This window comes from Mytilus trossulus, chromosome 4 (genome assembly GCF_036588685.1).
Source record: "Mytilus trossulus isolate FHL-02 chromosome 4, PNRI_Mtr1.1.1.hap1, whole genome shotgun sequence".
Taxonomy (NCBI): domain Eukaryota; kingdom Metazoa; phylum Mollusca; class Bivalvia; order Mytilida; family Mytilidae; genus Mytilus; species Mytilus trossulus.
Genome location: NC_086376.1, coordinates 34,248,673 through 34,483,323, shown reverse-complemented (window position 1 = coordinate 34,483,323; position 234,651 = coordinate 34,248,673). Strand labels below are relative to the sequence as shown.

Genomic DNA, 234,651 nt, shown 5'->3' with positions numbered 1-234,651 from the left:
ATACAAAATTTAGTCCTGGTACCTATGATGAGTTTATTCACCTATTGTCTGAAATTGTCCTTAACAACATCAATCGGTAACCACATTTGCCTTTCCCTTTTCAATGTATATAAGGCACTTTGACATACAGATAAATGATACTTCCTGCTACTATCAAATGACAATAAATAAAAAAAAACATTGGTAGTAAAGCGGGAGATCGCAAATTTTCCCGAAGTGTGAGTTTCTCCAGCTCCGCTTGTGACATCTCATAGGAAGAAAAAATGTATCCGCATGTCAAGCATTTATCTATTAAACGATGTATTTGAGTGGGTACAATGTACAGAGATCGTTATAACAACATCATGCCCTCACGAACACAGATGACACAACAAAAACACAACATTAAAATGAAACACACATAGAAACGAACTATAATATAACAATGGCCATTTTCCTGACTTGGTACGGGACATTTTTATTTAAAAAAATGGTGGGTTGAACCTTTTTTTGTGGCATGCCATACCTCCCGCTTTTATGGCAATGTTAAATTTAACATTAAAATGGCAACATAAAAAAAATTGTCACGATTCGAATTCATCCAGATATTTTAGTAAAAAATGTGAAAATGAAACCATGTTTTAAACAGTTACAACAATAGAATGGAACACTCATACAACACAATATATAGGCTTGATACATATCTACAGACTAATGCAAAATATCGTATGTTTGGCATCTTTTCCCGTTTATAATTACTAACCTCATACCTGGTAAAAAAAAATGCGATCAGATATTTTAGCGCTAAAAGTTGGAAAAAAATATATACCAAAAAAAACCTGATAAATATTGTGTTTGTGATTCTTAAATCCTTTTTTTTTTTTGTTAAATTGTGTTAATAACAGAACAAAGGACGTTAGATATTTTGATAGCCAACGACATTTGGAAGTGGAATACTTGTGGCTGATTTCATAGATATGGGTTTTTTTATTATTCAAAAGCTAATTGAATGTCAATGGTATTTGTTATATATAGTGCTAAACATGGCATTGTTTTGATATCACATTTATATATTTCAATGTGGTTCAGGTTGGTATGCTTGTACTTCACCATCTTCTTGAACAGTTCTTCAGTAGGACAACCGGAAGCGCCTGCGTAAGGATTTCGGTGCTCAGTGATACGGTTCACTAGACGACGTTGTCAACACGTAATGGCGGCCATTATTTGACGTCGAATTTGGCATTTGCTTAATTATATTAAAGGGTAATCAGAGGGTATCTTTGTTTTTTTCCAAGTTGTTATGAAATTTATATTATTTGCATGTTGGCGTTTTTTTTTTTTTTTTTGCACTTCAGGGTATCTGCTGTTCTATTGTTTACCTCTTATAAGATATAAACAACAACAAGCAATTCGCGATCCAGTCGGACACAAAAATAAAACACTCAAACACAAAATCTTCCCAAAAGAAAAACTTCTTAATCGAAAATAACAGAAGATCTACACCTTACATAAAGGTTACATCATTGATCTAAAAGTGTCAGTATTTCTGGAAAGTTTATGCTTCTCTATGTATTATTTTGTTCGGTAATTTATTAATTGTATGTGATGGAGAAGACGTTCTAAGTTGCAAAACTTGTGTCTAATCCTGTTGTCAATTTTTTGGGGACAATAAGATATGTTTAAACTCAACTAAACTATCTATGTATAGTAACACTGGAAAGTTCCCGATGGATAAGCAGATTCTGATCTACTAGTTACACAAGTCGTGTTGATAGTGGTAGGCAATTGTCAATTAAACAATGTAATTGCGATAGACACCATGTTTACGGACAGCAATGCTAAAATAACCAGATATAGGAAGATGTGGTATGAGTGGCAGTGAGACAACTCTCCATCCAAATAACAATTTATAAAAGTAAACCATTATAGTTCAATGTACGGCCTTCAACACGGTGCCTTGGTCCACACCGAACAACAAGCTATAAAGGGCCCCAAAATTACTAGTGTAAAACCATTGAAACGGAAAAACCAACGGTCTAATCTATATAAAAAACAAGAAACGAGAAACATGTATAAATAACATAAATCAGTACATTACAATCATCTAAATATTGTTGTCAATTGAATTCTCCGAAATAATGGAGCATTGTTTTCTTTTTAACTATTTTTTATTTTGAAAATAAACCCAACAGTTACACCTATAAAATGTCACATTCAAACAACCAAACATATAGACATGAATATAATCTACAAACCAATGGAACTGCCTGATATTTAGCAAAAATAAACAGTATCAACATAACAAAAAAATGGCTGATACATTTTGTGTGTGGGATTCCAAAATCTATATTTGTAAATTGTGATAATTACAGATTATAGAACGTAAGATGTTTTGTAAGCCAATGACATTTTAAAAGAAAAGTGAAAATTCGTGTGACTGATCTGATGGTTAGGATCGTAGCAGCCGCCATATTTTTATTAAATAAGTTAATAGAATGTCAATGTTATTTGATATATATAATACCAAGCCTGGCAGGTGTTAATATAACTATCCCATTAATAAATTTTAATACAGTTAAGGTTTTTATACTTGCGCTAAACCACCTTCTTAAACGGCTCTTAACTGTATTTTTCGTTTATGAGAAGGAATCTTTATTTTACCTTTGATACGGATATCATGAGACATCTTCTTATTTTTCAAGTGGAATACATTATCTATTGAAGAAAACATCATTTCAGTTTTTTTTAAATTGTTGCTTTTTTTGTGTTTGCTTAATCTGTGTGCCTTTATTGCACCAAACTGCATTTTATCATATTCGTAAAAGCCCGAACGAAGTCCATAGTATGAAGTGTTATGTACTAAGTACTAAATCAGTTTTATATCTCATAAAATCTTACCCAGTCACAGTTATTTTCAAGTATTAACTTACTTTCGTTGAGATTATTCATATTTGTATATGTCTAATAGTCGCATAGCCAAAAACATTGAAAAGAGTCGATTTTGAGGGTGCTTTATCAAGAGCTAGCGAAACAAACAAGCAAATAATATCGGTTCTATGTTTATCTTGACTTGAAATGCGATAATTATTGGCTTCTCGTTGAAGGTTATATATCAACACTGAGAAAAGGACAAAAGTTAAGGCATTGTTCCTTTTTCTCTTGCAAACAAATAATTAGCAAGTCTGGATTTCAACTCCTTGAGATGTAAACAACTACTAGCAATTCGTGTTCAAGTCAAACACTAAATTAAAATACTAAAACACGTTATATTCCCAAAGAAATATAACTTACACGAAGGATCTGCTTACCCTTCCGGAGCACCTGAGATCACCCCTAGTTTTTGGTGGGATTCGTGTTGTTTATTCTTTAGTTTTCTATGTTGTGTTATGTGTACTATTGTTTTTCTGTTTGTCTTTTTCATTTTTAGCCATGGCGTTGTCAGTTTGTTTTAGATTTATGAGTTTGACTGTCCCTTTGGTATCTTTCGTCTTTCTAGCTGAGTTTTAATGAAAGTCCTGTACACCATTTTAGCTGAGTTTGAATTAGAGTTTTATACAGTAAACTAGCTGAGTTTTAATGAGAGTTCTATACAGTTAACTAGCTGAGTTTTAATAGGAGTCCTGTACTATAAACTAGCCGAGTTTTAAAGAGAGTCTTGTACAATAAACTAGCTGAGTTTTAATGAGAGTCTTGAAAAATAAACTAGTTGAGTTTTTAATAAGAGTTCTATACAGTTAACTAGCTGAGTTTTAATTAGAGTTCTATACAATGAATTAGCCGAGTTTTAAGGAGAGTTCTATTCAATAAACTAGCTGAGTTTTAAGGAGAGTTCTATACAGTAAATTAGCTGAGTTTTAAGGAAAGTTCTATACAGTAAACTAGTTGAGTTTTAAGGAGAGTTCTATTCAGTAAACTAGCTGAGTTTTAATGTGAGTTTTGTACAATAAACTAGATGAGTTTTAATGAGATTCCCGTTCAATAAACTAGCTGATTTTTAACGAGGGTTCTATACAGTAAACTAGCTGAGTTTTAAGGAGAGTTCTATACAGTAAATTAGTTGAGTTTTAATGAGAGTTTTATACAGTAAACTAGCTGAGTTTTAAGGAGAGTTCTATTCAGTAAACTAGCTGAGTTTTAAAGTGAGTTTTGTACAATAAACTAGCTGATTTATAACGAGAGTTCTATACAGTAAACTAGCTGAGTTTTAATGAGAGTTTTGTACAATAAACTATATGAGTTTTAATGAGAGTCCTGTACTATAAACTATCTGAGTTTTTATGAGAGTCCTGTACATTAAACTAGATAAGTTTTAATGAGAGTCCTGTACAATAAACTATCTGAGTTTTAATTAGAGTTCTATAAAGTAAACTAGCTGAGTTTTAATGAGAGTCCTGTACAATAAATTAACAAGCTGAGTTTTAAGGAGAGTTCTATACAGTAAACTAGCTATTTGTGGTGATTAACAGTCTTGAGTTTTAATGAGAGTCCTGTACAGTAAACTAGTTCATACATAATGTGGTGGGGTTAAACAAATTTAAAGGCACCAGCCCTCCTCATAATCTTAGACAGTGATCTAACAGAACAACATGAGTACAAACAATGTAAATTTGATGGATACAAATAGAAATACATCTAACAAAACACAGAGTGGATAGGTACAGGCCTGTCAGTACACGCAAATACTGACATCTTGTTCAAAGTAAATAAAAACTAATAAAGATACTTTCTGTGCTGACATGCATTATCATTGATATGAGTACATTTATAAATTAACTGTTTACAAAATTTTGAAATTTTTGTAATACTAAGGCTTTTCTACCTCAGCCATAGATTACCTTAGCTGTATTCTGCAAAACGTTTTAGGAATTTTGGTTCTCAATGCTTCTCAACTTCGTACTTTATTTGGCCTTTTTTACTTTTTGGATTCGAGCGTCACTGATGAGTCTTTGGTAGAGGAAACACGAGTCGGTCGTATATACAAAATTTAGTCCTGGTATCTATGATGAGTTTATTCACCTATTGTCTGGAATTGTCCTTAACTGCATCAATCGGTAACTACATTTGCCTTTCCGTTTTAAATGTATATAAGGCACTTTGACATACAGATAAATGATACTTCCTGATACTATCAAATAACAAATAATTAAAAAAAAACCATTGGGAGTCAAGCGGGAGATCGCAATTTTTCCCGAAGTGTAAGTTTATCCAGCTCCGCTAGTGACATCTCATAGGAAGGAAAAATGTACCCTCATGTCAAGCATTTATCTATTAAACGATTAAATATCTTTTCCCGTTTAGAACTATCAACCTCATACCTGGTTAAAAAAAAATGCGATCAGATATTTTAGCGCTAAAAGTTAAAAAAAAAATATACACAGAAAAAACCCTAATAAATATTGTGTTTGTGATTCTTAAATCTTTTTTTTTTTGGGTTAAATTGTGTTAATAACAGAACAAAGGACGTTAGATATTTAGATAGCCAATGATATTTGGAAGTGGAATACTTGTGGCTGATTTCATAGATATGTTTTTTTATTATTCAAAAGGAAATTGAATGTCAATGGTATTTTTTATATATAGTGCTAAACATGGCATTGTGTTGGTATCACATTTATATATTTCAATGTGGTTCAGGTTGATATGCTTGCACTTCACCATCTTCTTGAACAGTTCTTCAGTAGGACAACCGGAAGCACCTGAGTATGGATTTCGGTGCTCAGTGATACGGTTCACTAGACGACGTTGTCAACACGTAATGGCGGCAATTATTTGACGTCGGATTTGGCATTTGCTTAATTATATTAAAGGGTAATCACTAGAGGGTATCTTTGTATTTTCCAAGTTGTTATAAAATTTATATTATTTGTATGTTGGCGTTTTTTGTGTTTTTTTTTGCACTTCAGGGTATCTGTTGTTCTATTGTTTTCCTCTTATAAGATATAAACAACAACAAGCAATTCGCGGTCCAGTCGGACACAAAAATAAAACACTCAAACACAAAATCTTCCCAAAAGAAAAACTTCTTAATCGAAAATAACAGAAGATCTACACCTTACATAAAGGTTACATCATTGATCTGAAAGTGTTAGTATTTCTGGAAAGTTTATGCTTCTCTATGTATTATTTTGTTCGGTAATTTATTAATTGTATGTGATGGAGAAGACGTTCTAAGTTGCAAAACTTGTGTCTAATCCTGTTGTCAATTTGTTTTGGACAATAAGATATGTTTAAACTCAACTAAACTATCTATGTATAGTTACACTGGAAAGTTCCCGATGGATAAGCAGATTCTGATCTACTAGTTACACAAGTCGTGTTGATAATGGTAGGCAATTGTCAATTAAACAATGTAATTGCGATACACACCATATTTACGGACAGCAATGCTAAAATAACCAGATATAGGAAGATGTGGTATGAGTGGCAATGAGACAACTCTCCATCCAAATAACAATTTATAAAAGTAAACCATTATAGGTCAATGTACGGCCTTCAACACAGTGCCTTGGCCCACACCGAACAAGAATCTATAAAGGGCCCCTAAATTACTATTGTAAAACCATTGAAACGGAAAAACCAACGGTCTAATCTATATAAAAAACGAGAAACGAGAAACATGTATAAATAACATAAATCAGTACATTTCAATCATCTAAATATTGTTGTCAATTGAATTCTCCGAAATAATGAAGCATTGTTTTCTTTTTAACTATTTTTTATTATGAAAATGAAACCAACAATTACACCTATAAAATGTCACATTCAAACAACCAAACATATAGACATGAATATAATCTACAAACCAATGGAACTGCCTGATATTTAGCAAAAATAAAATGCTGGTTAAAAAGTGAACAAAAAAAACCCAACAGTATCAACATAACAAAAAAATGGCTGATACATTTTGTGTGTGGGATTCCAAAATCTATATTTGTAAAATTGTGATAATTACAGATTATAGAACGTAAGATGTTTTGTAAGCCAATGACATTTTAAAAGAAAAGTGCAAATTCGTGTGACTGATCTGATGGTTAGGATCGTAGCAGCCGCCATATTTTTATTAAATAAGTTAATAGAATGTCAATGTTATTTGATATATATATAATACCAAGCCTGGCAGGTGTTAATATAACTATCCCATTTATAAATTTTAATACAGTTAAGGTTTTTATACTTGCGCTAAACCACCTTCTTAAACGGTTCTTAACTGTATTTTTCGTTTATGAGAAGGAACCTTTATTTTATCTTTGATACGGATATCATGAGACATCTTCTTATATTTCAAGTGGAATACATTATCTATTGAAGAAAACATCATTTCAGTTTTTTTAAATTGTTGCTTTTTTTGTGTTTGCTTTATCTGTGTGCCTTTATTGCACCAAACTGCATTTTATCATATTCGTAATAGCCCGAACGAAGTCCATATTATGAAGTGTTATGTACTAAGTACTAAATCAGTTTTATATCTCATAAAATCTTACCTATATTACCCCAGTCACAGTTATTTTCAAGTGTAAACTTACTTTCGTTGAGATTATTCATATTTGTATATGTCTAATAGTCGCAAGGCCAAAAACATTGAAAAGAGTTGATTTTGAGGGTGCTTTATCAAGAGCTAGCGAAACAAACAAGCAAATAATATCGGTACTATGTTTATCTTGACTTGAAATGCGGTAATTACTGGCTTCTCGTTGAAGGTTATATATTAACACTGAGAGAAGGACAAAAGTTAAGGTATCGTTCCTTTTTCTCTTTCAAACAAATAATTAGCAAGTGTGGATTTCAACTCCTTGAGATGTAAACAACTTCTAGCAATTCGTGGTCAAGTCAAACCCTTAATTAAAATACTAAAACACGTTATATTCCCAAAGAAATATAACTTACCCGAAACTAATAGAAGATCTACACCTTACGGACAGTTAGGGACCGTTCAATATTTATCAGATGGATGGGCCGGTGCATTCTTAATATTAATTCATTAAAAAAGTTAATGCCCATCCTTTTAAATTCTGAAAAAAAGTCCTCGCCCATCTAAGGGGTGCTTTATCAAGAGCTAGCGAAACAAACAAGCAAATAATATCGGTACTATGTTTATCTTGACTTGAAATGCGGTAATTACTGGCTTCTCGTTGAAGGTTATATATTAACACTGAGAGAAGGACAAAAGTTAAGGTATCGTTCCTTTTTCTCTTTCAAACAAATAATTAGCAAGTGTGGATTTCAACTCCTTGAGATGTAAACAACTTCTAGCAATTCGTGGTCAAGTCAAACCCTTAATTAAAATACTAAAACACGTTATATTCCCAAAGAAATATAACTTACCCGAAACTAATAGAAGATCTACACCTTACGGACAGTTAGGGACCGTTCAATATTTATCAGATGGATGGGCCGGTGCATTCTTAATATTAATTCATTAAAAAAGTTAATGCCCATCCTTTTAAATTCTGAAAAAAAGTCCTCGCCCATCTAAGGGGTGCTTTATCAAGAGCTAGCGAAACAAACAAGCAAATAATATCGGTACTATGTTTATCTTGACTTGAAATGCGGTAATTACTGGCTTCTCGTTGAAGGTTATATATTAACACTGAGAGAAGGACAAAAGTTAAGGTATCGTTCCTTTTTCTCTTTCAAACAAATAATTAGCAAGTGTGGATTTCAACTCCTTGAGATGTAAACAACTTCTAGCAATTCGTGTTCAAGTCAAACCCTTAATTAAAATACTAAAACACGTTATATTCCCAAAGAAATATAACTTACCCGAAACTAATAGAAGATCTACACCTTACGGACAGTTAGGGACCGTTCAATATTTATCAGATGGATGGGCCGGTGCATTCTTAATATTAATTCATTAAAAAAGTTAATGCCCATCCTTTTAAATTCTGAAAAAAAGTCCTCGCCCATCTAAAAAAAAAAAGATAAAAAAAAGTCCTTGCCCCTCTTAAGGTTAAAACAATCAAAAGATATTAAAGTTCTTCTTCTATTTGAAAGTTTGCAAATTTATGTCTTGAAATCAAAGAATAGACTTTGGTGTAAATTCAAAATTTAAAATGTGCTAGTTAATTCCATTTATATATAAATATTTTTGTGTGTATCAGAACCATAAATTTTATTGTTTTTAAAACCAGTATGAATATACATGTATATATTTGATTTTATATTTGCAGCCTCAGATACAATATTGATTTAAAATAGAGGAAATTATTTAAATTAAGGGACAATAACTCCTGGACTAGTAAAAATATTAGCAAATGCTGAATTTCTAATTATTGTCTTAATAACACAGCATGTTACATATAGTTCAAATACCAATGTCCCTTTATCTAATATACTTTTCAAAAAAGAAATTATAGTCGCTTTATTAAGCAAATTAGGCAGACATATTTTTAACTTTGATGCGCCCTTTTTCACCTATTAATTGATTCCGTACATTTGACATTAAAACACCAAACAACCTGGTATTCTGTAAGATTAATATATAAATGAGATAGCTGAAAAATTAAATGAAGATCTAACTTGATTTGAAAAAGTTATCAAAAAGTTTAAAGATGACTATCCAATGATTTAGCCTAAATTGAAAATTTAAGCTTTTTTTAACCTTTTTATTAAATCCATAGAATGACACCAATTCACCAAACTACCTAACAACTTGGTATTTTGTAAGATCAATATATAAATGAAATAGCTTTAGAGTTTTATGAAAATCCATGTTGATTTGAAAAAGTTATAAAAAAAATTAAAGATGACCATCTGGATTTGCCCAAAACTGAAAATTATTGTTTAGACCGTGTCCCTTATGTTTTTTTTTGTGCCTGCAAAAGGAATTTCATACACACCGATAGAATTGATAGCAAATTTTTTCCAATAAAATAAGTTCTAGCCCATCCACTCTATATATTAAAAAAAGTTCTCGCCCATCCAAATATTTCCATAAAAAAAGTGCTTGCCCCGCCCCATTTTGCACCGGCCAATCCATCTGATAAATATTGAACCGTCCCTTAGATTAGAAGATCCATGATCCAAAGATACAGCATATTAGTGGTCTTAAACATTCTTTTAACCATCCAGGCCTTAGCAAGGAAGAAGAAGAATTTCTGGAAAGTTCATGCTTCTCTATGTATAAAGTGTAGTTCGGAAGACGCGCTCCCGAATGATAAACAGATTCTGATCTACTTGTGACACTAGTCATATTGCCATTTATAGTAATTTGTCTATAATACAATTTAATTGGGAAAGACACCATGTTTAAGGACAGCAATGCAAAAAATGATGTAAACAGTACGATACAATCATCTAAATATTATTGTCATTCGAATTCACCGAAATATTGGAGCATTTTTCTTTATTCAATATTTTTTTTTATATAAAAATGAAACCATGTTTGAGACAGGTACACCTTTAAAATGGCACATTCTTACAACCAAATATATAGACATGAATATATTCTACAACCCAATGGAACTGTCTGATATCTTGCAAAATTTTAATGCTGGTAAAAAAGTGAAACTAGATAGTGAGAGTTAAAAAAGTAAAAAAAAAAAAAAAAAAAAAAAACAGTATTAAAAAAATTATACAAAGAAGACTGATTTATATTGTGTGTGGGATTTTAAATCTTTGTTTGTAAAATTGTGATTATTACAGATTATAGAAAGTAAGATATTTTGTAAGCCAATGACATTTTAAAATGGATGATCTGATGGTAATGATCTTTAAACATCGTTACAGCCATATTTGTTTATTAAATAAGTTAATTAAATGTTAATGATATTTAATATTTATTTATAATACCAAACATGGCAGGTGTTAATATAACTATGCCATTCATAAAAGTTCAATGTAGTTAAGGTTGGTATAATTTCGCTTAAACATCTTCTTGAACTGCCCTTAGGTATAAGAAGATGAGTGCCAACGAGACAACTCTCCATCTCACAGAAGGTATTTGTCAGCCTTGAATTTCAATGAAAGTTCTGTACAATAAACTAACTGTTTGTTGTACCACTCTAAAGGTGTTTAACAACCTTGAGTTTCAATGAGAGTCCTTTATGAGATAAATGATACTTGCTGCTACTATTAAAATAACCATCAATAAAAAAAATGGGAGTAAAGCGTGAGATTGCAATTTCTCCCGAAAGGTAAGTTTATCCTGCTTCGCTCGTGACATCCGTCATGTTGCTCATGTTGCTCATTGTAAGAAAAATGACCCCAAATGTCGGGCATTTTTCTATTAAACGATTTAATTGGATGGGTACAGTGTGCACGATTCGTTATAAAAACATCATGCCCTCACGAACACAGACACCATCAAAAGAAATATGTCACAGTTTGAATTCATCGAGATATTTTATTCAAAAATGTGAAAATGAAACCATGTTTTAAACAGTTACAACTATAGAATGGAACACTCATACAACAAAATATATAGGCATGATATATATCTACAGATTAATGCAAAAATCGTATGTTTGGTATCTTTTCCCGCTATTAACCTCATACCTGGTAAAAAAAAAAATCGTTCAGAAAATTTAGAGCTAAAAGTGAGAAAAAAAACCTGATAAATATTGTGTTTGTGATTCTTAAATCTTTCTTTGTAAAAATTATGATAATAACAGAACAAAGGACGTTAGATATTTTGATAGCCAATGACATTTGGAAGTGGAATACTTGTGGCTGATTTCATAGATATGTTTTTTTTATTATTCAAAAGCTAATTGAATGTCAATGGTATTTTTTATATATAATGCTAAACATGGCATTGTGTTGGTATCACATTTATATATTTCAATGTGGTTCAGGTTGGTATGCTTGTACTTCACCATCTTCTTGAACAGTTCTTAATTTTATTAAAGGGTAATCAGAGGGTATCTTTGTTTTATCCAAGTTGTTATCAAATTGTTTGTTTATTTGTATGTTGGCATGGGTTTTTTTGCACTTCAGGGTATCTGTTGTTCTGTTGTTTTCCTCTTATAAGATATAAACAACAACAAGGAATTCGCGGTCCAGTCGGACACACAAATAAAACACTCGAACACAACATATTTCAAAAAATAAAACCTCTTAATCGAAAAAAACAGAAGATCATCACCTTACATAAGGGTTAGATTCGGAGATCATTGATCTAAAGGTTTCAGTATTTCTGGAAAGTTTATGCTTGTCTGTGTAAAATTGTGTTATCAAGTTCCCGAAGGATAAGCAGATTCTGATCTTCTAGTGACTCAAGTCGTGTTGATAATAATATTTAAAGACAGCAACGCAAAATAACCAGTACATTACAATCATCTAAATAGTAGAAATAATGGAGCATTTTTTTTTTTCTAATTATTTTTTTATTATGAAAACAAAACCAACAGTAACACCTATAACATGACACGTTCAAACAACCACACATATAGACATGACTATAATCTACAAACAAATAGAACGGGTTTCTGATATCTAGCAAAAAATAATTGCTGGTAAAAAAGTGAAACTAAATAATTATTAAAAGTTAACAAAAAAAACAACAGTATCAAAATAATACATTTTGTGTGGAATCCAACATCTTTGTTTGTAAAATTGCATGTGATAATTACAGATTGTTTTGTAAGCCAATGACATTTTAAAAGTGAAATCTGATGGTTAGGATATTGAAACATTGTAGCAGCCTCCATATTTTTTATTAAGTAAGTTAATAGAATGTTAATGTTATTTAATATATATAATTCGTTTATGAGAAGAAATCTTTGTTTTACCTGCCATACGGATATCATGAGACATCTTCTTATATTTCAATCTATTGAAGAAAACATCATTTCATTTTTTTCAGTTTTCTTTATCTGTGCCCCTTTATCGCACCAAACTGCATTTGATTTTGAAGGTCTACTTCAAGCGCTAGCAAAACAAAGAGGCAAATAATATCGGTACTATGTTTATCTTGATTTGGAATGCGATAATTAATGGCCTCTTGTTGAAGTTTATATATTAACACTGAGAGAAGGACAAAAGTTAAGGCATCGTTCCTTTTTCTTTTGCAAACAAATAATCAGTAAGTCTGGATTTCAACTCCTTCAGATGTTAACATCTGCTAGTAAATCGTGGTCCAGTTGGACATCAAATTAAAACACCAAAACACGTTATATTCCCAAAGAAATAGCACTTGAATACCCGAAATTTTTAGAAGATCTACACATTAAGGAAAGTTAGATTAGAAGATCGATGATCCAAAGGTACAGCATATAAGGGCGTTTTTCAAGAAAAACGTATTTTCTTTTAAAAAAAAGGTGTTTGATCTTTGCAAGTTATTTTTTGTGCAGTAAGTACATTGAATTAGATTTAACATTTTTAAGCAAAATAACAGTTTATTTTTAGAGGGATTGATAAGATATTGACTCCTCAATGGTCCAAAACAACCAAAATGGCATGTCCCTAGACCGCCTATTCAACATTCATACTCTAAAATATCGTAAAAAAATGAAGAAATAAATGTTTTTTTACTTTACAAAACTTCTTTAATAATTCAAAAGTATGTTCAGAGCCAACATATTTCAATAAACAGCTTTCAATATAGTTTTTCTTTTTTAATTTCAGAAGGTGTACCCCTCACAAAATGTCCACTACGAAACGAAGTCATTAAAATTTGCCAATAAGTTTTATAAAATCAATGTTATCTTTGTTTGCAAGAGATATAAGCATTAGGGTCTTACAAAAGAAGTGATGCTTTTATAACGGCAATTAAGTTGTTGGTAAGAAAAATTGAGCACATCAAATGGACCAGAGTGATACCGTATTTTTGTTAATGTCCACTACGAAACGGGTCAAATCTCCTTAGGAATCTGGTTTTAAATTATCAAAAAAATATTAGTGTACAGCTTGATAAATGCTTTGATGAATACAATCAGTTTTGTAACTATTGCAATATAGGAATTGTGGGGGGGGGGGGGGGGGGGAAATAAAACATGCGAATACGTCCTCTACGAAACGGTCCCCTACGAAACAAGTATGAGAGAAAAACGTTTCGTAGTGGGCACTGCCACTACCATGCAGTCTTTTTAAAATCTTTTTCAATTATATTCGTGCAAAACAAATAACAAGGGTTAGTTTCATGTAATTTTTATTATGTTTTTATTAACATATAATATGGTTGATGACATTTACGAAACTTTTTGTCCACTACGAAACGCATCAAAATGTCCACTACGTAACATGAGTTGAACCTTCATATGTGAAGTACTGTCGAATCTTTATCGATAAAAATGGTTTTCTAATTCAGAAAAAAAGGATATTTTTCTAGTATTTAAAGTAACCAAACTGGAATGTCTATAGGAAACATTTAAAATTGCAAAAAATATGTGTGTTAATAAGAAGTTTCGTAGGGGACAAAAGTCCCCTACGAAACAGTACACAAATTATGAAAATAATATCATATTAAAGAATATTTAAGATTGCACTTTTTGTTTACAAACAGGTCTATTATAGAGGTATTTAAAATAACTCTTGAAATTAAATTTTAGACAAGTTGATTTTCCTTTTTTTAGGTCTGAAATTTACGCTTTTAATTGAAACACGCCCATAAGTGGACTTAAGGGTATACGATGTAGTTTTGATCCCATATTTAAATTTTGATGAAAATTTGCGTGTAGGCTATTTTGTACCTGATTAAATCAAATAGGTAATAACAAATATACCTTTTTCTTTATACTTTTTGAGTAAATTAAGGTTCAAATTTCAGATATTTCCTCAAAATACGGATTAGTGGACGTATTTTTCCTTTCGATAGAAATACATAACTTTTTTGTTTCAAAAGATAAACACGGTCTGTTTTTTGTTAAATTATTTGTAATTTATCTGTTTAATAAATATTGCATAACTTTGTACATTTTATTTTTACAACTAACTCAAAATTTATCAAATGTTAATGAATGTTGGAAAAAACTTCATATTTTGCTGTATATTAATCAAATTTAAAAAAAAAAAATGCAATTTTCACGTTTTCGTGAATATTGGTACACATAATCATCTCAAGTAATCAAATTATTGAAATATCATTTTAAAAGAGGGTCTATGATCTCGTTTTCAAGTTAAATCAGTTTGAATGATAAAAATCAGCCGAAAACTGCATCTTTCCCGATAAGTCAATTAAATATCCTTTTACGTTAGTAACGTCATTACCTCCCCTGTAACTGTATCGTATGCCCTTCAACAATATTTTTAACCATCCAGTCCTTAGTAAGGAAAAAGAAGAATTTCCGGAAGGTTCATGCTTCTCTATGTATATAGTATAGTACGGAAGACGCGCTCCCCAATGATAAACATATTCTGATCTACTAGTGATACTAGTAATATTGCCAATTGTAGTCATTTGTCTATGATACAATTTAATTGGGGATAGATATCATGTTTAAGGACAGCAATGCAGAAAATGAAACCATGTTTGAGACAGGTAGACCTTTAAAATGGCACATTCTTACAACCAAACATATAGGCACGAATAAAATTTTCTACTCAATGGAACTGTCTGATATCTAGCAAAAATAGAATGCTGGTAAAAAGTTCAAATTAGATGATTGAAAGTGAACCCAAGTAAAAAATTCAAAAACACAGAAACAAAATTATACAAAGAAGACTGATACATACTGTGTGTGGGATTCCGAAATCTTTGTTTGTAAAATTGCGATAATCACAGATTATAGAACGTAACCCATTTCATTTTAAATTGAAATTTGTGTGGATGATCTGACGGTTATGATCTTTAACAGACATATTTTGTTTTGTTAAATAAGTTAATTGAATGTTAATGATATTTATATATATTAAAGTTCTATCATTAACATTCAATTAACTTTTATATGTCGTGTACAAGTTGCAAATTTTGTACAGGTTGTAACATGTACACACATATTGTACATGTAATTATTTGTACAATGCTGCTAAAAACAAATTATAATATGTACAAAAGTACCTCATACATGTTAAACATGTACAAAATATTGCTTAAAAATGGTTTTAACCTGTACAAAATCAGAAAATAATAATAAAGCAGAATATACATGCAAGATTGAAATTTATTGAATGATAAAGAACAATAATCAAAAGAAAAAGAAAAAAATTGACAAATGGCTACTAAAATTTCACCTGAAAAATGTAAATACATAAAAATATGTAAGAAATCAAACAAAACTGACCACTCAACAAATCACATTCTACTAGATCATACAATAGCAAAAGTTAAAGCGCGAAAAGGTGAATAAGGCCAAATCGATTTTTGAAATTCGCGGAAGAACTTTTTAATACTTGGGTACTGAGACATTCATACCATTGTATGAAACCATAGTCAGAACTCATTTGGGCTCAAAGGCACGACTTATCCAGTGAGACTAAAAGAACAAGGCTTACCTACACAATCACATAGGAGATTACGAGGGGATATGATTGAAACCTTCAAAACATTGTGTATGAAACATGCATTTACCATGATCGGCAATGCTGTAAGGCGAGTTATATCTATATTTGATTTATAATTAAATTATTAACTTGTTAGTTTTAATATATGTATATGAGGTCCTTTTCAAGAAATAATGTTATAAGTCTTGAAAAGTCTTGAATATAATAAAACTAGTAAGTGACACTGTAGCAGCCTCATTTTTATCAAAAAATTAAAAATGAAAGTCACTGGTATGACATATGATGAATACTAAATATGGAAGATGTTGAAAGATGTTGATATCATATTTGTATACTTGGATGCAGTTAAGGTTTGCATGATTGCGCTTAACCATCTTCTTGACCAGTCCGTAACTGTATAATCGGTAATCAGAAAATCCCTCATAAAGCAACCATGAGACATCTTCTTCTTATATTTTCAATGTGAGATACAATATTTTTTGGAGAAAAAAACATCCTTTATGCTGATATTTTGATGGATCATTGTAAGCTGAAGCTTTTATCTGTATGCCTTTATCGCACTGAATTGTATGTCATTGTATAACAAAAATACCCGAAGTCGATATAAGAACTGTCGATATGATTGTGTAGTCCTAGATATTAAAAAATCAAAAAAGTTGTAAGATGTGTGCATTTAAATGCAGAAGCGTACATTGTCTTTTCAGTAGTTTGATTTTAAAATCAGAGATGTAGTATAATTGCCAACAAGACAGTTATCTTTTGAAGAACAAAGGACAACAGTAGGTCATAGTACGCAGTTAGTAAGTACCATAAACTATAACTGGCAACACGTTAATAAGATGGGAAACAAAACAATTATGAAAACCAACGGCCTTTATTATAATAAAACGATGAACCTAAATACAAACATATAACAACGACATTCATTGTCGCACAGAATCATGTTTGTCAGGTCCCAATGCTCAGTACACAATTAAATGTTTCAGAGCAAGTAAGAAGAAGTGTAGTTTGATTGTTAATGACATCGTATTGAACCCCAGAATATCAATTATTGTAAAGGCAACAGTAGTATAACGCTATTCAAAACTCATAAATCGATAGAAAAAAACACAATCCGTGTTACAAACTAAAACTTATGGAAACGCATTAAATATAAGAGAACAACGACACACAACATTAAAATGAAACACACACAGAAACGAACTAAGCATTAGACGAATATAACATCAAAACTTAATACATGAATTTATGATAGAAAAGTACCGTGACACGTCTTATAATAATGTGAATTCACACTCAAATATGAAAGGAAACAAAAGATACAAACGAAACACAACGTTAAAATGTAACACACACATAAACGATAACAATGACCAAATTCCTGACTTGGTACAGGGAATTTTTTAAAAGAAAAAAATTATGGATTGAAACTTCCCGCTTTAATGGCAATGATAAATATAACATTAAAATGATAACACAATACTAGCTAACAAGAATGACTACTGTATATAAGAGACATACATTATAAAACTGAAGTATTAACTAATTACAGGGGAAAAAACCCAAAATAAACCGGATACATTACATAAACCAACATAATCCAACACAAAAAATAGACATATGACCGAAAGGCTTTGATTCATTTTACAAAAGTGTCCAGTTGAAGTTAGTTTGGTTTTCGAGCACACCATCTTCTGTACTTGTTATCAACTTCATCAAATGAAAATCGGCAGTTTTTGTTCTTTTAAATTTTCATAGGGATATCATGAGACATAATTTTTCGTAAAAAAACTATATTGTTCATGTGGGATCGATGTTAACATGTTTTTGATTTAAGCAGTAAGAATCATATATCAATGTGTCTCCACTATTTTTAAACTGCATTTCACTGTATTCAATAAATCCTGAAACAATTTCCATAGTCTGAACAGTACCAAACCAATATGCCATTAAATCTTACAGCACATTTCAGGCAGTATGTAGCTAATGGTAATATCTTTGGTTAGCTTGCTTGTTAGCTGAAACGTGAAGTCATTGTTAGATTAGGTATACTACTCTCCTTTTAAAGTAGTTTAGTCCTACAGAGAGATAGATTGTTTATCTGTTGGTCAAGTCTACTATTTAAGGAGGGTAGTTTATCAAACCTAACAATGACTTCACGGTTCAGCTAACAAGCAAGCTAACCAAAGATATTACCTTTAGCAACATACGCACTGAAATGTGCTGTAACAGTATGAACTCAATCCCAATTGTTTTCAATCAATTGTAACTCTCACCTGTTTCATTGAGATTTATCATATTTGAATGAATTTCAAATTCAGGAGGCTTGATTGCCTTTACAGAGAGAGTATATTTTTTTCGTGTTCTCCTTAATTCACGCACGTAGCAAAGAATACTGGGAATGTCTTTGTAAGCATTGTGGTGATCTTATTTGCTCCTCGTTTAGATGTTGAGACAAAAATAACAACAACAATTAAATTACAGTTACTGTGATTTTACATAGAAAACAAAAACGAAACCGTTGCGCAAGTTATAATATCTACTCTTAAACTTATAATCAACGAATTTGTGATCCAGTCGGACACAAATCAATAGTATGACAACAACATAGTTCTAACGTAAGTTTGGGGAGAGTTTGGCGCCAGAAATCATGTTTAACCCCACCATATTCTGCATGTGCATTTCCAATGTAATTCTTTGGTCGTCGTCGTCTCTGGTTGTAATCGGTCGTATTTTTTGGTAAATTGTCTAGTTATACATTAGACCGTTAGTTTGAATGTGTTTCGTATATTAATTTTCGTGTCGGGGCTTTTTAAAGCTGACTATAAGGTTTGTGTTTTTCTCTTGTTGATGGCCGTACGGTTGCCTGCAATTTCTTACATCCATTTGATTTGAGTGGATATTCGTCTCATTGACAATCTTACCAAACGTATTTTAATATTAACCCCTCAAATGTCTCTCTCTGAAAAATGGTTGCTTCAAGTCTGTGGTTTTCATTTCTGACGTTTATTGGCAGTGATTGATTCGGACAGTTTTTATGGAATTCCCTTTTTTTCTCCTTGGAGTTCGGTTTTATGGTTGTACTTTCTAACAACCAAAGATGAAGAACTTGAGCTTCCTTCACATTATTGGAGATATAAACTACTAAAGTGTCCTTACTAAAAAAATTATATTTCTGGGTCTTCCGTGTGCGCCATGAAACCTCTTTCTAAACTATTAGCATTTATGCTATTAGCAATCATATCTGGGTTCATGAATATTAGTGAAACTACCTTCTTATAGGGGCAATGTAAAACATGTTAATACTTAGAAATTCCGAAGACCTGGTGATCATACAATTTAAGGATATTTTCTCGTGCGATAGAATAAAAACAAAGGGATTATCTACCCTTAACACAAGTATTCCTCATTTCAAGCTTTAGAACAAATTGAAATATTTGGTCTTACTTTGTTTCATAAAAAATGGTAAAGGTAGATACAAATATCTGGTTTTGGAGGGACAAGTCATACTTCGTGACGTATTCGACAAAAATGCTTCATTGTGTGACTCGCAGATGGTAATTTTAACAACATGATTACCGGTACTTGATTGACGACATATAGGTAAGGCTTGGCTGATGTGTTTTCAACACACAATTGGCATTCCCATGGGAACCACCTGTTCTCCTCTTCCTGTCATCTTTTCCCTGTATCAAAATGAAAAAAGATTTCATAACAGGACTTCTTTGTTAGATGTTAGCATTAGCCTTTTATTTCACGTTCTTTTATAGAGGTGACGTCCTCTTATTAAATGATTCAAAGTTTGGATACGCTGTTAACCGTGTATGTCCCATAGGACATTAAATAAAGAACACAAAAGAAACAGATAAGTCTTCCTCATATCTTGACTGATCATGTTTATCAGATTTAATGAAAATAAAAACCCCTTTATTTTAAACAACTACACTTATGGGAAAGCACACCCGCACAACAAAATATATTAGCATGAAAACAGTCTTCAAACCAATGCAAAAATCATGGATTTGGCCTTTTCTGTCCTTTATAGCTTTTAATAACGATATCATTTCTGGAAGAAGAAAAAATTGAATAAGATAATTAAATGACCAGTATCACAGTGATACAAAAAAATCTGTAATAAAATTGTATAATGAGTTTTAAATCATTGTTTGTAAAATGTGATAGCAAAAAAAAACAAAAACATTAGACGTCAGTGTTTGTTAGCTGTTGACATTTATAAGCAGATATCGTGTGGGTGTTCCAAAGACAGGTGCCTTGGATTATATCGCTACCGCCATATTTTCAAGTAATAAATATTATATAAACAATGCAATTCATGGTGTTAATATGGCCATGATATTTATAAAGTTCAAATATTATAATTATTGTTTATTGTGTTATTGCTAAGAAGTAAAAAAAATATGTAAAAGTAGGTTACCAATATTCAAATCTCGCATATCAAAAAATAAAATAACAAAAATACCGAAAATTGAAACGGAAAATCCTAAATCGAATGGCAAAATCGGAAGCTTAATTACACCAAACGGATGGACAACAAATGTCATGTTCCTGACTTGGTAACGGCTTTTTCGTATGTAGAAAATTGTAGATAATACATAGTTTATAGCTATGTGAACCTCTCACTTGTATGACAATCACAAACCATTACATTATATTGATAACGAGGTGTGAACAAAACAAACAGAAATAAAAGGCTAAATGTCAATAATAGGGATACCACGGTCAACATTGTGTTTTAACCCGAATCACTATAAAAACAAACAAATATATCATCAATTAAACACAAAAAGGCGCATGGCCAGCAATAAAAACAAGGATACACAAATTTACCGTAGCCATACTTTATTAAGATGATAAACAACGTCAGTAAATAGAATATATAAATAGAATATATACGTCAAGACCTTTGTGTGTGTTGTCTGTGAAGTTGATAAGGAATAGTTATAAACAAGGTCTTAATCGGTATCTTGTTTTAATCAAAGAGCAAGACGTTCCTTGACACACCCCTAGTTCATCAACTTTTTTCTCAGACACTGGTGACGTTTAATAAAGTTTGAGTATCAGCTGCTAATATCGAATAAGTTGGGAGTGGGAAATGTCTATCTCACATGCTGTTAAGGTGGTTCGGGTGTCTTCCTCCATCTTGGATTGTAAAAAACAGAGAATCAAAGGTCCAGATTTTCCATCAAGTTAGCAAAATTAGATGCAGGAATGCAGATATTTAATGTGAATTTTTATTTATAATAACTAATTTATAAGAACATAAGTTATAAATATTTATATTTTTGCAAATGTTAATTATTTTTGTTTTTTTCAACAAAAAAAATTTAAATGACATTTTAAGGGGAGGTAACTCTTAAACGGTGCATTTTCTGAAGGATTCTGTATGGAATTTTCCTATTTCTGTTTTAGCCGGAAAAAACGTACGGTGACCCCATCTTTTCTATTGATATTCTCAAAGCAGTGTCTGAAAGCTATCTTTTCCTGAAGTATTTAACAATTCTATCATTTTGTTTAGTTTCTAATCACAAAATGGTGTTTTTTCCTGTATAATCCATACAAAATCTGCCATTTTGTCCCGTCCTGTAGCTTAAGAAAATGCGTGGTGACCTATGATTTTTATTATATTTTTCAACATGTATCAATAGATACTACGTTTTGGCTAAGTATGAACAAATTCTATCATTTTTATTTTAGACTCCCATACCACCTTAAAGTTGATATATTGCTACGGTGGGGGAAATTGATAATTTCAAAATAAGAATTATTTCGTTTGTTATAGTTTTTGTACTGAGATGAATTAAGCTAGATTCTAAGTAAGAGTCTAAAAATGAGGCAACGAATGCCTTGTCTATTGTTTCTTCAATTTATAGCTCCGAGGAATATACATAAATGGAACCCAATCAAAGAAGTTTGGATTATAAATGAAAAAAAACCCATCACAAATATATCTCAAATTAAAGCTTCTATGATCTTCTTGTATTTCACAAGTGTCTAAAGGAGTCCCGATCCATATGAAAAAAAAGAATAGGTCGGCATGGAGAGGCACACAGCTCGTTCCCATAGAAATGCCGACATTTCGTTGGATATGTCTACATCTAAAGGAGTAGGGGTAATAAGGCCCTTATTTGGCCCAAAAATTACTGAAAATTTTAAAGTTATCATACATATTCTTAAATTACTGAAAACTTGTCTAAGGTATAAGGTACAAAGAAAATCAAAACGAATTTGACATCGAACAAGTTACCACGGCAACAAATCATAACCTAATTTGATTATTTTGTTAAATTTCCTGATTTTTCTTGTTTTTCATCAAATTATATGGTAATTTTTATAAATTTTCTGTTTACAAAACTTTGAATTATTCGAAAAACTAAGGATTTTTTTACCCCAGGAGTAGATTACCTTAGCCGTATTTGGCACAACTTTTTGGAATTTTGGGTCCTCGATGCTCTTCAACTTTGTATTTGTTTGGCTTTTTAACTATTTTGATCTGAGCGTCACTGATGAGTCTTATGTAGACGAAACGCGCGTCTGGCGTATAAAATTATAATCCTGGTACTTTTGATAACTATTTACACCACTGGGTCGATGCCACTGCTGGTGGACGTTTCGTCCCCGAGGGTATCACCAGCCCAGTAGTCAGCAGTTAAGTGTTGACATGAATATCAATTATATGGTAATTTTTATAAATTTTCTGTTTACAAAACTTTGAATTATTCGAAAAACTAAGGATTTTCTTACCCCAGGAGTAAATTACCTTAGCCGTATTTGGCACAACTTTTTGGAATTTTGGGTCCTCAATGCTCTTCAACTTTGTATTTGTTTGGCTTTTTAACTATTTTGATCTGAGCGTCACTGATGAGTCTTATGTAGACGAAACGCGCGTCTGGCGTATAAAATTATAATCCTGGAACTTTTGATAACTATTTACACCACTGGGTCGATGCCACTGCTGGTGGACGTTTCGTCCCCGAGGGTATCACCAGCCCAGTAGTCAGCACTTCGGTGTTGACATGAATATCAATTATATGGTAATTTTAATAAATTTTCTGTTTACAGAACTTTGAATTATTCGAAAAACTAAGGATTTTCTTACCCCAGGAGTAGATTACCTTAGCCGTATTTGGCACAACTTTTTGGAATTTTGGGTCCTCAATGCTCTTCAACTTTGTATTTGTTTGGCTTTTTAACTATTTTGATCTGAGCGTCACTGATGAGTCTTATGTAGACGAAACGCGCGTCTGGCGTATAAAATTATAATCCTGGTACTTTTGATAACTATTTACACCACTGGGTCGATGCCACTGCTGGTGGACGTTTCGTCCCCGAGGGTATCACCAGCCCAGTAGTCAGCAGTTAGGTGTTGACATGAATATCAATTATATGGTAATTTTTATAAATTTTCTGTTTACAAAACTTTGAATTATTCGAAAAACTAAGGATTTTCTTACCCCAGGAGTAGATTACCTTAGCCGTATTTGGCACAACTTTTTGGAATTTTGGGTCCTTAATGCTCTTCAACTTTGTATTTGTTTGGCTTTTTAACTATTTTGATCTGAGCGTCACTGATGAGTCTTATGTAGACGAAACGCGCGTCTGGCGTATAAAATTATAATCCTGGTACTTTTGATAACTATTTACACCACTGGGTCGATGCCACTGCTGGTGGACGTTTCGTCCCCGAGGGTATCACCAGCCCAGTAGTCAGCACTTCGGTGTTGACATGAATATCAATTATATGGTAATTTTAATAAATTTTCTGTTTACAGAACTTTGAATTATTCGAAAAACTAAGGATTTTCTTACCCCAGGAGTAGATTACCTTAGCCGTATTTGGCACAACTTTTTGGAATTTTGGGTCCTCAATGCTCTTCAACTTTGTATTTGTTTGGCTTTTTAACTATTTTGATCTGAGCGTCACTGATGAGTCTTATGTAGACGAAACGCGCGTCTGGCGTATAAAATTATAATCCTGGTACTTTTGATAACTATTTACACCACTGGGTCGATGCCACTGCTGGTGGACGTTTCGTCCCCGAGGGTATCACCAGCCCAGTAGTCAGCACTTCGGTGTTGACATGAATATCAATTATATGGTAATTTTTTTAAATTTTCTGTTTACAAAACTTTGAATTATTCGAAAAACTAAGGATTTTCTTACCCCAGGAGTAGATTACCTTAGCCGTATTTGGTACAACTTTTTGGAATTTTGGGTCCTCAATGCTCTTCAACTTTGTATTTGTTTGGCTTTTTAACTATTTTGATCTGAGCGTCACTGATGAGTCTTATGTAGACGAAACGCGCGTCTGGCGTATAAAATTATAATCCTGGTACTTTTGATAACTATTTAAGTATATTTTAGACCGAAAAAATATGTGCGCACCCAAGAAACAACTTACACAAATTTTTGAATTGTTCGAAATACTAAGTCTCTTCTACCTCAGGCATATATTAACTTAGCTGTAGTTGGCAAAACTTTTATGAACTTTGGTTCTGGATGCTCTTCAACTTCGTACTTTATTTGGCATTTAAACTTTCTTTGATTCGAGCGTCACTGATAAGTCTTTAGCAGACGAAACGCGCGTCTGGCGTATATACTAAATTTAGTCCTGGTATCTATGATGAGTTTATTTACAACCACTGGGTCGATGCCACTGCTGGTGGAGATTTATTTCCCCGAGGGTATCACAAGCCCAGTAGTCAACACTTTTTGTGCTGACATGAATTGTCATTGATATGGTTATATTTATAGATTAACTGTTCAAAATTTGTTGAATTGTTTGAAATACTAATTCTTTTCTACCTCGGGCATATATCAACTAAGCTGTATTTGGCAAAACTTTTAGGAACTTTGGTTCTGAATGTTCTTCAACTTCGTACTTTATTTGACATTTCATTTTTTTTTGGATTCAAGATCAGTTTATTTATATTTGTTGAGATAATGCCAATAGTTATAATAAAGCTTTTGTTAAATTATGTCGTCAATAAGACAATCCGGCATCCTGTACACGTGTTCTTCTGTGCAGCATGTTTTACCTTTCTGTTAACTATTAACAAAATAACCCGTATATAGTTATCAAAAGTACCAGGATTATAATTTAGTACGCGCGTTTCGTCTACATAAGACTCATCAGTGACGCTCATATCAAAATAGTTATAAAGCCAAACAAGTACAAAGTTGAAGAGCTTTTTGCTGAAAATATGTGCCGTATAATATTCCAAAGTATTAAATGAATTGAGTATGCTATCCTTATTAATGTAATTTTTTTGTTGACAATCATGTGGGATTATTTCTTTTATACGATTTTTCAATTTCACATGGGGAATGGTGGTAAACAGGGTTGAAAAGTCATAAGTTTTGACAGAACTAATTTCAGAGAAAGATCGAGATTTAATTCAGAATTATCCAGAAGTTCGTTACAGGTTTTTTTCGAATGCACATATGGTTAATACCACTACGCGACTAAACAGTTTCACAGTATTTATGCTTAACTTCATGCGTTGGTAATGACACGATATGGACAAAACAACAAATAATTATTTAACATTTTGTCATTTTTGGAAATTTTAGATCCGACTATACATTATGTTTTTCTTTAGAGTTCAAGGTGACAGACATTGAGAAAAACAAATCTGGGTTACAAACTACATTGAGGTAAATAAACTCATCATAGATACCAGGATTGAACTTTTATATTTCCGCCAGACGCACGTTTCGTCTACAAAAGACTCATCATTGACACTCGAATAAAAAAATGTTAAAAAGGCCATATAAAGTACGAAGTTGAAGAGACAATACCGAAATATATGTCTTATAGCAATACGAATTCACACTCAGTAAATCTGTCATATTCGGGAATAGGTCACATTTGGTGCGTAAAAGACCAGAAGACGTAAATAGTAAATCACAATATAAGACGTTGAAATGTCCTTGGTTAGTGTAGCCACAGACACATCGTATGGATCAACCAATTCGTGATGGTGTCCGTAATATTTACTAAGTGTCACTTTTAATCTTTCCTCCTCATATTTTTGTAGGAGCAGTTTCTGCATAAGGGACACACTCCTGTGTATGAGGATCGTATAGTGTGAACATGCACGGGCATAACATGTCAACGGAGGTATTTAAACACCATACGAGGGCCTGGGCAGAGGGTATGTTACAGCTGAGAAGTGGGAAATTCATAATTGGGAAGTTGAAATCGTCCCTCTGTGTCAATATTGATCAAGGTATGAAGCAGTCCTTCTTGTATCAGTAGTATCCTTAATTTCAAGTTCACTGGGATACATTAAATGTAAGTACTGCCTCAAATATGGGTTTTTCAGTTATAGTACATCATCAATATATCTGAAGGTAAAATTAAAGTATTTAGCAAGGTGCTTTTTCTTAATTGTCTTTAAGAAGGTTCTGAATGAATTCTGCCTTATACGAGCACGAAAACAAATCGGTCAGTAGGGGTGCACAATTAGTATCAATTGTAATACAGACCGTCTGTTAAAATACCAATCCTCCAAACTCATCAAATATGTTGTATATCCAAGACCACTAAACATGGCGTCTCATGTGAGTTAATACACAGCAGACTTATCGAATTGAAACAACTTTAAATATCAATTGTACCATCAACCAAAGCCGGGTTCAAAGTTGTTGTTTTACTTCTTACTCTGTTGTGGTTTGAAACAATGAAGTTTTATAAAGACCTGGTCGAGTACACACAAAATATGCAAGTCTCTTTCCTCTTGCTATAATATAAAAATATTTTACATTTATTTCCTCTTAAACGGAAAGACAAAATGAACAAATTCGACTGACTTTGTCTCATGAAAAAGGGAATGGCCAACGCAATTACAATTGTCTCAAGGGAGGGAAATCATATTTTGTACAACATTCCTTTAATTCAAACAAAAATAATATGAAATTGAAATTATGAAGATGATTTGTTTTAATTGATAACATATTTGTTACGCTTGAAGAATGTTTTTCAACAAACAATCTGCATTACTATGGTAACCAAATGCACTGCTCTTTTTGTCGACTTTTTTGTCCCTTTGTGCACATGAGACATACTTTAGACACGAGTTTCTTGGTTAGAATGAGAAGAAGCTATTATAATCCATTAACTTCCCGTTTCTTTATATCGATGCTGTACTCGCCAATCTCTGAACATAATGTTGATGAACCAGGGTCATGTTAAAGAAAGCTTCTTCCTTTTTCAAAAAACAAAGTTCACCACAAGATACCAAGACCTCGTTTACGAATATTCGGCATCAACTTTACAAAGAATATACGATGGTCTTGGGGTATAGATTCTCGGTACTGAACAGTAAAATCACAAAACATACTGTAGTTGGAGGAAAATTCAAAACGGAAAGTCCCTAATCAAATAATTAATCAAACGAATGGACAATAAATGCCATATTCCTGACTTGGTTCAGGCATTTTCAAATACAGAAAATGGTGGGTTGAACCTTATTTTATAGAGCTAAACCTTTTATTTGTATAACATTTGCATCATTGTTGTTTTTTTTCTTCTTCTTCTTTGTCCTTATATATCTTTACCTTAACCAATTGTTTTTTTGTAATACCGTATAGCGGGTTATTTTCGCGGGTGTAAAATTTCGCGATTTTCATTAAATAAGGTATACGAAAAATTTTGGCGGTTATTATTTTGGCGGATTCAACATTTTTAACATTACCTTTGCATGTACACTTTTAAATTGGCGGAATTTATTTTGGCGATTTTGTTCTATCCGCGAAAATAACCGAAAATTTACACCCCGCGAAAATAATCCGCTATACGGTATACTTATGGGATGGCTCATTTATATATATGGCCTTTGTGTCGTGTCCTATGGTCATATTTTGTATTGTTGTCTGTTAATTTTGCTATGTACTTTGGTCTTTGTGCCATTTTGTTTGTCTTTGTTGACGTAGATATTTGTTTTAGTATTAAGATTATAATATTATGTTGACTGCTGTACCCCAATTTTTGACAATTTTACCTATTCAGTCTGTTTGATTTGCTCTTACATTGTTGTCAATATGATGGATTCTATGGAACTGTTATACAAATAAGAGGTTCAGCTAGCTTAAATCTATAATTTTCTACATAAGGAAATGATGTCTGTTTCAAGTCAGGAATATGGCAGTTGTTTTCCATTAGTTTGATGTATTTGAGCTTTTGATTTCGACTCTTTTAACTTTATTTTGAGTAATTGTGACTTAAACATGACAAAACCCTCTGAGGTCAACTTTACGAAGGAGAACTATAACTTAAAGATAGAACTTCTAAGGTCAACTTTACGAAGGAGAACTATAACTTAAAGATAGAACTTCTAAGGTCAACTTTACTTAAGAGAACGTAACATAAACAAGACAAAACTGCCTTCTGATGTCAACTTTACCTGGAGAGCATCAACTAAATAAAACCTTCAAAGGAAAACTTTACCTAGAAATGTAACTTAACAGACAAGACGAGAAATAAAATTTTACAATCAAAGCATCATGTAGTAGCTACAACTTGTACCAGGTAACACCTTCTAACGTTAAATCAACAAACAATAACTATAACATAAACCAGACAAAAAAAATCTACATTTCTGTAGTGCTGCAACATAAAAAGGATACAAACCCTTCTGTTGGTAATTTTACCAAACAAAACTACAGCTTAAATTAAGTAACAGCACCTTAGTTTATCGTCACCACACAAGGCTGTAGGATTCATTTCGAAATCAACATACAGTGTATATATGCCCAAACCTAGATTTTAATTAATGCAATCTATGTATAATGGTAAATAATGAAGTCAAAATTTCTTAACCACAAATAACTTACAAAACCATTTAAATATACAAAGATTTTGATTGAAAATTTGGCTGTACCTATAGAAACTATATTGTTGAAACCTATAGTTTGGCATTGTACAGGGAAATGTTTTTTGCCAACTGTTAATGATGTCTTTATACTAAACCCATATATATACTAATATACTAACAATCAGAACAATATTCCAAATTCCGTCGGAAGTTGAATGTGTACTAATTGATATTTAAGTCTTAGATATATGTATTTTATTAGTTTTTGGCTTGAACTAGCTTTTAGCAACTGAGTTCTCTCAGATCTGTACTTTGTCTTTTTTTTTTCATAAATTGTGCTGTTATACCACTGTCTCAGCCAGATTAGGGGAGATCTGACAAGGCTGCAAAATTTTTGATCTTGTCACATTCTGCATGTACCTGTCCCAAGTCAGAAACCTGTAATTTAGTGGTAATGTTTCGTTGCTGTAAATCATATTTGTTTTAAAGTGTAATGTTATATACATACTGGTAATAAGGTAGTTTATTTTCTCATATTATTCTGTCTTTATTGTTTGTAAGTGAATTGGTCCAGTTTATACACCATTAAATTCCTCTAATAAGGTGTTTTATGCTATAATAAATACACTTGTATTTTCACGGAGTTCACTAAATATTTCTTATTAGATTATCTATCCTTTTTTTTTTTTTTAGATTGCACTGGCTGATAAATATAAACAAAATAACAGGACATAAATTGTTTATTGACCAGGCTACATATAAATGATCTGGGATCTCATAGCAAAAATATCTACCGCGCATATATAGCAACCAGACTGGAAACCAGTCCACCGTCGAGCCATTTATTATCTGCCCTTGAAAACTAGTCAGTAAACTGAAATATAATACATCTAAGCTGACTAGTAAATGTTATAAACCTTAAAAGATCTTTCAAAACTTTGCTACTTAATGCAATGCTCCAAATTTCTATATCTCTCCTATTTTAGCCTATTCTTCAGAAAAAGATAAAAGTAATATTTCTTGTTATAAAAAAAAATGTAATTTTCCCAAAAAGGTTTTGATTATTACCCATAATATTATCATTATGTTAGAATTTCATCCCTCTTTCAAACTATCTTCACAATTTTGACAAAACTCAAGTCTTTTTACTTATATATATTTTTAACAGAGAGAAAAAACTAAAGAATAGAATATCCATTTTTTTCTATAAGAGTTGGGGCGAGACTAAATCTACTCCATTAACAAATGAAAGAAAACATAATAACAAATATATATGGCACAGGACTTGATCACAATAAGACAAAAGTGGCTGAGATCAATTTAAGGAGCCTTATGTCTTTCTGATGTGTATTTTACAATTGTTAATCTTGACCCAACTCAAACGTGTTTTAGGAAGAGGCAGCATATAACTTCCTACTTCATAAAGATCTTTTAAGGTTTAAAACAAAACTCAAACTAATGAGTGATGGTTTACCAACAAAAAAATTGAGTTTATTCTGACCAATCACAATTGAGGTAAAGTTGTCAATATTCAATACTGACCAATCAAATCTTTACATTTACACCAATGTGATCAATGTACATATGACAACAGTTAGTCAACATTTTTATATCATTAACAATTTATACAGAAACAATATCAACAAATGTAATTTTTTTTTCAAAATTTTCCAAGATTATAGAAAAAGATAAAGCAATCTTAAAAACAATATTAAAAGTATGATTTGTTTTCATGATGAGCTAAGACACATCTTTATTGATATTAGTTAAAAAGATGTTAGACTGTTTCCATGTATTGTTAAAATATGTTTTAAAGAAATAGAATCTGACAATATATAGATAGTAAAAGATTTGAGAAACAAAAAAAGTTATTCTATTTATAAAAATAGAGAGTTAAAAATAAATTCTTTCTTTCTAAAATCAAAAATGTTATTGAGATCCAGGTGAAAATAATAAGTCAAATTACATACCACCTGAATATATTACAATTTAAAAGCTGCACTTTTGTTTTAAAGACATTAACAAAATACTTAACACAAAGTAATAATCTAGCACTTCAAAATCACATAGCACTGACATTATTGTTTTATGGTACAGTACATACTTTCTGAAACCAACCTCTATGTATATATAAGCTTGTTTAAAATTATAACTGGTCAAAACTTCTAGTCCCAAAAAATCAAATAATTTCAGTTAATATTTCTGATGTGTTATCTTATAATCTACAACCAAGGACAATTAACCTGTTCAAGAAAGAAAAGTTAGAAACAATGCATCTTAAATTTTTTTATCAAAAGTGTAAAAAAGCAATGTTTGAAAACCTTTTCTTTCACTTTTAATTTAGTTTTAAAACATTTTGTGGAGTTGAAAAAATATTTTTACAAATTTCTGTATTACATGTGAGTTAATTAATACAGCGAAAGATCACTCATACATAAAGTCAGAATTCATACAGGTTGCCCTTCCAAAATCATTGGCAAGACAGAATGTGGTCAAGTACACGGCCAAGAAACAATGTAGCCAATCTTTTGGCATACATATCAATTATAGAGTATTTCGTCTCTATATGTAGGTATTCACTATTCAATTCTACATTCCATCTTTTGTGTTAAAAAATATTAACTATCACAAAAACAATCACATAGAAACAAATATAGCACTAAAGTTACACGAAATAGTTAGTCATAGATTAATATCTGTTTTACAGTCATTCTTAAAATCTTTAACATTTAAAAAGAAACAAAAATAAAATTCAAACAGGGAAGTTATAAATAGACAAAACAATATGGCTGCTACAATTTTCTTTCAATTCTAGTATTGTCTCATTGATGAGAAAGAAAAGACATTTTTACAAAGATGAAACTAAATCTGTTAAATTATACACCTGACACAAATGTTATTGCAACAGCCGAAAAGAACAAAAAATCCAAGTCAAAAAGATAAAAGATTACTTTTTTAGAATATTCACTATGATGTGAAACTTTTAAAAGAAATGAAAGCGAAATTTCAGTTTTCTCGAAAGTTAAAAGCTTCACTCTTATGACATACTCTTGATATAAACACCTTTTACTTTGTAAGATTAAACAAATGACTGCAAAACAAATGGTTAATAAAAAATACTTGTATTACACTCAAAGAACTTATATTAATAATATTCTTAATTTCACAAAGACACAATATTATATTTTTGTCAATTTATTTAAATTCCTTTTAAAAAAAAGATATGCACTCTTGGATGCAGAAATAAATACAACCTCCCTGACACACCCCTGTCAAAAGCAATCACATTGCGACCTCTTCCCTGCCCTACTACAAAATGACAATCTGATATATAGTTATATACAATATATATATTTGTGTATCTACAAAATGAAATAAAGAAATATATTTTAATGTCACCTTAGATGACAGAAATCTTGGGATTAATATCTGAACCGAAGACCAATGAAAAGAGACATATCAGCTCATACAATGTAGAAAGCTATAATTAGCTCACTTATCACAATGTATTGCTCGATGAATTATTCAAACAGAAAAGGCACCAACGTTCTTTAACTAGACCATTTCAGAGAAGGAATTCTAGAATATCTGAGGAAATTATATCTTGGAAATTTAGAAAATTCATGTTTATTTTCAAAACTATTCTTGAGTTGCTTGTGACCTCAAATTTGATTTTTGTTTACAAGTTTTGATTTCAAATATTGCATATGTCCATGGACTTACGTGACTGACCGATAATTGAATCCGGACTGATCTGTATTAGCTTCTATTTAAAAATAATTTGAACATATGGATTTAATATCTTTCTTTCTTCAGTTTTCCTGTATATTATGTTTTTTACGTTTGCAGTTTTCAACACCTAAATAACTCAAATATTTATTCAACTAATTAACATCAATTTACGAAATTTGTTATTAACATGCACCGGTATATAAATTAACAATTATTCTTCGTTATAATTTGAATTTTCCTCTCTTCTTGTACTACCTGAATTCTCGATATTTCTCGTAAAAAATTGATATTATTACAACTTTTAAAAATTTATACTCATTTTTCATCACTTCTCTGTATCAACACAACAGTTAGTTAACTACAAGTGACAAATAGTCTTCACTTGAGTGGCAGCATGTCACTCGACACATATTTTTAGTTCTCCTAGATAGGAGTAACTCATGCAACACATAGAGAACAATGTCAATTTCATTGACTAAAATGTGGCATATCAAGATTTTTGTGGCAACTCATTTGGATTTAAGTTAAGATCTAAGACTTCTTTCATAAGTGGCTGTATAACTTCTGGATTTACTTTCAGAAGCACATGCGAGTGCTCTTCATTCAAATTCCTAATGTCTGTCAATTTCATCAGCAGCTTGGGATAAATACTGCGTACAAAATGAGGGGGATACCTAGATTCTAGGTAGCGTAACAGTAACAGAGCATATTTATCCTGTTCTTGTGAAATGTATGACTTGTCTGTAACATTTGGCCGATCGGGTGAGAATAACGAAATAACTAGAAGCAGCATTAGCATTGTTTCATCTGCTTTCAAGTCTATGGCAAGTTGCTTTGTGAATTTCATGTGCTCCTCGAACAAGTTGGGACCTTCAGCTAACCTCATCTGCTCTGTGGTCATAGCATGATCGGAGTTATCCAGTGGGTCAAGCCATTGCTGTTTTTCCTTATCAAATGTTATTACCGAGCGTAAGATCAGTAGTTCAATACTACCACCTTTTAGTAAGCTGATCTGATCTAGCTGGGACAAGGCCTTGAATGACTTTATCTTCTTGGCCATGTCTATTACTCGACGTACGCTCAGCTCGGCAATATTAACTAGGTCTCCAAATGATGGTCCCTCTTTCCTTACTGGGGGTTCCATACATACTTCCAGGGACTGTCTGTATGCAGATACAACCTCACCAATCAGATATTCCTCTTCAGGTTCCAGTGACCTCATTTTAAACTGCGTAGAGCTGACAACACCAGACTGAGGGCTAACTTGTGATGTATCATCCCTCATTTTTCTGTATCAAAAAAAGGAAGAAAACTAAGTACACAGTAACAAAACACGAAAGTACATCCATGTATCTGAATTCTCACAGAAAATTAATCAAAAGATAAAGATTATAGCTGTGTATGGAAGTCATGATTTGTTTTATATGATAGTTGTAAAACAACCTTTAATCCACGATTTTTTACATAAGAAAGTGCCTGTACCAAGTCCAGAATATTACAGTTGTTATCCATTCTTTTGATGTGTTTGAGCTTTTGATTTTGCCATTTGATAAGGGACTTTCCATTTTTAGTTTTTTCTCGGTGTTCCAATATTTTTGTGATTTTACTTTTGACTGAAATAATCTTATGTCATATACAGTAAAATAAAAATAATTATCAACAGTTGAACAGATGTATATTCTACAATATAAAGCAACTTCAGTTATGTAATCTAATTCATAAGATGTGGCCAATCTACAGCAAAACCTAATCATATCATCTTGACTTGTCTTTAGGCATCTCTACGTTAATTATAATGAGTAAAATTCTGCGACAAATGTCTTTCAAATTCAAAGATCTGACCAGGATATTTTTAATTTGTATCTAGAGGAGGGAAAACTATGCACCAACATTTTTATTATTATAAAGATATAAATCCAATGAAGAAGTATATTTAGGCTTTGCTGTAGATCTATAAAGTTCCTTAACTCTTACAATTTCTGATTGTACCTATTCTCTTCAATTCTTTGTCTCTTCCTAATTTTTTCTTCTTCTGTTAATATGTACTCTTTTCTCATACCAATTTCAAAGCACTTTCTCAATCGGCATCTTTTACAGAATCGTCTGTTTGACACATCCATTTTACATTTCTCTTCATATGGACATTTAAAGTAATCCTACAAATAGAAAACAAAATTGTTCAATAATTTAATCTTACCATGTGCTTTCATTTATGATTCCAAAAATGAAGTGTACATATCAATATAAAAACTCATCTATGATACAAGGCATAAATTTTGGTTTCTCAGACCTATGTTTCATCTAACAGCATAAATTTTGGTTTCTCAGACATATGTTTCATCTAACAGCACATAAGACCCTTCATTGGTACTCAAATGTAAACAGTTGGAAGGCAAAATCAGAAAACTTACAAAATACTAATTACAAACTCTTTATTGTGGTAAAAACGACAAAAAATGACACGAAATAAACATATTCAATGTATATATTATTTTGTTTTAACTATGTGTCAATGTCAAATATACATGTATCTCATGTTTTGTAGCTGCATTTTAGTCCAGTAATCATACGTGTACATGTCCATAATGTACTTTGAAATAAAAAAGCATGAACCTAATCCAGTTGTTGTGGTGACAACTTTCACACTTTTGTTCTAATGTCGCCTGTTTTTGTGCAGATGTAATTTTTTTTAAATTTACAAAAATAACAAGATTAACAGTCATAGATAGAAATATAATGTTTGAAAATTACTGCCAAAAAAGGTTAAATGCTATCAACGTGTTAATTTTTATAGTTACAGAATGAGGAATCATGGGTAATACAGTTTGGAAACAAAAACATGGTTCTCAATTTGAAACACAATAAATATGACATTTTTGTTTACAATGCTTATTTGAAGGTTCACTCGCATCTACATGCAAACCTCCACATATCTTTTGAAATGTACTCTTAATGTGAAAATAAACAACATGTTTTGACAGATTAAAATAAAACTTTATCATATTCATACCATTTTTCCTTGATGGGGACAAGAAAACATTGAGTAAAATATAAGTTTATGATATGAGAAAGTGCAGTGTGTAATGTGTTGAGATGGCCCATTAATTTAGAAAGGTACTTTGCACTTTAATGTTATCCTGCACTGTGCAGTCAAGAAATATAATGATAAATTTTCCATTAAAATATAATTTTCTTCATGCAATTGTGGTAATGTTTTGGCAAACCATAACAGCCTAGTACGCTGCATGGTTTTTTGTAATCAATCATACATGTCAATGACAGGTGTCAACACATTTAAATCAACACTGTGCATTAACATTTCAAATTCATTTATTTTTATGCATTCTCGTTGTAAAATCTGCCTGCCCACTGATCCTGAATTAACTTTAACATTTATACACATAAAAAATCGTTACAATGTTCACTGCCTCGTGCTTAGACAGAAAATACTAATTCATAATTCCAGTTAAAAACTTATTAATTATATCAGAGAAACACCAAGATTGGTATTTAATGACTATAGCTAGTATTGATTCTGTAGTCAACACAGTCGGAGATAATTACAACTTTCATTCTAATTGTGTATGATTGAAACTTTCATAGAATTGTCAATACCATGTAGAATACTTTCCAACTATTCCATTTTTATCATAACAGATCAAGCATGTAATACATGCAAATATTATAAATCAGGGAAAAAATCGTCATGACCATATTAATGAAGTTATTGGTAATCTTTAAAATTGCATTTGCGTGACACTCAATCTATATTTATGTAGTCCTTTTATATGATTTTTATCGCTTTTTATGTAACATTATGTTAATTTGATGTACTACAAAAAGATATATTTACATATTCTCAATGTAGTCAACATGCATTTTATTTTTCCTTTAAAGTTTCTGGAATGATAAGTATGATCGGACACACTATTAGGGTGCATAGAGGTTACTTGGCCAAAGCAGACTTAATGGAAATCAGGTTCATTTTGAATCTGCTTTATTGATAGCTCTTTTCAAATTTGTATGCCTAAATATTTTCAAATTTTCAAAACTATCCAAATTAGGACCACTTTTCCCTTTATATTTAAGACCCCTCAACTGAAAACTCTGCAAATTGTTGAAGATAAAAAATGTTTTATTTTTTCAGAAATCTGTTCTCTATTTGAAGCTAAACACACCATAAACTATGCAGTTTCAAATTTTCTATTCAATTTATTATTCACATCACTGAGTAAAATAAATGAGGTCAAGAATGATTAATAAGTTGCATCACATTTATAATACTGATACACAACAATCAGAATGACATCATACACTAATTAGACTTCTCTACTTAAGTCTACTCAGATGTAAAGAATCAGCTGATTACATCAACACACTTCACTTGCTTTAAACAAATAACTGAAAACACCAACTGAAATTGTAAAAAAACAAAACACTATGGAAGACAGTCTACTTAAATATGTTATTTTTCAGACAAGTAGCTCAGGTTCATGGTCAAACAATTTTACTTAGAACACAGAGTCCAACATTTTTCCTGAAAACACCAAATCCAGCATTTTGATTGGTTGGATTTTGAGTCTACATACAATAATGGTACATGTACTCTAAAGTTTATGATCGTAAGGCCAAGTCTTTTCCAAAAGTACATGTATTTGAAAGTTGATGACCGTAAGGCCAAGTCTTTTCCAAAAGTATGTGTATTTGAAAGTTGATGACCGTAAGGCCAAGGCTTTTCCAAAATAATTTAATCAAGATAAAGTAAGGTGCGGCTTGCTAAATATTTTTTTATATAACATTTTGAGTTCAGAATCAAATTTGTCAACCTTAGTTTGATAATAGTTGACATTTTGAACTTTAGCACATTGAAAACTAGACGATTTATATTGAAAAAAGTTATATCACACAACCTCAGCACCTTGAAAACTAACCCATGTATATTGAAATATCATACAACCTCAGCACCTGTAGATTGTTGTCCACAGAAATGCCAAGATCATTGCCAGGTCATTCTCTTTATCATTTAACATATTTCATCACGCAAGCTTAAATTTACGGCATAAAAAGACCACTGATTATACAGAAGTAAAAGTACCCTGACAAAAGACATTAGTAGGTTAATAATAATATAATATTGGGTATTAATACCTTTAATCCCAAATTTTATTCGTCATTTAGATGATATCCAATGCTTTACTTTTGTGGGGAATATATTGAGATTTACAACCAAAAAAACGCAAACCTGGAACTTCTTAAAATTTGAATTTAAGTGACCTGATCTTATAATAACAACAATCAAATATACAAAACTTTGGGAAAACTGTAATTATTTTTATTTCATATTAAGAAACACATGACAATAAAATTTGATGTTTAAAATTCATGTACATTACTCAGAAATTCAGCAGCTGTTTTGGTAAAAAATATCACAGCCACTGAAAAATATAGATTTGCTTCCCGGGTGCATGATTTACAAGTTGTGTTGATGAGACCAATTGGTGGCATCCGGCAGGTTTCTGCTCTTTGGTTAGGTGGTTGTCTCTGTGACACATTCCCCATTTTCATTCTCAAAGTTTTAAGGAATTTACTTATAAAATTTGCATTCAACCTGCCTTTGTATTACCTCATTTGATTAACTTTATTTGCTCAAGTTTTTATCGCACATTGCCAAACTTTATTTTGTGTGCTTTATCTCCAGTTAGTAAGCTTTTCATTGAAGATGATTTAGCGGAGTTTGAAATGTTTTTGTTTAAGTTCTATGTAAATTCTTATAATTTATTCATGACATTGTACACATTAAGTAATATACGAGTTCTAAAATAATGTTCTTTATCCATGACTACTCCTAAATTTACGATTCAATTTTCTTAATGTTTTGAAGATCAAAGAAATTTGATTATCTTTTAAAGCAAAAAATAAGCTTTGCAAGAGACCAAATTGTTCTTGAAATGAACGACAAATATTGACGTTCTACAGACTTCATTTTTTATTCACAATTGTAGCTATCAAAAAATATTCACGTAATATTTACTCAATCATTATAAAAAAATATTTCCCATTGTTAACTTTCAAATAGAAGCCTATAATGATTACCTGTAACTGTCCTAATCGCTTTTCTGCAGGTGATTTTTAGAATCAGAGTTGAGATTATCTAAATATTAATCTTAGAGTGACAACAAAAACTACTACTTCTAATAGTATCCCCCTCTAAAATATTAAATGTTCAATTGTACTTATAGCAGAACTTAACCTTCTCATCTCAATAATAATAGATTTCATAAAATCATTTGCAGATACAAGATGACGTTATGTGTTTTTGAGTAAACTACATTTAAAGTATAGTTCTCAATATAATATAACATTTAATACTAAAGAAGTCACGATATTACATATTTTATCCTTCAATATCAAAACAAATTCACACAAGATTGTGGTGCAAATTTATTTTCCTAACTTCTTTTTCCATTCTTTACAAAAAGGTGAAATTAAATGATGGGTGCCATAGATTGAAAACACCGCTTTCGAATGATCCTGATAATAAAATTAAGAAAGGAAATGGGGAATGTGTCAAATTGACAACAACCCAACCATAGCACAGACAACACACAAACATTTTGAAAATTCTCAGAACATTTGTTTGACAATTTTTATTTAACTTTTTTAAAAAGAAAATCCAGGATTAAATAAGCTTGTAATCATCTTTTCAAGAGCCAAGTGACTGAAAAAACAATGCTGAAAAATGATGCCAGTAAAAACTTAAATGAGTATAAACCAAGGTTGAAAAAGTTTGACGAATTTCACACCAAAACTCATCAGGACGGATTTTCCTAGATTAAAGTACTTTTATCTGCCAGAACGCAAGGGAGAAATATATATTGGCCCTTTATAGCTTGCTGTTTTCAGTATGAGCCAAGGCTCCAGACCACAATTTGACCTAAAATGGTTTACTTTTACATATTGTGACTTGGATGGAGAGATATATGTCTCATTGGCCCCACATCTTCTTATATCTATGACAATATTCACTTACCAAACCCTTAGGAGCATTTCTTCTGAAGAAAGCTTTACAGGATTCACATGATATGGCGTCAAAGTTGTAACCCAGGGCTTTGTCTCCACACACGCCACAGTACTTGTCCTCTTTGTTCTTTCTTGACTTCTGTGAACCCATGTCTGGTGATATATCCATTGGACGGTAGACATTGGCCATGGAGGGCACCCCATTGCTATTTGAGTCTTCAAAACTGTAAAAGAAAGGGAGACATTGAGTAAAATAGAACATAAATATTTTCAAGGTTATAAGCAGCCATTTAAAATCTTCTGGTTTACTGTCAACTGTAAATAAATGAAAACACCCTAAAACAAGAAAAAAACAAACATAAATGACTCAAATATAGAAATGTTAGGAAAAAATAGAAACATAGAAAAATACATGTATTTTCTGATAGAATGCTTTGTTTACTAGAAATTAAAAATATCAAAAATGTACAGAATTGTGTTTTTAAAATATTAAAAATGTACAAACTTGTGTTTTTTTTATGTATGATATAAACTAGCGTACTGTATGAAAGAAATAATAAAAAATACAATTGAAACCTTACCAACTAAAGATGCTAAATGCTGACATATCAAGCAAGGAATGAAAAATTGGGTTTAGTTAAATTTGTTTGAGAAGAAATGTGATAATTAGTAATCTATAACCAAGAATAGGTAGGTGTGAACTCTCAAGAAATGTCAACAGATGGAGTAGGATACCAGTTGACAGTATACCAATCCAGTATTCCACCAATGAAATAATAACATCATTCATGTATTCACTTTTTTTTTTTTTCCAAAAAGAGTTTTTTATTTGTTTATCACAACCATTAACATTAGCTCAGACATATCTAAAGAGACAACTATATTGGCAGGTTTCTTTACTACATTATGTTGATGTATATTACAGGAGAGTGTTCAGGCGCGCATCCGCAGGGGGGGTTTCAGGGGTTGGAACCCCCCTTTTTTTGGATGATCAATGCATTTGAATAGGGACATGTAATTGGAACCCATACTTTGTTCTGGGTTAGGAACCCCCCTTTTTAAAATGACTGGATCCACCCCTGGTGTTACATGTGGGAGTCACTATTGGAACATGAACTTCTGACCCTTTTGAGGAATCAGAGTGCACCCCTGGTTTTAAGTTGGGTTTGTACTATTGGAACATGAACTTCTGACCCTTCTGAGGAATCAGAGTGCACCCCTGGTTTTAAGTTGGGTTTGTACTATTGGAACATGAACTTCTGACCCTTCTGAGGCATCAGAGTGCATCCCTGGTTTTAAGTTGGGTTTGTACTATTGGAACATGAACTTCTGACCCTTCTGAGGAATCAGAGTGCACCCCTGGTTTTAAGTTGGGTTTGTATTGCTCAATCAAATGAGTTTTGTGTGTAACGCTATGTAAACTTTTGTTTGTCTCTCTGAATGGCCATGGTTATATCATATCTGTTTTTCTTTGACTTTTGGTCCTTGTTTGTATCCTTAGTATCTACTTGTGTATCAACCATTTAAAATCAAATAATGTACATTTACTGTCAAATAAGTCATGGAAACAGTCAATTTGACTTGTTCAAAAAGTTCAGTTATATATGTTCTGAGGCTTGAAATAGCTACTATTCAAAGGAATTGTTAAATTAATTGAACGGTTTCAGTTGACAACTTCTAATTTTTTTATTTTAGAAACCTGATGATAAGTTACTTGATTACAGAATGAGGAAATCAATATCATCTTTACCACCTTTATACATATTGATTTCTGGCACTGATTGATATGTGAAATTATTTTTCTACATGAATGTTTATAAATAAAGACCTGAAGTTATCTCCCTTTTAATAAACAAGCCATACAGAAAATGTACCGAGTGACCCTCTGTCCTACTTCAATTAAAGCCACAGCTATTGGTAGAAATATTAATACAAGTTTACACTCCCCGTTCAGTGATTTACCACCGTTAAAGTACAATGTGACTGATAAAACGAAAAACAAAATACAGAATATTTAACACATTTTCTTTCTATTACATCCTGTTTGCATTTATCTAACAAATTGTACATTGATGTCTATATATATTTTATTGACTTTTAGTATTATCCATTTCTGACTAAAATGTTGATGACTTCTATTAAACTGACAAAATGTTCTCTGTTTTTCTATTTATTGGCAAGAACTGAAAGAGTTCACCTAGTACAAAGTTAAATTTCTTCACTAAATTGCTTTTCACATGAAAGTAGCATTTATGTAATTGCAGTAGATTTTTGTAGCCACATCTGGTAGATAACGATTCCATTAGAACAAATAAATTACTTTTTCTGTTATACACATCTACACCTGATTCCAATAAACATTCTTGGGAGCAAGATGTCTTCTTTTTAATTTTTTTTTATGAAACTTCATTGCAAAGAAGTAGTGTAAAATGAGATGGTGTTTTAGTTATTAAATGGCTGCAAGTATTTCCTTATGCCATTTATATTTTTAGACATTTTATAGATGTATTGAAGTCAAATGGGAGCCAGTTTCATTTACTGGTTATTTTAAAGCAGAACGAAATAACTATTTCTGGTAAATGGTCCAACAAATCTGGAATTGGTAAGATTGAGGCAACAGAGTATTCTTTTTATGTTTATTCTTAATATTATTACAGGGGACTGGTTTGATCACAAAAGTTTAAAGACAACTTGGCAATGGAAATATATGGTCAAAGTACCATGTGGCCTCGAGCATGTGCCTAAAGGGTGTATGGACCAACTTTGCTTAGAAATGGCTTCAATTTTAGAAAGTTATGATTTATTGAAGTTTCTATTCCATGTGGTTTCATGCCACTACTATTGCAAAGCATTGTGGTTACGAAAATAACTATGAATGATTTGTGGCTTTTGTGGTTTTGCTATGCTTTGTAAGGAAGGGTAAGATTTAATGGAAACAAATTTGAACAAATTTTGTTCTAGCATACAAGAGGTTACGTAATGGGGGTACCTTCATGACAAATAACAGTAAAATTCTTGCCAAATATAATGGTAATTTTTGATGCACAACAATATAATGTACACTTTCTTTTAGTGGTTAAAAAAAAGACTGATTTTGATGCATCAAGTTAATTTTAAAACAATGGCCTTAGCGATAATTATTTGATACATCTGACGAATCACATTAAGGATATTTTGACTAATCACAGTAAAACATTTCATCCACTGTAGCAGAAAATGATCGCTTGACGTCTGATGATAAAGGGCAGTGCTTCCCTAATACAAGTTTCCATAAAGAATGGAAGAGGGTTATCTTATTAAAGAAATTTATTTACTCTTCAACTTTTTTGTTTGTTTCAGTTACATACAGGCTATTGTATATATTTCACAAGAAAAGTAAAAATAAGTTTTCAATTTTTTTAGAAACAGACAGAAACAATTAAGATAAAGATGATTCCATTAAAACCAGGAAACTAAAGTTTTTATATTATGATCAATTAAAAGATGTGAAGACTTCTGCTTCAACAAATTCATAAAGCAGACCTGAACAATATCTAATAACAAAAAAATTCCTGCTGTGCAGAAATCTATAGCTTCAACATATGGTTTTGAAATAATCATAAAATATAATTGGTGATATTAATATGGAAAATAAGAGGGGCCTCGGTGATCCATGAGAGTTGTATTATATGCCAACACATATGAATACCATTTTCTAATCAGGATAAAAACACAAACACCATCTAATTGGCAAGAAAAAAAGTAAAGCTTTTGACTAAGCATGTGAAAATACAAGAAAATATCCTTAGAAATTATCAGCTTAGACAAATTAGCAGTATTCTGTAAAACTTGGATGATAGAGCAACACGACCTCGAAAAACAGATGGCAAACGAGTTAATACAGCACAAGATAAGCTTTGTGCAAATTGATTTAATAATAAAATATACAAATTGTTTGTTTTAAAAATAATGATGTTAAGCATGCAACCCTATACATTTAGATCTGGGTTTTTTAATGCTCTGGCAGCCTTCTGTATGCCTTGCCATCAGATGCCACTTACAGCTCTTTTCATGACTTGCTGGGGCCACTGAAAGCCCTTGGTTTGACTTGCTGGGGCAACTGACAGCCCTTGGTTTGACTTGCTGGGGCCACTGACAGCCCTTGGTTTGACTTGCTAGGGCCACTGAAAGCCCTTGGTTTGACTTGCTGGGGCAACTGACAGCCCTTGGTTTGACTTGCTGGGGCCACTGACAGCCCTTGGTTTGACATGCTTGGGCCACTGAAAGCCCTTGGTTTGACTTGCTGGGGCAACTGACAGCCCTTGGTTTGACTTGCTGGGGCCACTGACAGCCCTTGGTTTGACATGCTTGGGCCACTGAAAGCCCTTGGTTTGACTTGCTTGGGCAACTGACAGCCCTTGGTTTGACATGCTTGGGCCACTGAAAGCCCTTGGTTTGACTTGCTGGGGCCACTGACAGCCCTTGGTTTGACTTGCTGGGGCCACTGACAGCCCTTGGTTTGACATGCTTGGGCCACTGAAAGCCCTTGGTTTGACTTGCTTGGGCAACTGACAGCCCTTGGTTTGACATGCTTGGGCCACTGACAGCCCTTGGTTTGACTTGCTGGGGCCACTGACAGCCCTTGGTTTGACTTGCTGGGGCCACTGACAGCCCTTGGTTTGACTTGCTGGGGCCACTGACAGCCCTTGGTTTGACTTGCTGGGGCCACTGACAGCCCTTGGTTTGACTTGCTTGGGCCACTGACAGCCCTTGGTTTGACTTGCTGGGGCCACTGACAGCCCTTGGTTTGACATGCTTGGGCCACTGAAAGCCCTTGGTTTGACTTGCTGGGGCAACTGACAACCATTTTTATTGGGTGGGTATCGCCTGGATTTCCCAGACAGAATGGACAAGACAACAATTTCAAAATTAAGATGTACAGAACTAACAACAGAGTGAAAAATAAACTTCTTTATAGGTTTTAGTAAAGATTTACTTTTTAAAACTGTTGCGAGATGAGTTTTAATGTTTTTCTTGAAACAAAATAACTTAAAAGGGAGATAATCTATTGATGTATGAGTGATTTTAAAGTTGAAGTGAAACTGTCGAGTAAAAGAACACTTTAAGTCACAGATTTCAAATATCTCAATCACTGACCAACTTTATAGAGACATCAATCTTACTTTAAAAGTCCTGATATTTCCATACTGTATAAGGCTTGACATTTCTTTACCTTATATATATAAAACGGTCAACACTTTATTTGTAGTTTCTTGCAAAGCTGTTGAAAACACTATTTTGAAATTAAAAGTCAAATAAATAATTACTCATTTATATTAACAGACTGTGTGACATATCTGACCTTAAATAAATAGTTTTTTTTTTTAACTTATATATTTTTGTACTGTACTGTATTGTATTATATTATATTTTTGAACTTTTAATTTTTACTGGTACAAATACACTCATTTAGAAACATTTTTAACTGATAGGCTAAGATATGAAGATTATCACTACAATGTATCATTTTAGTTTTCATTTTTCAAAAGTGTGTAAACTTTTAAAGAAAGACATTGTCAGTTAATTGTACTTTACTGGAAAATCTTTTAATTATTTTTTTTACCTTAAAATTGCAATTTTTCATTTGTTATTCAGACTTTCAAATTGTTTTTATGAAACTTGATCAAAACACCAATCTACATGTAAATCATATTTGACATTCATTAAAACTTTAACAATGTACATGTCTATTTTGACAAGTGAATTACATAGCTTTATTAAATAACTCATTTCGCTATCAAATTTTTCATTTCAAATAAAATAATCTAACAACTGTAGTATGATAACACTTGGTATTCTAATACCTGCGGCAATGTTTTTTTACCAATTCTTTAGATTTTAATTACAGAACCAAATATAACCAAAGTTCTTTTATGCACATTGTGATATCATAATCAGAAGATCTTGCCTGTGAGATATCTGACGCCTTGTATACAAGAAAAAAAGTTCTTTATGAACCCAAGTTTTACCTATTGAATTTCAGTATTACAATTAAGGTGTTTTCATATGAATTGTATTTTATTTCAATTTTATTAAATTTAAGTTGGTGCCACTTCATTTTAGAGAGTGGCACCACCACTTTGATTAGATATATGAAAGATTTTGAAACTTATAAGCTGGAAATAGCCCCCCTCAAGTTTGTATTTATCCTCCAACTGACCATCATTTCAGGCTGTATAAAAAGTAACAGTCTAAAAATATAAGAAAAGATTAGATTTTATTACTTTTTTAATTTCTCATCTGGAACTGTTATGTTTTGCTTTCACATCACCTGCCACACAGAAGTTGTCTTATCCCCTCTCTTACTTCAGTTGGGAATAATCAGAGTATTATGTGGAGAGGAAACAGACATATAAGTGTAAAAACTTTGAAAATCACACTGGATAATTAAAGTACAAAGGAATGACCAATGACCAATTCTTTTCATCTTATTTAACATGTAAAAAAGAAACTGCAAGATGCTATATCTATTTACAGCCCATTATTTACGTATATACTTTTTTAGCAACTTTTTTTTTTACAAACAAAATACTGACCCTTAACAAATGTTAAAACAGTCTACCACCAGTTCAAAGGTACTAATTGATCACATGATAATGATCTTTGGCACTTACTTTACGTGATAAAATGAATGTATATGGACCACATTTTACAGTATATTTATGGAAAGCAATGATCACCATTGTTTTATATAAGTACATATGTCATTTATACTCCTGCCAAAACATATCTTATCTCAAATAGTTTCCTTTGAGTTCTTAATCTATTACAAAAATTCTGTTTTGTCCCAGGGAAAAACTAGTTATTGTATGATTGGCAGCAAGGTTTATTGTAAATGATATTGATGAAAACTACCCAAATGTGAAAATTAATCGTGCTATCAGAAGGACTATTGTAATATCAAGTTATTCTGACCACAGTGAAGTATTGGTATGCTAAAACCACCACGGTATGATTCATCCTGTTTACCTGGTAGAATGGCGGGATAGGTTACTCGGTACATTTTTCAGGCTATATACTTTACTACAATATTATGGTAATTTTTGCTGATCTGTTGAAGGTGTTTTGCAATAAAGATCTTTAAACTATACAATCGTCCCTGTTCCGCCCAATATTAATTTTGTCATAACTTGAATTCGGATCTTGTATTTATATTTATTTAAGGATACTGAACAATGCACAAGAAATAATTGAGTTTTGCTGAATACAATCAAAAAAATTATTTACTTTTTAATGTGTTGAAGAATATCATACAAAACAAAGAGACATTGTGTATTGTTTATGTGTTTTATCAAATGAGGAATCTAGGAATGGTGGAAAAATTGTCCAAGCTGTGTGCATCTGTTCCTCTTTTGAAATCAATTTGTTAAACATATGTTTTTTAATTAAATCCACCTTTAGCATATCTGAATCAAAGTAAGATTTGTTGATAAATATTGAGTTCAAATTTTATGATTTAAGGCATGTTACTGTGTCAAATGTCTTAAATCAAATATTTGTATTTTATGGTGAATCCATATTTACATATCATAAAATGAGTCCAAAAAAAAAAGAAAACATGGGGAAAATAAACACAAGACAATATCTTATGATGAAAAAGTTATTGACTTTCAAATTGGAACCGCAAAACAAAATCACACACTTTCAACATTTAAATCATCCAAAGAAAACCTAAAGGTCACATCAGGTTTGTGTTACTGGTCATATTTTAACCCACTCAAATGTCCTAATTTTGACAAATATTAGCTGACCTATATTTATCTTAAAAGAAAAGTCAACATTCTTTAAAAACTGTATCATTTCATCAATCATACAGGAAAGGTTTTACAAATTTGTTCTTAACTGCTGACGTAAACATATTGTTAGGCATTACACAAGCTTTTTATTTCCCTTCCTTTTACACAATATATCGATTTCATACACTCTATTTGTATACTAAACACCCTTAAGATACTTCAAATAAATTGTTTGCATTTGTATAAAGTCAACATTACCAAGCACTGTTATAAAAAAAATCTATACTATATGTCCGATAAAGTCAACGAAGATCAGGCCCTGAGCTATGATGTCTTCTGATGCTTCTCCTTAAAAGTTCATTAAATAGGAAATAGGGAAAGTAAAGCTTCCTGATATAGCTCCTACATCCTGGTCTTTCATCCAATACAGAATGACCTCCAGTATGACCTCTAGAACATTGTGTAATGTTCTAATACAAGTAGATATCATGTACTTTACATAGCCTATTTTTTACATGAATCGTCTGCCTATCACCCAGTTAAATCTTTATTCGTTGTAAATTATCCATTTTACAACCCAGTTTTTCTGTGATGTTTTTTTAGTGTAAAGTCCGTTCGAATATTACATGAACCTGATAGTTAATGTAAAACTAGTTAAAGGAAATGTACTTGTTTCAATTTCTCTTTGTCAGGTCACTGAAAATATTCTTTGATAATGATTTTTAGTGACCTTAACTTTGAAATCTTAGGCATGACTAATGTGAACGAACAAAAACACCAAAAAAAAAGGTGGAAATTAAATAGATTGTAACAAAAAACATATGAAAATTCTTCCTAAAAATCTTAATTTTGGTAAAAAAAAAATCTTCATCTGAAACATCTTAAAAGGACCTATACTGCCTTATACTCTAAAGAAGGAATGCAGGATAACACTTGTAAAGTGTTGTCATAGCAAAGTACATGTTGATAAAATGTGTCCATATTTAACCTCTGTTCTGCCTCCCCATCATAGCATATAATGAGATGGGTAATGATGTGAAATAAATCGCGCTTCACTCGCTCACATCTTCCCTTTTTTTGTCAATTTCTTAACCTTTAGTGCTAAAATGGAAATTTTGTTATCGTAGATAGTGTTTAAGATGACACCTCACGTACATTTAAATTGAAAAGTTCTTGAAACACCATCAATATTACCAATAAAAGACGCATAAATATTTATTTAGATACATAGGGCGAAAGAATATAGGAATGTAATGGATTTTTGATCACCTTACGATTCTACTTGTATTTTTTCATGCCTGACTGGCCAACGTACTTGATGACCTACGCGGCGATACAATGGACATATATCTGAATGCGATGTCAGCTGTATGACTCCATAATAATACCAAATTATACTGTCAGTCAATTTATGTTCGTTGTTTATAAAAGCTGTAGAAATTAAGTCGACAATATCAACACCATAGACCTGTCATTCTGGTCACTGATAGGATCTCACTGTGAATACTGTACTTGAAAGCAAAACCCTATCGGAGTAACCTTACAAAGCTTGTCAATGAAATATTTAACAATGCCCATGAAAAGTAACACGATTGCTCTCACTGATATCCCTCTCAGACTGATATTGGAGAAAGAGCTTTAATTAGGGAACACTTTGAATTGTCATATGTCTAATTAAAAAGAGGTGACTTGTCTTGAAAGATGTCTTTCCACTTAATTATATGAATAAAACTTTTCAAATTCAGACAGTTTATAAGTTTTTGATTTTTTAGAACTCCGGGTAAGTTTGCGTTTATCTTTGTTTATGAAATTATGAGTTCGTTTTAACCATATAATCCAGAATAGTAAGTGCCCCAAATAATAACCCCAATATGTAAAACTAAATTAAATATAGAAACACTGTGCTATCAAATATAAAGAAGGTTATTGAAAACTTGTAAAATCTAAGGTCAACATACAGCTCATTGTTATACACCTAAAAAACAAAATGAGTTAAATATATGCCACAACCACAAAATTACAGTAAGGGGCATAGCATATGTAATAATAATAATTATTATTATTATTCTGATAACAGACCGGTCTACAAGACAAAATGAATTGTTAAAAATGTAATTACCCTTCTGATACATTTGTTGTTGGGTTAATGTCTCTTTAACATACAACATATCTCTAATTTTGGATTTCTTCAAAATATAAATGGCTTTGTAATTTGTCTCTAATTATATAGAAGAAGGAAAACAGGTCAATAAACTGGTATTTTCAAGAAAATTCACTGTTTTTTTGTGTTATACTTTAAAGATTTTCTGTATCTCTCTATTGTAATTTCTTTTATGAAGTTTGCAAATTTAACAAGTAAAAATAAGTTAATAACTTGACAACACTCTATCACAGAACTAGATTAATTTAAGACATGCAATAGCATTATTAAATTTTTGTAGCTAAATATGGAAATTGAACAGCCGATTTCATATTACTTGATTATCAAATTAAAACATATCGCAAGCATATGCTCACTTGTTTTACTGAAAAGGGAACCCATTAAAATCTCCTATACAAAATCAATGAAGATTTGAAAATACCTTCGGTAACGGAAGCAAAATATTTCCCCATCGCTTAATTTATTGAAAATTTCATTTATCCTCTATTGATAATTTTTTTTAACATAGGGATTAAGAGAAATGATTTATTTCTCATAAAATTCATTCTGCATAAGCGAAACAGAAATTTAAATTAGCTGTTATTGTGAAAAAATGTAAATGATTAAAAATTGTCTGCCTGTTTCATGCCAGTTTATGTTAAAAAAGAATCAGCATTTATTCCAAATAATAGATGTCCTACGCTTTTTAATCTGATGTAAGAGCCAGTCTTTTAATTTGTAAAAAAGAAAATTTAAAGCTTAAATTGAGGCTATCAGGCCGAGACAAATCTGTAAGAAGGATTTACCATCTTTATAAATTGTTGATATTCCCTACGGGTAGATTTATTATTTTTAAATATTGAAATGTATAAAAACGTACAATCTGTTGCCTAAAGATGAGAGGAACAGTTCACATCCCACTAGGCCAACTTTGTTTATATTTGTGTCAAGTCTTACCATACTAATCTTCACAAAAACATTGAATAAATTTATATCCCCAAGAAGTTTTGAATTCCACTGCTTACTCACAGTTGACCTTGGTTCCCTGACCGTTCAGCAGCAGAAAAAATTTAACTGATTTAAAACTAGAGGCTAGCATTGATCTAAGTAACTTTTAAACCATGGCCACTCTCTTACAGTAAAGATTAGAATAATAATGCTCTACTATTTCTTTTTCTTATCTCGTTTTGCTGTTCTATTTTTAGCCATATCAGCCATTTTGGTTGGGAGACAGACACCTTGAACACAAAACTTAAACTTAACATACCCAAATAATGATTGTGTCAAAGTTTGGTTTCAATCGACCCAGTTGTTTCAGAGGAGATAATTATTGCAAAGGTTTACAGACCATGACAAAATCAGAAGAGGTACACAAAGTATTAAATGAGAAAAGCTCACTTGAACCTTTTGATCAGGTGAGCTGTACATACTTTCTGACAAACCCAAATAATCTTACTTGTCTGTAACTGGTCAGAGTATAGTATATTTTACCAGAACGAATTCCATCAAATTTTATCAAATTCAGAATTTTAATCTTCACTAACCTAAAGGCTATAACATACATGTATCTATAAAATAAAGATATCGTAAGTTCCGTAATATGTCATGGTTTATTGAGATGTTTTAATTCTACTCATTAATCATAGTCGGATTTATTAATATCGAGTAAGAAATTGTGAAATTTTCTGATGTCATACAAAAATGGTAGACATTCCTTTTATTTCTTCCACACGAAAAAACTTCTTTTGTAAAGATTATGATATTTGTTAAATCTTGCTGAAAATAACATTAACATATTGATGGAATGCTCACTGCCAGAGTCATCTCATTTACATAGTGTGACTACATAACTGAAGTAAACACCATTATGACAGTTTGTTTTTCTGATTGATTTTCAAAAATTTCTTGATAACCTGGGAGGAAAAGTTTCAATACTTATTGACAAAAAGACACTTTTTCATCCAGTCTTATAGAAAAAGGTTGATTTTATCTGATAAGACCTCTGACTGAGCTTAGACCAAAAATTCATATCAGAGTATAAAGGCTTCAGGCTTATGCTTCATGGTGATTGCTCTATAAGAGGATTAACTTTTGATTTTCATTGATACGTTTCTACATCAGAGATTGCCAAAGCCGAGCTTTCAGCTACACCTTTATCGTTTCCTGGCCGCCATTTACGTTTCTTAGGATTATAACCGATACTATTATAAATATCAAATACATGCTATATTAATATATGTATTTAACTTGAGCATGAAATACGTTAGATAAAAACTGTAAAAATCATTTCTTCAATTTTAATTTAACACGAAAAAAGAGTTAATAGGGATAAAGTTTTGATATGAATAAGTTTTTTATGTGCATCAGCCTGCATATCAAGCCAGAAATTTAACTAACCATAGCTTGTTAGACCAAGAAAAAATAGAGAACTAAAAAAAAAAAAATTACAAAAATTTTCTAAATGTGAAGATATATACCATCTGCATTATTCGGGCCCTTTATATAAACGGGTTTTATGATCAAGTATATGCATTCAAATTTTATATTAATTTTGGCTAAAAAGGTCATAGGATATGGACAAAGTGTTCAATGCAATACATTGTATATGCAAATATAAAATAATTAAAGAGATTTCAAGGCTGAGAGAGCGTGAAAATGATAATTTGCCCTAAAAATGGCAAAATTGTTTAATTTTTTTAAATGATAAAAGCAGGGAGTGAGTGTCTAATGCTGACGCAAGAACACATAAATATTTAAAGGAGAGGTAGTAAAGACAGACATTTTGGTTAATATTCTAATTTGACTGCATGCACTTGGTAGTTTCCAATAAAAACAAAACAATTAGAAACAGGAAAGATTGATGATTTTTTTTTTACAAAAATGCCAAATACTTAAAATTGCTCTTTTTCTGACAAATAATACTCGTTTTTAAAGCATAAGCCTATATCAAGACTAAGATGATTAGATTTTGATATACTGGTAGTCTCCACTAATCATCTCTGTGGAAACTATATCTCAAAAACATCAACACTAAAACCTTTCCTATTTTGAATTTAATGATTTTTTTTCAAATGCTATAAGATAAATTCTGCTTGGTTTACAATTGGGAGTCAACAGTTCATGCCCCCCAAAATAGAACCTAAAAGATACTATTCTATGTTAACATTTGGTCGTGTACACCACCCACAATTAGCACTTATAAGAGCAACGACTTGGTCAACACCTCCACAAAATGGACAGTTGAAAGAGATTTTTATAACTATACATTCAGCTGTGTATGCCACCCCGAATTAGCACTTTTTACTAAGAGCCAATTCTTGGACAACAGCTCCACAAAATCAGCATCAGCAAAGACACCCTTATATTAGTGTCTGCCTACTAATGTAAATACACCAAAGATCATGTGACGTCTTTTTTAATATTTCTCAATAAAAAGTGAAAGAGAAAAGCACATGTAAGAAAACTCCATTGAAAATAATAATTCAGTGCAATAATAAGAGAATTTATGTTTTAAATTGACTATTTTTATGACTTTTGGCTCTAAATTTTTATTGAATACTTCTAAATGTGAGAAACATCTTTCACCATTTTATATATGGATTTTAATGGTTGTTGTGGTATTAAAATAGCCAATTCAAGAAACATCAATATGAGAATTCTATTGTTAAAAATATTTTTATATTTCACATTTCAATTAAATCTTCTTCCATAAAATTACCAATGTTATAAATGAAAAATTTTATGATTTAATTTCATTGGTGATAAATTAAATACCCTTGACATATTTTTAATGACATCATCTGTTTTTCAATACTTGACTGCTGACGTTGGTACAGTTTAGTCATTTTCTGCTCAAGTAATCGTGGAAACAAATTAGCCACACAATTTTTGATGAGTAAAATGTAAACTCACTCATTGAAATGATACAACTAAACACCTCTGTATCTTGTAGATATCTAAAAATAAAGATTTACCAAAAACAAGATCTTTAAACCATCCCACAATATTTTCTATTCATATTCAGAATAACTATAACACTGGTATACTAATCTTGTATCAAGTGTATTAAAGCTTTTCCTTATTTTTTGGTACAAGTATCCTTTTCCCGTTTGTCACAATCATTTAGACAATCCTTAATAACTTTGTTTGATTAGAAACTTAACAAATTTTTTAAGTGTAAAACAATATTTTATTTACTATATTGAAAGCAAGCTACTGTAGGCAGGTCTATTTTACTTAAAACTTAATTCATATACTAAACATTTTCTTTTTTAAATTTTCGATCTATTATTTCAAAGTTAACACTTTTTTGTTTCAAAAATGAATACAACCATTGTCATTTTACAGCTCTCGTTTATGGGAGCATTGATTTTTGGACGGGTCAGCTATTTTTATATTTGTGTATTTATTCCAATGATAAATAGAGATTGTCATATGTTAATGTGTATAAGGTGAGGTACATGGTAAACTTGTCAAATATAAGAGTGTAAAATGTGTAGTAAGTCGCCATCTCATGTCCCTCCAGGCTAAAACAATACACGGTCGGATTTACATGGTCGATGGACTTTGTATGTAAAATGTATTCACTACTGAACATTGATAATAAAAATGCTAAACATCCTTTTCCAGGCTGACAAATTTTCTTTTTATGTTTAAAACAGGATATGAAAACGATTTTTTTTATTACTAAAACATAGTTATCTGCCCTTTGTTGGCAATATTGTTGCTTTTTCTACATGTAACTTAATCACTGCATATGGTACAACTTTTTGTAACATTTGCCATCATTTATTTATACTTCTTTGCATAAAATTATCTCTGCTTGTAATTTTAATTGTTGAAAAACTTGTTTTTCCAATTAATAAGTTACTAAAGCATATCAATTTCACAAATGTTACCAAGTTCACCGAGTTTCTAGTATTGGGATTCATTGAAAAGTTGCACTTGTTGAAAGTGGCTTATTTTTTAATTCCTCTTTTTTTCTAATAATTTGTCACCCTATTAACTGGGTACCAACTAGAAGATAACACTTTATATGTTGAAACAAAAGCAGAGGACAATGAGACTCAAACAGCAAGTGGAAAATATGGTTTCCAACATTGGTTGAGAAGGAATAAAAGATCCTGCCTTTTATCTGTTAAGATACTTATAACGTGCGTTATGATTGCCACTGAAACAAATTTCTGCCAGAGACCAAATGAGATTGAGGTTAGCAACTAAATGTCACTGTACAGCCTTCAACAATGAGCAAATCCCATACTGCTTAGTGAGCTATATAAAATCTGATTTAATGGAGACATAGGGTGAATAAAGATGAGTTAGCAGCCCATCAAGTTAACCGTCTGATAAACTGTAGGTTTTCAGTGGATAAGTCTGGAATAACTATAACTTAACAATAATGAAGACCTATAACAATTACATATCATGCATCTAGGCTGCAGATAAAGTCAAAAATTGACATTCTAATCATGTCTTTTTCTTCCATTGTTTCACTAAATGACACCAATTTAAATATATCTGTCCCTATTATAAAACATACAGAGGGATTGTCTTTTATGAGTCTTGAACAAAAATTTTCAGTTGCATTAGCTAACAATCTATTTAATTCTGCAATAATGTAAAAGTGCAAAAGTTTATTCCAAAAATGGCAACATTACATTTGAATACAATATTGATTATGATATTAATGCTATTTAAAATAAAAACAGCAAAAGGTCAACTTTTAGCAGGAACAAAAAAATCAATTGTTTTTTTTCTACATTCTTTCTAAAAATTGTTATTATATTCTAATACTTAAATTGTGCCATTAGCAGTCAGGGGTTTGTGTGGGTTAATAGGTTTAAATTTTATGTGAAGAACAGATTTCACCAGAAAATGAGAAATTCATAGATTTGTACTTTTGAGGTGAATCCATTACTGAAGGAAACAAGGCGTTATATATATTTAATTTGAAGTTAATCTAACACCAATCCTATGTTCTAAACATTGTCCATTATACTTAATCTACTCTCAGACTTTTTTGTATTTTTTAACTCACTCCTTTTAGTAATTTAGTAAATTTACAGACAAATTAAAAATTTGATTTGCTACAGAATGTTATTTGGAACAATGTTTAGACAGTTCATATATTTATTTACTTTTACAACAATGGTACATTTCTGAATGTTCATATTTCTGAATGTTCCTAACTTTTTATTTGGGGTTCCTGTGACTTTTATTTGCTATGTTTCCCCCTTATTGTTCCTGTGGCTCCAGGCTGGAGGTTTTAATTTGATTATTCATGTCAATATTGATAATACATGTTAACATACAGGACAAAGACGTCTTTATTAAGACAACTGCATATTAAATTTTTTTTTATTGAAATTTTAAATTCTTTACCAACAATCTAAATATTGAGGGTAAAGTTGTAATAAGATAAGCAGTATAAGTTACAAATAATTTTCCATTTCACAAGATGACCTCTTGAGCTATAAAATCTGCAAATATAATAAATATTTCTGTTCAATTTCAAAATGTGAAATTTTAAAATTTATAGTACGTTAATAACATTTGAAATTTGCTAAAAGGTAAATCCTTATTTACACAAAAGATTTAAAGATGGCGCAGGACGATTATAACAAAAATATCAAAAACATATGATTCAGTTATGAAATATTCATATTACTAATCAATTGGTAGAATGAAAACAAGAATATTGGGAAAATAAATAAATTATTTTAAATTAGAAAATTACTGCATTTATTATTTACAATAAGCAATATGTTTCATGCCACACGATATGTCAATATCTTTAATTAACTGTATCCTCTATTGAAACATATTTATTACAGAAATGCGTGTTCATCAAAAAAGTTATAAAAACTAATCCTGAATTTTAACACAAATTTTAACACAAAAAACAATTAAAATTTATACATAAATTTAAAAGAGAAATTTAACAAGATGGTGCACATCAATCATACTGACACTTACCACTTTACAAACAAGTCACCGAACAAACAAGTAAAAACATCGCTTGTTTGATCAACCCTCGGTCTCATATACTGAGAATACTGGGCCTGGTGATGATGAGGAGGGGGAGGGGGTGGTGGTCCGTACCCCGCCATGTGATGATGGCCTGGATGGTGTCCAGGGTGGCCGTGATGAATAGGACCGTGTCCATGCCCATTGTAATCCGTAAACATAATGTTAGATATATAGATTGACTTCCTTTGTTAACAATAACTTGTTGTAATCCTCCACATTGGATAAAAAGTCAATGTCTTCTCACAATTAATTAAAGTTTTCTCTTAACACTATTATCTTCACCGATGTCATTGTTAATGTGTGAGTAAAAAATAAATGTGGTGTAGAAACACACATTTAACTAGGACACAGTTCACTTAGGTTCACACTTCACTCATAAATGGGGTTTATGCAGTACTCTATAACTGTTTTAGTAAACATAGCATGTAGACTGGGTCGTTTGGTGCATTTCTCTCCCGTTCACCAATCAGATGATGTAAAAGCTATAAATGACATGTAAACTCCGCCCCCAGGACATTTAAGGACATGGTAAACCTGTAGGTTTTTACATTGAGATATCTTAATTTTCTAATCTGTCAAATCAGTTATTGGTTCTTGATTATATTGATGAAGGATATCAAAATTCAAAAAATTTGCATTTGCAATGACAAAAAAAGACAGGCGCTGTTTAGACATCCGATTCATGTTACCTGATGAATAAAGGTAAGTATATAATCTTTTTCTACCCGATGGCAATATGCCAATGGTCATTGTTTAAATATTTACACCACACATGGGTCACCAAGTCCAGATGATATTAATAAACATAAATAACATAAACAAACATTTTTTTATTATGTTGTGGTTTGGAAAAATATTTATTTATTTCATAAATACAGGATATTTATCAATTAATAATAATATATAATATTAAATTATTGATTTTACTTTAATATAAAGATATTGCATTGAATTTAAAAATATTAAACTGTTTTTTACTGCAATATCTATATACATAGTTTCTTAAATTAATACTAAAAGTTGTAGCCTACGGATAAATTTCATGATTAAAACCCTCCCATCACACAAAACTAATATGTTGAAAAGAGTAGACCTATATAAAATGTTTCTTTAAAGCAATTTTTGTTCAAAACCTATGCAGGGTTTATTAACAGTTTTAAATATTTTTTCATTCTTATTTTTCTGGTTTCATGCATAGTTTTCTTAAACTTTTTAATATGTTTTTTTCTTTCTTTTCTTATTTAATTTTTCTCAATAAATCACTTTTCAAATTAAAAACTAACATTTGAAGAAAAATAATACATTGGTACAACTTTTGCATCTGCATATGTAACAAGAGCACACATGGTAAATCCATATTTCAATTTTGTATATTTATGCAATTTTACTATAAAACTTTAAAAAATATCAAAAGTACTGTGGGTGTTAACTGTTTAAGGGAAAATCAAAGGTCATTTTGTTTTAAATTTAGTTGCATAATTACAAGCATAAATGGAAGTAAATGCAGAAATAGGGGGAGGGGTAGTTTTGTATGAAATACGTCAAGACATTATTGATGCTCCATCTTAAAGAGCAAAGATTTGAGGTTATAATGCTGTTTCTAAATACACACAAAAACATGGCTGACAAGTCAGTTTCACAATAAATTTAAGTTACAGTTATATAAATAAATACAATTTATTGTTTAAAATGTGTTTGAAATATTTGCCACTGGATTATAAGTAAAGAACTATTAATCCAGTTGCAGACTGTTTTAAAGTTTATCAACTTCAAAATTTGTATTGCATCAAATCTGACCAACTTAAAAGAGGTATTATAAAACAGCTATCAAGTTCCCCTTTTAAAAAAAATCTAATATTTTTCTGTTTTAACTCTTTCCATAAAATAAGAAGAGGAAATATCATAAAATTGTTTGTTTTCAGTGTATTCTATGTTTGAATTACAAACACAGACGACCATGACTTTGCCCATCTCCGTGCAAAACACTTGACTTCATATATTTATAGAATAATCTAGTACAATTGGACAGGCATCCTGAGAGGCAGATATTATGAAAGGAAAAATCTTTTACATGTGATTTGCAATATTTTTTGGAGCAGAGATTTTTGAAATTTTTTCTTACTTTTTGTAACAAGAAAACCACAAAATATTTCTCCTTTTCTCCATACTAAAATGAAACTGATATTGAATTTACCGAATTCTACAACTGGTTATGTGGTAAGGTGTATATCTTTAAAAGAGATAGCACAAATTTCTTTAGATTTCTATTCCCCATCTGTTTCTAAAAGTCCTTCAAACTCTAATATAACTCTATGTTACAGTTCCATTTGTCTTTTGACTGATTTTTTAACAACTGTTTGCAGCATTTCAGAACAAGTGACCATTAAACAAATGTCTATAATCCCAATTTTGACAAATTTTGTCATTTATTTTGTCATTTATAAAAATAAGAAAATGTGGTATGTTTGCCAATGAGACAGCTCTCCGTAAAGGAGATAAAGCTATACTTAGCTCTAATTGAGTTGTTAGTCAGAAAATAAAAAATATAATACCTTTTTAGATATTCAAATCTTAGCAGGTTCTGATTAACTTTACATTTCCCCCCTGTGAGTGAGTGAAACAAATATAGGGGCTACTGTAATAGCCATTGTCCATTTAAGCTATTAAAACAAGAATGTGTCCAAAGTACACAGATGCCCCACTAGCCTTATCATTTTTCATGTTCAATGGACCGTAAAATTGGGTAACAAATCTAATTTGGCATTAAAATTAGAAAAATCATACCATAGGTAACATGTGTACTAAGTTGCAAGTTGATTGGACTTCAACTTCATCAAACACTACCTTGACCAAAAACTTTAACCTGAAGCAGAACAAACAGACGGACAGACCAGAAAACATAATGGCCCTATACTATCGTAGGTGGGGCATAAAAACATTTGCACATGCATAATGCACCCCATCAGCTGAAATAAATCAGTGGCTCAAACAATTAGATAGTGATAATGGTATTCCCTTGTGAAATTACCTGAAAAAGTCATTGTAGTCAACTTAACCCTTAGTGATCATCAAAAACAATTATCTAAGAAAACAATATGAAATGTTTTATGTAGGTTGCTATTATGACAAAACAGGAAGCATTGTATATTTTGTAAACACCCCAACAACATTCTTGTAAAAAGTTCAATTGTTTATATGTTGCTGGAGATCATAGTTGTCATACAGAAATAAAATAAAATACTGATAAATTTTAAATATGTTAAAAATTCTGGAATGCACTTAGTCACATTGATCTACCCTCATTGGTCCTCTTAGAGCAGGACATAACATATTGAACTGTACTTTCTTAGTCATTACAGGCCCTTATATTTCAAATTCTTTTAAATCTGAATATATAACCAAATCGTGATTTTCCAAATTGAGTTATGAATAAAAAATATCTAAAAGACACCTTTAAGAAAGAAACATACAGTTTTCAACATTATGTAAAACTCTGTTTTGTCATAAAGCTTACCAAGTATTCAATAGATATAGGAAGATGTGGTGTGAGTGCCAATGAGACAACTCTCCATCCAAACAACAATTCAAAAATTAAACCATTATAGGTTAAAGTACGGCCTTCAACACGGAGCCTTTAAAGATACCTGAAGCTTTTGGTTTGAGCATTTCTGATTTCTGATTCACCAAATCTAAAAGTGGTATTTTCAATTTATTGTACACTTTCCAAGATTTATTATATGAAATTTTTACACATCTTGGCCTGCATATGACTTTTACAGAGGGAGCCAACACTAATACAATGTACCATATAATATTATATAGGCATATGGAACATGACAAAAAGAAAAAAAATAGCTGGATATCTGTGATTGGTTGTTATAATATTTTCATATTTTGCTATTGGAAAGCATTATAAATAAATTTCATGCAAGCACAAAATGACATTGCCATTGAAAGTATATAATTTAAGACCAGAAATTTATTTTATTTTGATATAAAACTTTGAGAAATTTTCTGCAAAAACACAAGGTACAGTATAAGACAACAGCAATTTTTCCACAAATAACTGTATTAAAAGCGCCATTTAAGAAAATAATTGCTGAAAATATCATTATCAGCAAGTTAAGGCAAACCTTTAGTACTTTGCATTCAACAGATGCATCAATTTTTATCCATGATGCATCATTTTGAAATGTTGGAGATTACAGATGTCAAATAACGATCAGATGAACTTTCACCATATTTACACTAAAGTCAAATTAAAAAGTGCACCTTATGCAAAACAGGATGATACTTTTATGGCAATCATGTGCAGGAAGTCTGCAACATGAAAACTGCCAATCAACAATGAAAAATTGATAATGACAATTGAAATTGACATATTATAAATGTACTCTTAGCTTTGTTAAATAATGTACATTCATTTTGCCTCAATTCAATATAATTGCATGCAAATTGTTCCTGCACCATTCTGATTGAAAACAGCTTGTGCACTAATGAAGGAGCATTAAATAAGTATTTGCTTAATTCCAGTAATTCCAAATATATCCATAGAATGTCAAATTACTCAGTGGGTGTCATTTAAATCGCAGCGCAGTCTACAGAACCAGAATCAACGTTGCACAATATTTAATGTGCAGAAAGCAAGCAAAATATTTCTTTAACTTTACAAATAGTACAAATTATATTAAAGCTTGACTAAAGAAAATAAATATTAAATTTACAGTATAAACCATCTTATTGTTGTAAGATGAACAGATTGCACTGTGACAGATGCTAATGTGCATTTTACAAAATAACAAAATTAACCTTCATTAAAACTATTTATAAATGTCCTACCTATAACAAGACTTTCCCTGGAGAAGTACAAAATAGTTTGTGATGGAAGGATTTTCAGTTTGTCTTCGTCTCTCCATTATCATCTGTTACTATGGCAACAGATGTGGAGACCTCAATGGTGTAATAGAATAGTGTCATTGAATGTAATTAAAAAAAGTAATCTTGTTAGACAAAACAACCAGTCAATTGGAGAATTCATGTTACAGCATCAACTTTATATAGACCAAGGTGTTTCAATGACCATCATCTTTTTTCACTTATCAATTTGTGATATTCTGAACATGTTTAATTTTTGTTGTTGTGTTGAGTTGTGTACATTCAATCCTGAAATTTTGAACATGTTTAATCCCTGCCACATTCTGTTGGTGCCAATCCAAAGTCAGGAACCTGTAACTCAGCAGGTTGTTGTTTGTAGTTGCATAACATATTTTTTTGTTTTTTACTTTCTTATTTTGAACATATTATCATTGTGATTGAATTGTTTTACATTTGTCATTTTGGGGCATTTTACAATCGGTTATGCTCACTGTTGAAGGCATTACAATGGTCTATAATTGCTGGCATTTTACAATCGGTTATGCTCACTGTTGAAGGCATTACAATGGTCTATAATTGCTGGCATTTTACAATCAGTTATGCTCACTGTTGAAGGCATTACAATGGTCTATAATTGCTGGCATTTTACAATCGATTATGCTCACTGTTTAAGGAATTACAATGGTTTATAATTGCTAACTTCCACATCATTGGGTCACTCAGGTGGATATTTATCTAAAATAAATTGGCAATCATACCACATTTCATTTCTATAATGCATATTGTGTTGGTTGTTTTTGATGTGTTTAGTTGTGTTGGTTGTTTTTGATGTGTTTAGTTGTGTGCATTCTGTCAATTATGAACATATGTAATCTGTTGGCAGTGGTGGATTCAGGGGGAGGGTTCCAGGGCTTAGAATCCCCTTTTTTTCTGACGATCAATGCATTTGAATGGGGACATATGGTTTTATGTGTTTAGTTCACATTGTTCATGAATGTGCATCATCCACATCAAGCATCAGAGTACATGTGGACTTGTTGAATCGCACACCACCCAATTATTGTTATGTCTAAACATTCATGTTCATATCATATATATCTAGTTTAATCAAATGTTTTAGACACAATATAGATACTTTGTACTTAATAATGAAAATGATGTATACTAAATTGGTTCATTAGTAATTTATCCTTATAGTGTGTCATAATGTTTAAATACTTGACTATACTAAAGCTTTTGAAAATCTCTTGGTAAATTTGTGCTTTGCAAAAACTTAATAATGTCTCGAAGTTATCACCTCTGCATCTCTATTATTCTTAACAGAATATACTTTACTACAAATTGTATTCTAAATTTCAATGAACCTCATACTATCATAGAAAAATTTGTACTAAACACTTTTTCAAAATCACAGCCATTCACAAGGATGTTTTCTCATTGTTGAAGGTTTTACAGTTACCTGCAGTTGTTCACATTTAGTGCTTTAGTCTCTGATGGAAAGTTGTCTCACTGGAAATCATACCACATCACCTTATTTTATATTCAGTATCATGCAAGTTTCATTCAGCGGGCAAATGCCAACACACATTTATGTAAAGAAAACTTCAAATCTGTGAATATCTAAACAGTTTTATACAGCAGGTGAATGGCAACCCACTTCTACATAAAGTGAACTTGTACTCTGTGAATATCTAACCTCGTACTTAATGTTTGAATGATCCGTAACAACCCTAGTAATGTTGTATAGTTGAGATTATCTACGGAGGGTAATGATGTTGGCTATTATTGCCATGTTTCTAGTAATTCAATCTTATTCTGGTAGTTAGTTAAATCAGATACGGAAAAGTGCAATTCAATTTTGTTAATATAAATGATTTTTAAATAAGATAATCTCTCCCTTAAACATCCCATGACTACTTTTTTGTTAATTTTGCACTTTTTTTACGGGCCTGATGAAGTTATCTTATAATCTAGATTCACATAAAACTTGACCTGCCTTTTGCAAAAGAATTCTCTTAATTTTTGTCCTGACCCAAACTTTGAGAAATATTCGATAATGTGAAAACAGCACTTGATTACTATGTTAGTTTTTGAGGTTTTAGGGCAAAAACCTTACATGGCCAAAGAGAACTAATGCATCACATATATATATGTGTAACATTTTGTCGTGTCAGGGTTAAAAACTGACTATTCAGCATTGTTCAGTACAAGATTTGCTTTCTGTTGAAGGCGGTTAACAGACTGACTTATAAATATTTAAATTCCGCGTAACTGGTCTCCTGTGTATAGTATCATACCACATCTAATTTTATTTAGTTCTCAGACAGGGCAAGTGACATTCCCAGCTTAGAAGGTTTATATTCCCAGAGTCGAGGGTTTTGCTCTTTGTTGTAATATGTTCCCTTGCTCAATGTTGTAACCTAAAAGCTATCTCTAATATAGGTCAATTAGGAATGTGCATTAAACACTAAGTACACAGTAAATTGTTCTTTCTGCCAGGATTTGCTAATATGATCCGACTTTGATAAATTATGACTAGGCAAAAAAAAAAATATCCTTTTTTTCTTCTGTTACCAAGACATCTCATAAATTTTGTTAGTAGACCTTATATTGTATTTCCTCACAAACATAATTGCTTAACTTGTACATTAAATCAAGTGTTTTCATAATGGAAATGAAAGGATATGTTCAACTGATAAGAATTTCGGTCATTCCTCTTTTTACCTGTATTTTCTCTGTTCTTCACCTTGTAAGGATAAATAATGGCGTATTTACATATAATAGACCTAACAATCAGTCTTGATGATAACCCTTTTGTGTTTTGATGACATGAAAGCCGACAAATTGTACTTCATTATAGTATTATAACTAAATCACCCAAAATAATTATATCCAAAACCATTCCTCATTGTTAAATATCAAATGGCCTTGGTATCAACCCAAAATATTCTATTTTAAAAAACACACAGCATGTGGATAGAGATTGTGGTTAAATGTCAACTAGTGCAAACATTAAATCATATAGCACAGCAATGAAATTAACTGCATTTTATGATTTAAAACATTTTATTGGCACAATTTAAATCTTTCTTTTTCTATTATCTATTCCACTTAATTTACATTCTATCAAAATTGCTTGCAAATCTTGCCAAGTATATGATAGAAATGATTTAATGTAAAATGGTGAAAGGTGACTTGGTGCAAACACCCATGTTTGACAACTGTGGTGAAATTTTGACATGTTTTGACAAAAACTGTTCATACTTAACCTACTTAATTTAATAAGATCTTTTTCCTATTGAAGGATCAAATGTCACCTGTCGATATTGATAAAAACATAAAATCAATTTAAACAATAAACCAGCAGTTATCTTTCTTTAATTGTTAGTTGTTATGTTAATTTGTGAATAAAACAGAATTTCTTTTTATATCTTTCTTATATCAATAAAGGGAGATGACTGGGGTGAAAATTACCACTGAGACAGCAATCTAACAATTAAGAGACTAAAATCATCTATTAGTATATAACTGTATTCAATTACTGTTCAATAAAAAGTGTAAGAGCCTGATCCTATCTTTGACACCTGTATGTTATTTACTTATCTTAATAATTGAAAACCAAAAAAATGTCAGCCATGTAGTTGTGAAGAAAAATAAAGAACTGAAAAAGACCAACAAATGACCAAAACTTCTTAAAAATTGGTTTATTACTACAATAATGTAAAGTAAGTTCTCTTTTGGAATTTTTAAAACAATTCTATTTACAGACACAATTATTTTACTGAAATAAGTTGTTATTAAATTTGTGGAATGATTTTAAGGAATGTATCTCCCTCAACACAGCTCTGAATCTTAGTCTGGGTTTGGCTTTACTTTTGGTCCTTTTTTGGCCTACATGCTCTTCAAAGTTTGTAAATAGGTTTTAATTTTAAAATTTAGGCCTTAAGCATCACTGAAGAGACATTATTTGTTGAAATGGTGCAGAAAGCTTGGTACTTATGTTAGCATTTTTATTAATAAGTGTTTGAAGAGAATGAGCCTTACTTTACAATTTTTTTCAATTCATGTTTTTCTCCCTTCACCAAGTGATTACTCTTCATATCTATTCATAGCTAATAAAGTATTATGTCCATTTGATTGTAGAAATTAGAATAAACCACAAAATAATGATAAATGGCTAAAAGTTTAATGTTTGTCATCCTTTGCGAAATGTAGTAAACTGTATTACGTTATAAATAATACCAGCTGTTTGTATGCTATTCAAATTTGCCACTGGACGTTAAGCAACCAACAATCAATCAATCAATGTATGCTATTCATTGATCTAATGATATATCAAGAATCTGAAAGAACTGCAGAAAACTGAACTAAATATATGCATAGCTTATTTGTTAACATTCTGAGGAGAAACTTTGAATATTCCAAACCAACCAATTCATACAAAGGTTTTTTTTTTCCCTTGCTTATATATCAGGGTAAAATATTTCATGCAATTTAAAATAACAAGTTCTACATAGTAGATAACAGCTGTGACTTCAATAACAAGTCCTACATAGTAGATAACAGTCGTGATTTACTATTGTTTTAGTTAAAATTATTAAATAAACCTAGTTAGCATTTGAACTTCATGAAGGGTTTAATTTAAAGGCAGAACTGGAAAAATTAAACATCATACAGGGCAGAAGATTTTGCCCTACCACCCATAAACTATGGATCCTCAACAATAAATATAATTGTTCATAGGGTACCACTCGTTAGTCCAGTTTGAGACTGAGCATCCCACTTCCGACCACAACTTTGAAAGAATGTGTGTGACACAAAAAATTAAACACCTATATAAAAAGAAATGGCATGCGATGTCATGAAAAGTATATCCATGCATTTGTTATTAATATAAGATCAAAATATTTCATTATCAGTGAATAAATGGTAATAAAAATTTGAAATGAATATCCTCAAACAGGATGTGACTGCCTGGCATATCTGAAAAATTGTTTTAAGCTCCATACTAAATAGTTCCTGATCAAATATCAAATCTTAATACAGAAGATGCTTATTAAATCATGTACCTGGTAGCAGAAATAGTCATGCTCTGTGCATAAAATAATAGTTCAAAGAATCAGCTAACAGGAAGTACTTCTCAATAGATTTTAAACTCAAAATGAAATATCAAATAGTTAACAAATCCTAACAGATAAACAGACGGACAATGCCATTGCAGTATATTGCAGGACCTATGAGGGCAAGGGGATAGGGAGGGGGAGGTGGTAGTGGGTGTTACAATAGTTCCACACACCAGAAGCTGAGTAATAAGTAAGAAAGTTACAGAAAGACAAAGGATGAGGGGGGATAGGATTTTTATCGGGACTCCATGATCAGGTGTTTTTAAGCTCGGGATTTCAGGATTGACCCTTTCGTGATCTGGGAATTCTTTTTTCGAATTTTGGGACCCTGGGATTTCTTATTTTTAAGACCGGGATTTCTTGATTTCTTGATTTCTTTTTAAGTCTGGGATTTCGAGATCAGGACCCCTCCTACCCCCCTCAAGGATAAACAAGGAGAATTGTGTTTCTGACTTTATATGATTTCAGAGGAGTTGCCACCCAATGCAATCGGTCTCTTCCTTTAGTAGTATAGATATATATATGCATGTGTCAGTAATTGTTTGTCAAAATCTATCACTGAATGCATTGCAGCATAGGTTTATCAAATCTAATTTAAAATAGTGAAAATCAATAGAACAACATTGCTGGATGGATATTGATGGATTAATCCTACATTTGACATATTTATATAGAAAGTATTGAACTTCAGCTGTAGTTTTATAGATCACAACTTGTAATAAGAACTGTACAATTTGGAATTAATGCACATTTTTATTGAGAATAAGCCTCCAAAAGTTATTTTTGTAATTAAATGGTTTTTAGAACTTTTAAAGAAGAATAAAAGTGTCAAATTTAAACTATGTAATCAGACCCTATTCTTGTTTTTGCATTATAAAAACATCCTATTAATTTGTAATCGTTCAGACTAAATCAGTTTACACATTTTATTTGCCTTAGTTTGGATAAAGGATGAGACATTTAGTTAACCTTATAACTAGGCATCTTATGATTCTACTATTCAGTAACACATATTTTTAAGTTGTCTCTGAAAATAACCCTGTGATACATGTGGATTTATTTATTTTTGTGGGTACCAATTTTCATGGATTGAAGAAATCCTGCATTTTCTTGGGTGGTTGATTTTGTGGTTTTCCAAACCCCTGCACTTAATCATATAGCAAATTTGCAATTCGTTGGAAATTAAAATTTGTGGTTCCTGGGTAACCATGAAATCCGTGAAAATTGGTAACCAACAAATAATAATGAATCCACAGCACAGTGTAGTATAAAAGACTAAACACATTGATACATGTAGTTTAAAATTAGACTGGACTCAAACCTAAGTACAAAAAGCTTAATACATCTATCTTTTATTCAATAGATTTTTGGGCTTTTATTTAAGTTTAACTTCACTTCTTGGTTTTAAATAAGTTCAACTTCACTTCTTAACTTAATGAAAGGTAAACATTATATATTGGGTAAAAAAATAGCCAGAAGATACTACCTTTAACAAACTATTTACCGAGAGACCTCAAATTAAATGGACTCAGTTCATACAGAAACCTGATCATGAAGGTTGGCTTATTATTTGGGTTATTTTACATATCTTCCATTCAAAATGAGAAAATACATCAAGATTCATATCATTTATAATACATTATGTAATATGATAATTACTTTAATAAATTTTAAGTGGGCGTGTATTCACTAAAACTGTTGACGGGGTACACAAGTTAACTTTTTACTTTTGTCTCCAATGTCCTTTTGACATACTTTTATCCCATGATGCAGACATAAAGCAAAACCTGCTTCTTCCTCCAAAGTGGCAATTATCTTTACTGTCATGATAATAAGTAACTGACAGCCGTAAAAAAGAAAGATGGGCGATAAATTTATTTGTACTCAAAGCACTACATTAGAATACAAAATATGTATCATTCTAAAATGAGTTATGCAAAAAAAGGTTTATTTGGTACACATGGCTTGCACTTGGGAACTTATGACAATCTGCCAAACTGAAGAATATAAATTGATTTTCTTAAACATCAACAACTGTTATTGTGCAGTCATTCAATTATCTCTATTTTTATATCTACAAAAACAAAGATGAAACTTATTTTGAAAAATTAACTGAGAGCCTTTGGCTTAAGTAAGATAAATGTAACAAAAACATGGATGACATTTTGCATTTTTTTTTCCTTATCATCATCATTATATTTTTACAGCAGACCTATTACACAATGACTTACTCAGTGTATATATATTCAATCATAAAATTACATCACATTTATTCAATTCAGAGAATTTTATAACTATTTTTCATGATTCTAAGTTAATAAAAGAGTCATTTGTCTGGATCAGAAAATTTGGTTCAGCAGAAGACATAAACAAATGACTGTACAATCTACTAAGTACAGAGAACTGTGTAACCTCTTAGAAATCAATTGGTGAATTCCAAGGTTTACCTCCCTTTGATCAACACCCATAAAAATCTGCATTTTGTAGTGAAAGGCCATCTTAAAAGAACATTAGCTGATGATATGAATTTATCTATTCATGATTTAAAGGTCAATCTTAATAATACCATTGACCTTTGATGAGGTCTATAAGGTATCTCATACTCTTATAGCTTCTCAGCAAATAGGCCAGACAGAATAACTGTAAATCTTCAAAGATTCCAATATTTTCTGAGAAGTATTCATTATGCTCAAAGGCAGATTCTTTTTCATATACTAAGCATAACAAAGCAAAATTTTTCTTATCCCCCAAATTTAGAATACAAATTATTAGTTTCCAAATAACTAAAAATAAGTGTGTAACCAAAATATCTTCTTTTTAAAAAAAGAAACCAAAAACATAAACTTGGCTCTCATACCATCAGCAAGTTAAATGACAAAAGTTATTAGTTCCTTATTACCCCTACTTTAGTACAGAATCTTCCCCAATCTTTTTAAAAGTACAGGACATAAAACAAGCATCATTACTTTTTTATTGTAATTTAATGGCTTAGAGCATATACTTATAATATAAATGAACAAGTCCATCAACTTTTGAAAGTACATCACACCTCCAGGAGTTATAATTATATATTTAATATTCATTTTTCATAAAGTGCAGAGAACCCTTTCTATAATGAGATGTATGTTAACCCTGAAGCATTCACTTGATTTATCTAAAAAAACAAAACTCTTTTAAGTGCATTTTACATGACATTAAATGTTAATTATTTTATACTTGAAGGTGAAATGATTTTTTGATGAACTGTTGAAAAAAATCTCCAACTGTTTTAAAGAAAATAAAGAATAGTCTGTCTGAAGATAAATGAGAGAATGAGTCCTGCACAATTCTTGATACAGGTAAGAAAATGTCATGATAAACAATCGTTATCTCCCCTGTGTTGATGAAGACTTACAGATTTATCTCCCTTGTTAATACAAATATTTATCTACTTTTTCTCTCAAATCTTCATGTACTTTCAAGACACCAGCTTTGTTTTTTGTATCATTTATCAGAGTCAGAACTAATAATAACTAATTTTCATAATCATGAGGGTACAATTCATAAAATTTCTGAGGTCTTTCTATTCAAAAAAATATGTACAAGTTATCATTCATGTTTGTAATAAAATAATGAATATGGAGCAGATGTCTCGACATTGAATTTAAGGAATTGTACAATATTTAATATAAAAACAGCATCATTTCTTTCCTATAATTACTTAATGGTCCAAAGAGGCAAAACAGTATATACTTCATTCAAATGAGATGCATAGATGCTTATGAAATGTCTACCAAAATAACAATACAATTTCTTATAATTTTTTTTTTTATAAAAAATAGAACCTTAGATGATCACAAGACAGAGAGGGGGGATGCAATAATTTAAAATTGCCTTTAATGTTCTTAACAAGAAAATATCGACTATTTTCAGCATATTCTGAAATTTATTTGACCCCCTGTACCTATATCTTTAATAAAAAACCTTCCACAGACAATTTTGTCGTCAAATCTCTTCCTACCTCAAAGTGCTTTGTGCTTCGATGAAGTAATTATAAGTCAATAATTATTAATGACACCAGAAATACATGACATGCATATTCTATTATACCCTAATTTGCATATTATATGCATTTAATCAATGTTTGCATATGTTATGAAATGTAACTTTTATAAATCTGCATTTATATGAAAATTACACAGAATATATCAGATATACATGAAGCTCTGTACTTTAACATGTAAAAAATACACACAAAATAACAAAAGTAAGAAATTGTTTTGTTATACACAGGAGGCAAATTTACGTATTATTATAGTATTTGTAAACATTAGAGGTCACCTTGGTACTTATATGATTGATGTTATTACTTACAACATACTGTTAATGTCATTGAACTAGCAAAAACAATTCTTATAAAAAATATGTAAAAAAAAAAGAGAATAAAGACCTTAAACTTTTTACTTGAACAGTAATTTGTGTTTTTTTTTAGATGTAACATTTTTCTGTCGATGTAACATCTGTAACTTTGATATTGGTAAATTATGAGTTATTCCCCTTTTACTATTGATTTTGATTTCATTGCTTCGAAAAAATCACAATAATATAAAAAGTTTTTTTCAATTGAAAAGTTCAGCTTAATAAAGACCAATTATTCAGTCTGACTATGGAAATAGAAACTACACAAGAAAAAAAAAGTATCCTAACTAGGGAGACAAAACTTACACCTGAGCAGAATTAAACCAGGTCTTTCTACTCAATAAACCCAGTTTAGTACTCAAAGTACAGCACAAACAATAAAAGTTATTTATTCTATACTTGAAGACTTCAAAATTAAACATTTGAACAAGAATCAAGGTAGGATAAACATAGTACATCATATATATATATATTTGTTTACAATTAATAGGATAATAAAATTTTCCATAGATAAATTTCTTGTCATTTCAGTTCTATTGTCCAAGTTGCTGACTTGCATCAATCTGGTTCATTCTCTGCTTCAATTTTTGTGTGAAAACAGAAATGTACATTTTATTTCACCTCATAAGGATCCTTCCCTTACATTATTTGCCCTACCAAGCATGCAAATGTTAAAACAATGATGTGTTGCAATTTTGGTATTGTTTGGGTCACTTAAAATGTCATACATTACAGAATTTAGTAATTTTGCATTTATTTTGAATATAGAACAAATTCTCAAAATCCTATTGTCACATATCTTTATATTATTAATCACATTTGATACATTATAGACAATGTTATTTCCAGCATCAGTGTTTTACTTTGGTCATGATAATTCAAAGTTTTTTGGATTAGTTTTTTCCAAAATAGAAAACTTAAATTTGTTTTTAAGCCACTCCCTGAAACCTTTTAGAAATATTGCTCCATTTTAATGATAATGTGAATTTTAGAATTAAAATGCCATTTCTTCTTCCACTTTTCACAGAAAAGATATTGATTTCAAATTATAACCCAAGAAAGATAACTCTGTCTGCCTTAACACAGAAATGTTCTTATACACAAAGAACTAATCAAAATGATATGATTTGACAAAAAAAATATCACACAGAAATTAGCTGCTATAGCTTTCCTATTTTCACAGTGAAAATTCAATTTGTATTTCATATGTCAAACTATCATGATGAAATAAAGCCTTTATTGATTACAGTTATAACTGAAACCTTATAATCAAGATATCAGGATAAATCCAAATTTAGAACATGACAAACTGTGTCATGGATTTATACAGGAAACTGATTGTCATAAAAAATAATTCATCTTTTTTTCTCGAAAATGCTTAGTTTGGATATAATCCTGCATAAGCTCACTACTGGCAATTTGATCACATTTCGACTTAGTGGTGACCCTTTAAGACATAAAGGTTAATGCTATCTATCACAGTATTTCTGTAGACTATATTAGATTGGCGTTGACTCATTAGTACTAGGCTGTACATTGATACTGAATAAGAAGGTTAATATCTTTAATACAAGAAGAAACAAATACTGTATCTTGGCAATATTTTCCATTCCAAATATATGTATAATAAAATAAGAGCAAAATTCCTGGATTGTTCAATTGACCGGCATTTGCTATGTTTTGTATAATATTTTTTAAATCGAATGATGATCTTGTAGAAGCGGGAATCAAATTGTGTCAAGGACGTGGACGATCTAAAACAGTTAGTGAATCGATATTTTACTTATTGTTTTTTTAAAGGCTTTCAAATAGAAAATCTACAAGTTTAAAAGTCAATGATTATTTGTCTGTGGTTTGTTTGCTGTAAACTAACCTTATATTTGCTTGAAGAAATCAAATACAATTTGATAAAAATTAAAACAGTACACATAATAATTCTTCAACTGAGAAACAAAAAAAAATATTTCTGTGTTTTTAATTTTTCTATTCAACAAACAATTTTTTATAAAGAAAAATATTTCAATTAATTGTAAAGCCACAAAATATATGTTACGAATCCAAAAAAAACTTCTACATTCTAATTCCTCTTCTTTTAAATGTCATTTTGTTACACCCTTGGGTATATCATATCTATCAAAGGGTTACAATTTCCTGGAGTTAAATATTCCAATACCTGCCAATCACAATAATCTATGTTACATCTTTTAGTGTAGTGGCACTAAGACAGTGTCCCACTAACTCAATATATCATAAAAATCCAATAAAAAACTTCACAAAAAATGACCAAGCTTATTCATCATCATTGCCATAAATGAAGCACAAAAAACAAGACAGGGAACTCCTTTAAGTAATTGTTTGGACAATTTATGCAACGTTTTAACAGCTAAATTGACACCATCCATTAATGTATAGTCTCTTCAAGGCATTCATCCTGGTAAATTTATTTATGGTCAGATCACATTTAAATAAGTCACTGACCTAAACCTCTATAACCTAGAAGCACTTTTATAGGTGTTGTATGTGATTTAGCTGATAAAATTATCTTGAATGGACAAATAATCATTCTGCCCACTTGGAACAATTTGTCCATTGGTCATTTCTTTTCGAGTGTCCTAAATTAAAATATTTTCACTGCCATTACTGTGAATGAGTTATGAGTATCACACTTTGTTCCATGGACTAATGTAATGTACTGGTAAATTAAAATGTTGTATTATATATTAAAATACAAGTCTGTATTTTACCTTAGACCCAAAAATCTGCTGCTGTTATTAAAAAAAAATTATTTGGTAGGGTATAAGTGCGTAGGAAAACATTAATTAATTCTGAACAATATTTTACATAGACCATTTAGAAAAATGTTCTGGACTATTCATATTGCTTAAGGGTATAAGTCTAGACTTCAATAGTGTTTCAACAAAAATGTCCCTAAACTGTGCCAAGAGTTGCCAGGAAAACTAATGGCAGTTAAAGGAAGGAACGGAAAACAGCTATATATATTTTTTTTTATACCGTAGCTCAGCTGTCCCTTTTTTTCACAGAAAAATCAAACATCGGTTATTCTTGTAAGCAATTTTCTTTTTTTTTCAATGTTTAAGCTTAATGCCAAAATTTTGTCAACAACTGAGTAAAAACATATCTTAATGACAAAAACAACTGGCAAATGGTCTCTAGACTGGAGATCTGATGTTAGAAGCAGATAAAGCTATATTACCGGTTTGCAGATAAACAAAAACAAAGTTTAATTTGCTGAGTGACCCTTTTTTTTTTTAATGTTTCAGTAAACCAACATATTATTTTTCATATTCTGTCCCAAAACACAATTCAGTTTCCTACCATTCTATTTCTAGTTCTTTACTTTTATTTCCCTATCCTTATTTTGCAGTACTTGTATCCCCAAGCATTGTTTATTGTTGCATGGCCTGGTTATGTAACAGATTATATTCTAGCATGTCACATTAGCCTTTATATTGAAATCAACAGACACATAAATTCTTTAATCATTTTCTTGCAATCATATACCTATGGTGTTATGGAACAACTGCTGTTCACATCCAACAATCTGGCAATTTTGATAATTTTTTGCTTTTTTTTTTATTAAATCTCTTTTTTTTGTATTTACAGATTATCTTAAAAACTATGTTGGGTGGCGGTAAAATAATTCATTGGTTCAGTTGACTTGCTCATAGCTGTCATTTCAAACAGTTGTGTTATAACCCAAATTATTGATAAATTGTATAAATGTGTGGATATATGAAATAATATTAAGCTTTGTCCTGTTTTTCGCCCTAGGACATAAAAGTATATTTGCCTTAGTTGCACTATATTTATATTTCCTTTTATATTGATATCAATTTCCATAAAAAAAAAATATAACAAAATCAAGTGAAACCATATAATGGATAATTCTCAAAACCATGACAACTTATATAATTATAGATGGCAGTTAGGTTTTCTGAAGATTGTTAAAACAGTTTGGAATAATGTCTGTCTAACAAGGCATGATTTTTCTCCATTTCCTTACTGGACTAGAAAAAGGTAAAAGTGAAAAAAGCTGCTTGATAGCTTTTCTTTTTGATAAATAGACAAATTCAATTTTTATTCAACAAAAGGAAAATTGATATGCTTTCTAATTCATTACCACAGTGAAATTGGATTTAATGGGTAAAACTGTAATGTTTTAATATGTTTCATGAGGGCCACCTATGGTGTATCAATAAGAAGTGACATTAACAGGTCTGTTTACCCTGGGAGTGCTTTATAGAACTGCAGACAAATTCTATAGAACAAGGATAGGCTGTCATATTCTTATGGAAACGCATGAAATCATACAACCTGTTGGTTGTCAAACTATAATCACTCATTTTATTTATATGTTATATAAAATTTTCATTTTTCTAACTTTATTATGTAACATCTCCAGCTAATAACCTGAATGAAACAATGAAACCATATCAAACTTTTTAATGAATAGGATAGGAACATCTGGGTTTTATTAGAAGTAATATTCATCTATTGAAGGTGTTGTATAATGATAAAGCTAATCAAATAAACTTCAATGAAATCATCCTATCATTGGTCATTTCTATCTCAAATCTCCTATGCTTTTGTAAGCCTTGCATATTCATCTTATTTTGGTTCATTAATATATTAAGAGTGAAGTGACAAATAAAACACCTTTCTGTTAAGGGGCCAGCTGAAGAGGGTGTGGGATTTTCTCCCTCTGTTGAAGAACCATTGGTGGTCGTTGTGTGGTTGTCTCTTTGACACATCCCTCATTTCCACTCTCTATGATATTTGAGTATCACACTTGGTGTCTTTGACCGCAGAACAAAAACAAAGTTTGATCAGAAATGCTTAATTTACGTCCCTATTTCAATAGATACCATCATAATCTATATACTTGTTTCCTGCTTGACAAAATAGGGTAGGTACCAGATAGCAATGTAGGTAAAATAAAAAACTTACCTCAAATTCTCCATTTTGGCCGCCTCGTCATAGAGATACTGAAAATAAAAATAAAAAAACATGTAATAACCATTACTTCAAATACATTAATCAGGTGTATTTTTACTGATTTTTCAAAATGATATTTTTTATCAACTAAGCTTCACAACATGGGAAAATTGATAGAATATATTCTCAAATATCTACAATTAGGTGTGTACAATTTCGTTATGAATAGAAATATAAGATAAAATTTCAAGGATGAAAGTAACTTTTTTTCCTGCTTCCTTTTAAACACACAGTTTAAGCCAATCAGAACTACTGTGTAGGAATATTACTTCTGAACAGGGACCATCATCTTTTGGTTTATATATAGAAACCAGATGCTCCGCAGGGCGTAGCTTTATACGACCGCAGAGGTTGAACCCTGAACGGTTGGGGCAAGTATGGACACAACATTCAAGCTGGATTCAGCTCTAAATTTGGATTGTGATTAAATAGTTGACACAGCATAGGTTTCTGACACAGAATGAATGTTTTCTAATGAACTTAAAATTTTTGTTTTCTCTTAGAGCAATTCACTATGCTGTTGAATATTAATCCTCTCAAAAAAATGTTTGAAGAAATTTTCATTCTATTTATGAAATTTCATTTCAAATGAGAAAATTGAACCCAATTTTTTTAATCACATCCCCCTTTCCCTTATTCCAAATTAATCTCAATTAAATTTCTAATGGAGTTTGCAACAATAACTACTCATTTAAATACATCATAAAATATTAAGATGTAAAAAAACTGCTTGTTATCACTGAATGGTAAAGATTATTTTAATTTATCAGTTGGTAGTAAAAAGTGAATATACATTGTATATAACAAAGATTTGAGTTGATTCTGGACAAAGAAAGATAACTCCAATTAAAAAAAAATATTGCTATTTCACAATATTGTGCAATTAGATATTTCTTGCTTACTATTCTGGACAAAGAAAGATAACTCTAATTAAAAAAAAATATTGCTATTTCACAATAATGTGCAATTAGATATTTCTTGCCATTGTGCAATACTGTGCAATTGAAAAGACTTGCTAATGCACAATACTTAATATAATATTTTAGATCCTGATTGGGACCAACTTGAAAACTGGGCCCATAATCAAAAATCTAAGTACATGTTTGGATTCAGCATATCAAAGAACCCCAAGATTTCAATTTTTGTTAAAATCAAACTAAGTTTAATTTTGGACCCTTTGGACTTTAATGTAGACCAATTTGAAAACAGGACCAAAAATGAAGAATCTACATACACAGTTAGATTTGGCATATCAAAGAACCCCATTTATTCAATTTTTAATGAAATCAAACAATGTTTAATTTTGGACCCTGATTTGGACCAACTTGAAAACTGGGCCAATAATCAAGAATCTAAATACATTTTTAGATTCAGCATATCAAAGAACCAAACCGATTAATTTTTTGTCAAAATCAAACTAAGTTTAATTTTGGACCCTTTGGACCTTAATGTAGACCAATTTGAAAATGGGACCAAAAATTAAGAATCTACATACACAGTTAGATTCCGCATATCAAAGAACCCCAATTATTCAATTCTTGATGAAATCAAACAAAGTTTAATTTTGGACCCTTTGGGCCCCTTTTTCCTAAACTGTTAGAACCAAAATCAATACCAACCTTCCTTTTATGGTCATAAACCTTGTGTTTAAATTTCATAGATTTCTATTTACTTATACTAAAGTTATGGTGCGAAAACCAAGAAAAATGCTTATTTGGGTCCCTTTTTGGCCCCTTATTCCTAAACTGTTGGGACCTAAACTCCCAAAATCAATACCAACCTTCCTTTTGTGGTCATAAACATTGTGTTTAAATTTCATTGATTTCTATTAACTTAAACTAAAGTTATTGTGCGAAAACCAAGAATAATGCTTATTTGGGCCCTTTTTTGGCCCCTAATTCCTAAACTGTTGAAACGAAAACTCCCAAAATCAATCCCAACCTTTCTTTTGAGGTCATAAACCTTGTGTTAAAATTTCATAGATTTCTATTCACTTTTACTAAAGTTAGAGTGCGAAAACTAAAAGTATTCGGACGACGACGACGACGCCAACGTGATAGCAATATACGACGAAAATTTTTTCAAAATTTGCGGTCGTATAAAAAGAATGCTTTTTCCATTTCACAACATATCACTTAATTGCCACAGTGAACTCACTGTTTATGTTGTTAGAGCAATATATTGTGAACAAAAGCAGATTGTCTTTATAAATGTTCTAAGTACCCTTAATTTAGAACTGATTAAGGAATGACAATTGTACAATGAAATAAAAAAAGAGTTTTTTTTATTTCTACCAAACCTATCTACCATTTTGTAAAAGATACTGTATAATTATGTTATGTTTTATAGGCACTTTACTGATTTCTAAAAAGAGAAAATAAATTAGAAACTAGTCAGGATTAATCATTCATCATCGTTTAGTCTTATAGTTAAGTTGGCATAACCCAATTTGTTTTTAAAGAAATATAATCAGTCTTGAAATTAACATCCTCATCACAACAGATGTCAAATTTTCGCTGTAAAATCTTCCAACTGACTAACACAGTACATATGGCATCAGCAATATAAATATGGTAGAAAAGTAGATTTGAGCTCCACATCTGAGTAATCTGCTTGAGTGAAGAGCAGATGAATCCAGATTTAACTAGTCCTTGAAGTACTGTAAACCAACTTATTTCAGGGGATACTTTATTTCGCTTTTATCCCATACTAGTCCATTTCTCAGCGATTTAATTTTGCAATTTTCAAATTTGTTTTATTTAGTTTATTCAGGAAAAGATCCCAAGTTTTACATTTTAGATTTAGATTTTTGTAATTTGTCTACTTGTGAAAATTAGAGGGTTAACAGTATTGTTGCACCCCTTCCCCTTTAAAAGGATATAGGATTAAGGTTTTCTAAAAAGATTCCTCCTTCCTCTGAATCTTGATGCTGTAACATCAGTTCATATGTATTACAGATAGTCATTTTTGCTCATTGTTGATGGCTGTACAGAGCCCAACAGTTGTCTTGTTGACAGTCATACATGATATCTCCAGATCTTTGTAATTAAAGGTTTGAAACCTGCATATTAAGTCTCTGCAGAGTATAGCAAAGTCAAACATGTGTTTTACAAAATAACTGTTGCAAACAAGAAAGATGACATTTGGCAGGTTTCAATACCAAAGCAGCATCCATTCAGTATAATACCCTTAACTTGAAGATTTGGAGCTTAATTTCTAGCAATGAAAAAAACAACAAATAGAATAAGATATTAATTTGTCAGCAGGGGTTAACAAGATGTTGCACATAATTTGATAAAGAAATTCAACCTTTACTGCATGAGTAAAGTTGAGTTAAAAACAATACTTCAAGGACTTCAGTGTTTTTCGCTCATTCATAAAACAAATTAAGCTAAAGCAGTGGCGGATCCAGAACTTTCCTAAGGGGGGCCCGCTCGCTGACAATTGCCAGGATTTCATGGCTTTATGTGAACAATGAAATTGAATGCTTAACAGAGTACAAACTTTGTAATACTAATACAGCATTTGACTAAACCATGAAATCAAATATCAATGATTTTTTTCTCAATTCACTAAAATTTGAATCCGAAAAATTAATGAGTCCCTGGCAGGCTAATTGTTGGGGGTGCTGTCATGTATACCCCACCTTTCAATTGATGCATATGTTTCTTTTTTCAAAGATTTCGAAAGCTTTGTTAGGTTGTTCATAAATGGTAAAGTTGAAGTCTGACATACATCCAAAAGTTTAACTGACACCATAATAATTTGGTTAAAAGTCATGGAACGTCTCAAATTTTCAGGTTTTTTAATTCTGCATTCTATAATATATCAAATAACTTTGGACATAGATAAAAACGTACCCTAAAATAAGCATCCTCATTGTACTCATCTTGCATACAGAAACCAACGGTCTCCCACATATCAATATCATTAAAATTATTGTAATACCCATCAAAATACTCCATTCTAAACACTGATACAGAAGACTAAGCAGTATCAAATGTATTGTTATATCTATCTTCAATTTTTGTCCTATGATTACTACATTTGTACAAGAAAAAAAATATAGAATCGCTTCAACAATTTGTAACAATTTTTATTTGTGTGTCAAATATGTGAAAAACCAATGGTAGAAAACACAGATGTAAACTAACTGAACTTGAAAGTGTTACACAACTGTTACATCTTGTGACCCTTTAACCCCTGGAGACAATGAGTTCTGCTATCTTTGGTAAAAACATACCTTTTGTAAATGAAGACCTATTAATATCTATAGCTGTTTTTAGAAGACAATTAGTAAGTTTTTCTGGTTACATAGAAAACTTATCTAGAACTTTTTCTTCAAATGAAAGGTCCTTTCAGTTAGTTTTTTTTTTGTTACAGAGAAAACTTATTTATCCAAACTTTTTTCCCAATGAAACATTTACTTTTAACTTCAAATATAATTGATTCAAATTCTCTTTGAATCAAGTAAATAAATGTTAGTTGTGGTTCAAGTGAAGTTCTCACATGTAATAATCTCTGGTCTGGCCACTTTGTCAAAGTGAACATATTGTCTGCTAGGAGCCTGTTGTTAGTGGTTTGTTATTTTTACATTTTCTATCATATTTGTTTTTATCTTGTAATTTTTTTGTAATTATAATCAGGCTGTTGGTTTTCTCATTTGTATTGTTGCCTAGTTTTTTCATGTCAGGCCTTTGATAGCTGATTATACTGAGTTTTGGTTTTGCTCATCATAGAAGGTCATACTGTGACCAATAATCGCTTACGCCCACACCAATTGGACTCTGTTGGATAGTGGTCTCATTTATATATACAATGATACATAAAGTTCTATTGTCTGCATTATGAGGTTAATTAAGCTTCTGATGCCATTTCATGTCATGTGCAATTATTTGACTAAAGAATCGCCATCAGTCTCAAACTACAACCTTAGTTCTATATCTGGGAATCTAAAAACAAGACAACTGCTAAGAGAAATCAAGATGACTTCTTAGAGAACTGTCTAACAACAGTTTCATAATTTGTCCCAAAACTGCCAACTTTTCAATATCTCCACTGGGATTTTTTAAAAGAGCAAGTCTCAGGACTTTCGACGCTCCTCTTATATTGTATTTATAGTGTTTAATCTACTACTTTATTGTTTCAATGAGTATAAATATATGTGCTTAAATGCCCTTTCAACTCATTTGAATGTCTGTTTTAAGGTGTTGAATTTATAATAAAAAATTTCAAAATTCAGGTCAACACATCTCATTGGGGTTAAAGTTCCCATAAATCACAAAGGTTGGCAGGACTTACAGTGTTCCTGAGAATACAACTATAAAGGAATAAAGAATAAAAAAGTTTTAAATCAAAAGATGTTCTGACACTTTATCTTACTGAAGGCAAATTATCAAATAAAATAATGGTCAACTACATGTACATCTATATAGGGGAGTATTAAATATAATTGTAAATATACATGTTTTTTTATAATTTATGCATACATTTGGAGGTGAAGTAAAGTTATGTTCTACATTTAATTATAACTATTCCACATTAATCTTAGGATCAGATTGTTGACAACACATAATATCAACCTAATTACAGTTGAATCTCTTTATTACTGTACATTAAATTGCTTGTGAAAAGTAATTTACAGGCAAATCATCATCATTTGAATTGCCATCAACAGTGGAACTGACCTTAAACATGTTAATGGTAAAGATATTTGCTGGTCTGAATTCACTTTATTACTGTATGGTTTGAATTAACTCCAATGTAAAGGTAAAAGTTTGACAATGTGACACCACTACAAGATAAATCTAAAGCTCCAGATGATTCCTTGACAAAGTATCAGACTTACTATTTTTTGTAAGGTGGGTTTGCATTCAAAATCCATTAAACAATGTAGCGTAGAACTGAATGAAAAATGAATGGGGAATGTGTCCATAGGACAAAAGTGATGCCCCCACTTGCATAGAATAAACATTATAAAGGGACATAATTATTAGAAATGGCAAAAGTGATGGTTCAAAAATTTGTACTTGTTCTATGTTTTGAGATGAGTATAAAGCATAATGTACAAGTATTTGTTTCATAAAGTTTGGTTGAGGCAAAATAAAGTTAGAAAACAAAAAGAAGAAAAAATTGTGGAATTTTTCCATTTGAAAAGGGGCATAACTCTTAAACAGTAAAAGTGATGTCAACAAACTGTTCTTAGTATATATAGAAATAAGCATTGTGTATAAGATTCATTGACAATTCCACTACCTTATAAATTTTATAAATTGTTAGGCAATTCTCTACACAGCATATGATCATAAAATTCATTTATCACCAGCATGGATTAACCTATTTTACTAAAAGTATCTCTGACTTATTTAACAAGGGCATTGCACTATTACATTTTTTAAATCCAATTTCTGAGAAAAAATTGCAGTGAAAATTGACATTCAAAGAAATGAGAAAAGACACTGTCAGCAATGTTTATAAATCAATATGTTAGTCTCAATTCTGACAAGTAAAATGATAAATTCTGAGACAACTCAAAACACAGTTAACAGCATATATTGAAGTCTACAAATCTAATATTGTGTTTGAGATCAAGAACACAAGCACTAAGAGCACAAACCAACAAACCCAAGGGTATATATCACATTAAACATTTTTCAAAATAAATAAAAACTGAATTCATAATCATCTACTACACAACGATGGAAATCTAAAATTTATACATAATACAAAAATTCATAAGGCCTTTTTTTTTTTTTTTAGAAAAATCAAAACATTAAGAAAATGTTGAAAAGCTGATAAAAGAAAAAGTATAGGCAAATCAAGACAAAAAATAAGAGCTTTGCATGGGGGAGATATATTCCTTAATTAATAAAAAAATAAAAAAATAAAAAATTTATAACAGTTAATTCTGTTTAAAGAAAAGTTAATATTTTGTACCTTCTTTTGAAACACTCTCCTAGAAAGCTCAACAGTTATCATAAGCAATGTCCGCTGAGACACAATAAATGACAGTATTAACCATAATGATTGTTATCGCTGTTCTTAATAAATATACTCTTTTTTAACCTTTTCAAGATACAGATATAATGAATATAAAAATCAATTCTACCTATTACATGTACTTCATAGTATTTACAAAGCACCTGTTCGTTGATTGATATGAAGCCGATAATGACCATCTAGTGGTCAGCTGTTTTAACATACTAACAACATGAAAATTATAGTGGTCTATATTCTACCCTAGCAAATGGTATTATCTGCTCTATGGTTTCAATTTACAAATAAATACAATGTGTTTAGTATTTAACTGAGTCATTTACATTTTTTTCTTTTGAAGTACTGCCACTTACAAATGTAGTAATTATCTTTTTAAGAAATAATTTGTGGAAAAAAACCTTCTAAAATACCACTTCAATCATAAAGAAAAATGGAATAAAAAAGCCATATATTTAAAGAATCATTAGAGCATTGTAAACTGGAGTATTGGGTTAACTGAAGCATGGTCTAATTCATCAATTCAATATGCTTGCTGGACTGTATTCAATATTCTTAAAATAATTGAATTAGTCACAAGTCTGTATTCTCATATTATTGTTACTAATTGATTGAATACTGATAAAAACATATCAAAGTTTTAATCATTCCCTTTTTTAACATGTCCTGGGCATGCTATACTTGGCCATCTACATAGTATGTAAAGGAGCAACATATTTAATAATAGTAATCTTATCTAATCATGTGTTTACTGACAGAAAAAAACGCATAATACAAAATGTAGTGTTGTTTTCTTATGAATATTCATGAGGGTGAAAAAAATTCTTAAATGTTGTCTAAGAATTTGTGAAGTTTATGGTTTTTGTGACTATTTTTGTGATGGGACAAATCATTAAAGTCTCTCAAGTGTGAGAATGTACTGTAAAAACATGCTAAGAATAATGTTCAAAACGTTACAATGGCCATAAAACAGAACAAATAAATATTCAATACAATAACTATACTAGGACAGAATGATTTTTTGTTGGACTCGTAGCTAGGATGTCTCGGAGGGGGGTATTTGGGGTCATGATACTCTGACTTTAATGGTCCAAATTCAATAATAATCTTAAGACTAATAGTCTTCAAAAGTATATTTTGTTTTCATGGGGCTTTGTCCCATGTCTGAAGCACCCTGGTTTAGATGTCTGCACTATGCAGTTTAGTTTTTTATATCAATTTCAAAATTTGATCACTTTGCATTTTGAAATAAAATATATTCTTCAAAAATGTCTTTGATGGTTTTCACAAATTTTTTGACAATAACTCTGGCAGTCACTGCAGATGTGAAGGACAATATTTTCTATTTCAGTTAGATGCACAGTATCTACCTCATGACAGTTTTGCATGATGATCAACATAAAAATATTTCCCAAGCTTAAATTGCATGATAGGCAACATGAAACACATTTACTTTACATAATGAAGTATGTATTTTGCAACGTAAATTGTTAGATCTTAATAATTAAAATAAGAAATAATTTGGCATCTGTTTCACGATTTAGCTTTCCACAATTCTGTTTTTAATTCAATGTAAGGCTTTGTTTGAAGCCCTTGCAATGGTTTAATGTTGAGTTTTAATGTTGCTATGTATTTTAATTACAAAAATTCTAAATCAAGTCATGTGACTTGAAAAGGTTACAGAAGCCTGTGAAGACATCATGACTTTGATTGCTGACTTTATGTATATATGCGTTTTCTGTCCTGATTCGTTTATTAATTGCAGGGGAAAATATGAAGGATAACTGAAACAATCGTTGGGTGCTGTATAACATATTTCTTTTAAACATTTATTGTTTTTTGTAACAAATCAGGCTGTTAAGTTTTCTCATTTGAATAATGTTTTACATTTGTCATTTTGAGGCTTTTTATAGCTTTCTTTGAGGTATGAATTTTGCTCATTGTTAAAGGCCGTATGATGACCGATAGTTGTTCACTTCTATGTCATTTGGTTTCTGGTGGAGAGATGTCTCATTAGCTTTCATACCACATCTTCTTATTTTTACAATCATTTACATTAGCGCAAAATCAAAATGGATACAAAATTAAAGAGGGCAACCTCTAACAAACAGAAAAGATATAAATTTGAGGAATAATGTATATGTATGAATATGGAAATAGTAACCAATAAAGAAAAAACAATAGGCTTCAAATAAGGTTATTTATATATATATATATATATATACTGTTGTAGGGTTGTCACTGACTCAGACGTACTTATGAATATAATTATTTTCTGTGACTGTATCCTACATTAATTTGTAGGATCCTTTACTATAGATAATTTAGCTGATCTGTAACAATAACATCTTCATGCCTTATATATCATGTACTGTAGTACGCCGCTAGATTAAAACTGACGTGGAAAGGTAACACATGGCCAGCGAAAGCTCTTTTTTTGAGAGCCCAGGTGGGCGTGTGGTCTAGCGGGACGGCTGCAGTGCAGGCGATTTGGTGTCACGATATCACAGTAGCATGGGTTCGAATCCCGGCGAGGGAAGAACCAAAAATTTGCGAAAGCAAATTTACAGATCTAACATTGTTGGGTTGATGTTTAGACGAGTTGTATATATATATATATACTGTGATATCGTGACACCAAATCGCCTGCACTGCAGCCGTCCCGCTAGACCACACGACCACCTGGGCTCTCAAACTAGAGGCTCTAAAGAGCCTGTGTCGCTCACCTTGGTCTATGTGCATATTAAACAAAGGACACAAATGGATTCAAGACAAAATTGTATTTTGGTGATGGTGATGTGTTTGAAGTTCTTACTTTACTGAACGTTCTTGCTTCTTACAATTATATCTATAATGAACCTTGCCCATTAGTAACAGAGAAAAATATTTGGTATAAATTTACCGAATTAACGAAAATTGTTAAAAATTGACTATAAAGGGCAATAACTCCTTAAGGGGTCAATTGACCATTTAGGTCATGTTGACTTATTTGTAGATCTTACTTTGCTGAACATTATTGCTGTTTACAGTTTATCTCTATCTATAATAGTATTCAAGATAATAACCAAAAACGGCAAAATTTCTTTAAAAATTACCAATTGGAGGGCAGCAAGCCAACAACCGATTGTCCAATTCATCTGAAAATTTCAGGGCAGATAGATATTGACCTGATAAACATTTTTATCCCATGTCAAATTTCCTCAAAATGCTTTGGTTTTTGAGTTATAAGCCAAAAACTGCATTTTACCCCTATGTTCTATTTTTAGCCGTGGCAGCCATCTTGGTTGGTTGACCGGGTCACGCCACACATTTTTTAAACTAGATACCCCAAAGATGATTGTGGCCAAGTTTGGAATAATTTGGCTCAGTAGTTTCAGAGGAGAAGATTTTTGTAAAAGATTACTTAGATTTATGAAAAATGGTTAAAAATTGACTATAAAGGGCAATAACTCCTAAAGGGGTCAACTGACCATTTCGGTCATGTTGACTTATTTGTAAATTTAACTTTGCTGAACATTATTACTGTTTACAGTTTATCTCTATCTATAATAATATTCAAGATAATAACCAAAAACAGCAAAATTTTCTCAAAATTACCAATTCAGGGGCAGCAACCCAACAACAGGTTAACCGATTCATCTGAAAATTTCAGGGCAGATAGATCTTGACCTGATAAACATTTTTACCCCATGTCAGATTTCCTCTAAATGCTTTGGTTTTTGAGTTATAAGCCAAAAACTGCATTTTACCCCTATGTTCTATTTTTAGCCGTGGCGGCCATCTTGGTTGGATGACCGGGTCACGCCACACATTTTTTAAACTAGATACCCCAATGATGATTATGGCCAAGTTTGATTTGATTTGGCCCAGTAGTTTCAGAGGAGAAGATTTTTGTAAAAGTTAACGACGACGGACGACGGACGACGACGACGGACGCCAAGTGATGAGAAAAGCTCACTTGGCCCTTCGGGCCAGGTGAGCTAAAAAAGAGCTTTCGGTGGCCATATGTAACCTTTCCACGTCAGTTTTAATCTAGCGGCGTACTACAGTACATGATATATAAGGCATGAAGATGTTATTGTTACAGATCAGCTAAATTATCTATAGTAAAGGATCCTACAAATTAATGTAAGATACAGTCACAGAAAATAATTATATTCATAAGTACGTATATATATATATCGTGTACATATATTGATAGACAATTGACACATAAGAGATCAAGGGAAAAAAGCTTCAATCCTTAGATTTAAATTAAAACAATGATTTGTGGGTTGGGATAAGAGTTTTGTGGTTGAGAGGTGGTACTTTTTGAGAAAAAAAATTAAGTATCCCATTGATAAAAGGACACAACATAAACTTTTCTAGTATTGATAATTTAACTGTTAAGGGGGCTCGCGGGTCTAAATCATTTTTTTTATTTAATATAAGATTTCGCTAATTTTTTCTATAAATGAACTTTATCTTATACCTAATAGAAAAATGAAATAAAAAAGAGGGGTCACCGATCATTTACGCTCACAATCTGCCTTCAAAAGAAACATACATTTTTGTAAATGTCCTTTTTTTCTGTTGAACTAATAGGAGAAAAAGAGGTAATATCGAAATAAAAAAAGAACTTAATTACAGAAATCGCTTAAATTTTACAATTATTTAGTTTATGTATAGCTTTTTTGAAAACAACAATAAAAAATATAGGTCACCGATGAGTAAAAAAAGATATTTCAATTTTAATGCCAAAAAATAGCATTTTTGCACCAAAGGGAGGTAATTTCGAGCTTTTTCAATGATATCTATATTTAAAAAGTCAGGTGGGGCCAACACGAATTGATTTTTTGGAATGATTTTTGTGCCATATGATAAAGTAACAACTACTTAAGGTAATTTATAGAATTTGTAATGAAAATTAAATGTTTAATTTTTTTCTGAAAATCTTATACCCGCGAGCCTCCTTAAGTTGAGATCTAACTTTTCTGGAATAGATAATTTAACTGTTAAGTTGAGATCTAACTTTTCTGGTATAGATAATTTAACTGTTAAGTAGAGATCTAATTTTCTGGTATAGATAATTTAACTGTTAAGTTGAGATCTAACTTTTCTGGTATAGATAATTTAACTGTTAAGTTGAGATCTAACTTTTCTGGTATGATAATTTAACTGTTAAGTTGAGATCTAACTTTTCTGGTATAGATAATTTAACTGTTAAGTTGAGATCTAACTTTTCTGGAAAAGATAATTTAACTGTTAAGTTGAGATCTAGATTGAAGTCTTCATGACCCCAAATAACCCTGTCAGAGACATCCTGGATACAGGCATGGAAACATTTTTGAAAAATGTACAAACACTAACCTTTGATAAGTTTATCTTTACAGTTTACCATCTTATAATCTTTACAGCATATACCACTTACTAAATAGCACTGAATAAGGGGGGAATAAATACCCATAAAGGGAAAAGATATTTTTGATGATTTTATGACTAAAATGATATTTATCTGCTTATGAATCCACGGTATACTCCCCTCCCCCTCCCCATTTCCCCCTAAACTGGATAGTACTTAGAAGAAGAACAAAGAAAGTTTAAATAGCTATACAACTTTACTCATCATGATCCCGTCATAAACATTCACCTCACAATAAATACTATAGCTGTAGTCATTTAGTACAATTAAAGGTCAAGGTAGGATTATCATTATAGGTGCCAAGATTTAAAACAAGTTGACTTAGTAAAGTAATAAAGGTGTATAGGGTTCAGAATATGTATCATAAATAACAAAGATTTTACATTACTGATAATCACCAAATAATGCATTATAATCTATTCATATTTCATACTTTATGTATTCTAAGAATTGCGTTTTGAAATAATACTTAGTTTAACTCATGTGAAAAAGCTTACACATTCTGCAAAAACTTGTTATCTTGACTTTGATTGTAAAAGGACGTGCTAATCACATACCAAAAATAACACAATTTTTTTTTTAAATAACACAATTTTTTTTTTAAAGTACAGGTTATTTTTGAATGTGAGAGATTTCAAATAAACATGTACGATAGTCAAATAGTCATAAGTGTAAAGATTGCATACATCATATTCAATTATCTTACAAATCTGATAAATACAGAAAGTATAAAATACCCATTGATGATGATCTTAAAAAAATTTAAGCATATTTTGAGGAGTTATAAATTTTGTGCAGAAATAAATCAACACTAAGGCTGACCTTTAACAATAAGGAATCAATACTAATTCACAAGACCTTAGCAAAATAAATTTGAAGTATTTGGGGCCTTAAACGGCAACCAGCATTAACAGTATAAGAGAGGTGTGGTGATTTGAGAATTTACATGTTATAACCATGAGGATAATCTGTCGATAAACCCAAGCATGGTTATCAGAACCCATGCCAAAGTTAAGGACAAAAGAAATACACATGATTTTTCAATTAAAGTTTCTCCCCATACAGATTGGTAAAAGATGAAAGTAAAATACAAAGAAAAAAATCTATGTTGTAGAGCAACATGTGTCTTACTTTCATGCTAAAACAATCACTATAATGTATTTGTAAATCGTATCTTAATACATGTGCAATGTGTAGGAATAATTTGACTGTAGTCGAAGCTAATGTAGTATATATATGAACATGATGAAAGGAATTTCAGCAAATATAAATTTCCTACTCAATTTCAAAATTACAATAATTTACAACAGTTGAGTTAAATTATGTTTATAATAAAATGGTTGAATCTACTTTTCTGTCTTGTCATAATTATATAATTGATTTAAAATTCTTAACAATTCATAAAGCCATTATGATAGTGTATTTCTTTTCTTTTTTAAAGTACTCAGAGGAAGTCTCCTATAGTCAATGGCCCACCACATGTAAACCACCTTAATCAATGACAATGGAAAATAAAACAAACAGCACAGAAAAAGTTCAGGTAAATATGCAGGTATGGGCTGTATTATATCATTGGGACAAGTCTGCCCTGTCTATGGGGGAGTTCCACAACTTCAGACAAGTATGAATACACCTGATTCAACTAATTGGTGTGTATCTATATTGATTAAATGGAATATCTGACTTCTATACAATACACACACAGAATGTAAACATAGATACAAAGAAAAGATTAAATATGTAAACAAGTGCTCAATCTTACTTGGCCCACATATCTCTCTACTCACTGTTGGTGTTTACATTTGTCGATCTTTACTGGAAAATTAAATTTCAAAGGGAAAAAGGTGTATTTTTCTCCTTGTATCATTATCTATGGATGAAAGGGGGTTTGTCATAAATCTACTTAAGGAATAACAAAAAAGAAAACATTGTTATATACTAGAGTATAAAATTATAACAACATTGATTCTGTTAAAATTTCCCAACCTTCAGTTCTTATAATTCGGACATTTTTATCTTGAAACCAATCAATGTTTCTAACCTCTAGTACTAAAATAATCACATCTATATGTGTAACAACTCTTCATTTTGATGGAGGGGGGATTTCCCCAATGAAAGTATCTATTTCCTAAAAAACTGTTTTTTTAAATTTTTGATTGGTTTATAGTTGCAAATTTGATACCAATTGAATGACTACAAAATTGAGTGTTAGTTTTTTTTAAAAATAAGTTGAGTTGTAAAACTTAGTATCATTCTGGATCGTCATATAGAGAGGATTTAATAGTTTCCCCCCCATGTTGCAATATTTTAGTATCTTAATTTAATGTCTTTCAATATACAATAATATTGACTTTGAAATCTATTTTTAAAGTACTTTATTGAAGCTGGGAATAGAACTATAGTCCCAGGTTGAAGTTGAAGCTGCGTACAGACAATAAAATTCTGAAATATCATTTATATGTCCTGAATCTAGGTGCAACTATTATATGATTAATTCATACATATGTCTTTGAGCTAACACACTTCTTCACACTAATTAATTACTTTAAATTAATTGATTCAACACAACATGAAAACATGCTATAAATTCATTTAACATGTCAAATTTTCATTCTTTTAATATGCCCACAATTTTCAAGGGATAACTGGAGGCTAACCAAAATGCCCAAAAAAAACCCCAACAACAGCTAGGACTTTTTTTATCTATAAATACATTTGTAAATAACATGTTAATGGGTTTTTATTTTATGAACATTATAGGACAGGCTAACATCATAAAATGCATAAATATTGGTTTTCTGTTCTATTTATATCTGATTGATCAAATGTTTTGGTTGTAGAGCAATATCAAATGGTAGAATTGTACATTATAAAGAATTCCATGTGTATGTTCATTGATGTGAAATGCAGTAATGTTTGTGTTAAAGATAGTGTTAAATTACACATTGAAAACACACATTTGTAGTAAAAACTACATTTAGGTTAGCCACAAAGATAATGGCCAATGTAGAGGTTATTTCACCTGTTACACAGGTAAAACGTACAGGTAGAATAACAATAATTAACTTACATCATTCTCTTTCATTATATCCTTAAATTCTCAATCAATTCATTATGAATTGTTCAAAAAATAAGTCAGTTCAAAGGTGAAATGTTGATGTCCCACATTCTTTACTTACAACAGGAAATAGCTCTTTATAATATAAAGGGAAATAACTCTACAACTCTCTGTAGATATGTTGGGTAATAAATCTGTATCAATTTTCATGCTGGTATTAAATTATATCAAATCTGTCATTGTTATACCATGAGCCAGATGCATGGTATACATACAGGTTTTCTGACCAATATACTTTTACACGATATAGCATACAATTAAAACAATGAAAATGTTGAAGTGATTTTGAGATAGTTCGAGACTTTAATATCTTCAAGATAAGCAACAAATCTAATTCGTTGAACAAATTTGACCAAGAATTTTTGAACACATATTTTAATGCCTTATGGGTAGGTTATTTAATAAAAGTAGTCATTTTTTAAAATAAAATTAAAGTTATTGACTGAGAGGATTTTTTTTTCCAACCCTCAACTTTAAAATCCAGGCTTGGATAGATATAGTGACATTGATATTGGTTCCCACTTCTGTGAGTAACAACTATACTCTGAGTAGATATAGTTATGTGAGTATATCGTGCGGTAGACAGCATACAGATATCGTTAATTTTCCATTTCTGGAATTTATGTCTGCTAAATTAATAACAGAAAACATATAAATCTCTATAACAGACTAGAAAATAAAAATCAATTCCTGAAAAACAAGTAAAACTTTTTGACATCAGGCTATTTAGATGAAAAGATTAGCAATCTGCAGAAACCAAGAAAATTAACAAAAAAGAGCCTAGCACCTATGTCATAGAAATTTCTTCTTTTATGCATCGGAAAACAATTCAATTTTGTGGCAGATTTTCCAATAAATGCCAAAAAGCAAAGTAGAAATAAAATTGTAAAAAAGGTTAAACATTTTATCTGACTTCAATAAGTAACAAAATGCATGGCGTCTGCTAAATAGATTAATTTAAAACATTCAGTGTGATTAATTGTGACAATTCAAAGTGAGGCATGAAAATGAAAGTGATTAAATCGTGTTTAATAAATTGTTGTGGAATAATATCTGGAGTAATATCATAAATGAGCCAGAATGATGACGGAGTCGATGGAAGAATGATACAATAATTCATATGAAATGTTGATTGAATCAGAGATGTCACCAATCCTTTCTTCAACAATTATCAATACAATTGCGGGGACATCAGTTTCAAATCATTCATTATATTACTGTCCTTGCTAAAAACTGGTCATTTTGTAATAAAACTTCAAGTCTGTTTTACCATACATAATTTTAATATTAATATCATCAAACCCAAGCCTTTACAATGCTGACCATGCATAATTCAAATTGAATATTCAAGAAAACCCCAGACTTAAAATTATCTTAAAAAGGCTTTAAAAATAATCCTTGAACATCCATTTTGAATCATTTTTAAATAAAATTGTTCTCAAAGACTCCACATTGAATGCTGGTTATAGCAACATAATTTTATAGGATATCTGCAATAATAACTGTCTTCATTAAGAGTAATTGACCTCCCCAATGGGGGATCCAGAAATTTTTACAAGTGGGGCCCCGCTCCCATCACGCTTTAGTGAATCCCTATTTAACTAACCAAAATTTTATCACAAAAAGGGGAGGTCAGCCCTGCCGCCCCCTTATCTGCCTCTGCTCCTTATATAAACAAACAGATTTTTGGACATCAGTATTGAATCATTTTTAGATCACACATGGATCCAGGATTTTGAAAAAATGGGGCCCCTTGCATTGAATGTTCAGAATGACTATTGTATAAAAACTATACTTTTATCACATATTTAGCTCCATAATATCAAGTGCCTATTTCATCCATATATTCACCTCACTATCATTTAACTGCAGCCCTTAAAACGACCATACTGCATGTATATCAACTCCCCTTCCAAGTTGAGGACCACTGTATTACAAATGTAATTCCACACCATGTATTTAATTTGAACACATGATTAAATCCCAGTCCTTAACATTAACTCCCTTCCCTCATGAACTCACACCATTTCCTGTATACATCAACCACAATGTATCAACCCCTATACTATAGACATACATATACAAACAAGCTGTATCATTACTCCCTTCTCTGAGTAGCCCATGTAATGATAACACATATCCTTATAATAACCATATTGTACAGTTCCCTTATTCAACCTTATCCTAACAATGGTATTATATCAGTAATGGAAGTTACTTTTCACTGTATATTTATAGACCTTTCTATTGGCCATTAGTGACTTACCGGTAATTACTTGCGGTAGATTAATCTGCTTTACAGTTAATTATCACACTGCAGTTTTTATTGTAAATTTACATAATACTTTTGACATTTACAGTCTTTTGTATAGTATATCATTAAAGCATGCAGAGATGAAGAAATTATTTGAATGAGACAAAAAAAGAAAGGAAATGTTTACTGTAACACATGTAAAATGACATGTATAATTCAATAAAGTATGCTTTTATCGGAGACTTTCATACATGTTTTTGCTCATTATATCTAAGTTACTCAATAGGGTCAAGGTCAACAGATGTTTCCTGTCTTTTTTAAATTATTTTTTTCTAGTTTTAAGAGGACAGATTTACTGTGATGAATCAGGAAATTTTTATCTTTTTTTTAACACGATTTAGTCAAATTATAAAAAATCCTTTATTTTTAATATTTTTTATGGAAAGGATATCTATTGAGTTAACTAAGGCAAACAGTTCGCCATAAGGAAAGCTCACTATGAAAAAAATACTCAAAACAATTTCATGCCTGTTGATCATATCAATCATTTATACCGACTATTATCAGTCTGAGGTCTTCACCATGCAGTCCTTGTACTTTAAAAACAACAATGTTCACCTTTAACAATGCAGAGTTCTTGAGAAAGTGGTATTCAGTTTTAGGTTTTGACCCCCAAAATTGGCAAAAGACTGACACAATTTTGGTATTTTTCAAATAATGATCACTTGCTCATTCAGAGAACCACCAGTGATTTTATTTTCAAAAATCAATTCCTATGAGAAAAGATGGAGTTTTATTGGGATGAAGTCCAAACTTAAAACTAACGTGAAATATTTCACCTTAAAAAAGGTTATGTTGTCATACAGTTTTTGAACAGAAATAAAAAAATAAATTGAGAGGACACACAATTTTTCTTTCTTCCAAACAGCTGTTTTTGAAATGAAAGTAGTACCCTATATATATGGTAACCATAGTATTTGAATAATCTGTAGAAAACAAAGAAATAAATTTTGAACTTTGTTGCCAAGTACACAAAAATACTTTACTCAAGTACACCCAGTAACACATACCTTTGTGAAAAAAAATGTACGCATTAAAAGAGATAGATATTATAAAGTAATAAAATGATGCATGTTTTGTATTACTGGTGTGTATGCTCATTCCTATCATTACAGAAGTCATTAAATCGACCAGAAAATTATAATTTTTTGCCTTTAACAAAATAGATTACGATTTTCCAGTTGTATGATGAAAGTTTTGAGTATAAAACGAGAATCCCAGCATTAAATGTTCACTCTAGATACCTATAGGTATGATCAAATGTATTTTTACCTGTTTCTAAACATAAACAAATTGCTTTTTCTGTTTGGATGATTCAATGAATCAATTTTTATTGAGGCTTAAAATAGGAGGGTTCTTAGCTAACATTGTTAAAAGATTTGGAGTCACAGCTTTCAACTGACACAGTATATGAGTGAACCAATAGTTTTATTGCATTTTACAAAAGACTAAATCTTGGTAACATAATAGTTCTTAAGAAAACAGGGAGCTTTACCAATAATGTTTGGTAAAATCTGAAATCTGTGTAAAAAAATCACATTTAAACTGGTGCTAAAAAATTGAATGGAATTTTAAACTTTTAATGCAATCAATCTCTCAGTTTGGTTTCTACCTATAATTTATGCAAACTTGGATTCTGGCGCAAAGTATCAAATCATTTTAACACAATGTTATACAATTATTTGTTAAAATTTTATGTTAAAAAAATCTATTTTAATGCAGTAAATAGAACTTATCAATGTTTTTTTTAGAAACTTGATTATAGAGATAAATCTTAGCTGCTTTGAAGCAGAACCCTAGACATCAGTTTGATGGACTGTCACATTACTGTATATGGGAGTGGATATCACTAAACTCATCTAATCAAAATGTACTGTTCAAATAGTACAATGAATAACAACATTCACAACTAAAAGTGCAACAGATATAGTTTCATATATAAGATATTGTGTATAAAAAGACACCCTCCCCCAAAAAAAACTGTAATGAAAGACCCCCTCCCAAAAAAACCAGTAAAGTACCAAAAAACCTACTTCCTACATCCTGATTTTGGCAAATGGTTCAAAATGTCATTGAAACAGCCATCTGGAAATAATGAGTGATTCAACAAGTCAAACAGATGAAAATGATTCAATGTGTGGACAATCCTTAAAAAATAGAAATTGTTATAAACTACCAAACAGTATCTCTACTTACAAACACAATAAAACCACAATATACAAATAAACGGGTCAGTGTGGCTTTACGATAATACTTTTCCAAGTGATAGCAAGTGGTTAAAATGCATTATCAGGGCCAGATCCAGTCATTTTCAAAAAGGGGGGGGGGGGTCAACAATATGACCCCATTCAAATGCATTGATCATGACCTGCCACTGCTAATGAACACCAGTCTAGCATATATTATCATGCCTAAATAGTAATCTTTTTATTCCCATTAAAAGAAACATCCAATATGAAAGTTAATCGCCAAAATGTGAGAAATAGGTCAACATGCTTACTGAACAGCCCATGTCCAGATTAGAGTGACCAATATTGAAATAAGTATATGTACTGAGATGAACCTATCAGACAGGAATCCTTTATGATAAGATAACTTTTGATATACAGATTAGACACATAAGGTAAACAAAGGTAAATCAATGATTAACATAGTGTTCTATCTGGTCAAAAACCTTGAAAACACCACTTTTTAAAGTAAACACTGGCGATAAAGCACACACATAGTACAAGATCAAGGAGTAACAATATTGTAAATCTAAAGTAGGACTTTTCTTGTGACATGATGAACCAAGCTATGCATACTGAAATTAATAGAAAAGAATGGGTATTACACAGTTAAATTGAGGGTCCTTGGTGGCCAGCGATCTAAGTATTTCATCTACTGTATCTGTAGCCTACAAACACTGCAGAGGTTGTGAGTACATGCCCCACACATGGCAGGTCACAAAATTCAACTCTAATATCATTTGGGCAGGTTTACTAGTTTTCCTGTCTCCTGTCTTAGGCAAGTGGTCTTCATTGGGTACGTTGGCTTCCATCATCCCCCCGGCCCCCCCTCCAAAAAAAATTAAAATCTGGATGCTAAGAAATACCGTGGCCATAAGTGCTGAAAGAGGCATTTACACTAAAGGGTCAATCAATTGATCTTTAAAGATACATCTAAACACAACTATAACGACTTCATTTCTTTTCTTTTTGGATCGAAATCAAGCTCAAAATATGGTAAAAACAGTTGCTTTGTTATTGCTATTTCAAATACTCTCTAACACTGATATGAGTATACATTTTACAATAACATATGCAAAGGATGTATGTACTGAATATAAAGCCTTCTGGTGAGGACACTGAGCTTAAACATTGATTCTTAAACGATTGTGCATATTATTATCTATTAGAAAATAATTACCACACATTGATTTCTATAATGAAGACTAAATTAAGTGTCACCTTTGTATGTCCACAACATGAAACAAACAGCTAATATGTATTGATCAGCTTATAAAACAACTCAAAATTCCATCAACTCAGTAAGTCAGTTTCCAGTGTCTAAATTCCCTACTTTAAAAAAATTTAATACATTTATATAAATGTATCATGCAATTATTGAAAGATAAACATAATGTCTATGCTGTATTGTATAACATAAGCATTACAATCTTAACTTTACTTATTTTACAGCAATTTATTGATAAATGGAAGCATTGAATGTATGAAAAAGTATATCCATTATCTAGTTACACAGAAAATGAAACCTCCAAATCAGTTAAAAGCATTGCATAATTCAAACTTGGAAATCTAAACACTTTTTTTGTTTCTCTAACATAACATTTTTTATCTGTTTCATACAGACGTCTGGTATAAAAATTTGAACTCTTTACATAAATGTGTGTCAATGAGTATTAAAACCCTTGTGGTTCCCCTTTCGTAATGCTAAGATTATCTCCCATACATCAAACCCATATAGAAATCATTTCCCTGGAAGGTTATGAATTATGTTTATGAAAATATGACTGCAAGTTTTCCACCATTTTGCTCTCCCTTTATCCAGAGGGTAATATGCAGAACAAACACTTTTAACATATAAATAACATCAAAAAGGTGCACATACATTTTGTAATTCGATATGTTTTCTCCTGTGAAACATCTAATTCAAAACCAAATTATAAGAATAGAGTTTTGAACCTAATAACAGTTTCTTTGAGTAATTGAATGTCAATGAGATGTTAACAACAAAATGCTGCAAAGGGGTGACAAGACAAAATATTTCTAAAACAAGAAATGGTCAAAAGGTGCAACTATCAAATCTAAATATAAAAACATATTAAAGACGAGTATGATTGTAGGACACAGATCAGGTCAAACTTGTTATAATGTATTAGTCTATATTTTAATTCAATCTTACTGACATTTAATTTCTTTGAAACTTAATGAATTTGTTTCTGTATGTTGCCTGTTTGAGTGTAGAAATGGCAAATTTACCAATTTTTTCATTTATTAAAGGGGATATAACTCAGAATGGTGTGACCTGTTAAGTTCAAACATGATAGCTGTGTTTGGTGCAAATAAGCATAAAGTTCAGAACATTTGTTTGGGGTACATTAAATTCAAGTTCGGAAACTGCAAATTCTGCATTTTTTCATTATTTAAGAGACACAACTCAATAACCCTCAATCTTCCTTGTGAGTTTTCAAGTACTTGAGTACTTGTTGCCATCCCTAATCATTATACAGTGTGATTTACTCAATTTCTCCGCCACTTTCTTACAATTCTATATAAGGACCAATTACCTTTCACTTCCAGATATTTGTCTTTCCTAACAGGCCATTGGCACCAGTAAAATATAAATACATTGGTAATTATGTCAAACTATTTATTGGGAAAAACGAATCAATATTAAAAGTCAACATCACAAATCAAAAAAATCTTTCAATAGTTACGACTTCTTCCTACAGTAGTTGGCTGCTCAAAAGCATACATTTGGGAAAACAATACAAAACATTTATATATAATTGAAAATCTGGTGCTAATATTAGAACACAAATGCTTTATCAGTAATTAAGAAAACATCAATCGTTTTCAAAATATTTAACATGCCCATCATAACGAAACATATTTAACAGGATCCTCCAGACAGAAATTAACATATGAAAAGCAGAAGTGATCTAGCGTGGAATAGATTTTAATTTAAAAACAGTGGGATCTCATACCAAATACTTGAATGTTTTGTTTGGATTGTAACCAAACGAAAAAATTATATCACTGCAAGTTATGTTACATCTTTGTTGTGCTAGGTACATAATATTCTATTTGAAGACTGGTATCCTGTAGAATATCATACAGAGGTCAATCAGTCTCATGTAAATGATAATCCAGCATTTTTCAGGTACATTATCTGTACCGTTCCCACATAAAATAAGTGCGAAGTGTCAGTCAGACACCAGGTCTTAAGTACTGTACAAATTATTACTTTTTATTTGAAAACAGAACTGCCAAATCTAATGACAAAAAAAATCTAATATTATGCTCATTGTCTATAACTTCGTAGTATGTAATCATAGCCAACCATATAATGATGGAGTGATCAAGTCTATTGTTTGTTTGCTGAGGACCTAAGACTAGAAATATTTGAACTGAACTGCTAAGGAAAAGTACTGATTCTGCTAAATAGTATTTTGAGTGTTTGAAGTTTTAACCAATAATTTTGGGTGAATAACAATTATTAATCACTGTATTTATTGTTTGCAGCCCTCATCAGCCAACACAAAAGACAGAAGTACATCCCACTTAAAAGTACTTTAGAATACACAGTACTTTTCTAACTGTCATACAAATGAACCTAGAATCAGATCTGAGGCCAAGTTGAAAATTTCCAACTAATAAACAAAGGGTCCTACAACAATGAAGTCTATGTTAAAAGATCATAATTTAGGTGAGAGCTATTCCAATATGGTAATATGAAGTCTATTGGTAAGGAATAGTCCAAGGATATTATACAGTTTGTATACCTAGACTTTAGAGACTAAGAATAAGCTGTTTAGTTTTCTTATCTGTTTAATATAATAATTTGTCAAGTCTAAAGTCACATATGTAGTTAGTTTGACAAATTTAATTCAATATACATGATATTGCCAGGTTTCACGAAAACATAGACATAAGGAGTGATTTACTTCACTGTTTAACAAGTTAATTTTAAACAAAGGCAATTTCTGGGGTTAACATGTTACACAATCAGAAGTGTCAGTTGTTTCTTAGGCAACATTGTGATTTCTCTCACTGTTCCCAGACTATAAATCAAGACAATATGAAACTAGTAAAATGAATTGTAAATGTATCTTCTATAGATTTTTCATGTTTTAAAATATGTTACCAAATCAAGTCTACTTATTAACCTGGTCTATGGATTTTTCCAGTTTCAATATATGTTACAAAAACAAGACTATTTATTAACCTAACACTCTGCTCAATGAACCATATCATAAATCATTGAAGCCTGATATACTGTAGGTCATGCTGTCTTATTTAAACAGAAATCTTTTAACAGTAAGTGATCTGGGAAATATGATAATGAAAACAGTCATGGTATTAGCATGCAATAAAATCATTTTTTCATCAACTTAAAAGTGCTTGTTTATATTGCATAACATTCTTCATTTTTTTTCACTTATATCTAATTTTTCATACAGATATGCTATGCCTCAATCATCAAGATAGTTTTAGCATTGAAATATAAGGTGCCAGACTGTCCTAAACTTTACTAAGTACAGATAACTTATTTATCAAGTATAGGTATACTACCTGGGTTAGACAAGGGCATATTTTGGGATTAATTACAAGGCCAATGACATTCCTATAGCTTGTTGGTGTTCACTCTATTACACAAGACCATGACATTTATTTTGTTTTTTGGTGTTCCTTGCATTATAAAGCCAATGACATTTATTTAGCTTGTTGGTGTCCCTTTATTAAATGGGCCTGTGGTGTCCCCTTCATTATAAAGCTAGTGGCATTCATTTAACTTGTTGGTGTTTAAACAATTTCCCTTCATTACAAGGCCAGGGACATTCATTTAGCTTGTTGATGAACAATTTCCCCATAATTAAAAGACCAATGACATTTAGTTTGCTAGTGTATCCTCCATTTCAAGGCTTTGCACATTCATTTAGCGTGTTGGTGTTTCACTTCATTACAAGGCCAATAACATTCATTCAACTTGCTAGTGTACCCTTCATTACAAGGCCAATAACATTCATTTAGCTTGTCTGTGTTTCCCTACATTACAAGGCCCGAATGTTATTCAATTGGCTAATAGGTATTTACCTCCATTACATGGCCAATGACATTTTTATTAGTTGGTATTTCCCTCCATTACAAATTTCAGTTTCCTCCATTACTTAGGCCAATGACATTCATTTAGCAAGTTGTTGTTTCCCACCATTTCAAGGCCAATGACATTCATTTAGCTAGTCGTGTTGTTCTTCAAAGTATGTAAAGTATAGGTAAATATCAAGTTTCCTGTCCATTGAATGTCTGACTGGCTAATTATCAATTTTTTGGAATAATTTTGCCTTATAAAATTATCAACAATTAGAGTTGCTACTGTTGAGACCCTCATGGGTAGTCAAGGTTGTTTGATACCCCCATAGTAGTACAGCTAGAAAATTAATTTTCCTGCTGTTTAACCCAATGATGTATGGAAAGTTAGTAGCTAACTGTTTATTGTGTCCTTTAGGGAAACTTAGTACTGATAGCAGTTATAGTGTTTTAATTCGTTCGCAACTTTGTCTAAACTCAGGGCTATTTACAATTTGACAAATGGTAAATAAATTTCTCGTATCTGTCTTCGAAGAACTAATGTAGATCTCTAAATGTTTTTTGTTGTTATTTTTGGTATATAAAGACAGACACATGTGTACTGAAATTCACTGATATAAAGTACAAATGAAACCAGTTAAAATCCAGACGGATTTGAAAACTTAGCACATGAACTTTTAAATGATTAATGCATATGTATAACAAGTGAAACTTCAGTATCTCCTTTTAACAAAGTTATTAATATTCCTTAACCACTGAATTTACTACATGTATTTACATTTAAATTTTACAGATATCCATTACTTAAATGTTGTTTATTAGAAAGACCTATTATTTATATCTATAAAAAAGTCAAGTACTTTTAACAACCAAGGACTCATTTTTCATAACTTCACAAGGCTGAAACCCTTATAGTGAAGAGCTTGGTCAATGGTCTACTGAAAGTTACATATAGAGACATACTATAGCTCTTACATCATTCACTGTTCAATGATTACTTTTAAATGTTGTAACATACAGTACCTATCAACTATTTTGGGGGAAGTTTTTATATTTTTGTATTTGATACTCTTTAAGTCTTAACATCTATACATTTTCAAATAATGGTGCGCTCCTGTTCACTAACTAACAGCTTGTTCAAATATTGCTAAAAAAATCTTATACTTACACGGCAAAATAGATTAAAATAACTATCAAGGTCTGACAACCACTGTCAGATACTTACTAATATGTTGTATTTAACTAGACGAATGCAATGGTTATGGTGAAAATTTGAGCAAAACTCATTACTGAACAAAACCTACTCATGAGTGAACAGTAGGTCAAAGTGACTCAATGTTTGCTTCACTAATGTTGCATTTTAACGTTGAGTCGTTTGTGTTTTCTCTTATTTTTGAGATAAGACGTAGCACGGTACTTGTCTATCCCTAATTCATATATTTGGTTTTGATGTTATATTTGTTATTCTCGTGGTGTTTTGTCTGTTGCTTGGTCCGTTTCGGTGTTGTGTCGTTGTTCTCCTCTTATATTTAATGCGTTTCCCTCGGTTTTAGTTTGTTACCCCGATTTTGTTTTTTGTCCATGGATTTATGAGTTTTGAACAGCGGTATACTACTGTTGCCTTTATATATACTCTGTTAGAAGACTGTAGTACAGAAAATCATTAATAAACTACAGTAGGTTTCTAAGGATTGGACAAACATGTAAAAACATGTATCCCTCAAAGGTGTATATATAGGTTAAAACTAACATCCCTCAAAAATGTAATATAAGTTACAATGACCCAAATGTTGCTATACAGTATTGTGCTTTACAAGACAATTGTAGAGGCCAAATAATATTGATATACATGGTGTTTCTCCCGACCTGTTTTGGAATTGTGAATACACACTTTTAAAATTTAAATAGATAAGACAAATAAGAAATGAGGTTACTTTTGAGTGACTTAGTTACATTGATGTTTTCGGTGGTTCTCAGAAAGCAGTTGTAATTGAATAAATTAAAAATAACTTTCATAGTAAGTTTTATGGAATTGTTTCATTCCTTTTCAAGAGCATCTTTGTTTGTAGTTAATAATATGACATTATTGTTGACATCAGTTTCTTCTTCATGTAATTCATGCTTGTCAAAGAATGACTAAATTGATAGGGCATTCTTTGATTCGATTTGGCTCAATTAAGATGGCTGAAGAGAAATGCTATAATATTAGGGTTTATGTAAAAAGCCTGGTGATATAAGACAAAAAAACCAGCTCAAATTGCAAACAAATGATTAATATCACAGCATAATTATGTTACTGATCACCAAAACTACACTAGCTTTCAACCAATCAGAATGCAGGATACTTATATAAGGTATAATTAGTATATAAATGTTTTATCTTGTTCTATCAGCACTGTCATATCAATAAATTGTTCTTTTGAGAATCCATATAAACAGGAATGTAATTAAATGTCAAAACCATTGTTCCACGATTCCATTTAAGACGTCATAATGTGTTTTTTTGATATATTTATAAAAACTTCAGACATTTAATTCCTTCAGAAAAAAAACTTTGTAATACGACTAGCCTTGCTTTATAAGATATTAAAGATGTAGAACTGTAAGGCTTCAGGAAACAGCATTTATGATGACGTGCGTAGTCAATAAGCCTTTAGAGAACTAACCAAATAAATTCAAATTAAATTTACCAAGATCTAACTTGCATACAACTTTAAATTTTGTTACATGCTTAGGAATACTAACAAGATTTTTAAACTGATTTCAAAAGTTTGATTTAATTACAAGTTGTATGTTTCTTTGGATGAAACCTATTAGAGTATAATCATGTTAATCCATGCGACAGCAAAGATATTTTAAGGATTTTAAAAGTCAAGCGACCATGACCAATGTAAATTGTAACTTGTCAAGCTGTTTTGAAGAAAACACTTCATTTATGATAATGGCGATTAAGGTGAGAAAAATTACAGCTTGTAAACGCATCAATAGCCCTGTTGAAATTGATCAGACATAACCGTCATGTAAATTACTACACTTGATGTATAATCATAGTTTATAACACACAACTAGTCACATTTCAACACACACTTAAGAAAATGTAAATAAATAAGATATAATTTATATAACAATTTTGTAATTGGCTATGATTTAATAATCTTTTCAGAATTTGTTTATATACTGCTATATATAGAATAGCAATACAGTTACAGTCAGGGAGAAAAACATTTGATATTTTTGTTGCAGGGTTTGTTTAAGGGTCATAAGAACCTTTAACATGAATTCTGAATTGAGAAATTTAATTTGTGGGTATTCTGACTTTAGCTAGTTTAACTGTGTCATAATTAATAAATTCATGATTTCCTTATATAAATATAAGAAGATGTGGTATGACAGTGCCAATGAGACAACTCTCCATCCAAGATACAATTTATAAACGTAAAACATTATAGGTTAAAGTACAGCCTGCAACACTGAATTGGCTCACAACGAACAGCAAGCTATAAAGTGTCTCAAAAATGACTAGTGTAAAATCATTTAAACAGGAAAACCCACTGTCTTAAATCTATAAAAAAAAAATAGACAAGAAAAGAGGAACCACACCAACAAAGGACAACCACTGAACAATAGGTCCTGTCTTAAGACAAGTGCAAACAAATGCAGCGAGTTTAAATGTTTTAACAGGTGCCAACCTTCACCCTAACCTGAAACAGTAGTATAACATTACCACATAGAAAGACACACTATACAATATAAATTGAAATGGCTGAGCAACTCGAACAAAAAGAAATATTAAAAGAACCAGTAAACATAAACTGAACGGAAAACTTGATCTATGACACAATATCAATATGTTAACTAATACATAATAGCCAGTACATAATAATACCCCCCACCAACCCCTTCATGTGCTATACCTAAATTAGTACTAATAATGACCAAATATAAATATAAAAAAGAAGATGTGGTATGATTGCCAATGAGACAACTTATAATCCACAAAAACCCAAAATGACACAAACATTAACAACTATAGGTCACCATACGGCCTTCAACAATGAGCAAACCCGCATAGTCAGCTATAAAAGGCCCTGATTCAACAATGTAAAACAATTCAAAAGAGAGTCATATTTCAAACTGACAAAAGTTGGTTAGAAACTAGTTGGTTAGACAGAGATGGGTGCAACAAATGACCATGCTTCTTATATGGAAGGACATAACAAAAAAGTATGCCTGACTGATTAGAACTTCAAGTTTATAACACATTTTGACAAGAAATAACTCATAGATTTTATAGGATGTAATTACCACTTTAAGGAAAGCATCCTGTCCATGTACTAACACAGACAAGAAATAAATTACACATTTATAAAATAATTGACACTTTATCTGAATAGTAAAGCAGAAAAAATACACCTAAAATACTGTCAAGGTAAACACGCATACAAATTGTCAATGGCATTTTTGGCTAAATAGGTAACAAAATCTTTTAAATGATGACTCAAAGTGATACAATGAAAGATTACAAAAGAAAGATTAAAACATCTTTTCTCAACACAATAGTCATATTTAAAGTTTCATTTTACCATATCAAGACAAGATGGTTAAAACCTTCCATGTGATAGATGTGAAACATCCAAGATTATATTATTTTGATTATAATATAATTATAATGGAATTTTCATTTAAAATCCTATAAATACAAAGAAGGTTTTTTAATATTGTCAAAATTATAAATGTCCTGTAAAAAAGAGTCTAGTCCAGTTGAGAAGAATGGTTTACTGGAACAAATGTTAACCTCTAAGAAACCACTCATTATTGTGAAGTATATGGTGTAAAACTGCCATTACTCCACATAACTGACCTGGTGTGAAACCGCCATTTCTCAACATAACTGACAAGGTGTGAAACTGCCATTTCTCCATGTGACATAACTGACAAGGTGTGAAACCACCATTTCTCCACATAACTGACATAGTGTGAAACGTCCATTTTTCCGCATAACTGACAGTGTGAAACAGCCATTTCTCCGCATAACTGACATAGTGTACAACCACCATTTCTCCGCATAACTGACAAGGTGTGAAACCACCATTTCTTCACATAACTGACATAGTGTGAAACCGCCATTTCTCTGCATAACAGACATAGTGTGAAACCGTCGTTTCTCCCCATAACTGACATGGTGTGAAACCGCCATTTCTCCCCATAACTGACATGGTGTGAAACCGCCATTTCTCCAAATAACTGACAAGGTGTGAAACCGCCATTTCCCCAAATAACTGACATTATGACACCATATTTATAAGTCATAATTCTTCTTTTGACAGCATGGGCAATATGCAAAATGTAACAAGAACGCAACGACTGAGAAAAGTGTGACTGAAATATGAGTTGATAAAGAAAACAGACAGACCGACCAGAAGAATCCATTTGAGCACCCTAATAGGCTGGGGTACAATAAGAACCCACAGTTATGCCTGATTAGCTATGTGAAAATGAACTCCCTGTTAGTCATTATTTACATTTACTTCCAAAATAGTTGAACTAAAATGAATGTCATACAGGTTGAAGGTTTGGCATAATGTAAAATCTGGTTCAACCTGCACTCTGCACTATAATTCCTGGTTCAAAGTCAAAAGTATGACAGTTGAAATCAAAACTTGTTGACTCCCACAATGTTCTTTTAATAGATTTTACAAAAAACCAGTCTGTATTGATGATGAACTTTATACCTTATAATTCAATACATTAGTTAGACCTTTTCCCTATTAACAATGGAAAAACTACCTTCAATTGTACTAACAACCATTTGTATTTTGTTTGAGTGACAATAATGTATTATGCAAGAGTAGGAAAAGAGAGAAAAAAACATTATATGCAACTTATGATTATAGTTATGATTCCATTTGATTTTGTCAAACCTACCTGTAAACAGCTGATACCTGTACCAAACGACTCCCGATTACTTGTAGGACAATATTTTGTTCAAGATACTTTCCATTTGGAATTTATCTTCAAATGCACATCATACGAGCCAATGACTTTTTTCAATTGAATTCAATAACAGATGAATATTTATATGCAACACCTGTGAAACTTTAGGACGTTTATAACGTCTTTGTTGAATTTCAATAATATTTAAGCACAATATTGGATTCTTTGTTGTTTAATGCTAAAATGGCTTATCTCCCCTGAATATCAGGTTATTAAAATGCAATTTTTTCTACATTTACTACGGTTTAAGTGTTGTGATTGATCTAACAGAGTTTATATCCTCTGAATTCCTCTTTGGAGGTAAATAGCATTGACAAGACACCATACTTTTTTTAACCTGCAACTGATTTGTAAATCTTAGCAAGTGCCCCCTTTTGAAGTTAATCAAGGTACTGCCTCTGGGGACATTAATGATGAACATGAATATTCTATCTTGTAAGATATGCTGGTAAAAACTAAATATACGTGTAAATCATGTATCATTTTACATTAAATTGAGAATTAGGGTTGATCTGGTCTGAAGAAATCTGTTTATAGAGGTAATTCCATAACCTTTGAGGGAATAACTACATTGTACTGACCTAGGGTAAAGTGAGGCTATAAAAATCAACAAGTTTTTCAGGATGAAAAAAATATAAGTTATTTCATATTAGTATGGGGGGTGGGGGTTCAATCATCATCAAATGACCTTCACCCTTGTACAATGTTAAATGCAAAAGTGTTTCATTTAAAAAAAAAAAGGCAAAAAAAAAGTGATACAAGATTTAGATTAAAACCCTGTAAAGTAGTTTTGCTGTGTACGAAAGATTTTTTTTCTCATTTAAATTCTATTCTTATTATTGCTAAAACCTTATTATCAAAAACACCAAATAAAATAAACATATTTAAAACTCTTACAGTCTTTCACTTACATGTGTTTCAGTGGTATTTCTTTAATAAACTAAATCAGATTTCTTTAAAAAATATTTTTCAAATAAAATGACCAGATCTTAAATAGCATTAACCTTTTTCTGACCACTAATGACCACATACGGTGTCATAAAAACAACCTTTAAATTTCCATTTATCAATCCAAAAGCAGACCACTATTATTAATTAGTTGTAAAATGGTTGGTCTTGATTGAGACATACTTTCATCACCTGGAAGCTTATCAGCATTTATATGATAAACATTGTAAGTTAACTTTCCTTATCAACTTAAACACAATGCAGTTTGGCAATTCTTAATGTTTATTTCAAAAATGTAACAAACATTCATGTGTTCTCGTTTCTGCAAAACACATATTTTTGAAATGAGGTCGTACAGTGACCTATAAATGTTAATTTTGTACGTCATTTGGTCTCTGGTTAAATTGTCTCATTAGCAAATTTATTTTAATATCTAAATTTTTGTTAACGTAAGTAGAACAAAGAATATATATATAAGAGGTGTAAGTATTACTGTAATTACAGCTTGGTTCAGACAATCTGCTCAATATAGAAATGTTGACTGGTCAGATTATAACCACTGCTCTAACACTGGTTTATAATAGGCTAACTTGACAAAAGATGTGATGTGAGAACAATATAATAACACCATGATTCCATTAAATCTAATTGGAATGGATTACCTACATTTATTATTCCTCAGGGGCAGATCTCGCCATTTTCAAAAGAAGGAGTTTCCAACCTAGTATAATTGGGAGGGGGGGGGATGACTTTGCTAAAAGACTGTTTAGGTTACACAATATGACAGTTCCATCCTTAACCTACAGTTTGGGCTTGCGAGGGTCTTAATGTCAAACTCCTACTTTTTGGAGGCAAGTCTTTTTCTAATGAGATTTGATTTAATATATATTAAAAAAGGTCAGTCCCTTCTTTTTAAAGGTTAAATTTGAATATGTCCTTAAACACCTTGTCCAGGTGATAATGATAGCTAAAGTAAGTGTGACCTAAACTGTGAAATGATATACAGTGCAAATTTTCCAGAGGCGGATTAAGGGGGGGCCTGTTTTTTTGGGTAAAAATTTGTTGCTTATATAGGGAATCACTGAAGCGTGACAGGAGCAAGCCCCCTCTAAGGCAGTCAATGGGCACCCACTTATGAAAATTTCTGGATCCGCTACTGTTTTCACTCTAATATTTTGACTCAAAGACACAAACTTAAATTTAAAATGCTTAGGCTTTTAAATCCTTTTGATATTTGAAAACAACTGGTAAAAAGTTAACATTTGGACCGGATACAGAATCTGCTAAATTAACCTCTCAACCATTAGATGTGCTCTTGTGTGGTGATGTGGTCATGCCATTATGTAATCACAACAACCAAGAGAACAATTAAGTCTAATGTTAAGCAAGTTTAATCAAGAACTACAGAATCTCTGCTTCACCAATAAGTCATTGTTTAAAAACTTTCTCTTAAGCTCGTCAATGCCTATTTAGAACAGATAACACCAACAGGTACTTCCTTCAACCAAATAGTTTATCGTTATGTCCATGATTGGCTGAAGCAAAAAAGTCTGACCTTCTGACCAGGAAGTTTGGGATGATCTTTCTTACATTTAATACACCTTTTCCTTAGATTAATATCTGTTAAAGGAATGACCTTTCTTCTGAGGAAGGGAAAATCAGTATTTCTGCACAGCAAAAATCACATGCACTAAGCTAAGAAATCTGAAGTAAATTCAGTTGACAAATTTCAAGATAAAATTATGAAACTTTTTATGGAATTCTACTGATCATCTTAGATTTACTATATAAAGCTTACCTAATTTAATTGTCCAAACTTAACAAGTTTCAGATCATGTACAACCACACTTCATAGAAGTAATCTTTAGGTTGAAAAGTTAAAATATTTTTAATATATTTCAACCCTTTGTCGTTGTAGGAATGGACACTGGAAGAGTCAAGGCTGAGGCAACGACCAAAATGTAAAGGTTAAGACAAAGGTCAAAATGCAAGTGTACAGACAACCATCCAAACAGAGTGTATGTTTTAAAAGTGTGAACAGTTTTGAAATTCTCTTTTGGATCTTTGCAAGTTTTAGTCATAGAAACATTAAGTTGAGCTGAACACAAGGAAACCAACTGAAAACCATATACTACCATATGTACATAGATCAAATTTGACCATACTTGTCATAAATACCTACTTCATTAAAGATTTAAATATTCCTGTACCATTCAGTGTTATATAACACATTTATTAACTAAAAAGCTGGATTAAATTTCTTATAGTATACAATGGTTCAAAGCGGTCTATTTCAAAATTCAAATCAGGGAGTAGAATCTAGGTGAACTAACTGAAAGACATAATTTATACTCATAATATATGTTATTTTTTATTTATATTGGCAAGAAATCATTTTTATGACAAGGCGAATCACAGCTCTAGTTGGGAAGCGGCAATAAATTAGCCATTAATTACAAATCATAGTTTATGTATCTATTAATATGCCTGAAAACTTTCAGAAGGTTTTTAACATTTCTTTGAAAACAGCTCAGCAATTCTTTGTTAAAAAACCCTCAAAAACTATTGACTGTAGTTTACCACATGGTTTACAAAACTCATAAAAAACACATATAATTTATTTAATAGTAAATTTTTGAAGGAAGCCTTTCAAGTTGTAAGAAGCAATAGTATGTATTTAAAGACCATCATGCATGCCTGCCAACAACGACAAAATTACTATGGACATTTTATGTAATGGACTTAATCCCTATGTAGGTGAATCAAAATAAGCTAAGGCCAAATAAAGTATTGCTATGGTTCTTATCTAAATACTCATCGCATTACAGGAGATTTTTCAAGTCTTATCCTAAATTTTTTTTAATTTTTGATTGCAGATTTGTGAAGTTAAAACCAAAATCTTCGGAAATGTATCATGTTTCAGAAAGTACTTTGTTTATTTACTGAATTTGACCATAAACAGTGTATTTTGAGAACATGCTATGGAAACCCTTTCTTACCAAACATGTACTGGATTTTGTACAGGTTTAAATAGGTCTAAGTACTTATCATCAGTTGTTTTAGCTTTCCGAAAACATTTGGCCAAATAACCAACCAATGGAACGTTATTCCAGAAACATGTATTATGTGTGTCATATTAAATTATTTTCTTTTTATCAAATATTGCATGGTATTTTATTCTTGCTTGACTCGAGTAAGAAATACATAACAAGATACTACTAGACATTAAATTGACGCAGCAAACCATCAATAACACACATGTAACAAGGGTTTTGGATCATCCCTCATGAAAAAACAAATATGGTAAAAGTCAAGATTCAGATTAAAGTTAAATAGACTCTATATCCCCCCTTTTTTACCCCCTATTAAAGATATCCTCACTCAGGCTGCATTTCTGATTATTATCAATTTTCCTTAGAAGGAAGTATAAAGCAACTTAGAATTAGATTGTAGGATCATCATTTAAAGCAATTTAAAAAGACTGAACATATTTGAGTAATGAGAATGAATGTCATCCTGTACTAACTTGAATCAGTCCAATTACAAATTGTAGTCCACTGTTTTAAATAGTTGAGTAACCCTAATGAATGAGACATAGTGAGGGATAGTTTTTAAGTGATATGTTGATTTAATGTTTAAAATATATCTATATTTTCTAGTTAGCAACTAAGTTTCATTACTATTTTCAAATCAGACATTTCTAAGATATGCAACCCTATTAAAAACAGACGAAGTCAAATTTAGATCATTTAGTACAACTGCCAATGGATATTTGTTTATACATGTACAATACTGAATATTCAATAAGAACACACATACCTCAAATTTAGCTGCGAAATCCACGACTGGTTTTATTTCTGAACAAATATTAAGTGTCAAGTTCACATAAATAATCCACTAAAGAATTGAAATACAGTTTTCACTACACACAATATATTTGCCAACGGTTCATAATACCAAGTCTAGATAAAACACCGAATAAACCCACGATCACCTGAAATACGAACCACTCTAGTATTGATCACATTTAAACAACTTTTATCGCACGGTGTCTCTAATTTAAAATCTGACAAGACAAACTATATTGTTATATGTCACACGGAATGAATAGGACTATAATTGAAGAAGACATTGGCACCTATTTGGGCTATTGTAAAGTGTTGTTATTTTAAGAGGTCAGCACAGACACTAAAACCAGTAACTGAGATCTCTATACTGTTTGCATACTTTATATATACACAAATACTTATGGGGAAAGTCTCAAAAGAGTAATAGAAAAGTTCACCTTAGAGTGACCTGACCCTCTCTTTAATCTAACACATTTGTATGTCGGCCCCTCAGGTATGACAAGATCCTTAGACAAACCTTTGATCACATTAAATTAAATACATTATGACCATAATTATGGCAATGAAATTTTTGTAATATATAGATTCTGTTACATTAAACCTAGAATTTATGTGTAATAATACTTAAACATAAAGTTTGAGAAATCTCAATCATATGAATCAACGTAAAATTTAAGAATACACTTTTTATTTAAATTGCAACATCTTGAAAAAATTGAAATATTATGCAGGTGTAGTGACAAAGATACTTTCAAATTTATTCTTCCTTTTAAATTACCAGAAATTTAAATTTATAGTCTCCTAATATTCATAGGAGAATAATCTTTCAAATTTTTCTGAATTTACAGTATTCCTTTTCAAATTAGTATTACTGATACCTTATAGAACGGAATGCATTGATGTGTGACAGTGATATATTTCAACAGCGGTCAATGTCTACTATATTCTTCCTTGTTTCCTATATATATGTTAAATTCAACTTTGGAGTACATGTACATTGTACTAGTATTATTAAAATGGGTATTTGTATGGAGTAGAGATTTTTTCAGACATCAGTTATGTTTTCATTATACATTGTATTCACATTTTATATGTAATATAAATAATTTGTTTGAAACAATGTTACATGACAGCTATTTTACCCTATAAAACACATGTGTAGCTTTAAACAAAAAAACAAAAAAAATCAGCAGCATAGATGGTAGATATGTAGTTCAATTTTTTTTTTTTTAAACGCTACATTGAAAAATGTTCATTGTCTCAATCAAAAATGTATCTTCTTTAACAGCACTGAATGAAATTAAAAATGTTCATAAAACCTGTTAGGGTAGACAAATATAGGGAGAAAGGAATCACTATATATTGCACATTCAGTATATTTTTAAGCCACAGACAAATAAAGTAACATTTACATGTACAATTTTGGTGGAGACCAAGCTAATTTAGAATTAATTATTTCGACTATATATGGTTGATAAATCCCACACAGAAAAACACATTTCTTTTAAATTCAGTTTTTTCTGTGTATTCAAAATGAAGATAATTGAAGAGGTGTTTTTCAAGTGTTTATCATATCAGAACATTTGGACGAGGAAGTTAAAAAGTATAAAAAGAAATAAATATTGTTTAGAAAACACAGTGAAATAGTATAAAAAGAAATAAATATTGTTTAGACAAAAAAATGAAATAGTATTAAAAAAAAAATATCGTTCAGAAAAAAAAAATGAGCAACTATTAACAATACTCTAAATCATAACAGAGAAATAAATATATAACCTCCTGTGTCTAGTCATTTTGTTACCAGCATTGTTTTACTTCTAGTCAAGTAGGAATCTTTGGTTTAAAAAATGTAGAATATAAAGAAAACAAAGCAATAAACAAAAACAATTATGGAATATCTTGACAGATCACTTGGGGCCCATGTTGGTCATAAATTGTGGAAATATTTCGTGTGGCTCATTACAATGTCTGAACATTCATTATTTATCATAAAAATAACAAATATTTATAAGGAGTGAAAATTTAACAAATTGATCAGGTAATTTCTTCACTAATTAAGTTTTACGAACTACCACACTCTCGTATTTTTTAAAAATATTTTTTTTAACATTTATATCTTTTTATACAGACAAAATTAGTCCAAGAACCAGAAAAGGGATCTCTTAATCCTCTAGGGATAATAGATTAAAAAAAGTGGGAGTGCAGACTAGCATGGTTTTTATGAGAAAATTTAATATTTATGAGTTAATATGAACATCGCTTTTTTCATTATTATTTTAAGAAAATAATGTTAACTAGAAAGGTAAAAGTTACCACAACAAAATTCAAACTTTATCTGTGTTTTGTGGTAATAAAAGCATTGTGTATGATTTCCTCACATTTGGTTTAGGCAAACTAAGTTAAAAGAGAGAACGAAAAACCAATTTCAGTCAAGGGTTAAACCTAATGCCCCCTCTGCTATAGCAAGGGTATAAAAAAAAACTGTCTGATGCATAGGCTTTTTACATGTTCTTCTCCTGAAGTTGACTTGTTTTGGGGACCTGTCATCTTTTTAAAAATTCTAGATCTGCATCTGCAATATGTGTAGTGGTAAAATCTTTTGTTCTGTGTGAAAAGTTTCTTTGCAAGTGGGATCATAATTCAATAGGATAAAGTTCACCTAAGAATATGTAAAAGCAGTTAGTAAGTATATTAAAATCCGTCAAGTCATACAACATATGTCACATGGTATTAAAAGACGCTGGATGATTTCATGTTATAAATCAAGTTGTACATGTATCTACGAAATATTTAGGATAAAAATAAAATCCCAAAATATGCAATAAAATAAGATTTTGACAGAAGTATTCCATTCTAATTAGCATCCTATTATCGTTCTTATATATTGTTTTTTGATATTCCATAAAACATTATTCATTTTGATTTAAAACCTTTCTTTTTTGAAACTTTTCCAGATAACTTAATTGAACTTAAGCTATGACATATTTGTACTGAAATGTGTATGTAATACACCTTGCAGGCCTTTTATATTGTATTAAAATAAGGTAAACAATACAGCAAGTCAGTATCTGTTGAACCCCCTACATTCATGTCTATGGTAATCCCACCAACAGAGGAGGATTCAACAACAAGTCTTTTCCAGGGTACTAATACTCTTTCACTCTGAGTTTCTATGAGTCTTCTTTCTTTTTCACTATTTTTTTCTTCAAATATTTATCTGACTTTTAAAATGTATTTTTCTTGACATGCAATCAACACATCTTATCCCAGTTGGATATTTCTTCAAATCCAACAAAACCATATTGTACGCTGCACCATCAACAAAATAATCAACAGTAACAACATCCTACTCAAACTTTCTGTTTATTATTTTTTATTTGATAAACTGATTCTTAAGATTTTATTAGTTCCGAGTCCATTTATATAAGTCTAACATGTTATGTATCATTTAATAGTCTACAGATTATGTATTAGTAACGTTTGTAATTAAATTTGTAAGGATAATGTTTTTCGGAGTGTCACACAGGTCAAAATGGCCAGGTAGTTCTAAATCCTATTGTAATTTAAATGTGGAAAACATTTACCTTGGAAGTGATGGATATCCTTTCCTCTAGCTAGACATTGTTTCAGTGAATAAATTAGTGTGTAATGTGTAACTAGATATTATGTGACAGAGTTAATGTAAGAATGCATCTTATTTAATAAAAATATGAATATATATGTATCTTTGGGTTTTTTTTTCAAACGATTTGGACAAATGAGTTTCTGTATGATGAAGACTTTGATAAAGTTATTACTACGTTATACAATCAATTCATGACTATCTAGCTCACCCTACCCCTTCTGGACTAATTCAAAGTATACAGGTGCTTGGTCTCTTTACACAGGTTAAATTTCCAAAGAATATGATGCAATAGGTCTGTATAGACAGGTTTTCTGGTTCATTATAACAGGGACTCTTAAAAGACAGATTTTACTGTACATTCCAAAATATTTATCTATTATGTCATCAAAACGCATCAATTTGAGCAAATTATTTCATATTAGGAAAATATAACAATCAGTATGATATAAAGACCTTGGAAAAATAATCTGTGAATATATAATTATAAGGTAATCCCAAAGAGGAGCCTCACAAATGGATAAGCTCAAATTCTATAACTGTGTAGAAAAGATAGCCTAACAGACTTTCCTTGCCCTAATTTTGATAATCAACAACTACAGATTCATTATATCTCATGGCTACCTATTTTATCTAGTTTTTTGGGGGAAAAAAGTTAATTCAGGTACTCAGAATTTTCAGAGCTTCCCTCATCAGAGAAAAGTATGCTTCTTCATGATGGCTTCGCTGACTATTTAAATACACACTTTTTTATAATATTAAATTTGTGGTTCTACATCAATATTTAAAATTCTAAATGTGTTTATGATATCTGTACTGATTCTTACATATTCTTAGTGGTTTACAATTAAACAATTTTGAAAATCTTTTTTCTTATTCACAAGGTTATATCATGATATTTGAAATATTCATTCAAAACAAAGGTATAAAAAAACCTAATGTATATAATCACCCATTTCCAGGAGGGGGAAATAAAAAATTATCTTACTCTGTCATAATCTCGTAGAATATTTGGCAGCATCATTAAAGGCTCTTCCATTTTTAACATCTAACAAAAATATCTGACCCTTCTTCACTATTATACAAATTGATGCTGAATTAAAGTAAAAATGTAAGGAATTTACATCTGTGTAAAAAATTCCTAGTCCAGGTCGACATCTGTGATACAATAAGTATTTACCTCACTGGCTTTTCCTTTCTTATCAATTAAACTACATGTTTTTATAGAACTTATACAAAATACAGAGTTATATAGGGATTTTAAGTCAATACTGGACAATATAAAGAAAATGAAAATAGATTGACACGGGTCACTCGTAAGTAATACTGGCAAATTATCTTCTTATAATTGTGACAATTCATACAAAAAAAAAATCTGTTCAAGGAAAAAAAAAATCAATACAAAGAAGACGATTTTTACTGAAATCTAGAAAGAGAATGATAAAATAAGGCATTGTTTCTTTATAGTAAACTGTACAGTTCTGAACACCTAATTTAATCCAACAGCAATTAGAAATTTAAAAAGATTTGATTGGCAATGTTGGGCTCTGCACATATTCCCTTTAAAAACCACAGACCTAATACACATACACATGTTATTTTTCTTTTCTAAAAGTACTTTTTGAACACATGTAAGTACTTAGCAGTAAGTATAAGTTGAGCGTGTTCTGTATAAGTTTTTTTTACAGTACTCCTCTACTGGAAAAGTATGACTGATTGTTTGTTGGTGTTTAATGCCACATTCAGCACACTCGGTTTAATCATGGCAAAATTGGTGGAGGAAGCTCAGGTGACATGGAGGGAACCCTGACAATACATCTTATCACTACCATTACTAGACATCACAAAAGTTATCGTGAAACTCTGACCTTATAATACAAAATATCTGATGCCACAATGGCAGGGCAGACTCTCAGGTCAACCATCACAGATTTCCAAATAGCGATAAGATTTATCAGTCAATTCAGGAGTGGTATTCGCCTCGCTGAAGCAGAGTTGGAACTAACCACCCCAGTGATAAGTGCATTACTGTAAATAAACTACTTGTAGAAAGAGATGACACATACATGTGATGGACTGTGAAACTCAGATCAGGAGATTTGGAAATTTTGGTCAGGAGATTAGGACTCAGATCAGGAGGTTTTTTATCGACATAAATTTTGTCGTAAATGTAACCGTATGATGTAGAAATTGTGTTTTTTCTACAAATTGTAATATGTTTATAGTACCCTTATTGCCTTTCTATTTGAATAAAATAAAATGTTAAGAAGAATCTGTTTCCTGTTTAGTTTTGTTTTGTTTTTGATAAATGATTGTTCACTGCTTGCAAATAAATCATTATATCTTTTATTCATGTCTCCATCTCCTTATCATTGGTAAATGTATAGACAAATAAGAAAGAAATAAGCTGTACATGTTTGTTTGCAACATCATAAATTAATTAAAAAAATAACAAACACTAACAGTAGTACTGCATGGCTTTTAAGCATTATGAAAGTCATATTTGTAGAAAACTAAAAAGAGTTAAACAGTGTAAAATGTTTTGCTATTTCTAGCTTACACAATCAAATGTTATATATTCTAACATCTACTTTTTTCAATCCTAAGGTTTTATAGTCCCAATTAAACTAATTAGAACTTTTATCAGTCTAAATGTTCATATTATTTATTCCAATCTCATGAGAGATAAACAGATTTGCAATATAAACTTCAATTTGATCCTTGAAAGGAGGTCTAGATTGCTAAAATAATTTATAAATTTATATTTTTTATTTGTCCCAAAACATAAAAATTCATTTAATCAACATCCTTTTATGATTATTTGATTAAAATATTAATCATTTATAGTCTTTTTACAATTTACATTTTTAAAAGCAAAATAACTGAAAACAGGATAAAACAAAGGGAAGTAACAAAAATGTATTTCAATATTCCCAATACACATCGTTTTTATAACACAACGGTAGTTAGCCATAGGTAAACATCGTTGATTACCAGTATGTTTGACACCCAAGCTGTCAAGTGAAGCCAATTAACTATACATCATCTTTGATGTACAGGTGAAATTTTACACAGGTGTCAATTACACCCAGTAGTAAGAAATGATCAAATATGGCGTCTGAAATTTTTCATTTACGAAATATTTCATACACGGGAGTTTTTTCTCCTAAACGGGAGGACGGGAGGAGACCCCTGAAAACGGGAGTTTTGTACTCCCGTCGGGAGGTTCACATGTATGATGACAATACATGTAACATCAGATGATTTCTTCATTATTATTTGTAATATACAGAGAGATATGTGGAACTATTCCATATAAATAATGAAAGTTTTGCTTTTAATCTCCTTTAAAACCATTTTTGTAACCATTGAAACAAAGAATATATTCAATAGACCTTTTAACTGTTTGATCAGTAAACAAACTAGTAGTATGGTAGGAAGAATAATATTTGTTTAAGGGTTTAGTTAACCTTCAACTGAAAACTTCCCAATAGTGTGTTCTTAAAAGTTAAAACTAATTCAGTGTCTTCATGTATAGAGATTATGTTAGTCTTAATGAAAAATGAAGGTTCGTCAATGCTGTGAATTAGGTTATTATAAATCCCAACCATAAAGTCATGAAGAAAACCCAAAAGTTCAGATGATATAGGATTCTATTTGGAACTAGATATAAGACATTCGATAAATTTTCTCACAACATGTGATATTATGGAGACAATATTTTGTCAATAACAGATTAATTACACATGGTCTCAAATATATCACCAGGGTATGAAGAATAATTAAAGATCACAACATGTTTTGATGGCATATCATAAAATCTAGGGTCTTCAAACACATAATGTATGTAGTTCTAAGAACATGCTGTTGAGTGGTGAACAACAATCTGTTTAAGTGTACCAAAATAAAGACATATTTAAAATAGCAAACAAAAGATTCAGGAAACAAGTAACCAAGATGACCACAGCTAATCTTTAACAAGCCAGTATACAGTTTAAAGATAAATGTTAAAGACATCTTCAAATGTTATCTGAAAAAAGTGGGGAGCAATGTCTCCTTTTAACCTTTCAAATGCATGTCTATTTAAAAAAGATAATGTCATTAGGGAAAGTCTGCGGGATTATACAAACAACATTGATACAAAATAGAATTGTTCAACAATACCATGATGCTTACTAAGTCTACAATGCCCCCAGCTCTTCACAAAATTTGACCTTAAATTAAAAAAAAAATCCAAACCTAGTCACTTAATTTTGTTTATTTTTTTCTCACTATGAAGATAAACAATTGATTTGATAATGAAAAATACCAAGACAGAGGCGGATTTAGGGGGGGGGGCCCTTTTTGGGAAAAAATTTGGTTGCTTATATAGGGAATCAATGAAGCGTGACTAGAGTGGGCCCCCTCTTAGGTCAGTCAGTGGGCCCCCACTTATGAAAAATCCTGGATCCGCCACTGCAAGAACAAAATCTCAAAATTACCTTATAAAGTATGAAGCTCCATGTAGTTTAAGGTTTAACACTGTATCTCTTTTAAACATTACAAAGTCAGCTGAGTTCAGTCTGTTAATTGTTGTTGATTATATTGAAAATTTGTTTATCACTTTGTTTTGCCTTTTGAAAGGTAGGATATTAAAAGTACTAACATATCAAGGACTTTACCAATTGTTAATTGCTATATATATATATACATAATAGTAGATATTTTCTTTTTCTCTCTTTTCCGGCTGAGTCTCTTATATTGATATGCAACATATCTTCTGAAGTTCATATATTGACATACCAAAAATAATAAAAACCCTATCAATTAAATGAAACATTTTCACCTTTTTGAAATTCATTAGTTTAAACATATTTATTTATAGTGGATCGGGAAACAAGTTTTGCTACTTATATTAATACCTTTCCACTTTGCGGGTGCGAGTGCTGCCTTGAAGCGGCATTAGCCTGCTCTTTTTCGAAATCTACAAGGGTGTCTTTAACATGCAAGAGATATGGCTCTCTCTTAACACGGATCACCTATTTATTGTCCTCTTCCGACGGACTATCATCGTTTCCTCAAGACCATACTCGCAAATGGTGTCAAGGGAGAGCCAAAAATTTAGTCCCTGAAATTTTCATCCTAGATGGGAATCGAACCAGGAACCTTTCTGTTAGTAGTCCAATGCACTACACCACAGCTCTCACATGAAATTCATTGAGATTGATGGAATGTTTTGGACCACTTCTAAGACAGTAAAGTTCAACAATTTTCGTTGTTACCTGACTTTTACCAATCCAATGATATGGTAATTGATAGTTGGAAAAATTCAAAATATTGTGGTTTCCTGATAATAAATAGAGAGTCTCTATATAAAATTATCATGGAATGATTTGGACCAGGAAACAATACAATTATTTTTCAAATGCTGCAGGTTAGGTATCTGTGACCACTAGATAACTAGACAATTCACTGACCAGTTGAGACCCTCATGGATAGTCAAGGTCGATTAAAACCCCCCTTGTTGCAGTTGACATGAAAAGTCTGAACTAAATAAAAACCATTCTGATTACATCAAGTCAAAGAACTAAAATCAATAAACATGATAAATAGCCTGTTTTTATTAAACACAAATCTAAGTTCTTGTGAATTTATTTATATAAAGAGAACTAATAAGTTTTTCTGAGATTATCACCTTTAAGCATGTAGGTATAATGTCTACAGTAAGTACTCAATTATAAGTATAATTTATGATCTATTGATTAAACATCATGATTGGTATTATTTGTATAAAAGACTGATAAGAGTCTGTCCGACACCTTACCAGACTATCTGATAGTATCATAGGAAGAAATGTACTATTAATTTCAAAGTCCAACACATTTTAATTCAGTAGCATATATTAATAAAATCAGATAAGGGTTAAACTCCAATTAGACAGCAACCCAACAACCTAAATATATCAAAAAACAACTTAATTTAGAAGACAGCTTTTTGCAATAGGTTAGAACCAACTCACTAAAGTAAATGATTTTAGATTGGTCTTTGATAAATTCAGCTTAGACCCCCTCCCTCAATAAACCGAAGACCCCTCCCTTCAATATCACATCTGGATAAAACATTCTCAATAAACTGAAGACCAGATAGACAGACAGTTATAAACAGTCCTGCTTTATCATGTTCAAGACAAAATGTCATTTCAATCACCTACTTAGAAAGTTATGTTGGCCATTTTTATCAAAGGTATATACAGTACATGTAGTTTCAAAAATTAATTTCAGTCAAGGAAGAGTTATTTTGTTATGCTTTGTACAAGAGATTTTGTAACTGCAAAGGCCTTTTGTCAGGTCATCTTATAAAACAAATGTGACATAGAGCTAAAACAATCATATAGTAATAAAATAATGGCTTTAAATTAACTCCAAAATAAGTGCCATCGGTCCAAAATCATATAAAAGTAGAAATGTCATGGAACACAACTGAAGTCTCTGTAGTCCAGTAGAAATAGCAGTACTACAGTTCAAGCTGTGAAAGCTCAAACAAGGTATTAGATGTAATTGCCTCAGCTTTACCCAACACATTTTTTATCTTTATCTCTCTGGTCTCTTTTTTACTGACAGCTGACGACAGTTTCTATTTTTCTATTGTTTACCATTGTGTATTCATCATATTCCATCAAATGGTGAAAAAAGATCTGTATTCAATACTGAAAGTCTGATATCCTAATTACATTAGAAACTCATCAATAAATTACACCACCGTCAAAAAGGGATAAAATTGCAGAAATGAGTCTCTTGGAACAAAAAACAAATTCTCAGAGGTGAGCAACCTAAACTCAATTTTCATACATGTAAACTGACATGAAGGCCATTTTATTCTATATCAGAATGTATGTTATTTACACTGGGATGATATTTTATCAATAGACCGCCCCATCTTCTCCCAAATGTATTTTATATTTGATATCACCAGTAAAATGATACAACAGTATTTGATTAGATAAATGATAACATTCTATTTTTCTACATGTTGTGGAAAGAGATCTCCCAGATCTAAAAAATGTTAAGGAAATCCTTAAGCCATAGATAGAAAACCTAAACAAAACAGATGGAAACAAAGGGACCTCAGTGGCAGATCCAGAAAATTATATAAGGGGGAGGGGGTTACTGACGGTCTGTAAGGGGTTCCCCTTCAGTCGTGCTTCATTGATTCCCTAAATAATCAACCAATAATTTCTAACTGTATCAATTTATATGGATAATAAATCCTACAAAATCTTATACTCGAGAAAGTCCTCTAAAAAATCTTACTCTGAGCCAAAATACAGAATACAGGTTTTAGAAATGCAATAACTCTTTCTATTTCAATAAAAATGCTCTTATCAGCACAAAAAATTAAGGTATCAAATATGTTGTCAGGAGTTCAATTTTGTATGCTTATATTTTACATAGTTTTATGATCATATCAAATACATTTGTAAATCAGCTATGCCCCTCTTCATTCATTTCTTTTTAATTATCCAAGGAAATGATCCTCGCAAAATACACTTGTTGAACGTTAACAAAGGTGTCTATAAAGTCTATCTCAGATCTATATAAACAAAAGATTTTAAACACTTGGTTGGCAATGAACAAATACATCTACTTAAAATCCATTATGATATACGTTATAGGCCTCACGGAAACATTTAAATTTTCAACTTAAATAATTTTCAAATTTTAATGTCCAAATAAATATAAAATATAGATGCCTTAAACATAATATGTATGATAAATAACTGATATAAACAAAATGTAAATCAGTAAACAAATTCCTAAAGATCATTTAGACTCCCCACTGTTCACAGGAAATTTTATAGCCAGCAGCAAAAGAAGAATATTTAACAGTTGAATCAATCAGACCTAGCCATTTTTTCTTGATAAACAATTATGCACACTTAGTAATGACATTATTTTCACTATTTGTAGTACAAAATTTGAATCAATACACGTTTTACATACCTCTATTTGTTTAGAAAACAAACTAAACATGTCATCTGGTGTGTATTCCTAAATGTAAATGATTAAATCCCACCCCCATATACACTTCAAACCGTTCAACTCTGAACTTAGGCATAAAATAATAGGCTAATAGGAAATACTGTGTATTACTGCTAGAAAATTATTGATGCATTTTATAAAGATATCATAATGAAGGGGCTATAATAGTTATCTGTTATTATTATACAAACATGATGTAACTTGCATTTCATTGTGCAAAAATATTGTAATGGTGAGGCCTTCAAAAGGGATTTTTTTTTCTTAAGTGAAAAAGAAATATTTAAAACTGTCTGTACCTTTGCAGTGAAATAATAATGACTAAATGAAAAAAAAAAATTATATGAAAGTTTCCTATTTAGAACTATTATGAAACACAGTGTTTTATGTTAGCTCTGCATTTATTTTTTTATTTTTGAAAATACAAAAGAGACTGGTAAAAAAAAATCTTGCATAAAAATTTCAAGGAGCTATAGTGCTATCTTTTGGCGTACCATATACATGTAGCAATATATCCTTAGCTATTGGTCTGATTTACTTGTTTGTTGACAAAATATATTAAAAGATCATTTCTAAAATTTGAAAAATAAGTCTACAATAACAACAATGCATGACTTTAACTGATATAGAGGTTTTATTTACTTCATGATCATCCTTAAATAAATCCCAAATTTTAAGTCAACAGGTTTTTCCAAACTTTTTTGTATTTTATTAATGCAGAACTCATCCGTAAACTTTAAAAATATCTTCAAAAGTTTGCAAATAAAAGTTGCACGGAAAATTATACACCTGGACTTAATTTAAACAGACTTTATATAATTTAAAAAAGAAAATGGTAAATTTCACCGTATTTGCATGAATTAGGAAAACTTATGTGAGCAGCTCTTATTGATCAAATCAAAATCAAAATTTACTTTTTCTTTGTGAATAGACCGAGACCGAGAAAACTAACACCCATGCTTTTTGAAAGGTTAATCTAACAATTAACTTGTGGAAAAACTACCTTTACAAAATGAAAAATACAATTTAGTTTTTTGTAAAATGATATGATAGAAAACTTGATAGTTTTAACATTTAAATATATATAATCTCCAACTGATCATCTGATGTCCTTTTAAATTTACAGGTAACATAAAATAGTAATTAACATGATCTTACCAAGGAAAGGTAACTCTACCTTCACCAGCATCTTATAGGTCAGAGAACTTCATAGGCGAAGCATTTAAATTTACTTGATTTGTTTCTTGCTAACTGATTTGGTGTCAATGACTCAATATAGATGAAGGTAACTAGAAACTGTGTCATCAGAAGATGCAGAGCTTTCACTTCTTTTACAGCTAATTTCCTAAAGCATGTAGAGCAAGACTTAAGTTAGCTTGCTTTGTTTTTATATTGTACAATCATTAGGATAACACCCAATTAAATTCAAATATTATATAATTATATACAGGTTAAACTATGAATATATATATTGTTTAAAGCTGTCAATCTTATTTACAAAGCTTGTATTAACAACAAAACAAACAAAGCAAGCAAGCCAACCAAAGTTTTACTTTACACATGCATTAGGAAATTAGCTGTAAGAAGGAATGAAATGAACAATCTTATGTTAAATTCAATATAGTCTTAGAAAGATCAAGAGTATTGGGGTTTTGGTTTCCCATTAAAAAACATCCCACGTCTTGAATTTATTTTCATTAGTTGGTTCATTGATGATTGCCTTCCATAGCATCAGCGCAAAAATACATAACACAGTGAATATAATAAAGTTTGGGTCTTTTTACCGTCAACGTTAATATTTCCACAAAATGATTTCATTTACAGAAATTTTATAACAAGTGGTATGGTATTTAAGGTCTATATTATTAGCATTATTTTTTTAGGAATGAGACCTACCGAATAAAGATCTATTTACAAGGTTTGTAATAACATGAGCAACATGATGGGTACCTTCCGAAACACCTGAGATCATCCCCAGTTTTTGATGGGGTCCCTGTTACTTATAAGTTTTTAGTTTTTTATGTTGTGTCTTGTGTACTGTTTGTCTTTTTCTTTTTTAGCCAGATTTTGTCAGTTTATTTTTTTATATGACTTTGAATGTTCCTCTGGTATCTTTTGTCCCTCTTTTAGGGCAAAATAGTATTTTGCATTGCATATGTGTGTTTTTCTGCTTTTCTGCACTAAACAATAATGCAGCAGGACTTGGGTTGAGATCTCATAAAACATGTTCAGGGTTGAGATCTCACACAACATATTCAGGGTTGAGATGATATCTCACAAAACATGTTTAGGGTTGAGATCTCTCAAAACATGTTAAGAGTTGAAATCTCACAAAGTATGTTTAACCCTGCCACATTTTTGTGCCCGTCCCAAAAAGTGTGATGTCAATTTTCACATTTTTATTTAGGGGCCAGCTGAGGATTACCTCCAGGTGTTGTATTTTCTTGCAGCGTTGAACACCAATTGGTGGCCTTCGGCTGATGTATGCTCTTTGGTCAGGTTGTTATCTCTATGACATATTCCCCATTTTCTTTCTTAATTTTATAACTACTCCTAAAGATCAGCACAGTCTTCAAATTTGCATAAAACAAATTCTTGTTCTTCCCTGGCTGAAATTCGAATATAAATTATAAAAAGAAAATTCCATGATATTAGCAGCATTGCAGCTTGAATATGTGTGATTTTATAGGAATGCTAAGCAATAAAGATGCCTTTGTAATTTCACAAAAATAAGTTTAAAGTTGTCATTTCCTCAGCATGTACTGATAAGAACATACCACTTAAATGCAAGGTGTAAAATATTATTATGCACAAACATTAATATAAACTGGATTTTTTTTTCAAAGGAAGCTATGTTATGTAATATTTTTGAACCAATTATATCTATTGACTTGTTGTAGTGGCTACATAGACTCCCTGTCTACATATGCATCTTATCCAAACAGAATCTTAAAACATGGAGGAAAATAAGTGTCATCTAAAAGAATGCTGCAGTATTTGACCAACATAAGATTATAGATCATATCTGTTGGTAAACTTGTACATATCTTAAAGGGTGCAGGGCCTTTTTTCGGGATGTCAGGATCGGGTGTTTTTAAGCTCAGGATTTCTGGATTGATCCTTTCGGGATCCAGGATTTCGTTTTTGGAATTTTGGGTTGTCAGGATTTATATTTCTTTAAATTCGAGATCTCTGGATTTCATGTTTTTAAGCCCAGGATTTCAGGATCAGGACTCCTTCGACCCCCCTCTCTTAATATTCTGTACAGGATCTGGACTCCCTCGACCCCCCTCTCTTAACATTCAGTACAGGATCAGGACTCCTTCGACCCCCCTCTCTTAATATTCTGTACAGGATCTGGACTCCCTCGACCCCCCTCTCTTAACATTCAGTACAGGATATGGACTCCCTCGACCCCCCTCTCTTAACATTCTGTACAGGATCAGGACTCCTTCGACACCCCTCTCTTAACATTCTGTACAGGATCAGGACTCCTTCGACCCCCCTCTCTTAACATTCTGTAACTATAAAAAACTGCTGAAGAGATTGTATATTCATATTTTCTTGCAAAATTGATAAACTGATATTTCTGGGGAGATCTAACTTCTTCAATATAGGGTCCCAACATTTTATAAGAGAAGAAGTGAAACAAGAATGTGTCCAGGGAACATGGATGCCCAACTCACACTATCATTTTCTATGTTCAGTGGACTATGAAATTTAAGTCAAATCTCTAATTTGGCATTAAAATTAGAAAGATCATATCACAGGGAACATGTGTACTAAGTTTCATGTTGATTGGACTTCAAATTGATCAAAAACTACCTCTTCCTAAAACTTTATCCAAAAACTTTAACCTGAAATGAGTGAAGCAAGACAGACTGATGAACGAATGGACCCACAAACCAAAGAACAGATGCAGACCAAAAAACATAATGCCCTTAAGTGGGGCATAAAAATGCTAACCCAAATGGTTTTGGCACTAAACATTATTATTTATCTTTTCAGAAAGCTTAATTAACAGAAGCAGGAGCCTAAAAATGTTGGGTTAAATTATCTATAGCATTCATGTTGTCACATGCTCAAAACACATGATTCAATATGCAATTGAACTTGTGATGATTTTTAAAGCTAAGTATATTTTACAGACACCTGTGTATTGTTGACAAATGTATTTTGTATCTATATGAAATATTTTTGCTGGGTTGCTGTCTAATTGACCATAATTGACACCCAGTTATTCATATTTCATGACCGATATACCCAGAAAAAATATTTAGGAGCCTCAAATCTATAATTTTCCCATATTAAAAATATGACTGAACAATTAAAGCTTTTCTAAAGTTGGTAATTTAGTTTGCTTTTAGATTTTTACAATGATAGACTTCCGATTTGGCATATCAAGCACGAAAAGCTTGTAATTAATTATTGATTTCTTTATGCTTATAATTACAGTAATTTTAGACAATTGTGATTTTATTATGAAACCTGTTGATAAGAAATCTGTATTATAAAAAATCGTTTATATTTATTCAGTGTGTTTTTTAAAAAAGACATTGACATGAAAAACCATATAAAATGACATTCAATACTTAAGATTTTAGTAAATATAATCAATTAAGCCTTCATAAAATACCTAATGTGCAAAACTGCATAAAAAATGAAAAACTTGATTTCAAATAAATTTCAAAATGTTGTACAAGGATTCATTTAGATATGGTCTACAGTCCATTACCTATTATAGATAGCCAAACTAGGTTGAGGGGTCATCTTTTTGTAAAAGCAGGAAATAAGATATATCAGTGTCAAAAATGTCAAACCTATACAACAATACATTAAATTATCATGAAATCAGTAAATGTGACAGAATTCTAGAATTTCTTGACAAGAAAAGCATGGATAAAATAACCTAGTAATAAAAACACTATTAAATGTCATTTTGTATGTGAAGATGGACACGTCAAACATGAAAATGAATGAAATAAATCAGTGCAGTAAAAATAGGTATAATTAGAGAATATTTTAAAGATAATATTTCCACAGACTTAAAGTATTTTCGTTTTCTGAAAGTGAAAATCATATCCATTTTTTTGTATTTATCATTATGTCCTTTCCACTAGTCTGAAAATTGACAAATTCTACTATTTTTATTAGTTTCATGTAAAATAGAGTTGATCTGTAGTGGCCTTTTTGAACGTCTAATCGCCAGCAAAAACTCACTGACTGCTTAAATATACTAAATCCTGCTTTATATTCTGGTTTCTAAACTTTCAACTATTTGAGTTGAAGATTTCAAAATAATATTTTTTTTGTAAGGATCATTATCCAACAATATCATGAATTAAACTGAAATGTGTAAAATAAAATTCATATATTTTTATTCATCTTTTATTCATCTATTTAAAAAATATAAGCAAAATATGCAAATTAAACCTTGTTAATATTTCAGAATATCTCAAAATATGATAGTAAATTTTGTTTCCAATCTAAAAACTACATTTTTGTCCTTATCCAGTAAAAAGACAGACAAACAAAGGAGAATAAATATTTAGTCCCCATTTATTCTTGGACAAATATATATTTTCCAATTTTTCATTCATTTCCTTATCATTATTTATATACAAATACAATAAATGTATCAATATTTGGGTATTATAATCAACTGAAGTAATATTAAAAATGTTCTTTTATTTCAAAACATTTTAACTTAATTACTTCCCATGCACTGTTCAATGTTATTTATATCAGACCCAGCTAGACTTAAAACCTGCAGTCATTTCAACAAATTTTAATAAAAAATCTATTGAAACACAGACAAATGATCCAAGACGCTGTTTTGAAAACAGTAATGAATATGTCCATATATGGCTAATAAAGACATTTACACGGTTATCTATACTGATCTGTTTGTGACAGATAAAATACGCCGAGGTGTAAGAGTACACACAAATCAATCTCATTTATCAACAGAATAAATCGACACAACTGTAAATTCACTGTCTACTGCTTTTAATTCTAAAATAAATAAATGTTTATTTTATCTCTTTTTTTTTCAATGGAATTCCATCTTTTTTAATGACATTTTTTCCCTCTGTATTTTGGTAGTGACAATTTTTTGAATTGTGTTTTCATGTCTGATGAGAATGTCATAAAATCAGCTGCTATTTTAAATGCTGTCCTCGGAACCAACAACACTTGGCCGTTAGCACTTTTATCCTCTAACAACCTTCTCCAATTAGTCTTTTTCTGATTATTGACGGGTAAGGACATCACATAATGCATAATCAACGTGGAAAAATCAATCGCTAGCCGGAAAATATATCAACAGATAAGATTCAATGCTAGTCACAGGTTCTGATAACAGTGAAATAAGAGCATCAGAACGCCTCATTGGATACCAATGGGTTTAACATAACGCTGGCTTCCTGCCGAAAACTTCAAACGATCTACAACTGTCATCAAGTAGATTCTGTCATAATACACAGCAGCAATATTTCTTGAAAATCAATTAGCCAACAATGCAAGAAAGAAAAAATCAGACTTTTGTGAATAAATTTTCTAGATCTATTGTTACTATGATGGCAATGACCTTTGGGGAGTAACAATAACCTACACATTTTAACACATACCAACATAGTGAGTGGACAATGGAAGTTTTGGAATGCAAACAGTGTATACCAAACTCCTACAGTAATACTAATAGTCTGATGTATTCTATACAGGTAGACCAACTAAAAAGACAATGAATTTTATCAAATATTTGAAAACTTTAGACTTACAAAATGACTTACATATTGTTTAACAATTGAAATGTAAGAAACCCAACTCTTAGACATATATTTTCAGTAATTGATATCTTGAATAATTTTGGTTCAAGTTTCATGTTGAAACTAATCATTTATGAATAAATGGAGGTGAGGGGTACACATCAAGGGAACCACAAGTCAATTTCCTTTTCTGAAACCCTATAACTTATTTCTTTTATTTTACAAAATGCCAATTTGAACTGTTGTAGAGATATTTTCATACGAGGAGGTGGGGTATGGTCCCCTGTGCTAAACCTTTATCGGCACTCCCCGCATGGTAAACAATTATAAAATGGTCAACCATGGGACAACAAAAAACTGACATTTTTTGTAAAGTGGGGTAAACTTTGATTTGAAGATGAAAATTCATAGGTATTAACCCATAGGGGCAATAAGAGTGTGACCAGACATTAGAAATTGGGATACTCTTTAAAGCAGGTTTTACTATGCATATGGTTTGGGAGTCAGATCTTCTCCGGTCAATGAAACAATAACAGAAAAAGTTTGGTTATATTTGGACACATGATTAAAAGATAACATTAAGAAACTAAAATATTGTTCAAATTTCAGTCTATTAGTAGCTGCAGTGACTTCCATCATCCTTCCCAAAAATAAATCATGGTTTTCCTGATCCTATTGGGCATTATCAAGCAAAGTTTGGTGGACATATCGCTAATAGTTTAAAAGATTTTGTCTAGAAACAAAAATGTTGCTGCCCAAATGCAGAGACAATTTACCATATATCAATAAGACCCCGTTCACACTAGGACATTTTCATTGATTTAAACTAGACCGATTCACTTTAGATCGGTTTTAGGGTTAATGTGAACGCTTTGAATCGATCTTCAATCGGTCTAAACTAAAACACCAAAAGAGGTAGTTTAGTTTGAATTGATCTAAAGTAAACCGATCTTACTTTAAATGTGAACGCAGAGATTGGTTTAAACTAGTACAATTAAATTGAAAATAACGTATGTGCATGTATAGCAGAAAAACTATCTCAGAGGTTTGTTGTTTAACCCATATTTCTCTGTTAAAAGACCTTTAAAACAAACTGAAAACATGTTGTCTTCCGTTTTGTCTTGTGTTGATTTATTTTCTTCGCAGAAACTGCATTATTTCAGCGTCAAAACAGACCAAAACACAAAATACTTAACACTGTGCAATGAACCGTGAAAATGAGGTCAAAGTCAATAAACCTGCAGGACTGACAAATAGATCATAAAATATTCCAATACACCAAATATAGTTGACCTATTGCATTATATATATAGTATTAGAAAAAAAGACCAAAACTCAAAAACTAAACTTTGACTACTGAACCATGAAAATGAGGTCAAGGTCAGATGACACAAAATCATTTTACCCTTTATTCAATATCATAAGCATCATTGGTCATGTTGGTTGTAATTGGTTCAGTTGTTTCAGAGGAGAAGATAATTGAAAAAGTGTACAACTACATATGACAAGTGAAAGCATTAATAGCTCACATGGTTCTCTGTACCAGGTGAGCTAAAAAGGCATTTTAATTACATGAATATCATGATTCATTCACAGAATATTATAACAGTACATACAAATTTACTATTATAGCAAACCTTAATAAAGAGTTTTAGTTGTATTTTATCAATACTTTTTCATTTCTATTTTTCTTAAGGTAGCTTTATGATGAAATAATATGTATTTTACCTGGAAATTTAATCATTATTTCATCCATTTTAGAAGTTAACGAAGCAGTTTTTAAATACATTGCCTTAATGTCTTTCCAATATCCTGTTTGGCACCAACAAGTATTTCAATTCACTTCATTTCCTCTTGGTGAATTTCAAATGTTAATACAATCAACATTTATTGAATACGTGTCTTTTTGCCGTCTTGCAGCGTTATATTTTTTATAATTCCATCATCAATGTAGGTCGCGATCAACTACATCCAAGACAAAATTTAAAAAGTAATTGAAGTCTGTACAGACTTTGACATATCTATCTATTCTAAAGTACACGGAACTCTGAGGCACTCCTTAAATGTTCAACAACAAATCACATCTTAAAGAAATTCTTAAGTCAGAAAATGATACCATTTATGAACTCCGTTTTCTTCTCTGTCAATTCAGAAACAAATTAGTTTGATTAATAAAATAAACTTTTCACAATAAAGGAAACTTTATTTTGAACAAAACAGCAAAACAATTCATTGAAATTATAAAACTTACAAGTTAATTTGACCAAAATTGTTCCTACCAAATAAATTGTATTCCAATAGTTTTACTAAGTAGTATGTGAAAGAACAACTTCTTCATCAATTAGAGCTAAACTTCAGTTGTAATATATCCAATGTTTATGAAATGCATCTGACCTTTATCAAACAAACAAAAAATGAAACTCAAAATTTCATAACCAAATTGATATTTTCTTATTAATTTTTTTTTTTTACTTTTTGATCTAAATGCAATGGAAGACACAGTTAAATTTATTGAAATCAACAAGAATGAAAATTAAAAATATCTTAATGCAAATACATTGATCAATATTTCAATAATTGTAATGTGGAAAATCTAATTTTGTGCAGAAAATTTCTCAGAAAATCCCAAAATCAAGATTCAATAATTAAGGGATATAACTCTTAAACAGTAAAGGTCAAAATTGACAATTAAAAAAAAGGTACTTTGAAAATCATCTTGTTAGCCTAAGAAAATCCTAATTTATAAAATGAAAAGGCATAAATAAAATTTTTACACTGAGTTCTTACAATGCAATTTTCCATATAAATACTAGTTCCAGGAGTCATAAATCTTTTCAAAATAATTTTTTGAATTGTGTTTTCATGTCTGATGAGAATGTCATAAAATCAGCTGCTATTTTAAATGCTGTCCTCGGAACCAACAACACTTGGCCGTTAGCACTTTTATCCTCTAACAACCTTCTCCAATTAGTCTTTTTCTGATTATTGACGGGTAAGGACATCACATAATGCATAATCAACGTGGAAAAATCAATCGCTAGCCGGAAAATATATCAACAGATAAGATTCAATGCTAGTCACAGGTTCTGATAACAGTGAAATAAGAGCATCAGAACGCCTCATTGGATACCAATGGGTTTAACATAACGCTGGCTTCCTGCCGAAAACTTCAAACGATCTACAACTGTCATCAAGTAGATTCTGTCATAATACACAGCAGCAATATTTCTTGAAAATCAATTAGCCAACAATGCAAGAAAGAAAAAATCAGACTTTTGTGAATAAATTTTCTAGATCTATTGTTACTATGATGGCAATGACCTTTGGGGAGTAACAATAACCTACACATTTTAACACATACCAACATAGTGAGTGGACAATGGAAGTTTTGGAATGCAAACAGTGTATACCAAACTCCTACAGTAATACTAATAGTCTGATGTATTCTATACAGGTAGACCAACTAAAAAGACAATGAATTTTATCAAATATTTGAAAACTTTAGACTTACAAAATGACTTACATATTGTTTAACAATTGAAATGTAAGAAACCCAACTCTTAGACATATATTTTCAGTAATTGATATCTTGAATAATTTTGGTTCAAGTTTCATGTTGAAACTAATCATTTATGAATAAATGGAGGTGAGGGGTACACATCAAGGGAACCACAAGTCAATTTCCTTTTCTGAAACCCTATAACTTATTTCTTTTATTTTACAAAATGCCAATTTGAACTGTTGTAGAGATATTTTCATACGAGGAGGTGGGGTATGGTCCCCTGTGCTAAACCTTTATCGGCACTCCCCGCATGGTAAACAATTATAAAATGGTCAACCATGGGACAACAAAAAACTGACATTTTTTGTAAAGTGGGGTAAACTTTGATTTGAAGATGAAAATTCATAGGTATTAACCCATAGGGGCAATAAGAGTGTGACCAGACATTAGAAATTGGGATACTCTTTAAAGCAGGTTTTACTATGCATATGGTTTGGGAGTCAGATCTTCTCCGGTCAATGAAACAATAACAGAAAAAGTTTGGTTATATTTGGACACATGATTAAAAGATAACATTAAGAAACTAAAATATTGTTCAAATTTCAGTCTATTAGTAGCTGCAGTGACTTCCATCATCCTTCCCAAAAATAAATCATGGTTTTCCTGATCCTATTGGGCATTATCAAGCAAAGTTTGGTGGACATATCGCTAATAGTTTAAAAGATTTTGTCTAGAAACAAAAATGTTGCTGCCCAAATGCAGAGACAATTTACCATATATCAATAAGACCCCGTTCACACTAGGACATTTTCATTGATTTAAACTAGACCGATTCACTTTAGATCGGTTTTAGGGTTAATGTGAACGCTTTGAATCGATCTTCAATCGGTCTAAACTAAAACACCAAAAGAGGTAGTTTAGTTTGAATTGATCTAAAGTAAACCGATCTTACTTTAAATGTGAACGCAGAGATTGGTTTAAACTAGTACAATTAAATTGAAAATAACGTATGTGCATGTATAGCAGAAAAACTATCTCAGAGGTTTGTTGTTTAACCCATATTTCTCTGTTAAAAGACCTTTAAAACAAACTGAAAACATGTTGTCTTCCGTTTTGTCTTGTGTTGATTTATTTTCTTCGCAGAAACTGCATTATTTCAGCGTCAAAACAGACCAAAACACAAAATACTTAACACTGTGCAATGAACCGTGAAAATGAGGTCAAAGTCAATAAACCTGCAGGACTGACAAATAGATCATAAAATATTCCAATACACCAAATATAGTTGACCTATTGCATTATATATATAGTATTAGAAAAAAAGACCAAAACTCAAAAACTAAACTTTGACTACTGAACCATGAAAATGAGGTCAAGGTCAGATGACACAAAATCATTTTACCCTTTATTCAATATCATAAGCATCATTGGTCATGTTGGTTGTAATTGGTTCAGTTGTTTCAGAGGAGAAGATAATTGAAAAAGTGTACAACTACATATGACAAGTGAAAGCATTAATAGCTCACATGGTTCTCTGTACCAGGTGAGCTAAAAAGGCATTTTAATTACATGAATATCATGATTCATTCACAGAATATTATAACAGTACATACAAATTTACTATTATAGCAAACCTTAATAAAGAGTTTTAGTTGTATTTTATCAATACTTTTTCATTTCTATTTTTCTTAAGGTAGCTTTATGATGAAATAATATGTATTTTACCTGGAAATTTAATCATTATTTCATCCATTTTAGAAGTTAACGAAGCAGTTTTTAAATACATTGCCTTAATGTCTTTCCAATATCCTGTTTGGCACCAACAAGTATTTCAATTCACTTCATTTCCTCTTGGTGAATTTCAAATGTTAATACAATCAACATTTATTGAATACGTGTCTTTTTGCCGTCTTGCAGCGTTATATTTTTTATAATTCCATCATCAATGTAGGTCGCGATCAACTACATCCAAGACAAAATTTAAAAAGTAATTGAAGTCTGTACAGACTTTGACATATCTATCTATTCTAAAGTACACGGAACTCTGAGGCACTCCTTAAATGTTCAACAACAAATCACATCTTAAAGAAATTCTTAAGTCAGAAAATGATACCATTTATGAACTCCGTTTTCTTCTCTGTCAATTCAGAAACAAATTAGTTTGATTAATAAAATAAACTTTTCACAATAAAGGAAACTTTATTTTGAACAAAACAGCAAAACAATTCATTGAAATTATAAAACTTACAAGTTAATTTGACCAAAATTGTTCCTACCAAATAAATTGTATTCCAATAGTTTTACTAAGTAGTATGTGAAAGAACAACTTCTTCATCAATTAGAGCTAAACTTCAGTTGTAATATATCCAATGTTTATGAAATGCATCTGACCTTTATCAAACAAACAAAAAATGAAACTCAAAATTTCATAACCAAATTGATATTTTCTTATTAATTTTTTTTTTTTACTTTTTGATCTAAATGCAATGGAAGACACAGTTAAATTTATTGAAATCAACAAGAATGAAAATTAAAAATATCTTAATGCAAATACATTGATCAATATTTCAATAATTGTAATGTGGAAAATCTAATTTTGTGCAGAAAATTTCTCAGAAAATCCCAAAATCAAGATTCAATAATTAAGGGATATAACTCTTAAACAGTAAAGGTCAAAATTGACAATTAAAAAAAAGGTACTTTGAAAATCATCTTGTTAGCCTAAGAAAATCCTAATTTATAAAATGAAAAGGCATAAATAAAATTTTTACACTGAGTTCTTACAATGCAATTTTCCATATAAATACTAGTTCCAGGAGTCATAAATCTTTTCAAAATAATTGAATGGCATTAGTTTTCTAACTTTTCCAAGGTATTGCTGGTACTGTACAAACCAATGATACAAGTTTCATAAAAATCTGTCTAAAATTGTAGGTGTAAGAGAGCCAACAAGACCAGAGGGATAGACACCCAGTATGTCTATGTCCTCCGCAAAATGTTACAAGGGAAACAATAACTCATTTAACATTATTGCAGATATATATTGTATTTACATATTATCAGCATTACCAATGGTATCTATTAAAAATTAAAAATAATGGAATAATGTTCCAAATTAACTCCACTGATATTCTTAATAACAAAAGCAATTTGTTCTCTTCTTGTTTTATGTAGTGAACTAAAATTCTGCCTTGTTTTGGTTGCTTTTGCATCATGCATATCACTCATGATTCTTGAGGTGTCAGACTACCGATTCACTCCCTTTAATTTAGAATGTATGTAAAAGTATCCCAATTCTGACACATAATAGTACTTTTGATGCCATTGTTTTCTTGAACTAACTAACAGATTTGCAGAAATGAAACTTTTGGTGAAAAAGAAATACATTAAATAGATATAGGAAGATGTGGTGTGAGTGCCAATGAGACAACTCTCCATCCAAGTAACAATTTAAAAAGTAAACCATTATAGGTTAAAGTACAGCCTTCAACACGGAGCCTTGGCTCACACCGAAAACAACAAGCTATAAAGGGCCCCAAAATTACTAGTGTAAAACCATTCAAACGGGAAAACCAACGGTCTAATCTATATAAACAAAACGAGAAACATGTATATATTACATACACAAACGACAACGACTGTACATCAGATTCCTGACTTAGGACAGGTGCAAACATTTGCAGCGGGATTAAACGTTTTAATGGATCCAAACCTTCTCCCTTTTTCTGAAACAATAGCATAACATCACAACATAGAAAAACACACGATAAAATATCAATTGGCAGACTTAACTCAATCAAAAAACGTATGATTACACAATGAACGAATAAATTTGATCTGCAATATCTGAATACAAATGACAGTTAATTAAATATTAGAGACAAACATTCATGACCAACAAGCTAACAATTAAGACCATTTTACCCGTCTATGAATTTGCATTAAAAATTGAGAATTAATGCGCTCCAAATTTTATCAATTTAAGATTTCAAGAATTCCACAAGGTTATTTTGAGTAGTACTTGACATCCAAAAGGCAGTTCTTTCTAAGAATAACTCTTAACATGAGTGAGTGAGTTGAAAATTGGCATGTAGAAAGGTGATACATGTACAATTCAGGATATGCCTGGTTTCTATGAAGTTAAACTCAAAAGGTTAATTTTTAAGAAAGCAGTGAAAATTGCAAAACTTAGTTGAATAGAACAAGATTTTGATTTGGTGGTTTGACACCTTGAGGAACAGCAATATAGTAATGTAAATTTAGAAATTAATGCGATGTTTTTATCAATGAAAAATGCGACCAGGTTACAATCACAATAACAAAAACTCACATTTTGTAATAATTTATTTGAAATAAACAGGATTTTTCTCAATATCGCAAAAATAAATGCATGCAATAATTTCTGAATTTAAAGTACATTTGTATTGCTATGTTTCAACCTTGACTTGCAATTAGTGGTTACATATATATATGTTCTAAATTTGATATAATTTGGTGTTGGTTAACTTATGTTATTGATAACCACAAATATGTATATTTTCAAATAGTCAATCATTATAAACTATTAAAGGAAGAACTACAGCGAAAGTTGTTGATGTTAAGCTTAACCTTGCATAATACAACACCAATAATCAAAATTTCAAATGTTTTGGTCAAGGCTAACCTAGGTTATTGAATGGGAAAAGAGTGAACAACAAATTTCCTCATTACTCAATGTGGGAAATATATTTATACAAACATGGGCTTTTTTTCCTATTATTTCTTCAGAAAAATATTACCTAACCACCACGGACACAAATATATATTCAATATCTTAATTCTAATAGAAGTACAAAATTGTATAGTACATAAGTTTTTTTATTTAGTTACAAATGGATTATCTAACGGTCATTGATCTCTTCAGACATTTGTCAACTGTGAAAATTGACAAAAGTAATCAAAATATGTAAAATCAAGATAACCTAACAAAAATCTATATCAAAATGCAGAGACTGGTATGATTGCTAAAGAGACAACTATATGTACTGAGAACAAAGAACCAGGATGTAACATCTACAGGTCACTTAACTGTAAGTCTGCCGATTTAAACATGTCTGTTAACTAACTCGTTTTTTTTATAATTGATTTTATTACTATATCTATATCAACACAACCAACAATTCAATCTAAATTTGCCTTTTTATGAATTTGTAACTTTCCATCGTATATTTTACTGAACATTTCCCTTCAAGTCTGCTTTTTTTCTGTTAACATTAAGTTAACATGAAAACTAAAAAACTAACTGTTAACAGTATAAATATAAAAATAAAGAAGATGTGGAATGATTGATAATGAGAAAACTCTTCACCAGAGACTAAGTAACTTAGAGTTAACAACTATAGGTCGCTACTATATAGCCTTCAACAAGGAGCAAAATCCATACTGCATGACTACATTACATGTATAACTCTAATTTTAATTGTTCAACATTTTGTTCTTTTCGAACCTTTTAAAACCTACTAGTGGGATATTGTGTTGTCCATTTTTGTGGCCATATTGGGTGACCAGTATAGTTCAGTGGTCTTAGGTGGATATGTGCATCTCACAACACATCTCCATATTTTTATATTATAGGCTGGAACTTACTAGTTTCCACGAGTGATTTATCAAGTGACTTTTGCTGCAAAATGTCAAACTGGGAACTTGACTTCTACATGAATAAATTACTAAAGTAAGATATAAAGGATAATAAATCATGGTTAAGTCAACTAGAAAAGGCTGAACACAAAATAAAATATTAGTGAAGTTCATTTACACTATATTCTACAACTACATTTAACAAGGTTAAATAATTCCTACATTAAAAATACATTTTAAGCATACGAGATCAATCCAATAAGAATGCCTAAAATTGATCATTTTTATTTTGTTATTTTAAGATGAAAATATGTTTTGTAAATAATTTATTGCCCTTAATTAGTAGAGAATGAAGTTATTCAAACATAACTGATCAAAGATCAGATAGAAAATAGGTCACATTAAAAAACATACAGGAGATAAATGTATGGAAGTTCCAGTTTCCAACCATGACAATAAAACTATCCAGCAACATGGCTATAAAATACTATCTGTTGATTTCAACAACTTCTTTATTGTTCAATGCAATTTACCCTTTAATTAACAGCTACATCAGAGAAAAATCCAATAAAAAGTATTTGCATTTCACATGCTACAGTACAGATCAGTGATTATATTCTCAACAACTGTGTAAGGGAGACAACTCTAACCATATTACTGAAATAAATTATCAAATATCTTGATATCTACCAGCACTTGATTCATTTCAGACTTCAGGAGATTCAGGCTTATTCACAATTGATAACAAAATTCAGTAAATTTTCATAGAGATATATAAATGTCCAGTGGCCTTAATGAATCATGGTCCAATTCTGCAGTGAACAATTGCAGGGCTATAGCCTTATGAATGATCAACCAATTACCAGCTAAATAGAACCTTCACATTATCATTCCAAAGTGGAAGTTTAAACTATTTCCTAACAGGTAAAATTCTGGTAAAAATATACAAAGTAAGAGATGAATAAAAGCATTTATTGTTAAGGTTGTGATGAAGATTCAGTAAATTGTAGTAAAGGGCTTAGAAGAAGTTGCAAATACAAAACGGGTACTTCCCAAAAAGTCAGTGGAAAGGTCAATGCTTAACTTATCTAAGTCAAACCCTAAAAATAAAATTCAGACACAAACTCATTACTTTAATGTGCAGATTTGACAAAGTCAATGTCATCCAAAAATTAACCACAAAAATTATTCTGATGAAGAAATGAAATTTAGGAGGTCAAAAAATACAACATGAAAGTATGATTTTATGAAAGTTTCACAAAATTCTGTCTTCAGGACTAGTTGTGAATACAAAGTAGTAACAGGTGAACCAACAGATGGTGGGACTTCTCCTTCATGATAACCCTTTCCATTTTAAAAAGCTAGAAAGTAATTAATACGGTTGTAAAATATGGTATTCATGCAAGTTCCCATCCAAATTTCCTTTCTGTTACATCTTGTGCAGCTTAAAAAATAACCAAACTATTTTAGAGCTTTATTATGGTTATCTAAATAATCTAAAAAAATATGTAGTTGTTTCTTATGTGTGCACTTACTTTCTGAATCCAAAAAAAAAAAAAAAATTCATGTTAAAGAAGGCAAATATATTTATTTTAAAAAATAAACAAATTTTGTCATGATTTGTTACCATGGTTACTCGTCAAATGTGAAATCTAAATTTTACTTTTGAAGGCCTTTTCTGTAGGCAAGGAAAGACCTTATTGGTGTTCTAATGTTGTTGTTTTTTTTATTATTCCAGCAATTTTTTTGGCACACCCTCCTATTCTTTCTATTGGAGTTAGCAATACCAAATTTGAACCATGCATATAACTCATCATAAACTTTTACCAGATGAACTTTTGTAGGATTTCATCATCCACTTTAGAAGTTATCTTTTAACACCTTTTTTTAATTTTAGTATTGTTTTGACAAATTAAGTTATATATGGTAACCTTTGAATTTGAGCGATGTTTGGTCAAAATAAGGACCTTTTGACCACAACACCATTGCTCACTTTGTCAACAGTATTTAGGTTTCAACGAGGAGCTAATAATAAAATATTGAACTATAACATAAATCTAAAAGGAAAGTCATCACAGCAATTTTTTTAATTTTTTTTTTTAAAGAAACTTTAAGGCAATACTTACCACTCCATCAAGACCAAGGGCAGCAGCCTGCAGTTCAAGGTCTGTATCTAATAAAAAAAAAAAAAAAAATGTGATTTAAAAATAAATCATATGATCATTTCTTTCAGTATGTAGCTGTCATGCAGCAATTTACTGACATCTTTTTGTGCCAAAAATGCACTTATTTGCACCACAGCTTGTATACGCCAATGCTATTCTGCACCACTTTAATTTAAGAATAAAAGGTATCATTTGTGCCGATAAAAAATAATGGAATTTGCCAATTTCATGCATATATATATTTATTTTTACTAAATATGATATCAATTAAATGATTGACTTCCATCCACCCTCATAATCATTCTTTAATTTCTTTATCAAACTTTCTTTTTCAATTTTGAATTTTCTGAATTAATTATGCTATCAGGTTGCTCAGATAACATATCAGTTACTTTTCGTTTGTATGCTGTTCTCAAAATCTTGTGTTTCTAGTTTCTGAGTATTACAATGTAGTTTCGTGTACTTCGACAACGATGACAGGTTTTCCTTGTTCTCAAATGATATATCAGGAATCTTAACATATGAAAAACTATTCTAATACTGAACATTTAACATTCTTAATTTTGATATGACAGTGTTAAATTCAATCTAAAGTGGATAGGTCAATTATAGTTCATGTTTCATGTATGCCTTTTCAAACCTTTAATTTGCACAAATTGACATATTCAACTAAAGACATTTTCAATTAATAGAAACAAAGGTTTTTTATAAGTCTATCTTTAGTTCAATCAATTTATTTTTTAACTCCAATCATTTAGACCAGGAAACGTTATATAAAACACCTTTCTATGGTTGAAGACTGTGTGAGTTGACCCTATGATATTTTGGTGGTTTCTGGGTATTCACTGAAGCATACTCCACATTCTTTTTTTTTGGTGCATTAATGTATCAATGGGAAATCAAATTAAATATTGCATTGTATAAGGCATTGGTTGTAGTTGATTCAACTTCAATTCTGGACAAAGGGAGATAACTTCAGTTTTTAAAGATGACTTAAACAATGACATCATTGGTATTTTAAGAACTGGTATTAGATTCTGTACATTGCAAAAGTAATGTAATTTTCCAAGCCTTGGAAAATTTAGATATCAAGTCAGTCCAAAAGGGTTTTGATTGTAATTTATGCAATTTCTACCCCAAAATGGGGCTTTGTGTGCTCATTTAAGGTAAATGAAAACCTTTCCTTTTTAATGTTGGAGTACCAACCAATCACTTAAACCCATTGCAGCATATTTTGAATGCAACACTGTCATTCAAACATTTCCCCTGTAAAGTAATGCTATATAAATTTCTGTCAATTATTTAAAAAATGCTCGTCTCAAGCATTATGTGGAGTAATATATTTCATCTGCTTTCCTGAGCAGCTTGTTATACTTGCTAACTTTTCAATATCTCCATTGGGTGTTATAAGAGCAAGATGAACTGATGCTCCACTTTTACTGATATAAATTGTTTACTATCTACTATTATATTGTTTGAATGAGTATGTATGTGCTTAAAAATACCCTTTCAACTCATTTGAAAGCCTGTTCTGAAGTGTTTAGTTTATAAGATAATTAAAACAATTTCAAAATTAAGGTCAACACCTCTAACAGGGGATATCCCCCATAAAGTTGGCAGGTCTGGCATACCCCTTTTCTATTTGAAGCTACTTGCAAATCAAGTGTTATTACCAATGCAATGAAGAATAAGCAATATATTCAAATTGGTAATTTGTTGCAAACCAGCTGTATAAGGAATGCCCTTTATGTGGAAACATTCACCTTGTTTGACACTTAATTTATAACATAGAAGGTCAAATTAAAGTGATTAAGAAATATGGGTGGAAAATACACACTATTCCATGTGCATGTGCTGATTTCACCACAAATAAAATTCGGATTAAATATTTTCTCACAACAGTGCAGAAAGGTAATGTGTACTTTGACCTTATACTGCTTTAGTATTTTTTTAAGACCAAGGACTGATCTGGTACTTGGTTAGACCACAATGTATCCACAGTAAAGGATAGATGTTGACTAGGTAAAATCTACATTTCAGGGAAAACAACTACAAAACAGGTTGTCAAGATTTTTTCAAATATTTTGAAGGGGTAAATTCCAGGTTCTTATCTACCGATTCATAACTAAGAAAGCCACCATTTAAAATTCCAGGTTTTTTTATGTAATTTCTCACAAAATAAACATGAAAGTCACATATTGAGCCTCAAAATTTTCTTTTTGTCAATGTTGCTACCATTCTGAAGCATACAGAAGGTAAACATATGTCCAATGTTTATATTTGACATCGTTACTATGCTTATGATGTCACATTGTTTAGTTGCTAAAGATAATGCACCTGTTTCACAGACTTTTTCATTTATCTCATTTTAAGGTGGTACCCAACACTTTCCCTAAAATCAATTTGGCTCGTTTAATTTTCATAAAATTTTGACAAAGTATTTACTTTATCACTTTTACAAAAATATAAAAAATTCAGAAAATTTGAACCAAGCGTTTTATCAGAAAAATTACACTGGTTATAGAGCAGTTTGACAAACACTAATTTTGATCATTGAGAAGCTTTACTTTGCCTTCACAATGCAACGTAATTAAAACGTTTAGCTGATATTACAGAGTTATCTCCCTGTAGAGTTAGGTACCACCTTAACCCTTTCCTCCATTGAAATTTTTTTTTTGCATACTTGATTCGCATAGGATTTTTTTGATAAAATGCTAAACTTATGCTTTGAAGTATTAAGGCATTGTGAAAAACAACTATTTCATCAAATAAATTTAAGTCCGATATTCCTATGATATTCCTTTTCATATTGGATACAAACTTTATTAAGTCAACTGCAGACACTTTGAAGTCAAAGTGTTTCAACTGAGGTACTACACAGGCGTCAAAAGGCGTCATTATGGAGTAAGGGGGGTGGCGTCAAAAGGCGTCATTATGGAGGAAAGGGTTAAGTCAAAATATTTATCAAATGGTATTTTATTTCTATGCTGCATTAGAATTGAGCTAGCTGTATTGTATTTTAAGCTTGGCCTTCGTAAAACTTGATTTTACAGTCGCAAATATCCGTTTACATAGCTCCACTACGCATTGCTAGGTAAACTCAATTTGTGACAGTAAAATCTACGAAGGCCAAGCTTAAATTACAATACAGCTATCTCTGAATTCATGGACAGAAAGTTGTACTAGCTGTGATAACTGTGACACTGAGTTACTTCCCCTTTTGTCATCTTTCACAATATACACCTTAAGCTTATGTTTTATTGTTAAAAGATGCCATTTAAAGCAAATTGAATGCAAATACATATCACAATATAACTTTCTATTATATATCTACAATGGACAATGAAAAAAATAATATTTAAAAACTTTTTTTGTTCATCTCTATGTCCTTTAAATGCTTATTGTTTAGATTCCTGTATCAACTCCTATTCCAAGTTTATTCTTAACCATGTTAACATATTGTTTTTGAAAATGTTCAATTTAAAATATGAAAAAAAATCCCCTTAATACATAAATTCAGTTGAATAAAGTTCATAAGAGGTTATGAGTTGAGATTTTCTTCTTCAATGCTGGTTTACTGATTTTAATTAATAAAGTCATTAGTCCATATTACTGACTTATGACTGAATTATACAATTTTTTTTACAAGTTACCTTTTCTGTTGTAGGGCATTTTGGTACCAAGGCAAGAACATATATGACAGAAAGGATTGCCATGTGTGAGGGAGTTTATTTTCTGTGCCAAACTCACATTACTCTGTTAAATGTGCCAGATTAAATATTTTGGCAGATACTGAAATGATTGCATTTAAAAAGTTGTTAAAATTGACAAGAATTATGTTTTATCTTCAGTCACAGATGTACTAACTTTTTGTATATTTAAGGAATGACTGTAATATTTTTTATGTTATTTCGAATAGACAGAAAAAATATTACAGTCATTTCTTATAATTTAATTCTAAATACATTTTAAACCGTAGAAAACCATGAAAAAACATTGATGACATCACGGTCACATGACTAAATTATGTCTATGGGCTGATAACAAAATAACGTCACCCAATCAGAAGACAAGTTACATCAAAAATTAAATTATATTAGAATGTACCAAACATGTGCAGAATTTTTTCACTAATTTCATTCATCTGCCAAAATAAGCCCAGTGAAAATAATTTGATATATATGGTACTGTAAATTTATAAATTTTTGCAATGTTTTTATTATTGCAAAAAATGCAACAGGTTTATATTCGCAATAGCTGAAACTAGCATTTTGAAATTTTGTAAATGAAATAAACAGTATTTTTCTCATTATAGCAAAAATTAGAATCGCATTTTAGTCTTTAATGACAAAATTGCATGCAATAATTTCTGAATCTACAGTATTCAATTGAATATTCTCAATGCAACCAGGAACATTTGAATTTTATGGAAAATTAAATCTCTGAAAAATCTTACATGTTGAAAATTGATTGTCCACTGTAAATTTAAGATAGTCTGCTGCTTATTCCCCTTATAAATATTTTGTCATCAAAGTAAAGTAAATTGTATTACATGAAAATGACCATATATAATAATTCCACTATTTCTAGAATTAAGCCTGAAAGTTAAAATATTGACAAAACTAACTATATTGAATTTAACATTCAAAGTAATTGAAAATTTCTTTTCATGACAACATCATTTTGTTAATTTTATGAATTTATGCTTATAAGAATAACAGACATTACAACATGCTAAATTTGCAAGCAAAAAAATCATACCCTGTTAAAAAATGTTGTAGCTAATAGACATCAAATATGTGTTTAGAAGCAAAAAACTCATAAGAGGCATTTTAAATAGCTAGAACTTTCTTTATTAGAAATTCTAGTTAGTATAACAACAGGAAACATAAAAACCAACTTACATATGTCCATAGAAGTGAGAAAAGTTTTATTATTGACTGTATAACTTTTTATATATACTAGGTAAGTGCTACTATTTCACACCTTTATATTTCATTCAACATTAGTACCAAATATGGTCATGTATGATGTTGTATTCAAAATGAAAGAAGAAAAAAAGAACCAACAACACCTACATCTTTCATCATTTGCCATGTATGATATAGCATCACAGTATATCCTTAAAATCATTCTACTTACAAGAGGGACAGTCAAACTCATAAATCAAAAATAAATTGACAACGCCATGGCCCAAAAGGAAAAAGACAAACAGACAAACAATAGCACACATCACACAACATAGAAAACTAAAGGATAGGCAACATGAACCCAGCCAAAAACTAGGGATGATCTCAGGTGCTCTGTAATGGTTGATTATCAATTTCAAGTTTCCGTGGCAAGACCTATTGCTTTTCTTCTGATTATTATGAATTTTTTTCCTTCACTGTTTTTTTGTTTCACAAGATGTCGCTTAGATATTTGGAATATGATATCAAACAGTTTATACGCTTTTGAAACCAACTCTGCTTAACCGATTACTTTCCCATATAAGAGTTATCTCCCAGAACACTGTTTTTCTTGTTATCTCTAAGGCTTCGCAACCATATAAGAAACCAACAAATTCATTTTTCCAAATTGCTTGTTATATGACCTCAGGATGTTCCGTTTTATATTGTGCTAAGCCATAAAAAGATTCAAAATGAGAGTTATTTCCCCTTTTGTCCTTTAAAAATTAAAATGAGGTCTGGTCATGGTCAAGTTCAAAATTTTGATTTTGGCTCATTATTTATTGTTTTCAGAAATCTTGACAAAATATTTTCACACAATTGTTAGTTGCGACATGTCGTAACACGTGAATTTTATTTGAAAGGGTACATAGACGTTTGAGGCGAGTTTTCCCCCTTGTTATATAACTTATTGACAGTATAAGGTAGAGGCCTAGAGCTGTTTGATTTGAGGTCCTTAGCTGGTGACCTTGAAATTGCGCTCAAGGTCATAGGTAAATTTAACGTTCTAGATTTTGACCTTTGCTTTTACCTCATGTGTATACATGATAAAGCCATGGAGTTTTTTGCATAAGCTTGCAAGCAATGTGATCTAGAAAAAGTCAACTGGAAATGATATTTTGTAAACCGGAAGTAGCTATATTTTGTACTAAATTAATGTAAAAGTATATAGAACCATATATTTTTGTAATCCGTGTCAAATAAACTATCAAAAAATAACGGAAGTAACATCTTTTAAACCGGAAGTAAAAAATGATTTCCCTTATTTATATCTTTTTATTTAGAAACCATATATTTTTTAAATCAGCGTTCAATAAGAGGGTCCACTTCCTATATACAAGGTGGTAGGATGTATCACTGGAATAGGTCACTTTTTCAAACGGTGGTAGGATGTATCACTGGAATAGGTCACTTTTTCAAACTAAAAATATGTGAATAGGCCAGGAAAACTATCACAAATAATATGACAAGGTCAATAAAGTTTGTATAACTTCGTCTGTCATCTTTCTTGGTGTTCCAGGCTGTGTTCTATCAACCACATTTCTCTCTTTTAGCACTTTGATATTCCAAAGCTACATCACATTCCAAAAGAAACCCAAACAATATGGGAAAGGGAAATATTTTTACCTACGCAATATATGAAAAGGTATACATACATTTTTGTAATCTAAACTATATGAAAAGGGTGGGGTTACAGAAACCTTACAGCATCCCCTATCATTTTTAAGTATTGAAGTTGCCCCAGAGTCCAAACCAGCAACATCATCACAATTTGAATAATGCTGGATCCAAATCTGTAATTTAAGTTCACTCATCTACAATATCCAAAAAGATAGCCAGCCCACAAAAACTATAATCAATCAATGAAAAATGTGTAATGATTCAAAGTCACTGAACAATATCCTAGAAAGCAGGGCCTCAAAATAGTGGTCAAACTGAAATGTACTAATAGAAAATACAAAATATCATTGATCTGTCACCAGTGAGTAGGTCCTATCGAAGTAACTTAAGCAGAAAACTTAAAGTGTGTCCTAGGGGGCAGGTGATGCCTCAAGATGTCATCAACCTGATATGTTCTGATAGTAATGCAACTGCATAGTTAATATAAATGATCTGTCACAACCAGTTCCTATTAAACTAACTTTTAAAAGCAGAAAACTTAACATTTGTTGATGTTAAAGCTAGAGGTGGAAATGAGACCCCTATATCTCGACTCCATTTCTGAAACTTTTGTTGCAGGCATGAAAAAATGCCGAAAGTGGGTAAAATCAACATGTTAATTTTTCACACCTTCATCTCATTGAACAATAGTACTAAATATGGCTGGCATGGTATCATTTAGATTACTAAGTGTTATCCAAATTTTGTTTTTCATATTAAATAAACAGAAACTCCTACATCTTTATCCTCAACTTTTCTAAATAAGGACTTGTTTGAATTCTGGAAGATAAGAAAAGTATCACTAATACTCACCCAATTAAGCAGTGTTAATTAGTTCATAATGAAATATCAGTAAAAGTACCCTGAACTTTAGTCATAGGTGAAGGGCCTGATGGGTTATTTTCGTTCTTCGTGATCAGCGCATTTTTTGCATCTGATCTGTTTTTCTACAGATTTTTTTTTTAATATATATTTTCTGTGAATCATGATGAGATCCCCCCACCCCCCCCAATCAGGCCCCTCATGTGTGTAATGTACCATTGCCATATTTTGCATTAAAAAAAATGGGATATATGCTTGTATAAGGATTATTTGGTTTCTATATAAATCCTTTTTTTCTGGATTCCATTTTTTGTTATTTGCTTAATAAATTATCGATCTGGAGTATCTCGTGAAAGTTATCTTAAAACGAATCAATTGTCATTAACATATTGAAACTGGCCACAAATTTTAGTAAATATCGTGTTTATCTTATACAACTACATGCTACAGAAGGTGCTAAAAAAAATCAACCTTTAAAAAAATAAATTATCACTTTTAGTAAAACTTCAATTCATCATTCCAACTTTATACTTGTTTAACCCGACAAAATGTTGTGCTATACCTAGACTATGTGTTGTTGTTTATTGTTTTTTGTACATCTGGGTTTTTTTTGGTGGTTTTTTTAAAGTAAAGGGCATCGGTGTTGTTATGGTTTGTATCAAATTAAATGTCATTACATGTTGTCAACAGAAAGCATGATTTTACTTTCCAAAATTACAATGATAGCAGCCTGATACAGCAAGCCACTGACATACCAACTGAGCTAACAGTGTATTCCACTAGCACAGTTAAGTGAGGGTAGTAATAGATTTACTTGGTAAGGGAATGAACCACTACATTCTCCATCCCCTCCCCCTCCCCCTCCCCAAACCTCAAATATTATTAAACTATGATCAGGCCGCTATAATGATGATATCTACAAATCGAAGGTTTTTTTAGTTGAACACCACTTTCATAACTGTAGAGCTTGATTTAATTTTTAGAATTACAACTATACACACTAGCATTTTAAACCCTGAACCCCTTTGCACATTGAGGCACTGATCAGCTGAGCTAAAGGATTACTTCCCTAACACAAGTTAATGAAGGTGGTAATATATTTGCTATGTAAGGGTCAAGCATCTTGAAGTCTATGTGGTGCATCAATCAACTCTAGTGTATACTGTAAACCAACTTATTTTCGAGGATACTTTATTTCGCGTTTTACCATTTCTTGACCACTTCGCGGCTATTTAATTTCGTGATTTTCTGATTTACTTGGTGAAGTTTAATAAGGAAAGATCTAAGGTTTACATATTCACGACGATTTATATTTGCGTTATTTTTCTATCGCGAAAGTCGCGAAAATAAAACGCTCTAAAAAATAAGTTGGTTTACAGTATACACATGTTTAAATATAAACTACAAAGCATCATTATTACAGATAGTAGATATAGGAAGATGTGATAGGAGTGCAAATGAGACAACTCTCCTTTCAAGTAACAATTTATATAAAAGTAAACCATTATAGGTCAGAGTACAGTCTTTAACACCAAGCTTTGGCTTACACTGAACAGCAAGCTATAAAGGGCCCCTAAAATTACTAGTGTAAATCCATTCAAACTGGAAAACCAACGGTCTATTATTTATATACAGATGTCTTAATTGTTCACTGTTTATAGTATTGCATCCCATCCATATTTGAAGGCGTCATGCTTTGCGGTACAACAAGACGATTAGAAAAGCTACATTAATTAAGGACTGCATCAGGCAGTCTCTATGTAAATATCTAGTGCATGTCTAGTTCATGTGTCAGAGATCAATCAAAAAGTAATATACAATTGTCTTAGGACATAAGATTTGAGTGACATAAAACCCAATTACAACCCCCCCCCCCCTCCCCCCCATCTCTCCTTTAATTAAATTTTTCAGTCTATTATATATATCTTTGAATTATCTAAAGTAATGTTGCTCTGTCTAATAAAATAATTTAAAATATAAAAGAAATAAAAAGGTCTCAATATATATCTAAATGTTTTTATTTGTCATCAAATTTTGCATTTACAGCAGATCTTGGCAAATAATCTCCATGGAAATACAATGTGCACCTAATAATGCATCAGCATACCAAATATCATTGCCTCATACCATTAGCAATTCCTCTCAAACTGACCTCACAATAATTAACTTCAACAATTGTTGATCCTGCTACTGCAAGAATTGGTACACAAATACATAGTATTTTGGTCATTTCTGAAAGTCAAATTATAAAACATTTTGTTTATCATTGTACACTCTGGATAAAGTTTAATCATATTTCAAGCATATTACATGTTTTATTGCAGGTAATAAATAAAAGGTTATAATTTATCTATCAAAGGTCATATGATTGACAAGAGGATAAATCCAATTTACATACAAATAATAAATAATCGTATAGTTGTCTCCATTAATTAACAACAGAAGAAGCATATGTTTCTTCCCTTTCTCTCAATATATATTTTAATCAATTACCGTATAGCGGGTTATTTTCGCGGGTGTAAAATTTCGCGATTTTCATTGAATAATTAAGGTATACGAAATAATTTGGCGGTTATTATTTTGGCGGATTCTAAACTTTTATGAATACCTTTGTATGTACACTTTTAATTTGGCTGAATTTATTTTGGCGATTTTGTTCTATCCGCGAAAATAAGCGAAAATTTACACCCCGCGAAAATAACCCGCTATACGGTATTTGATCACTGTTTTATTTTTGATGATTTCACAGCTGATTTCATTTATTCATTACAAAGAAAAATTATGAGCTGCTCATGCATCATGTCTTTCGTATGGTTAAAGGATATTTATCACTCAAATGGTCAACTAAATTTTGCTGTGAACTTTGAAACTCCTCTGTTTTTTTTATAGAGTATGCAATAAAAAAAACATTACCCCAAAACACTATATATTTCACAAAAACTTTGATATGGGGCCACAATTAAAAATATTTTGGTTTGCCTAAACCCTACCCAAAGGTTGAGACAGTGGGTAGGTAGTTAGGCATTTTCTTTTTTTTTTTTTTTTTTCAAAAAAGAGAAATTGAAGTATCGGGTGTGTATTAGTCTTTATGCCTATCTGATTAAAAAAAACTTCTTCAAATCAGGACAATAAAAGAATTTGAGTAGGCAGCTTTTTTCTGGGTAGGTAGCGTTTGGGCAAACAAACCTATTCTTTTTTATGGCCTGGGTAAAATATTCTTTATGTGGTAATAATTCTTGTTATTTCAACTTTTTGCACACATGTTACACTCTGAGCCCCCTTCTAAATTACGTCATGGAGTTGATGAAAATACACACAATAAAGCACAATAAATGACAAAAAGTATGTAAACATGAGGCAGGTGTAAGGAATCAATGTCTTGTCAGTCAGATTTATATTACGGAGGTGATTCACAGAAATATATCCAATTTACCAACATCTTCTTTCATAACAAGGGCTGTAAAATATGTTGTTCTATTAGAAAGGTATACAACAACTAGAGTGACTGCAAATAACAAATAAAATAGAGAATGGTAACATAAATGTGTTAAAGAGACAACAAATTAACTAAAGAACAGAAAAAAAAAGTCAAAGTACCACCATATCAATGAATTTCCTTGCAAATGAATCTTTGGAAGATTCTGTGCACGATTTTATCATTTTTTTTCACATAAATTTCGTATCATCATCAATTTTTTTTTGAATCGGTCAGTGCTGTTGTGAAAATATGGCAGGTATTAAAGATTGTGTTTTGAAGCCAAGGTTTAACAATTGTCACCTGTTTGTCAACAAACAACAAAAAAGTATGGATATTGAGCACGTATTTAACATGTACAATCAGATAATAGTTTATTTTAAGGACATCCATGCGTATTGCAATCACCAGATTTTTACGCGATGGGTCACACTGATGTCACTTTGCATACGGAAAATATGTTGGGGAATTGCTTCCTGGAAGGAAGCAATTAAAATAAAGTAAACTTAAGTTATGAACAAACTAAAGAATTTTCTTCAGAAAAAAGTATATGTACATAAGTTTTATAATGAAAACTATCCATTGAGTTATTAAAAACATATGCATTATTTTTTTTTAATTTGAAGTTTATTATGACTTTAAATGTGCATCAATGTATCAGTCAAACAGGAATTGAGTCATTGATGAAGCTTACCAATTTCCAGCTTGATACTAAATATTAGGTACATTACACAGAAGATCTGAACTGTATAGGTGCTGGAATAAATATATTAGAAATGTATATTACAGATTGATGGACTTAACGAAAGAGATAAAGTTGAGGATGGATATGGGGAATGTGTCAACGAGACAACAACCCCACCAAAGGGCATAAAACAGCCAAATGCCATCAACCCATAAACCACCTACTTTGGAACAAGGGTATACCAAAGGGCATAAAACAGCCAAAGGCCACCAACTCATAAACCGCCTACTTTGGAAGAGGGGTATAACAAAAAGAATTGATGGTTTCCTTTTATGTCATATATTAAAAAAACTGTGACTGCTGAAGGGATAAACATTCAGATTAAAGTTGATTTCTAAATGCTTAAAGGTTCACATGACACATAGATGACATATGTCATGGAGCATAGAGTGGCCTTAGTAGCAGAGTGGTCAAAATTGTTGATTTCTAGTGGCTTAAAGGTTCACATGATACATAGATGACATATGTCAAGGAGCAAAGAGTGGCCTGAGTGGCAGAAATTGTTAAACTACTGTTACACGAGCCTGTCAGCACTGAGCATGTGAGTTCCAACCCTGCATGTTGCATTAGAATCCAATCTTAATCACCTTGGATTGTTAGTTTTCAGGCTGAAAGTCAGTGATTCTCTTCAATGAAAACTGCCATCAAACAGCCAATTGTACTATAATAGTTATGTTAAACACCCACTTATCAATCAAGAGGAAAAGTGAGCAAAAAAATAAAACATTATGTACAACCCCCTTCTTCATATTGAACCCATCTTCAGAAGCTAACCTCCTATCTACATAACCTCAACAAAAGCTGAAAACAATATTGACAAAACTGAACAGAAAACATTAAAACTTCATTTCATGGTATTCTGACGATAAACACTGCTTTATAACTTTAGCAGATATTTCTATCATTGCCCAACTCATGGATGACCTCTGCCCTCAGTAACATTAATCTTTTATGACAGATGAAATGAACATTTTAACATGTTTCTCAAGTCATATCTAATTCTGGAAGGATGTCAGATTACTTAATAAATACACAATAATGAGAAACTTTAAAATATGTAGTTTTTCATGAATTAAATTAGCTCATGTTGCAATTATATATACATATATTTGTCACTCTGAGTTCTCCTAGTGAAAACAGTTCCATACCAGAGAATCTTGTTACTTATTTCCTTCAAATTATTCAGCAAAAAACAAATGAAGTTTTATACCTCTTTTGCAGATGTAAAAATGTCTACCCTTCGTAAACAATTTGGTTTATATTTACCCATTCATTTACCTTCATTGGAATATAAACTGAAATAAATCAAAACAATCAAAAAAATGTTTGCAAATTTTTATTGTTGGTAGAACTCTATCTAGTTTTTCCTAAATCTAGATATGACTGTCAGCTTCCACACTTTTTACCAACTTTCAATTTTAAATCTTACATTTATTTGAAAAACTTTGAAATAAATATACAAATATTGTGAAGTTATGAGTCTTGAAAAACACATTTGAAGAAAACCTTGAAATCTGATAGTTATTTGTTATGAACAGCCTGGATATTCAGATTTGACCTATGTTATTTTGAAGCAATATTATTTGTTTCCATATATATATATTTCATGCATATTGCAGAGCAAAAACAAATGTACAATAAATCTAACAGGTAGGTTATCTAAAATTGTTCAACCTGGATGAAGGGACTAGAATTTCAACTGCTACTGGAAAAAAAAAGATTGGATAGGAGGAGAAACTTTGCATTGCATCAGGCCACATAACAAGCCTTTAAAGAGTTGCTGCAAGGATAGTTCAATGTAGGCAAAATATTTTTTTAGGAAAGGCCTTCACAGGTTCATTCATCATCCCCAAGGGTTACAATCTGGTCCCAACCTTTCAAGGATGAGGAGCACTTGGCTCATTCATCATACCCAAGGGTTACAATCTGGCCCCTACCTTTCAAGGGTGAGGAGGCCTTGGCTTATTCATCATCCCCAAAGGTTACAATCTGGCCCCTACCTTTCAAGGGTGAGGAGGCCTTGGCTTATTCATCATCCCCAAAGGTTACAATCTGGCCCCTACCTTTCAAGGGTGAGGAGGCCTTGGTTCATTCATCATCCCCAAGGGTTACAATCTGGCCCCTAGTACCTTTCAAGGGTGAGGAGGCCTTGGTTAATTCATCATCCCCAAGGGTTACAATCTGGCCCCTATCTTTCAAGGGTGAGGAGGCCTTGGCTCATTCATCATCCCCAAGGGTTACAATCTGGCCCCTACCTTTCAAGGGTGAGGAGGCCTTGGCTCATTCATCATCCCCAAGGGTTACAATCTGGCCCCTACCTTTCAAGGGTGAGGAGGCCTTGGCTCATTCATCATCCCCAAAGGTTACAATCTGGCCCCTACCTTTCAAGGGTGAGGAGGCCTTGGCTCATTCATCATCCCCAAAGGTTACAATCTGGCCCTACCTTTCAAGGGTGAGGAGGCCTTGGCTCATTCATCATCCCCAAGGGTTACAATCTGGCCCCTAGTACCTTTCAAGGGCGAGGAGGCCTTGGTTAATTCATCATCCCCAAGGGTTACAATCTGGCCCCTACCTTTCAAGGGTGAGGAGGCCTTGGATCATTCATCATCCCCAAAGGTTACAATCTGGCCCCTACCTTTCAAGGGTCAGGAGGCCTTGGTTCATTCATCATCCCCAAAGGTTACAATCTGGCCCCTAACTTTCAAGGGTGAGGAGGCCTTGGTTCATTCATCATCCCCAAGGGTTACAATCTGGCCCCTACCTTTCAAGGGGGAGGAGGCCTTGGCTCATTCATCATCCCCAAAGGTTACAATCTGGCCCCTACCTTTCAAGGGTGAGGAGGCCTTGGCTTATTCATCATCCCCAAAGGTTACAATCTGGCCCCTACCTTTCAAGGGTGAGGAGGCCTTGGCTCATTCATCATCCCCAAAGGTTACAATCTGGCCCCTACCTTTCAAGGGTGAGGAGGCCTTGGCTCATTCATCATCCCCAAGGGTACAATCTGGCCCCTACCTTTCAAGGGTGAGGAGGCCTTGGTTCATTCATCATCCCCAAGGGTTACAATCTGGCCCCTACCTTTCAAGGGTGAGAAGCACTTGGCTGGATCAAAACTCTTGTCTAGCAAAGAATTGCAGCTCATCTTTAATTTTACTGAAATGTGTGTAAAATGGCTGTTTTAGGTAAGAATGTAAATTTAAGCATGTTGATCAAGTCAGTGCCCCTGCAAAAATGTTCTAGAACAGATTTCAAGTTCTTGAACGTTCTTGAACTTTTCTAGAACATCAAGAACTGTTCTTGAACTACCAAAAATTTTCATGAACTGAGTTCTAGAACTGTATTTGTTCTTGAACTTTTGTTCTAGAACTTTATTTGTTCTTGAACTCAGTTCTTGAACTTACATCTAAAACTTGTTCAGTTTTTGAACTTTAAGTTCTAGAACGTAACCCTGAGACTGTTTCTAACATAATTAACAGCTCGTGTTAAATACTTTGTCCACACCTATTATCTTCAAGAACTTCATCAAGGAGAACTAATTTATTTCATATCAAGTACTTTTTTTTAACTTGATCAGGATTTTTAGTTTTGTAATTTTTTACTAATACAGTGTATATATAATATACTTAGGCTCATATACTTAGGCTCTGACAAATAGAATTAAATGACTTCTATAGAAGTTAACTTATAAGATACTTCTGGGAAATACAATGCCAGTATTTTATGACAGAAAATCCCTCATTAGTTTTTTGTTTTTTTCTTCCAATAAATCACAAACCAGGAAGTCAGAGAAATTTACCTTGACCTGAAATTTTTGCTGTTTTTTAGTCATTTAAAAAATATATCTATAAAAACTCCAAAAGCCTAGTAATATTAATGAAAGGTTAATACCACATGTTTCATTGTTATGGTTACTTATATATTACTTCCTTGTTATCCATTATTGGAAAAAGAATAATATTTCAAGACTTTTAATCTGATTTATTACTGTCATTGATGGCAAATGATATTTGTAAAAAACAATGTATCTTAAAGATTCATGTCAATACAGTTTTATTCATGAAAGAACATATATATATATTTATCAGCTTATAAATACAAAGCTTAGACAAATGATTATAGTTTTGACAATAATTGGAAGCTGAATTTCAATTTCAAGAGTAAATAATATTTCTTGCCAGCAGTGACGATTCCATGACTAAATTGGGTTTTAAGTGGAAGTCTAACCCAAAAATAAAATGGCAAAATTCATAGACAGGATTCACAGCAAAATATGAAAATAGACTACTTGACTTCATTATTACTTTGACTATAATAACAATATGCAGACCGTATTCAGTTCTGAAGGTCTGAACAATAGGCTGACCTTTTGAAACCATATTCATTAAAGGACTTGCTAAATAAATCTATTGTTATAATAAATAATAAATTTTTCATTTGGCTTTTTTGAATAAAAATAACTAAAATTTTATGACTTTAGTGTCAAACAAAGGAAAGGTTGAACATGTGTTTATTAGTTCCCTATCAACAAAGTCATAGTATAATCATGATAAGTTGCAGTTCAAGTTTGAATTTTGTTCCAGTCTGATGATTTAGTACAGGGTTATGGTCCTTGGACTTGAGGAAAAAAATCACTCAAGTCAGTTTTCTGCACTTTTTTCGTCATGCTTGAAGATATTGATTGAAAATTGGTTTATAGTTTTATCAAGACAATTTACAGATCAAGTTTGAATTTTGTTCCAGTAAAAAGATTTTGTACATTATTTTTGATTTTTAACCAGAAGTGGACTATTTATTGCCATGCAATATTCCACTAATGAAAATCTACCTGGTCTACAGGAGTTATAAAATGATTTTTTTTTTAACATAGTGGTACATATACCTGTACATTTTTTCCAATAAAAGCATATATGTTTCAAGAAAAAAAAAACCACTTTGTTGACTGATATCAAAGGCTGTTACATAATAGATTTTTGTGGACTGATGAGGGGGGATAGGACCTTCATCAGAACTCCGGGATCGGGTGTTTTTAATCAAGGGAGTTCGGGATTGACCCTTTCGGGATCTGAGAATTCTTTTTTTAGGATTTTGGGACATCAGGATTTACTTTATTTAAATTCAGGATTTCGTGTTTTTAAACCCAGGATTTCGGGATCAAGACCCCTCCTGTCCCCACTCACTGATATCCAAGGCTGTAACATTTGATATTGTAGATATTCAAGAAGCATATAAACACCCTCTGTCAGATTTCAGAAGTTTAAATTTATGGATAGGTATAAAACCAGTATTTATTCCCCTATTATAATCTGATCTTACAGTGATCATATAATATATATCTTCTTCATTTACATGGTTCATCAAGGAGAACTAATTTATTTCATATCAAGTACATTAACAACTATTTCAATAGCAATCTTTACATGAAACTGACATATTTAATTCATATTTAAAAGCATGATGTACAACCGAATGTAAAACAGACAATTATTCATCCAGTAAACTATAAAATACCGTGGAAACTAAATATGCATTCCTCATCATTATTAATTCAAATTTAATTCATCCTCAACTGCTATCAAACATGCACACGACTGGCAGATACTGATCTAGAATTTTAAATGTTTGTATTGCATTTTCTTAAATGTAAATCACACATTTTATTATCTTGTGAGTTATTTCAAATCTTATATGACTCACTCAAATTTCAAGTGACTATAAACCAGAAACTCATGAAATAGCCTGTGAATTTTTTAACAATCTATTAAAAACAAAATCTGAACCTCATTTATTTTCTGTAAATTCCAAAATTTTAGGGATATTTTATTATTGACTAAGGCACACAACAAATTCTGAAATTTACATTATCTTAGATGGTCAGACTGTGAGCAGTCATCAATAGAACCTCTATCTTACTCTAAAAATACGATTCCTAACTACATGTATATTTCATGTTAATGCTCAATTTATGAATCCAAAGGGTGGCAATCAGTGCTAATTCCAATCTTTGAAATCTATCAAGACCAATAAACAACACAACTTTTATATTTCCTGTAAATATTTCAATAGGTGATTATTTATCATTGTTTTGCAATAAACAGTTACAGACCAATGCTTTTGACATACATATTATGTCCAGTAAACTTTGAAAAATCCTGAAAACAATTCACAGATATTGAGCTGATAATTAGGTATAAAGAATAGTTTTTAAAATTGCTTGATTTAACTTGGATTGAACTTTAGCTTTTTATTTACAGCCATTGCACTCATTTCTCCAATATCTAGTCCTATTTTAGTTGACCTACTTTTGACCTAATTACAGCTATTGAACTTTCCTAGATTTCATGAAGATGAGTTTCTGCTAAAGTTTCATCAATTTGCCAGAGTGCTGATATGGATAATGCCATTGTTGTATAAAATGACATAAATTATCTTGATACTATCATACAGGATTTTGTTTGAGCAGATAATCCACATAGGCTTTGACTGTTGGATATCTTGTCCATCTTTTTAAGCTAGTTTCAAGAGTTTTTCTGGATTTTCTATGTCCTTTCAACTTCTAAGAACAATTTTCCGAGAATAATGATATTTGGTATTTGAGAGAACAAAAGAATAAAAGGAGTGTTATTGGACCAAAAAATTATATTATCAATTTAATATCATAAACAAATGGGGGTGTATAATAAATTAGCAAGCTATTATAGCTTAATTTCTTATATTTATCATAAAATATGAGAGAACCTTTTATATCTACTATATATATATAACAAATCAGACATTTTAAAAAAAAAAAAAGAAATATAACTTATTTAAAATACAAATTGTAACTTTATATACTTAAAATACATCTTTCTTTTTTTTATCATACATGATTATTAACAAGCATTATATATAAGTTCCATCTTTCAAAGATAATCATATCAAAATATAATGTATTAAGGTTGTACCCAACACTTTCACTAAAATCAATTTGGCTCGTTTAATTTTCAAAAAAAAATCGACAAAGTATTTACTTTGACCTTTTAACAAGTATATAAAAATTTCAAAATTTTTGAACCAACCGTTTTGTCAGAAAAATTACACTGGTTATATAGCAGTTTGACAAACAACAATTTTGATCATATTCCCTTTATAACACAATGTATTTAAAACCTTTATGTGATTTTACAGAGTTATCTCCCTGTAGAATTAGGTATCACCTTAAGGGGGTGCAATACAGACACCTTGGAGCCTCCAGTTACTACTTCACCCATCTATTTTTATATACATGTACATGCATATGCAATTTCAGTTTGTCAATGAGTCATTCGATATCACAATGAAAGTAGGCCCTACAAGAACAATTAATTTTGCTACTAGACTGAATCATGTATACAAGTATTACAAACAGTTGATGATTACAACTTCTTGAGAGAAAAAACTAAAGCAGAAAATAGTTTTTAATTACTGTTTACCCAACTCCTGTTGAGCCTCATATTTCATTCATTTACTTCCAACAGATTATCTAAGCCATGTGTCTCAAATCTGTGAAATGTCAATATTTTATGTTGCCAAAAATAGAACAAGGGATAACTCAGACCAAAAAGGTCAAGGACACTCTTCAATCAGACCTGTCCTGTTCAAATCTATGAAGTTCTCTTTAGGTACATTATATGCACTTAATAATAAAGATAAAAATATCTTTTCATCAGAAGCTATTAAATGATTAATCAAGCACTATTTATGATGTGTAATATATTATGTCTGATAATGTTGTTATTTATGTAACCACATAACCCAGCATTAAATCACCCATTACATTACATTACAACACTTGACAAAAGGACCAGGATCCTACATGTATTTGATATAATCAAAAACAGCTGATTTACAGGTACTCTAGGTGGAGTCAGAAAAGTTCATGTGAATTTCAGAGGCTAATTAGAAGGTATTCCAGAGGACCAAGGGACTCCCAAATTTTGGTTGATTATTTAGGGATCACTAAATCACTGAAGCATGACTGGAGCAGGCTCCCCTCTTAGGCAGTCAATGCACCCCCCCCCCCCCTTTTATGAAAATTTCTGGATCATAATTTTGCATAAAGGTTAGGTGTGGTAAGAGCCTTATTTGGACTCCCAATTTTAAGATGAAACGTGATGCGTATAAATTTGAGATTTCGTAAAGTAGAAGGACTATTACTGAATTTCTTGTAAAGCTTTGACATTTACACTCTTTAGCTAAAGTTTTTGAAGATAGTAGATATAATTTTCTGAAATCAATCAGATTGGGTCCTAGAAAACATTTCTTTCAGCTAACGAAACACTCAAGTCAGTTAAGAACTTTTTTGTTTAACAAAACATAAATAACATTTAAAAGAATTTTTTTGTGAATGGAGGTGCTTTATGTTTGTCAAAAGAACAATTAAGACCAAAAGTAGGATACACATAGAAAAGTTTGATTTTACCAAATACATTTTTATAGAAATTTTGAAGCTTTTCCTTTTTGTACTATATACCAAGGAACAAACAAAAATCCCAGACAGATTATTTCAGTCATTTATTTAAACTTTTAAATTATTTCACCCCTTGTCAACCCTCTCTATTTAAACATTGACAGAAAGTACATTAATACCTACAGCCAGATGAAATCATATCAGCTCCCCTGGCAAATCTCTTATAAAAAAAATCTCATTAAATATGTTTAATGCATTTTAAAACTCTTCTTAACTTTCAAATATTCAGATCAACTGTGAAGTTTTTAACTTTTTAACTTGGAATGCATTATTTATAGAAAATGTTCTTGATAAAGATGTACTTAAAAGACTTCCAGCAGATAACCTTGAAAACAAAGAGATGGTGTCAAAAAATTCATTTTGTAATGCTCTTCATCTTCCTACGTTTTTTGGCCTGTAACATTTTGGGCTTTAGCACCACTGATGATGAAGTCTTTTCTAGATCAAACATGTGTCTGCCTCTCAAAATTATAGTTTGGTGTCTTTAATCTTGGTTTTTTTTCACTCAAGTTCCTTATAAAACTTTGACTGAACAAGGTATTCAGAACATTTGAATCATGCTGCATTTTAGGCCTTTTCAATATTCTCAAATTCCTCTTTCATTACCACCCTTTTTCAAATCCCTCTTTCATTCCCAATATTCTCAAATACCTCTTACATTACCCCCTTTCTCATATTAAGTGTTGTCATTTTTATTTTTGTCAGTTAAAAAACAAGAACAATATGCACAAGGGAAACCATGCCCCACTCGTACTGTAAGATACTATACTATTGCTAGCCTTTGTATGAGGTTGATACAAGGATATATTGACTGAGTATGAAGTCCAAGGTCAATATACTTCGTTGGGTCAATATATCCTGTATTGACCTCATACAAAGGCTTTAATTGTTATATTATTCATTTTGAGCTACATTTGCATAAAAATTGTCAGTTATATATTAGCGATTATTAGAATTTGTTGGAATTTGATAGATATTATATTATCTCCTAGACAATAACAATTAACATATTAGTTGTTATTTCATTTATTTTTTTTATGATTTTTATTTGTGGTCACCTTATGTATTTGAAGATTTTTTTCTTCAAATAATGGATCATAAAGAGTATTTATAAAACTTTTTAAAATATCATGAAATTAATTACATGAGGTCACTAAATAAAGGTTATATCTTTTTTTTTAGATATTCTTAAAAAAAAGGTGTGTAATATGCTTTTGCTATCCCCTAATTGCTATCTACCTTTTGTAAATATAGTTTAACATGAAACTATCCCTGAACATATAAAATTGGTTCAAATATACAAATTAATTACATTGAGAAATATGAGCTCTAGGCGTCTAAAAGCATTCTGGTGAATAATCATGCCATTAGTATAACTACATGACACCTTGCCATACACATCACTATAATCCCATGATTTTGCCATTTAAGTGATGACAATAATAACATGATCATTTGCCAAGTATGATGATTAAATTGACATGATAATTTGCCATTAGCATGATGAATACCTACAATAACATGATCATTTGCCATTAGCATGATGAATACAATGATAATTTGCCAATGACTTTATAATTTGTCATAAGTATGGTGATGTCAATGACATGATAATTTGCTATTAGGTTGATGACAATGACATGATAATTTGCCATTACTTTGGTGACAATGACCTGATTCTTTGTAATAGTGTGGTGACATTGACATGGAAATTTGCAATGAGTACGGTGCCAATGACCTAATAATTTGCCATGAGTATAATGACCTCAATAAAATGACAATGTGCCATTATGATAAAATGACCTGATAATTTGCCATTAGTATGGTGACATTGACATGATAATTTGCCATTACTATGGTAACAATGACATGATAATGTGCCTCTACTATGGTAACTATGACATGATAATTTGCCATTAATATGGTGACAATGACCTGATAATTTGCCATGAGTATGGTGACAATGACATGACAATTTGCCATTACTATGGTAACTGTATGACCTGATACTTTGTAATAGTGTGGTGACATTAACATGATAATTTGCCATTACTATGGTAACAATGACATGATAATTTACAATTACTATGGTGACAATGACCTGATAATTTGCCATGAGTATGGTGACAATGACATGATAATTTGCCATGAGTATGGTGACAATGACCTGATAATTTGCCATTACTATAGTAACAATGACATGATAATTTACCATTACTATGGTAACAATAACATGATAATTTACCATTACTATGGTGACAATGACCTGATAATTTGCCATTAGTATAGTGACAATGACATGATAATTTTCCATTAGTGTGGTGACAATGACATGATAATTTGCCATTAGTACTGTATGGTGACCAAAATGAAATAATACTTTGCCATTAATTAGTATGATACTTCAATGACCTGATAATTTGTCATTAGAATGGTGATAATGACCTGACAATTTGCAATTAGTATGGTGACAATGAAATGATAATTTGCCTTTAAAATGTGTTTAATAATGATGTGATTATTTACCATGTATTTTGCCCTCCCCCAAGAATATATTATAAGAAAGTTATGGGTAAACAAATTTATGAATTCTACTCAGTATAGATTATAACAGACATTTTTTACTAAAGTACAAGTTTTTGTGCACTACATTCAGATAACACTTTTTGTGATTTATCAGTTTGTTTTGGAATAAAAATTTCTTAAAATAAATTGAACAAATTCATTTGTAGATTTGTATGATTTGAATATTTTTATTGGGTTTTTGTACATAAATAATCTGTTACAAGTGCTTCACCTGCTATAGTCAGTTAGGAACTAGAATCTCTTGAAGGGTTTATTTTTTTTACACAGGCATATAAAATATAGCCAAAGCAGATCATAATAATGCACTGCAAATCTCAGTTGTTTTAATTGTCAACTGGAAGAATGTGATGGGAGCCATCATAAAGTGCCCAACACATGTAAATAAGTAAATAGTGATGATATTTCAAAAGTTATCAAGATTATTTCCTTTAACCATAGTTTTTACTCACAGAAGACAAATTCTAATTCATGCTTTAATACTTATAGTAATATTCAGCCTTTATGATTACCTTTATTTAAATCCCAATAATATTAATTAATGATACCTTCTGAAGTAAAGAGAGGATACAGTTTAAGTTGTGTGACCTTGACCTTCAATGTATCTTTACATGTATGACCTATATGTGGGAGAGTGTCCCTAATTCAACTGATTTTTGACCGTTTGATCTTTTATAATCTTTTTACATCCATGAAAGTGAAACACCTTCTAGAAGGGTTGAATAATTATGACAAGATTCACTTTCAAATTTCTTTGTTAGAGATGAAACTATGTTTGCACATATATATATACAGAGTTGAACCAGCTTTTTAAACATGATTTTAATGAAAGTTTTTTTCCTTGAATGTGACAAACCTTCTTGAAGTGGGGGAATAATCCCTCTAAGTTTCATCACTTAAGTCAAACGGGTTTAAAATTTCCTTAGCAGATGCACATATGCACATAAGCTGATTGTTGCCAATTCATAAGTTGGCCCCAAATGAATGGCTTATAGATTGTTTTCTAAAAGAAAGCAAAGCCTCCATATATCCTGTATTGCTAGCAGATATATGACTTCTTGAAACATAAAAGCCAGTCTTCCACGTAAAAATAGCATTTTCTCTTTAAAATGACAGGATTATAACTTTCCTTAAGTACATGTATGCATACAAATTGTTACACTTTTTCTTCTTAACATGTTGGACATGCTGTTAGTTAGGATAATTAAACATATTTCTTAAAGGGGACTGCAAATACAGTTGGCAGTTCTGGACAGAGGTTAATGACGTCTACACAGAGAGAACCAAGCTTTAAAACCGCTCTAATCTCTAGATGAAGGTAATGAAGTCTACACAGAGAGAACCAAGCTTTAAAACCGCTCTAATCTCTAGATGAAGGTATTGTTGTCTACACAGAGAACAAACATCTAAAGTTTTAGACAAAGGGTTTAACACAGAGAACCAAGCTTTAAAACCGCTCTAATCTCTAGATGAAGGTAATGTCGTCTACACAGAGAACAAACATCTAAAGCTTTAGACAAAGGGATTAACACAGAGAACCAAGCTTTAAAACTGCTCTAATCTCTAGATGAAGGTAATGTCGTCTACACAGAGAACAAACATCTAAAGCTTTAGACAAAGGGATTAACACAGAGAACCAAGCTTTAAAACCGCTCTAATCTCTAGATAAAGGTAATGACATCTACACAGGGAACCAAGCTTTAAAACCGCTCTAATCTCTAGATAAAGGTAATGACGTCTACACAGAGAACCAAGCTTTAAACCGCTCTAATCTTTAGATAAAGGTAATGACATCTACACATAGAACCAAGCTTTAAAACTGCTCTAATCTCTAGATAAAGGTAATGACGTCTACACAGAGAACCAAGCTTTAAACCGCTCTAATCTTTAGATGAAGGTTATGACGTCTACACAGAGAACCAAGCTTTAAAACTGCTCTAATCTCTAGATAAAGGTAATGACATCTACACAGAGAACCAAGCTTTAAACCGCTCTAATCTTTAGATAAAGGTAATGACATCTACACATAGAACCAAGCTTTAAAACTGCTCTAATCTCTAGATAAAGGTAATGACGTCTACACAGAGAACCAAGCTTTAAACCGCTCTAATCTTTAGATGAAGGTTATGACGTCTACACAGAGAACCAAGCTTTAAAACTGCTCTAATCTCTAGATAAAGGTAATGACATCTACACATAGAACCAAGCTTTAAAACTGCTCTAATCTCTAGATAAAGGTAATGACGTCTACACATAGAACCAAGCTTTAAAACCGCTCTAATCTCTAGATAAAGGTAATGACGTCTACACAGAGAGAACCAAGCTTTAAAACCGCTCTAATCTCTAGATAAAGGTAATGACGTCTACACAGAGAGAACCAAGCTTTAAACCGCTCTAATCTCTAGATAAAGGTAATGACGTCTACACAGAGAACCAAGCTTTAAACCGCTCTAATCTTTAGATGAAGGTTATGACGTCTACACAGAGAACCAAGCTTTATAACTGCTCTAATCTCTAGATAAAGGTAATGACGTCTACACAGAGAGAACCAAGCTTTAAAACCGCTCTAATCTCTAGATAAAGGTAATGACGTCTACACAGAGAACCAAGCTTTAAAACCACTCTAATCTCTAGATAAAGGTAATGACGTCTACACAGAGAGAACCAAGCTTTAAAACCACTCTAATCTCTAGATAAAGGTAATGACGTCTACACAGAGAGAACCAAGCTTTAAAACCGCTCTAATCTCTAGATAAAGGTAATGACGTCTACACAGAGAGAACCAAGCTTTAAACCGCTCTAATCTCTAGATAAAGGTAATGACATCTACACATAGAACCAAGCTTTAAAACCGCTCTAATCTCTAGATAAAGGTAATGACGTCTACACAGAGAACCAAGCTTTAAAACCACTCTAATCTCTAGATAAAGGTAATGACGTCTACACAGAGAGAACCAAGCTTTAAAACCACTCTAATCTCTAGATAAAGGTAATGACGTCTACACAGAGAGAACCAAGCTTTAAAACCGCTCTAATCTCTAGATAAAGGTAATGACGTCTACACAGAGAGAACCAAGCTTTAAACCGCTCTAATCTTTAGATAAAGGTAATGACGTCTACACAGAGAACCAAGCTTTAAACCGCTCTAATCTTTAGATAAAGGTAATGACGTCTACACAGAGAGAACCAAGCTTTAAAACTGCTCTAATCTCTAGATAAAGGTAATGACGTCTACACAGAGAGAACCAAGCTTTAAACCGCTCTAATCTTTAGATAAAGGTAATGACGTCTACACAGAGAACCAAGCTTTAAACCGCTCTAATCTTTAGATAAAGGTAATGACGTCTACACAGAGAGAACCAAGCTTTAAAACTGCTCTAATCTCTAGATAAAGGTAATGACATCTACACATAGAACCAAGCTTAAAAACAGCACTAATCTCTAGATGAAGGTTAATATGACGTCTACACAGAGAACAAACATCTAAAGCTTTAGACAAAGCGTTTAACACAGAGAACCAAGCTCTAGTCTCTACAGAGGGTAACAAAAATTGCATGTAATTCAAGTCAAGAATTATTGAACATAACATGTACATTTATGAGTTCACTCCAACTGTTCTTAGATTGCTGCCATGTTAATTAAAATTGCATGTAATTCAAGTCAAGAATTATTGAACATAACATGTACATTTATGAGTTCACTCCAACTGTTCTTAGATTGTTGTCATGTTAATTATTTGTAAAAGTAGGAACATTGTTTTACAGTAAATTGGTCGGTCAGATAGAAAATGTTCTCTTTAGGCTTCTAAGCTGCTTGCAATTCAAGATGACTTCCATTTTTTATTACAATGTGAATGTAAAATATTATTAAGGAGGCAAGTTATTAACCCATAAAAAATTTTGAATAGGTGTCCATTTTTGTGTAGACTAAGCTCTGAAAATTTTAAAGATTGTTTAAATTCATGTACAAATACATTTAATTGCAGGACTGAACTGCTTATGAACAATAACTTATATTTATATGCTTGTCTGTTGTTTTGTTATGATATATTGATTCGTTGTTGCTGTTTAATACCACTTTCAGCACTAAACCTTAGTAAGTGGTCACTTTTTATTGGTTAAGGAATCCAGAATGCCAGGGGATAATTCACCTTCAATAGGAAAACTGATAATCCTATTAAATAAGGATTGGAGTCAAAAGCACCTGCTACATGAAGGGTTGGAACTCACAAACTCATTGGTTACCATGGTTACAGTGATACAGCAGACCACTCAGTCACAGAGGCCTCCCATGTAAAAACTAAACTGATTGATTGATTATTGGTATTTAACACCACTTTCACCACTATTAGTCATATTCTAGTAGTCACTTTTTATTGGTTAAGGCTCAGGATTAAGGGAGCCAGAATGCCCCCTTTAGTGGTTCATACTTCATACAAATGTCACTGTGAAATTAATTGTTTTGTTTAAAATTGTGGACAAAATTGCTCTTTTAAAATTTCAATTTGGGAGCCTCCATGGGGGAAAACCCCAGCAAATAGTGACAGTTGGAAGGTATGTGATAATGAACTTTTATTAATTTTGAAATCTGTTTTCTTATTTATAGAACTATTATTGGGTAAATATCAAAATACCGGTAATTAATGAAGTTGAAAGGAAAAAAATACCATTATAAAATGTTAATAAAGCAATATAAATGTAATAATATGTTTTTCTAACATGATTCTTTCCATGCTAATGTGGGAATGTAACATGCTGTTTTCATTAACAGCTGCAAACTTGGGGATGCCATGACACCCTGGATTCTCTTCCCCAAGGCCAGACATATGACTGTTTAAATTAAAAAACATTAAGGACAACAGAAAAAATCTTATAGGATATACACGTAACACAGAAAGTATCTCTATCAAGAATTTCCTTTAAATAAATTCATGGGAATTTGGTAGCATTCCCTTGCTCCACAAAAATACTACATATACCCCCTACCCCAACCCTAATGATTTCCTTAATCAATATTTTTCCACCACCCTTTAAGTGCCCTCCTTAAATAAATAAAAGCATCTTCCACTATTTATCAACATGCATATTTCCTTGTTTTATAATCAAAGCAATATTTCCATGTAGACCTAAGGATATACAACATGCAGTCGTAAACTTCACTTATTTATAAAGCAAAGCACAACAAACTCTCACATATAATTAAGTAGGAACATTTATCATAAGTAAAACATTCTTTTATTTGGCACATACTTTCAAATCTATAACAAATGTCTTGATATATTATCTCGAGCTTTGGTAGAGTAAATGGAATTTATGCAATTAAATGTGTGTCAAAAAAGGGGGGAAATATGTAACCTTTATACAATTCAATTTCTTTCAACTTTGTCGAATTGAATTAATATTTGCCTTTCTTATGCAAAAATACCCCCCACTTTTTCTAATGTAAAACTGATTATCTAAATCCTTAAGTTACAAATATAGTCCAAGCATTACTATTATCACTACAACAATAGATTAATCACTTATACACTATCAGGTGTTTATTATAGTATATAAATAAATAACAGAAGTATAAAAAGTGTTTACAAATAATTTACGATAGATAAATTAAGATGTTGATTAGAATCACAATGTGCGTTCCCTACTGCTCCCTTACCTGAAAGTGCACACTCCATCTCAGATACACAACACATTTATACCCAAACAATGAAATGAACAATATCAGCTGGCACGATTCACATCAAAGATAATAGTGCCAAACAGTTAAATATATCCTTGTCCCAGCCTGAGAAAACACTGTCAAAAACGCCGCACACAAAATTCCCACAAATAAACAACTTTTCTCTCACTCTGTTTTTTTCCTTGCAATTTCAAGGTAAGAATTTTGAAGAGAGAGAAAGAAAAAAAACAAAATTCCCCAGTCTACATTTTTGTGATAAATTGATAAAACGTTGAGACCATCAATGTCATTTTGTACTGTGTTACTGTATAGCAATGATACAGATTACCTTTTTGTATAGGGATGGGTTAAATACATTTCTTTTCAAAAGTAAATGAGTATAACCCCTATGTGTTGCCAACAAAACTATTAAAACTAAGTATAAATTTACAACAAAAAAACTGGTAGGTGTATTAACATACTTTTATTTCCAATGATGAAGATAATATCAATTTAATACAAACTTTTATAAAGTCTAAATGCCATTTGTCATCCATAAACTTTCCAATTATGGTTTTTATTGGCAGAACTATTTAATTTATTGAATGCCCATACATTTTGATAAGAGGCATGGTATGTCTAAGAAATTATCAAATATTTAAAGAGGCATGAAATGTCTAAGAAATTATCAAATATTTAAAGAGGCATGAAATGTCTAAGAAATTATCAAATATTTAAAAGGTATTTATTATTTAGCAACATTCACCAGACAAATTCAAATCAAAATTAAGTATCTATTTGCATTTTTCTACTTTCCAAGGTTTTATCTGTTTTTTAATTAAAAAATGGTTTTCAACAATCATATAACTTTTCCAAAGCATTTCTTCAATTTAGATAAAAAAAAATTAAAATGTGACATTTGTAGAATAATATTTCTCAATACGTCAAATGAATTTCTGGGTTTTTTTTAATGTTGATTAGGTCTAAAACTTAATCAATTTTTTTCAACAGCATTTTTCACTTATACAATTGTCATTTACTGATTAAGCATTTTTTTTTCTCCAGCAGACGTCACAATTCTTTTTTAGCATCAAAATGACATACATTTCCAAGATAGTAATTTCCTTGGTAACATCACGGTCATAAATCTTTCAAGCACGTTTTTGTACTCAGACTCAAGAATCAACCAATCAAAATGCTAGATTTCATGTTTTGAGCATGATTTTTGTGCTCTGAGTACTGAGCAAAGTTTTATGCCTTCAAGGCCTGAGCTTTATGCAACACTGGATTGTTACTGACAAACAGTGTCGGGGTCAGACTTTATTGGTGGAGGAAACCAGAGTGCCTGGAGAGGACCACAACCTTCTGTAAGATAACTCAAAACTCTAGTCCAATAAGATTGGAGTCTACCTGTTTAGTTGGGGATTTGAACTCCCAACCTTAGTATTGACTGGCTAGTGACAAAGCAGCTGGTCTAGTTGGTTTACTTAGACCACTTAGCCACTGAGGCCCCAACTAAGGGCTAAGAAAGGGTATAAAGAATGCAGTGAATTTACATTGAATCTTTTTTAGAACTGTAACTCCTGACCATAGAAGCTTCAATTCCAAACTGAATGCTGAAAATGAAAACTTGGAATTGATTTACATGCCTATTATTAATATTTCATTAAACATGAAGGTTTTTATTCATAGGAAACTCCATTTAAAAATTATGGAAACCATTTACTTTATAGATATCCAAATTTATTTTTTTTATTTTTATTGGCAGCAACCAACCCAGTCAAAATAAAACATCTGTTATTTTATGGTGATACTTCTTAAAAAGGTCATATAGATCAAAATAATCTTGAGATGATATTTAGAAACCATTTGTTTTGGTCATATGTTATATTGGATAAACAATGTAGGGACTATATATTTCAACTATTCCATTTAGAAGCATTTCAAAGATATTAAAATTCTAGAATTTTTTCTTTGAAAAAAGTCTTTTGTTAATCACAAATTAGATCTGTAGAAGCAGAAATTTTCTGGGAGGATTGAATTTCTTTTATTTTGTGGTAAGAACATATCCACGTAATTTTAAAAAAAACATGAAAATTTAACCTTCATATTATATCACTTCCATTTTATGAAAACCACGAAATTAAATCTCTATGAAATTTTATAAAGAGACAAAACCATGAAATTTTTAACCCCAAGAAAATTAATCTTTCTACATATATGCAAAAACCTTCTGCATTTCATTGAATAATATCAGACTAATTTTTAAAATCAATTGATCATTTATTTACTTGGCAATCTTATTCATAATTTATAGCAAAACAGAAAATTATTTGGTTACAATTCTAGACTAGATAAAATATTAAATGGTCAAAGTCCTTTTGCAGTTAGATTTTATAGAAATTTCCAAATTTGTTATATAGATATAGGAAGATGTGGTATGAGTGTCAATGATACAACTCTCCATCCAAATAACAATTTATAAAAATACACCATTATAGGTCAATGTACGGTCTTCAACACGGAGCATTGGCTCACATCGCTCCAAAATTACTAGTTAAAACCATTCAAACCGGAAAACCAACAGTCTAATCCATATAAAAACGAGAAACAAAAAACACTTATAAACTACATAAACAAACAACAACTACTGTACATCAGATTCCTGACTTAGGACAGGTGCAAACATTTGCAGCAGGATTAAACGTTTAAATAGTACCAAACCTTCTCCCTTTTTCTAAAATAATAGCATAACTTCACAACATAGAAAACGACACAATAAAATATCAATCGGAAGACTTGACTCAATCAAAAAAGTAAATTAACACACTAAAAACGAATAAATTTGATCTGCGATACCTGAATGCAAATGCACAGTTAATAAAATATATATATATTAGGGACACACATTCAAGGCCAAAAATTACACAAACAAGTCCAAACAAAGCCATGGCAAGACACCATCAAGATATGACCTTATTAACATATAGAGTGGGGCGCTCATATTTGCCGTGGACACAATTTCGCCATTTTATGATTTTGAGGTGTAAATACTTCAAAGGATGGTTGAAATGGAAGAAATATGCCGTTAAATTATATTTTTATAACAAATATGATTATTTTTGAAAATGAGACTAAATTTTGGCACTTATTGCAAAGGACCAAGAAATGGACAACGATTTTCAGCCAATTTCCTGAATGACTAAAACAATTTCAAAGAAGCATCCTTAGTAATTCTTTGAATGATTGCCCTAAATTTCAGTTTTTTACACCTTTCAAATGTCTGCTATTCATCTGTAATGAAATTTATTTGATAAATATTGTTTTTAAAGTTGCAGTTATTTGGTTTTAAATAGATATGAAAAAACGGCGAATATGTGTCTCCCATTGACAAAAAATAAGGATATTTCAAACACCCTTTCATCCAACTTTTCAGATGACTTTACTCAAAACAAACATGTTTTCAAGCTAATAATATTTTGCATTTGAAGTTATTTTCATATAGAAATATCAGTATACTTCAAAAACATAAAGACCTGAACATAAACTGAAGAAAACATGGAAAGATATGGCAAAAATGAGCACCCCACTCTATACCCTGTATTATTCTTCCTAAAGTTAATGTATAATTCAAAAAAAATAAGAGTTTACTTTTCACATTGACCAGAATTCCTTATGATTTGTTACAATGATATCTAGTTTTACTGAAACTATAGTTGCCCAAGTTTGTTTTTTCCTCCTAGAGAATATTTTATGTCTCAATTGTTATTTTTAGTGTTTTATCATTCTAAATTTATTTTTGCATATAAGGTTCTGCATGAGAAGTTATTCTCCGTAATAAGAAAATAAAATGATTTAAAAACCCTGTTATGTAAAATTTATGATAATTTAATTATATAAAGAATTTATGGTGTAAACTGAAATGGAGAGAAAAATTCATCATTCATATCAAATCACTTTAAAATTTACTAAGATTTATGAAATTTTGTTCGTATATGCTCAATAGAGTTTATTTTTAAAGAATACAGATTTTGAGTTTTCACTTATAACATGAACTACGTTTTCCGCAAGTTAATTGACCAAGTTCATTTGTCATCAAAAATACTCAATGATTTGTAATAATCCAAATCTACAAATGATAATAGTATGATAGCTCATATTTATCATGAATTATTGACTGTTAGAAGTATAAGCTTTAAGAAAAAGCTTGTCTAATCAGCTTTTATAATGAACCTTTGGTGTATATGAAATACATAACACACCTATAACCATGTCAAACACCTAATAAGATATAATTGAATAATTTGACATTTGGGTGCTGAAAAATGAAAATGAATTAATTGGTTTTTTTTTAAGTATAGATATTTTTAAAGCAAAACTTATTAAAAAGCCATACAGGATAGGATAAACAATATAAAAAAGGTTAACAAAAATCAGAAATAACTAAACATCCTTAAAAAATAATCAGTTGTTTTATCAACTGTTCTGTCAATGGAGCTGACTGTGTTATATTCACATGTGCAGTCAACACACTATAATATTTGTAGTTTGTGGAGCAACAATCTTCAATTATAGCAATTACAGTCTTCACTATGAATCACTGGGAATATCTTGGAACTGTATTCTTTATAATTAGTATTATGGTATAATAAATGTTTGTGAATTCCGTAGGTTCAGGTGAACCACAAACCTAAATATTCAAAAAATTACAGTTTTCTTCAGGAATGTATGTAAACTTTAATAAAACCCTGAAAATGCAAGTTTTCCTGAATCCCCAAAAATTTGCACAGAAATATTTAGAGAAACTATCATTGATGCTACCTTTACTGTATACTTATTGAGAGAAAACAGAAATAAGTGCCATTTTAATGATCTTTAGTCTATGATATAAGGTACTTGAGGGAGCAACAAAAAAAATGTTGAAATTCCTTAAGTGCAACTCAATATTATTTCTTTCCTGACCTAGTGTAAATCATTCCTTTTAACTTTGTTCCTGACCTAGTATAAATCATTCCTTTAAACTTTGTTCCTGACCTAGTATAAATCATTCCTTTTAACTTTGTTCCTGACCTAGTATAAATCATTCCTTTAAACTTTGTTCCTGACCTAGTATAAATCATTCCTTTAAACTTCGTTCCTGACCTAGTATAAATCATTCCTTTAAACTTTGTTCCTGACCTAGTATAAATCATTCCTTTAAACTTTGTTCCTGACCTAGTATAAATCATTCCTTTAAACTTTGTTCCTGACCTAGTATAAATCATTCCTTTAAACTTTGTTCCTGACCTAGTATAAATCATTCCTTTAAACTTTGTTCCTGACCTAGTATAAATCATTCCTTTAAACTTTGTTCCTGACCTAGTATAAATCATTCCTTTAAACTTTGTTCCTGACCTAGTATAAATCATTCCTTTTGACTTTACTTTGTTCCTGACCTAGTATAAATCATTCCTTTAAACTTTGTTCCTGACCTAGTATAAATCATTCCTTTAAACTTTGTTCCTGACCTGGTATAAATCATCTCTTTAAACTTTGTTCCTGACCTAGTATAAATCATTCCTTTAAACTTTGTTCCTGACATAGTATAAATTATTCCTTTAAACTTTGTTCCTGACCTAGTATAAATCATTCCTTTAAACAGACACTCAGAGAAGAAATGAGTTGTGGATAGAAAGATAAAGAAACAATAACATTGTAGCAGACCATCCACTCTATGGGTTGAGATACAAAAAATTCTGTATTGCAAACATTTTGCAAGTAAGGCATTTTCATTTTTCCATTCAATAATGAATAGTAAAATATGAAAGCAAATTTTTTTATCTGAAGTATATATGGACGTTTCTTTCTTTAGGCAAATACCATAAGAAACTTTAATACATTATAAAATTGAGAATGCAAATGGGGAATGTGTCAAAGAGACAACAACCCGACTATAGAAAAAACAACAGCAGAAGGTCTTCATTGTAGCAAAAATTCCCGCACCCGCAGGCATCCTTCAGCTGGCCCCTAAATTAATGTTCTTAACAAGTATTTGTGAACATAATATGACACTATTCCTGTTTTATCAAAACTAATTGATCTTTTAACAGAAAAAAATAAAACATCTATTAATATCTTCTATGTAAATCAGATGTAGTCGTCTCATATCTTTAGGGAAAACGCCCCTCAAGTATGAGAATCCTACAACTAGTACATATAGTACTCCAGACTAATATACATTTTTACTGCCTTTTCTTTCAATAATATATATATGCAACTTGTCAAATTAACCAGATGAATCATAGCTATAGTAATCCTGATGTGTGATGTAATATGTTTGACAGTACTTAACAAGATGTTATCTACTTCAGAATAAATGTCAAAAAAGAGACTAGAGTTATCTCCCTTACATCTTATATCAAACAAATTTTGAATACAATCAAACACTTTTGGAGAACTAATAACTACCATTTTAAAACCATTTTTGGTCTGAAATAACTGTTCTTACAAAAAATATTGTGACAATGGTAACATGTCAAATAACATATCTCTAAGCTATATTTTAGATCTAATAAGAAATACATAAGTTGTTAACGTGTCTCCACACATTTAATCTTAATGTAGAAGATCAACAGTTTAAGCATTTAAAAAAAATGCAACATAAAACACTGCATCCACTAGACCACTTTCCAGTTTGTCAGTCACTGGAAAAAAATCGTCAATTATGTGGCCTTTATGATGTCAATTACCAAATAGAGGGGATGGCCTGTATCCCTGCCCTGCACTATTAACGTTCATCGAGTGTCTGAGTGATCTTCATTGTGCAGGATGAACCATAAATATTGTTTGTTTAGTAGTTCCTTAATCACAATTCTCTAATGACAGCAATGCTGATTGTCAATTATGAGAATTCAATTTGCTGAATAATTCGTGCAATATAGCACTATAGTTTCCAACCATTTGCTCAACTTTGAATGTAAGTGATGATGCCTTTAAAAGCACGAATGAAGTTCACTCAAACCAGTTTTTGACGGAAATGCATCGAACTCGAAAGTTTTCTATTATTTTCTGCATATACAAACATCAATTTCATGCAAACTAAAAAAAAAAAAATTTCAATATATCAGACAATTACTTGCATATACGATTTTGTGATATTTTCAGCAATGGTGGCCATGTTTGTTGCTGAATTGAAATAAAATCAACAATTCAACACACCCTAGAGATCAATCTTATCAATGTTTTCTTCAATTTGTTATAAAAAAGATCTTTGAAAAGTTTATCGAGGCCAGACAATGAATGTAAGTGATAGCAAAAGTTTAAACTAGCCTTTGGCCAGATTAACTAAAATATTTATATAATTGATAATTATAACAAAAGTAAAAATCCTACCTGATCCTCTTGAAGACTGAACTTTCATCTTTCTTCTCTACCTAAAATATATTTCCCCTCTACCTGAAATAAACAACTGAATAATTTATATCCATTCAAAGATGACAAAATATTGCAGACAAAGGTCATTTAAATAATTCATTTAGTTTTGTGCTTCGGTATTTAAATATTAACAATCTCTTGGAAAGTGTCTTGAAATTTGTCTTTTTGAAACCAGCCTTACGTACTGAACAAGTAAAGGAAATGGTTAAAACTTGGTTTGCCTAAAACTGCTCAGACATTTTTTGCTACAGCCTTGGTTAGTTAGTTTTTAAGTCTGAGAAAAGTTAGGTATCCTGTTTTGAGATGTTGTTTACACATTAAAGTTAAAAATAGCAAAACTTACAAGACACTAATTCTCAAAAAAATCATAAAATCATAAAATACACCAAAGCTCACAAACATTTTCAAATAATATTCAGACAATAAAAATGTACTTTACTGTTATTGACATTCTGGTATACAATTGATAAATCTTCGTAGAAAGGCAATCAGTTTTGGTTAATGAATCTAATTAGAAATGGTCTATAATCAAAAAGGGAGAAAAACAATTAAATATTACTCGATTGAGCATTCAGTGTGGTCACTATTAGGTGTATAATGTTCAAAAAATTATTGGGAATTCTTTTTTTCATTCAAATTTTTCTGTATCAAATTTTATTATTTGTTATAATATTAACACAAACTAACATTTCTCATTTATTTAAATTATAAACGATAACTATCAAGTCCTGAATGTGTATGAAATACTTTCCACTGAACTATTGATTTCTATAGATTTCTTAACACCAAATGTGACCAAAATGACTATTCTAAGCACTTGTTTGAAACTTAAAATGTAAGCAACCAACTACTGTAAATTCAGTAATTTTCCGAAACATTTATAATGGTGATTGATGAATAAAAGTCACACGTAATGCTACAGTAATTATTTCCATTTGAGATAATGCTGCATCGAAATAATGCTAAAATATATAATAAAATTTTAATTATTGTGAAACCTATCCTATCACTATATAAAGATCGAAATCAAAAAATCTAACTTTTTTTTAATGATCTACAGCATCAATCATATGTATATGAATGTAAACATGTATAACACTGACAACAGATTACAACTAGTGTTAATGGTGAGATTGACACTATCTAGAACTTCTAGGTACACATACAAGAGTTATCTAGAACTAATAGGTACATGTACAATAGTTCTTAATACATTATATTCAATACTTTGCCAGACAGACTCATCTCTTTACATAAAACACTCTTCTTTTCTCTTCAAAAGCCGGTATACAATCACAAACCATTCCTTTTTCCATAGAACTGTAAAAAAAAAATCAATTTCTCAATGAATGTAAACAACATCATCAATCATACCTTTCCCTCAGATACATTAATTTTTTTATCATTTGTAAAAGAAATATGTTAAAATAATATCATTTCAATGTGTTATATATAAGCAAAGAGAGATAACTCTAAATGTAGTTTTATATTACTGCTCTTTGGAAGCAGAAAACCCATTATTTGATGGCACATTGCCTTCTCTATGTTAAATTCTGAAATTTCATAGAGTTTGAGGTAAAATTAGATTCAAATTAAAGTGAGATATTTCATGTCACTTTAAATTGCATTCAGCCCTCCTCTTTTTATTAAATACTTCTTTTAAAATTACAAAAATGTAACAAAGGTTTTTAGTGCTAATTATTGTAGCATATACATATGAGGTTAAAGTGAAATAAACTATGTTATATAGAAATTTTCTTGTAATGAATTAAACAACAATAAAATGTCAGAGTTTTCATCATTAGACCAGTGGTTATAACTATTACAATATTTAAATCAATATTATCCTGAGATATTATCATCCCTTAAATCCTGATGAAGTTGTAAATACATCTTTAAGACACCTTTTTCAAAGTTTCATAAACATTTCATGAAGGTCAAACACAGTTGGTGTAGATATGTATACAAAATGTAATCCCAGACTGTAATGCAAAACAAACTAATAAAACTAATAAAATTGAGAATGGAAAACATGAATGTGTCAAAGAGACAACAACACAACTAACCAGCAGAAAAAAGGACACATTTACTCTGGATACAATCAGTTGATCATAAATAATCCTTCTGTCCAATTTTCAACAGTGTTTATATGAAAAAAGTACTAGAAAGAAAAAAATCTTTTTTTCTTGAAACGCTGTTATTACTCAATTTATTTCACTAGACTGGGCGGAGTTTAACCGGATCGCTCATACTTAACCAGTCCATCCACAGATAGGTGTTGTAGAATAAACTCATCAATGAAGTGTCCAGTTATTCTTTTGTTAATTCCTTTCATGACACTTAAAGGTGGTTATAAATCAGTAATAATTATAACGGCAATCATCCTTATCACACACATCGTCAAATAGACTGTCCTTATGCAAATTAAAACGTAAGCTCCGCCCGATCAGTTCAAATAACATTGGTAATACACAAATAACATACAGTAAAACCTGTATAAACCGGCCGGCTACGGGACTATGAAAAAGGGCCGGTTTGGGCAGTGAGCCGGTTTATTCAGGTTTCTGTATCGACCGGAACATTATGACTTGTGCCGTCCGATAGTTTGCATATAAAAGTTCTCTTTGATAGTAAAGAATATCTGATCAATTAAAATACTTTCACTTCGTTTTCCATTGTTTACATTTGCATCCTAATGCTCGCGTTGTTTGGATTGTGAGACGAGAGTTTCGATTTACTTCCATGATCATTTATTTGAAATGTTGGAATGGCCGATCAAAAAGCCAGAATATTATCAAACGTAATTTCATCACTATTGAAACGTTGTCGTACAGTGTACTATCCCCATTGATTGTTGTCATCCGGGTGGTTTTCATTATCAAGGTCATTTGTTTAGGGGTTCACAGCAGGGAACGCAGGGTTTCGACATCACGTTGTAAATTTCTTATGCTGCGATTTAAATTTGTTTATCCAAGTTACAAAACGTAACTTAAATCCGAGATATATTCGGTGTGTCTTGTCCTTCAATTGGCACGTTTATAATGTTTTAATAAATAATACAGCTCACTACTGTATGATTGTAAGTTCACTTCACAGTTTAACACCTGACTAATTGATTATCCTGAAAAGTCATATTGTATAAACAATTATGTTTTGATTGCATATCGATCAGTGAAATTAATTAGACACACCGGTTTTGACAGGTAATAATTAATGTAATTAAGAGTATTGGGACTTCATAATTAGACCGGAATTCTGAATACACAGGGTCCGGTTTACAAAGGGTATTTTAACAAAGACTTTGAAGGGAAAAAATGGGACTTTCATTTTCGGCCGGAATGTACAGGAAGCCGGTTTATTCAGGGTCCGGTTTAATCAGGTTTGACTGTATATAACATTTTACATATCAGACTTAATATTTTGTTTGTAGAGACATGCACTTTGTCTCTAAAGCCTCAAAGTTGGTTGAAACCAGACAATTTTCTCAAATTTTACCACAATTTCTTTATATAGCCTATTTAGGTTGTCGATTTAAACCCTTTATAAAGAAAAGCTGAAGACAATAGAGTAAAGACCTATTTCTATACTTTCCTACGGGTTTGTTCATCAACTTTTAAATATTCTTATCTTGAAACAAGGAACTTAATATTTAGTGACACATGTATGGCCCTTACTTAACACTGCTTAACTATCCTTTTCGCTGAATAATGTCGTTTAATAAAAAAATAATCTTGTCCAGAAAAACATTCTTAACTCTACCCTTGATTCTGTCATTGGATCATAGTAAAGTTTCTGTTTCAAGTTTTATTAAATTCCAGGAAGGACTAACAGAGTTTTCTACATATAGAAAAACGGGATAATCAATTAGCATGAAAACAGGAATATTTAGACAGCTTTGGTTGTTCTTCTATGTAGGCCCTTTCTTGATTTTTTAATTTTGCACTCTCATTTTCTTATCTTTTGGTCTCATGTCTACTTAATGGAAGTTTATTAAGAAAGCATGTGTCATGCCCACAAAAATCGTTCATGTCAAAGTTTTAATTGTTACAGGAACTTTTGTTCCAAACTTTTTCCACAATCCTTCCACTGAACGTGAAACCACCTTCCATCCATCCATCCAAATGCTATGATGTGACCTTATGGGGACTGACCTTCAAAGTTTTCAAAACCTGATTTTGGTAGTCCTAGAATTACCATGATTCAATTATGTGGTCTGAGAAAAATTTGCTGATCCTGAAATTGCATTCATACAGGAACATACATGTATATATTGACAGGACTTATAGTCCAGTCAATCTAGTATAAATTTGACCCTAACCCGAAAGTAATTTCAACAGAAGATTTTAAAATTTTAATCTTGAGCATTATACTCCAAATATACAGAGAAAAAAGTCCCATAAAATCTAACTTGAGGAAGACTAATAAAAACATCACAATTTAAAATTCCTATGGAGATTTGCATTGAAACGGGAGATAACTCTTGCAAAAAAGGCAGAAATATCACTAAAAATTGATACAAAATTATAACTTTACCGCTTCTTTTCATCAGAATGTATTGATTCTTGATTTTTTAACGGTCTTAAGAGTATAATAAACAACTCTAAACTAGATTTCGTAATCCATTAGTTGACCATTTATTGAATTTTTCAACATGTCGAGGAAAAGAATCTCAAATTTAATAAAAATAATAAAGCATGTGTTCTTCTTTTTGTGGTTTAAAGTTTCTTTAGATAAGTTAGATGCTGAAAAAATATAACATACAGATATAGACAATACCAAATTTTCACATTATGTTTTCAAAATGGTTACAAAGCTTCAAATTTGCAATTTCTGGAATGAAAAATGTACGAAACAAGTGAAACTGCGAGCTACTGCTCACTGATGATACCCCCGCCGCAATAATATTAATAGTGTAAAAATATGCAAGTGTTCGGTAAACAGGAAGTTGTTGAGTGATGAATCTGAAAACGCATCACACGGTATAGCTGACTAATATAAATCCTGAAACCAAATTTCAGAAATCCTTGTATTGTAGTTCCTGAGAAAAATGTGACGAAAATTTTCAACTTGGCTATCATGTGTAAAATCATACAAGTGTTCGGTAAACAGGAAGTTGTCAAGTGATCAATCTGAAAACGCATCACACGGTATAGCTGACTTAGATAAACCCTGATACCAAATTTCAGAAATCCTTGTATTGTAGTTCCTGAGAAAAATGTGACGAAAATTTTCAACTTGGCTATCATGTGTAAAATCATACAAGTGTTCGGTAAACAGGAAGTTGTCAAGTGATGAATCTGAAAACGCATCACACGGTATAGCTGACTTAGATAAACCCTAAAACCAAATTTCAGAAATCATTGTATTGTAGTTCCTGAGAAAAATGTGACGAAAGTTTCATGGGACGGACTGACGGACTGACAGACGGACTGACAGACAGAGGTAAAACAGTATACCCCCCTTTTTTAAAGCAGGGGTATAAAAAATAAAACTACCCATACCACTTCGGTTTTGTACATTTCATGAGCAGGAGATTACATAATTTAGTCAAATACAGACTTCCATCCCATCAAAGAATCATACCTTACATAAATTTCAAGAAAAACAACCAAAAACTAACCAAAAAAGGGGTAAGTTCAGTAAAAAATCTCCCATTGACTTTAATGCTAATCTATGTGTGGAAATAAATTTATACCTGATTTACCTTTAGAAATTAAAATCTTTCATATATCATTCATGAAAGTACAAATGTAGCCCTATCTTTTGCAACAATAAAAACATAGGGTCATGCGGCATTTTTGGGCATTCACATGGCCTTGTTTACAAATAATGTAGATTCGCACTGAATTCCCATACTGACCCCCATTACTTTTCAACCCTGAAGGGAAAAAAATTAGTACATTCAGCATTTATTTATTAATTTTTTTTCAACTCTTGTTTTGATCCATCTACCAAAAAATATTTATTACAAACATTATCTGCCAATCAGAAGACCATATAACTTCAGTGTTATACAGAAAGCTCTCCCCTAAATGGGCGGTCCCTGATGACGTATATTTATTTACTGAATTTACCCCTATAAGAGACTTCTTTACTTCTTTTCCATCTTTTTTTGTAATAAACATGTAATGTATCCAATTTTCAAGTTCCAGTTTCAATACAACCTTCAAAAATGCTGAATTTGTAAAAATAGAGCAAAATTTATATTACAGTCCATACTGTGGCCAATGTATATTTGGTATATACAGTTGGGCATTGACTGTTTTTAAAAGAATGGTGTAAAATACTATGTTTAATAAATATGAATTGTTTTCTGTGTTTACTTTGAGTAGTATTGTAAGTACATCTAGAAACTAAAGTCTTGGTGTACTCTTAGTTAGTTTTTTTCCTTATATGGAAGTGTTTGGTTAAATACCATGAAAATACCACAAAAAGACTTTTCAAAGGCTTTTCTAAGCAGTTTCATACCAAATAAAACAACAATTATGTTTCATTATACTAAATCTGTGTTTTAATTACTTGTAAATTTCACAAAATGTCATTGACAATCACTCTGCAGAAATTCCTATTACCCGGACATCAGGATGGGTTCTTCGCCAAAACTAGAAAGCTAGAACTGAAGTAGATAAAAGTGCCAAATATGAAAAAATAAGATTAGGTATGACCAAAATTTACATTTGGGAGATTGAAGTAACAATTTAGAGTATTTAAAAGCAATAATTTAACTTAAAAATCCAATTACAAACATTTTAACATTTGTTTCATAGATGAAGGACCTGTAATCATGAAAACTTGTCTAGTATATTCTTTAAATAAAGAAACGCAAAGCGTTATGTAAAAATAAATGAATACATTCATGCGGTCAGATTATTCGAGTGTTAAAATACTAGAAAAGTGCTTATTTACCACTTGTTCTACAACTTAACATGGGGTACACAGCTAAAAAAAAACCACTCCGTCAAAGGGAGGTAATCCATTTTTTTCATATGATTTTATACATTATGAGAAGAAATATGTGTAAAATGTGATGTAAATGGGGAGAATATTCATGCCTTTCATTGATATCATAACTCTCAAGTGTAATTTCTATTGTTTTTTTTCAATCTGGACACAAAACTGATTTTTAAAATATACTTCATGCTTCTCTCACTGTACACTGAGTGCATCCTGGATAGCCGCAGTTAAAGATAGAAATTTGTGTAAAAAAACGCTTTAAATGGTTCCAAAATCCTTCCTTTACATGAACATTTACAGGAAATGAGTTTTGTGATTATTGTGTGGCCTTGGACAATTACAGTGAAAAAGTGCATATTTTCCTATAGGGGTAAGTTCAGTAAAAAATCTCCCATTGACTTTAATGCTAATCTATGTGTGGAAATAAATTTATACCTGATTTACCTTTAGAAATTAAAATCTTTCATATATCATTCATGAAAGTACAAATGTAGCCCTATCTTTTGCAACAATAAAAACATAGGGTCATGCGGCATTTTTGGGCATTCACATGGCCTTGTTTACAAATAATGTAGATTCGCACTGAATTCCCATACTGACCCCCATTACTTTTCAACCCTGAAGGGAAAAAAATTAGTACATTCAGCATTTATTTTTTTTTTTTTTTCAACTCTAGTTTTGATCCATCCACCAAAAAATATTTATTACAAACATTATCTGCCAATCAGGAGACCATATAACATCAGTGTTATACAGAAAGCTCTCCCCTAAATGGGCGGTCCCTGATGACGTATATTTATTTACTGAATTTACCCCTACAGACTCATGTTTGCAAGATTTATCTCCCCTTCCAATGTTAATTTCCATGGGAAATTAAAAATGCTGATTTTGAGTTTTCCTCAAGTTAGATTTTATGGGACTTTTTTCAGCGTATATAAAGCTAAAAGGGCATAATGCTATAGATAAGAACTAAAACATTTTCTGTTGCAATCAGTTTGAGATTAAATCTTAGTTTGACTGGACTTTTAACACTTCCTGATTGTAGTCAATTTTATTGTCATGCCATCCTAAATAAAGATACAATACAGAAACAGACATGTGTTTAAAATGCACTCACTATTATCCTAAAAATTTCTAATAATATCAATAAAATGTCATTCAAACTAGTTTTATAGTGATGCTAGTGTATCAAACTTGTATTGTGTCACTTCAAATTTGTTAAAATCGCAAGCAGTATACACAGAACTGTGCAAAATGCAAACAAGGTAACAAAAAATGGCGGCCATTGCCAGGATGATTTACAAATTCAAAAACTATTATAAAACACTTCATATCAAATAAATCAAACTTATTTTAGTAATTTTATATGAGAAAATATATTTTCTAAATGATAAAACTTGTAATTATTTACAATTATAGAGTTATGTGATTTATTTATTGAGCAGTTCCAATAGTTTTTCAGTCAGACTCTACCAAAATTCATAAATCTCGAGAAGTCTCGAGGAGTCAGAGATTTTTTAAATTCTATACTGAAAAGCGTATCAGATTCATTTCCCGTTAGGTATACTGTTCCCAGATTCATGGCAGCAGAATATTAATACTCATTTAAAGTGGTACCTGGATTATATAGTTGTCAGGAAAAAATATTTTCAAAACTCTTAACCTTTGATCTTTGCATAAAATCAGCATCATCTTCTCATTATTGAAGATTTTTTCAATATGGAATGTAAGTTGAGAGCTCTTTCTTTTACCAACAAGTTATACACTGTAACATACCATCAAGTGACCTTAATATTTGAAATCAGACCCTGAAAATAAAGTAGATATAGGAAGATGTGATATTTTTTTTAAATACAATTGGCTTTTAAGTAGCTTTCCAGTAACTATGAGTACTCTCAGATCTACCCTTTGTGTCTGTAGACATTAAAAAAACAAAAGTGCTAATTTTGAATAACACAGGAAGAATATCAAAGGAAAAATTCACATTTAAAGGTCAGCTTATTATTAATGAGAAAAATATAATTATCTTGCATTATATTCACTGTATCTGGCAGATTTACAGATGCTAAGTTTAATCTATATAATAAAGCATTAAAAGCCTTTTTTAAATTAAAAAGATATTTCACTCATTTTAAACCTAATATTAAAACACTTTTACATCTTTTTGACCACATACTGAAGCCAATTTTGTTATATGGCTCAGAAATTTGGGGCTAATTCTCTCCAAATAAGTTACAATTTTGTAAATATTCTCTACAGGTACCTAGAAGACCAACTAACCTAGAAGTGATGGGAGAGTTGGGTCGCTACCCCCTCTTTCTTGAGGTTATTCTTAATATGACTAAATTTTGGGTCAGACTCTTAGAACAAAATAGTTTCCTCATTAAAGAAGCATTTGAAGAGTCCAACATTTAATCTAAACTAGAGGCTCTAAAGAGCCTGTGTCGCTCACCTTGGTCTATGTTTATATTAAACATTGTACACAGATGGATTCATGACAAAATTGTGTTTTGGTGATGTTGATGGGTTTGTAGATGTTACTTTACTTAACATTTTTGCTGCTTACAATTATCTCTATTTAAAACAGTAGTTGCTGTGGAAAATTTTAGTGAAAATCAACAAATTTTGTGAAAATTGTTAAAAATTTACTATGAAGGGCAATAACTCCTTAGGTCATTTTGGTCATGTTGACTTATTTGTAGTTCTTACTTTGCTGTAAATTATTGATGTTTACAGTTTATCTCTATCTATAATAATATAATTCAAGATAAAAACCAAAAAAACGCAAATTTCCTCAAAATTACCAATTCAGGGGCAGCAACCTAACAACCGATGATCCAATTCATCTGAAAATTCCAGGGCAGATAGATCTTGACCTGATCAACAATTTTACTTCCTGTCAGATTTGCTCTTTATGCTTTGGTTTTTGAGTTATAAGCCAAAAACTGCATTTTACCCCCATGTTCTATTTTTAGCCATGGCGGCCATCTTGTTTGGCTGGCCAAGTTACCAGACACATTTTTTGAACTAAATACCCCAATGATGATTGTGGCCAAGTTTCAATTAATTTGGCTTAGTAGTTTCAGAGGAGAAGATTTTTCTAAAAGATTACTAAGATTTACGAAAAATGTTTTAAAATTGACTACAAAGGGCAATAACTCCTAAAGTGGTCAACTGACCATTTTTGTCATTTGACTTATTTGTAGATCTTACTTTGCTGAACATTATTGCTGTTTACAGTTTATCTCTATCTATAATAATATTCAAGATAATAACCAAAATCAGCAAAATTTCCCTAAAATTACCAATTCAGGGGCAGCAACCTAACAACAGAATGTCAGATTCATCTGAAAATTTCAGGGCAGATAGATCTTAACCTGGTTAACAATTTTACTTCATGTCAGATTTACTCTTAATGCTTTGCTTTTTGAGTTATAAGCCAAAAAACTGCATTTTACCCCTATGTTCTATTTTTAGCCATGGCCGCCATCTTGGTTGGTTGGCCGGGTCACTGGACACAATTTAGAAACTAGATACCCCAATGATGATTGTGGCCAAGTTTCAACTAATTTGGCTTAGTAGTTTCAGAGGAGAAGATTTTTCTAAAAGATTACTAAGATTTACGAAAAATGGTTAAAAATTGACTACAAAGAGCAATAACTCCTAAAGTGGTCAACTGACCATTTTGGTCATGTTGACTTATTTGTAGATCTTACTTTGCTGAACATTATTGCTGTTAACAGTTTATCTCTATCTATAAAAATATTCAAGATAATAACCAAAAACCGCAAAATTTCCTTAAAATTACCAATTCAGGGGCAGCAACCTAACAACGGAATGTCGGATTCATCTGAAAATTTCACGGCAGATAGATCTTAACCTGATAAACAAATTTACTTCATGTCAGATTTTCTCTTAATGCTTTGGTTTTTGAGTTATAAGCCAAAAACTGCATTTTACCCCTATGTTCTATTTTTAGCCATGGCAGCCATCTTGGTTGGTTGGCCAGGTCACCGGACACAATTTTGAAACTAGATACCCTTATGATGATTGTGGCCAAGTTTGATAAAATTTGGCCCAGTAGTTTCAGAGGAGAAGATTTTTGTAAAAGTTAACGCCGGACGCAGGACGACGACAGACGACGACAGACGACGGACGCAAAGTGATGAGAAAAGCTCACTTGGCCCTTTGGGCCAGGTGAGCTAAAAATGTAACGACAATTGGTTGGGAAGCATTCATTCATTATTAAAATATCTTAACTTAACCCCAGAATATTTGTTAAATCACAAATCTCATATAAAGTCAATTATCATTAAAAAAAACTCTGCATTAAATATGATGAAATTTGGCTTAACCAATTAAATGACAAACCTGGCATGGCTCAAGGAAATAAATTAAGAACCTAGACTATTTAAAAATAATAATGGCCTTGAAAAATATTTATTGTTAAGTCATTGTAAAACATTAAACAAGTTAACCAAATTTAGAATCAGTGCCCATGAACTTGAAATAGAAAAGGGAAGACATAATGGAATATCCCCCGACAAAAGATTTTGTAGACTTTGTAATAATGACATTGTTGAGGATGAAATTCATTTTCTTCTTCAATGTCCATCACTTAAAACTGAAAGGTCCAGCAGTTTCATTTTAGATTTATCCTCTAAATTTACTAATTTTAAAACTTTTTAAATGACCAATCTAAATGTGTATGGTTGATGTAAAATGAATATCCATTTGTTAATAACTGTTTAACATAATGATTAAGTTAATAGATAATTTAATCAAGACTAGAAGAGTAAAATTAAGTAATAAAACCTGAGAAGCCTTCTCACTATACAAAGGTACTTATTGTGTTCTCTTACTCATTATCTTTGAGAAAATATACTGTATTTGTTGTCTCCCTTTTCTTATATAGTTTTAGTTTTATTGTCATGTATTGTAATTTCAAATAGTTCAATGATAAAAATCACAATTATTTGTACACTTTCATTTAAACTGTAATTGTACTGCTCCTCAGGGAGTCTTGATTGACAAATAAAAATTGTAACAGTTGTTGTTGTTGTAGTGTCTTTGTTTTACTACTTTTAATCATTCTTTTATTTTAAAAGTAAAGCACTTTTCAGCTGATGTTTATAGTCTTTCTTATGTTTTGCTGTTACACCTCTGTCCAAGGTTTACAGTTAGATAAGGGTTACTTTTTTTGAATGAAAAAAAATATTCTGGTGAAGCCATTGTATACTTAGTTTTTACTATACAAATCCTTGGTCAAGCAGGTGACAAAAAGATATATTCTGGAGTCAATTTCACAAAATAACTTACAATTAAGATTGATCATAAGTGAACTGAATTGTTCAGTTTTTTGTGAAACCAATTCCTGAATCCAGATGTTATCCCTTACAAAACTGAAATGTTTGCAGCAGGTCTGCAGCATACTTGCTGCAGGTCTGCTGCAAACAAAAAGCTTGCAGGAACCCTTTGAATAATGTTTGCAGAAGTTTGCAGCTAGCTGCGAACCTCTTGCAAACATTGCAGCTTTTTGCTGCAAGCTTGCGGCAAGTTTGCAGAAACTTTAATGTTTGCAGTAAGATTGCAGGAAACTCTAGAATTTAAGGGATGTTCGCAGCTAGATTGCAGGAATCTTTGATAATTCTAGATGTTTGCAAGAACATTGCAAGAATTACATAAAACGAATGAGCATGCCCATTGGTAACTTCCTGGAAGATACAGATTTGAAATTTGAAAATGTTGAAGGTGTTTGAGTCATGTTTTCTTTCATACAATGGATTAGTATTCATGCAGGGAGTATTTTAGATTGGAAATTAAAAGAAAATTTGTCAAAGACATTTGTTGTAAGTATTGATTCTTCATAGACGTGTAAATATATGAAATTCGTCCCCTCATACCTGCATGAAGTTTTGAAAAACATTTTCAAACACGTATCAACTATACAGTACATGAGTCAAGAATGTTTGGAGATTATAACTTATTTTAAAATATTGTGTTTTTATAATTCAAGTTGAATTATGTTAAAATGTTAATTAAAAAGCAGTATTTATGCACAAAATAAATTTCAAATAAACCTTTTTTTTGTATTTTAGACATGCATTTAACTCATTTTAGCACGTACTTCAACAACAAGAAATCCTAAAATTATTTTTTAAAGGAATAAACCTTTACTATGATAATTATGCAAATGATTAATTATTCGAAATATTGTATGTATGTATGTTACCAAACTTTCAGAATTTACTGTGTAATAAAGATAATGTGACTTAATTGGTTAGTAATGTTTAATCATTTATGTAGTTCCTGCAAGTTTGCAGCAAGCACGCAGGAGAAAAATTAATTTGAATATAAATGTTTGCAGCAGGTCTGCAGCAAACACGCAGCAGGTCTGCTGCAAACACGCAGGAGAAAGATTAATTTGCATAGAAATGTTTGCAGCAGGTCTGCAGCAAACACGCAGCAGGTCTGCTGCAAACACGCAGGAGAAAGATTAATTTGCATAAAAATGTTTGCAGCAGGTCTGCCGCAAACACTCATTTGCATATAATTGTTTGCAGCAGACCTGCAGCGTATTTGCAGCTAACACGCTGCAAACACAGACTCTGTGTTCCACTATCAACGTAAATATACGTTGATAGTGGTTCTTCCAATGGATAGAAACAAGTGCCTGTGGCCCGCCCCCCTTTTCCGAGAAAAAATGGTTGATTATATACGGAATCATGATCGATCGACCAGGCAGTGGGTCCACACTTATGAATATTTCAGGATCAGCCACTGTTTTTAATCAATGACATATGAGGTAAAATGTTTAGGAAGAAATACATAATTACCTCCCCTGATTTCTCAAGCCTACTTGTGATCATTACATTCGCCATATATAGTGATAAACATATAGTTTATGATTTACATAGGTTGATAGTATTAAGTGTATTGTAAACTTCTTTTGTTAAGTAATGAGGAATTCGCTGTCTTTCTGTTCCTCTCAGGTCGACAGACATCTTCGTGTGGATTTCAGAAATGGCGGGAAATCACTGTGGTTGCATATTTCGTGCTCAATTAGTTGTATAAAGAGAGATAACTCTTATTTGACATTGGTAAATGTCGAAAAAAATCCCATCATCATCATCATTATTCGAGAAACAGTTTCATTTACAAAAGACATATACTACAACAATTTAACGCAATGGGATCTATTGTAATATCATACGGTCTCTCTCTTATCCCCCTCCCCATTTTACTCGATATGGTTGGGGGAAAACGTATATCAAAAGAAGCTATTAATATAAATTGCAATACTTTTCATTACCTTTAGTTTTTTTTTAATAAACAGCCACGTTAATTTGGCACTTGTCCTTAACTTTTCAAAATTTTCACAACCTATTTATTATCATAAAATTCTTTTATTAAAAAGTTGTAAAAGAGACATTGACATATAAAATGATCTTCGTCTTCAACTTTATCTAAGATGTATTTTTTACGGCATAATCTTTGTAATTTATCTATATAGTTTTGTGCATATCTGTCCGTATCTACTTTTATGGGGTGTGCACTTATTCTCAATATAAAATATGCTAGTATTTTCCAGAGACGTGTGTTACTGTGGATTCAATTTCACTTATTTTCGTTGGTACCAATTTCATAGATAAGGAACACTTGAATCAACGGTTCATTTGATATTTAATCATGTTTCGTGCCGGTTTTGCCGAAGTTTGTATATTTATAAGTCTACATGAAATGTATCATTCGTTAAACATTTAATTTCAAGGTTCAGCTTTACCCACGACATCCACGAAAATTGGTATCCAACGAATAATAGCGAATCCAGCGTATATGTCTGCATTATCGAATAAATGTTTCATTTAACAATGAAAGTTTTAAAAAAATGACATCATGATATTAAAAACTCAACTTAGTCACAAAAAGAAAGGTGACATCTCTATAATTAAATGCATATAAATGTTACAACCCGGGATAGACACCTTCATTAATTTATCTGACTGCTTAAACATTGAGTCTAACTTGCAGTCATAAATCTTGGCCATGATTAAAAATACCCAGATTACCTTTATGGTCTTCATTGAACATCTTTATAGTGATTTACTATTATGTATTTCTCTGAAGTACCTTGAAGTACAATTGCTCTCATTTGTCATTATAATTTAAGCATTTTACAATAACTAGACATCGGTCGTTATTTTAGATGCATGACTGGTCGCCTACAGACCGGTATAGGTATAGTATCCTGCTTGAGTCGTGTTTTAAGACTTTTAATGCCCCTGAAACGAAACTAAAAGTTGGGGCATGGTTTTACCCCTGACTCTCCGTCTCATTATTTGTATATGTTATAGGCATTTTCTAAATTTAGGCATTTATGTCCATCTGATGAGTTAAGCCTTTTTCAACTGATTTTTATAGTTCGTTCTTATGTTGTACTGTTATACCACTGTCCCAGATTAGGGGTGGGTTGGGATCCCGCTATCATGTTTAACCCCGCCACATTATTTATGTATGTGCCTGTCCCAAGTCAGGAGCCTGTAATTTGTTTATGTGTTACATATTTGTTTATCGTTCATTTTTTTACATAAATAAGGCCGTTAGTTTTCTCGTTGGAATTGTTTTACACTGTCTTATCGGGGCCTTTTATAGCTGACTATGCGGTATGGGCTTTGCTCATTGTTGAAGGCCGTACGGTGACCTATAGTTGTTAATGTCTGTGTTATTTGGTCTTTTGTGGATAGTTGTCTCATTGGCAATCATACCACATCTTCTTTTTTATATTTTGCATAATGCCTGAAAACTTTATGCATTATCTAAATTGCGTGCAAGATCCAGTCACTATACAGTAATATCAATTTTTTTCTAGGCATTTTACAAAATGCCTGATAAAATTGAAAGGCATTTTAAAAATTGCCTGAGTTAAGTTATAGAATAAAGTTTTAAAAAATCAACAATTATTCAATAAAAGCATTGGACACCGGAGCGGTTTTATTTGAATAAAACAAAAGTGTTTTTTTAAATAATCAAAAATAAAATTTATCGATGCAAAAACAGAACTTGACAATTATTTATAATTTCTCAAAATGTTTGGATGACAGAACTGATCACAATTTTTGTCCTGATTTTTTGCAAATACATTGGTTTTTACGCAAAAATCTGGTTTAAGCATTTTGACAACATTTTGAGAAACCCGGATTATCACTTATTAGGCAGTAAATATGAAGATACTGTTTATTGGCATCACAACCATAAACCGCAAGCGGCAGTCATAATTTCCACCCTTTATCCACTGCAGAAAATACTAATATGAATTATAACAAAATCATTCTCATCTTAAAAGAGGAAAGCAAAAGTGTAACAGCACCTCGATTTTGGCAAAAACAGTTAGCAAAAAATGCAAAAATGCTGATAACAGTTAACAAAGTGGGTTGAAAACAGATAACAGTTTAAATTAACCTCAGATAACAGTTAACAACACCTTGAAAAAGGCCAAAACAGGTTAACACAAAAAGGTATTACCCCCCCCCCCCCTTAAAAATGCATGAAATATTTGCTACTGAAAGCATAAAATCAGTCAATTATAAACAAACATCTTTTTCTCTATTTCACATGTTTCACTTCACTGTTTTGAATCTGGATTTTCTAAAAACTCGTTTGGAAAGTTTGTTCTATTAAAAGACCGATTTATCATCCTGTCATTTTGACAAAATAATCATAAATTTACTATCTGAAATACAGAGTGAGTACATACTTAACGTAGTTTCACTTAAAAGAAAACCCACAGCATATGACATACAAACCTTTGCAGCTGGTTTTTGGAAAATAAATTACTTCTACCGAACCATTAGTTATTTTCTTTGCAGATATTATGGGGTGTTTTCACTTCTGTCACATACATCTCAGTGATATTATTCTTCTACAAATTGCCTGAAATTGAACAGGCAATTTGTGGAATTTTGTTTAAAAAATTCAGTCATTTTACAAAAGGACTAGGTATTTTTAGTCATTTTGTATAATGCCTGTCAATATTAGGAATTTTATAAATTGCCTGAAAAATTCAGTCATTTTACAAAATGCATAAAATTTAGAAAATGTCTGTAACATAGTTATAATTCGAGATTACTCCTCCTGTAGTTTTAATGCTGTCAAGTTTCACTTTGCTGCCTGCTGTTTGTACTTATATTAAAGCTGTTCATTTTGTCAGGGTTTTAATATCAATATTTACTCTTTTGGGAGATATTTGAGTTTTGTCATTTTAATACTTGCATATAAGTGGTTCATACCGTTTCTGTCGAAGAACTCCTCCAACATTCTCATATCTGTACTAGAGTGAACCATAGACCTATTTGTGCTCTCATACTCAACTTTGTGCATTTCTAAATAACACTTTGAATTTGCAGGGTATCATTTTTTTGTACTTTTTCGAGTGAAATGGTCTGCGGTTTTCGAGTTTAAGGGGTATCTAAGTATATGTGATACAAAGTTGTTATTATTACTCGCATATTATTTGAAAAAAAGTAAAAATAAATAAAGCCGTTTTAATATACATTCAAATGTGAAGTTTAAAAGAAAGTGCCGGATTATTCTTATATTTACAGTCCTTTTACAGAAATATTTGTATTTGGATGATTTAAGGTAATTTTGGGACTTAATTAATTTATGTATATACGTTATGTTCAATTTTTTTTTCGAGAATATCTCGTGGGTTTTTTCAGCAGTGTTCGCGTTTTATCGATTTAATAAATAGTATTTCTACATCGAATCTTTGGGTACCTGAGGGGATCTGGAGACGATGACAGATAGATATAGGGTGCCTATACATATGAAATGAGATGTGAGCAATCGTCTTTAAGACAGAACCCAAGTGAGAAACTAACCAAAAAGTCAGGCAATAGACATTCTTCAACTGCAATATATCTACGCGTCTATACAACATCTCTAGCTTAAAATGATAGGAATATATTTATATAATTATAGATTGTCGTTGATCATCTCAACGAGATTAATTTTCATAGCAGTGTATTTCAAAATTGAAATCATCTCCTTTGTCATAGATATATAAATGAACCAACAAAAAAAAAAACAATAAAAAAAAACAAGACTTACAAAAGAAAGAGGCTCCTGACAGGAGACTCACTTCATGCATTCGTATATACAGTTATATAATTATATAAATCGAATCAAATCAAATCAAATCAAATCAAATCAAATCATTTTATTATTTATCGATGTGGTTTTTTTTATTTGTTTGGCAACGCTGTTTTTTTTTTAGTTTTTCCTTTTATTTTTTATTCTTTTTTTACCTCCATTTTTAGGTCTCAAAAAGAAAAAAATAAGTCCAAAAAGTTCAGTGTTCTGTGGGATGTCCTTTCGTTTGAGAAAAGTGAAAGAAAGGTCATTGACTTCCAACCGTTCAAATAAAATGTGAACTTGACAGGTCATTAGTTATCATTTACATTCATTAAATTCAAAAGTCTTTGATATATGTATAACTATGTTGTTTTCATAACAATTAATGTCCAATGTATGGATACATCACACTAGAGTATAGGTAAATTTAATAAACTTGGCAACTTGTACAGTTTCTACCATTTGTTTGATGTGTTTGAGCTTTTGATTTTGCCATTTGATTAGGGACTTTCCGTTATGAAATTTCCTCGGAGCTCAGTATTTTTTTTATTTTTACTTTTTTGTAGCATAGGTACATGGGGATAGAACAAATTTTGTTTTGCCCTCCCCCTTTTCAATTATTTTCATGTTCTAACAGTACAAGTCAATTCCAATTTTACTATCCAGTGCGATCACTGATTTATTATACCGAGAGCTCTCATTGATAATAAATAGCAAATACAAGTTATTTCTAGTATATGTATGTTAAAACACGAAAAAAATTGAAATGAATAGAAACACAACTAATAAATTATTTTGTAAAAAAGAGGGGGACAAAAAAGAGAGTCCTGTCCCCAAGTACCTATGATTTATAATGGTGAACCATCAAATGAAAATAGCTACATACTAAGCAGCATCACTTTTCCGAAAGCAAACAAGATTTTCAATAGTTCTACATTCATCGAACGAACAAAAATGTCAAATTAAAGAGTAGCTATCATTATAATAAAGGTTACACATGATATCCTTGTCGAATGCGAAGGTTTATGATGAAACGGTAATTTCGGGTCTTTTTCCAAGTTCTGTCCTATTTCATACAGTTCAGTTATGTCCTCTCACTCCTCTGTAAAGTTTTGCTCGAAAGAGAATTGACCTTGTTGGATTACGCGTACGGGCGGACCGTATGAGTATACGCGTAGGGTCCACTAGGTTTGAGCTGACCATACATGTTATCATGCGGTTATATTGGTTAAATTTAAACAAACGTTTATCACAATCTCAATTTTTAGTTTTACAAATTTCTATTATTACAAATAGATGGTCAAATGAACAAAGGAACAATTGAAATTAAATATTTGTTCAATTGTATATCCTATTTTGGTACTCTCGCCCCGAAGGTGACAATTGCTACCACAAGTAACGTAATATTTTTTTTACATTTACATGTTTGCAGTTCATGTAAGTTCATGCATGTTCCTTTGCATCTGCATTTCTCGTAAAGTTGCTAAATATTCTAAAACAAATTATGTTTACCTCCGATATCTTCAATTGCAGTGATCATAATTCAATTAATGTATTACTGATCGATATGCTAAATACAAGAGATTAACAGATTTAATTCGCGTGATTTTTTTATATAGTTATATTCTTTATTCACTTTGAGCCTTACTAGTTAAAATATAGAGTTTTATTTCAATTACAATTGAACTTTTTTATAACAATTTGAGAGTTAAGTAATGTTGATCTGTTATATGCATTTGTATCTAATAAACTTGACCAACTTCTTGATATTAGTCAGACCGTACGCGTACGGTCCAGACCGTACGAGTACGGTCCAAATACTCATACGGTCTGGAACATATCCAATGTAATCTTGAAGTTTCAAGTACTGTAGGAGTAAAAGTTTTAGGATTAATCATCAGGTTTCAATTATATATTGTACATATCAAGTGCAAACAAAAATTACATAATAGTAAACTACCATAAACGAAAGCAAAATAAGCCAATAACAAAATAACAAAATATAACAAAATAATAAATAAATGAAGCAGAATGTCAGAAAAATAGTATCTCCTAAAAAATCTTGCATTTCTTTATCAAATGGTATAAAATTAACTCGAATAATTCAGCGCCCTCTATCGGTCAGTGTCCTCTCTAATGTAGCGATCGATAGTGAGTCGGAATATAACGACTGGCCTAACTCGAATAATTCAAGCCCTTACCGTCTCCGATTCTCTCCACCTTTCGAGGTTGCGGTTAATGTAGTGATCGATAGGGAGCGTAATATAACGACTGGATTATTCGGGTTACGACTGGCCGGATTATTCGGGTTAGTATAAAATGTGATACTTGGACATGCTGCAATGTAAATAAATTAAGTTTAAACTTGAAGAGTCGACTCATTATGGTATGACATTTACAATAACAGCTGAACAAAAATGAGTGCTTAGAAGAAAGTCTTAGTCAAATATTTAAAAAAAGAAATACATAAAGAACCAGTGCAGATTGCGTGGGTCTTACAATGGTTAAGGAAGGAAACAATCACTCAATCTAAATAAAGAAGTCATAGACATAGAGGGGAAAAACCGAAATTTATTATCATTATACCGAAAATGTGAAGGGTCGATTTACAAAGGATATGATCAGTTTTGTGTGGAAATTAATATTTTATTGACATGAATTATGATGGATGATGATGGACAAACAATTAAGTTAGACATTTAATGTCTAAGACAATTACTCAGCATGATCTTGTTTACAAGCTGATTAGATAAGTTTATCGCACGGGTACACATCAATCATAAGTCATTGTTCTTCTTTCGGACTAGCTATATAAAGAAGTCAGAATTATAATTTGAACATTCAACATTCACCTTCCATAGAAAGTACATCTAGACTAAAGGTAAGTTTACTATCTATTGGTAAAACGCTAATTTCTCTGTATAGTTAATCTATTATTACTTTTTGTTGAGGTAAAACTTTATCAATTATTAGTGAGGAATTTTCAAAGCGCAATGTGAAGTAAATGAGTGTCTCGGCCACAGCAACAACAAATTCACGCAATATATGCTATTATTTATCTAATTCGTCATTTATCTAATTTTCTTTCTGTTCAATTTTCTAAAGTTTTAAAGCTTCTTGATGAATGTAAAAGTCACCGTATTAAAACTAAAAAAATCGTTGCGTTTTTTATAAATTCAGTAAAAGAAGCATTTTATATTACTTATACCATATCATAAGAATCTGATATGATTTGGTGAATAAAAATATTCTCTTCTATACTCACTACAATAAACTATATTATATTTCAATTTAAGGGATAATTTTAATAACATGAATACCATGATGGAAAGTGGGGTTTATAAAGAAACTTATCTAAATGTCAAGTTAAAATAGCCGAATCTGATTGACAATTCATAATTTCGTAAAAAAAGTTTGCATCCCTTTAGTTCCAAAGTTGAAGTTCCAAAAACAAAAATGCATTTGCCTTTCTTTACACAACAACTTTAGTAGGTCACCTTCGCTAGCCAAGGTTTACAATCCATCCCGTCATCTCCACGAGGCACCCTCAATAGCATACTGTTCTGTTTGAGCCAAGGCTCCGTGTATAATTTCCCTTATACTGGTTTATTAAAACAAATTATGACTCGGATGGAGAGTTGTTTCATTTATACTCTTCTTATATCTTTCTACAAACTTTTTTTTTAATTTAATGTCGTTATTATCAAATGAGAGCATCATTATTCACATATGACATACACGATTTTATTTTAGGTTTTCCAATTTTCTGCATTTTCGTGAAATTTCTATGGATGTTGTAACTATTCATCATTTTAAGAATTTGTACCACAATCAATTAATGTGGCTATATTTCATGTTTCTTTTCAGTAGTTAATTTTTCACAATGATCAAAGGATTCGTTCTCCTCGCACTTTTGGTGGCTGTTGCCAACTGTACCTACTACAAAGGTGGTTACGGTAAAGGATACGGAGGTGGATTCGGAGGTTATGGTGGTGGATACGGAGGTGGATATGGAGGTCTAGGTGGATACGGAGGAGGATACGGAGGTGGATACGGAGGAATCGGAGGTTATGGAGGTGGATACGGAGGAATCGGAGGTTACGGAGGCGGATACGGAGGACTTGGTGGATATGGAGGCGGATACGGAGGTGGATACGGAGGTGGATTCGGCGGTTACGGAGGTGGATACGGTGGCGGATACGGAGGTGGTTACGGAAAAGGATACGGAAAGGTAAAAATTATATAATTTATTATATCATTAATTTGACCCTAAAGACTGCTCCGTACCTTATAACTTTCGTTAGCAAAAAACTATTTAATATTCAGAAATTGAAGGTATTTTTTTTATACATTATTAATATAATGTTTGTGTACAATCTGCGAACATACATAAATCGATGAAAATCTCTATCAATGTTTGGTGAAGGTAGGAATTGAAGTATTCCGAAAAGCAGTATTATTTTGCATATTTTGTATTAAATTGAGTCTTTTTGATTTGAACAGTACCATATTTTAAGTCTTTTTATAATACAATGCAATTCAATTCAAGGTTGCCATATAATGAGATATGAAATATCCATGCACACCTTTTTTTTTCATTTAGGAATAAGTCTATTTTTAGATATTTTCATTCTACTGTTATTTGAAATTTGAGAAGAATATAAAACTGACATTTTTTTTTCAATAGTGTTAACAATGTTTTATATCAAGTTTGTAAAACATACTCGATCTTTTTGTTATCATTGACACACATATTCTTTCTCTTTACAGGGACTGTACTAGATAATGGTGGAACTTATTGAATAAAATGTGAATTCCAAAACCAAAAAGCCAGGACTAGGGAAAACAAATGATAACCGACCAAACGCCAAAGACGTGACAAAAAAACCGACATAGACACTTTCATTTATCATTGCATTTGTTATTGTAAATAAAACGTTTACAACTTTCGAATGATTTTTTCTTTTTTAATTTACTTAACCTAGAGCTTGACATATAATATAAGACGTATGTGTTTATGATTGAAAATGTGACAATTGAAACACATAAATTACAGAAGCTTCAGATGGAGTTCAAATTTTTCTGTTGGCCTTGTCTTGGATTGTTTGGTAGTTGTCTCATAGACGCAAGTCCACATCTATTCAACTATAATTATATAATATTTGTTTATACACATTACATTTCAATGAACACATTGTTAAACGTTTCTTTATTTTCCAATAAGTGTAACTAAATAACACAAGCTGTTTGAGGCATTGATCTCTTTACCCTAACATTGCATATATAGTGTAGAATAAGGAGAGGTGGCGATGCGATATCTATATAACAGAGACCTAGCTCAAATATAGATATAGAGTCCACATAACGTAAATCACGGATTTGTATAGTACTGTATTGTACTTACTATACAAATACCAGTTTCCATCTTTAATATTATGTTGATATTTTTTTAATCCCTTAAGTATTGCATTGAATTCTATAGTCTGAGCATTTTAAGTATTGAATTCTATAGTCTGAGCATTTTAAGTATTGAATTCTATAGTCTGAGCATTTTAAGTATTGAATTCTATAGTCTGAGCATTTTACAAAGTATTGAATTCTATAGTCTGAGCATTTTACAAAGTATTGAATTCTATAGTCTGCGCATTTTAAAGTTTGAAATATACAGGCGTCCTACCTCAATCAATATTCATAAGTTTATTTCACATTTCACAAGATGCTGATTAAGGAGGGAGTGGATCGAGCGCTCCTAGAGAGCTAACTATATGATAAATGCATATTCTTTTATAATTCTCACTTCTTTACCCTTATCTTAATTCTTGACCTGTATTTGCTTAAGGTTTGTTCACAATAAATTCCGCCAATTTATTAGAAGGAATTGTGATCATAAACAGCTTTCACATTTTCAGTTTTCAACTTCTACTAATTCGCCTCTAATCATTGTTAGTTTCAAATTTTGGAATAGTGTTAAACGAACTATCTGTAACCTTTTTTGTACATTCAATGCATTTGAATTGGAACATGTGGTACGAAGTCCCCCTTTATTTTGGGTTGCCCCCGGAAACCCCCTCTAAAAAAGTCTGGGTCCGCCCTGAGCTTTTTATTTTTTTTCTCCCCAGATATTCGGAATCGTCTGGTTTTATCTATGTAGTGCCATTTGAAAAAGAAATCCTACTTTTCTTTACATAAGTTTACTACATATAAATTAAAAGGTAGATTGATGGTATACCGCCATCTTGGATTGTACAATCACAGTACAAAACCGGTCTAATTATTTGCCTAAATCTGCAAATTTAGAGACAGATTTGCAATTCAATAGTTAGACTGATTTTTCTATTTGAAGAAAACCTGTCAATTAATCGTATTATACAAAATATTTTAACAATTATCCTTTTTTGCATGGTTTTAAAACCCCTTTTATTTTTAAATGAGACATTTCAGGGGAGATAACTCTTTTAGTACAAAATTTATACTGGACTAATAGGGATTTTTTTTAATTTTTACTTGTAGCAAGAAAACAAGTACGATGACACCATGTTTTCTTTTTATTTTCTTAAAACATATTATGAAACCTTTCTTCTCACAATTTATTTCAAAATTCTATCTCATAGAACTTTTTTTATGCACAAACTAACCAAATTTTGGCAATTTTCAACGACTCATTGCTTGTAAAATAGCACGGTGACCCATACTTTTTATTAAATTTTTGAAAAGAGCAAAGTGAAATCTTCATTTTGGCAAATTATAAAAAAAATCATTTTCAATGGTTTTTATTTCTAAAACAAGCACACGTCCCCTTCATTCATTCTTTCCTTCTTTTTTAGTTCCTTTAATTTATATAATACTAATTTATATCAGTCTTTTTTATGACATGATATTTTGAAACATAGTAGCAAAATCTCAGAGACTCTAATAAGGTAAATTTACGCTGACACCAACCATCCAATCTATTCAAATACACAAGGATGAAGGTATTTTGGAGAAACAAAAGTTCATCAAAATCCCGGATGCTGGTTATCACGAAATCGCCATGTATAGCGAAACGTTATTATAAATGTTGATGTCTTATTGGAGATAGTAATGATTAAATGTCATAAAACAATATATAAAACAATATATATATATATATATATATAAATCTTGTTATGGTCAATCATGCAGTTGTAAATGAACCAAGTGAACTCACCAGTACCTTAGTATATATAATAGTACTCTAAGTCTTAGATTGGTACTTCGTGTCTTTTGTCCTTACGAATGTTGTATTGTGCTGATTTGATATTCAAGTGAGTATTGAAATGGGGAATATATCAAAGAGAAAGCAAACCGATCAAAGAGCAGAATTCAGCCGCAGTCCACCAATGGGTCTTCAATGCAGCGAAAATAAAATGTGTCACTATTTCAGTGAAAATGGATGTCATAAATGCGGCGGGGTCTCAACTCTTCCCCAATACCTCTAGCCTATGTAGAATAAACAAAAACACATTATACACACCAGTTTTAAAGAAGTTCGAGTCCGATGTCAGAATAGGTAACTAAAGAAACAAAGCAAAATGACAATTATACATACAAGACAAGACAAGACAAGACAATATTTTATTTAAGCCTCACCTCTTCATTATATAAAACATACACACAGTTGATAAAACAACATCATAAAACATACAAAAGTCACTCTAAAAAGAGTTATGAGAGACTATCTAAAATGTATATACAGTATGTACACTAAAATTGTATATATGTCTCTGATGAAATACATTTTCTTTTCAATTAAATGTCATTGCAGATTTTGGCAGTATAAAAGTACATATTTTCATCTGTGAATAATTTGTTTTTGGATGAAACGCGTCTTCTGATTGGCTAACGTTATTTTGTTATGAGCCCATAGACATGATTTAGTCATGTGACCGTGACGTCATCAACGTTTTTTCATGGTTTTCTACGGTTTAAAGTGGAACTTAGAATTAAATTATAAGAAATGACTATTTTTTTTCTCTGTTTATTGAAATAACATAAAAATGTGGTGCACACTGTTAAATAACCCGCTACGCCCGTTATTCAGTGTGCACCACATTTTTGATGTTATTTCTTCACAGAAAGAAAAAATAAATACAGTCATTCCTTAAATAAAAATATAAATTTATCGTTATCAGACAATTGCATGAAACTAACATTAAATAGAGATGCTTGATAAAACAAATAACAACGCAAATCTTCATACACAGAACAATTCATTAATACATGTTTTTCAGCTTCAATTAAAAGATTTTCATTACAAATACTGTTAAAACAAATTCTATTTTTAACTAAAAGACCTTCATACCTTCCGGTCTCAATTTTCAAAGGAGCGGTACCACTTCTAAATTTGGATATAGGCACTCCTATATTTACCAGATATAATTTTTATACGCCCGTCAAAATTTTGACGGGACGTATTATGTTATACAAATGTCCGGTGTCCGTACGTCCGTCCGTCTGTCTGTCCGTCTGTCCGGAGTAAACATGTCGCACCGTAACTGGAGAACGACTAATCCAAATTTAATGAAACTTATTATAGTTGTTTCTTATGATGGTCAAACGATCTGTATACTTTTTGGTCAAAATGAGATTAAAACTATTTGAGTTACTGCACTTTGTAACTAAAACAGGGGGGTGTTTTTTTCACATGTCGCACTGTATATCAAAAACTATTTTTGATTGATTATTGCTTAAAACTTTACACACTTCTTAGTTATATTAATTTTAAGATCTGTATACTTTTTGGTGATGATTCAAAATTTCATTTTTGAGTTATTGAGTATTTTGTAAAAAAGGGGGAGGGTTTTTTTACATGTCGCGCCATATCTCAAAAACGATTTATGATTATTGCTTAAAACTGTGCACACTTCTTTTTTATATTGATCAAAAGATCTGTATACTTTTTGGTGATGATTTAACATTTCATTTTTGAGTTATTGCGTATTTTGTGAAAAAGGGGGAGGGGGTTTTTACATGTCGCGCCATATCTCAAAAACGATTTATGATTATTGCCTAAAACTGTGCACACTTCTTTGTTATATTGATCAAAAGATCTGTATACTTTTTGGTGATGATTTAAAATTTCATTTTTCAGTTATTTAGTATTTTGTAAAATAGGGGGAGGGTATTTTTACATGTCACGCCGTATCTCAAAATCAATTTATGATTATTGCTTAAAACTTTACACACTTCTTAGTTACATTAATTTTAAGATCTGTATACTTTTTGCTTTTGATTCAAAATTTTATTTTAATGATATTTAGTTTTTTTGAAAAATAAAGAGGGGGTGGGGGGTGTTCATATGTCCCTCCGTATCTCAAAAACAATATATGATTATTGCTTAAAACTTTCTCAGAAATTATATATGATTATTGCATTTAACTTTCACACAAGACGACGGGCGTAGCATGCGCTCATGGCAAAGCTGTTTATTAATAAATAATTCGCTTCACCAAATTCATTTTTGAACAGTCTGTAAGTATGTAGTTTGACTTTAAATAAATATACCATAATTGCTCTTTAAATCTATTGAAACAGATATACTCAATATTTTTATAAGATGTTTATCATGTATCAAATTAGTATTACAAAAATGTTCCTTATCAAGTTCTTTAAACTTTGTGTGTACTCTGAAATTCCAATTTTCAGTCTATTATTGCATATATTATTAGCCCATATAAACACTTTTTTGTTTATTCTATTATCACACATTTTCGTAAGTATACTAAAATTTCTAAGAATACATGTCAAAGTTTACAATACATGGCATCCAGCCCATATCACCATATAGGGCCAAATTAGGTGTGTACTTTCCAACACCCATGAAAAAACGCATTGCCCTATTTTTTACAGCATTTATACAAGAGTATTCTTTACGTCCCCATATCGCAGCACAATATTCAATAACAGACATAACAAGACTGTCAAAAAGCTTAGTAAAAGTAGAATATTCAAAACCACCATTGGCTTTGCATTTAGCAATTAGTAAACCTAACGATTTGCTGGCTGATTTTGCTACAATTTTCGCCATCTCGTTATAATCCAAAAACTCATTTAATAATAAACCAAGATACATATATTTTGATACAATATCTAACTGGTTTCCGTTCAACATAAATTCAAAATTTGTTTGTGTCACAGATTGTGTTCTAAAATGAACGATTTTTGACTTGTCCATATTTACAATTAAGTCATTTACATTACACCATATACTTAAGTACAGCTCCTTGTAAGAACCAGGCAGGGTGCCATATACATGTGATTTATGAGGGTTTCAGATTTTATCTATAAATGGCCTAGAAGAAGCAGTAACTTAATAATACTCAAAAAATAAATATGAGTGGGAAAAAACGAGTGGTTGCCATGGTAACGGACACTCTATTTTTTGGTTGTCAGACATAGTAAAATCTTTCAAAAATCAGCTAAATCACTACAATTCAGAGCTTGATTAGGAATAGAATCAAGCATTTTTAATTAATTTTCATATGTAACATTGATACAACTTTGTTCAAGCATCATTTTAGTTAAGATTGCATGTAAATTAAATTTGTAAATTTTTTGAAAATTTTTGCCAAAAAATGCATATTTTCAACTTTTCTGAATTTGGGATTTTTGCGAAATTATCAAATTTTCTATGGTGTTTTTCAGAAAAGAGCAACTGTGTATAGCATATTTAGCACTATAGTTATGAAGTTGGGATACTACTTTACCAAATTAAATAGAAAAAAGCTTGGGACTTTCTTCAGTTTTATCACCATAGCAACCGATTTTTTCCTTGGAAACGGACTTATTATTTGCAAAATATTGCAGTTTTAGAGCTTAAATGTACCGAATGGTTTCATAACTGATTAAAAAAATACATTTAAGCATAAGCTTACTTCAAATTACCATCGTTAATAGTTGCTGACTTCAAAAGCTTCCATGGAAATGCACATTACCCATAGCAACATCTATTTTAAAATGTATCAATAGAAATTTATGTAAAAGAATACATATATTATATATAGACGCTGTTTATTATCAAGTTGGAATATGACTGCGTGCTTTGGTTCACTCACAGTCTTGTCTGTTCTTTTCAGAAGGTTCAACTGAAGGTTAGGAAAAAAAGGGGGGTAGGTTTATTTAAAAAAAAATCATACATGTAGATTCTTGAAAAGATAACGTTTGGTTGGAAAGCCTGGTTATGAATAGAATAAAGATTATATTATGAATAGAATCAATTTTATTTTCAGAAATTTCATAAACATGAATAATTCATCTATGTAGCTTTGGTTTAGCTTCAGAGCTTAGTTAATATTGAGGTTCAACCCCGACTTTTAGATTTTTTGTATAAAAATAATAAAAAAAACATTCCTTTTTTTCGGAATCATGAAATTGTGGAATCGTCAAATTTTCTCTTGCGTTTTTCCAAAAATTGAAAATATGTAAATCATAGCTAGCATTATAGTTACAAGTTTGAATACTACCTGACCAAAAAAAAACATTGCGTGGTGCTCTCTTATATTTTATCACCATGTTAACGTATTTTCTCCTTGGAAACAGAGTTATTATTTGTTGAATTCTGCAGTGTAGGGAATTCAATGTTCTCAACTGTTTCCAAACCTTTATGAAAAGACATGCATTGAAGCATATAAAAGCTCTAAACTACAATCGTTAAGTATTATTTCAACAGTTGCCATGGTAACACATACCACCCATACCAGTCAATCAAATTTTAATCATATAGTTTATGTAAACAATTACTTATAATTCTGTTAATAGTGTTCAGTTTTCTAAGGGGAATATAACTGCATGCTTTGCTTTGTTTCACTCTCAGTACTGTCATGACTGTCGTTGCTTATTGAAAAGACTCAACAAATTTAAATATATACCCTGTTGCATTTTGGGGGAGGAATGGAGGTGGAGTCATTTTTGTTTGAATCTTTCATAGATCAGGATCATGTACAGCTAAGGTGTACATAATAATCATTAACTACTTCAGATATACTGCAAAGTTCAAATGTACTCTTAACTGATCATAACAGTGTAATTCAATAAAATGGAAATAAACAGCGCATGTTACGCCCGTCGCTTTTTCTAAGAATAATAACTTCTCAGTGTCATCTATACTACTTAACGAAATACCTCATTTCGTGTGTTGCTTCCCCTCCTTCCACAATAAATTAATCATCATGCCTCTGTGTCCTAAAGGTAACATTTGTAGTCGCATTTGTCATCCATTCTTATTATCATTCAGTTTGGGTAATTTTGGATAAAAACGAAAAAGAACGCTTCCGAATATTTTCCCGTCATTGGACAAAACTTTAAGCCAGATTAGACTTCCAGTGTGAGTTTTTCTGTTCTTTGACATACAAAGACTATGAATAAAGTATATAAATTTGCTTTCTGCTATCATTTTGAGTTCTAGCATGTATCATCCTTGCTTAATGTGTTTCAGTTTGGGTTAATTTAGGAGGGAAACGAAAATGAATAATATTTGCTATTCACTATCAATTAGTTTACAGTGGCGGATCCAGAACTTTTCATAAGGGAGGGGACTGACTGACCTAAGAGGGAGGGGGCGCTCCTCTTATGCTTCAGTGATTCCCCATAAAAGCAACAATTTTCTTTCAACGAAATTGGGAACAGGGCCTCCAGGCCCTCCTGGGATCCGCTTATGGTTTACTATCAACGGCTGTCACTGCGGATATATTTCTGTATGCTTACATACATTTACTATGAATAATATATTTGTATTTGTTATAATTTACTATAAATTCCAATGGTTATCTATAATTTGTTCATAGAGTACAGAAAAACAGAAGGTATAAAAACCGGTATTTGAAAAATAGGGGGTGGGAAAAAAATGTTCCCAGTCCCTAAATACCTTTTGAATTTTGATACCTCTCCTGACATACTCCAGTCAGTATATTTCCCCACGATTTCGCGGGTCTGTTCTAGTATCACAAATTCATGAAAACTAAAGGGAGGTTATGATTTTTAAAAGATATACACCCGTCACCAAAGTTTGATAACTGTTCAATGCATTGTCTGAAAACTAGAATATCCCCCTTTTTATACGACCGCAAATATTGAAATTTTTTGGTCGTATATTGGTATAACGTTGGCGTCGTCGTCCGGCGTCGTCTTCTTCCGAAGACATTTGGTTTTCGCACTATAACTTTAGTATAAGTATATAGAAATCTATGACCTTTAACACAGGGTTTATGACCATAAAAAGATCGTTGAGATTGATTTTTGGAGTTTTGGTCCTAACAGTTTAGGAATTAGGGGGATAAAAAGGGCCCAAATAAGCATTTTCATGGTTTTCGCACAATAGCTTTAGTATAAGTGAATGAAAATCAATGAAATTTAGTCACAAGGTTTATGAACACAAAAAAGAAGGTTGGGATTGATTTTGGGAGTTGAAGTCCCAACAATTTAGGAATTAGGGACCAAAAAGGGCCCAAATAAGCATTTTTCTTAGTTTTTGCACCTTAACTTTAATATAAGTAAATGGAAATCAATGAAATTTAAACACAAGGTTTATGAACACAAAAGGAAGGTTAAGATTGATTTTGGGAGTTGCGGTTCCAACAATTTAGGAATTAGGGGCCAAAAAAGGGGCCAAATAAGCATTTTTCTTGGTTTTAGCACCATAACTTAAATAGAAATTTATGAAATTTAAACAAAAGGTTTATGATCATAAAAGGTAGATTGGGATTTATTTAGGGAGTTTTGGTCCCAACAGTTTAGGAAAAAGGGGCACAAAGGGTCCAAAAATTAAACTTTGTTTGATTTCATAAAAAATTGAATAATTGGGGTTCTTTAATATGCCGAGTCTAAATGTGTATGTAGATTCTTAATGTTTTGGTCCCGTTTTCAAATTGGTTTACATTAAGGTCCAGAGGGTCCAAAATTAAATTAAGTCAAATAATTGAATAATTGGGGTTCTTTGATATGCTGAATCTAAACATGTACTTAATTTTTTGATTATTGGCCCAGTTTTCAAATTGTTCCAAATCGGGGTCCAAAATTAAAGTTTGTTTGATTTCAACAAAAATTGAATTCTTGGGGTTCTTTGATGTGCTGAATCTAAACATGTAATTAGGTTTTGATTAATGGCCCAGTTTTCAAGTTAGTCCAAATCGTTGTCAAGAAAGTTTTTCCTTCAAGATCAAATGGTCACTTTTAGAAATTTCTTCACTTAATCAGGTCATTTAAGGTAAACTATACAGTTCTAAACTCAGTTGCGGATCCATAACTTTTTGTAAGGGGGGACGCTCCAGTCACACTTCAGTGATTCCCTATATAATCAACCAAATTTTTCCCACAAAAGGGGGCCCGGGCCACCCAGGATCCGCCTATGACTGATCTGGTTCTCGGTTTTAACAATTTTTAAAGTATCAAACAAACAAAGATATCCCCATATCTCGGGAACAGTTAAAGTGACGCCAACTAAATTCAAACTTGATCTCTGTTTTGAGGTAATAAGCATTGTGTATATGTTTGATAACATTTGGTTGAGGCAAACTAAAATTAGAAAATGACAGACATGTGTGAAATTTATGATATAGCCCCCTTTTTTTGACGATCAATGCATTTGAATGGGACATGTAATTAGACACTCCACCCCTTTGTCCTGGGTTAGGAACCCCTTTTTAAAATGGCTGGATCCACCCCTGCCAAATGACCCTTCCATGAAATCAAATGTAAATATAGAGAAATATAATTGCTTGTTGATAATGTAAGCATGGTAAGAGTAGTTCGGGAGTAGACCAAGTGACCATATTTCTATTCCCCAGTCACCCTTAGGGGTTCTTTTGTGAAGAGCAGAAGCTCTAAAAGTATCAGTAGGAGACACAAATCATTTTGAAACCGTTGTTGTTTATTTTATTGATTGTCATTAAGCATAGTTTTAAATATTAGTGACTTGAAATAGCAGTTAAATTCATTTCATTTACATTTTCAAAATTTAAGGTTTTTGTTGCCATGACAACAAAAACAGGTTTTATATTCCATCTTTTGTAGTGGGTTCATATATGTCTTAAACTTTAATCAATTTAAGGCACAACACCAATTTCATGTTTTGATTTTGTGACAAAGTAAAATCTTACCAGGAAAAGTAGTGTTATTCATGTGTCTTTCAACATTTGATAACATAGATTTTGTTGCCATGGAAACTGAAATGGTTCTAAAATTATTTTTTCTAAATAAATTTCAAATAGTGTCTGTACTTAAATCATTATTATGAACACCACCAATTGCATAATATTATCTAATGACAAAATATAATCTTACTGAAAATAGAAGGGAATTTCACTTTTTTACAATTATTTCAAATATGAGTTTTTTGTTGCCACGGCAACAGAAATTCGTAATATATCACATTTTTTAAGCTTTCTGTGATATCTATATTTAAATCATTATTAGGCACACTTCTTATTTTTATACTATTATATTGTGACAAAATGTAGGTTTTCTTGGAAAAGTAGTGAAATTAACATTTTTTTGAGATTTTCAAAAATAAGAGATTTTTGTTGCCATTGCAACAAAAAATGGGCGCAGATCCCAAAATTTTAAAAGTTTTTATTAAACAAGTATACCTTGGATAGTATCATGCACAGCATCAATTAAGTAATTGAATCTGGTAACTGAAGAAATTAAACGATCTTAAGCCTAAAAAATCAGAGTTTTTGAGAAATAGCAAATTTGCATTTTTTTCACATTTTCACATCTATTATTTCATTTTATTGATATCGAATACTCAAATGTTGATAATATAATATGAAAATGTATGAACTGGTTTGCTCAAAACATATTTTGTTTTATTTTTATTGTCAATCCTAATAAAATATATTGACATTTGAAATTTGTTGATTTTTGACATATTTAGCCCTCCATTTTAGGTAAAAGTACTGCCCTGGTTACCATGGCAACCAGTACAATTTTTGGAAAAAAAGTTCCAATTTTTTTTTTCAGGGGTTAATCCTACTACTGTGATAAAATTTCATGTGTTTTTGAAAGGGTCATGAATCACCCTCTGCCTGCATTTTACAAAGAGCTGTACTTAAAACATCTAATATTCTTTGAAGGTCATTTTCATTTTCGGCTAATAATACTACATTGTCTGCATATAACAATATACAAATCTTTTTACCATTTACATTTATACCAATATCTAAGATCTTGATGACATTAACTAAGTAATTTATAAAAATATTAAATAATAACGGCGATAATATGCAGCCTTGTTTTAGGCCAGAATTAACTCCAAATCAATCAGTCAAATTGCCATTTATCTTGACACAAGATTGAAAATTATAATACAAAGAATGTAAAGCAAGTTAACATTTTGGTACTTAAACCTAAGGATTGTAATTTACTAAACAACAAATTACGATTAACCCAGTCATATGCTTTTTTAAAATCTACAAATGCACAGAATGTGTAAAGTTTACAAAGTTTTCTTGTTTCAATGATAGTTGTTAAAGTTGATAGATGGTCTGTGGTACTGCGACTCTTTCTGAAACCATTCTGTTGGTCATTGATCACTTCAAGTTCGGTAAGTTTTCCGGTCAGACGTGCATTTAGGACGCCACAGTATAGTTTATATGCCACTGGTGCTAGGCTTATTCCTCTATAGGACATCGGATCTCTGGGATCTGCCGTGGATGACTTGGGGATCGGTGTACACTACTAGCAGTTACTGACATGTCAAACAAAGACCTCATTGAAACTGATTGAAACATTATGTCTGTATCATATGAAAATCAAACAAAATCCCCACCGTTTAAAATAGTGATGTAGAATCATATCACCAAACATAAAATATATGAGAAGAACATAACCCGTATCATGCCAACAACTGTTTTCAGACAACTTTGTTTATTTCCGATTCAAAAACCCTATGAGTGAATCACCAAAATATGCCATCTTTAATGACGTGACAACAGTATACTAACTATATACCTTCTGAATAAGTCTGTTTAAGGTTTGGTAAGGTTTTGAGTTAAATGCTTACATTTTTGTATATTACTATAACAGATTGGATTTGACATATCTGAACATATAAGAAGTCTGTATGTTAAATAATCTCTGTGTACCGATGATAAAATTTAGTAAATGTTCAAATTGATTTTTTACAGATTGTTTATATGTTCTGCCATTACACTTCTATCACAGGTTGAGAGAAGGTTTCAGAGCTCACAAAAATGTTCTACACCGCCATGTTCAATGAGTGCCTGTTCAAAGTCAGGAGCCTAAAATTCAGTGTTTGTCATTGGTTGCAGTCTGTAATTTTCGCCGTTTATTTCATAAATCAGACCGTCGGTTTTTGGTCAAGTCGAATTGTTTCACATTTAGTCATGCCGCATCTCTATCAGCTGAAGAAATTTTTCAAGAAATAAAGATAGGCGATTAATATAAAGCTGTTATTATTCGTTTTGTATTGATCAAGGTTCCTAATTAGTCCGGACAATGTACCTTGGTTGCTGAACTAGTTCTTAATGAGGAATTTCCTTTATGACTAGATAAACATTGTCAGATTTTTTAAAACACTTATTACAAGGATGGCTATCTAGAAAATCTAAAAGGTTTGTTTTGTCGACCTCTGCAAAATTTTCTAAAGCATAAAACATAACTTCGTTCTCAAATTGGTACTAAATAGATATCCATAATATCTACTTTTACCTAACCGAACATTGCTTCTTCAAATATATAACTCAGTCTTGTGTAATTGAGCCATATAATATTTAAAGTTGTATGCACAAGATTTAAAGTTGTGAGTACAAGTTTAAAATCGTGCGCACAGGTTTAAAAAGGTTTTGCGCGCAACGGATAAAAGGAGTTGTGTGCACATGATTTAAAAAGTTGTGCGCACAAGTTTTAAAGAGTTCTGCACACAAGTTTAAAAAATCGTGCGCACAATTTAAACAAAAAATGTGTGTACAAGATTCAAAAAGATGTGCGCTCAAGATTAAAAAGTAGTGCGCACAAGATTTAAACTTGTGCTCACAAGTTTAAAAGTAAGTGTGCGCTCAAGATTTAAAGTCGCGCGCACAAGTATGTTTATTCTATCTTGGCACTAAAGGGGTTCTTAAGGAATCTAACTCCTTTGTGTGGCAATGGACCTTGTGTATATGCCGCGTTACATTTACTTTTTTTTTTTTTTTTTTATTAAATCTATTTTCAAAATCATGTAAACGGGAGTAGTAAGATTGGGGAAAATATGCGATTCTTCTTTAAAATGGATGATCTACATGCTTCATTTAAAAAAAATAATAGGATTATAAAAATAAACTAGTAAAGCGTTTTTATGTGTGCGTAGTTATGACAGATATGTATATGTATACTTGAAGTCTAAATTGAAAACAACGTTCAAACCTATGATTGCGTTGGATAAAACTCGCAATTTTTATACGTGTGGATGTAACAAAATTCGTTGTAGAAGGGTCTTAATACAGCACAAACAACATTTTCCAAAAGATAAAAAAAAGTGAAAAAAAATATATTTTAACAAAACGCGTTTGACTAGCAGGTCGAACAACTGATGTTCTTGAACCCTGCTGACTGCCATTGACGATTGACAACTTGATAAATTGATCACAAGGTGTAACAAAATGGATCTCTATATTAATTTGATTCCAAGTAGAAAACAATAAACTTGCGGCAAAGATGGTTAACCACAACATGAGGTGGTATCTTTTTTTAACACCATATCCGGATTTCGCCGTGCACAATCAATTTCTCTTCAGTGATGTTAAGGATCGAAAAGTATTTGGAATATATATATCTGTAAAAATAACATCTTCATGCCTTATATCATATTATATAAATTGAAATATAAGGACTTTGTTAGCTAAATCTATTAATTTTATTAAATATTATGATGTTTTATGACAATAAAGAAACATGCTATTATATATCATGTACTGTAGTACGACGCTAGATTAAAACTGATGTGGAAAGGTAACACTCGGCCACCGAAAGCTTCATTTTTTTTATGTCTAGACGAGTAATCAGTGACGCTCGAATGAAAAAAGTTTAAAAGGCTTTATTAGTAATTTTAAAAAGTACCTAGTTGAAGTGCATTGAAGACCCATCTTTCCGAAAGATTTTACCAAATACAGAGCTCTCTGGCAATCTATTTCTGGGGTCGCAATAGTTTTATTATATGTCCTCTTAACTAGTTCTAAACTACAAAAGTCAACTAGACTTGAAGCTCTAAAGAGCATGTGTCACTCACATAGGCATATGTGCATATTCAACAAGCATATGTGCATATTCAACAAGCATATGTGCATATTCAACAAAGGACGCTCTCCAATATTTTAGATGAAGATAACAATCTATTTTGTTGATCTTGAATTGCTGATCATTTATACTGTTTGATTGTTTATCTATATTCTTTAATTTCAGCTTAAAACACATTAAAGGATAAAAGATATCCTCATTTAAGGGCAATCACTCCTTGAAAGAGCGACAGTCTATTAACTACATGTATATCAGCAAAAATTGACTTGTGATCATGTCTTGGTGATCACATTTGCTTATTTAAGCTTGAACTTTCTATCTGTCTATTGTATTTTTTGTCGAGACTGACTTTTGTCGCAAAAGTGAGACATGCGGCGATCCTACCTTCCGACGTCGTCGTCGTTGTCGTCGTCGTCGTCGCCGTCTGCATTATGAAATTTTAATAACTTTTTAAAATAATCTTTGATTTCTACCACACTTGGACAGAAGCTTGTTTATGATCATAAGATAGTGTCAGATGTAAGTTTTGTAAAAAAAAAAAAAAAAAAATCGTAAATAACTTATAAATGGACTTAGTTTTTCTTCTAGTTACATTACATCAGAGACATATATACGTCTCTGATAACATTACGTCTGCAGTTAAATATTTGAAATCATTTATTAGATTCATAAACCATCCTTAATTTTTTCCAAACTTTTACAGAAGCTTACTGTATTCGTTTTAAACTAGTATAACTTTTTTTCATAAATTTCAAACGTTTTTTTCATTAACTGTAAACCTTTATGGCTATTCCCTTTACCACACTGATAACATAGAAAACAGCAAAAGAAAATCGAGACATTGGGTTCCGCGGAGCTCTTACACATTTTTGAGATATAAGTTATTTTAAATGTAAAGGATCGGTTAACAAAAGAATATGATCTTTTTGTGTGGAAATTAATATGTTATTGACATGAAATTATGATAGATGATAATAGATAAACAATTGATTTAGACATTTAATGTATCAGACAATGTTGTTTACAAGATGATTAGGTAAGTCCGTCGCACGGGTACACATCAATCATAAGTCATTGTTCTTCTTTCGGACTTGCTATATAAAGAAGTCAGAATTATAATTTTATCATTCACCGTTCACCTTCCATAGAAAGTATATCTAGACTCAAGGTAAGTTTTCCTCAGATATTTCTTCTGTGTTCAAACCTTTTTTGTAGAAAAACTTTTTTCACCGTTTGTAATGGTACGGCTCTTTCAATAGTTAGAAAGTTTTAAAACACAGCAAAAAGCACAATGAAAACAGCGCATTATAGTTCTTTAGGGTGAAACTGAGTATCTAGTTACCACCAGGACACTACGGCATAATTACTGTTACTTCACATATCCACTCACAAACGAGATTTTCATTTACTTTTTTTTTTAAACTGAAATCGAATTATTCTTACAATCTAAACATTTATTTAATTCGTCATTATTCAATTTTCTTTCTGTGAAATTCTGAAAGAATTTAAGTTGTCTTGATAAATATATAAGCTGCCCATAGTCATGTATTAAAACGATCAGTGTGCTTATTATAAATTTACAGAAACTTTGTTCGATTCTTTAAACATTAAATGGAATAACATATGTCATACTTCATTTATAGTCATAATCTTCATAGCTTTCTGGACATGATGCAAAGAGGTGTGTAAAAAACAAATTTATAAATGTTATAAAAATATACTGTCTGGATCTGATTGACAAAATTTCGCAAATACGTTAACAAGTCAATACATCACCATGCAGTGCTAAAATAAAAATGCAATTGTCTTTTTGCGCACGGATACTTTAGTAGAAGCAATTTTGAAGTACATGTACATTCTTTAATTTGTATATTCACTGTACATCTGTTGAGTTGTTCCTAAATGTAAGTCAAACTTACTTATGTAAATAAGTAATGTCTTTATAAAATGAGAACCTCATTATTCCCATAAGACATACAGGATTTTACAGTAGCTTTTAACATTTTCTGCAGTTTGAAATTTCTGTGACATAAATTCAAACAATTCAAACTTAAGTTTTGTTACTATAAATTAAAATGTTTAGAATGTGTATTACAGTAAATTTTAGTGGTTATATTTTCTTGTTTTTTATTTTTCAGTAGTTAATTTTTCACAATGATCAAAGGATTCGTTCTCCTCGCACTTTTGGTGGCTGTTGCCAACTGTACCTACTACAAGGGTGGTTACGGTAAAGGATACGGAGGTGGATTCGGAGGTTATGGTGGTGGATACGGAGGTGGATATGGAGGTCTAGGTGGATACGGAGGAGGATACGGGGGACTCGGTGGATACGGAGGTGGATACGGAGGAATCGGAGGTTATGGAGGTGGATACGGAGGAATCGGAGGTTACGGAGGCGGATACGGAGGACTTGGTGGATACGGAGGTGGATTCGGTGGTTACGGAGGTGGTTACGGAAAAGGATACGGAAAGGTAAAAATAATATAATTCATTATACCAGGGACTTTCTATACTAATAGAAAGTCCTTAGTTATATCGATTTGACCCGTAATACTAATATACAAGAACTCAATGAAATTGAATTACTTTAATTTCTTTTGCAGAAAATTAACGATCTGATAATTAAGGTATAATCTATATATGAATAGTTTCACATATTTTTAATGCTTAAATCATTTGGATACATCAAATATTTTTGTTCAATAATATTTGAAATGAAAAGAATATAAACCTGATTTTTTTTTTCATTTTCATAAGTATTTACAGTGTTTTATATCATGTTTGTAAAGCAATCTCGAACACTTGTATCTTTCTCTTTACAGGGACTGTACTAGACAACATTTTGGTGGAACTTATTGAATAAAATGTGAATTCCAAAACCCAAAAGCCAGGACTAGGGAAAACAAATGAAAACCGACCAAATGCCAAAGACGTGACAAAAAAAACCCGACGTGGACACTTTCATTTATCATTGCATTTGCCATTGTAAATAAAACATTTATAACTTTCGAATGATTCTTTCTTTTTAATTCACCTAACTTGGAGCTTGACATATAATATAAGTATGTGTATTGGCACTCACACCACATCTTCCTAGTATATCTATTTGTGTATGATTGACAATTTGACAATTAAAACACATAAATTACAGAAGCCTCAGATGAAATTCAGACTATTCTCTTGGCCTTGTCTTGGATTGTTTGGTATAGTTGTCTCATCGACGCAAGACAAAATATATTCTTGTAGGCAAATCTTTTAACTATATTTGTTACACATTACATTTCAATGGAAACCGACGTGGACACTTTCATTTATCATTGCATTTTCCATTGTAAACAAAACATTTATAACTTTCGAATGTTTTTTTTTAATTTACCTAGCCGTCAGCATGAAACACAGTAAACACATGTGTATACGATTGTGTTAATATTTTATTGGTTGACGTGTTAAAAGTTGTTGTCTCGTCTATTCTTTTATGCAAATGCATTTAATGCTGCTTTAATTGTATCATGCATACACTTCATTGGATTTAAAAAAAAGTGTAACATCGTCACGTGACAGGCTGTCTTGTGCATTTGTCATATACAGGGTAGAATGAGATAACTATCAAACAGAGACCCCAATAGAGTCCAACTATAGTGACATAACTCTAGTCTTTTTAAAAAAGAGACAAGTTACTGTGTTCAGTAAGACATGTATGTATGTGTATTTCAAAAATAGTTTTCTCTCCACTATTTAGGTCTAAACCATATCAGAATTACAAGCAGGGGTATTAATTTAGTAAATGATTTTATGAAATAAAGACTTGTTAAACGCAGTTCTACGTTCCAGTCTTAATCTTCTCAATCTTAAATCTTGTATTCAGATACTTTCCAATCTATCAAGGATTAAAGTTTTGCCCTCAATTTTACAGACGTTTTAAAATCGAAGCCGGATTCCCTTTGTCAATTTTGCTTATACATATTTAGCAATGATAGTCTGAAGGACTGTTTCTTGGAGGACGATCTCACGCACCAGATAATGATTAAGGAGGGAGGGGAGATCGGGTGTTCCTATAGAGAGGTAACTATATGATTGATGCATATACTTTCTATCCCCCCTTTTTTTTATATCGAGGACCTACAACTACATCTATGGGTACTTCAAACACCGCCAAATTATCAAAATGAATTGTGGTGAAAAGGGCCAGTCAACCCTTAGCATGTTTCAACTTGTACTTATTTGCGTACGCCCAAATTGTAAGTTTTAAAGCATTTAATATGACCTAATTCAATATCTGAAACTTTTCTTTGTTTAATTTTTCGATTCGGAACTACTTTTATTGAAACATTTACTTGTAGATTGTGTGTAACGTATTAAGATGCTTAAAAATAAGAAATTTCACAAACTCCCAACTTTAGAAGGAAGAAAACGATTTAAAAAAAAAATCCAAGTTCTGTGATTTAATGCACAAGAAAAAATAACAAGTCATGTTCACAGATTTATGTAGGACTTCAGTATGAGACTTGGAGACAACGTGACGTCTACCATTAGGTCGATGGACAAAATAAGAAACAACTATATACCTTTCGTATGTTTGATCGTGTAGTATTTCAAGTTATAATAGTTCACAAAAGTTTCTCTCTTTCGAACGTTAAAGAGGTAAATATACAGTGACACCAACCATCCAATCTATTACAATAGACGAAAACCGCAGACTAAGAGATTTTTCCCTTCAAAATCCTGGATCTAGTTTGTCACGAAATCGCCATGTAGATATAAATAAAGAGAAAGATTTGTGATAATTTATTAATGATATTTATTGGCGATATATGACCGCCTCTGGCGATAGTAATGATTAAATGTGTCATAAAACCATTTGATGACCAATATATATCAATCTTGTAATGGTCAATCAATTGTAAATGAACCAAGTGAACTCACCAGTACCTTAGTATATATAATACTCTTAGATTGGTACTTCATGTGTTTTTGATTAGTCTCAGATGCATAATTTTTTCATAGGCAGATTAAGGGGGGGGGGGGGGGGGCAGGTGGCCCGGGTATCCCCTTTTTGCGAAAAAAATGGTTGCTTATATAGAGAATCACTGAAGCGTGACTGGAGCGGGCCCCCTCTTAGGTCAGTCAGTGGGCCCCCACTTATGAAAATTTCTGGATCCGCCACCGTTTTTTATTAGTTGTTAGTGGCTTTGAACTAGCTGTCAGATAACTGCGAGTACTCTCAGATCTGTTCATTGTGTCTTTTTGTGTCGGGATGTATAAGTACCCGGCCACGTCCACTTGCATTTTTGTCCATCTGATGAGTTAAGCCTTTTTCAACTGATTTTTATAGTTCCTTCTTATGTTGTACTGTTATACCACTGTCCCAGGTTATGGGGAGGGTTGGGATCCCGCTAACATGTTTAACCCCGCCACATTGTTTAGGTATGTGCCTGTCCCAAGTCAGGAGCCTGTAATTCAGTGGTTGTCGTTTGTTTAATTTATGTGTTACATATTTGTTTTTCGTTCATTTTTTTACATAAATAAGGCCGTTAGTTTTCTCGTTTGATTGGTTTTATCGGGGCCTTTTATAACTGACTATGCGGTATTGGCTTTGCTCATTGTTGAAGGCCGTACGGTGACCTATAGTTGTTAATGTTTGTGTTATTTTGGTCTTTTGTGGATATATATATATATAGTTGTCTCATTGACAATCATACCACATCTTCTTTTTTATATAGAATGTTATAAAAAAAATTATATTTTGTCTTTATGCAAAATTCATTCAGTCATAAGTTGTATTTGTATCGATTTTATGTGTCAAGCCATTTCCGACTGATTGTTACAGTTTGTTAATATGTTCTGTTGTAAGCCTGTTACAGTTGTGAAGCCAATGAAAAAAAGAGGACAAAGTATGATGGACTGTTGGCAGAGATAGAGGATGGCAGACATGGAACTTTCCTAATGAGGTTGGCTGCAGAGGCTTCCCTGTACAGTCAGTGTGGAGATGGTTTTCTGCAGTAGGAGTGACTGGTCGGCATAGAAGAGCAGCAATTCAGAAAATTGGCCAAGCAGCAAAGAAAGTGTCTTGCTGAATATAAACGAAGAAAGACGATACCCTACCATCACTGAGCAGTGATTGATCACCACTATCACTGTAAACCCCCTCTTCCCACCCTGAGAACGTACTGAGCTAGGGGTCGAAACACATGATGACGGATGGCCTCGGCTGAGGACATTGATGGTGTTTGCAGAAATTCTGCCAGTACTGTATGTAAGTAACTTCGGATTTTTTTTTATCTTCCTAAAGCATGTTAGATCATGTAAATTCGGTAAAATATTTTAGATGAATATTATTTTAAATAAGGTAATCCAAAAGTTAATATGTAGTTTATATATACTGATGAAAAGAACCTAATTTTTTTGTTGTAATTATTCGTATTCTTAACAGATTTACTTGTAGTTAAACTTCCAAAAACAGAAAAAAGGCCAATTATAGGCTATTACAATTTAAAATGATATAACATTTTCATTGGAGATTTGAGAGACTGGTATTTCGGGTAAAAGAGACTGATAATGATAAGGGAATTATCTAAGTTTATGGTTATCTAGAGGAACTGTCACGTGATGGTATTTTGGGGAAAGCGAACACAGAAATATGTCAAGCGACCTATTTTTATTATAGGCAATAAAGTTAACCAGCTTTATAAGGACTTATCAAACATTATAAATATTGTTTTGTTACTTATCTTTCTGTCCTCTCGACTAATTCCCGATTACAATTAAAGAACAGTTACTTATTAATGATCATTAATATTTTTTGTAATAAAGCATTTAAAAATATCTCAGAAAAATATATGTGGAGTTTATCAATGAATAGATGTAATAAATAAAGAACATAATTTTGTTGGTGCTTTCAATATGGATGACAGTTATGCCGCTTGCCGACTTGTTTCTTTATTATTATGAGGCTGAATTCATACAGGAACTTCTTAGGAAGAAAGATAAGAAGTTAGCAATATACTTCAACTGAACTTTCCGCTATATATATACATGTAGATGACTATTTCACTAAATAATTCAAAATTTTGTGACTATGTTGAACGCATATTTCCCACCGAACTTAAGATAAAGGTTACAACAGATACAGTTAAGTCGGCCTCATATCATAAGGCTTGACTTACATCTAAAAATTGACAATAAGGGTCGGTTGAAAACAAAACTTTACGACAAAAGAGATGATTTCAGCTTTCCAATTGTGAACTTTCCATTTCTTAGTAGCAACATTCCAGCAGACCTGTATACGGGGTATGCATCTCCCAATTGATACGATATTCCCGTGCTTGCTGCATGCATTTCCTATCATGATTTTCTTGATATAGGGTTACTGCTCACAAGGAAGCTATTAAACCAAGAGTTACATAGTGAAGTTGAAATCATCCATTCGTAAATTTTCGCCGCATCACGAGTTAATTGACCATTATGATATTAACCCTTTAACAAATGATATCAGATATGTTCCTTACATCGAAACTACAACCTCCTTCCCTTTCATGAATGTGACCTACCAAATTAGACCATTTACCGGATTTGTTATAACATAAGCAAAACAACAGGTGCCACATGTGGAGCAGATTCTGCTTCCATTCCGGAGCACCTGAGATTACCCCTAGTTTTTGGTGGGGTTCGTGTTGCTTATTCTTTAGTTTTCTATGTTGTGTCATGTGTTCTATTGTTTGTCTGTTTTTCTACTGTCATTTTTAGCCAGGCGTTGTCAGTTTATGACATTAATGAGTTTGACTGTCCCTCTGGTCTCTTTCGTCCCTCTTTTTGACCTTTCGACTCACTAGACTTACACTGCCTTAGGTTTTTTTAACACTTCCTTAGAATATCTATTAACTGCAGTGGACTGTAATTGTCAGTAATTTCTCTATGTATATATGAATGTTGAGGAATATGAGCAATTTTCTTCTAATTTAATCATCCAAGGCAAACAACTTAACATAATTTATTGAGCAAAATAAATAATCATAATATATACATGAAAATCTCATTTGAATTAGTATACAAACAAAAATCACTTCAAAAACAAAACAGACCTGAATCTAAAAAGAGAACATGTTCAACAAATTCCTAAATAAGCTCATAAGGGACCTTTCTGATCAATTGAGTTTCACTAGATCATTTCAGCAACATGTTGTGTGAACAAACAAAAATTTTATTTGTTCTGTGGTGGTTGCAATATTGACGTTATATATATATATATATGTATAATTATCTCAGGCCAAATAAAATAGAATGTGATAAAAAAAAAACCAAGTTGGAATGATAGTTGAAAATTTGAAATGCTTCAAAAATCCTGTTAATCTTTATGAACTTTCATATGTTTTTTTTTATCTTCGTTTGACGGAAATCTTCTGTCACAGAGTTCACACTGGAAGGGTTTCTCACCCGTGTGAACCCTCATATGTATGGTCAGATGAGAACTTTTTCTACACACTTTATTACACACTTGACATCTATATTCCTTAATTGTTTTGTACTTCCTTGTTGCCTCACCAGTATGGACCTTAGTATGTTCCTTCAGAATATCCTTACGTTTGAATCCACGTCCACATACCTCACAAATATGAGGTTTATCATCACTATGTGTATATTGATGTTTTCCAAGAGAGCTGTGGTGATTGAAAGATTTTCCACACTTATCACACACATATGGTTTATTACCAGTATGTATATTAGTGTGTTCTTTAAGAGTTGCTAAATCACTGAATTTTTTATCACAATATTCACACTTATACTTCCTTACACCGGTATGGGTTGCATAGTGATTTTTCAATCCCTGAAATTGTTTAAAATGTCTGCTACATATGTCGCATGAGAAATCCTTCGTGTGTTTTTTCATATGAAATTTGATATCATCTTTTGGAACTCTTTTCTTACAAAAAGAACAATCTTGCATTTCTTCTTTTGCTAGTGAATCAATTTCAACAACTTGTTTTAAATTATAGTCTCCATTTAATTTTGGTTCCTTTTCAATATTTTGAGAATCGTTTATTTCACTCTTTTTGTTTCGTGTTGGATTTTCTTCAGGTTCAGCTTTGATGTACATGTTAATTTCTTCACTTAGTGTGGTATAAGACCAATATGAAGAGTTTTTATCAACAGCATCCTTTTCTAATATTGGAATGTCCTCCATTTCAAATCTGAAAAAGGTAAATAACCAATAAAGCGTTCAAATATCATATGAACATGTAGGTTCTGTCTAGGCCCTTTGACCACCAAAAGCATAAAATAAATTAACAATATTCCTCACGATTTATTTTTTTTTTTTTATAGTGAAATTGTCCAATAAATTTTCCTTTCTGTCAAATGCCTTATATGTTCAAGAACATGAAGAAGATTTAAAAAAAAGTAAATAAGTATTAAAGTGTCAAAAAATTGTATGCACAATTATCATCTGTTTTATAGAATTATGCGGCCCCTTTAAAAAAAAATCCTGGATCAACTTCAGGCATAGGAATATTTAAAAAAAACAAGGAACCAGAGGTTTGATTAATGCACAATTACCTTGTTTTTAATCTGTTTTAGCGCATAAATGTTATCATAAGAATGGAATTCTTCTTTCTAAGGTTTTATGATAAGGACTTTAAATTCATTGGCTGTGCACATATTTAGAATGAAGAGCTTCTGTACAAAAAAGAAGTACTTTCTCCAACAATTTCACATCACAATAAATCTAGGAAAAGAAGCATTTAAAGAAATTAAAATTGGGTAGGGGATGACTTAATTAAAGTTGTTCATTCCATTTCCAGATTTTAACAAAGATTATCTCCCTTGAACATATTGTCCTTTAGATTGTTAATCAACCTTTTTCATTCTCAAACACATTCCATTCAGTCAATTATTATTTCCATTTATTGTTTACATCAGATCATGAGATGTATACAAAAAGTAAACAAAAAAATCAAATATATTCACAATTATATAAAACCATATATTTTATTTAATTCGACTCAATTTCATGAAAAACAACACAAAATGAAGATTTTGTCTGGATCAGGATAAGCCAGATGTTCTGTTGATAAAGAACAAATTTCTACAGAATACTTACTGTATGTCCCAATGATGCAATTCAGCTTTATACCATGATTTTTCGTTTCATGTAGGGTTCAGTTAAATGAAGTCTCATTCATTGTTTTCCCCGTATTTTCAAACAGCACTGATGGAATTACCAATGTAACCCTAAAATTATAAAACACATGTTTTTAACAAATCTATACAGAAAGACCTTGGATAAAATTTAGAACTATTGCACAATGATGCTACAGGTATTTATAAAGGCTTAGTTAGGACACTACTGTAGATTCTTTGTATATATTGTAAATCATTCAAATTGATTATTCAGGGAACTAATTTTAATTGATAAGGAAAAAACTGTATTTTCTAGATTTTGATTTAAAACCAAATTCTTCACATGATCTTAAAGAAAACCTTTATTCTGTTGAAAACTAAATATATTGATGTCTCATAACTTATATAAGATACATGTATGTATAAAATCAACTATAAAAATGTATCTCATAAACTATATAAGATATCTTAAAACTTTATGAGAAATCTTTAAGCTGGAATAATTAGTAAAATGGCTTTACATGGGCATACATTGGTGGCCTTCAGCTGTTTCTGTTCTTTGATTTGGTTTTTGACTATAATGTGAAGAACAACTTGAATCAACCATATTGCAATTATGCATTTGATCCTTATTGCCTTCCCATGAATTATATTAATACAGTCATTGAACGTTACCTGGGACTTTATACTAGTCCCAGACGTGACATGGGAAAATCCTGATACCGTAAATTAAAACCAAAATCAGAATATTATAACGATAGAGTTGTCTTTCTTTGAACAAACACAATATCGTTGTCTTTACTCTTATGGTTTTTTTCTACAATTCAACTCTTTAAACACCATATGTTCAGAACAGTATACCTTCACAGACTAAAAAGGACAGCAAAACTGTACACAGACATCAAATGATTAAAAGATTTTCTTTCGATGTAACGGTATGGAAAAAATATATTAATATATTCTGCAGCGTCCTTCATTTTGACCAGGGGAATATAATATTAGTACGTGACCGGAATAGCTGGATGTTCCGCTTTTACAATACACTGAATATATTTATATGAGGTGGAAAGTGCTAAAGATTAACAGCAAAAAGTACAGTAATGCCGGGGTAACAATGTACCTGAGGAAAAAAAAGGAACGGAAATAATTATGACGTCTGGCAAGGCTACGTAGTAACTGGCCGATCCCAGAAAAAATAGCCTTCAGAGGCGGATTTGGAGGGGGGGGGGGGGCAGGGAGCCCGGCCCCCCTTTTGGGAGTAAAATATGGTTGCTTTTATAGGGAATCACGGAAGCGTGACTGGAGCGGGCCCCCACTTCAATATGCAAATTTATGGATCCGCCACTGGCCTTGCCACTGAGACGTCATGATAATTATTTGGACTAGGAAATACAAGTAAGGAAATATCAAGCCGGAATACAGTTTTCAAGTTATTACAGAGAATAGCCATTATTTTTAAGGAAAAAGAATCATGCACTAAATGATTGAAATTTCAAAAATACATAAATGAAGGTTCTCGCTCCATCTGTTCCATGCCTTATGTGAAGACCATCGAATATACTAGCATATAGATATGACACTGTCTGTGATATATAAATTCATTATGATATGGTAAATGCTATCAGAGACATACAATCTTATCATACAATGTTTTATATATGGGTATGGTCCTTATCAGATCCTACCATAATACTTCGCATTCCGTTTCCATTGTAGACATTTTCATACCCCCCCCCCCCCCCCCCCCCTTCAACTCGGATGTCAGAAAGAAAGACGAAAGGTACCAAAGGGACACTCATATGTAATCAGAGTAAAAACTAAACTTTAAATATAAAATTTATGAAACATATGTAATACTTACGTCGAAGGATCATCACATACCGTAGTCACGGCAGATCTTAAAAGTTCATACCACACTAAACCACCAAATGTACAGTATATGTAGTGTACATGTCATACAGATGGCATCTACAGTTGCATGTGTAACCTGAGATGTTATTTTTAAAGAATCCTGCCACAAAACTGATATTATGTTAAAACAAATTGAATGTGTGTGTGTGATATAAAATCAGTTATGATCATATACAAAGCGATAACTTAAGGTCATTTTAATAATGTCATATTTTTGTTTGATACAAGAGAAAGCCTGAGGTCATTTTGTGGTACATAACTCATGTACATGCCACTAATATTCTTGTTGTACCACATCATCATTAATATCATCGTGAAACACTGAAACAAACGCCATGTCATGATATTGCCGGACTTACTATTACCATATGAGTTATATGTCTATCCTGGAATATTCTGTAAATAGAAACAAGAAGATGTGACATGAGTGCCATTGAGACAACTCTCCATCCAAGTACAAAGTAAACAATTTTGTAATTCAGTTTCAGTTGTTACCCTGCATTTGTGTTCGTTAAAACAATGATGTATCTAAATGGACATCTAGTAAAGAAGTCCTCCCAGACCAGCACTCAGAAGGTTGTGTTGATAAAGAGCCGGACTCGAACTCACAACCTCAGAGTTGACATCTACTAATTAGTCAAGCAATCTTCCTAGAAAACTTACACCGAAACCTTCTATATAAGGGTGACTAGTACGGGTTTGTTATTGAAATTAATACCCCTTAGACTTTTTAACTCATACACCTAATGTAACAAAGTTACTACCACCATTATATAAGTATCTATATTATTAAACGAGAAGACCTCATTTTTGGTGTCGCTTCTCTTCTTTCCAAAATAGTACAGTGCATAGTGGCATTTGTCATCCATTCATATGATTATTCAGATTGAGTTATTTTTGGAGAAAAACGAGAAAAAGGCATCCGGATATTGTTCCGTCATTGGACAAAATTTTAAGTAAGATTAGACTTCCGGTTTGCGTTTTTCTGTATACTTTGAACATACATATACAAAGAATAAAGTGTATTTTCAAAATTCTATCTGCTATCTTTTAAGTTAACTATACCACGGCAGTCACAGAGTTTATTAAATAGAATGGGTCTGTATACTTTTCTGTATACTTTGAACATACATATACCAAAATAAAGTGTATTTTCAAAATTCTATCTGCTCTCATTTTCAAGTTAACTATCCAAGGCAGTCACAGTCAGAGTTTATTAAATAGAGAGGGTCTGTATACTTTTCTGTATACTTTGAACATACATATACAAAGAATAAAGTGTATTTTCAAATTTCGATTAGTAAACTTCGAATTGAACTTGTTGTTAATATGTACACGAAAACAAATATCACTTTCATAACAGTGTGGACGAGACCATTTCTTGACGCGCTCAGGTTATCAATTGATGAATGTTTGTCTGTAACTTTCACTTATCACATCGTGCTTGTTATGTAGACATGTAAACTAAGAGGTCGCCAAAGGTTATAAAAGCATAAATCAAATTATACAATTAACTAGCAGAGAACTACACATTGCGAGGTGATTTTACAGCTTTTACATTAATTTACGAGAAAAAACAAAAAAAAGTTTTTGGCTTCCATTTCTACAATTGCGCTTTATATTTGTCATCTTGTGATGTTTTAAAATTTAGTGTCCTTTACCTCAAGCATAACGTCCAATAAAATTTAAGTATGATGTATACAAGCTGGAGCCCCGCCTATCTTAATTGTCATGATTGAGCAAACATTGATACAAGCAAAGCAAGCAAGCAAGCCATACAAAGATTTGTCTTGCTAGCATTAATATAAAAGCTGTAATGTTAAAAAAACGTTCTTCCTCTTCTTATGCACATGCACGAACTTTACTCTTTAATCTATTTAAATCCACTCTCTGTTCAATTTTTTTTGGATTGGACTGGCCAATATTTATAAAATCTTCTCTTTTCACTAATTTTTATCAAATTGGGCTAACATTTACTTTTTTTCAAATAATGAAAATAAAATCTTTATAAATAATTGGTCAATAAAACTGTGTATATATATCAGGTGAAAATCTCGTTTTAAAACTACTAATTGGGCGGTAAGAATGTTGTTACTCATGATAACTTACAACATTTCTCAATTGTATTATATCTAAATAAGGAAATTTACACTTAAAGAATTGTTCATCTTAACCCGTTTTATCTAGTTTATCTAGTTTAAATGAATTAAAAATAGGATCTTCCTCGTTCATAACTTCCCTTCTCTTGACACCCCCTTGACATAAGTGTGCTATATCTATCTTGTTTTCGTTTTCACTTGAAAGCCATTGCTATATATATAGTATAATGTAGTGTGATGACAGTGCCTATACTTTTAGAAGCAGAACTTGATAGCACTTTAGAACACGATGGGTGTGTTGTAAAAATGTTTTCAATTAACGATCAGCCCATGCTAATATTCACAGGGTTCATCACTATTGTGTGTATATTATACTTCTTACACAAATTATTGTACTTTATAAACAAAATTCGAACATTTTGTCGTTTTCTCCGTCTGTCCTTAAAACCATGAAATTGGTCTAATGAAAAACTTTGGTGTGACATTTTTTTGTCAGTATAAACTATGAATTGTCAACCCAAAAATCCATAAACCTGCTCAAATAAACTAAAGGGAATAATCAATTCTTTTTGAAAGATGAATGTATATTAAAGAAATTCAACCAAGAACAACAAAAACAACAAACAAACTCCAGAAAAAAAAACAAACTAATTCGCTACATGTAAAGTTCATAATAAACGATTCCGAAAGCTTATATCTAGGACTTTATTCTTATGTTTCCAAGCCGTGACAAACTCCTTGATGCTCATAAATGCTGAAAATACTTGGCTGTCCAAACAATAGCTGGATAATTCTATAGAAGCACACGCACGTTACGAGAACTATAAATTGGGTTAACACGTTATTAATAATCCATCTATATCTATGTTTTAATCATTCCATCAAAATGATCGAATTTCATCCTCCAACTTATCAGCTTCTTTATATATTACTGACATTACTGGAGGAGTGTTGAAAACAAATATTTGGATCGATTTGTCTGAGACATGTGATTTAAATATAATAAGTTCATCCTTTAGCTTAAAAACATCGGTGAAAACATAGCAGAAGTACATATTAACAGCTAGTTCGAGGATTGGTCAGTCAGAAAATACCCGTACCATACATTATATACCTACTTCATAAGCTGACACAAAACCAGTGTATTGTGATAAGTTAACATTATACATTTGTAATGCAACACATGTCGCTCATGTCACCAGAGGAATAGCTATATAAACTGTAAGACGAACCATAGGACGGAAAAATCCGAGACGGAAAAGGAACAGAACCACTTTACCTATTATGGTCAGTTCTATCAGTCCATCAGATATAAGATGTTATAAATCACAAGAGCTGAAATCGCAATCCCTCGGATATCATACAGTTATGATGATCATATAATGGTGGTAGTAACTTTGTTACATTGGGTGTATGATTTAAAAAGTCTAAGGGTATTAATTTCAAACTTTGAAACAAACCCGTACTAGTCACCATTTATAGAAGGTTTCGGTGAGAGTTTTCTATATCTATGTTCTGTGTAAAAGATTTCAGAAGTCTAATCCAATCTCTGATTCGTGGCTGTCAATCATATATATAATGTTCAGGAAACGTTCTGATTATACCGTTTTCAACCCATTTCTGATCTTATATGTAACTTTCTCATGGTAAAATTGACCGATTTTGTCCCATCGGCGCCCTGATTACCCCGAATCCGACCCGACAGAGACCAAACAGTGAAAGTGAACCGGCGATGCAGGACATTGTTTTAAAAGATTTTGATTCAATACCGTCAGAGCTATCACGACATAGTCTCGATTGTCATCCGACTAGACAAATCGGCCCTGAATGTTACACGACGTACCTAATTTAAATGTCTGGAATGCTTTGCCAACCTCTTCTAATCCTTTTCGATGCGTAGGAATCTGCTACGAACGTATACGACTGTTATCAGACAATGCTATGAGATTCAAGATCATAAATTTTGACTCCCCCACTCCTTTCCGCATAGAAGATAAACCAGAGGCGTGTTATTCATACCATTTTATTTTACAAACAATATACTTCCTTCGAAAAAGAAAAGATGAACAACCAAAACAAAAACTGCTTAGAAAACAGCACAAAAACTATATTACGCACCTAAAAAAACCCGTGCAAAATGTTATTATTAAATTTTAATTGTTAATGAGTTGTTTTGAATTTTGAATATCCAGAAGACATGATGCTTCCGAGTACAATGCGGTCAGAACAATAATGCAACTAGGAAGTCACTTTTAAGTACGTGTATAAAAACAAAACACTTAACCGTTATTGGATATATATAAATAAATAAGAAGTAGGAGCTTACATTTTTCCCCCATTTTGTTCTTATTAGTAGAATTTTATATACAAGTAGAAATATATATATAAAATTAGGACTATGGATTTAGCAAATATCTATAGATGGATGCTAGCGTTCTCGTCGATTTATGGTTGGTATTCTTTTTTTTCTCTGTCAGCCGAATTTAACGTATACTAGCAGACGTATAACAAGAATTTTTAAATGGGTTCTGAATGTTTCAACTATAGGAAAAGGAGGGTTTCACCTCACGAAACTACCGACTTTTTTAATCTTAAAATCTTAAAATTTCGCGCTTTCAAAGAAAACAACGATTCGCAACGTTTTGTTTTTTCGCGTGTTCTTGCTGTTGATTAATACTTAAGCGAATACCATATTCTCTCGATGGCGAATGGATTTGATAACTTAGCTAATAGAAGATATGATATGAGTGCCAATGAGACAATTCTCTTTCCAAGTCACAATTTATAAAAAATAAACAATTATAGGTCAAAGAACGACCGTCAACAAAGAGCCTTGGCTCACACCGCTCACAAGCTATAAAAAGCCCCAAACATGAATTGTGTAAACTATTCAAACAGGAAAAGCAACGGTATAATCTCAATATATAAAAAAACGGAACGCAAGAAAAAACGCTTATAAACCACATTTTTTTCCCTTGCAGGTTATGCTACAACAGTTTTTATCAAAGGCACTATTGATTCAACCATTACATTTAACTGTTCTCTGCGAGGACTTTCAACTGATCACAGTATAATTTGGACAGGGCCTCCTAATAAAGACTACTACTCCGTGCAGAACCATATCTATTTTGAAAACATCCCGAAAGACTTGAAACCGAGGGTGAAAATAGTTGGAAACTTTCTGAGAGGATTTTACAATCTTCAGTTGAAAGACCTACATCCTTCTGACACAGGCTTTTATATTTGTCATCAATATCGATCTAAACGCAATGAATACTTCTATTTAAATGTAATTGGTATGTACTAATTTCATTCACGTATTATAGCTCATCTGCACCAAACATCCATGTGGGCTATTACTTTGCATACATCGTTCACTGTGAAAACTGTTTAAATATGGAAAAATAAAGGGTGTCAGGTAGGTGAAACTTACATAAATGAAGAAATAAATGAAAAATGAACAATTTGATACCCGATTTATATAATTACAAGGCCATTAGTTGGCACCAGAAGCGACGAAGCAACGCATCTTTTTTAGACGAGCAAATATCCTCTTTTTGATATGTATACGAGGTCTGACGTCCCACGACCCCAGCTTGTCAGGCAAAACAGCTGTTGGACGTCAGAGTAATCTCCACGGTTAAGGGTAGGCCTTGGTAATACAAAAATTTTCCTCTCGTTTATTTTTTCTTATTTTTCTTATATTTATGTCATTGAAAAGGAAGAGGTCCATATGCATCATTTGCCAAAGTCTTAATAAAATTCAACGTTTCATTTTATATTTAGGGTACTTGGAACATGACCAGTTTTGGGGTCCCCTAAAAAAAACCGGTCGAAAACACTAACAGGTAAAAGTAATTGTGTGTGTTTGTACATGTTGTCACTAGAAATACCCACGACTGTTAAAGTGCCTAGAAGAAACATATTTAAAAGTAGATCTGAAATATTATGGTAATTCAAATAGACTGAATGTAAAAAAATGGTGACAATTCTGGCTAGGTCATATAACACATTTTTTTTTTTAATTTAGCCCAAAACCGTATATATATATATAATATAGTTGCTCCAGAACTCCTCAGGCTCAGTTCATTATCAAGTTGCTTGATTTTTCGATTAACAACATACTTGTTACGTTCGGAGGACGTGTTTTTCAACAGACTGTCGGCATTCCAATGGGAACAAACTGTGCCCCTCTACTTGCTTAATTGTTTCTTTATTATTATGAGGCTGACTTCATGCAGGAAATTCTTAGGAAGAAAGATAAGAAGTTAGAAATATCCTTTAACTCTACTTCCCGCTATATTATAGATGATGTTCTTTTACTAAATAATTCAAAATTTGGTGACTATGTGGAACGCATCTATCCCATCGAACTGGAGATAAATGATACTACATATACAGTTAAGTCTGCCTCATACCTTGACTTACATCTAGACACTGACAATGAGGGTCGGTTGAAAACAAAACTTTACAACAAAAGAGATGATTTCAGCTTTCCAATTGTGAACTTTCTATTTCTAAGTAGCAACATTCCAGGAGCACTTGCATACGAGGCATATATCTCCCAATTGATACGATATTCCCGTGCTTGCATTTCCTATCATGATTTTTCTTGATAGAGGGTTGCTGCTCACAAGGAATCTATTAAACCAAGAGTTCCAAATGGTGAAGTTGAAATCATCCCTTCGTAATTTTTACGGACGCCATCACGAGTTGGTTGTCCGTTATGGAATAACCGTTTCACAATTGATATCGGATATGTTCCTTACGTCGTAACTACAATCCCCTTCCCTTTCATGAATGTGCCCAATTCTAGGGGGATTATGTTTTTTGGTCTTTGCGTCCGTTCGTTCGTTCGTCCGTCCGTTCGGTCGTCCGTCTTTCTCGCTCCAGGTTATTTTTGTGTTGTTCAAGGTAGTTTATGTTGAAGTTGAAGTCCAATCAACTTGAAACTAAGTAAATATGTTTCATATAATTAAATTATGATCTTTCTTATTCCAAATAAAAGTTTTAACCTCAATTTCACGGTCTGCTGAACATAGAAATTGAAAGTGCGAGGCGGGCATCCGTTTATATTGACACTTTCTTGTTTAATTTAGTTTTAAATTGTTTTGAAAATTTCTCAAAAATTCAAAATCGGCGATCATTATTTAAAAAGTTGATGCCACGTCATTTTATCAAAGCTTTGGTTAATTAATTATTCTCTTTAATTTCCTAAAATCTGTTTGCTATTTTATATTTGTCTACATAAGGATAAGAATAAGAATGATAATTTTATAGGTATAAAATCAAAATAATAGGATAGTTACTAAAATACAAAACAAAAACAAACAGACAGACAGACAGGCATTTTAATAACAAAACGATATACACTAAACACTACAAACATGTAGCATTGAAAGAAAAAAAATATATATAGATTATTAATTTTAATTATAATACTATTTTTGACAGCATGTCTCTTCTTTAAAATTATTAATTCAAATA

The 234,651-nt window shown here is 31.4% G+C and overlaps 3 protein-coding genes and 1 long non-coding RNA gene across 22 annotated transcripts; 2 read left to right on the top strand and 2 right to left on the bottom strand.

Moving 5' to 3' along the window:
* Nucleotides 1–29,918: 29,918 nt before the first annotated feature.
* LOC134715173 (nuclear hormone receptor HR96-like) lies at nucleotides 29,919–179,026 on the bottom strand. Of its 9 annotated transcripts, XM_063577168.1 has the most exons (7): nucleotides 178,934–179,026; nucleotides 177,665–177,727; nucleotides 141,882–141,928; nucleotides 76,257–76,294; nucleotides 39,959–40,172; nucleotides 34,903–35,084; nucleotides 29,919–34,217 (listed from the first exon to the last, which is right to left on the bottom strand). In XM_063577168.1, the coding sequence occupies exons 2-7, from the start codon at nucleotides 177,690–177,692 to the stop codon at nucleotides 33,419–33,421; spliced, it is 1,308 nt and encodes a 435-aa protein (XP_063433238.1). In that variant the 5' UTR covers nucleotides 177,693–177,727; nucleotides 178,934–179,026; the 3' UTR covers nucleotides 29,919–33,418. The 9 variants fall into 9 exon arrangements, with proteins under 9 accessions (XP_063433238.1, XP_063433237.1, XP_063433239.1 ...); XM_063577167.1 differs by lacking the exons at nucleotides 177,665–177,727; nucleotides 178,934–179,026 and adding an exon at nucleotides 170,291–170,592; XM_063577169.1 differs by lacking the exons at nucleotides 177,665–177,727; nucleotides 178,934–179,026 and adding an exon at nucleotides 161,016–161,088.
* On the top strand, nucleotides 57,407–112,211 carry LOC134715174 (uncharacterized). The gene is made up of 5 exons (XR_010106616.1): nucleotides 57,407–57,594; nucleotides 70,113–70,228; nucleotides 90,140–90,238; nucleotides 99,878–100,061; nucleotides 110,304–112,211. It is a non-coding gene; the product is annotated as an uncharacterized LOC134715174 (long non-coding RNA).
* Nucleotides 179,027–198,533: 19,507 nt separating the features above from the next.
* LOC134715172 (keratin-associated protein 6-2-like) lies at nucleotides 198,534–218,049 on the top strand. 10 transcript variants are annotated; one of them, XM_063577159.1, is made up of 5 exons: nucleotides 198,534–198,674; nucleotides 199,661–199,809; nucleotides 199,840–199,917; nucleotides 217,317–217,513; nucleotides 217,864–218,049. In XM_063577159.1, the coding sequence occupies exons 2-5, from the start codon at nucleotides 199,677–199,679 to the stop codon at nucleotides 217,873–217,875; spliced, it is 420 nt and encodes a 139-aa protein (XP_063433229.1). In that variant the 5' UTR covers nucleotides 198,534–198,674; nucleotides 199,661–199,676; the 3' UTR covers nucleotides 217,876–218,049. The 10 variants fall into 10 exon arrangements, with proteins under 10 accessions (XP_063433229.1, XP_063433228.1, XP_063433224.1 ...); XM_063577158.1 differs by having other exon boundaries at nucleotides 199,661–199,869; nucleotides 199,900–199,917; XM_063577160.1 differs by having other exon boundaries at nucleotides 198,553–198,674; nucleotides 199,664–199,839; nucleotides 199,912–199,974; nucleotides 217,377–217,513.
* A 4,965-nt stretch (nucleotides 218,050–223,014) lies between these two features.
* Nucleotides 223,015–227,275, bottom strand: LOC134715171 (zinc finger protein 436-like). 2 transcript variants are annotated; one of them, XM_063577153.1, is made up of 3 exons: nucleotides 227,016–227,275; nucleotides 225,135–225,265; nucleotides 223,015–224,226 (listed from the first exon to the last, which is right to left on the bottom strand). In XM_063577153.1, exon 3 carries the CDS (start codon nucleotides 224,217–224,219, stop codon nucleotides 223,383–223,385), a length of 837 nt encoding a protein of 278 aa, XP_063433223.1. In that variant the 5' UTR covers nucleotides 224,220–224,226; nucleotides 225,135–225,265; nucleotides 227,016–227,275; the 3' UTR covers nucleotides 223,015–223,382. The 2 variants fall into 2 exon arrangements, with proteins under 2 accessions (XP_063433223.1, XP_063433222.1); XM_063577152.1 differs by lacking the exon at nucleotides 227,016–227,275 and adding an exon at nucleotides 226,016–226,160.
* Nucleotides 227,276–234,651: the final 7,376 nt, after the last annotated feature.

What these genes read in the sequence shown, in the direction of transcription:
- LOC134715173 (XM_063577164.1), bottom strand. Translation starts at nt 57,050, where the DNA reads ATGTTTACGGATTACAATGGGCATGGACACGGTCCTATTCATCACGGC. An exon ending in GGTGACTTGTTTGTAAAGTG is followed by an intron (nt 40,173 to 56,838) that starts GTAAGTGTCAGT and finishes TTTCTTTTACAG; the next exon opens with TTTTGAAGACTCAAATAGCA. An exon ending in GAAATGCTCCTAAGGGTTTG is followed by an intron (nt 35,085 to 39,958) that starts GTAAGTGAATAT and finishes TTCTATTTGTAG; the next exon opens with GATTACTTTAAATGTCCATA.
- LOC134715172 (XM_063577154.1), top strand. Translation starts at nt 199,677, where the DNA reads ATGATCAAAGGATTCGTTCTCCTCGCACTTTTGGTGGCTGTTGCCAAC. An exon ending in AGGCGGATACGGAGGACTTG is followed by an intron (nt 199,918 to 217,316) that starts GTGGATATGGAG and finishes GTGGATACGGAG; the next exon opens with GTGGATATGGAGGTCTAGGT.
- LOC134715171 (XM_063577153.1), bottom strand. Translation starts at nt 224,219, where the DNA reads ATGGAGGACATTCCAATATTAGAAAAGGATGCTGTTGATAAAAACTCT.